The sequence below is a fragment of the Hibiscus syriacus genome, unplaced genomic scaffold (genome assembly GCF_006381635.1).
Source record: "Hibiscus syriacus cultivar Baekdansim isolate YM2019G1 unplaced genomic scaffold, ASM638163v2 tig00008843_pilon, whole genome shotgun sequence".
Lineage (NCBI taxonomy): Eukaryota > Viridiplantae > Streptophyta > Magnoliopsida > Malvales > Malvaceae > Hibiscus > Hibiscus syriacus.
In genome coordinates this window covers 131,500-413,695 of record NW_024062175.1, presented here as the reverse complement: position 1 = coordinate 413,695, position 282,196 = coordinate 131,500, and the positions used below count along the sequence as shown (strand labels likewise).

General features: G+C 34.6%; 24 protein-coding genes, 1 long non-coding RNA gene and 5 pseudogenes across 38 annotated transcripts; 15 read left to right on the top strand and 15 right to left on the bottom strand.

Annotated features, from left to right (window-relative positions):
* The first annotated feature begins 11,631 nt into the window (after positions 1–11,631).
* Positions 11,632–15,908, top strand: LOC120202514. The gene is made up of 2 exons (XM_039202934.1): positions 11,632–12,480; positions 15,898–15,908. Exon 1 carries the CDS (start codon positions 11,731–11,733, stop codon positions 12,454–12,456), a length of 726 nt encoding a protein of 241 aa, XP_039058865.1. The 5' UTR covers positions 11,632–11,730; the 3' UTR covers positions 12,457–12,480; positions 15,898–15,908.
* On the top strand, positions 15,265–18,443 carry LOC120202513 (F-box protein At5g39450-like). The gene is made up of 2 exons (XM_039202933.1): positions 15,265–17,649; positions 18,184–18,443. Exons 1-2 carry the CDS (start codon positions 15,794–15,796, stop codon positions 18,197–18,199), a joined length of 1,872 nt encoding a protein of 623 aa, XP_039058864.1. The 5' UTR covers positions 15,265–15,793; the 3' UTR covers positions 18,200–18,443.
* Positions 18,444–29,078: 10,635 nt separating this feature from the next.
* LOC120202475 lies at positions 29,079–32,768 on the top strand. Its single transcript, XM_039202886.1, has 4 exons — positions 29,079–29,347; positions 29,979–31,114; positions 31,963–32,037; positions 32,428–32,768. The coding sequence occupies exon 2, from the start codon at positions 30,206–30,208 to the stop codon at positions 31,109–31,111; it is 906 nt and encodes a 301-aa protein (XP_039058817.1). The 5' UTR covers positions 29,079–29,347; positions 29,979–30,205; the 3' UTR covers positions 31,112–31,114; positions 31,963–32,037; positions 32,428–32,768.
* Positions 32,769–50,634: 17,866 nt separating this feature from the next.
* Positions 50,635–51,677, bottom strand: LOC120202474. Its single transcript, XM_039202885.1, has one exon. It carries the CDS (start codon positions 51,623–51,625, stop codon positions 50,672–50,674), a length of 954 nt encoding a protein of 317 aa, XP_039058816.1. The 5' UTR covers positions 51,626–51,677; the 3' UTR covers positions 50,635–50,671.
* A 4,230-nt stretch (positions 51,678–55,907) lies between these two features.
* On the bottom strand, positions 55,908–58,121 carry LOC120202512 (poly [ADP-ribose] polymerase tankyrase-2-like). The gene is made up of 2 exons (XM_039202932.1): positions 57,950–58,121; positions 55,908–56,821 (listed from the first exon to the last, which is right to left on the bottom strand). Exons 1-2 carry the CDS (start codon positions 58,066–58,068, stop codon positions 56,212–56,214), a joined length of 729 nt encoding a protein of 242 aa, XP_039058863.1. The 5' UTR covers positions 58,069–58,121; the 3' UTR covers positions 55,908–56,211.
* A 5,069-nt stretch (positions 58,122–63,190) lies between these two features.
* On the top strand, positions 63,191–64,321 carry LOC120202465 (probable carboxylesterase 18). Its single transcript, XM_039202877.1, has one exon. It carries the CDS (start codon positions 63,191–63,193, stop codon positions 64,319–64,321), a length of 1,131 nt encoding a protein of 376 aa, XP_039058808.1.
* Positions 64,322–66,435: 2,114 nt separating this feature from the next.
* Positions 66,436–68,235, bottom strand: LOC120202473 (ubiquitin-NEDD8-like protein RUB2). Its single transcript, XM_039202884.1, has 4 exons — positions 68,173–68,235; positions 67,963–68,076; positions 67,150–67,409; positions 66,436–66,708 (listed from the first exon to the last, which is right to left on the bottom strand). The coding sequence occupies exons 2-4, from the start codon at positions 68,053–68,055 to the stop codon at positions 66,597–66,599; spliced, it is 465 nt and encodes a 154-aa protein (XP_039058815.1). The 5' UTR covers positions 68,056–68,076; positions 68,173–68,235; the 3' UTR covers positions 66,436–66,596.
* Positions 68,236–71,678: 3,443 nt separating this feature from the next.
* Positions 71,679–78,750, bottom strand: LOC120202464 (annotated as a pseudogene).
* A 762-nt stretch (positions 78,751–79,512) lies between these two features.
* LOC120202511 lies at positions 79,513–106,580 on the top strand. Of its 7 annotated transcripts, none has more exons than XM_039202925.1 (22): positions 79,513–79,880; positions 79,954–80,016; positions 80,113–80,288; positions 80,375–80,465; positions 80,547–80,624; positions 80,701–80,760; positions 80,880–80,984; positions 81,082–81,108; positions 81,262–81,372; positions 87,464–87,505; positions 87,664–87,777; positions 87,920–88,107; positions 88,514–88,800; positions 88,876–88,997; positions 89,153–89,195; positions 89,294–89,385; positions 98,223–98,271; positions 99,916–99,986; positions 100,117–100,236; positions 102,475–102,575; positions 103,393–103,438; positions 106,255–106,579. In XM_039202925.1, the coding sequence occupies exons 1-22, from the start codon at positions 79,734–79,736 to the stop codon at positions 106,303–106,305; spliced, it is 2,184 nt and encodes a 727-aa protein (XP_039058856.1). In that variant the 5' UTR covers positions 79,513–79,733; the 3' UTR covers positions 106,306–106,579. The 7 variants fall into 7 exon arrangements, with proteins under 7 accessions (XP_039058856.1, XP_039058858.1, XP_039058855.1 ...); XM_039202927.1 differs by having other exon boundaries at positions 81,262–81,357; positions 106,246–106,342; XM_039202924.1 differs by having other exon boundaries at positions 106,246–106,342.
* A 3,220-nt stretch (positions 106,581–109,800) lies between these two features.
* Positions 109,801–134,138, top strand: LOC120202500 (50S ribosomal subunit assembly factor BipA). Of its 2 annotated transcripts, XM_039202911.1 has the most exons (19): positions 109,869–110,180; positions 110,283–110,357; positions 110,546–110,696; positions 110,910–110,978; positions 111,083–111,255; positions 111,426–111,563; positions 113,015–113,140; positions 115,121–115,219; positions 116,556–116,676; positions 116,836–116,899; positions 117,982–118,036; positions 118,120–118,244; positions 119,245–119,318; positions 120,010–120,059; positions 120,428–120,514; positions 121,571–121,621; positions 121,706–121,789; positions 122,370–122,420; positions 122,892–123,150. In XM_039202911.1, exons 1-19 carry the CDS (start codon positions 109,869–109,871, stop codon positions 122,973–122,975), a joined length of 1,989 nt encoding a protein of 662 aa, XP_039058842.1. In that variant the 3' UTR covers positions 122,976–123,150. The 2 variants fall into 2 exon arrangements, with proteins under 2 accessions (XP_039058843.1, XP_039058842.1); XM_039202912.1 differs by lacking the exons at positions 121,571–121,621; positions 121,706–121,789; positions 122,370–122,420; positions 122,892–123,150 and adding an exon at positions 134,127–134,138 and having other exon boundaries at positions 109,801–110,180; positions 120,428–120,607.
* LOC120202463 lies at positions 123,928–126,849 on the top strand (annotated as a pseudogene).
* LOC120202499 (serine/threonine-protein kinase EDR1-like) lies at positions 126,336–156,708 on the bottom strand. Its single transcript, XM_039202910.1, has 17 exons — positions 156,551–156,708; positions 155,723–156,124; positions 151,506–151,709; positions 150,303–150,491; positions 149,844–150,103; positions 142,918–142,998; positions 142,127–142,222; positions 141,938–142,036; positions 140,711–140,831; positions 139,819–140,119; positions 139,546–139,669; positions 139,419–139,438; positions 138,956–139,112; positions 138,564–138,852; positions 138,422–138,494; positions 137,856–137,946; positions 126,336–126,346 (listed from the first exon to the last, which is right to left on the bottom strand). The coding sequence occupies exons 2-16, from the start codon at positions 155,972–155,974 to the stop codon at positions 137,864–137,866; spliced, it is 2,349 nt and encodes a 782-aa protein (XP_039058841.1). The 5' UTR covers positions 155,975–156,124; positions 156,551–156,708; the 3' UTR covers positions 126,336–126,346; positions 137,856–137,863.
* Positions 128,132–130,555, bottom strand: LOC120202505 (cell division control protein 2 homolog C). Its single transcript, XM_039202919.1, has 3 exons — positions 129,824–130,555; positions 129,593–129,731; positions 128,132–128,323 (listed from the first exon to the last, which is right to left on the bottom strand). Exons 1-3 carry the CDS (start codon positions 130,513–130,515, stop codon positions 128,231–128,233), a joined length of 924 nt encoding a protein of 307 aa, XP_039058850.1. The 5' UTR covers positions 130,516–130,555; the 3' UTR covers positions 128,132–128,230.
* Positions 131,906–135,604, top strand: LOC120202501 (transcription factor GTE4-like). 4 transcript variants are annotated; one of them, XM_039202914.1, is made up of 5 exons: positions 131,909–133,992; positions 134,070–134,121; positions 134,209–134,307; positions 134,390–134,461; positions 135,375–135,604. In XM_039202914.1, the coding sequence occupies exons 1-4, from the start codon at positions 132,274–132,276 to the stop codon at positions 134,449–134,451; spliced, it is 1,932 nt and encodes a 643-aa protein (XP_039058845.1). In that variant the 5' UTR covers positions 131,909–132,273; the 3' UTR covers positions 134,452–134,461; positions 135,375–135,604. The 4 variants fall into 4 exon arrangements, with proteins under 4 accessions (XP_039058847.1, XP_039058845.1, XP_039058844.1 ...); XM_039202915.1 differs by lacking the exon at positions 135,375–135,604 and having other exon boundaries at positions 132,075–132,086; positions 132,236–133,992; positions 134,390–134,896; XM_039202916.1 differs by lacking the exon at positions 135,375–135,604 and having other exon boundaries at positions 131,906–133,992; positions 134,076–134,121; positions 134,390–134,896.
* A 126-nt stretch (positions 156,709–156,834) lies between the features above and the next one.
* On the top strand, positions 156,835–171,521 carry LOC120202510. The gene is made up of 3 exons (XR_005523738.1): positions 156,835–156,949; positions 160,605–160,609; positions 171,489–171,521. It is a non-coding gene; the product is annotated as an uncharacterized LOC120202510 (long non-coding RNA).
* On the bottom strand, positions 163,846–165,470 carry LOC120202509 (RNA-binding protein 7-like). The gene is made up of 4 exons (XM_039202923.1): positions 165,064–165,470; positions 164,739–164,950; positions 164,351–164,513; positions 163,846–164,243 (listed from the first exon to the last, which is right to left on the bottom strand). The coding sequence occupies exons 1-4, from the start codon at positions 165,095–165,097 to the stop codon at positions 164,074–164,076; spliced, it is 579 nt and encodes a 192-aa protein (XP_039058854.1). The 5' UTR covers positions 165,098–165,470; the 3' UTR covers positions 163,846–164,073.
* Positions 168,318–169,162, top strand: LOC120202507 (zinc-finger homeodomain protein 4-like). Its single transcript, XM_039202922.1, has one exon. It carries the CDS (start codon positions 168,444–168,446, stop codon positions 169,113–169,115), a length of 672 nt encoding a protein of 223 aa, XP_039058853.1. The 5' UTR covers positions 168,318–168,443; the 3' UTR covers positions 169,116–169,162.
* Positions 171,522–180,391: 8,870 nt separating the features above from the next.
* LOC120202506 (extradiol ring-cleavage dioxygenase-like) lies at positions 180,392–182,613 on the bottom strand. Of its 2 annotated transcripts, XM_039202920.1 has the most exons (4): positions 182,606–182,613; positions 182,000–182,241; positions 181,343–181,722; positions 180,392–180,691 (listed from the first exon to the last, which is right to left on the bottom strand). In XM_039202920.1, exons 1-4 carry the CDS (start codon positions 182,607–182,609, stop codon positions 180,499–180,501), a joined length of 819 nt encoding a protein of 272 aa, XP_039058851.1. In that variant the 5' UTR covers positions 182,610–182,613; the 3' UTR covers positions 180,392–180,498. The 2 variants fall into 2 exon arrangements, with proteins under 2 accessions (XP_039058851.1, XP_039058852.1); XM_039202921.1 differs by lacking the exon at positions 182,606–182,613 and having other exon boundaries at positions 182,000–182,297.
* A 1,313-nt stretch (positions 182,614–183,926) lies between these two features.
* On the bottom strand, positions 183,927–191,293 carry LOC120202503 (CLPTM1-like membrane protein cnrB). Its single transcript, XM_039202917.1, has 12 exons — positions 190,946–191,293; positions 190,698–190,844; positions 190,479–190,593; positions 190,305–190,399; positions 189,968–190,071; positions 189,791–189,828; positions 188,550–188,785; positions 187,514–187,607; positions 187,223–187,413; positions 186,274–186,493; positions 184,971–185,138; positions 183,927–184,315 (listed from the first exon to the last, which is right to left on the bottom strand). The coding sequence occupies exons 1-12, from the start codon at positions 191,159–191,161 to the stop codon at positions 184,164–184,166; spliced, it is 1,776 nt and encodes a 591-aa protein (XP_039058848.1). The 5' UTR covers positions 191,162–191,293; the 3' UTR covers positions 183,927–184,163.
* A 2,133-nt stretch (positions 191,294–193,426) lies between these two features.
* LOC120202504 (calcium-dependent protein kinase SK5-like) lies at positions 193,427–197,549 on the bottom strand. The gene is given in 8 exon segments (XM_039202918.1): positions 193,427–193,688; positions 193,768–193,992; positions 194,069–194,236; positions 195,266–195,381; positions 195,802–195,954; positions 196,071–196,214; positions 196,868–197,033; positions 197,036–197,549. Coding segments are annotated over 8 exon segments (1,482 nt in total). The 5' UTR covers positions 197,408–197,549; the 3' UTR covers positions 193,427–193,550.
* A 29,106-nt stretch (positions 197,550–226,655) lies between these two features.
* On the top strand, positions 226,656–228,178 carry LOC120202472 (myb-related protein 330-like). The gene is made up of 3 exons (XM_039202883.1): positions 226,656–226,901; positions 226,995–227,124; positions 227,736–228,178. The coding sequence occupies exons 1-3, from the start codon at positions 226,769–226,771 to the stop codon at positions 228,160–228,162; spliced, it is 690 nt and encodes a 229-aa protein (XP_039058814.1). The 5' UTR covers positions 226,656–226,768; the 3' UTR covers positions 228,163–228,178.
* A 7,602-nt stretch (positions 228,179–235,780) lies between these two features.
* Positions 235,781–257,080, top strand: LOC120202496 (pentatricopeptide repeat-containing protein At1g77360, mitochondrial-like). Of its 3 annotated transcripts, none has more exons than XM_039202906.1 (3): positions 235,781–235,823; positions 235,961–237,700; positions 257,065–257,080. In XM_039202906.1, exon 2 carries the CDS (start codon positions 236,208–236,210, stop codon positions 237,681–237,683), a length of 1,476 nt encoding a protein of 491 aa, XP_039058837.1. In that variant the 5' UTR covers positions 235,781–235,823; positions 235,961–236,207; the 3' UTR covers positions 237,684–237,700; positions 257,065–257,080. The 3 variants fall into 3 exon arrangements, with proteins under 3 accessions (XP_039058837.1, XP_039058836.1, XP_039058835.1); XM_039202905.1 differs by lacking the exon at positions 257,065–257,080 and having other exon boundaries at positions 235,805–235,823; positions 235,961–236,088; positions 236,198–237,731; XM_039202904.1 differs by lacking the exon at positions 257,065–257,080 and having other exon boundaries at positions 235,805–235,823; positions 235,961–237,731.
* On the bottom strand, positions 242,357–243,485 carry LOC120202497 (senescence-specific cysteine protease SAG39-like). The gene is made up of 2 exons (XM_039202908.1): positions 243,044–243,485; positions 242,357–242,962 (listed from the first exon to the last, which is right to left on the bottom strand). The coding sequence occupies exons 1-2, from the start codon at positions 243,483–243,485 to the stop codon at positions 242,370–242,372; spliced, it is 1,035 nt and encodes a 344-aa protein (XP_039058839.1). The 3' UTR covers positions 242,357–242,369.
* Positions 245,583–250,025, top strand: LOC120202494 (zinc finger BED domain-containing protein RICESLEEPER 2-like). Its single transcript, XM_039202903.1, has 2 exons — positions 245,583–245,731; positions 247,805–250,025. The coding sequence occupies exon 2, from the start codon at positions 247,814–247,816 to the stop codon at positions 249,788–249,790; it is 1,977 nt and encodes a 658-aa protein (XP_039058834.1). The 5' UTR covers positions 245,583–245,731; positions 247,805–247,813; the 3' UTR covers positions 249,791–250,025.
* On the top strand, positions 252,537–253,298 carry LOC120202498 (floral homeotic protein AGAMOUS-like). The gene is made up of 2 exons (XM_039202909.1): positions 252,537–253,001; positions 253,137–253,298. Exons 1-2 carry the CDS (start codon positions 252,730–252,732, stop codon positions 253,162–253,164), a joined length of 300 nt encoding a protein of 99 aa, XP_039058840.1. The 5' UTR covers positions 252,537–252,729; the 3' UTR covers positions 253,165–253,298.
* On the bottom strand, positions 253,771–260,679 carry LOC120202495 (annotated as a pseudogene).
* A 939-nt stretch (positions 260,680–261,618) lies between these two features.
* LOC120202471 (bifunctional dTDP-4-dehydrorhamnose 3,5-epimerase/dTDP-4-dehydrorhamnose reductase-like) lies at positions 261,619–262,726 on the bottom strand. Its single transcript, XM_039202882.1, has 2 exons — positions 262,150–262,726; positions 261,619–262,073 (listed from the first exon to the last, which is right to left on the bottom strand). Exons 1-2 carry the CDS (start codon positions 262,705–262,707, stop codon positions 261,624–261,626), a joined length of 1,008 nt encoding a protein of 335 aa, XP_039058813.1. The 5' UTR covers positions 262,708–262,726; the 3' UTR covers positions 261,619–261,623.
* A 2,215-nt stretch (positions 262,727–264,941) lies between these two features.
* Positions 264,942–266,880, top strand: LOC120202462 (annotated as a pseudogene).
* Positions 266,881–268,954: 2,074 nt separating this feature from the next.
* Positions 268,955–269,798, bottom strand: LOC120202461 (peroxisomal and mitochondrial division factor 2-like). The gene has a single exon (XM_039202876.1). The coding sequence runs from the start codon at positions 269,768–269,770 to the stop codon at positions 268,955–268,957; it is 816 nt and encodes a 271-aa protein (XP_039058807.1). The 5' UTR covers positions 269,771–269,798.
* Positions 269,799–270,778: 980 nt separating this feature from the next.
* On the bottom strand, positions 270,779–276,355 carry LOC120202493 (annotated as a pseudogene).
* Positions 276,356–282,196: the final 5,841 nt, after the last annotated feature.

Below are 282,196 nucleotides of genomic sequence, written 5' to 3'. Positions count from 1 at the left end.
AATTCATCTTCCAAATTCAATGATTGGTTCTGTCCAACCAGATCAGATAACTCAAAGAACACTTCCAGAAGATGCTATTAGCAAATTCATCTTCCAAATTCAATGATTGGTTCTGCCAAACTAGATTAGATAACTCAAAGAACACTTCCAGAAGATGCTATTGGCAAATTCATCTTCCAGTTAATGTTTGGACTAAGATATCACAATGCTTATTCGATGTAGAGCCAGAATTTGTAGATTTGAAGCATTTCCATGCTACTATACTGAAAAGGGCTATATTCATAATTCTGTCAATTAAGAACAGATTTTCTCTTATTCTGCTTCTTCCATGTGCTGATGCTTTTTCATTGACAAAGAAATGATGGCTTTCATGGGATCCAAGAACAAAGTTGAACTGTTTATAAACATGTACAGGAAGTGCCAAATTGACAGAAAGGATCTGTAAGGCTCTTGAAGCTTATGACAATGAGCCACCTTCAAGTGTCCAGAAGTATGTTCTTGATGAGTGCTGAAAATGGAATCTAGTATGGGTTGGAAGGAATAAAGTTGCTCCACTTGAACCTGATGAGGTGGAAATACTTCTAGTTTTCCTTAAAAACCATACACAAGGATCTGTATAGAGACATATTTCCCAGTGATATCAATGTCTTGTTTCTTTTTGCTGGAATCAATGCTACAAAGGTCGCCTTCTACTGTCTTAGTATATCTTTGAAAACAGATGTGCAAGAACTGAATGGTGATCGGTTGGAGCAATTGATGAGTAGATTTGGCGGATTTGACCTTGTTGTCAGTAGGATCCCGTGTAACAACCTTACTGGAAGAAATAAACATCATCAAGATGAACTGAAGATTTTTGTTGGTGCATTTTCTTGCAATGATTGCTACAACGACTGTCTCTTCTGCTGCTCCAAAATATGCAATGCAATATCTCACTCTTCCCGAACCATGGAAAGGTCTATAAGTGTAGAATTTTCCAATGTCTTATTCTGTGCCATAAGTTCTCAATTTCAAGTTCAGCAATTTTCTGAAGGACCTAATGGATATAATCCTGGCAAATAATCAGCATGGAAAAAGCAGCAATGATGTATCAAGACTTGAGCCAGCATCACAGTATAACCAGAGTGCAGGTAATGACTTATTCATTCCCATAATACATCTTACTGGGACTTATATCTCTGTGATGTAATCTTCTAGAGAACATGGATTGATGGCTGAGGAAAATAATCTATCTGGTGATGCTTATTGCCCTCAGCATGAGATAAGTGATAATCTTTCTTGATAGATTGCTAATAATGTCACAGGAGAGCGTTACAAGTTCCATTCTCCAGATTTTCTGACTTCTTGTACCACTTGCCTTCAAAAATGTGAAGTGCTTCATTATTCTGGCTTCGTTCATTCTTTTTCTACAACAGAGGTAGAATAAGCAACAATTGCTTTAAGGACCTTCCTCATTTGAGACTGTACTGTTTGAAAATGTTTTTTCTCCTTTCTTTATTGAAGAATGAAAGAATTTTGCAAAGTATTACCCCTTTCAGGTTCACAATATAATCGAATCATAAACAAGGAGTTTAATGAATATCAAATAAATCAACTACACTTTTAAATCATTCAAAAATCATAGTCCTATGGCAAGTGTCAAAATTATTGACTGATTTGAGGTGTAGGTTGATTTTGGTAAAGTAGGTTCTTTCAAGTTGGTTCAGTATGTCGCTTCGGGCTTCCACTAACTTGAAGAAATGGTTGTTATGCTCATCTTGTAGAGATGCTTCTCGTTTCCAGAATCTCAGGAACGTTTTTGAGATGTCTGGTGCTTTATTAAGAGCTTAAGATCGTCTCTTATGTCGTTGTTGCACCATTCAATATTCGAGCCGCCTTTTCAGGTTTTCAACTCGAATCCTCCTTTGGTTTCAAGATGTTATTTAAAAATTTATATCTTGAACCCACCTTTATCATTTTTCATATCATGCATTAAAGATTTTAAAAACTAATTTTTGCAAATAAAAATCAATCTTGGAAGACGGAATGAATTCTAAAGATATCATCTTTTACTTAGAAATCCATGTATGATTAAAATGGACTTTTCAGGTACGTAACGTAGGCCATGGCTTATGGTTACGAAAGAAATGGATAAAAAGGCCCAAATAAGTGTTTAAGGGTAATCAAACCAAGGATCAATTCATTCTGATGCCATCAATCTTGCCTTGCTTAACTTGGATCTGCTTTGTTGGGGATTTTTCCATCAATTGGATCCCTCAAGACTGCCAAATTTTGAATTCATTTCCAATTTCTCATATCTTCAGCATTTCTTGCTCTTCTTGTTTGTACTTGATCAACTTTGTAACTTGAGGCTCAATAAATCACCCATCTTGATTCAATTTTCCTTTTTCTTTTTTTTTTCTTCTTTCTTTGCTGGATGAGTATAATACTTCAATTGCTTTGAGCACCTCCTTTTCCTTTTGTATTTTGAAGGTTTTCCATTATTCTTGATTGGATTGATCTTCAAGCACTCTGTATTTGACATACTTTGTAGTTCAAAACTTTCATAACTTCATGGAAACTTGTCTTCGTAATAAAACTGTATTGACAATCTTTATTCTTGTGAGCCAATATCCTTTACCTTGCCCCCTAATGTAGAGGGTGATCCTTGGTTAGGGTTGAATTAGAAGAAACATTATTCAGGCTCAAATGGGGACAACAAAGGATATGTATATATATATATATTAAAGGATAAATGAAACAGTGCCATTCATCATCTCATACACAGAAACCTTGTAAAAAGAGGTATCCACAGGGGGATGAATATTCAAGATTAACTTTATTTACATGAAAAAATGTAATTAATGCATGATATATTTATTTCAATCAATCACTTTCCCCTTCTTCTTTGAGTATGCCCTAATCACTCGAAATTATCATCAATGAGTTGGTCCATGATGCCTCATCTCGTCTCTTCTTGCAGTAAAATTCACGAATAGTTGAAAGTTTGGTTCTTTTGAGGTCTTTTGGTTTATGATGGTTTTGTATTTGGAAGGACAAATGTGTGACTTATAAAGTCATGTATATGGTGGAAGGTAGTATCATCAATCAATCGACTCTACCCGAGAAGGTAAACATCTAGAGTTTGTGTCTCAAAAACAGGTAGAGACATTTCTTCAGAGTCTCAGATAAATGTAGTGTCAGGATTTGGTTTTGGTAAAGGTCGAGTAATTGGTGTTGGATGGGATATGGAAGATATAATTTTATCACTTGCCAATAGATCTATAACTCTTGCAAATTTAAAAGAATATTTAATCTACTTGATACTCAATAATCTCAAGATTAAAACTTGATTCTTTGTTCATAACCATAAAAGCAACACAATTTATTTTTTTGCACAAAAGGCGGAGAAAGAAACAAAAAAAACAAGTTCAAACAAGATGCTGAAAATAGAAAAGTACTATAGTGGTAGATAACACTTCTACTTATTTATTTATCATGACTCATCACTCCTCTATTGTTGGGTATGTACTTGGCCCAGGATTTTTATCCTTATTTGCTCCCCATTTCTTGATCATTTCTTGTGTCAAGACTCCCTTATCGACGAACGTCTCTATTTCCTTTAACAGTGACCAATAATTCCCTGTTGAATGTCCAGATACTCCCAAGTGAAAATTACAGAAGCTATTTTGATCATAGCAATGAGCATAAGGCCTTGGTGACACCTTCACCAATCTTGGTGTAATGTATTGAGCTTTAACAAAATGAGGGTACAGGTATGAGATAGATTCTTGAAACACCTTTAGAGTTTTTCTCGCTCGCGAGGCTATCACTTTCTTTGATCGTTCTGAACGAATGAATGCTCTCACGTTATTGAGGGGGTTCTGAATGCTCATTTCAGCTATAACTGGGGTAGTATTAACCAGACTCCTTAAGTTTCCCCTTGCCTTACTGGTTTTCGGAAAATCTGATATAGGTATCTGAGGTGTCTTCTGGGTTATATCTGCCTCATTCTTTCTTAGACCTATAGACCAATCTCGAATTACATCCATGAGAGCCTTTTGATTTCTTTTCCCATTTTCTTGTGCCTGATATTCTTCGTAGGATTTGGTTATATTAGTTTCTGTTGCAACAATGGTTTCTGAACATTGAACCTTAACCCCTTCTTTTATCTTGCATTTTTGAATTGCTTGCTCTAAAGGGTCTTGGAAATTTCCCTTAAGGTTACCAGGAACCTTAGTTGAACAATTTGGAATTCTAGTCTGATTTATCCAAGGAACTTCCTTATAGGTCCAATTCTCATTTGGAGGCCATTGTGATTGATCAAGTTGTGGAGTAATTGATCTGGTTGAGAGCATTTTTGGATGCAATTTTTCACTCGAACAGTGGAAGGGAGGAAATTGAAATCCCTGCACATTCTTTTTCTTCTTGATCACTCTATAAGGTTTGGCACCATGTTTAACTGAATAAGATCTCATTGTATTAACCCCAGCTTCTTTCTTGACTTTAGTATTGTCAGAACCTCTTATCTTGCCATTCTTGATAGCCATTTCGATGATTTCTCCACTTATGATGATGTCAGAGAAATTATTAGGGACAACCCCTATCATGTGATTAACATAAGGAAATTTTAATGTACTGATGAACAAAGTAGTGAACTCTTTTTCAGTCAATGGTGGATGTACTTGAGAAGCAACGTCTTTCCATCGTTGTGAATATTGTCGAAAGCTTTCATTGCACTTCATATTCATGCTTTGCAACATTGTTCGATCAGGGGCCTTATCAATCATGTGCTTGTATTGACCCAAAAAAACTTGAGCTAAATCCCTCCAAGAACGTATTTGAGTACGTTTTAGTGGATTATACCATCTGGATGCAGACCCAGATAAACTGTCTTGGAAACAGTGGATCAACAACTTTTCATTTTCTACATAGCCAGCCATACGACGACAATACATAGTGATATGATATGAAGGGCATGTAGTCCCATTATACTTCTCAAAATCTGGAACCTTGAACTTTGGTGGAATAACCAGGCCAGGGACCAAACTTAGTTCTTTGGCGTCAAACCCATAAAATGTCTCAACTGTCTCTATAGATTTTATCACCTCTTCTATATTTTCCAGTAGTTGAGTGAATTTTTCCTTCTCAACTGATTTGTTTAGGTCAAGGACCTCATTACAAAATTCATCAGGCTTCAACTCAGAAGTAGTAGGACAATCAGTGGGGAACTATGCTCCAACTTGATATGGTGAGTTCTTAACAGCAAAATAAATTGGTGACTGAATTTCCTGGGGTACAGAGGTGAACTCAGGAATATGAACAGGTGTAACACCCAAAGAATTTGTGGGGTTTTCAACAAGACTCTTTCCAGCAGTCAAATGCTTATCAATCATTTCTTTCATATTGTTCAGTAGATCGATCTGAGAATTAGCTTCGATTTGTGCCAATTTGCTCCTCAATTCCTCTTGTATTTCTTTCTGCTTTATCTCAAATTTGGCTAGCCTATCTTCAGTTTCTTTAGACATTTTTCTTGTGTCGTGCTGAGCGTTCTTTGTTTCAAGGAAAAACCAAGATCACTTCATTTGAAATCCTTATTTTAATGAATGAATGTTTTAATGTATTATAACATAAAAAATGCAAAGATGCCAAATGCAAATGTAAATATGTGAATGTAATAATAAGAATACAAATTGTGCAATACAAATGCAAAAATGCCAAATGTAAATATGCAAATGTAAAAATGTAAATGTAAATTATTTAAAATACCAGAATAGGACATCCAGTTATATTAAGACTGCCCTTTTCTTTGATATTGAAAATAAATAAACATTATTATTTAATTAAATATGTTTTAATGCATGATGTAAATTTAAAAATGTAAATGTACATACAAACGTAAAAATGTACAAATGCAAAATACAAATGCATGTATGAAAAGGTGTTACTCAAGAGTGATCATCTTAGAACAGATTTCATTGAACGCAAAAATTTTGGTACATCAAACAAAACTTTACATATAGGGATATATTTCATTCCTAAATTCTCCAAAGCCAAATTAGTCTATCAACTTAAGGGACATATTGCTTGTCTGGACTGTAACCTCTTCCATGACATTCTCTTTCATTTTCTGTGTCACTTCTCGGAGTTGCTCATTTTCCTTTGTAAGAGATCTTTTCTGTCCAAGAAGTTCTTGAACAAGATCTTCATATATGTTGCAGCTATTTTTCAGCTTGGTGACCCCTGTTATCCATTCTTCTGGGGTACCTCCTAGGCTAGCATTTTGAAAGGCTTGACTGATCTTTTGAAAATCTTCATGCATGGTTTTCATTTCTGTGCTCAATTTCTTGTTTTGGTCGTTCAAGTCCTTCAAATAATATGCTTGAGCTTCATAAAAATCTCCACTACTCTGAATGTCCCGACTGATACTCTTACCATAGACTGATTTTGGTATCAATCTGGCAGAATCATTGTGGAGTACTTTTGGTATTAATATAACTGGTTCTCTGTGTGCAGAACTTCCCTCGATCCTCGTAGTTTCTTCAGGATGTCTTTCCTTGGCCGCATCATATTTTGTTTGATCATAAAACTTTTTGTCCATTTACGATTTCTTTCCAATATGATGAACAGTCTTTCAAGTCAACACCTTTTGGTTATGCCATGATCATGTAATGCAAACAAAAGAAATCAATATGAACAGATTAGAACAATGTAATATGCATGAAAAAAAATAGAATAGTTAGTACTAACTAATAGAAAAAAAAATCTATCTATCAAGGTATAAATCTTAACCTTATGCTTTCTAGTTCCATGATTTGTTTGGAAAATTTAACCTAACCGCATAATTTCTAGTTCGCATGCATTTATTCAGGAAAAAGAAAAGGAAATAAAATAAATTAAAAGCTAGAACTTATTTCTCCTTGTGTATACCTACTGACAAAATTTCGGCATGGTTTCAGATCAAGAGAGTTTCTAGGTTTATTATATGCAGGTTTTCAGTTCTAGGAGTAAAGGTACTCGAACTGTCCTTGTTGATGCCCCCTTGGGCTGTCAACCCTCAATCCTAGTCAATTACAGACTTAAGCGGATCGAGTTCAATTCGAGGGGACACATTTCTCTATGACTGACACGAAGAATAAATTCTCACGAAGACATAGAGCATATGAACCCCGAAAGTTACTTGCTAGGTCTGACACGGAGAATAAATTCTCACGAAGACGTCGCTTTCACTCCCACTTAAAAAGGACAAACTCAATTATAGAGCTTTATGTTATGCAATGCAAGTGTTGTGTGTGTGAGGAGAAATGTTAAAACCTCTAGCAAACAAATAAAATAATTAATTCTTGAATATAATAAATAAATAAAATAAAAAATAATAATATATAAAAATAATAAGTAATAAAAATTTAAAAGAAAAGAATTAAAAATTAAAAATATGAATTTTTAATTTCTAACTGATAGAGACAATTTATAATTGATTTTAAAAGTTTGACCGTTCCCCAGCGGAGTCGCCAAGCTGTCGTAACCGGTTTTCGTCCGGGCACGAATATATTTAAATTTGGCGGGAAAATTGATGTGAATAAATGGTTTTGAAAATAATTTGGGAGTCGCCATCGGCCTTTTGGGTCAGGTAGGTCGAATACCTAAAAAAAAATATTTTTTAAAAGAGTTTTTTTTAAAAAAAACATCAATTAAAAAATTAAACTGATCTGCGTTTATAACCAAAAATTCGTTCTTTTTAATAATAACAAGGGATTCGTGGTCGGTTACGTTTAGGGAAGGATTAGCACCCCTACGACGCCCAAAATTGGTACTTTTTAATTATAAATTGTCTATATCATTAAAATTTTAAAAATTCAAAAATATATTTAATTTATAATTCTATTATTTTCAAAATTATATTTATTTAAAAATATCCGAAAAGAACTTCTAGGTGCCTTAAGACAGCTCTTTTCTTTGATATTGATAAATATTAATTTAAATAATATTGTTTATTTTTTAATTTTTTAAAATATCAGAATAGGACATCCAGTTGTATTAAGACTGTCCTTTTCTTTGATAAAAAATAAATATTTAAAAATTATTATTTATTATATATTTATGAATATATAAAAATATTTAACCATATAAAATAAAAAATATTACTAAAACAATGTATTTTAAGCAGTAAAATTAAAACATATAAAATAAATAACTAAATTATAATAAAAATAAAATTAAATCTAATTCATAATTAATTAAATATTTTATTTTTTAATTTAATAATTTAGTGACCAAAACAAAATTATCTAAAATTCAAATTTTATAATAAAATTAATTAAAAATATGAACTAGGGATAAAAATTTTATTTATTAAAATTAAGGGATTAAATCTGTCATTTATCCTAAATATATTATTTTAATAAAAGGGACTAAAATGAATAAAATTAAAATTCGAAGACTAAATTAAAATTATTACAAATTCAGTTTAGTGACCAAAATGTAAAATTTACAAATACGAAGGACTGCGGCCGGGGTTTAACTATTTCGTAATTACGCGAATAGCCCTTCCCAAAACGGCGTCGTTCGGGAAGGGCTATTTAAGCCTAAAATCAGCTGGCCCGAAGGGCCAGCCTCATTTCTCCTCTCTTCCCTCTCTCTCTCTTTTCTGAGAGAAAGAAATTCTCTCGCTTCTCTCTAGAAAAGAGAGAAGCTCTCCGGCCGGCCGCCGTTAGCCACCGTCAATACCACCGCCGGCCGCCATATCCGGTGGCCAGAAATTACAAATCCCACCCCAAATTAAAGCCTGGTTTTCCCTAAAGCTAGATCCGTAGGTTTTTTAGCCTAAAATACTACTGAAATGCGTAGATCTAAAGTTTATACCTTCGACCTTTGACTTTCTGATGGCTCCAAAAAGGTTCTGATGACCAACGGTTCCCTCGGTAAGTTTTTTTCTTCCTTTTTCCTTTTGTTTTTGCTCTGTTGTTGTAGACTGGGATCGTTGGTAGTTGTTATTTTCTCTGTTTTTTTTTTCTCTGTTTCTGTCCCCCCCTTTTTTTTTGCAGATGGGTGGTGGCTTTTATAGCCACCACCGGTGTAGCCGTCGGACCGGTCCGAAGAAGGGCTCTCGGTGAGTCACCGGACTACCAGTGGTGACTCACCGAGTAGCCATGGCGTGGACGGCTGCCATTTTATCTTCTGGAGTCTTCGGTTGGGACGTGGCAGCGGCGTGGCGGCGAGAAGACTGTCGGCAGCCGCGTGGAAGCTGGGGCGGCGCCGCGTGGCCCTAGGGTATCAAACCCTAGGGTTTCTCTCTGGAACCATGTGGACCGTTGGATCGTGCCAGATCCAACGGTTGTGATGAGGCGGCTGAGGATGATTAGGGTTAGGAAACCCTAACTGGAAACCCAAATATTTAGGGTTTCTGGTTGGATTTGGACCGGCTCTGGTTGGTTTGTAACTGGGCCGGTCCAGTTGTAATTGGGCCTGTAATTATTATTATGTATTTAATATATTTAATATAAATTAATAATAATAATAATAATAATAATAATAATAATAATAATGATAATAATATTAATAATAATAAGGATAATAATAATATTAATAATAATAATATGGATAAAAAAAATTTTAGTATCTTCAGTTTCATTTAAGACACATAATTAAAATTAGTAATAATTCTAATGAAAAATCAAAAATAAATTCTTATGAATTAAAATTCTAAGATAAATAAGTATTTATTCTGTATATAGTCGAATATGAATATATTATACTCTACCAGAATATATATTCATATTTGACTACATTACTTTTTCCCTGCTGCAGTGAGATTTATCATTCTCAAGTAAAACGTGTGCCTTCAGTTTCCAAAGGGTTGAAAAACTCTCGTTTTCCACACGGCCAGAGAATAATGTTGCCCTCCGCTGCACCAAAATCCCATCCATTCAAATAAATTTCAACTTCAGACGCCTGCCATCGGAAAAATTCCATATTTATTCCAATTTTTAAGTGTTTGAAACTTAATATTAAAAATTAAATAAATTAAAATTAGATAAATTATTTTTATATATTTAATTTTAATCAATTAATTATAAATTAAATACTAAGCATGATTGGACCGTCTTGCTTGCCAACCAATCTTCGCTCTCGGAACCCGACCACCGATTTCTTTTTCCAAGATCAATGTCGATGGGGTTTTTTGTACCCCCAAAGTTTCAGCTACTATAGGAATCGTCGGGTGAAGCTGCGACCTTCGCACGGGGGCTCAAGTTCGCAATCGAGAACGGCTGGAGCAACGCGACCATCGAAGACGATGTAATTTCAATTATCAACAGGCTTACTAATGGTCAAGAGGATGTTTCCACAATCGGATTATTACTCAACGAAGCCCAAGAGATTCTTGACTCCAACCGTCAGCTAAAGGATGTTTCTATATAAGTAGAATGGCAGCTCATGCGGGGTGGTTTTATAAAATTGGGTGGCTAATGCTTTGTTGGTTTACCGATTATACATTGAATAATGCCAAAAACTTGACCGAAACCGCAAATGAAACCAATCCTCAATTGGTCAAATCATAGATTTCATCTAGAAGATGTGACCGCCAACCTGACATTTGGAACAACAATTTCACCTCTTCTTATGCTCATCTCGTCCGGGACGGCACCAATGACTTTAGGCACCCTTTACAAATTCTACTCAAGGTCCCTATATTATGTGCTTATGCCTAATACAATCCTTTTATTTTAACTTTTGTTCCTCTGCTTCTTTAAATGTGTCCCGACTAGAGCTCATTAAGTTATCTCAGTAGTTGAAACGAGTAGTATTCTTTTTATAAATCACAGGTTCGAGTAACTGTATTTGCAGGATATGTGTCAAGTCAATGATTAGGAAATATTATGAACATATACTACATTATAATCACCTCAGGTTATTAAAAAAATGTATCCTCATTAGAGGTAACCAAAACTCCACTCTATTAAAAAATCAAATTTTTTTTATCAGACTCGATGCTAAACACTTGACTCGAATGGATTTGACTCGTAATTGAAAAAACTCGACTCTGAAAAATTTTATATTCGAGTTGAGTTATAAAATAGAACTTGAATAAATCGAATAAATCAAAATTTTACTAATTAGTAGATTAATTTTCAAGTTTGAGTCGAGTCCTTCAATTCTTCATGATATATACACACACATATACATATATAATTAGAATCTACTTACATCATTAAAACTTTTTTAGTTTTACGCATTTTTAGGATCATTAGATTGAGAAAAATCATAGATTGAGCCTATATTGTGTAATTGTATCATATATATATATATATATATATATATATATATATATATGAAAAATTATGAATAAATATATATGATCATATATGATTATTGAAAATTATATAAACTAAATCAGATAGTACCATAATATTATTTATAATTAAATTTAAATAAATTTTCGAATAGTTTTGACTCTACTCAAATTTCATAAACTAAATTGGACTCAAAAAATTTTAAATAAAATTTAAGTTATAAAATAAGAATCATCAGCTCGAATAATTCAAAATTTTTTGACTTAACTCAATTCGACTAGATCGAATATTCACCTCTAATCCAGACTTGAATTTTTTTTATAATTCTCATGCTAAAGGGATTAAATATGTGGAATATATATAGTACAGGGACCTTCTATTCAAATTTGACCAATATTTTTCCGAATTCGTACCCATATATTTCTCTCGCATTCAACTATACCTTCACTCGGTCCTTGGTGGAATGATGCTTGATCGCCGGCATGGTGTTACAGGAGACCAGATTTCTTCATTCAATCCGGCCTACAGGATACACAACAACTGTGACGGAACAGGAGATATTGAATTTGATTTCTGGGCTGCACGTGAGACCTTGTATTTTAACGACGAAAACTTGGACGATGGCTGCCAAGTCGAGTTTCAAGTCGAAGAATCATGTGTCGAGGATTGTCCCTCGCCGTCGTGGGGAGCTACTAAGTCAACCGATGATTCTCCTCTTCTTCCTGACAACCATTTCTACAGCAACCTTTCCCCTTCAAGACGAAGACAGATCATCGAACAAGGTCGGAAAGAACTCATGGAGATGGTCCGTAATATGCCCGAGTCCAACTACGAGCTTTCGCTGAAAGATTTAGTCGATCGAAAAAATCCACCGGAGATGGTCAAAGAGAGAGTGGTTTATGAAGACAAGAGCTTAAGTTCGGGAACGGAGACGAAGAGAAGGAAGACGAAGACTGCTGCAGGTTCGTTATCCAGAACTAAGAGTATGGAAGCTGATCATTTCTTGTTAAAGATGTCTTTCCCGACTCGTCTAGTTAGTTTCAAGAAGAAATCAATGGCTGAAAATAGCTCCAGGGTTTCGCCGAGTCCACCGGAAGGATCCGAGAAGCCGGCGAGTAAGAAACGATGGATTAAATGGATTTTCATGCGGAGGAATCATAACAACAGAGAAGACAGCAGCAACAGGTAGTTTTGTTCTCTTTTTGCAGACTTTGTGTTTAATATTTAATTTTAAGGTTTTAGAAGGAAACACTATTTATCTCAGCGGCGGAGCCACATCTTGATGACCCTCAAATCAAATATTTTTTCGATTACTTATTTATTTTATTAATGATATTTACTTTAAAAAAATTATATTCATCTGAAAATTTAAGTTTTATTATATTAGTTATTTAGTTTAGAGATATTACCTACTCTAAAATTGTATTTGTATCTATTTCATTTAAAAATTTTATGTTATTAATATATGTATATTCATTTTGAAAAATATTTTTAGATCCGTTACTCATTTATCCTACGGTAACATGGTGCAGGGATGAAAAGAGAAGTTCTTGGCCTGGCTGCTGGCTGTTCTTCTTTTCCAGGAAAACATGAAGCAGCAAACAAGCAGACTGTTTTGACATGAAAAGCTGAGATTTCTGAAAATGGAAAACTATCCCTTTTGTTGTTTGTGTAGCCTGAAATCATATCTAATAAAATAGAACTCGTTAAATTAACTTTAAGTGTTTAATTATTTTTCACTAAAAATAAGTGTATAAGTTTTTTTTATTATATTTTTAGGTACGTATGCCGTATTAACTGTTAAAAGTTCCGTTAATTAATACCTGTTACGTTGTTCTAAGGAAACCATAATACTCAAATTCTCCCCTCGTTCATCGGCGATGTTAAGCCCCCGGTGTTTCAGAGGTACTGTTACTCCCCCTTTTCCCCGCATCAAATTTGTTCTGCGGCTTTGGTGGGTAAATTGCAGACGCCCCCACATCCACACATGATTTGTGCTTGTGGAGATGAAGCTCTTTGCTCGACATTATCATCAGTGGGATCTAGAAATTAAAAGATAATGTCTAAAATTTTAATATTCTAAGTTTTAAATTTGAGTTTGTAAAATTTATTATTTTTTTCTTTTCTCTTAATATATTAAATCAAATTAAATATTTTTTTTTTCAAAATAATAAGTATACAATTGCTGGTTATGGGAGCTGTATACATCCACCACCAATTGTCCTGTAAGAATTAATGGGCAAAACCGTTAAGTGATTTTGGCGGTGGTTCTGACAACGGAAGAGGTGGAAGGAGTGGGGGATGGTATACCGGTAGCCGTGGTGTCTTTTTTAAAAGATAATACTCTCCTTGTCTCATAATTTATATATATGATATCGGCTATACAAATAGTGATATGATATATATTTGACCACGATAAATGATAAAATTATCTCTAAAAGGTGATTGATAGATATGTTTTGATAAGTGTAAAAGAGTAGAACATACAAAATTAAAAAAAGAAAGATAATTGTTGTTTATTTGACTTTTTCTATCATTATATTTTAAATGAGATAATTTAAAAAAAAACTAAAAGAGACATACTTATGACAAAATCAGTGGAATAGTGCAACAGTAAAAAAATTTTGCTCAAATAATGCAGTCGAAGGATTATTTTTTTTATTTGGGGCGAATGTTATAATTTTTTATAGGTCGTCATGTCTTCAAAACGACCTACGTTGGTCTCCATATGCTCCGAACGACGATTACCTAAATTTCTCTAAGTAACACCTATTACCTATATCGGTAATTAGGCTTTTATCCGAAGACGCACTGTGCGACATATGGAGGTCGTTCGGAGCACATGGCGACCTATGATGGTCATTCGGAGCAGCCGGCAACCTCGTGGATCACTATAGCAATCACCCCCAAATTAAAAAATAATTCATGGATTGCATTACTCCATGAATTTTTTTCCCGTTGCACTATTTCACTGATTTTGCCCATACTTAGTGGGACGATGGGAGTAAGACTTTAATTTTTTTTTAAATAAAAAATTCAAAAAGTATAAAAATGACACATATCAAATAGTCATTTTTAACGACATACACTTAAAAGTATAATGGAAAGAACGTTAAATATCAATTTTAACAAAAAAAAAATTAAACACCTAAATTTAAAAATAAATAATTTGAGCACTTAATTTTAGATTAAGCCGTATAAGTTTACATGAAACCGTTTAACTTCCCAAGACATGGGAGGGCTCAAACTCTGGCATTGTACAATCTATGAACTAACCTTAGTATGAGAAAGTTGTTCGATTGGTACAATGACCTACTAAGCGCACTCGTAATATAAGCAAGTCCTCTTTGATAAAAGGCTTAAACGTTTAAAAAAATGTGTAACTCAGTTTGAGTCATACATGATGGACCGTTAATTTTGACCGTTAAATACCATATGATATATTTTTGAATATTTAAAAATAATTTCTGAAAATAAAAAATTAATTAAAATAAAAAAATTATTTCCCCCTCTCTCTTTTTCTTCCCTTTCTGTTTCCCCTCTTCACCAAAGGCAGCAAATCCAATCAATAAAGTCATCACCGTTTGCAATGTCCTTTGTTTTGGTTTATATTAATCACTGATTTAGAATAAAATTAAATTGAGGGAATATATTAATAATAAATATTAAATGTGTAATTATATTAAAATATTATATCACATAATCCGTTAACGGTTAACATGATAATTAATCTATGACGATTACGTTTTAATTAAATAAAAAATAAAATAATTATATTTTAATTAAATAAAAACGAGAGTATCGAGGTTTTTTTTAATCGGTGAAAAAAAATGGTCCTCCCATCTATCATCTCATCCATGGAAAAATCAAATTTTAAAATTCTATTTTCGTCAACGGAAAACCACCACAGCCTGCTACTAATAGCAAGAAACATGGTCCACTGAGTCAGTAGTCAATGAATATATTCCAATCCAACTCGAGAGTGGCAGAATACTTTCCCCCATTGTTTCCTCATCCTCCAATTTCAATATTAACCGAAAAAAACGAAGCAAATAAGTGTCAAAGCTGCTTTAATTAATCCAAACTTTCTTCTTTTTATTTTAATATTTGGTGCCGACGACTTCACAAATCTCCCAACTTCTTGCTTTGTTTCCTAAATCTACATACTGTGCCTAACCTACCTCTGTTTTTCTTTATGTTCCTTCAGTTGTAGATGCAAAGGGAAGGGGGACTATAAAAAAATGTGGAATTTTAATGGAATTTCACTTTGATTTTCTTCTCCAGCTTTAGAATAAGGGAGGAATGAAAGACCCATTTCTATTCAAGGCGCCTGATTTGAAGCTGGGAGAATTTGGTTGGTGTATTGGGTAAACATGCTCTCTCTGAATTCTTTTTTTTTATTGGGGTTATTTGTTCATAGATTCAGAATTATTGTTTTTCCATGAATGTTGATTTGTAGCTCAATTTGTGGGGGGGAAAGAAAGAAAGCTTGATAACCCCAAAGAACTAATAACTTAGACACTACTATGATGCCAGAAACCCGTGGTTCTAGTTTGTTTCTTGCTTTACCTGATGATGTGCTTGCTATTATGTCACGGTCCCTTTCACCAGAGGACATATGTAATCTCAGTATATGTTGTAAAAGTCTATGGGAACATGTTGCCTCCGAAAGGATTTGGCTCACCCAATGTGATGTAGTTGGAGTTGTTCCCACGAGGGACCTCGTGGAGTGGAGGGAAGGTGTAGTATCTTATAAGGCACTATGTCGCTTCCTCGTTAGAGTAAAGCCGTTGATCGGCCTTTGGGTTCACCAGAATCCCGAGCTTGGCAATGTAGTCTATGTAATTCATGGTTTTGTTTCTGTTGTTGGATGTCGAATAATTCCTCAAGAGCTCGGTCCGTTAGGAATTGAGGATGGCCCCGTTCTATGGGCACCGGTGTTTGAAATTATTGGTGATTTTGATGGTTCCACCACATTTATTCTTCATGGTAGGGAGAAAGGATGTGACTATTTTTATCCTGGTTCAGTGGGATCTGTGGAGCGGAATTGCAATGTGCTATTGCTTGAGGTTGAGTCTAGAGCAAAAAGGAATGGATGCAAGCTGTTCCCTAGTAAGAGCTTTGCTCATCATTCCAATGAGGAGATTCCAAGAAAGGTTTTTAGGTCAAATAGTGGTTTATCGAGATCCTCAGGACAGAGTGAGGCCGTGGTTCCATTTAGTCGGTTGAATTTTGGTGACAGGAGAAAGTTGCTTCAGACTGTTACTAGCCAAGTTCGTCTTAAGCTTACCGATTCTGTAAGTGGGCCACTCTTCCCTCCGTTGAGGGAGGATGGGGAGAGTTTCCAGAAAAAAATGGTGCTTATGTTGCAGCGAAGATCACTGCTTCTTCAGATGTATAAGTTTGGTAGTGAACAGGGTTGCACGGATTTGATGCCAAGTACTGCAATGCCTTCTGGTCCTATTCAGTTGGAACTTGGTGACATTAGAAAGAGCTTTGATCTTTCTAGTTCTTCTAATTCTGTGAATGGAGATGATGATCAGACACACAGAAACAATAGGAAAAGTCTAGGTGGGTACTTCAGAGCTAGTATTAAGCAAATTCTTCGGAAACCTAGTTCTGTCAATGGTGGCATCGCAATTTCAAAATGCAATTCTTCTAGCAGTGAGAATAGGCATGCTCAACTTCATGAGTTTCTGAATTCCGGGGATACTATAGGGCTGACAATACGTGCCTCTACAATGAAGTTATCATCTTATCGAGCTTGGCCTAATATGCATGATACACGCTTTGCTCTTTACAAGCTGCCCATGCAGGTTCCGAGGGAAGATCAAGAGTATGCCGGTTTATGGGGAGGAACATTTGGTTGGCCTCCTGGAAGGCTGACTGAAGACAAGCCCGGGAAAGCTCTGTTCTTTCTTTTGCTCTCTTACGAAGAGACAGAGGGAAAACAGCTTCTCATTGCTACTAAAATATTGGAAGGCACCCACTATGTTCTGCACCCAAATGGTTCTGCAATGTTCATAGTGAATATTGATGAGCCTTCACTGGACCCGTTTCCCTGGGACAGTGATGCAGATTCACATCCTGTGAATGTGAAGCATGCTTTTGTGGGAGAAGGTATTGCAAATGGATATGGTTTTAGGTATCCTGGCTCAAAGCCTGGCTCACTTTTTGTCATTCAAAATGGTCTGCTTGCCTTCGTATGGAAGGAATCAAGGTCTGTCTTGACCCTGCAAAGACTCAGCTTGCAAGACCTTTTGAAGAAAGGTGAACAGGTTCCTGCTCTACCTCCAATTGCCAACTTTTCGTATTTGACCAAGTCGTACTCGAATGTGTTTATCGGGTTCTCAAACACCTCAACATGTTCATCTTCTCTAAGGTATGTGTTATGTCCTGTGTTTGCTCTTTTTTTCACCTTAGCTAATGAATATTATTCTGTGTTTTCTTTTTTTATTTCACTCATGTAATATACTTAATTCATTAACAATGAATTCCAGTTATGGTTATTTGGCATAAGAGTGAAAATGATTTAGGGTTCAATTTTTTTTCCCGTTTTGGTAGTCTGGTGGTGGGGGATGTGACTTGTGAGAGCTAAACAAATATATAAAACCATCTTTTCTAGCATTTTTTTAAGATCATTTTAATTAAAAATGAATCTTGTGAATAATTAAACACGTAAAAGGATCCAACTCATCAGATCATAGTTCTACAGCTGCTACGAGTCTGCAAAATAGTTGTGATCTGATGAGTTAGAGCCTTTTACAGAATGTCTTGTTTATCGGAGAACTACAGATACCGGTTGCATCTACAATTAGCTCTAACAGATACCAGTTGTAATTTGATTACAGCTGCCTTCTTGTATAAAGCTTTGCAAATAATCATCTATGGTTGGTCCCATGTTTTTATTTGGCAGGAAAAGGCATGTTTAGGTCACCAATGTATCCGGGGTCTAGTTTGCTGGTACTGGTGATTGAAGAGTGTCGAGTTTCAGGATGTCTCCAAGACGATATAAATCCTTTTCTCCGAAACAACATCTAGTGTTATCTCGTCGTGTTTGTTGAAGAGGCATATCTGGTTATTCTTGTGCTCCGGTGAAGATATATGATTAAAAGCCGATAATATAGTCTACAGGGGAGAGATGCAGAATCTCAGATGTGGTACAGGTTTTCCTCATTAACTTTGAAACGATACCTTTTTTCTTTTCTTTGGACACTATCATAGGAAGAGTGGTAAAAAGCATATACATGTCATATTTCGAGTTCAAGTGAAGTTTGATAATTTTAAACTCGCAAACTTTCGAGTAGAGTCAAGCTTAGATTTAAAGTTTTATAGTAAAGTCAAATTCAACAGTAATCAAACTCGACTTATTTACGATCCTAATTGAATGACCCTGATTGTATGGTTAATTCCGTTTTGACAGGCACTGAATAACGTATAGGAATTATGATAAAAGGGGTAAAATATATTGTTGGTCCCCAAACTATGACGTGCTTTACCTTTACGTCTTCTGATAATAAAAAATATATAAAATGATCATCCGATTTTTTAAAAAAAAGATATTGTTCTTATGGTTTTTGTTGTAAAAGTGAACAAATTATCATCTACAAAGACTCAACTTTCATATGACTATTACTTCTTACACTAATATAAACCACCCAAGATTTTGTACAATGCAGAAAATTTGGGTGAGGTTTGGAGGGGTAATGTTCCTTCTAAAGCCTCCCCGAGGGAGGTTTGGAGAGGTTCCTTTTCTTTCTAGCCTTGCACCTGCGCAAAAAACAACAAAAACATCTATAACGTATTGTTGTATCCCGTATGAAGCCATCTTCTTCACTGACGTGTGCTACAAGTATCCCTACTCGGCCACCGGTGAGATCGATGCACGAAACGATTTCGCCTCGATGTGTGTAATCGTTGTGTTGGGCGTTCGTCTCCCGAGGTTAACAAGATAACTCTGAATAATCGTACACCCGAAGATCGGAGTGGACAATGGTGGAATTGTTCTTCTAACCCAAAAAAAGTTATGAGAGAACTTTGAGAGAATTTTAGTAAAAGCAAATGTTGGTGCTTGGGAGATGATTAGAAATGTGAAAAACCCTATCTATTATAGGCTTTATTCAAGGCTAAAAACGTCAAAAAAGAAATCAGTAATAAACACTGATTAATGTCTGAAAATTGACAGCTGATTAAATACTGTAATTATTCTGTTGTAGCTGGTTGAACTTGGCCTCAAAACTATTAAGGTTACTTCAAAAAATAGTTAAGACAACTTTTACATCAGCAAGTCAAACGACTAAAATTAAACCTCATTAATTTAGATGATATAATCGATAATTAAGCTTCTGTCTGATGCAATGAAGATTTGAACCTAAACCCAAAACATTCCCCTTGAATGTTTGAATTAGAAGGGTGAACGAATGGTAAAATGAAAGAAGTCTTGAATCTCTTCAATGCTGCCTATACATGAGTCAAAGATGTCTCTTGAATGTTCAAAAAGCTCTAAACACTCCCCTTGGGTAATATGTATTAGGATGATCCATGCTTCATGAATAGGGATGGCGACGGGTCATGTTAGGGTCGGGTTTCTGGTCAATCCAATCCGACCCGAAAATATGTATCTTCCACCCGAATCTGACCCGACCCGAAAATATATATCCTATACTCGACTCCGATATGACCCTAATTTTCGTAGTATAAATTCGACCCGACCCGATAAAAAATAAGGATTTAATTAAAAAATAACATTTTTTAAGAAGATTACATTATTATCCTCGGATCGGGTCGGATTGGAGTTTTTCACCCTCCACCAACACCCGACCCGACTTCGTCCCTTAAAAATCCGACCCGACCATAATTTTAAAAAAAATCTGACCCTATCGAATCAGGTCGAAACGGAATCCATCGGATTCGGATTAAATTGCAATCCCTATTCATGAATGAATATTCCAAGACTCCAAATCATCCTCCTTAACCGTCCATACATAGAAAAAGGTAAGGATGGTCATACATGGATGAATGTGTACCTTCCAAGTTTGCAAAAATGCTCCCAAACATATAGGAATGAATCTCCTAGCCAATGGGAATGTGTAGGACGTCCTACATAGTGGAAAGGTAGCTTGAATGCATGCTAATTGTTCCTTGAATCTTCATTGCCCCAATTTTCATGTAATGCAAACATACCAATGCAATCCATTCAAAACAAGTGAAGTCATACGTTAAAGTCATGCATGAGTGAAGAAAACATGGTGCACATCCAAGCTCCCAAGTGCTTGCTTCCGAGTTTCATAACCTAATGCAGCAACCATATGTGTACATATTTAAAATGTAACAAAATTAAAATATATGATACTATTAAAAATTCCTCTGAGCAATTGCAATCACATGTATAATGGTTGAGGTTCTTCCTCCGTACTAAAATAGACCTTCACTGATTCGACCTTACTTCGTACATCCTAGATAAGATTAAATTAAGACGAACTCCTTGAAGATTTTTGAAACCTATCAATTTACCTCGATCAAATGATCTTTAAAAGGTTTTTGGTTGTTAAATTTAGTATCATTATTTCTTTTTATCCATAGCGATTATGCTATGCTATGGTTAGCTTAGGTTAGATTGTCTACTGACAGATAATATACTACAAATGTAACTACTAAAATTCATGATCTTTAAAAAAAAACATTCCTTTCAATCACTGGTGATATAATATAACCTTTATTAATATACTAAACAATTATAAATATAAATATAGATGGTGGTGATGCAGTCTAAATGTTTTTATGTGTTGTCATCTCTGATTCAATGACTACATGATTAGATGAGAATATTGAAAGAGAAAAATTTATCGATTTTTCGTTAAAATTAATTGTCAATTCTAACCTTATAATTATAAGTATAAAATGATCCTCCACTGGAATAAATTTGAACCCATCTAAAAGAGACTGTTCAATACTTTCATTTAGGGTCTGTTTGTTTTTCTATAACTGATTTTCAGAAAATGTTTTTTTTCCTTCCATTTTTCAGTATTTGGTTGACGGAAAACAAGTGGTCAATATAATTTATTTTTCTGGTCAACTGAATTTCCTTTGCATTTTCTAAAAAATGACTTATCATCTGATTTTCTATAATTCATTTTACGAACTTTTCACTTCAAATCATAAACACTCAAAACATTATTATTTTATATATGTAATATTAATATATTATTTTAATAACATTTTAATTATTAAATTATATTTATTGATAATTTTAATAATATAAAAAGCTGGTTTTTGAAAATGGTGACGAAACTTCAATTTAATTCTAACATAAAGTAAATTAATTCTCAATCATAAACTGGTCTCAGAGCCTACGAGATGAAAATTTTATATTTTATGTTCTTTTTATCAAAATATCAAGCACTTGTCCTCAACAATATCAGGGTAGACACATATATGTTAACAACATAAAAATTTTAAATGAGATGAGTATAAATAAAATTTTAGGGCAGACACCGTCCGTAAAATAAGTAATTAATCAAAGAAAACTCATATTTCATGATGTACATCATCAATAAAATAAGTAACTAATCGAAGAAAAATCAAATTTTAAAGTGGACGCGCGTTCACCCTCAATAAGCTGACTCTGCCACTTGAGAATGATACTGGTAATTAATCTTGATCTTATACCACAACCAAAGACAGAGAACAAAGAGTGATTTTTCTAATAAAATTTCATGTTTGAAGACTAAGATGATGAGAGAAAAATAGTATAAACCTAATTTTCTATTCGTTGTCTCTATACTGAATCAATTAATACAATTAGATGACTAAAATGAAATTAAAATGATAATCGAGTGACTAAATACATACCCAGCCATGCACCCTGCTCTATTTTCTATTTCAACTTAGGTACCTTAAGCTGGTTCTTTTTACCCTTAAACCCTACCTTCACACGCCTCTTTTTGGGTAGTTTTACTCCACCTTGACGATGAAACATCTGCCACCAATGTAATTGCTTCGCCTTCCTGGCTTTCTTGGTTTGGTCATTCCCTAGTCGTCCCATTCCACCTTTGGGAGTCTTTGCTTTCTTTGACTGCTTAAGGTGCCTCATCAATCCTCCCACTAGTGAATGAAAGTGTCCTACCTGATGCTTGACCAGCACGTTTCTCGTCCCCGCTTTTCTTAACTTATCTTCACCGACTTTATTTCCGGTTCTGGGATGAAAAAGCTTGTGCAAAGATGTCCACAAAGGCTTGGTGTGCTCTCCTTGGGAGTGATCACCTCTGTCGTGGTTATCGTAACGGTGGTGGTGGTGGTGGTGGTGATGATGGTGAAAAATTAGTGCCAACTTGTTCTTAAGCCTCCTCATCCGTCCTGGCCTTTGACCCTCGCCTTTTTCGGGCTCAGAGTTTGTCGGATGGATTGATTTGTGTGTTCTGGTATCATACAGCCTGCCTGATTCACCACCATCCCTGCAGTCACTGCTAGTTGATGAACTACTCTCGTCACGTACTCCATGATCAAAACTACTGGATATTGAAGCTGAACTATCCTCACTTGCCAAAGAATAAGCCTCACTGTCACTGCTACCACTGCCGGCCGTAGAAGACTCGTCGGATTCTTGCTGTTTCAGTAGAATTTTGTTCCGCAAAATTCCCGTGCCGGCTTTCTTCTGTTCCGTTAGAATCTCATGTACTGGTCGCTTCTTATGACTAAGAGATTTTGATACCGTTAACTTGGATGGTACTGAACGTCTCCATTTTTCCATGTTTGGTGATGATTCCTTCCCCCTACTATCAATTGGGGTTGGATAGGGCAGTTTTACAGGCATGGGAGACCTCTTGGTGATATCACCCGGCTTAGTCGGAATCCTAAATCCGTGAACATAGCAACCGGTAGTTTCGTTCTGTTTTTGACTATCTGTTTCTAGCATGCCAAAAACATTCCAATTAGCTACCTTTTTATTCACCCTACTATCACTCCTTACAACATGCTTGCAAGTTTGATCCATCTCCTTGTGCTGACTCCTCCTACTTTTGCTCAATATATAATTGAAGAAGCCGTTCTTACTTCGACCTATCTGCAAATCATCCCTATCTGGAACAGGATCAACAGCATGGCTTAGTTCATTATTTTTAACCAAATGCTCTTTTGCTTGTACCATAGGACACTGTGACGTAGGCATCGTATGCAAATCGTGTGGCAGAGCTGCTTTGGTAGCATCCGCCAACTTCGAACACAAATGCAGAGCTGAAATGTGGTATTCAATGTGCTCAACTACTTCATCAATGTCTTTGGACAAATTATTTACTGTCTCCCCCTCCATTTCATCCAGGTTAGCAGCATTATCTCCAGAAGCTACAGAATTCGAGGAGCTAGCAACTGATCTGTCTACACCGGGAGCTTGTCTCAGTCCACATATACTACCCTGCCTCATTGTCTCATTCATTTTCAGTAGCTTCTTATTTGTTTCATTTTTATCGAACGACTTCTTGGCATCCCCACTGGCTTGATAAAAGTATCCCAGAGGATCACATCGCCGACCTTGTTGCTTGGCACCTTTGCTCATAATCATGTCTGTATCGTGCGGCTTGATACTATTTTTCTTGTTGAACTCACAATTTTTCTTTCTGTTTTCTGGTCCGTCAAAGGAAAAGGTAAGCCTAGATAGCTGTGAGATAACTTCCTGGGTTGTTAGCTGATTAGGAGAATCTTCATCTTTAGATGAACTAAATGCAGGGTCGAAATTTCGAATTACTTCCGGTGTTGGTGTTGCTTGTAAACGATTTAATGGAACAGAAGGCCGAAGCTCCAGTAAGCCCCTCCCTTTTCCAGATTCGGAATAGCAGGAACTGCCGCAGATACCATGTTCTGCTGCTGCTATCATCTACGACACAAATTGATCGACAAAAAAGGTTACAATCATCGCAACAAAACATATATGAACTCGGACAGGGCTATGATATCGTCGAAAAAGCAAGTCACAGTCGGAATAACAATAAAGGAAGCATCAATGTTGAACAATTATGTTACTAAACTTTGAAGAAAATGATTGGAAAGGGACAGCAGATGGTAAATAATCCGAGCAAAGGTCCACACATTGACATAGTCCGTTTACCCTTTTGTGTGTCTCCAAAACTCTCTTGGTAGCACCATCTAGGAGATTCTTCAGTAAAAACTTCGATCTTTCACTTAACTGCATACCATCAAAGGGAAAATAATTATGAACGAATTGAAAGGTAAATTATATGTCCCGAATTGCCAACTTGTAAGCAAGTAACTATTGCCTCAAAATAGAGCCAAAGCCTACATTGCTGGTAACTTCACCACCACAATGGTGCAAACAAAGGTTTCTACGAGAACCAGGGATTTAAATAGCAATCCACTATCAAAATAGCGGGAAAGGTGTCATCCGAGCAATGACCGCGTGATACCTGCAATGACCGCTATCGTCGCAGTCGCAACCTAAATTTGAATTTTGAAGATAACTCACCACCACATTGCAGGCAGCTTCACTCCAATGTAAAAGTCCATATAGTTCTCTTAAAGCTTCAAGATCAGAGTGCAAATCCTCCGGTTCCATCACATTTATCGAAATTCTGACAAGAAAGGAAAACCCAAAATCAAAAACAAGTTTAAATACCCATATTCAATAAATTTAGAACTCGAAAGCAAGGAATATACAATTTTAAAATTACTAACAACCAAGTCTACAGTATAAACTCTTTAAATTAATACTCGATAAATTAATAAACTCTCTAAAATAATAAATTTGTCCTGTCCCGACTTGGGCCAATATAAAAATTTGAAAAACTCAATAAAATAATAAGATAATAATTTTTCGTGAGATCCCTTTATAATTTTCGGTCCCAAGAAAATCATAAATTAATAATTCATAGAAACTGAAAAAAATATATTACACTCTATTGAAATATGATTCAATAGTTGTATGTTTTCCTTTAAAGTTCAAATTTATTTGGAGCTCATTATTAATTTAACTCATATCTTGTAACGTAATTCTAAGAGGCATGGACTAATTTACCTTTTTGTTTGGTATGTACATTATAATTATTTAAAAACTCTTTAAATTAATAATTATTAATTTATCGATAAATTAATAACTCTCTAAATTAATAAATTTCTCCGGTCCTGACATTATTAATTTATAGAGTTTTAACCGTATATAAAAAGTAGAAAACCAAAGAATAAAGTTAATCAAAATAAGGAAATCGGAACTCTTAACCTTCAACAATTCTAGTAAACATTTTTCTATTGAGGAATGAAACATTGAATACTGTTAAAACAATAAGAATGATATACATACAAAGCAAAATGAGGGGTTACGCATGTGGACGATGATCAACTGCAAGAGAGAGAGCCAACCATAGAAAACGGTTGCTAAAATTCTATGAACAGTTGCCAATAAATTTAAGAGAGAGAGAGATAGGAGAATTAAAATAATGAAAAAAATATTAGACAGAGAGAGTAAAGTAGTGAGAGAGAGCAAGAACCAAATATTGAATGGTTAAAAGGAATGTTGTTATCATCTAAGATTCGGACAGGACATTGTAAATAGTGACATATTCAGAAATATTTTTAAGATAGGTACAAGTACGTTAACAACATAAAATTTTTAAATGAGATTGGTACAAATAAAATTTTAGGTAGGCACCGTAAGTAAATAACTACTTGAAGAAAGTTCAAATTTTATAGTAGGTACGACAAATTTCAGAGTGGACACCATCAGTGAAATAAAAAGTAATTAATCGAATAAAATTTAGATTTCAGAGTGGACACGTGCTTACTCTCACCAAATTGTAGCCTCGCCGCTATTTGTTAAGATGTATGAATAATAAGTTAAATGATTGAAAGTCTTTCAAAGAAATATTATCATGTATTCACCTATAATTAATATAAAAAAAGGCAAAAGTCCTCTATAACCTAATTTATAAATCTTAAACCTTAAACTATAACCTAATTATCTCTAAACTTAAACACTAATTTAAGGTTTATAATTTAGGATTGTAAGTTGGGAGAAATAATATAGAATGATGCAATTAAACAACTTTGAAGGTTAAATTGATACGAAAATATGATAGGGATAAAAATGATAAATTGAGTCTATTAGAATGACAAAATTGACCCTTAAGCCATAAAAAATATGCTACAAGAGAGCTAGAGGTGTCAAACGGGTAATTCAGATCGGGTTTGGGTTGGGTCATTTCGGATCAGATAATTTCGGGTCTAGTTTAAATTCGATTTAATTTTGTTCGGATCGGTTCGGATCTAGTTCGGGTGTACGGTGAATCAGATCGTGTCGAGTATCGGGTCGGGTCAATTTTCGGGTCGGGTGATTATTGGATCGATTGTTTTACGATTCAGATCAATAATGGATTGGTTGATTTTTGGATCGGGTCAATACTAGATCTGCTGATTTTTGAGTCGGGTTAATACCATATCTGTTAGATTTCGGGTCAGGTCAATATCGGATCAATTAATTTTCAGTTTAGGTAAACCTTTAGATCAAGTCAATTCGGGTTGAATTGATTATGAGTCTAATCAAAATCAAATATATATAGAATAATTAATATATACTTGTAAAAATATGTATTCTTATTTGTTAATTTTATCATTTAGGTTTAATTTCAATTCTCAATCGTTCAATACTTTGAATTAAACCATCATTTAGGGATGATAAATCGATAATTTGACACAAATACGATCCTATAATATGTGTTAGAATTTGTTATCAAAATTTTATATTAATCTTGTATGAAAAATTTATAATGAGAACTATTTGATAAAGAAATAAATTTGTTATTTTTAATTATATATTTAATATTTTTATTAAAATTTTAAAAAATAATACATAACTTTATTTGTTAAGTTTTAGTCGTAACATAAGTAAACTTTATATTATTTTTATTACAAATCTAATATTATTTCCTTTGATTTAGTTTTTTTTCTATTATTTTTATTATAAAACTAATATTTTTATAACAAGTAAGATAAATAAACTTTATTTATTATTATTTTCAATCTTACAATTATATTCTTATTTTTATATTTATCTTAAACTTTCTATTATTTTATTATAAATCTAATATTTTTAATAAAATTATTAATTTTATTTAAATTAATTTAAATATTACTTTATAATCATCATAATTTAATAAAAACATGACTTTTTTAGAGTGTGCTTTTGAATTCAATTGCATGTATAATTATTTAGTTGAAACAATTTTTTTATCTGAACATATAATTAAATGATCATTTTATAATTTTTAATAATTAAATATAATATCTTATAATCAAATGATCATTTGTACATTTTATCCAAATATCTATAGTTCAGAAAAACTTCCGTAATTGAGTTATACTTCATAAAAAATATATTGATATCTAAACATAAAAATATCTATGTACTTCATAAAATCCTGCATAATTTTTGAAAGACATTTCTAGAAATCTTTTCTAGAAATCTTGATATCTAAAAAGAAAAAAGAATATGAAAGCACGGGTTGAGTTTCGGTCAATTTGATCTGATCTAAAAATTATACATTCTTCACCTGATTGATCCGGTTCAATCTATAAAAATATATATCTTCCACTCAACTTAAACTCGACCCGACTTTTTGAGATAAAATCCAAAACTGATTAACCTGAAATAATATATTTATTAAAAATATTTTTTTTCTTCAATAAAAATAAGGATTTAATTAAAAATATATATAGATATAGGATATTATTGTAATTATCCCTAAATATACAAGGTAAAATTATATTCTTTTTTGGATCTGGTCAAATTGGGTATTTTTAATCCTAAACTCGAACTCGATCTGACCCGAATATAATCTCTAAAAAAAACTCAATTTGACCCTATCAGAACTTGATTTTTTTATTAAAAAAATCTTAACCTAAGATCTAATCAAAAGTTGGTGGGTTCGAAACTCGTGTCCATCTCTAAACCAATTATTTTAATAATTAAAAGAATTATTGTTATTATAAAAAAAATTTAAATTTGAGTATGATAAACTGCACAAAATATTCAAAGCAATTATTATCAAATAGGCAGAAGTCATTAAGGGGGTGTTTGGTTCAAGGAATGTGGGATTCCCATGGGATGGGAATCCCACATTCCCATGTTTGGTTGACCGGGAATCTCATTCCCGGTAATGTTTTATTACCAATAGTAGATTTTTTGGGGTATATTACCGGGAATGTCATTACCTCCCTTCCCTTAGGTATTGTAACATTACCGGCGTTTTGGACTAAAATGCCCTTAAATTTTTATTTTTTTCAAAAATATCATTCTTCTGTCATTGAATAATAAAAATTCTACGAAAGTTAAATTACAAATTTATCCTTAAATTATTTTAGATTTACAAAAAAAGTCTATAATTAAAATTTTTATATGAAGTTTAGGAGTTAATTTTTTTTTTATCCTTTCATTAAACATTTTTTATATTTTTAATTTTGTAAAAAAAATTATATAAATATTATGAATTTAATTTTTTAAAGAAAATATATAAATATTTTACAATTTGTAATATTATACAAATATATAATAAGGACAATTTGGTCAAATATACATTCCAATAATCTTTTATTCATTTGACCAAACACGGTAATCTTACATTCCTGCTAAACCAACCAAACACAAAATACAACATTCCCAGTAATCCTATTCCCTGGTAATCTTTTATTCCCACTGGTAATCTTACATTCCGTGAACCAAACGCACCCTAAAACTATTATTGTTGTAAGCACCCTTGGTAGATAAAAAAAGAAAGATTTTTTAAAAGTGAAGTTATTCTAAACAAATGGACGTCACATACAAGTCTAAATAATTCCGAAGTACAGTAAACGGAGAGGAAGGCACTGGAAACCCTCCAAGGAGTCGACTCTCTGCAAGCAAAGTGACAGTCCAAAACGAAAAAAGTAGAGCAAATGTGGAGCCTACGACACATCGGATTAATACAACAAAAGAACCATCGGAGCCAAGCCGGCAGCACCACAATACCACCGTACATCTACTATCCCCTACCCCTTTTTAGGTTTTTGCGGACAATTTTCCCGTTCCATCCCAATTTCCGTAGGTTTGGGTTTTTTTAATACTGCTTTTGTTTTCTCTATTTTATTGATGTGGGATTTATGGGTTGTCTTTGGTTCCTCTGTTTGTTCTTTCATTTATTATTATTGCTAACCAGTTTTCTCTACAGACTTTTTGAGCTGCGTGTTAAGTTTATGATTCTATTGCTTTGCTTTTGATTCTTTTCATTTTTTTTCTGAATAACTGCATATTATTTAGTTGAATTGCAGTTTTGGGTTGGACTCTATTGACTTCCCACATTTTTAATTATTAGTGTTCCTTTCCTATGCCTTCAATTATTTTATTGGACTATTTGAGTGTTTATTCAAGTAGTGGAAATCATGTGTTTTTAATTGATTTTATTTGAAAAATTATTTTCTTTTATTGATTGTTTTAAACCCTTTCATCTGGTGAAGAAGATGATCTATCTACTGCCTCCCATTCTTAGTTACAATTGTTCTTATTTATTTCTCATAATTGTCCAGGTATATGTTTTTTTTTTTTACTTTTTTGGGATTCCTTTTTTATTGTGTGCCCTTTTATGTTTTTATATTTGCTAAATATTGCACAATGTTTTACTATTTTTGAAACAGAATCTTGTGTTCTTTAAGTGATTTTATCCACTTTTCTGCTTGCAGCAATTGTTCTTTTGTTTCTATCGTACCGAAGCAATAAAACACCTTTTTTCAATGGAGTGGAAGTAGATGTGATGTGAGCTGTCCATTTGTGTAAAGATAGTGTTGCTGCATTTCAGTTCGTTAGCAATTTGCAATGGGGTGATCGGCTTCTTGGAATATTAAGATTATGCATCTAGAAATAATATTTTCCTTTAGTTGAACTGATCTTATTTAATTATATTGGATTCATGATGGGTAAAGAAAACTTTCCACAAGCAGTTAATGGAGTTGTCAGCAATGATGGCTGCTCAAATGCTGACATTGGTGATTCAGGAACTTACTCGCGATATAGTCTAGGCAAAGAGGCCAGTTTGCCTTCTTGTCGTGTGTGCCAGTGTTCAGAATCTGACAAAAGAGGGGATGCTGCTTTAGCATTTTTGGGGATCTCTCCTCCCTTGGCAGTAGCAATTAAAACCAAGGGTGAAGATAAGCCTGTTATTGAAGGAGTTCAAAAGGATGTTGAAGGTGATGAGTCTCATGCTAAGTGTCTTAGGAGAGAATCTGGGTTTGTTGAGTTCATAAGCCCTGAAGGAGAGGTTTTCATATGTAGCACTGATTTAGAAATGGGCTCGTGTCATCATCAAGATGCATTAATTGAACTTGGCTGTTCTTGTAAAAATGATCTTGCTCTAGTGCATTATGCTTGTGCTCTCAAATGGTTTGTTAGTCATGGATCTACTGTTTGTGAGATCTGTGGAAATCCTGCAAAAAATATCAGGACTTCTGATTTTAAGAAGATTGTGGTTTCTTTGAAAGATTATGAAGCATTGAGAGAAAGGACTGCTAGTGGAGATCCTAATCCTGCCCAAATTCACACAAATTCAGGTGTAGACCCTGATGCTGTTGCTGCTATTCGGAGGCAACGACTAAGTGAGATATCGTTGTGGTTCAGTCCGCATAGTAATAACAACAACAACAATAGTTCTTCTGCACTTTCACAGGTTGTTTCTGAACAGCCCCCAGATACTGTCACTGAAGAAGTGGATCCCGCTGAAAATCCCACAACCAAGTGGGCTGTGGAAGGTACTGGAATTCTGCTTGCTACGGGTCTACTTACTGTTACGCTTGCATGGCTCATTGCTCCTCGTGTTTGAAAGGTATTTTCTGATAAATGCTCATCTAACAAGCTGAGTACTTCGTTTTGTTTTCCCTGCCAACAAAGAAATTCAATATATGAAAAACCAGCTTGCCTTAATTGAAAATGCATGAAGATATTACAGAAACTCAAATATTTTTCCAATTCTAAACCAATTGTGAGAAGAGATGATCATACTAATTAATTGATGGAAAATGCCTAATTAGAATAAAAAAGTTCTTTACTGTAATTGAGGAAAGATCTCTATCGAATAATTCATCAATCTCTTCCCATACTGAGTTCTTTATGAACATTTTCCATACATGTATGCCTACTGTATCTTTCTGTTACACTGCATATTGTCGTATGTTGTGATTTCTATATTGTCCCCCTGTTCTAGTGAGAAAAATATCTGTCACAATTAGTGTTGGGTCTGATACACATCATTAAGCTTCTTTATATCTTCAAAATTAGGAAGAAGTTGGCATTTCTGGGGAAATGGTGTTCTATAAAAACCTTTAGTTTCTAAAGTCTAATAATTAAGAGAATATAGTGAAGTTGGTTGTAAATCTATTTTCCAACTTATTTATATCAGGGTTACAAATAAAGCTTAAATTCTAGCCCTAGATTTGAACCCTAGAGATAACTTATAACACTAGCTCTATATCTGTGTCTAATAATTAATAAATAAGACTGAAACAATAAAATACATAATAGTAATAGCTTCTGCATCATGCATCCTTGTCCATAAAAACTTTATGAAGACATTAACTAGTTAAATATATTAGGTTTATTCAGTTATAATTATTACTTGTGATGCATTTATTCCTCAGGGATTATAACGGTTATGTGCCACTCTTTGTTTTGTAGAAAACGGCTAGGAGTGGTCTCCATATTCTCTTGGGAGGCATATGTGCTTTAACAGTTGTGGTCTTCTTTCGCTTTGTAAGTTAACTTGGATCCCATATCTCTAGCCATTGTTTTCTAAACTCGTGCATTTGATTCGAGTAAATGTTGAATATATTTGGATTTTGTCGATATATGATGTTTTGTTTATGTTTATGTTCCTCGACAAACTAACAACAATTATCTTGATAAACTTTACTATACTTTTGCTAATATCTTCAGAATGGGAATGCCATGTTTTTTATGCACCTATAGTTCCATGTGTTGTTCGGTAAAAAAAATTCATCCTTTGAGGTTATTGTAAACCAAAGTAATATATCATTTCGGGTTCGGTTGCATTCTGAATATAAGTCATATGGTTTGTTTGATTCAGTATGATATAATTTCAGTTGAGAATGGTCTTTTGTATGAAATGGCTGGTGATTGCAGATTGTGCTGACAAGGATTAAGTATGGGCCCACACGCTATTGGGCAATCCTGTTTGTGTTCTGGTTTCTTGTATTTGGTATATGGGCCTCAAGAACGCACAGTGCTCATACAACATGATACTAGATGCATATAAATTCACTGTATTCTTTTTTTTAACAGCCTATCCTACATAATAGTAGTCGAAGTGGACAAATATTGGGGCTCTGTTGAGTACTTCATAAATGGAAGCCAGTTGATAGTGTTGGCATTTGAGATATGAGATGTTGACGGGGGCAACATTTATGTATATAATTGCCATAATTGACCCTTGAATGGAATATGCAAATTTTTTTGTGGGGTCAGTTTTGACATTTTGGCTGTCATACTTTCTTCCAAGGCTTTATTGATACGCATCACCAAGAGTATGACCATCATGCTAGAGTCGATGGGGAAATTGAGATTTTTGTTTGTTTGTTGTACTCCTGGTTTCAAGGTTTTTTCCTGATTAATTCGGACCAACCTGCGTTGCATACTTGGTACGGGAAATGGGAAATTGAGAATTAAGTATTACAACTAAAGTGACAAAATTCAGATGAAACTTCCCTGTTAATAGGTGTCATAACCATTTTTTGTAAAACAATTAAATATTATTTTTAAAAACAATTATGACTTTAATTTGGAAAAATGGGTGATTTTGAATTGATTTGAATAAAATTAAAAAGAGTCGCCATCAACCTTTGGGTTAGGTAGGTCGAATACCTAAAAACGTCTTTTAAAACAATTTTAAGAAAAATCATTTTTTAAGACAAGATTCGGTCTGCATTACCAAAGATTCATTTAAATGGATTCGGGAGTCGGTTACGTGCGGGGAAGGGTAAACACCCCGCAACGCCCAAAATTGGTACTGTGTCGCTTACACATCGTTGTAAATGGTGGAATTTATGAGTCGAATATAAAGTTAATTTATGATCCATTTATCGAACATTAATTAATTTGCTTCGAATTATTTAATTAGAGAAAATTCTTTAACTCGAAAAGAAATCTCGAAATTAGCAATCCTCCATCGGGAAAGCTAACTCGACTATTTCTCATCCATAAAGAATATTTCCTTCTTGATAAAATGTGAATCGAATATAAATAAAATTGATGTTTGCATACAACAAAATAAATTGATTAACTAAAATGTGAATTGAATACAAATGCAAATTTTGAGATTGACATTTACATAAAATAAAATAAATTACTATTTAAAATAACACACATCGCATCATTTGCACAAATTAATTAATGAAATATACTCGACTTGTTGCAAGTTCCTATGTCGTTAAAATGCCGTATCGGATCGCACCACTTCGACCAAGTGATACTTTCCACGCTCATTCTACGCATACGTGTTCTTAAAAGTATTTGGACAATATTTAAATAAAGAAAAATGGAAATAAATAGAAATAGGAATATGTGAAATAAATATTTACAACAAATAAAATTAAGCATATTTAATTACACATGGTACAAATAAATACATAACATGAAAAATGTACATACATAGGGGATTAAAATAAAAGAAAATTAATATTACAAACCAAACTATAATGACAAAAAAGTACTTTGAATTACAAAAACCCAAAATAACAACCTATAAACTCAAAGGACCAAAATAGTACAAACATGAATTTCAAAGGACTAAAATGAAATAAATAGAAATATGAAGGGATTAATCGGTAAATAAAAAAACAGAGCCAAAATCAAAATATTAAACATTTACAAGCACTAGAAACGAAAATAAACCATAAACAACATCTAGGACTAAACTGCAATAACCAAAAACATGAAGGCCGAATCATAATAAACCAAAAGTAAGATAATGGCTAAAATAATAGATTTATAACTATCATAGCCAAATTTGAATATCAGAGAAAGTACACAACACCTAAGATCAGTGACTAAAATATAATATTTATAAATGTCAGAGATAAATTCGAAACTCAGCCAAATACATAACATATAAACTCAGGGGCTAAAATGAAACTATTACAAACATTGGGACCAAAGTCAAATATCCACAAAAATGACATAACATACATTAGTAGGACTAAAATATAAACAAGGAAACATAGATGCCCAAAACAAAAGAAAATAAAATAGATATTAAACCAAACATCAAACAATGACTAAAATAGAATATATACGAATATGATGACCAAATTCAAATAACAGTAAAGATAATAAAATGCATGGGACCAGTGATTAAATTAAAATATTTGAAAATATTAAATCCAGAATCAAATATAGACAAATATGATATAAAACATGAACAGGGACTAATATATAACATTTGCAAATTTCAGGACCAAATCCGAATATCAAAGGAAAATGCACAATAAACTGAAACAGTGACTAAAACGAAATAAATAAATATCACAACCAAATTATAATATCAACCAACATAATATACAAATTAATGACTGAAATGCAATCATTAAAAACTAAAAGGCTCGAAATAAAACAATAATAATTTCATTAAATGACTTAAATAAAGCATTACAAATGAGAAGGGACCTAAACTGTAGTTACCCCATGCTTGCAAAAACACGGGTGCCCAGACCCTTGAAACGGCGCCGTTTGGTCAAATTACATAAGCCCAAAAACGGGCATTCATTCATCCATCCTCTCATTTGCCTCTCATCCAAAGCAGACGGAAGTGAGAGAGTTTTAAAACTCTCTCAACTTCTTCCCATCGGGGAAGAAAGGGCCGCCTCATACCGGCGGCCATCCCGGAGGCCCATGACGGCCGGCACGGCAGTGCCCGGCGGTCGGAGGGAGTAAACATCTCAAAAGACCCCCCTCCTTTACCCTCAACCCGAAAATCATCCCTACCTAACCTAAAACCGACCCTAAACCCTTAAATCTAAGGTATACCTTTTGGGAAAACAAGAAACCGGTGACCCTTCCTCCTCTCGATGACTTCTCCGATCAAGGTATGGTCTCCTCCCTCTCTATTTCCCTCTTGTTTTTTTTATTTTTTTGTTTGGTTCGAGCATTTCTCTTTTTGTTTTTTTTTTCTGGTTTTTCTCCTTTCTTTTTTTCTTTCTCCCTGAACCCGAATGGTCTCTCGTTCTTCTCTCTGTTTTTTTTTAACCGAATGACCCCCCCCCTCTGTTCTCTTTGCTTCCTTCCTTTTATCTTGCTTTGCATGTTGATTTTTTTCGTTTGGTGAGATGATGATGTCTAGAATAGCCCATGTCCTTCTCTGATTTTGTAAGATATAAATCCCGAATATTTAGGGATTTATTGGTATTTTAATTTGGGGTTTGGTTTTTGGTTGATTTGGTCACTGATGGGGTTGCTGTTTGATTGATTTTTCACTGTAGATGACGATGGTGGCGCGGGAACGGCGGCTGGACCATCGGAGTGGGCCGGAACAGTGACGGCGACGCGGCTGGAAGTCCAACAGAAGCGGCGGCTGAGCTGATTATTTAGGGTTTTGAAACCCTAATTTTTGTTGGGTTATCATATGATGGGCTCGGGTTAAGCCTAGGTTGGGCCTTGTTGTATTGGGCTTTGGACTGCAAAAAAAATATGTAATAATAAATAATAATAAAATAATAAGATAACGATAATAATAATAATAATAATAATAATAATAAAATAACGATAAAAAAACCCCGGACAAAAACAGGTGTCTACAGCTGCCCCTCTTTGCACATTCTTGTGTTAACAAGAATAGGGCAAAGACGACAAGAAAACACGTTTTTGTCTGGTTCTCCTCCTTCTTAAACTTAGAAATTGGATAATGTTGGTTGTTGGGGACGATACTGCTCATACGTGATGAAGAGTTCGGGTCGTCTAAGGGTGACATGGTTCCTACGTGATGAGGAAATCTGGTCAAGGGTTGACACTGCTCATACGTGATGAAGAGTTCTTGGCCATCTTAAGGTGATAACACGGTTCCTACATAACGAGGACGGCTGGTTATCTACGGTTGACACAGCTCCTACATGATGAAGAGATCTGGTCTGGGGAATGACACGGCTCATACGTGATGAAGAGTTCTGGCCATCTAAAGGTGATAACACGGTTCCTACGTGATGAGGACGGCTGGTTATCTATGGTTGACACGGCTCATACGTGATGAAGAGATCTGGTCTGGGGATGACACGGTTCCTACATAATGAGGACGGCTGGCCATCTTTAGGAGTTATGGTTTCAAGAGAAACCAAATTAAAGATTTGTTTCAAAAGAAACAAACCCAAAGATTTGTTTCAAGAAAAATAAACTCAAAGATGATATTTTTAAAAGCAACTGTCTCAAAAAAGACCAAATTCGTTTTAAGGGAAACGACTCAAAGATGACGTTTAAAGGGAAACTGTCTCAAATGAGACAAAATTCGTTTAAAGGGAATTGATCTCAAAGATGTTTGTTTTGTTTCAAGGGGAACAAATTCAAAGATGGTAAATTTTGTTTTCCAAATAAACAAACTCGAAGATTTTTCTCAAAGAAACTGTATCGAGGGACACCAAATTTTGTTTCCAAAGAAAGAGATTCAATGATTTTTTTTCAAAAGAGATTCTTTTAAGGGATAAAACATTGTTTCCAGAGAAACAAACTCAAAGATGATCTTGTTTTAAGAGAAAATGTTTCAAGAGAAAATGTTTCAAGAGAAAATGTTTCAAGTGAAACGACTCAAAAATGGTTTTATTTCAATTGAAACAAACTCAAAGATTTTGTATTTCTAGAGAAACTGCCTCAAGGGAGTCAAAATTTGTTTTAATAAAAACAATCTCCAAGGTGGGTAGTTTTAAAAGAAATTGTCTAAATGATCTCAAATGTGGGTATTTTCAAAAGAAGTTGTCTCGAGAGACAAAATTTTATTTCAAAGGAAACAAACTCAAAGATTTTTTCAAAAGAAATTGTCTTTAAGAGATAAAATTTTGTTTCCAAAGAAAGAGACTCAAAGATGGATTACATCTTAAGTAAGACCAAATTTGTTTCAAATGAAACAATCTCAAAAGTTAGTTTTTAATTAGAAACTGTCTCAAGAGATACAACATTCATTTTTTAAAGAAATAGACTCACAGATGATTTTGTTAAGAGAAACAAACTCAAAGATTTTCAAAATGAACATATTTAAGGATTTACTTCAAAAGAGACTGTCTCAAGAGATACAAAATTCATTTTAAGAGAAACAGATTCAAAGATTTTTTTTCAAAAGAAATTATCTTAAGAGAGACAAAATTTTGTTTCCAAAGAAACAAACTCAAAGATTTTTGTTTCAAAAGAAACTATCTTAAGAGAGACAAAATTTTGTTTCCAAAGAAACAAACTCAAAGATTTTTTGAAAAGAAACAATCTCAAAGATTTTTTTTCACAAAATTGTCTCAAGAGAGACAAAACTTTGTTTCAGACTCAAGGATTTTTCACGAAATTGTCTCAAGAGAGACAAAACTTTGTTTCAAAATAAATAGACTCAAAGATTTTTCAAAAGAAACAACTCAAAGATTTTTATTCAAAAGGAACAGACTCAAAGATTTATCTCAAGAGAAACTGTCTCCAGAGAGACAAAATTCGTTTTAAGAGAAAAAGATTCAAAGATTGTCGATATTGTTTATATGGAAATAATCTCAAAGGTGTTTTCAAAAATGTTTATTTTGTTTCAAATGAAACAATTTCAGGATTTGTTAAAAGGGGAAACTGTCTCGTGCGAGACAAATCAGCTTTGAAAATCTCAAGTGATATTAATTTTGCTTTAAGTACAATAACCTTGAAATTTGTATTATGAGAGAAAATGATGTCTCAAGCGAGACGAAATTTGCTTTAAGATATAGTCTCAAATGAGACAAAGTTTGTTTTTAGAGAAATTGTCTCAAGCGAGACAAAGTTTGTTTTTGAGAAAACGATCTCAAGTGAGATCAACTTTGTTTAGTGTGAAACAAATTCGAAATTTGGATCTCAAAGGGAAAAGGTCTCAAGCGAGACGAAATTTGTTTTAAAAGAAACAACAATCTAAGGTGAGATTAATTTTGTTTTAAGTGAATCAAATTCAAAATTTGTATCTCAAAGGAAAAATGTCTCAAGCGAGACGAAGTTTGTTTTAAGAGAATTTGTCTTAAACGAGACAAAATTTGTTTTTAGAAAGCTGTCTCAAGCGAGACAAAATTTGCTTTGAAAGAAATTGTCTCAAGCGAGACAAAAATTTGTTTTAAAATTCTCAAAATTTGTGGAAAAATATCTTAAGAGAGACAAAATTTTGTTTCCAAGAAAAACACCCTCAAAGGCGATAAAAAGTCTGTTTGTTCATGCACGTTGAGGAAATGTCTTGATTGTTGACTTCAGGAAGCCCAAATCATTGTTTCTGTAAGTTAGACATCTGGTCATTTCCGAGCTTTGATTTCCTGAGAGATCAAAATGATGCATTTTTGACTGACTATATTGGATGTTATGATGGATGTCAAGATGAAATTTATTTGATTTTTTATTGAATTTGTCCTCAAGAGAAAAATGTCTTTAATGCACCTGATGATAAATGTTTAATGCAACTATGCAAAATCATGTAACATGCATGTATGTGTTGATGTATGTATATATGCATGTATGAGTTGATGTATGTATATATGTATGTATGAGTTGATGTATGTTTCTCAATCTGTAAGGAGGATGGTTGCGAGAGCAGTCTTCACTCTATCATTGATTCAGCTTGTATGCATTTCCACTAGGGTGTACTCTTGCAAACTTAGACCTGAGACAATTTGTTTTCCTTGCCCCATCAAATTTTGCCCCAAAAATTTGGCTTTCTCTTGCCCCAGCTTCGATATTGAGCTTCAGATAGATATTTTTGAATTCCAAGATACGCCTCCAGAGAGATTATCTTGTTTGAAAATGTTTTTCTTCTTCTTTTATTTTCAAAAGTCTGAAAATATCAATAGTTTTGAAAAATGTTTAATCAAAAGTTTTGAAAATATTGCTCTTTTCAAGGTTTCACAATTGACAAATCATAAAACAAGAGTTCATTGGATATCAAAGAATTAATTACTCTTTTAATCCTTCAATAAATTATAGCTATTTGACAAGTGTCAAGATCAATGCTATCTTTGAGAGATGGTTAAGTAAGGAAGGATAAAAAGTCTCAAGTGGTTATTTTTGGTCAAAAGTATAGTGTTCTCATTTATTTGATGTTCTCTGATCTGATGGAGTAGCTTCTGTACTCAGTTATTTGAAGTGTTCTCTGACTCCCAACTCTCATGTTCTCATTCATGTTGTGTGATGCCTCATCAAGGGATTTGAGCAATCGTCTCCTATATAATAATCTTCATATTCGAACCGCCCTTTCAGGTTTCCAACTCGAATCCTCCTTTGGTTTCAAGACGTTACTCAGAATTTTACGTCTTTAACCCCCCTTTGTTATTTTTCTCTATCATGCATTAAAGATTTTAGAAAATCTTTATAAGTAAAATATTAATCCTGATAGGCGAGATGAAATATGAGGATAGTCTCTTCCGCTTAGAAATCCATGTATGATTAGAAGGGACTTGTAAGGCACGTAATGTAGGTCATGGCTCAGGGTTACGAAAGAAAGGGATAAAAGGCCCAAACATGTGTTATAAGGGTATTTGAACCAAGGATCAATTAACTCTGATGCCCTCGATCTTGTTTTGCTCAATTTGATTCTACTCGCATGTCTTTCTCTTGATGTTTTATGATCTTCGAGTCAAGTGATTCTAGAGTTATTGTTTGATTAATCTCACGGTTTGAAGCTCAATGCGTCATTTGAGTCAGGAGACTCTTTGTCTGTGTTCTTTGTCCTCTTTTTGTTCTTTGCTTTTTCTTTGATTTTTGCTTTGATTTTCTCTTTGCTCTTTGTTTTTTTCTTTGCTCTTTTCTCTTTGATTTTTTTCTTTGTTTTTGATTGGATCTTCGCACTTGATGTTTGGTTCACCTTTCAGTATCTCATCTGGATCAATGTATTTACTCATGCGCAGATTTCCTCCAACTTGCCCCCCAGGGTGGAGGGTGATCCTTGGTTAGGGTTGAATCAGAAGAAAATATCATTCAGGCTTAAATGGGGACACAAGGGATATATTTTCTCCTTTTGTGAAGGGATAAAGAAAGAAAGCCGTTCATCATCTCATACACAGAAGTCCTTGCAGAAGAGGTATCCCCAGGGGATAGATTTTCAGGATTAATTTTTATTTAAATGAAAACAGTAATTAATGCATGATAGAATTATTTTGAATGAATTCTATTTTTTCTCTTCGCTTCTTGCTCTCAACATGTCTCAATTGCTCATGCTCGTCTTCAGAAAATTGATGCGAGATGCCCCACACTGTGTCTTCTTTGTAGGAAGGTTTATGTTCAATTGAACATCTTGTACTCAATGTCTGTAGGCTTTATTGGTAGGAAATGTTGGTTCTACGTCTAAGAAGACGATGATGACTTTATTGGCTCAAAGAAAGGTATGTGTATGACTTTTGTGTCTCAAAAAAATAAATACAGTGTTTCAAGGTGGAAAGAATATTTCAAGGTCTCAAAGAGATAGAATGTCAAAAATTGGTTATTTGGTAGTGACCAGGAATTATTTCGGGTAAAAAAATCGAGAGATTTTATTTTGGGTTTTAGACAGGATAAAAAAAGGTCTAATCTTACCATATGTCAAAAATCTATAATTCTTGAAGAATTAAAAGAATTCCTAACTCATTTGATATTCAAAGAACTCAAAATTAAAATTTGTTCAAGTATTCAACCTTAGAAGGTAGCATCATTTCAGTCATCAAAGATTAAAAATATTTAAGCAAATATTGAAGAAAGAACAAAAACGAGTTCAAACAAAACAATCTCTATGGATGCAAGTGGTTGATGCAATGACTTCTCTGGCCTAGTATTAGGATACCCCTGAATAAATCATATTATGGATTTTGTGCTTTAGTGTCTTGCAGTTCTCAGTGGAATGTCTGGAGCTTCTTAGATGGAAATTATGCACTGGATCAACATCGTAGACCTCAGGGAACGATGACTCTTTTCTCGAACCATCCTGGAAGACTCAATCGAACAAGCTGCTATCGTGTTGATTTCAGCTTCTTGCTTATATTCTCAATATGGTCACGTGATCAGGATCACTTCCACTGACTTCTCCATAAATTGATCCCATGTTTTTATGAATGATGCATATGAAAATGCTTAAAAATAAAATACATATGCATAAAATGCAAGGATGCAAATGAAGATGCAAAAATGTTGATCCCAACGATGAATATCGTAGAATAATTTTCACCAGAAATAAAAACCTTCACATTACAAAACAATCCACTTCACAGATATGCCTTCGCTTAGATGGTGAGCCTGGAATGGATCACTGCTTCATATCGAATCTTCATCCTCAATAATGATGCCCCTCAAGCGCTCTGTAATCTGACTCCGTTAATGCCTCGGTGGTAATGAGGTTGGTGTGTCGCTCTTTGATAACTAGCGATGAAATGATTGTAGATAAGACTCCACTGCTAGATTACTCCTTGAATCAGTGGATCATCATCTCAGTATTGAATGATGCACGATCTTCGAGCTCACTGCTTCGTCTCGGATCTTTGTACTTGGAACCGATGCCCCTCAATGCTCTGTAAACTAACTCCGTTAATACCTCGGCTATGCTGAAGTTTGTGCTTCACTCCCTGATGGTTAACGATGGAATAATTGTGGATAAGAATCTACTGCTGGATTACTCCTTAGATCAGTGGATTATCATATCAGTCTCGAATAATGCACGATCTTCGAGAAAATCTCATTCTTGTACTATGGACTTCTTTTTAGCCCTCGATGCATGTCTGTATATGCGATTGCTTGATTGAAAAGTTTTATCTCTTCTTGTGAAAATTTTCTCTCGAATATCCCCTTACGGATCAACACTTTTACATTATGATGATGCAATGCAATGCAATGCAAATGACAAAATGACACAAACAAAAGAGAAGAAATAAGTTAGTATACACAAACAAAAGAGAAAAATAAGTTAGTACATGTAAAATAATTGATACAAATAAAAAGGTAATTCAGAGATGGATATAACACCTACCCCGTCATGATATCTACCCAAACATGCTTTCAATTAAATAACAATCCTACCCGGACATGTTATCTACCCCAAAATGATCTATTTTCAAGAAATTGGTCCTAACCGCATGGTATCTAGTTCGCATGCTTTATTCGGAAAAAAATATATTCTACAAATTTAAAAGGTTAAGGTTTAGAATCGTTCCTCCTTCGTGTACACCTATTTTGGGTACCTACTGACGGACAAAGGTTCGGTATGACTATACCTAGGGTAATCGTTCGACGGTTCACTATATGCTTGGTTTCGGCTCTAACGAAAAAAAAGGGACTCGAATTGTCCTTGATGTCGGTGCCCCCTTGGGCTGCCAAACCCTCGATCCTCACCCATTACAGGTTTCAAACGGAACGAGTTCAATTCGAGGGGATTCACTGTCTTATACCCGTACGAGGAATAAATCCCTACGAAGGTATAAAGTATGTATCCCATGGGTTATTTGCTAAAACTCACACGAAGAATAAATTCTTACGAGAGTGAAGCATTCACCCCAACTAATTTGGATCGAAGCTCGTGTCTAGAGCTTATGTTATGCCAATGCGAGTGATGTGTGTGAGGAGGAACATACCTACCTTTGACTCAAAATGAAAAAAGAAAAAAACTCGACAAAAACTTGGACTGAGCTGAAAGCAAAAAGATAAAATGTTAATATGATAATTAAAAATGAAGCAATTAAAAACTTCAATAAATGGATCATAAGTTAACTAAAAACTAGAAATCATAATTTCCACCAAGACAATATGTAAACGACATACAGCCTGACTCTCAAAAAAAAAAAAGATGTCCCCAGCGGAGTCGCCAAGCTGTCATAACCATTTTTTGTAAAACAATTAAATATTATTTTTAAAAACAATTATGACTTTAATTTGGAAAAATGGGTGATTTTGAATTGATTTGAATAAAATTAAAAAGAGTCGCCATCAACCTTTGGGTTAGGTAGGTCGAATACCTAAAAACGTCTTTTAAAACAATTTTAAGAAAAATCATTTTTTAAGACAAGATTCGGTCTGCATTACCAAAGATTCATTTAAATGGATTCGGGAGTCGGTTACGTGCGGGGAAGGGTAAACACCCCGCAACGCCCAAAATTGGTACTGTGTCGCTTACACATCGTTGTAAATGGTGGAATTTATGAGTCGAATATAAAGTTAATTTATGATCCATTTATCGAACATTAATTAATTTGCTTCGAATTATTTAATTAGAGAAAATTCTTTAACTCGAAAAGAAATCTCGAAATTAGCAATCCTCCATCGGGAAAGCTAACTCGACTATTTCTCATCCATAAAGAATATTTCCTTCTTGATAAAATGTGAATCGAATATAAATAAAATTGATGTTTGCATACAACAAAATAAATTGATTAACTAAAATGTGAATTGAATACAAATGCAAATTTTGAGATTGACATTTACATAAAATAAAATAAATTACTATTTAAAATAACACACATCGCATCATTTGCACAAATTAATTAATGAAATATACTCGACTTGTTGCAAGTTCCTATGTCGTTAAAATGCCGTATCGGATCGCACCACTTCGACCAAGTGATACTTTCCACGCTCATTCTACGCATACGTGTTCTTAAAAGTATTTGGACAATATTTAAATAAAGAAAAATGGAAATAAATAGAAATAGGAATATGTGAAATAAATATTTACAACAAATAAAATTAAGCATATTTAATTACACATGGTACAAATAAATACATAACATGAAAAATGTACATACATAGGGGATTAAAATAAAAGAAAATTAATATTACAAACCAAACTATAATGACAAAAAAGTACTTTGAATTACAAAAACCCAAAATAACAACCTATAAACTCAAAGGACCAAAATAGTACAAACATGAATTTCAAAGGACTAAAATGAAATAAATAGAAATATGAAGGGATTAATCGGTAAATAAAAAAACAGAGCCAAAATCAAAATATTAAACATTTACAAGCACTAGAAACGAAAATAAACCATAAACAACATCTAGGACTAAACTGCAATAACCAAAAACATGAAGGCCGAATCATAATAAACCAAAAGTAAGATAATGGCTAAAATAATAGATTTATAACTATCATAGCCAAATTTGAATATCAGAGAAAGTACACAACACCTAAGATCAGTGACTAAATATAATATTTATAAATGTCAGAGATAAATTCGAAACTCAGCCAAAATACATAACATATAAACTCAGGGGCTAAAATGAAACTATTACAAACATTGGGACCAAAGTCAAATATCCACAAAAATGACATAACATACATTAGTAGGACTAAAATATAAACAAGGAAACATAGATGCCCAAAACAAAAGAAAATAAAATAGATATTAAACCAAACATCAAACAATGACTAAAATAGAATATATACGAATATGATGACCAAATTCAAATAACAGTAAAGATAATAAAATGCATGGGACCAGTGATTAAATTAAAATATTTGAAAATATTAAATCCAGAATCAAATATAGACAAATATGATATAAAACATGAACAGGGACTAATATATAACATTTGCAAATTTCAGGACCAAATCCGAATATCAAAGGAAAATGCACAATAAACTGAAACAGTGACTAAAACGAAATAAATATAAATATCACAACCAAATTATAATATCAACCAACATAATATACAAATTAATGACTGAAATGCAATCATTAAAAACTAAAAGGCTCGAAATAAAACAATAATAATTTCATTAAATGACTTAAATAAAGCATTACAAATGAGAAGGGACCTAAACTGTAGTTACCCCATGCTTGCAAAAACACGGGTGCCCAGACCCTTGAAACGGCGCCGTTTGGTCAAATTACATAAGCCCAAAAACGGGCATTCATTCATCCATCCTCTCATTTGCCTCTCATCCAAAGCAGACGGAAGTGAGAGAGTTTTAAAACTCTCTCAACTTCTTCCCATCGGGGAAGAAAGGGCCGCCTCATACCGGCGGCCATCCGGAGGCCCATGACGGCCGGCACGGCAGTGCCCGGCGGTCGGAGGGAGTAAACATCTCAAAAGACCCCCCTCCTTTACCCTCAACCCGAAAATCATCCCTACCTAACCTAAAACCGACCCTAAACCCTTAAATCTAAGGTATACCTTTTGGGAAAACAAGAAACCGGTGACCCTTCCTCCTCTCGATGACTTCTCCGATCAAGGTATGGTCTCCTCCCTCTCTATTTCCCTCTTGTTTTTTTTATTTTTTTGTTTGGTTCGAGCATTTCTCTTTTTGTTTTTTTTTTCTGGTTTTTCTCCTTTCTTTTTTTTCTTTCTCCCTGAACCCGAATGGTCTCGTTCTTCTCTCTGTTTTTTTTAACCGAATGACCCCCCCCCTCTGTTCTCTTTGCTTCCTTCCTTTTATCTTGCTTTGCATGTTGATTTTTTTCGTTTGGTGAGATGATGATGTCTAGAATAGCCCATGTCCTTCTCTGATTTTGTAAGATATAAATCCCGAATATTTAGGGATTTATTGGTATTTTAATTTGGGGTTTGGTTTTTGGTTGATTTGGTCACTGATGGGGTTGCTGTTTGATTGATTTTTCACTGTAGATGACGATGGTGGCGCGGGAACGGCGGCTGGACCATCGGAGTGGGCCGGAACAGTGACGGCGGCGCGGCTGGAAGTCCAACAGAAGCGGCGGCTGAGCTGATTATTTAGGGTTTTGAAACCCTAATTTTTGTTGGGTTATCATATGATGGGCTCGGGTTAAGCCTAGGTTGGGCCTTGTTGTATTGGGCTTTGGCCTGCAAAAAAAATATGTAATAATAAATAATAATAAAATAATAAGATAACGATAATAATAAAATAACGATAAAAAAAACCCGGACAAAAACGGGTGTTATTGTAGATCTAAATGTGTGCAAAATGTAATACGTACAACACGCAAACAAGTGCATAACATGTGTTGTGTCTGATGATTCTTATTTCAAGTGGTGGCGGATTGAGAGGTGAGAATTTATATATATGTTAATCACATAAAAATATTTGAAAGTGTATATGTTCTTTTGTTTATATATATTAATATTGTGTTTATGTTAGATTATTTATTTTTTAATGTGTGTTCGTTTATTTATTGTTTGTAAACATGTTCATTTATATGTTTACGAATGTGTTCATGAATAAGTTTGTTTAGCGTTCGTTTACTGGTTTAGTCTTATTTATAGTTTATATATTCAATTTTTAGTTTTATTTGCAAGCTAAAGAAAAATGATAAAATTATGCTTAAACTCCTTAACATTTATAGTTTAAAATTTAATTTTTATCATGTGTTTAATTTTATCACCTATCTTAACCAATATTTAAAATGTAAAGAAAAATAAAAGAAAAATGAAAATGGGATAAATGAGTTTGTTCATGAACAGAAATGAATAGTTCGATAAACGAACTTATTAGTGAACAGAAATGAACGGTTTGACAAACGAGTTTATTCGTGAACATAAACGAATTGAACAAACCTCCGTTCGTATTTGTTTGTTTATTAAATGAGCATCGTTTATTTAACTTAACAAACGAATATAAACGAACGTTATATAAACGATTCACGAATAGTTCATCGTACGTCTTGTTCTTTTACTCCCTACATATTCGTAGCGACAGTCTTGATTTCAAAAGGCGTGCCTCAGGCGCGAGGCGCAACCAAACACTGAAGATGGCGCCTGACTTGGTTGAGGCGAGACAAGATACAATAGGTGCGTGCTTCCGGGATTTAGGCGTCGGGCGCCAGGCACGGCGCCTTTGCGCTTTTCGTTTTTATATTACTATTTTAATAAGAGAAAATAACTTCAGTGACCAAAAATCCCAGATAATATACGATTTTGACCAACTTTTAGATTTGCGAAAATGACCAACTTTTTTGGATTCGAAGACACGTATTACCACGACCACGACCATGACCCCGACCCGACCCGAGACGGACGGACGGACGGCGGCGGCGCGCGAGAATCCCCCTTGTTCTCTATCACTCAACAAGGAAGTGGGAAAGCCAAGCCTTAAATATAATTCCCAATAGTGTTTCCAATACTACGTGGGATTTGAGCATTACCAACACTTGTTCCCAATACTATGTGGGATTGAGCCTTAAATAGTGATATTATTTTTGAATGTTTTGCTTAAAATTGCAATAATCGCGATTGATTGTAGATTGACTTTTAATTATGACATATTTAATCGTATAATACTAATGCAATTGGTTGCCGATTCAGTTGTTTTAAGGTGCATGATTGTTAATTGTTTCCTGAATAATCACATTGTATTGGAAACAAGTGTTGGTAATGCTCAATCCCACATAGTATTGAAAACACTATTGAGAATGGTATTTAAGGCTTGGCTTTCCCACTTCCTTATTGAGTGATAGAGAACAAGGGGGACTCTCGCGCGCCGCCGCCGCCGTCCGTCTCGGGTCGGGTCGTGGTCGTGGTCGTGGTCGTGGTCGTGGTCGTGGTCCTAGGTGTCTTCGACACGTCCGCGCGTATACTATCTTTTTAGAGAAAATTCTTAAGAAACAAAATCTTTTTTTTAGACTATCGCAACACGATTTTCAACTATCGCGCGATTTTCGCAACGAATTTAGAAAATCGCAACGACAACTGTAGACTATCGCAACGAATTTGGAAAATCGCAACGACAACTGTAGACTATCGCAACGCGAACTGGAAAATCGCAACGCAAAATGGAAAATCGCAACGCGATTTTCAACTATCGCAACGCGATTTTCAATTATCGCTACGCGAAATGCAACGCGAATTTGCGATAGTGGAGATCGCAATGCGAATTAGAGATCGCATTGCGATTTTGTTGGTCATTTTCGCAAATCCAAAAAAAGTTGATCAAAATCGTATATTATCTGAGATTTTTGGTCACTGAGGTTATTTTCTCTTTTAATAAATCATTATATTTTAATATTAAAAAACCCAACTTAAAAAAAAATACTAAAGATACAATACAATCACCAAACATAATTCCTAATATCCTTTCTCTATCGCACATCTCTCTTCTCCACCATCGTGATTTTCTTCTTCACCGACGGTCGCAGCAATCACCACCGATCAGGTAATTCTTTTGCTCTAATAATAATAAAAAAACTAATCTATAAAACAATAGATTGATAAAGTAAATATTATAGTGTCGCCGCCTGTCGTTCCCTTCACTTTTGTTGTTGTTATATTTTAATATAATAAAGATAGCCTATAAATAAACTAATATTAAAAATATAATTAAAATATAAATAGTAGTGGTGTTCAAATAACCGAACTAATTCGGTTAACCGACCGAACCGAATTAATTCGGTTCGGTGACCGAATTAGTTCGGTCGGTTAATGGTTAATAAAATTTTTAGAATTCGATTAACGGTTAATTTAGTTTGAATTCGGTTAATTAACCGAATTAACCGAATTAACCGAAATTAAATTTTAAATATTAAATATATTATATATAACACATGGGTTCAACCCAAATCATTTAAAACCTAATTAATAATTTAAGATCTAATAACTTTTAAACTTAAATCAATATTAATTAATTAAAAAATTATATAAATTTTTTATTTTATAATTATATATTATTTAAATTAATTATAAACTGTTTTTTAATTAAAAAATATTAAATATATTATATATAACATATGGGCTAAGCTCAAACCATTTAAAACCCAATTAATAATTTAAGATCCAATAACTTTTAAACTTAAATCAATATTAATTAATTAAAAAATTTATCTAAAATTTTTATTTTATAATTATATATTATTTAAATTAATTATAAACTTTTTTTGAATTAAAAAATATTTAATTTTTATATAAATTAGAATTTTTTTAAAAAAAATTCGGTTAATTCGATATTAACCGAATTAACCGAAATTTATTCGGTTCGATTAATATGTTCGAAAAAAAATTCGGTTCGGTTAACGGTTAAAGATTTTTTTTTTGATTAATTCGATTATGATTAATTCGATTCGGTCGGACACCGTTTTAACCGAATAAACACCCCTAATAAATAGGATAGTGTCATCGTCTGTCTCGAACTCCTTTCACCTTAAAATAAGTATCTTCCACTGTTTTTGTTTTTTATTATTTGTTAATTTGTGTGGACAACACACCATCAAAACTTTCTCAACTCTTTTCTTATTTCAAAACAAATTTGCTTACACTAATATTTTTTAACTTTTATTAATATACTCATACTTAGAAATTATATAAATTCTGATTTAGTTAATATTTTATATATTTTCTTATTATAAATAATAAATTATAATAATTTGTTTTTAAAGTTAATAAGAAATTTCATTAATTTACTTTGAAATTAAAATTATTCATTATATTTATATATAATATAAACAGTGCGACTCGCAAGCCTTGCGCTTAGGTTCTAGGGATCATTTGCGCTTAGAAAACCAAAGTGACAGTAAAAGACAACTTCACCTAGAAACTTCAAGAAACACCAGTCTCTAAATTATGCCTAACTAGGTCCCAAGCTATAAGCAAACAAGCTGATCCCAAAACAAAGCTGTTATTACTAATTTTTTAAAAATTTCAAACACATGCTTCATTTACAACTACAGATGGCATTCTTATAATGTGCATCTTACCAGTAGCATGCATGCCAACCATTCCAGTCAATATTTCTGTTCAAAAAGATCAAGTTTCCCATCAACATTTCAGCACAAGAATTTAGCTATTTTCTTCACTTTAGTACCACTTTTACCCTCCGAGGCTTTTCCTTTACTAATTTGGATCGACCAACATCGCACACTGACTTTGATAGGATGTATCCTCAATAAAACATTCATAGAAATATTTCTCAAGAATTAAATTTTACCTATACAAGTTATTCAATTTAAAGAGCACATTGCAAACATGTAACAATAAATTTATGAACTTGATCCCATTATTTCCAAACCGAAGCATCATTCGCATGAAGTTTAACTCAGAGAAAAGGGCTAACCACAAGAATTCCATGAACACAGACTTCAAAGCAGTGATAAGAGGCCGATGAGAACATTTTCACTACCTAAGAAGTAATGGGAAAAATTCTGGAAATCGTTTTAGCATTCGAGTAAGTTAATGATTTCTGGATGAGTATAAATACATTTACATAAAGTAGCAAAAATAAAACAGAAGATTTAAGAGAAGAAAGAAAGAAAGATGAAGGCCAATTCTATTTGTTTTACCCAAGATAAAAGACATCACCAGTCATGAGAACAACATACTGCAAAATCTTCAAAGGAGCATTCCTGAAATCCAACGAAGGCAATCTCAGCTCTCTTACCCGCCGTTCCCCGTTGCCTCTCCCTCCACGAACCCGACCCGAATCCACTTTCCTGAACAAGTAAACCGATTTGGAAGCGGTGTTGAGAGAATCCAGAGATGGGTTTTTCCTCGTGCTGAAAAGGGTCCATCCCATTCCAGCTAAGGCCCTTGAAAACGACTGCATGGAATCGATCCGATCGCCCGTCCGCTTCGAGAACAGAGAAACAGAGCAGCAATCCCAGTTGCGGGCATCATCGAGTTTCGCATCGCAACCCGAGTCATCGGCGGTGAGGAAGACCAGCTTGAAAAGGCCTTTAGAGAGGGAAACGAAGGATCGAAGATGGGAGAGGGAAGAGGAAGAAAGTGAAGGGAAGGAAATCAAGACTGCACCGGTGGGTAAAGGCATGGAGAAGGAAGAAGAGAGAGACAAGGCGGAGGAAGAAGCGGAGGAAGAGGAGGAGGAAGAAGGAGGAGAGGGAGAGGAAGAAGAGAAGGAGAAAATGATGTGAGAAAGGGAAGGCGCAGGGTGCAAATCCATGCCCATTTCTCTAGCTATGTTGGCTAAACTGTATGTGTCGCCGATGAGTTCTCTCGTAGGGAGAAAAAGAAGCAATGGGGTTTTGGTTTTGGCTTTGGATTTGGGTTTCGGCGGCTTTGAGGAACGGCAATGAAAATTGTAAAAGTTGGGTTTTAAATTGCAGACATCGTTTTCATGATCATCGTTGTCGTCGTCCTCCTCCTCTTCATCTTCGAGATCATGGCGGTTGTGATGGTGGTGATGGCGGCGGCGGCCGTGGTGGGTGTTTTGGGAGAGGAGGAATGGGTGATGGGTAAGGGCTAGTCGTACCAACTTTAGTGGGAGAAGGAGCATCTTTGTTTTGCTTTGCTTTTGTTTTCTTTTTTCTTTTTGGGGTTTGCATCCATCTGTGATAAACAGGGGATCAATTCATTCATTAAATTCTTTATTTTGAAATCTTTAACTTAAACAACAACATGATCCAGTTCGGATACTTACTCTGACTAACAATTATTAATTTAAGGTGATTATAAAGTAATATTTGTAATGAACGTTCAATCATCATGTTAAAATTATGGTACTTAAATCCGTGATCTCTAGAAGTAATAACGATTCCTTTAATCACTTAATTAAGTTGGTGCTCAATTATTCAAGTGTCTAACGATACAAATGTTCCTATTTTAGATGCCCAGAATATAACGATTGTTAAAATTTTCATTAAGTGACACGTGACATGATTTTGTAATTTTGATTTTTTTTTAAATTAAAAAAATTATTATATTTATAAAAAAATCTATTTTTTCTAAAATTACAAAAAAAATCTCAAATCTCTAACCTTAACCCTATCTCTAACTTCCTTTGTTGGCTACGATCGCTATCGTTGACGCCTCCCTGGCCATCGTGCATGTCATTGGATTGTATGGATGTCACGAATTTGGGAGGTTTGAGTTCATCGAAGACGTAATTTTGGGTCATGATTTTTCTGTTTACTTTTTCGGAGATATGGTGTTTATGGTCGTGTTTGGCTTGTAGTAGGGTAGAGATTCTGCCAGAGGTTTGATCGACGTCAAATGACGACGGTTAGCTTGGGTTTAGGGATTGACATTGGATTTTTTGAAGTTTTGAGTTTTTTTAGAAGTTTTTTTGAAAAATTTGGCTTCTTTTAAAAAGATATATAATTTTATTTTTTTAACTTAAATACAATTTTTAAAATTATCGGCACTTGACAGGTGTCACTTAGTGGCGAAATTTAACGGTTGTTACGGCCCGTGTACTTAAAATGGTAATGTTTGTAACTTTAGGCACCTGAATGATTCAAAAAAAGTTTGGGCACCTAGTTAAAAAAATGTATAGTTTGGACACTTATTTCAGAATTAAGCCTTTTAATTTTATAATTAAGCTGCTTACTGCATTGAGGTTGAGGCCTGATCTTACAGTTACAAATGCTGGGCTTTACACAACATTTTATTAACTCTTCAATGAATCACCCACCAAGCTACCCTATATTAGGCTCATCTACACAGCTACCGTCTGCTGTTTTTTTTTTTTGGTATTCAACACCACAGAGGTGAGGACGATGCCGAATAAGAGAATCGCAAAGGTAATCAAAGTGTTTGATGAAGTGAGTAGCTGGGAATAGTGGAAAGAAGAGATCCCCAACTTTTTAGATACCTCACTGCAATCCGATTCATTGTTGGAACAAATGAATACAACCAAGGACGTATCTGATTACCTTTGGTACACATTCAGGTACCCCAAATTTATTCTTCTTTCATCTTAATATTTTTCCCCATAATAATAATAATAAATGAACGCTAAGGAACATCATATTCAAAACAGGTTTCAACCCAATTCAACTTGCTCCCAACCTGTGCTTCACATTGAGTCCCTTGGACATGTTGCACATTCCTACATCAACACCAAATTTGTAGAAGCTGGACATGGAAGCCACGATACTAAAGGGTTTAGCATGGACCTTCCAATTAGCTTAAATGAGGGTATGAACAATGTATCAATAGTGCCGCTTAACGCTTAACGGTATGTTTTGGTTAAAATTGCAGGTATCATGTGCCCCGCTCATTCCTCAAACCATCTGGGAATGTATTAATAGTGCTTGAAGAGTTGAACGGGGATCCTCTTCAAATCTCTTTGAACACCATTTCAGTTGCTAACTTTAATTCTTACAGTCACCTCCCTCAGTTAATATAACCCTTCATCAAACTGTGCTCTTCCATATATAGCCTTCAATAAACCATTTACAATATCTGAATTTAGAGCAAAATTAATTACCTACGGCCTTTTTTTACTTGCATTTTTATTGGAAAGAAGTGGAGAGGAAGTATTAAGGATAGGGGCAGTAAGTTGATGGGAGTAAGCTGGTCATCTTAGTGCATATATATATATATAAAGAGAGAGAGAGAGAGAGAGAGAGAGAATTTTTAATCAATTCAGCATTTGATACCCCTTTGGATGAATCCTTCAAAAGAGCTCCCTGCCCTTGGCTTTCATCAAAACCACAAATATTCTTTCATGCGACATCTTCCCATACTGGAATTAATAAGTGGATAGATGGAACTTATGTGTATTTAATCACACCGGAAGGTTATTTAAGTTAGCGACTTATGGCCTCTAAATGAGAGTCGGTATGAACATGCACACTAACATGCAAGTGAACACCAAGTGCAAGAGCGTTACATTGCAAAATGATAGTGTTGATAACAGAACATGAACACAATAGACTACTTATTACCCTGTTAAAAACTAGAGGACAAAGTATTCAAAGTCAAAACTTCGATAATTTTTCTAGCAAAATGTAAAAAGTTACTTACATCATCAGCAATTTGCAGAAGTCCATTCTGATCCTGCAGAAACCAAAGCCAGCATCATCAGCATCCAAGTTCATGATAAACTTCATACTGATTCTTTCTCAATCTGTTTCTTGTATGCATTAATTTACATACAGGCTTTAAACGCAAGAGCATACAATACAATTCAATAAAAAAATTGAACCTCTGGCCACGTTCAACTCTGAAACAGTAATTCTTTCAAGTATACTTGTAGTTACCTTGACAGCAACGAATGGAAGTGGATCAGATGGTGTATAAATCATGTAATGAGAGCCATCCTGTAGAGAAAATCAGGATTGTTAAGAAATAATAAAATATTAAATTAAATAATAATGACGATGGTGATGGTGATGGTGATGGTGATGGTGATGACAACTGAACTTGGTAATTAAATAATAATGAGGTTAAATAGCTCTTTTCGCTACCATATCTTCGAGTAATTTAATGCATTCTACAAGGTAATTTACATTCTAGGTCACTGAACTTGGTATCGACTTTCATATATGCCCCGTTTCTGTAAATTCACCAAATTACATCACTAAACTTTTACCATTACAAATCAGATCATTTATGCTAATTTCGTTAAATACTTTGTTATGGCCCCTTGTTTACAATCGAGTCATTGGGTGATGCTTCACAGGGCTCTGTCCTTGATTATTATTTCTTCTACGATTATGACATATATGATTATCAAACAGAACTTGTCGAAGGGAATTCCAAACCTCAGACTCGTTTTGATCATAAGCTTCTTTAACTAGAGGTTACATACCTTGTGAAAATAAAAGACCTACTAAGCAAGCAACCCTACTTAAGTAAGGCTTCTAAAATACTAATAAATAGGATCTTAATACTAATAAACTTCCAATAATAAACTAACTCCCAAGAAGATATAATAAATTGATAAACCAATAATAATAAGATAATTACACAAATAATAATTATTCGACTTATTTGGCATGTAGCATACTTTTAACAGAAAAGCTAACTCAGCATGCATATATATGGACCACATTTTCTAAACAAAGTAAAGTTTGGGATTTCATGCTGAATCGTGTGTGCATGCTAAGGCAATTTTTCCATTAGAATTACGCAAGGGAAAGTGACTTGCATGATATCTGATGCTAAATTTAGTGACTCAGAAAGTAAATAACCCCATTCTATCAACAATTCTGAACACAGTTGACTAAAAATTCAAATGTCACCTAAGCGCACGAAAAAACTCTCTTTTTAGGAAAAAAAAATAAAGGAATATACTAAGGATCGTTGGCAATACATACATTCTGTAAGTGCAGCTACTCAAACCATAGATCTTTAGGAATAACAATTTAAACTTGTTTGATAACATAAGAGGTTAAAGATTGTATATCGGATCTTAGTTTAATAGATTGTTACAATACATTAAACTCGATATGAAGTTTTAGAGGATCTCACCCTACCCGAATAACCTGAATTTAGGTTGAAATCTATATCCAACCTGACTTAAATAATTTTTTTTAGGTAAAATAAGGGCTTAAATGAAAAAATAAAATAGATATAAGTATCATTGCAATTGCCAAATAATTATAATATTATGTCAGATTGACTCAGATTTTTTTTATCTTAAACTCAAACCCGACCCAATATAAATCAAACTTAAATTTTCAAAATTAAAAATCGACTCAACCAAGTCGAGTTTCGTTGAGTCCGGGTGAAATTTAAATATCGAACTTGTTTAAACGCCTGTTTAACTAATTTGAGGCTGATATATATATCTTAAAATTAAACAAATTATATAATTTGGCAAACCAAAGTTTAAACAAAAAACAAGCTTGGCATACTATACCAAATTCATATAACACTGTTATACACAGCGTTCAGTATCACTGCATAAATGCTTCTGCTATCATAGCTATCCACTTCAACAAAATGGCAATCTCCAGCACAACATTACTGATCATTGAAAGATGAAACTTGAATGGTTCAACACAAATGGCAAAAATTAATCTAAAACTAATCACAAGGCACTACTGCTTCTACTGTTAGCGTTGGTTGATTGATTCACCATCTTGTAATCAAGCAATGCTCGAGGATGGTCTTCATTCTGCTCTAGTGTCCTCAAGAGGTTTCGTCGTCTTCTTGAGTGTCATCTTCGTCGATTAGGTGATTAAGAACAACTCTTGGTTTCTTATATTCCGATAAGGCTTCCTGGTTATTTTCATCACCTTTCCTTTTTAAACCCTCATCCTCTTGCCCATCTTGATCGGCTGTGGTAGCTTCATCAGCAAATTTTTCTGGTTTTTCCGGCAATGGTGGCCTTGAAGAATCAGGTTGCTCAACCTTCCTTTTACCGCCCGGATTTACTTCCATGGGAGACTGTTCACGTTCTTTCAGAAACGAGCGAATTTCTTCACTTACTGCAAGATCAAGTGGGGTTTTCCCGGCTTTTGTTTTGGCACTGAGACTTGCACCTTTCTTTAACAGGACTTTGATTGCTTCTAGATGCGACCCTTGTGCAGCATAGTGAAGCGGAGTGAATCCCTTGCGATTAGTGGCTTTGGCCGAAACTCCTTCCGAGAGCAGAGTTCGGACAATCTCTAGATGCCCTTTCTGGGCTGCAAAATGAATCGCACCCATGTCATCCATGGCAGCAGCACCGACATCAGCTTTATGCTTGCAGAGATAACTCACAACCAGTGCTTGCCCAGCCCATGCTGCTAAATGCAGTCTATATTACAGGGTTACCAATGTCAAGGAGACAAATAGAAAACCAGTATGCCATCATGCAGAAAATTATAGTAGAATGCGAGGTGAACAGTAGGATCCCGTCACTGATGATATTTACCGGGAAACGATTTTAAGTAGATGCCGACAATAATATATACGTCACGACCAAGAAAAAGGGGGCACAATGCAGCGACGCACATAGTTTGAGCGTGTTACTATTCCAAACTAAGGATCTCTTTCTTAGTCGAAATGGGTAGCTAATTAGGCTATGCATCGTATAGAACACTTCCAACATCTAAATTTCAGGATAAGAAACAAGTATAATGTGTTCCAATCAGAATAGTTCATACAGTTGCACAGAATTAAGCCCCCATGGCCTTACCTTTTAGGAACTAAAAGAAAAAATAAGCAAAAGTAGAAGGCATTTCTTTTTTTATTAAGCTAAGTGATTACAAAGTAGTATTTGTTCTAAATACTCTCAACCATTCGGTAATGTATGCACAATCACCTTGCTGGAACTCATTATCTCTAGTAACAACAACAATTACTTTAACTACTGAGGTAAGTTGGTTCATGTTTGGAGGCATTTCTTAAATACAATCATGGTAGCAAAACTAGCCTAGTATAGGTAATCCTCTGATCACTAATCAGTACGAAAAATGATTAAAGAAAGAGAAATTTGAGCACAAGCACGGATTCGGGGTTGAATCCGGGTTAATCTGTGTTGCTAATTTGAGAATGCTAAAATTCATTCAGTAGCCAGAAATATCTGATTACTCACAAATAAAATACCCCAAGAACATTTCATCTGTTTATGGTGACTAGCCCCACTCCCAACACTTGAGAATTTATTCAATGTTTGTTTTACGATTGAGCATTCAAGCAAAGACACCACGAAATCTGAAAAAAATGGTCTAAAAGATCGATCAAACCTCGAGTGCATACAACTAACAGTATTTAAATAATGATGAATTCACTTCTCAATCTGCAATTCGTTGGGTAAAACAAAAAAGAGGCAGATGGAGAAAAAGAAGACAAAATTTTATACCGAATACTGCTAAAATCAACACGAACAATTCCAAATTATTCACGAAGAAGGAAGGATAGGAATAGAATAAGAATAGGATACGGAGTTCTGGAGTGCTTATCTCTGGAGTTTACGGCCAAAGGGTTGGACGCCAGAATTGATTGAAGTTTTGAAAGATCGCCTGACCTAGCTGCCGCGTGTATATCTCCGCCGCCGCTCATTCTTTTCTTTTCCGAACTACTCCGATACCCACCTCCTCTTTCCCTTTCGCAGCTCGATAGTTACGACAGCGCCTGTAACTCACAATACTGTACATAAAACCCTCACATTAAAAATAAGGATAAATTACGTGTTTAGTACCTAAACTATCATTTTTAATACGTTTTAGTATTTAAACTATCACTTTTATCGTTTTAGTACATTAAAGTTACTGTTGGTTCTAAGGTTCCTAAGGAGGTAGAAGTTATTTTGGGTGATGGGTTAACTGTGACAATTAGGATTGTTATCCCTTGGTTCCCTCCATGTTGCTCGAGGTGTAGCATTTTTGGGCACTCGGATAGGTACTGCCCAGCGAAACCTGAGCAAGCTCCCATTGTTGTGCGGAAGGTTAAGTCGACTATTAATGTTGGTTCCTCTGGTGGTGATGTCCATGAGAATGTGGAAACTGTTGGTGAAGTTCAGTCGATTATTGATAAGTTGATGTTAATGAGAAATGAGAGATTGTTGGTGTAGTGCAGCAGACTTTTGTTAATCAATTGGAACCTGTTGTCGATGTTGTTGACAAGCAGCCTGTTTTTTATGCTACTGTAACAGTGGAGAGGTCTTCGAAAGGCCTTGTGGGGGTCAAATGTTGGGTCGTCGGTTAAAAAACATGGATAAGGGCAAATATTCTTTTATTAGTTCAAGCAATAAGTTTGATATTTTGTCAAATATTGAATATGGCCGAGAAGGCTTCGAGCTGCTTCTATGGGAGTTGCTCAATTGTTGAAAGATTTGAAATCAAAAAAGAAAGATCATTTGGATAAAGCTAGAGGGAGTGGAGAAGTTGTTAGTGGTATGGCAAGAGGTTTTTTGTCTTCTAACGTGCAATGTTTTTTGGATTCTGGAATGTAAGGGGGTTTAATAATCCCCAGAAATAGGGTAGGACTCTGCGAAGGCTAAATTTGTTTCAGATTGAGGTGGCTTGTTTATTATAAACAAGGGTGAAAGAGGCTAAGTTGTCTATTATCTCCTCAGGGGTTTTAGATGAATGGAATGTTTGTGCAAATTGCAGTGTTATTCCTAATGGGCATATATAGTTCTGCTGGAAGAAGGGTGTTGATATGGTTCCTTTTTCTATTGATAGTCAGGTGATCACAATAAGGGGTAAATGGATGGATAATGAGGTGCTTGTATCTACTCTTTATGGTAGTAATTCTAATATTGAGAGAAGAATGCTTTGGCAACAATTGAAAACTGTAAGCAGACTTGTTGGGGATTTTCCCTTGGTGATTGAGGTGATTTTATAAACCCAATGGAGAGTTAGGATTATGATGGCTATATTCCTCATTTTGGGGTTGAAATTAGAGAATTCAAAGACTGCTTGGAGGATTTGGATCTTATGGATCATCCCTATAATGGTCCTCAATTTACTTGGTCGAATAGATAAGGCGATAATTTTTTGGCAAGGAAGTTGGGTAAGATCCTTGTTAATTCTGATTGGGCGGTTAGATTTCCAGAATCTTTGGTGGAATTTTTGGCTCCGGGTGACTCGGATCATTGCCTTGCTAAGGACCTTCCTACTAGCAAGCCTAAGCCCTTCAAATTCTTCATTTTTTGGGTGAAACATTTTTCCTACATGTGGTTAAGAGGTCTTGGGATGAGCCTAGAGAGGGAAGTCCTATGCATATTCTTTTTCAAAAACTTAAAATACTAAAGCCTTGTTTGAAATCTTTAAATGAGAAGAATTTGAGTGATATTTCGAAGAGAGTTGTTGTGAAAAGAGAGGAGTTAGAGAAGCAGCAGCTGTGTAACCTTTCTTTGAGGCTTGATGATAGTGGGGTGGATGCTCATAAGGAACATTTTCTTTTGTCTGAATTGATTGATTTAGAAGTTGCAGAGCTTCATTTTTATAAGCAAAAGGCAAAGATTCGTTAGTTAGAAGAGGAGGATAAGGGTTTTAAGTTTTTTTATTACATTATTGCTACTATGCATAAGAAGAATACTATTAGGGACATTCAAGATGGACAGGGAAATAGGTTCGATACTTTTGATGGTATGGTTAATGTAATTGTGAATTTCTTCTCGGGACTATTAGTGATTTGTTGGTACGTGAGGTCACGACTGAGGATGTTCGAATGGCGATTTTTGCGCAGAGAGATAATAAAGCCCCTGGACCGAGTGGATTTTCTCCTTTGTGTTTTAAGGCGGATTGGGATGTGGTTGGACCTAATTTTGTGAGGGAAATTAGTTCCTTTTTTTAGTCTTGCTCTGTTCTTCCGGCTTTTAATTCTACGGTGGTTGTTTTTGTCCCTAAGGTCCTGAACCCATGTTTGGTGAAAGATTTCAGACCTATTTCGTGTTGCTCGGTTGTGTACAAGACCATCACCAAGATAATGGTGGAGAGGTTGGCTTTGGTTTTTCAGATTTGATCTTCCTGAATCAGACTGCTCTTTTGAAGGGCCTAAGTATTATTGATAATACGCTGCTTGACCAGAAGTTGGTTAAAGGATATGCTAGGAAGACTTTGTCTCCTAGATGCGCTTTAAAGGTGGACTTACATAAGGCGTTTAATTCTTTGAGTTGGGAATTTGTTTTGAGTATTTTGGATGTTGTTGGCCTTCCTGATCTGTCTAAGAAGTGGATTAGAGCCTGTTTTACGACACCTAGATTTTCGATTCCTCTTAATGGCTCCTTGGTGGGATTATTGAAGGGTTCTAGGGGATTAAGACAATGGGATCTGTTTTCCCCTTACATTTTTGTTTTAGCTATGAATATTTTTTCCAAGCTTTTGGATAGAGCTGCTGAGAAATGTTTGTTTGGGTATCATCCTCAATGTAAGAATGTGAGATTGACTCACTTGTGTTTTACAGATGACCTTTTAATATTTTGTAAATGTTCTCTGGATTCGATTGTGGGAGTTCACTGCATCTTATAGCAATTTTATAAGTGGTATGGTCTTAGACTGAATGCGGGGAAGAGTGAGCTCTTTACTTCTGGAGTTAGTGTGGCTCAATTGGAGGCTATTCGGGAATTTTCAGGGTTCTCTGTTGGTAAACTCTCAGTCTTCTACCTTAGTGTCCCTTTAGTGACAAGGAAGTTGACTGAGAGTGATTGTGCAATTCTTATTGAGAAGATTAAGGTTTTACATGGTCAATGAGCTAGCAAAAAGCTTAGTTATGCTGGGAGGCTTCAACTAATAAAGGCTGACTTATACAACATTACAAATTATTGGTGTCACCAATTAGTTTTGCCTCGAGCTGTTATTGCTCATATTGAATAGCTTTGTGCTAGATTATTCTGGAAGGGGGTGATTCGACTGCTATTGGGGCTAGAGTAAGTTGGAAGCAAATTTGTACCTTAAAATCAAAATTGGGTCTTGGCGTGAAGAGCATGTTTTCTTGGAGTAAGGTTTGTTTGTTTATGCTTATAAGGAATATATTGATTGGGGAGAGTTCTTTATGGGTTGTTTGGATAAAAGTGTATGTGCTTAAGGGGGTGGATTTCTGGAAGGTGGGGTGCAAGGTCAATGCCAACCAGATCTTTCAGTCTTTGCTTGCTCTTCGATTGGAAGCTCGATCTTTGTTTGTTGCTATTGATGTGCGAGGGATCAAGTTATCTATGATTTGGTCCTCTGTTTCTAGGGGTGAAAATAAAGTTGTTTGGCATAGGATTATCTGGTTCCCCTTGAAAGTCCCAAAGTTTGCTATTATATGTTGGATGGCGATACTAGGAAGACTTCCAACGAGGGACAAATTGCTTCGAATGGGATTGGTGGTGGAAAGCCTTTGTGGTATTTGTGGTGGTGGAATGGAAATTAGAGATCATATTTTTTTCCGAGTGCCCTTTTTCAAAGAAGGTCTGGGCTACGATCTTGCGATATTGTGATGTTTCCATACAGGTTCTCCGCTGGGAAGAGGAGTTGGCTTGGGCTGTTTGTTTTTTCAAAGGTAAATCTTTGCTTACTTTCATTCTTAGAATAGCTTGGGGAGCACACATATATATTGTATATCAGAGTAAAGAAATTATAGGTTGTTTTGGAATGTATTTAAATATGAGGATGATGTTTTTGGTGTTATTAGAGATACGGTGCAGATTAAAATTAGTGGCAGGTTATTTAATAGAGATGATGATGTAAATAGGGTTCTTTGTGATAGGTGGGGAATTGTTTAGAGCCTGGATTTTTTGTTGGCTCTTGTTTTGTTGTAGCAATTTTCTGCTTTCTTTTGATAATAAAATTCAACATATCCCAAAAAAAAATATTATTAATATATATGTATCTATTTTATTTTTTTAATGATATTTTTAGATTCGTCACTAACTATTATTCCGTCTCTTCCCTAATATCAATCTCACACGCACTTGACAGTTTTGCTTTAATAACGTGGCCGCCTCAACCTAAAGTGGAATTAAATGGAGTATGGTTGAAGTGATGAAATGTTGCATGCATGCATGCATCAATGGCGACTAATCCTCACCAACAAGGCTTCAACTTGCAAGTGCTGTCATCCGGTCAACGGAGCCATGCATTCATTTCAATTATAATTCGGTTGTACAGTTGAAAGTTTTTAGATCATCCCACTTGGATATTCTTGATAAACTATACAAGATATTATTAAATTTTGTTTGTTGATTTGTATATATTATCAAATTTTTAATTATGTTTATTATAACATATTATTTTAATTTTACATTCAATTATGTCATTATGTTTAAATCAATAACTTAACATTGTTTTGATGGCTATTATTGATATGAATATTCATGTTCTAATCTCGTTAGTGTCTTAACGACTGAGTGATATAATTTAATATAAAATTATGGTATAATGTGATAATATAAATAAATTAGCGAAAAATATATATGGGAATAAGTCTCATTACACAATATAAAACTCTTTTAATTTTATATAAATTTAAAATTATTTGATGAGTGAAAATAGACTGTTAGATTAACAAATAAAAAAATATTTGTTGGGAGAATAAAGAATCAATCTTAAATATTTATTTTCATTTATCCAATGATATTAAATTTATATATAACTAAAATAATTTATATTATGTAAATAGAACATCTCTCTCTATATATATATATATATATAATACATTCCATTCCCCTTGACTATTTTGAACACTAGCAATAAACATGTTCCTTCAAAAGCCTCATCAACGTAAACTCACAAGGCCACCGCTGCCTTGGACTGTAAAACTCGCACTCTCAATCATCTCCGCCGTCACTGACATCGCCTTCCGACCCAATGGCACCGCCAATCGCCGTCTCATCCACTTCCTCGACTATCAGACTTCTCCCGCCTCCACCAGCTCCATCTCATCCTCCGACATCTCCATCGACGCCGCTCGCAGCCTTTGGGTTCGTCTCTACACCCCTTCCGACAACCGACAACTCCTCCCCGTTCTTGTCTTCTTCCACGGAGGCGGTTTCAGCTTCCTAACCGCCGCCTCCGTCTGCTTCGACTTGGTTTGCCGTAACTTCGCCTCCAAACTCTCGGCTATCGTCATCTCCGTCAACTACCGTCTAGCTCCCGAACACCGCTACCCTTCGCAACACCAAGACGGGTTCGACGCCGTCAACTTCATCGACCAAAACTGGACCACAGTCCTACCCAAAAACGCCGACCGAACCCGCTGCTTCCTCGCAGGCGACAGCGCTGGCGCCAATCTGGCTCACCACGTGGCAATCCGAGCATGCCGGACCAAAGCACTCGGAACAGTGAAGATCATCGGGCTGATCTCGATACAACCATTTTTCGGAGGAGAAGAGAGAACCGAGTCGGAGATTAAGCTGATGGATCCACTACTACTTGTATCTGTACCGAGAACGGATTGGTGCTGGAAGGCGTATTTGCCGGAGGGGTCGAACCGAGACCATGGGGCGGCAAATGTGAGCGGTCCCAACGCAGATGACATATCGGAGTTGGATTTTCCGGCGACGATGGTGGTGGTGGGGGGATTTGACCCGTTGAAAGATTGGCAGAGAAGGTATTATGAATGGCTATTGAGATCGGGAAAAGAGGCGAGCTTGACGGAGTATCCCAACATGATCCATGCGTTCTACGCTTTCCCACAATTGCTGGAGGCTTCACATTTACACATCCAAATAAACAAGTTCATCGCAAAGTGTTCTTCATCAACAGTTGCTGACCTCAAACCTGTTTCATCACCACCACGCACCAGCTTAATCCGGTTACCAATTCTGTGTGGGATCTTTTCTTTTATATATTTTCTTCTTGTTTTGTGTATTTCCTCTTTTAATTAGTTGTTTACTTGGTAAAATTCAAAATTGGTTGTTTTATTAAGTCCTTCGACTATTAGAAATTATATTATAGTCTTTCGACTATAGAGTATTACTCTGTTGAGTCCCCTAATAATTAAAAGTTACAAAATGATCACTTGACTATTCATTATGTTTCAAACTCGTCCTTTTCGTTCGAAAATTGACGGTATTCTGAGCTTAACGTTAACCCGTTGACTGTGATATGACAAAATCTGATCTTAAAACCTCAAACGACTATCATTTTTCACTTATCATACTAACGTCTAGCATAGACAACCGTCTATTTTTTAACGTAAAAGGATGACTCTTGAACATAATGAATAATCGGGTGATCATTTTGTAACTTTTAATAGTCGATGGACTTAATAAAACAACATTCTATAATAAAAGAACTATTTTATAACTTTTAATAGTCTAAGGACTTAATAAAGTAGTACTCTATAGTCAGGACCTACTTTAATCTATTTTTTCTATCAAATGTATTAAAGTGCGACTGTGTTATTTAGTTAAAGCTGAACTGGTTCCAGCTAGTGGGTTATAATTAATAAATACGTTTAATTTTTTTTTTAAGTTTTGATTATCCAATCATTTTAATTTGAAAATTGAAAATAGTCTAAATATGTATATATAGAAATTATTTCATTTGAAATATATATATATATATATATATAGTTTAAAATTTTATTAGACATTTTTAGCTTTTTATGGTTGAACTATTTTATTTATGTCGGCATTTTAACAATTGTTGGATGATCATGCTTATATGAATTATGAAATTTGTTGATAGTAGATGAAATTTTAAGTTGCCATTGAAATTATAATCAATATATTTACATAATCATAATTTATAAATAAAATTATAATTACAATCAATATATTCATATAACTACAACTAAAATTAATCATTATGATTAATATATGAAGAATTGGAATATATTCAAATCTAAATCAAAATAAATCTTCTAACATTATAAAATCTAAACTAAAATAACATTAAAATAATGAAAATATTTTAAATGGGTTAATATTAAATAATTCAATTTTAATTTTAAGGTAAATTACATATTTAGTACCTAAACTATCAATTTTAATTTTTTTAATACATAAACTTTCAATTTTTTCAAAATCATACCTAAAGTTTAATTTTTATTTCATTTGAGTATCTATGTTCAAAATTTAACGTTAAATTTTAAGAAAAAAAATTGAAACTCTAAATACAAAAACAACCCAAAATTGATAGTTTGGGTATTAAACGCTTTAAGACTTTAACATTAGAATAAAAAAATGAAATAAAAACTAAACAATAAGTATGATTTAAAAAAAAATAAAAAACTTAGATAATAAAACTAATAGTTTAAGTACTAAATATATATTTTACCCTTAATCTTAATCACCTCAACCGAATTTATGGTTGGGATATGGTTGGTGCAACACGGTGAACTGACGTACTAACAAAAAAAAAATGTTGTTTACACCTATTTCTAATGTTTGTTTATGTAGTGATGAATTTTAAAATATTTATGTTACTTAAATGATGTTTATAAAATTTGAATATTAAATATTTATAATTTTGACTTTTATGTTTTATATGTATGGTTGTAAACTAACCGAGTCGAACTCAAATATTGCTGAACTCAACTAGACTCAAAAACTCACAAACTTAAAATTTTCAAATTCGACTCAAACTCAAAATCTTGAATTAAAACTCGTAAAAACTAAAAAACTCAAAATAAAAAAAAATCTTAAACATAAATTAATTAAACCTCAAACTTAAACTTTAAATACATAAAAACATTATATTGTATTTAAAATAAAAGTTCACACATAAATGTTTATATTATTAATAATTTATATTTTTTAAAAATAAAATCTTAATATATTATATTTTCGAATTGTTCGCGAGCTTTTCGAGTCAAGTATCAAGTAACTCGTTTCGGCTCATTAAGAACTCAAGTCGAGCTCGAGTCGAGTATTTATCGAGTTTTGACCGAGTCGATCTCAAATAACTCACGATCTATCTCGTCTCATTTACAACCCTATTCATATGTATATTTTTTTCATATGTATATTTTTTATCCTCGTGAGATTGTTAGGCCATACAAACAAGGCAAATTTATACTAACACAACACATCTGTGCCTGAGGGATATATGTTCCATGCATTTGTCATCAGATCAAATGCAAACCCATAAGATTTTATCCGAAAGTAAAATTGGAGCAGGTTCTGTCGTGTCTAGTATTTTTTGGGATGGACCATCTCAGAGACAGCCACCCCTCAGTGCAAGCACCAGATGCAGCACAGAGCCACCCTCAATATTGTAGTCACGCGCCATCTTGTCATCCGCAAGTTGCTTCCCAGCATATATAAGCCTGTTACAAGTGGTCAAACCATCTTGGTTTAAACTAAAATGGCAAGATGGCTCAAAACATTCATTCATTTGACAAAGGCGAGAACCAGAGCACTATTGACTATCGTTATGAACTTAATCCAAGAACTTGGACAGTCAAACAACTCAATCGGACGGACCGAATAATGTTTTACCTCTTAATAACTATGGAATCTAAACTATGAGCTACCTTCCTGAATAATTTGGCTCAAAATACCTAAATAAAGATTAAAGAATATACATGCATACAGAGTAGTGAAATAAAGTCTTCCGTACATGTCTGGGGATACATGGTCTAGTGGTAGTGTAGTACCCCAAAATGCTATATCAGCCGATGGAAAATAACGCATTAAGGATTTCAAATCACAAATCAAATAAATCCTAGGGACGCATTCAGTAAAACAGAGATGATCAAAAAGGGTACCTTTGCTGAACTGGAGGAATTCCTTCTTTCTCTTCAACCCGTTCCTTGATACGATCAATGGTATCAGTCGGTTCAATGTCGATTTCGATTTCTTTCCCGGTAAGAGTCTTCACCTTGATCATGGTTCCTCCCCTAAGCCTCAAAACAAGGTGAAGAGTGGACTCCTTTTGGATGTTATAATCAGATAGTGTTCGGCCATCTTCCAGTTGCTTACCAGCAAATATCAACCTCTGCTGGTCAGGAGGGATGCCTTCTTTATCCTATAAAATGTAATCCATGATCGGGAATCATGAAGAAAGCATTATGTTGAAACAACTCCTACCGGGAGAGCACAAATAGATGAACTTAAAACAGCATCAATCCAATATTTCTTCTGCAATTGATATCAGATTGGGACATTCAAATAATTTATCCACACAAATATACTGGATTCGGATAACGAATTCGGATATCAGACACTTTTTGAACCGAAATCAAACTGCCTTCGACTGATGGATATCGAATGATCCGTATCTGAAATTGCTTCCAAACCACTCATTGTAAACATAATATCTGAATCCAAATAAAAAAATGGACCGGATAGAGTCGAATCCAATTTTTTACTATACACTGATATCCCCAAAGTAATCTCTATGCAAATATTCAGACAAGTGCTAAGTACATATAAAAAATAACAATAAATATAAAGGAATCATTCATAAAGATCAAATTTATCTCCTGTAAACCTAAGTTGGCAAAAACTCGAAATATAGTGCAAGGAAACAATCGAAATTGAAGATTGGATCATGCGTAACATGACGGATCAAGAAGAACCTGGATTTTGGCCTTGACATTGTCGATGGTGACGCTGCTCTCGACCTCGAGGATGATAGTCTTCCCGGTTAGGGTTTTGACGAATATTTGCATCTTCGTATAGGTTTTCAGTTACTGCAAAACATAAGAGGTATCATTTCTCCAGTGAGATTGAGTTTTTTGAAGACAGAAACGAGATCGAGAAGCAAAATTTTTGGGTGAAATTTGTACCTGCTGATCCCCAAGTCCGAACGAAGCGATGACGGAGAGCTTTGTGATTGGACAGTGGAGACATCCCAGCTAGTTATGCTTCGCAAATCGGGTTCTGGACTCTTATTTGGGCCTTGGTCCACTTCTTTTTTTCCTATTGTACTGTAGAAACGTATAGGTAAAATTGGTCCAATAAGTCATACGGGTAAAAAAATTGGCTTATTAGGTTATTTTTAAAATTATTTTGGGATCTACGATATTTGTTGTAGTGACTTGAAACTCGTCACGTCGACATAATAAATCTTAATAAAAAATTATATTTTATTAAAATTCGTCACATTAATGTGACGAGTTTCAATAAAAAATATTATTTAGGCAAACTCGTCATATAGGTGTGACGAGTTTACCTTGCATTATAACATTTATCGTAGATTACAAAATAAAATTTATATTGGTCTAATGGGCTAATTATTTTACCCGGATGGCTTATTGGGTCAATTTTGTCGAAACATATAAGTTGTTGAAGACGTTTTACAATCTATTCAATTTGTTGATTGATCAAAGTAATACACGTGATTTATGTTTGGGGACGAATTTGAACTTTTAAAATTTTTGGAGGACAACCTTGAATTTATAAAATTTTATTGGACAAAAATACATTTTCAATAGTAAACACATAGAAAAAAAAATAAAATATATATTAATTTTAAATTTTCAAGAAAACGATTGCCCTCAAATCATTACTTGACCCATATCTGAAAACACAGACATGTTCAGAAGTCGTTGGTGGAGAAGAGCACCTCAAAGGATCAGACATCAACCCGTCCGACTTGGATTACCTAGTTTGTCCCGTAAACAAATTACTTTGCTTTATCAAAGTATTTCATTGTAAAAAAAATTAGTTTGCATAAAAGAATATGTAAGTTTTAGGGATTAAAATTATTATTATACCATATAATTATTTTGGTTAAATCAACATTTAAATCTAACCGTTAGGGATGGTCAAAATACTTAAACCCAATGAGTCCAGACCTAATCCAATCTTATAGGCGGTATTTTTTTTTTAATTTCAAAGTGCAGGGAGGAGCAAGGCAGATTATATAATAGGTAGGTTCGGGACGGGGTGAGATCGGGTTTCAGGTGAAAAATCACCGATCCGGTATAAACCCTCTTATATATAATATATATTTAATATTTTGAATATTTTTATTTTTATATTGTTTAAATAAATAAATTAATTAATATAATATAATAAATGATTATAGGTATATTATTATAAATATATTATATTAATTATTTTAAAATATTAATATGTTTGAGTTATGTCAAGTTGGGATTTTAGTCTAAAAATCGGGACGATTTCAGGACATGAGGAAAATTAAAAATTACCTGGGCGAGGCAGAGTCGGGTATAAGCTATATATTTTCGAGTCGGGATCGGGCGGCAAAAAAAATGCCCCGCTCCGCCCTATGCCCATCCCTACTAACAGCGGATATCAAAATAGAAATAAAGTATAATATTAAATGTGATTTTGCAAAAGAATAATAATTAAGTGATTGAAATAAAGACTTAAGAATAAATGAGGTACCAAAATAAATAGTTTACCCTATTTCTTATTGCTCTTCATGATGCAAGATATGACTTCATATATCAATTTTCTCGCACAAGTACTAAAATTTTGACATATTCCATAAAATATTCATTTTCAAGGTATCTTATTATCGTCAATTATGACTGAATTAATTATTTGCAATCTTAGCAGAACATAATTAATTATTAAAGTAGTTAATTAGATTATTTGATATATTTACTTAGCATGGCAAAATACATTTTAGGCTATATTCGTAGTATTTTATCTTTTCAATCTGATTAGAATAGGTCTAAGGGGTTGTTTGTTTACTTCAGAATGATTAAGCGCTGAATGATTCAAATGTTAAATGATTCAGAGGCTCTGAATGGTTTGACTCTGAATGATTCAGAATGTACTTCTGTGCTGAATCGTTCATCATTGTTTTGCTGAATCAATCATCACTAAATCATTCAGAGGTGCGAAACAAACGCGCTGAATGCTGAACGGTTTAGCATTCAGCGCTGAATGGTTCCATTAAGAGGCAAACAAACAGCCCATAAGTCACTTTTTTTCTGCTCTTCCGATTCTAAGGTTTTGTCTTGACTAATTTGGATTGATCTACGTCGCATACCTAGCTTTGGTGGGTAAGTCTCCCAACAAGAATTTTCTACATATACAAAGACTCGAATTTGAGACATTGGTTAAGCTATATCAAAACTGCTTACCACTTAAATCAACCCCTATCGATAATTCAGTTATTCTTTTAATTAAGTTTAGAACTAGACTTTAAATCAGAATTATTTCAAGCACTTAATTATTTCAAAATCATGCTTTTCTATGGTAACTACCAACTAAATTCATTTGAATTAAGAGTTAGCAAAACTCGATTCGATTCAAAAAAATTTCAAGTTCAAATTGAGTTGTAAAATACAACTCGAATAACTCAAAAGTTTTAGTAATTAGTAAATTAATTTTTAAGTTAAAGTCGAGTCCCTTGAATTTGTATGATATATGTATATCACATGAAAGAAATATGAAAAAATATATATGTATTGTATATGATTATAAAAAACTTCATTTAAATTGAAATCAAATAATATCATAAAATTATATATATTTACAATTAAATTTAAACATAAACTCGAAAATTCGACTCGGCTCGAAAAAAATTTCAATCGTGCCAAAGAGCTAGAAATGAGTTGATTTCAATCGTGAGATTTGAATAAGCACTAAAGTCTCTTCGGGATACATTCTCGTTTTTCTGAGCGAAAGAGCTTTGTAATCGACCTCGTTCATAACTTTTAAACTCTTTTAAATTAAAAAGAGCTCGTTGGTCTGAACAATGTTTGAAAATAGCGTTGGGAGAAATGATCGGCCTGTGGCAATTCGAATTCCTGTAAACACGCTTAGCGGCATAGCGTTGGGAGAAATGATCGGCCTGTGGCAATTCGAATTCCTGTAAACACGCTTAGCGGCGGTTCGCTAAGGGAAAAAGAGATCGAACACTATTCTCAATGAGACAACTTCTGAGTGGGGTCTTTCATGTTTTCAATCTGAATATGTTAACGGCAATAGATGTGATTAATCCACTAAAGAATCGACTTTCAAAGATAGACTTGAGAAGATTAGTTACATGAGAGAAAGACAAGTTACAATAGGGTGAGCCTTGTATACTGTAACTGACTCGAATCCAGAAGGAAAAATACATTTCCATGATCGAGAGAGTCGAATCAAAACTAGCTCGAGGCTACTTTCCTATTGGTGAATTTCATTAATTTATTTCAATTTTTATTTATTGTTTTCTTTGATACATTGCTCTTCTCAATTTTATTTGCTTCATTTTATTTATTTTACTTCTTCTCATCAAATCATGCCAATTCCCCCATTTTCTTCATCAATGAATTATGCCAAAGGTCTTTTGTCATAATGGTAACATGGAGAAATCCTTGACGAAATCCACCGGCTACAATTTACGGTCTAATGCTTCTTTCAGTTTCCTTCCCAATGCATATGTCAAAGGAGGAGGAACAGCATTTCCGATCTGCCGGTGCTTGTGCTGAATGTTACCAGAAAACTTGTAGCTATCTGGGAACCCCTGTTAGGACAGGCAAAAAGGAACACATTACAACTATACCAATGTTTTCTACTTCATCCGGCCTTTCACTAAGTAAAATGGCGATGAAAGCGACTTACTTGAGACCGAGCACATTCGCGAACGGTCAGAATCCTGTCCTGTTAGGGATGAAAGCACATTCCAACCTTGCCCGTTGGTTGAGGGTCTGTGATGGAAGTTGGAAAGTTCCCTTTCCAATGCAACCTTCCAAATAGCCCTTTCCATTGATTGTGCCTTTTGGTTGTGTTTGGTAGGCACCAGGGTATTAAATCGACCAATTGTCCGGTTTTGAGTTTAACCTGCAATTTTAAGGGAACAAATAACCCAGCAGTTCAACAGTTTCATTCTGATCACATTTCAGATGAAGAGATGCAAAGAATAGTAGTTGTTGATGTACCTTCTCATCTAGAAGGTCGTGCCAATCTGCACCAGGTCGCTTTGGAATCTTTTGACACCGAATCAGATTAAGCTCATTCATTTCCTTTGACATATGATCGGTAAGGACAGCCATGTCTCCTCGAATTTTCTTTTGAAACCATGAAAGAGGTTCACTTTGATACTGCAGAAATAAAACATTGTAAATTGAATAAGCATATACAGCTTTATAGCGTGAAGCAATTTTGGAGAGAGAATTTCAATCTAGCACCTCCAAATTTGTCTTTGAGGCCCCATTTCCTACAGCTGGCAGATCACCAATTGTATCCCTCACAGTAATTGAACCAAAAGGGGCTCCACCTGCAGTACTTCTTACAGCTGCATACTGCAAATTATTTGATAATGTGACTTTCAACTCAGGAGAAGCAGAGACATGCATTGGCTCTGGCCATTCGGGAAGAGTCTCTTCAGGGGAGGCTGCCCATATGAATGCTCGTTTCCTTGATTGGGAGACTCCATAGGCTCCAGCTTCCAAAATACCAAACCTCACCTAAACAGGCAAAACAGAATATCATACATGATTGCACGCGAATTGATATTTGTTGTTAGCTGCGACGATTATCTACCTGGTAACCCATTTCAAGAAGTGAAGCCAGAGTTAACCCATAATTCATGAGGGCTTACATAGACATAACCATGGAGAGAGTACTCCGTTCCCTTGTATACAAAATCTGTATTTAAGGGATCCGCTTTGAACATTTCTCTGTCCCTCTCAGCATCCTTAACTTGGCAAGAATGACAGAAACCAGAACCCAAACCCAAAGTATCAAAGGGGAGCTTAAAGAATGCACCCCTCTCAGGGCAATACAAGCTTTTACAATAGTACTCCATTTTCACTTCCGTTCCTCAGCTTCAGCTCTATCAAGTTTGTCCATGTTGGCATTAGCCTTCCGGTGCTGATATCCCCAAGGCCTTACTCGAATATCTACTACTACAGTCTGTTTCACATCCTCCAATTCAAAATCCCCACAATCATTTGTTAGAAACACCTCTCTCTCATTAGCTGCATTGCCAAGTACAGTTTCAGATCCTCTATGCATCATTCGTCCATGAAACATTTTTATTCCCTATGAAGTTTCAAACATGTACTCCACAAAATAGATTGCAGGAAGTTCATATGAACCAACTTCAACAAATATAGCCTGCCCAACCACAACTACTTCTCCATGTACAAAGGCTTGTTTATAAATAGGCTCACCAGAGCCTGTTTTGCTTATAGGCTCCCCATCCCATCTTACTTCCTCCTTTGAACAGTGCCTATAGTGCCTTGATACAGAAGGAGACTTCTCAGACTCCTTTGAATTATCTTCTTCAGCATCAGCACCGGCATCACTATTAGCATCAGCAGCAGCACCGGCACCACCATTAGCATCAGCATCAGCATCATCTTCATTTTCCTCTTCTTCCTGATTTTCATCTTCATCTTTCACCTCACAAATAGCTTCCTCCTTCAAATCTTCCGGCAAGTGGTTTGAATAGAATTCCCCCAAATTCTGTTGATTAGCCTTGTTGTGGTTGCCTGCATGGCCTTTCTTTTAGAAGCTACAGGTATCATTGCTGCTCGTGGATTCAGATTTGGTTCACTCGTGTGTACAGCTTTCTTCTTCTTCACTAACCATTTTGTATGGTGTCTCTCCTCCATTTTATTGGCAAGGCCAACCACAAATGCACATTTTTTTATCTTCTCATCAGGAAACTCTGCAAAGAGTTGTAGTATTATCTGTCCATGCACAGCAATATATCTCTCAACAGCTGCTGGATCAGTAGATATAAAAGCACGATTATCCTTCTTGAACTCAGATACTCTCCTGACGACATCATTGAAAGAGAGTTGCGTGATACTCGACTTTGCTCCCTTCAAAAGTGTAATAATGCTTATTGCAACCGTTGCAGTTTTGAGTACTGGTTCATACCAAGGAAGATATTGCTTTGATGGTTTTCCAAGTCTATACCTGAAACAAGGAGAGAAAATAAAGTCATGAAGATTAAAATTAATGATTTAACGAAGAAAAATTTCTGGTTGTTGCATATTAGTAGGCAATTTCAAAGAACTATGTTTTGTTTTTCACTTTTATAGTGATTTCTCTGCAAGCATTGTAGATCAAAAATTGGTTAGGAGAACAAATAGCAGCTGCTGAACCCTAATGTAAAAAAACATAAGACAATACCAGGCCATGTCTGTTCTGATGGATATGAAAACCATTGATGATCCAAATTCAATCATCCATTCCTTGATAGCACTCAAGAAAATTGGAATCCCATCAGCATTCACAGCACTCGAAGAACCTGAAGTAGACTGACTAAGGTCATCATCAAGATAGAATCCACTCCCATCGTCAGCATTCATAACCCCGGAACCAAAGATGGTAACATCAATGTCAGCACATGGTTTCATTGGAAGAAGCTCCAAGGAAACCAACCTCGAGTCTGAATTGTAATTTGACCAATTGTGAAGCATGCTTCGAGGAAGATCTCAGGATCACATACATCAATATCACTTTCAAAAACTACAAGCTCATCAGTTTCTTCATTAGAATTCTTGTAGTATGCTGGGAGAGGATAATCATTAGCAATCTCATCTTCATTGATCTTGATGTAGAATTTGTTTGACATGGAAGCTGAACCTTGATTCTTCTTTTGTTTCATAGATTTCCAATATTCTTCCTCTTGCAAAAGTCTTGCCAACTTTGCATCCTCATCTTCCTCAGCTGTACAGGCAGATGAATATGTAGCATCTATTTTTCTCTCTCCCTCTCTTTTTACCAACAGTCAGAGTCCCACAAGAAAGTGCCGATATTTCTTGCCCTATATTTTCACAGCTCCTACTCTCATATCTAATAGCAGCAAGAACAGGCAACCCTGAAAATACCTGGTCATTCTTTGATGTCTCATCCAAACCAATCAGTTGATTGCAAATAAAATCTCCCTGGGAAACGACAAAATCCTTAATTGATGCACCACGAGAGAAGATCTTGCTTCCACTCATTGACAGAACAACACCAGCAAACAACAAATCAAGACTCAAGTCAGGATTTCCACCAGAAGACTTTGAAAGCTTTTTATAAACCTCTACACAAGCATGAGCTTTTCCAAAGAAATGCTCATTAATTTTTTTATAGCTTCCACTTGGCTTGCAGCAGAAGTAATCAGCCACATCAGTTGAAAGCCATATCACTGGATAACCATCTTCATAGCCAGAGATGTTCCAAGACTCGACACGTCCAAATCCTTCACATCTAACACTCTTTTCCTTTTCCTTTTCCTTGTTAGAAATTCTTCAAATGGCAATATCAAACCAGTTACGAACATGTCATTGACTTCCAACATTTCAAAAGGTTGAAGAAGACCTTCTGAATTATGCAATACAAAATCATTGAGCCTCCTATTAGGTCGACCCTCATCTTTTTCACAAGTCAGTCCATCTTTTTTCCTGAATGCAAAATGGAAAAAATAAATATTGTGAACTTGAGTTTAGTTGGTTGAGAACAGTACAGTAATATAAGCACGGGATTAATGTAAAATGAAGAATCAGATTTTCCAGATTACAATAATGAAATATTAAAAGCTCTTCATCTCATTTCTCTTTCCCTCTTTTGATTCTTGATTTCTCTTTGGTTCAAAAAGCCAGTCCATCTTGTTTTTGAGTTTACAAATCAAATCCTGGTTCTTTCAACGATATGTATCAACATGCTTCTTAAGAATACATACAACTTACAAAAGTAGACTAACAACCTTGTTTTGTTAAGAAATGAAGGATCAAAGTCAAAAATCGAAAAGTTTAGCACGATCACACAGAAAACTACAAATGCAAATGTAGTGAAACAAGCTAGTCAAACCAAAGTTTTCAAAGAACAAAAAAGTCCCAAAGACTAAAAGATCAAGTCCACCAAAAAAATCATGTTGAAATAGCCATTAAAATGCATGAAGATTAAACTACAAACTAGCAATTAAATCGGTCAACATGCAGACACAATAGAATCCTTTAAAATGATAAAAGAACCCATACTATAGAACAACAAAACTTAGAATTTCATATAAAACCTTCCAGTAGTCACCGACATAGAAAAAAAAAATTAAAACTACAGTTACGAAGTAAAATAAAACCTTCCAATGAGAATGATGACCAACGTCAAAATCCAATAATCTTCATAAAAAACTTACTTGACTAAGCGATAAAGGAGTTGAGAGCGAACCAAATAATTTAGCAGGCTGTTTGGCTACATAATTTGATTACATTGGCAGACAACCTTCTACCAAAAGAAGAGATCTGACTACACGTAACTACCGACTAAACCAATCAAAAAATAAATGTTGTAATGAATTTTGTACAAGAACTAAAATGATCATAAAAGTACGCAAAAAACATAAAAAAATCATAAGGATCGTGTTACAAGAACAAAGAAAATAATGTTACAAGAACATATAATCTCATTCAAAATTAAAAATACTCAAGCAAATTGACAATCAACATTAAAATTAATGTCGATGTCAAATACAAAAAAATATATACAAAAATATTAAAAGAAAACTAGATTGAAAGAAAGGAGAGGTAGGATTTCTTATCCTTAATCTTAATAACGAAGAAAAATAGGTGATTATTAATAATTTAACTAAAATGATACGTGACATCTCGAGGATAAGTTAATATTAATTTTAAAAAATGGTGGAAAAAAAAGTAGTTGAGGCTGGAAGCGACAAGAGGAAGAAAAGTCGGCCCCACGTGTATTTTATTTATTTATAATTATTGGATTAATATGAAACGTAGGCTTCTTTGTAATTATTATTACATATATTTTTAAGGATAATTATTATAACAACTAGGAGTATTACACGGCGGCACTTGGTATTTTTATTTATAAAAATAGATGGTACAATTTTCTATTAGGTCCCTCCATCATATACAGATTATAAATTTAATCCATGTATTTTAATTTTATCATGTTAATCTCTATAGTTTTTAAATTTTGAACTTTTGATCACAACTCAAACAATAGTCATCAAATCAACAAAGTTGCTCTAATGATGTGTTCAGAGACGGAGCCAGAATTTCAACTTAAGGGGACAAAATATAATCAATCATAGAAAATGAGGGCGACAAAATATAGCTAACCATGGAAAATAAAGGGGCAAAATCTAAATAAACGAAAATTTGAAGTTCTAACTTAAAATTTTCCCATTTAGTTTTTTAATAATAATAATAAAATTGGGGGAGGCAGTGACCCGATAGCACAAGGTGGCTCTGTCCCTGAATGTGTTATTTTTTTTATCATGTATGGTGAAAAAATATTTTTTTAACTAGCGTGCGTGTTATGGTAGTCGTTGGAAGTCGCATAGACCATACGACGACTTCTAGAAGATGCTTGAAGTACACGGTGACTCCTAAAAGATGCGACCTTCCAACGACTTATGAAGTATCACTCGTTATCCCTGCTATCATGCATGTATAAAGCTTGAAAAAATGCCTTACACTTCATACGTCTTATAGAAGTTGTCTTGTGTTTCAAACGACTTCAATGAATGTTGTAACAAACACCCTACTTGAAAGAAAAATTAATTCTCCATGCACTCTATATGACCGTAATTTTTTTCAACATATTATTATGGGTAAATTATGTGTTTAGTAAGTAAACTATTAGTTGTGGTTTGTCTTAATATCTAAACTTTTAATTTTTTCATACTCACACCTAAAATTTAGTTTTTGTTTTATTTTAACGTCTATGTTCAAAACTTAACGTGAAGTTTTGAAAAAACTTGAAAGTTTAGGTACTAAAACGGACTAAAATTGAAAGTTTAGGTACTAAATGCAATTTTTAACAATGCGATACTAAAACGAAACAAAAACTAAACATTAGGTGTGGTTTTGGAAAAAATTAAAAGTTCAAATACGAACACGGTCCAAAACTGATAGTTTAAATATTAAATACGTAGTTTAACCTTAATTGTTTTTGCCAAACATTAAATCCATCAATTTTTCTATTAGTATGTATACTATACATAAATTATAACTTTATTTTTTAATAGTTTAGGATAATTACAAAATAATATATGATTAAAAAATTTATAGTAGTCGACAACGCACGTACTTCTACAAATGTAACTGCTTAAATTTCGGATCTCTAGGAAGAATAATAATCTCTTTAACCATTAAAGTCACTTGACAAATTCATATAAATTATAAATTTAAATTTCGTTGTTCATTATGATTTTTTTTATCTTTTAATTTAATTATATTGTTTTTATATTATTTAAGTCTTGACTCAAATCTAAATCTAAATATATTTTCAAATTAAAATTAATCAAATAAAAATACAAAGACTAAATTTATAATATATCCTATAAAACTGATAATTGAATTTAGCCGAAATCGATGTTGTAATTTTATAATAATAATCATAAATTGTTCTATTATTTACCTGTCTAATAATGTCTTAATTAGCTTGCACTCTCTATCCTTCCCCTTTGTATTGTTCCTCATTCCCATTTATATGAAAAATTATTAGATGGATTAGATTCACTAGTGATGTGTAAAAAGATTCGATCCGATTCAAAAATTCGGATATCCGATCTATTTTTTATTTTTGGTTAATTTGGATCGGATATCTGAAATTTTTTTCGGATAATCAGATCAGATATAGATAAGATAAATTTCAATTTCGGATTATCCGAAAATCTGAAAATATATTGAGCTTTTAGATTTTAAATACCTTTTAACCCAATAAATGAGTAATCCACTAACCCAATAAAACTATAACTTAATAAAAATTAAGATATTTAATTATTTATTGTGTGTGAGTAATTAAATATATATAAAAAATATAATTGAAGTATTAGATAAGTTACATTAAATTATAAAATTTAAAATTTATTTTTTGTCAAAAATAAATTTTAAATTCGAATTTGGATATCCGATCACAAAATTCAGATATATGATTTTTTCGGATCGGATACAGATAACTATTTTAGGTATATGAAATTTTCGGATCAGATCGAATCCGATATACGAATTTCCACACTCCTACGTCTCACCACGTCATTCGTGGTCCAACCAATAACATTTTTTCATTTCATTTATTTTCTCATTTCAACTTTTTTCAATCTTTAATATTTCGGTCAAAATTGAAATATGTAAAATTGATTAATTTATACATAATAGGAGTAAAACATAATTTAACCTAAAATGATGAAATTTTAATTTTGTAATAATAATCGGAAATTATTGCCTATTTGTAATGTCTTAGTAAACACGCAAGCTTAGTCCTTCCTTTCTCCCCGTTCCCCACTTCCACTTCTACTCATTTCATTGCTTTTTCCCCCATTTCATATATTTGATTTTCAGATTATTAGGTCAGGGTTTTTTTGGGGTTAAAATATTTGCATCCATCACCACCGGCATGATCGAGATTGGCTTCTGCGATTTTGATTATTAGGAATCGTTAAATCAGGGGAGGGTTGAGAGGTAGGGGCATGGAGAACGGTCACGATGCGAAATTAGCTGAGAAGCTATCGGGGTTGGCCTTCAACGACAACAACAACAAAAACAAAAACGACGATGATAGCTTGTTCCAGGCCATGAAAGCTGTTGAGGCCGCCGAAACCACCATTAATCAACAGGTTTTCTTCTTCTTCTTCTTCTCTAGTTGTAATGGTAAAAGAAAAATATTTGTTTTTTTGCATCTATTCTCAGGCGGAAGAGAACAGTCGATTGAGGTCTGAACTCCAGAAGAAGCTAGAGCAGCTCGAAAAATTTGTAGGAAAATTAACTTGTTTTTTTTTCCATTTTAGTTATTAGTGAAGTTCGTTATGCTTTATTCATGCTCGATTTTACATATTTAATGGAAAGCAGAAAGGGGAAAGTGTTAGCAATCAAAATGCTTCTGCAGAGGAAGCTACTGATACCATCTTAAATGGTACTTTGAATGCATTTTCTGCTGCTGCTGCTGTTGATAATAATAATAACAGGGCTCCAGCTCTTTCTGGACTCTCCTCGCCCTTCACGGTTACCTCTTTTTCGCAAACCAGGTTTTTCTTCTTATATTGCGTTACTCGTTACGTTGTATGAACATCAACCATAGGATTTTTCCTATTCATTTGTTTTAAAATGATAGGCATCAGTTAGAAGGAGAAGACAATTCTCGATTGCCACAGGGTCTCATGCCAATGGCTCAACTAAATAATTCCAATTCCATTTGGAAACAGGTTCCTTCATGCTCTTTTGTACTATGCCGTTGGTTTTTTCTTTTAGATTTTTTATGGACTGCTAGCTTCTATTTTTCTCAGGATGCTTCTATCAAAGTTTGGGAACATGAAGAAGAGATTTTGCTGTTGCGTAAACAGCTTGCTGAATTTTCTGTCAAGGTTTTGTCTTGCTTCCCCCCCGGGTTTTTATTCATGTTAATTCTGGATTTATAATTATTCATGATTAATTTTGCAGGAAGCACAAATTCGCAATGAAAAATATGTTCTTGAAAAGCGCATTGCCTATATGCATCTGGTAGGCACTAGCCTAGTGTTTTCTTCCATTTGCACAATGCCTCAGTTTTTATTTTTCTTTTTTCTGCTCCTTGTTGAACGTAAATACGATTAATACAATTTTTGAGATATTGTCACCAGGCCTTTGATCAACAACAACAAGACCTTGTTGATGCTGCCTCGAAAGCTCTCTCTTATAGGCAAGACATAATTGAGGAAAATATTCATCTAACATATCAATTACAGGTACTTTTCATTTCTTAATGTTATTTAATTTTCATCGTCAGGATTGATGTTTTTCTTTTCCTTTTCATATTGATACTTGTCCCCTCAATTTCTGTAGGTTGGAATGTTCCTGGATTATGTTTGGGTATTAAAACTTAATGTTCAAACTATTTCAGCTGTGAACTCATTTTTTTTCGTCACTCCAATTCATGTAAAAAGGAACCTTTGTTCTGATGATGAACTTATGCTGCTTGCAAAATATTGTAACAATGTATATGGTCTCATCCTTTTCTTTCAGGCTGCGCAGCAAGAAAGAACAACTTTCGTGTCATCTTTGCTTCCTCTATTGACAGAGTATTCCCTTCAGCCACCAGTTCTTGATGCTCAATCCATTGTAAGCAACATCAAGGTCATTTTCTAAATTCTATATCTTGTTTTGATGCAAACCCTTTATCAAGTTTCAAGAAAATCAGGATGTTGTCAGTATCATGCACCTATATTGATATGATTTTTCCCCCCATAACTCAAATGAAACTATGAAAGTGAACGCTCAATCCTATCAACAACAATTTCACAGCGCTAGTTACATACTTCAATGCTATTTATAGGTGTAGATATTCCTTTCCAGATATTGAAAAATGATCATAATTGGTATGAGCATCTTATCTCTTCAAATAACTAATTCAATAGTCTTTGGTTTGGTATATGATGCATGTAATTTGGTTGGGTCATCTTGGCAGTGGTTAGGCTGATTTCTGATGAATATGATAAAATAGAAAGAAATTAGGTAGGATTCTTAAAATGTTACATTTAAAAAATCTGGAGGCAGAGGAATTAAATCTGGATTTTCTCAAGCTGTCCGAAGGTCAGTGTTTAGCTTTGGAGAAGCCTTTTTCTGAAGAGGAAGTTTGGGAAGCTATTGCTCATTCGGATATCAACAAAGCTCTGGGTCCGGATGGTCTGAACTTAGGGTTTTTAAAGAAGTTCTGGGCTAAATTGAAGGATGATATGATGAGGTTTTTTAGGGATTTCTATGTGGGGAAGGTATGGGAGCCGGAGGTGAACTTTTCCTTCATTTCTCTTATTCCAAAGAAGGCAAATCCGGAGGGGTTGGAAGAGTTTAGGCCAATTAGCCTAGTGGGAGGTCTTTATAAAGTCATCTCTAAGGTCTTAGCTAGAAGATTGAGTTTGTATCTCAATGATAATATAAGTCGGTCCCAATTTGCTTTTATTCCGGGGAGAAACATCTTGGATTGCTCTTTTATTGCAAATGAGAGTATTGATTTTTGGAGGAAGAGAGGGCTGAAGGGAGTAGTTTTCAAGGTGGATTTTATGAGAGCTTATGATTCGGTAGATTGGAAAATTTTGATTCAAATTATGAGCAAAATGGGGTTTGGTGAAAAGTGGAGGTCGTGGATGTTCCAGTGCATGTCAACTGCTGAGATTTCGGTTTTGTTAAATGGGTCTCCAACGGAGAAATTTCATATTTCCAGAGGTCTGAGACGGGGTTGTTCGCTTTCACCTATGCTTTTCAACTTGGCTACTGAGTTGCTGCATTTACTGTTAACTAAAGCAGTGGATATGAGATTGTTTTCGGGGTTTGATTTAGGACTGCAGGACCGAGCATTCAAGCTGTCACACCTTCAATTTGCGGATGATCTTATAATTTTCAGTAAAGGTTCCATTCGTGAGTTGAGGAATATTAGAAGAGTGTTACTGATTTATGAACTTCTGGTGGGGCTGAAGTTAAATCTAGGTAAAAGCAGGATTTTTGGAATCAATGTTGAAGAAGGGGAGCTATCTAATTGGGCTGAAGTTATTGGCTGCTCGATTGAATATCTTCCATCTGAATATTTAGGTCTGCCTCTGGAGTTCAAGAGGAATTCGGCTGCTATGTGGGATCCTATAGTGGCGAGATTTAATGCTAAATTGAGTGGTTGGATAGCTAATTCTCTGTCGATAGCGGGAAGAGTGGTTTTGGTCAAATCGGTGCTATGCTCTCTTCCGGTCTATTTTCTATCTATGTTCAGAATCCCAGCTGCTGTGATACTTAAACTTAACTCTATCATGGCTTCATTTCTGTGGGGGGATTCGATTGACAAGAAAAAAATCCATTGGGTTAACTGGAAGTCGGTCTCTTAACCAAGAAATCTGGGGGGTCTAGGGGTCCCTAATCTAGCACTTTTGAACCGAGCTTTACTAGGAAAATGGGTTTGGAAGTTTTCTTCTGATAAGAAATCTTGGTGGAAGAAAGTGATTTGTGCCGCCTACAATTTGGATCCGAAGTCCATTATTTTGGAGAATTCGGTGCCAGCTCATGCATCGTGGATTTGGAAAGGTGTGGTGAAAAACTTCTTCAACAGTGATGATTTTGGAGAGTGTCTTAAAAGGAATATGCGTTTGAAGGCGGGGAAAGGGGAAGATGTGCAGTTCTGGAATGATGTATGGTTGGGTGATGTTCCCCTGAAATTGTTGTTTCCTAGACTTTATGTTCTATCAATTAATAAATCGGGTAAAGTGAAGGAGTTTAGGGTAAATAATGCTTCGGGTTGGGTGTGGGACATCCAAATGAGAAGGAATTTGACTGATTGGGAAGTAGAACAGTGGATGCAGTTGATTTCTATGTTGAATAATACCTCTCCTTTTCCTACTGAAGATGATTGTTGGATTTGGTTAGGGAATGGTGAAGGAAATTTTACAGCTAAATCTTGTATAAACGCTTTTTATGAACAACGTGGTTCTGAGCAAAATCAAGTGAATTGGGATAAGAATATTTGGTCTGGTTTAGCTCCTCCAAGGGTGGAATTGTTTGTTTGGCAACTTGTGCAACATAGAGTACCGGTTAAAGAGGAGTTAGCAAAGAGAGGTGTTGCAGAGATTGTTGACCAACGTTGTGTTTTGTGTGGTAGGGAGGTGGAATCAGTTTCCCATCTGTTTCTGCATTGCAGGGTTGTGTGGGGTCTGTGGTCCTCCTTCTTGAAAATGTGGAATGTGTCATTGGTGACTCCAAAGTGTACCATGGAATTTCTAATTTTGTGGGATGATTTTATGACTAACTCTTTGATTTGGAAATTCATTCATAGGGCAGTGATGTGGTCAGTTTGGAAGTGTAGAAATGAGATTATCTTTCAGAAAGGAAAGCTGGATTTGGTCAGATTATCTTTCATTGTTAGATTTAGAGTGGCTTCCTGGTTTAGTGCTCGTTTCAAGGATGTGGGTATTCCTCTAGATTCTCTAGTAGGTGATTTGAAAATTGCTGATTTGATTGGTAGATCAGGAAAGGATTGCTCTCAACCTGCTTGCTGGGTTCCTCCACCGGAGGGGTTTCGAAAGTTAAATGTTGATGGAGCGATGGTTTCGGGTTGGGAAAAAGGAGGTATTGGTGGTCTGTTTCGAGATAGCAGAGGTCTATTACTTTAGTGGTTTTCTGAAGCAGTAGGGGGTGGTCCTCCTATCTTGGCAGAGCTGTTGGCTATCAAAAGAGGGATTTGTCTTATAGAGGAGTTGGATTTTGTCGCAAATCAGAGAGTTATCTTGGAATCAGACTCATCTAACGCTCTGAAGTGGATCCAGAATCCGGGTTTAAGCCCTCCTTTGCATCTATCCTTGGTGAAGGATATAGTTTCGCTTTTGATTGGAAAGGATATTATATTTAGGCATATTTCAAGGGCGGCAAACTGGGAAGCTGATAAACTTGCTAAAGATGGGATAGGGTGATTTTGGTTATTGTTGTGTTGTTTAACAGGAATTGTACCTCCCTGTTTGTTGGATGTTTTGTGTTAAGTTTTATGTTCTTCTGTTGGAAGTGTAGGAGTTTGTTCAATCTTGTAATCTGGTTCTTGTGAATAAAAGTTTTCTTGGCTCTCCTTTCCTCTTTCGTTGTTCCTTCATGTTACTCTCATAACATGGAGGGATTGAAGGAGGATTTTAATGAGGCCTCTTTCTATCAAAAAAAAAAAAACATGCATGTCTTATTTTTTTTGATAGGAATAAAAGGCCTCAATAAAACCCCCTTGGTGATTAACGGAACTTAAAAATAGTTCCTTAATCCACACAAGGAGGAAAGGAGTGCCCTAGGATTCATTAAACTCAAATATAACAAAGTAATACAAACCAATCTCCCTCAAGAGATACAAAACCAGAAAGAAACAGCCCTTAACAGAGCATAATTCAACCAATACCCGCCTTAGCTAGGACATCCACCTCTATATTGGTTGTCCTACTAACCCAACTAATAAAACCTTCAAAAACACTAAGCTTTTGAATAATGTCTTTAACTATTTGAACATAAACAACAGGACAAGAGACCACATCCTTAATCCAGCCAACTGCCACCTGACTATCACTCTCAATAATCAATCTATCTTTAAACCTATGACGAATAGATTCAAAAAAATCTAAACCCTTTAGGATAGCCTTCAATTCCATTAAAGTTGGGGGCCCCGGACCAGCAGGCTCTTTGAAGGAGCCAAGAATCGAACCAGACATGTCTTTCAAAATACCACCTAAGCCACTCTTCCAATCACTCGAGGTAGCCGCATCCACATTAAGTTTAATAAACCCTTTTGGAGGAGGGGACCAAGGAAACACGGTTGAAACCCGATTAGAATGGGACGAGTAGGAATCCACTATGGACGGGTCAGCAATAATATCATCCTTGGAAATAGTAATATGAGTTTCCTTAGCTAGAAACCATGAAGCAAGTCTGCACCTAGCTAGAAAGAAAATCTCTGCTCGATCAAGCTTCCCTCCTTCAAACACTATAAAATTCCTGGTCTTCCAAATTGTCCATAGAACAGCTCCAGGTATAAATGGCCAGATAAGAGAGTTGGTCTTCAAGTCATTCCAAGCCAATAGGAATCTTTTAGCATCTGAATGAAAAACCGACTGAAAATTCCAATAGCCCAAGAATTTCATCCAAATTGGCCAAACAACCGAACAGGAAAAAAATAAATGCGATGAAGACTCTTCTTCAAGATTACAGAAAGAACACAAAGTATCATTTATGCCCTGAACACCTCTCTTAACCAGAGCTGTCTTGACCGCCAACTTCTTTAAGATAACTTGCCAAAGAAAAGTCTCTACTCTTGGAGGCAACAGACCCCTCCAAACATTAGACTTCCAAAATTTAGCTTCCTCTGAATCGGGAGAACCCGAATAAGATAGATTGACACATGATTTCACAGTGAAAACCCCTTCCCCATTCCCCTTCCAAAACAGTCCATCAACAGAAATAGAAAAATCAGTGATAACAACCATCAAATTTGCCCATTGCTCAAATTCCCAGTCATTCAACTCTCTCCTCAACTGAACGTTCCAAATCCAACCCCCTGAACTGAACTCCCCAAACTGAGATAATCTTCCTGCTTTATTCACTGCAATAGAAAATATTCTAGGGAACAATACCATCAAAGGATGATCCATTGTCCAATTGTCTTGCCAAAACCGAATGTTCCTCCCATTGCCAATTTTAAAGCTATATTTACCTCTGATACTACAGCCCAACGAATCAGCTTTATAATGATTTCTCACCATATCTCTCCACATCCAAGAAAGTTTAGGAGAGACTTTACTGTCAAACTGCATCAAGGAAGGATCCAATTTATATTTGATGCAGAGCATTTCCCTCCAAACCGCCTCCCTCTCAATAGCAAACCTCCAAGCCCACTTTTCCAAAAGTGCCCTATTCACCACCTTTAAATTAGGAACCCCCAAGCCTCCTTCAATTTTTGGTTTACAAACATCGGACCAGCTTACCCAATGTATCTTCTTTTTCCCATCACCACCACCCCATAAAAAATTTGACATGATAGAATTTAGAGTCTTGTAAACTGAAGCTGGAACCTTGAACATTGACAAAAAGTATATAGGGAGTGAGCATAGAACTGATTTAATTAGAACTAGCCTGCCTGCCAGTGACAGAGAGGAGCCTTTCCAGCCCGCTAACCTCTTATTAAAGCTTTGAACCACTGGATCCCATAGAATGTTGGAGTTCCTATGTGGACCTAGAGGGAGTCCCAAATATTCTGAGGGAAAAGAGCCCACTGAACATCCAATCATAGCTGCCCAATCCTTAATTTCCTCTTCCTTTAAGTTCACCCCAAATAATTTACACTTCTTTAAATTCAGCTGGAGACCAGAAATAATCTCAAACACCCGAAGAACCCTCTTTACATTCAAGATCTGTTTTTCCGACGCCCCACAGAACATAATATGATATCTTTTTTGTTAGCCTAAGTTCTTTTTATTTTCTCCATTTTGGAACTGCCTTTTTTTTGTGTGTGTGTGTGTTCGTTACTTGTAGCACGGTATATAATGTACCTGTATATATCGACTTTTATCCTTGATATTTCTGAAGGGAGTTTTTGTAGAAGAACAGATATATTAGACAAGGATACAAAACCTTAGTGAAGAATTATTTTGAATGACAAAATGAGTCGAATCATATCTGTTTCTTCTTTGTAAATCAGAGTTATAAAATTACTACTGGACTCGTGCAGGTTCTATTTAAACATCTGCAGGAGAAGCTTCTTATCACTGAGGTATTTTACGTGGAATGAGTTGTTTATAATAACTGGAAGTATTTTTCTTTTCAAGTTCTGATGGACTTGGCCTGTGCTAATTATGGTTTGAGATTTTAAGCATCATTTTGATATTGTAAATACATAATTATGTTTATGTTTTCTTTTCTTGGCCCCAGTCAAAGCTAAAAGAATCACAGTATCAATTGGCACCTTGGCGGTCGGATGTCAATCATTCCAATTTTGCTCCCAAATCTCCATCTCATTCCCTTGGTGCAACACCGACAGCTTCTGTATGTTTATAATATTTTCTTTTGACCTATACCTTTATGTTTATAATATTTTCTTTTGACCTATACCTTTATGTTTATAATATTTTTTTGGACCTATACCTTTATACAACTATGGTATTCTTATTCTTATACATTCTCACAGAGCAATAATGGTCTTGAATTGGTGCCCCGGCCGGTTTATTCCCAAGGAAAGACACAGATAATCTCTGATGCTCAAACAGACTCAAATTGGGATCTACCTGGTCAGCACCAAGGTGGCTTGGGTGGTGGCATTGCTTCAAAAAATTTGGAACCTGATGATTTGGGGAGGTATTCACCCATAGCAAGCAGGTGAGCCTGATCAAATGGAGACTGCTATTGTGAACTGAATGCACAAATTACAACCATCTGCATTTGTTGGTGGGCTCTGTTTTCATTGAATTTCATTTGGTGCCTTTTATGCATAAATCTTTTCAAAAGCTAGATTTTCAGGATGAGCAATTTGAACCTTCTGTTGTGACATTATACTGCATCTGCATTTTGGATAAATAGCCCAATGAGGATATTGTAGTTGATAGTCCATATGCATAATTTTTTTGGAGTGGCAAAAATTTCACTTATAGTCTCTTGTCGATTTTGTTTGAAGAAATACACAAATTTCTAATAAGGACAGATGTCGTCTGTTTTTGTTTGGCAAGGCATGGCAGCTTTCATGTGTGATAAACTAAAAACAAGTTTTATTTTAAATGGTTGCCAGGACTCCTACTGCTATTGAGGTACGAACACAGCTGGAAGGAACTCAGGGTGACATGAATACCATGCGATATGGTGAAGAGACTATTAATAGACAAGTTAAATTTCGTGACCCTGTCAGCAATAGTGAGATGGATTATCCTGATATTGAGGGACCCCAAATTGAAAGGGAACCTCCCTCCAATTGGGGTTTAGGAAACTCGCCTTATACTGCACATGATGACCCCAGTTCCTCTTATCCTGCTTTTCTGCCATCAGTTCTTGAAGAGCCTTCATCTTCTTTTTCTGAGGGTAAGCCATTAAGTGTGCATTATTGACTGTAAGCATTAAGGTGGACTGTCTTATATTGTGTATTGCTTTGTCCAGCTGCAGAAGATGATCCACTTCCAGCTATAGAAGGTCTCCAAATTTCAGGGGAAGCTTATCCAGGAAGGGAACTTCAGGCATCTGGATATTCTATTAATGGAACAACTAGTTGTAATTTCGAGGTTCTTTTTCTGGATTTTTTCTCCCCTGTTTTTAACATTTAGGATTTTGGGTATTGTTATTTCTTGGATGTATTTAAAGATACCTTGTATTAGTTAGCATTTCTTTTGATTCGAAAATATGGATATATAATGCTGTAATGTAATTGCAATGACAGTGGGTGCGCCATATGGAAGATGGATCTGTTAATTACATTGAAGGTAGTTTCTTGTCTTTCATCTTGAGGTTCTCTAACTTCTCTTCAAAACGTAATCCCTTTATTTATTGAATATGTTTCTAAAAGGTTTCTGAATAACAGGGGCAAAGCAACCAAATTATCTTGTTAATGCTGATGATGTTGATACATACCTTGCTATTGAAGTTCAACCTTTAGATAACAGGAAACGCAAGGTATTGGCTTTACCATGCAATTTCCCAAATTTGGAAGCTTGTTCATTCACGTGTTGTTTGTTGTCCTTGGCTTTTTTTTACCTATGAATCTGGTATGAGGCAAGGCTGAGCTTCATAAGACATCAATATCAAAGAGGCTTTTTTTTATAGAAGTTGGAGGTCTCATTAAAAACTCCCTTCGTATTCGTCTACACTAAGAAGTATGTTAACGAACGAAGGAAGAAAAGAGTACCTCATAGTTTATTAATAATAATACCCAATACATAAGAAAACACGGAATATCCTCCTATGGTGTACACCATTACACCAAACACCTTAAACTCTCACAACCTCAACCAAAAACCACAATCGACAAGTACCCTATTTCTAAATTACACCTCCAGCATTTGGATAAAAAACAACTCAAAATAACATAACACAAAAAAAGCAACACCTGCAACCATTTAAACTAAATCAAAGCCACAATTGAGGAGACGAGATCTAATGAGAATCGACTTCGTCAGGGAACCAAGAGTTTGGTTTGAATGAAGGCTCAATCTCATGCACCATGATTTTGAAGGAGTTGTCACCTACCTTCAATTTCAACGTCTCATTAATTCTCACATGAACCTTTGTGAGGACTTGAATTTTTGCCCGATCAAAAGATGATGGCGACTGACAGCTTTCGTCGATTGCTAATAAATAACCCCACTTATCAACAATGTTTTTGAAAGTATCCCAATTCCAAGCGTGAAAAGGAACACCCTCGCAAACTAACCACTCTCGACTACGCTCCACTACCAAACTCTCTGACCAAACTTTGACTCTGGAGAACCACTTTGCGAGTGTCTCTGATTTATCGTTCTTCACACTTCTCAACGAAGCCGAGTATTCGAAAACCATTAAAACTACATTTCCAGCAGCTCTCATCATCCAGTGAGGCCCTTGGCTTGCATTTGATTAGCAAGATTACTGATTTTGATAAAGTTCTTACACCACCCCACTAAACATTTACTCAATAAGAGAAGTTTATCGTTGTCCACTACTCCTTCAACTTCATAGTGATTATTCCTCGAAACAACTTCCATCCCGGACTTGCGGTGAACAGCTGTCGAGGACTTTCTCCAATAGGAATGACGAGGTTTGAATTTAGCGAAAGAAACACCAATTTTGCTGTCATCAATAAGAGAACCATTCATTTTTGAGATTGCTTTCCTTCTTCGATTGTTGCGAAGCGAATGAAACCAAAGAGAACTCCTTTTGAATTTCTTTTATTTGGAATAAAAGAATCAATTACCCGACCGTGGGTGGAAAATAAAGATCCAAGCCTCTTCCAATGGATCTTCTCTGGTAAATTTTCAATAAATAACGTGTAGCATCCAGACTTGTCGTTACTACACCCCTTTGTGGTGGACTCCTTGGTTCCATCGTGGACAACATCTGCGGCAGACTTTTCATCGCAACACACAGTTTTAACAGGCACATAAATACTTGGAGATGCTACAGGAGCTGGATTTGGCATTGACAGTACTGGAGGAACATGATAACATCCATACTTGTCAAATGCATCAGAATCTGTAACTATTTCTCTTTTAACAACTAGATTCTTATTTGCCATCTCAATGTGCAAAAAGGACTTCAACTTGGCATCAAAAACCATTTCCTGAAGGGCATCCTTCGCAGCAACTGCAAATTTTGCATTTGAGAAGAGAGCGAAACCTTTAGGCTTTTTTCCCTTGTAACTCACTTGCGAAGCTTCAAAACCTGGAAGCCATCTCAGTAAAATCTGCAACTCTCTCTCTTTGACATCTTCAGGCAGACCCGTAATGAAGATAGTACGAACCTCGTCATGATGAGAAGGATGAGATGGCGGAGAAGGCGCGGCTGCAGAGGGCGGAGGAGCTTGGACCGGAGGTTTCTGCTGGTGAAAAAGGTGGATTCCAGCACCCGACATGTGATGAATGATTATTGAAGTTAAAATCTCAGTGACTTGACGATCTTTCCTGGTCGCGCGCCTGACGGTGGTGAATGCTGTGACTGCTGGCGAAGAAGAGAAGGGTGGAGGTGATGAAGAGATTCCGACAGGTAGATCTTGAGCCTGAGAAAAGGTGGAACTGCGGAGTCGTCCTTCAAAGAAACCCTCAGAGATGGATTAGATCGAGAGAACAACTTGACAGAACAAATAGTGGGTTCTGGTTTTGTCGAAGCAGTCAAAGGCAGATTCACAGAGAACAACAGCGAGTCTGGACACTAGGATAAATGGGTTTTGTTCGCGAGTGTACGACGAGCACGGTGGTATGACGGTGTCGAACACTGACGACGGTCGGCGGCGTTAATCGGTGAAAAACGACGTTTAGATCTGTGACGATTGAAAGACTTTCTCGAAAATCTAATCTCGAAAATGAAATCAGAGTGAGGTGACGATCTTCCCCGAGGAAAAACGGCGGCGAACGGATGACGGAGTGTGGCGGCAGACGGCGATGATTAACGTCGGCGAATGGAGATGAAGTTCATGTTAAACATGATGCAGTGGTAAAGATGTGCTGAAATGATAACAAAATCACCTTGAACCCTCACTAGGTTTGAAATTCAAAAAGTTTTTAATATCAAAGAGACTTCAGAAATGGGAAAGAAAAAAAGTTTCATGTTGATCTATTTAACAGTAGACAAACATGTTTGCATTTCGAACATGAACCTTCAAATCGAAAGAGTGAACATATTACATTGGCAATCGAAGGCCATGTATTTTGCAAATTGAGACTTGGTTGTATAATCACTTCATGCCTATCTTGCTATAAATCTTTGCACATTTGTATGTTGTTAAGGTCACAGATTGTGGATTGAGGTCACCTGGCGATTCAGAGGAAAAATCTTGCTTTCATTGATAAAGCTTTAATCTTGTTTCAATTTTTGACTTCGGGAAAAACCTATGAATAATATGGAACCAGCTGAAGGGAGCTCCTAACCTTAAAAGTCATTGGAAGGAGAGCCTAACCTTAGACTCATTAGTAGTCTCTAACAGACTCATTAGGTAGCCTCTACCTCTATAAGTTGGAAAAATTTGTATTATTTTTTATTAGAAAATGTCCCCTTATTAAAGGTCAAATGGGGTTTTATTCTTTTAGTACAAGAAACTAAAATTAACTAGTAGAATAAGAACTTAAAATTAAGGACTTTTAATTTAATACGATACTTTCTAAAATAATTTTTCTAATCAAGAATATTACGAAGATAAAACTTATTTGTTTTCTTTCTATTTTGGTGCTTCAACTTCTTGTCTTTCCCAAAGGCAACCTTCATATATGTGCTTGCTTTTATTCCTTGCTTCATAGGACTTCATACCCCACTATTTATTTTGGTCTAAATGCTTAAAGTTCCCCATGCACGTACAATATTAGGAGGTGCCAACTGTTGAAGAGTAATTGGTGTCTTAGAGATGAATATGATGATTATCTGTTGTAAATTTTGCAATTACTTTTTTTGGTATTATTTTTTTTTGATAGGGATGGTAGGCCTCGTTAAAACCCCCTTCATGATTAATGGATCACAATGTGCTCCTTAATTAGCGGAAGGAAGAAAAGAGTGCCTAAAACTTCATTAAAAACCTCAAGTTACATAAAACTTAAAAACAACCATACCGACTCCCTTTACAACAACCATCCCAAAGCGTAAAAAATAACCAAATACAACCAGAACAGTGAATCTATCCAATACCATCCTTTGCTAAAGTATCAAACTCAACATTGGCTGACCTAACAACCCATCTAATAATACCATTCAAACCTCTAAACTTATCACCAATATCAGTCACTAAATCACTGTAGACAAAGGGACAACGTTCTTTATTCTTGACCCAATCCACTGCTAATTTACTATCAGACTCAACGATTAAACGTTCCTTAAAACTTTGTTGAAACGAAGCAAAATAGGATAAGCCCTTCTTGATTGCCATAAGCTCTATCAAGATAAGAGGACCTGGACCAGCAGCCTCTTTGAAAGAACCAACCACTGAACCATCCTCACCTCTAAGAATGCCTCCAACACCACTTTTCCTCCAGTATGCAGTCACTGTCGCATCCACATTCAACTTTATAAAGCCCTTTGGAGGATGTGACCAGGCCACAATTTTGATAATAGGGGAGCTTAAATAAGAGCAACTATCCCCAAGTGATGGATCACTAATGAGAGAGTCCTTGGGAATAGATGCATCCTTGAAGTTAGCTACGTACCAAGCCGCCAACCTACTTCTTGCCATAAAAAATAGATCAATCTGATCTAACCTCCCCCTATCGAACACAATGGCATTCCTCAACTTCCAAATTGACCATAGAACCACACCCGGAATGAAGGACCAAATTTTCGAATTAGGTACAAATTCCTCCCAAGCAAACAAAAATTTTGAGCATTGGCTTAAAAAGCTGAACAAACTCCCCAGAAACTCAAAAATTTATTCCATAAAGACCACGCCACAACACAAGTAAAAAATAAATGTGTTGAGGATTCATCCGCCTTGTTACATAAAGGGCAAACAACGTCAACTATAGTTGAAACTCCTCTTCTCTGTAACTCTACTTTAACTGGCAACCTCTGAAGCACCACTTGCCACATAAATACCTCCATTTTCGGAGGCAATAATCCCCTCCAAACGTACTTCATCCAAAAAGAGTCTGCTGTACTAGCAGGACAACATGACTTCACACTCGAATTGACAGTATATACTCCTTCCCCATTCCCTCTACAGACCAACCCATCAGAACACTCATGTGAAAGAGTGATATTGTGAATTAAAGCCATTAAATCAGAGAATTGAACCAGTTCCCAATCACTTAAATTCCTTCTCAATTAAACATGCCAAGACCAACCTGAAGACTGAAACTCCCCAAACTCATTATGCTTCCCATACTTGTTTACCGAAAGAACAAACATTCTCGAAAAAACCAAATTTAGAGGGGAATCATGCGCCCAACAATCATACCAAAATCTGATGCTCCCTCCATCCCTCACTCGAACTTTAAACAAACTTCGGAACTTTGCTCCAAACTGATCCTGTTTGAAGTGATTATGGACCACTGATTTCCATAACCAAGAAGCATATGCAGGTGGTTGCTCGTTAAACATCAGTAAATTAGGGTCCAGATTATATTTACAGCAAATAACCTTCTTCCACACTGTCTCCCTATCGTTAGCAAATCTCCACGACCATTTCCCTAGGAGAGCTCTATTCATATAACTAATATCCAGAACACCAAGACCACCAGCAGTCTTTCCAGTGCACACAGTCGACCAATTAACCCAGTGAATTTTTTTGGCCTCCACCCCTCCTCCCCATAGAAATCTGGCCATGATGGAATTAAGCTTAGTAATCACCGAAGACGGTATCTTAAACAGGGACATGAAATAGGTAGGTAAGGAACACAAAACTGCCTTCAATAAAATCAACCTCCCTGCCATTGGCAGAGTCTTGGCCTTCCAACCTGCTAACTTCTTATAAAAATTTTGAACTACGGGATCCCACAACAGTAGCGAATTCCTCTTAGCACCAAGAGGCAACCCCAAATATTCCGCAAGGAAATGTCCTACTGAACAACCAATAGTATTAGCCCACTAAAGAACCTCTTCCTCATCAATATTAATACCAAATAATTTGCTCTTAGACAGATTCAATTTCAGACCTGACATAACTTCGAAAACACGTAGGATCCTCTTAACATTAATTACCTGTGTCTTCGAAGCATTGCAGAAAATGATCAGATCATCTGCAAATTGCAGATGAGATAGATTAACTGTAGCCTCATCGTTACCAACAACCAGTCCACCAAACAGACCCGAAGATACTGCTTTATGGAGCAGCAGATTAAGCAGTTATCCAACAAAATTAAACAGCATTGGGGATCGGGAACAACCCTGTCTAAGACCTTTAGCCATAGGAAATTCAGTAGTAGGAACACCGTTAACTAAAACTGACACCGAAGCAGTTGTAACACACTTTCGAATCCAATTGCACCACTTGGAACCAAACCCCATTTTAGACATAACTTTAAAGAGAATGTCCTAATCTACTGTATCATAAGCCTTCTTGAAGTCCACCTTAAAAACACAACCCTTCAAACCTTTCTTCCTCCACAAATCAATTCCTTCATTAGCAATAAAAGAGCAGTCTAGAATTTGTCTCCCAGGTATAAAAGCAAATTGTGACTCATTGATGATATCATTAATATAACATCTCAACCTTCTCGAAAGACACTTAAAAAGGATCTTGTACATCCCACCTACAAGTGAAATAGGTCTGAACTCATCTAAACCCCTAATATTGGAGCCCTTCGGGATGAGAGTTATGAAAGAATGATTTATGCCATGTTCCCAATCTTTCCCCAAAAAGAAATTGTGGAAAAACTTCATAATATCACCTTTCAAGTAAGACCAGAATTTTTTAAAAAATCCCATATTCAACCCATCGAGCCCAGGAGCTTTATATTACTATCACACGAGTTAATGGTTTCCCAAATCTCATCTTCCGTAAACTCCTTTTCTAACATTAAATTCTGCTCCAGAGAAATACGTGAGAAATTCAACTCAAAATCCTCCACTTCCAAAGTTGAAACACTGTTATAGGCTTTAAAGAAATGCTCTCTGACACTAGACTTGATCATGACGGGATCTTTGATAATTACACCATCAACATTAATAGCGTTCAGAGAATTCATTCTCCTACTAATTGAAGCGTATGTATGAAAAAATTTAGAATTTCGATCTCCATCTTTAACCCACTTCTCTAGAATTTTGGCACCAAATTTGCTCCTCGATTCTGTATAGTTTCCAAAGATCATTTCTTAACAGCCTCAACTCTGACGCAATGTCAACAGCATTGGAAGACTGATTTTGCTGCATCCTCTTTTCTAACTGGTGAATTTTGTCTTCAAGAACAGAAATATCCACACGTGGAAACTGTTTCCTATCCCCAGACCAGCTCTTAATGGTAGTCTTTGTATTCCTAAGTATACTCAAAATTCCAGCTCTTATCTTTTTTGAATTCCTTAAAAGACTCCACCTTCTCCTCAAACCCATCCTCAGACATTAAATAGTTAATCAATCTAAAAGGTCTCTTTCCTCAATTATCTACCCCACTTTCAATAAAAATTGCATTATGATCAGAGATAGATTTAGGCAGTAAAAACTGGTTGATCCCAGAGAATTCTGCTGAGAAACTAGCACTCACCAGGAACCTGTCTAGTTTTACAACAGTAGGCAAATCCCTATTACTACTCCAGGTAAAGTTCCCCCCAATAAGAGGTAAATCAATAAGCCCCGTTTGCTAAATAAAAAGATTAAAGATTTCCATAGAATTTCTGTTGTGAGCCCTGCCTTCCTTCTCATCTTCTGATAAATAGGCGTTAAAATCCCCTCCCACACAAAAAGTGATACTATACCTGTTTAAAAACAGTGCCAGTTCTTCAAAGAAACCAGTCTTCTCTTCCTCCACAGATGGACCATAAACGTTTATGAAGCCACACCTAAAATTGTTGGATTTGAACTTCCCGAAAACAGCAATGAACCACCTGTGAATATGATGATCTACTACCACAAAAGAACAAACATCTCAGCAACTTAACATACCACCAGAAGAACCTGTTGCTGGTGACTCAACGAACCCCTGCAACCTATTCAAACCACTTCTCCTTAAGAAAGATCTTGGTAAATTCTCGAGTTTTGTTTCTTGAAGAAAAAGAAAAGTAGGATTTTTCTCAGAAACTAATTTTTGCACAGCTCTTTGCTTCTCTCTTCTACCCAACCCCCTAACGTTCCAAGACAAAATAATAAGCTTTGGCATGATACTCTAAATTAATAATGCCTAAACTCCAAGGATAAACACCCGAACTCAAGAAGCCCCACTCAATCCTTTCTTCAACTCTATAATCTTTTGTAGAAAAGCTTCCTTACCTTCCTTGAAAGATATTCCCAATAACTTGCTAATTTCCCATGCAGCAATAGCTTCCTCCACCTGCAAAGGAAAAGCTGATGAAGATAATGTAGAGACACTAGCATGATCCATAGCATCCCTAATGAGGGATCTTTTAAATCTCCTGTTAATTCTTCTCGCCCTAGGACCATCATCGTCCCTTACAGAAACCCCATCTGCCTCAGCAACTTCAGAAAGACAACCTCTAGAAATTAAAGCCTTGCCCAACTCATCATTGACCACCCCTCGAGATACCTCCTTCTCGTCCCGCTCATACTTCCCATCCTACACATTATGATTCCAAATCTTTCTGCATTTCGACCTACTATAAAATATCTTGTGACTTCTGGTTAGTTTCCTAGCAACCGGGGCAGCCTTCATCGATAACGAGCTTACAGAACCTGCTTGTGAACCAGCTCTTGAATTTAACAACTTCAAACCAACAACAGGCCCTCCTCCATCTTCAATACCGACTGGATCCTTGATTTTATCAGGTGAATAGGTAGGACAACCCATTGATATTGGACCATTATCTTGATCCGGACCACTCAACCTAAGTGTTCCTAGGCCTTTTTGAAGCCCAAACTCCTTGTCAACTATATCAAGCTCATAGGAATCTCCCCCCAAACTCTTCCCACTATCCAACCCTACAGAAAAGGCTCCCGACTTTCCATGCTGAGTGGAGACAACTGTCTCGGTTTCTGTACTTTTACTATGATTCGAGCCTTGAACCCATTCCTGTACCCTTTTATGGGTTTCTGACAACCCTCGTGGCCTATTTGCTTCACCTGAACATCCTCAGCAATTTACGAATATGCTCAAGGCACCACTTGCTTTGCACTAGGGAGACTATCTACTTATTGTTGACAATTTGAATAACTTGTTTTATGTTTCAATTCAGGGAGAGCTGATGAAGGTCTTTGCCAATGATCACAAGAAGATCACATGTGGTAAGTGTATTAATACTTTATGTTTCTGTAGCATTCCTTTTTATTTGTAATGAGTGTGAATTAGGTTTTCTAAAATCAGAGAAAAAACTTAAGGTCTTTTTGTTTCCATGTAATTGGATTTTCGGAAAATGTTTTCCTCATTTTCCAGTGTTTGGCTGGTGGAAAAATAGATGGTCAATGTAATTCATTTTCCTGATCAATTGAATTTCCTTTGCATTTTCTGGAAATGACTTACGGTTTGATTTTTCGTAAGTTATTATATGAACTTTTCATTTCAAAGCCTAAATACTCAAAACATTTTTATTTTATATATTTAATATTAATATACTATTTTAGTATCATTTTAATAAAAATATTATATATTTAATTATATTTATTGATAATTTAATAATATGATATTATATTTTTTAATGTTATAATTATATTATTATAATATATAATAGGGTAAAGTACATAAATGGTCCTTCGACTATAGGTTATTGTTTTATTAAGTCCTTCGATTATTTTTTTTTTTGATAGAAAGTAGGCCTCATTAAAACATCCTTCAAGCCCTGCCATGTTATGAAGGCAACATGAAGGAACAAAGGAGGAAAAGAGTGCCAAGAAACTTTTATTCACAAGAGCCAAAGTACAAAGATTTAACAAACTCCTAAACTTTCAACTGAAGAACATAAGACTTAAAACAAACCACCTAACAAACAGGAAAATCCAATTCCTACTAATCATCACGATCATATAACCCAAAAATCACCCTATCCCATCTTTAGCTAGTTTGTCAGCTTCCCAGTTTGCCGCCCTCAAAATATGCCTAAATATAATATCTTTTCCGGTCAAACTCGAAACTATATCCTTCACCAAGGATAGATGCATAGGGGGGCTTAAACCCGGATTCTGGATCCACTTCAGAGCATTAGATGAGTCATTCGATTATTAAAAGTTACAAAATGATCCTTCGATTATAGAATGTTTCTCTGTTGAGTCACTCAACTATTAAAGTTACATAATGATCACTCAACTATTCATTATGTTCCAAACTCTCTTTTTCCATTAAAAAATAGACAATATTCTGAGCTGAATGTTAACCTGTTAACTGTGATATAATAAAATTTGATCTCAAAATCTTAAACGACTATCATATCCCAATCATCATATTAATGTCTAACTTAAACTATCAATCTTTTAACGGAAAAGGACGAGTTTGAAACATAATGAATAGTTGGCTGATCATTTTGTAACTTTTAATAGTCAATAGACTTAGCAAAGCAACATTCTATAGTTAGAGAACCATTTTATAATTTTTAATAGTTGAGGGACTTAATAAAGCAGTGTCCTATAGTCAGGGACCATTTATATATTTTATGTTTCATTGTCCCTCCATTACCCTTTTTGTCCAATCTATTTAGTACACCTGTCATGACTATACATTTGATAACAGTCTCACAGAAAAAAATGGTGATAATGGGTGAGTTGGAAATTAAGACAGAGGGCTCTCTACCCGTATCCCCATTATATTTACCAGATTAATTTTTTGTTGCTTTTTGCTTGGATGTTTTCTGTACCTTCTATATTTGAGATAGTTAGAATCTCTGTCTAATCCCTTGTTAATTGCTTTTCTCACCCTCTTTTCCCTTTTACTTTTAACAGATCTGGAGATGCAAGCCCACATAGAGAAGACTCTTCATAGGGGTCAAGCTTCATATAAAGTTTCGTTTACGGTATGACTTCTGCACTTTTATAGTTGTTTGTATTGCCCAATTGGGTGATAATGCTTCCATTTAATTCTCTAGTTTTTATTCATTTTATTTAATTACAATGTCAGAACGCTGAAGTCTTTTTATATTATAGACAGGATATCTTGATATATGGGAACCGGCTACGTTGACTATTAAAAGAGATGGTTATAGTATCAAGTGTAGTGGACCCAATGGCCCTGTGGTCACCGAGAAGTTTTACCCAAGCACTCAGGTATGGCTAATTACTTGATTATTCTTTTAAAATCTTGTAAGAGTGATATAAGACAGCTAGGATGTTACAATTTATAACAACTTCTAGGTCTAAATTGGTTGTGGCCCTTGAGAATAGTAGGGATATTGATTGGTGTGATTAATAGCTAGCCTTCGTAACATTAAGCTTCACATCTAGATGCTATGTTTCTGCACAAGACATGCTCTGGTCATTTTATTCGTGTGATCACTCCAATTGATTTGGACAAGCAAAGTTCATGCTCAGGGAACTTTCAGAGATTTCCTCCTTGGTGAGGAGTTGCTCTAGCAATTTTCAGATCTAACTTGATTGTGGTTCTTGAGAAAAGTAGAGATTGATTGATGAAAAGAGAAGACGAAAAATCCCTGTATTTTTTTTTGATAGGAACAGGATGTCTCGCTAAAAACCTCCCTCTAAGAAGTCCACTGCCCTAAGGCAAGAGCCCTCTAGTGGAAGGAGGAAAAGAGTACATCATTTTATTAATGATAGTACAATTACATAAAATTTAAAAACACTCCTACAAAAATACATAAGACTTGATACACTCCTACAAAACCTCCCTCAAAGACAAACAAACCAACTAAAAGCAGTACAATCAGCCAATTCCCTTCTTAGCTAGCTTGTCCGCCTCACAATTACAACACCTAGGAATCCACCTGATAATGAACTGATTTACAGAAACGGCAGACACAATCTCCTTCACAAAATTAGACAGGTAAGTAGGGACTGAACTCTGATCTTTAATCCAATCCACTGCTGTCTTTGAATCACTTTCAATAATAAGCCTACCCTTCGAAGCCCATACAGATGAAACAAAGATGTCAATGCCTACCTTGATAGCCTTCAATTCTGCTAGGATAGGAGTATTAGGACCTGCATTTACTGAAAATGAAGACAGCACAAGTGCACAACCCGATTCCAGTCCCTTAGAATTCCCCCAATACCTGCCACCATCCCCACACTACTCACCGCCCCGTCCACATTCATCTTAAAGAAGTCCTGTGGAGGAGGAATCCAGCGGAACACACTACTGTCCAAAACCTTAGTCTGAAAGGTTATCAGCCACAGAGGGGTCACCAATTAAGAAATCAACCTGAGTTGAAAAAAGGGGATACTTGGCTACAAACCACTTAGGTACTCTGAATCGCACCGTGAAAAACAAGGAAATACTGTCCAACTTTCCTTTGTCGAAGATGATCTCATTCCTTAACTTCCAAATGGACCAAAAAACTGCCCCTGGAATAAACTTCCATATAGCAGAATATGGCCTCAAATCAGCCCATGAACTAAGTAATTTAGGAGGGTCTTGCGGAAGAGCAAGCCGAATACCCCAATATCCAATAATTTTCATCCATAGTTCCCAAGATACAGGACAAGAAATAAATAAATGCTGAACATATTCAGCCCCTAGATTACAAAACGGGCAGAGAAAGTTCTCCCCTAAATCAACCCCCCTTCTCAACAACTCCACTCTCACAGCTACTTTTTGATGTGACAATTGCCAAAGCTTTTCATGCCAAAGTACTATGATCACTCCTATCAATTTGGACAAACAAAGTTCATGATCAGGTAACTTTCAGAGACTTTCCACTTTGGTGAGAAGTTGCTCTAAGCACTATGTGAAGTAACATTTCATTAAGGTTGTACTGCAGATTAGCATAGATGTAAATACCTCATTTTTCAAATTTCTTCTTTGTTCACTTTATGAACCAACGAAAAGTGTTGGCTTTCCCTGGTTTCTCTTCCTAATTACTTTTTGAGAGTAAAGCTAACCTGAGTTAAACATGTTTTTAAGATGTTTGCAATAAATGAATCTAGCACTTAAAGTTGGACCATTTCTGGAAATCAAATCTCACCACATATCATGTTTTTTTATAATTGTGGGGATCCAGGGTTATTCGAAGGTTGAACATATAGACATACAGAAATTTCTGATCCTAGAAATAATTAACATTCGATTTATGAAGTATAACATCGTATTCTGTATGTCTTGTCCTTTAATTACAGTAATCCTTTCATGCAGTATGGAAATGTCTTATTATATTTGCGCCCATGTATTGATTTCTGATGGAAATAATCTACTAGAGTTCCTGATTTTGGCTGCTTTTGATATATTATTTTTTCCTGAGGCATTAGATGGCAAGTGCTCTCATATTTTCATCCTTGTTTTTTTCTGTTGGTATCTTTTTGAGTATTTATTATTATTTATTGTTTCTCTAGATTAAAATTACTTTTGAAGAGCCTATGGAGTTTATGATTATTGGATCGAATGGTGTCCAGCGTATTTTACGAGCGGACAGCAGTTCACAAGATATTAGCTGGTAAGTTCAAAGTTTCTTGTGGATAAATAATCTGAACCCTATTTTTCAACAACTCATCTTCAGGGAGAGACAGTGAAGATGAGACTCTCAATACCCTTCTCATCATACCTCCTGATCCTACTACCACCGTCCCTATCACACAGAATCCAGTAAATCCTAATAACCATGGTATTATCCTGATCCCAGATGCCTCTGCCCTTCCCACAGAAACACAACAGAAAATACCTCTGTCCTTCCCTCCTAAACACTGATCTTATTTAGATGAACTGCCAATTGAACATTGATTTTAAGAGAATATATATATATATATTAATATATATATATATATATATATTACCTATAGATAGGACTCATTTGTGCACTACCAACTAGTGAATCTCTCAACTACTATTCATTTTAGAAATGTGCTTAATTAAATCCTTGGGCCAAGAACAAGCTTTGGCAAACCTTTGAAAGGCCCTTGGAAAGCTGCTTCTGCATACCTCTTCATATTTTATTTAATGATTAAGGAGGGGGGTTAGATGTCCAAAAGTACTGTATGTTTGTCTGTTGTAACTGTCAAGAATAAAAATCTACAGAAGTGTTTTATGAGATTTTGGACATTGTTTTGGCTCCGACTGAGCTTCAGTTTTAATATAATATATAATACCAAAATTTGAAATTGGTGCATGCCAACTTGGTGTCCATCTTATTTTAATTTTCAAGATTGTTTTCATCTATGTTTTAGATTTAAGACAAGTTATACTGTATTTATTTTTCAATCATGGTGGCTGTGTAGAGGTATAAGCTAATTTTTATTTGCATTTTATTTGTGCAGCTCAAGAGATACAATTGTGCTCACCTTGAGATTATTTATCATACGGGTATTAGTCTACACTTTATACTTGTATTTTTACACGCTGAGTTGTGTGATTTTGTTATTCCACATGCACACTCCTATATAGAGACTCAATCCTTATTAGGAGCTTCAAACTATGTCTTTTTTGGCATACTGGATCTATGATCTACTTTTAGACCTTTCCTTCTCATATCATCAGAAAGAATCATATTGATATTGACAGGTTCTTGGTGATACAAGGATGATTTTCCTTTTTTTTTTTGAAAAAATTAAGCTTTTGCTCCGTTTGCATACATATGTTCTTGAAAAGTGTCTTGTTTTTTTTTTGATAAAAGTTGGAGGTCTCATTAAAAACTCCCTTCATATTCGTCCACATACTAACAAGTATGTTAACGAACATTGGAAGGAAGAAAAAAGTACCTCATATTCATTAAATAAAACACCCAGTACATATTAAGACACGAAATATCCTCATACGGGGATAGACGCCATTACAAAAAAAACCAGAACTCACCTCCTCAACCGCAAAGCCCCAGAGATAATCACCCTATTCCTAAGTTACATCTCCAACAAAAGAAAAAACAACCCAACATCTAAGGACTTAATAGAACATAAAAAACAACACTTGCAACCACAAAAACGAAATCAACCGCCTCTGAAGAGAACTCCACTGAAAGCACCATTATGTCCAAAGCCACACAAAAAATTCAGCTCCTAAAGAAATCATAGATGGAACAAAACCACACATCCTTCCTATCAATCAAATTGTCCTTGCAACTTAATTTAAAACTCCTTTCTTTTGCTTGCATTTCTTCACCATACGATTTCTTAATTTCCCATAGAGAGGTGGCACTGCTGAGGAATCTTCCTGTAATTGTATTGCATCACCGGATACACCATTAGAAGGAAAGAGACCCATCATAAGAACATCTTCCGAGGCCCGGGGGCTGACTCCATCAGAAGGGTCAACTGATTATCAACAAGATGCTCCACGATATTTAAGTTTGAATGATCTAAAGCCTCTGTTGTATGAAACCCTGAATCTGAACAAGGGGATGGAGACAATCCAATCCCAATACCGACATACCCGTTTTTAATTAGATCATCCTCCCCAAATTTGTTACTCGAATTCTCAACACCTTTGGCACTCTTCCGGAGTGAAACCTTTTCTAGACTGGCAGCTTCAATTGCATCCTCGCCAAATTTGTTACTCGAATTCTTAACACCTTTGTCACTCTTCCGGAGTGAAACCTTTTCTAGACTGGCAGCTTCAATTGTCGTCGGAGCATTTTAAACTTGAGAACACCGGCGTCCCAGATTGAGAATTGTCCGGTGAAGCCCCAATAGAACAAACAAGATCTAATGAATCATCGTCTTCCTGAAGGACCCAAGAAATTGGTTTGAAGGAAGGCTCAATTTCATGCACAAGGATTTTAAAGAAATTATCACCGACCTTCAAATCCAACGACTTATCAATTCTCACTTGAGCCTTTGTGAGAATTTGAATTTTTGCCCGATCAAAAGACGAAGGAAATTGAGAGCTTTCATCTATTGCTAATAAATTGCCCCACCTAGCTGTAATGTTCTTAAAAGTACCCCAATTCCAAGCGTGAAAAGGAATCCCTTCGCAAACTAACCACACTCGACGGCACTCCACCACCATACTCTCTGACCAAGCAGCAACTTTGGAAAACCACTCTGCAAGAGTCTCTGATTTTTCATTCTTCACATTTCTCAACGTAGCAAAGTCTTCAAATATCATTAGAACTACATTCCCAGCAGCTCTCATTAACGAGAAACCAACGAGGCCTTTATCTTGCATTTGGCTAGCAAGATTGCCGATTTTGATAAAGTTCTTACACCTCCCCATTAGACAGTTTCCCAACACTTCAAGTTTAGCTTCGTCAACAACACCTTCTACTGCATAGAGTATTCCTCGTAACAACTTCCATCCCAGACTTTCGGTAGACAATTGGCGAGGACTTTCTCCAATAATACCGTCAAGGGTTGTATTTAGCCAAAGAGACTCCAATTTTGCTGCCGTCAATGAGAGAACCATTCATGTTTGAGATCGCTTTCCTTGCTTCTTCAATTGTTGTGAAGCGAATGAACCCAAAACGAACCCCTTTTGTTTGTTACATACTTTGCCATTCTGGACTGGTTGACCGTTATTCTTCTCTTAAATTGAAGATTGAAAGCATCTACAGTCCATGCCTGAAAAAATGCACAGGTTTCAATCATGTATTCTTGTTTTTCTGTTTCCCTGTCGAAGGATGATGCTTTCACTTTTTCTTTCTCCTCTATTTTTTGCTCTATTTTGACCGGTAATGGCTTCTATCATTCATTTTATCTCCGAAAGTAGTCATATGGAGCTCAGACCAAAAACATTTTATCTTATTTATCGGTTCATTGATGTATTTAACCTTTTTTTTAAATGATGGGAATCAATTTTCAATCTTAGTATGGTTGTCATACATCTAACCAAGTTTACTTTGTCAAAATCATTACATTAGCTGCATGATTACAATCTAAGATTTTGGCATGTATAATCATATGAAAGTTTCACTCCATGCTGGGCGTTGACTGAAATGAATAGCAATGGATTTTTTCCCTTATGTTTTCGTTCTTGGGTCGTAAGTTCGGTCGTGGTTGAAGGCAGAGAACCATTAATTGTGGGCTCCCTTGAATATTTGTTAGCTTTCAGAAGAATATAATGAGAAGCTGATTAGCTGTAGGACCAAAGATAGTGTTTCGGATGGTTTTGTTGGCCGACATTTTGTAATCCTTGCATTATTTTAAGCAATTGCGTTAACAGGAGATTTTTCTTATTAGCTTTTGCAGGCTGGTGAGAGAAGAAAAGGGAAGAAGATACGTTTATTCTTTAACAAATAAGGTATACATGGTTCGTTCACTGTGCAGCTGAGTTAGAGACCTTGCTATCGAGATCGTGTAGAATTTATGTATATATTTGAGAAATGCCCCTCTTGCTCAACTTGTTGGGTAGTTAGCTTTGGTGGTCTAATATTCTTTACGGGCAGCAACGTTTGAGTTGTAATTGCATTTTGTATCGAAAATTTCGGTCCCCGTTGCTGTCTTATCTTCAGACGGTGACGGGGATTCTGTTTGTAATACTTTCTGACCCCGTTAGGGGTCCATTGTATTTACAGGAATGGTTGCTGGTTTTTGTGACATAAACGCCGTATGGGTATCTTTTGCTCATTCATCATCAAAGAACAGGTGACTTGACACAATTCTGGAGTTTGTCATGAAACCAAAAGAAATTCACAATACGGTGGCGTTTTGATGCTTGCTCCATTTTATGTCAACCATTACCTGGTTCAATTATTCTGAATTAATGAAGTGGTGGAGGTTGGTTGTTTCAGTCCCTCTAGCAGGCAAACGCTGACGTGGCAATGCCACTTATGCAAAGGTGATGACGTGACATTTGCCACGTCAGCAAAAGTTATTTTTAAAAAATAATTATATTATTTATGAATAATTTTCAACCAATACAAATATGACATGTGTCACCTTTTCATTGGCTTAAATATAAAATTTTACTCAAAGCTCACTGTTTCTTCTTCTTCAATTTTCATTCTTTATCGACAACCCTGAAAAAAGAAGAAAATTACTAATCAAAATCAAATTAAACCCAACCTGATTTCACGTCTCCTTCTTGTCAAAACCCTCTCTCTTTTCAACTCCTAAAATCGATTCGTTTGGTGGTTACATTAGCTGGCTATTAAAGGCAATAGAAGATGGAAGGAAAGTATGAAAAAGTTTTAACAAATCTATTATCCTCTCTTCCTTACTAATTCTCTCATATTTCTCTTCTTATCTTTCCTTCTCTATTCTGCTGTATTTTCCTTGCTTATCAATGAAATTCAATTGAGTATTTGAGTCCAAGTTATTAATTACTTGATCCACAACATTAGTGCTTTCGTTGAGAGATTGAGCTATGATGAACGAAAAAGTTCATTGTTAAAGTATATTTTCTACTTATTAATGGGTTCTTTCTGAAAAATCCATTACTTCCACAATAACTTTACATATCAACTATCAAGCCAAATAAAACAGAGAAAGAGATGAAAACAAACCTGTAAAACTTCAGACTGCACTATAATATAACTTGTTTTGAAGCTTTCACCGATTGTCTCCACTCTCCAGTGAACACTAGGGTTTGGGAAAAAAGGGAAAAAATGAATATAGGTGCGATCTCGGGTTAACATATTGGATTTAATTTCCAAATAAATTTGGGTTAATTATGGAGTTGGTCATCAGAATATCAGATTAATTAATATTTTTAAGATACTTACAAATTGGTCACCAAAATTGATTTAAGAAGATTGGGTTAAACATAAATGAACGAACATAAACGAACATAACCGAACGAGCATAAACAAACATAACCGAACGTTCACGAACTGTAAATGAACGAACGAGACCTATGTTCGTGTTCGTTCATTTAATTAAACGAACACAAAATCTTGTTCATGTTCGTTCATTTAATAAATAAACACACATAAACGAACTTCCCGCCGCACGGTTCATAAACGGTTCGTTGAACGCTCAGTTAATTTACAAGCCTATCTAGCATTACTTGCATATAGGGCCAAAAACATTCTTATAATCAATGTTAGAGAAAATATTCTTTTTAATCCAAACAGAAACTAAAAGTTCAAGATATCAGAAAATTATAACTTTTGGTAAGACATGGTTATATGGTTAATAAATTATTTATGAGCTTGAAACTTTTATATCTTCTCATATTAATTTTTTTAAATAAAATATATAATTTATATTTTCATTTTAATGTATATTTATTATAAATTTGTGAGTAAACTACAGGATTGGTCATTTTCCTTCTATATTTGTATATTATTAATCGTTATATTTTGGTCATTGAATTGTTAATTATCGTTGTGTTAATGACGTCAGTCAAAATGGGTTAACTTTTAGTTTTACCCTAAACTTTAGGTAGAATATTGATTTAATCCTAAACTTTGAATGAGTTATTATTTTGATCCTAAATTTTAGATAAAATGTCAATTTGATTCTTAAATTTAATCAAGATCTCATGTTCTTGTCATCAGTCACAGTGTTGTAATTGGTCACCGTTGATTATTAGATCTCAAGATTACATTTCACTCTATTTTGACATTCTGAATGTGAATCTAGTGTTCATTTCATTGAATGTACCTGTAATTTAACAAATCTAGCTTAGAATCTTTCAACTTTCTTTAAAATTAAACCATGACAATAAACTTATTGGTAATATTATTATAAATTGTTTTAAAAAAATAATTATAAATGTTCCAGAGCAAACAAAATTAATCTAACAAGGCAAATTATGTTTCCACAAATAAATTCTCACCTAAATAACACTTGAACAATATGAAAAATAAAGCTCACATGTGTTCTACAAATAAATATACAACAATTTAACTCATAAAGATTGTTTGACGTTGATATTTGCATTTAATAATGTTTTTTTGTTGTTGTTCTTGAGTGTATGTATACATTTTCTATGATTTTCTAGCTGTTAGGGATGTAATAGAGCTGTTAGGTACAAAGAAAAATAACATTTATGGCACGACAAATCGATCCTTTTGAAAATTGGATCACTAGCTATTAGAATTCAAGAGATCAATATTCTGACCAAAATGATTGATATTTTTTTTCTAATGGATTGATCTTTTAAGCAAAGATTTTTAGGAAACTAATTTTTAAGTACAAAAATGATCGAGTAATTATTTGAAAATATTTAAAATGAGCTTTTGAACTTATTTTGAACTTTAATTTTTTAATAAATTTTAACAAATTCAGTTAAGTCAATTTTACAATTATTTGTTATATTAAAATACAACAAAAGATAAAGTCAGATTGTTAAATGTTGCTCGTAGTTGATGGAATCAAGCATAAAGATCTAGACTCAATCAAAGAATACGCTTGACTTCAATATAAGATTAACGCCCAAATTAGGATTCTTGATTATGATTGCCAGAAATTCAAACAAGAAGAGGATGGTTAGATTATGGTGAATAATGAACAACAGTTAAATGAAAAGAACAAAATAATGATGAATCAAACAAACGAAGAAACAATAATCCATAAAACTCCCTCAGGCGAAAGAATATGAGTTAACACAAACCCTAGGGTTATGAAATTGGTTGAAGATAGTAAGCATCAATTTGAATAAAAAATCCAAACTGAAGCAACTAATTGGATTAAAAACAAATTAGGTACCAAATTGAACCATGAAACAAAATTTAGGTACCTAATTGAGAGAAAAAACTACTATGTGATAAAGAGAAAATTGGGGCCTACAAGGCAAAGCCCTTAGCTTCCCTACCGTCGAAGTTAAAGACCCCAATAAGCTCCAAGCTGTGGGGCTTAAACCCCCAAAACCCAAGAAAAACCCTTGGTTTTTGGTCGGAGGAAGCTGAGATCAGAAAATGGCAGGTCCTATCCTTCTCCGTTCTCTCTTCTCCTCCACCTCTAGGAGATCCCTTTCCTCTCACTTGGCCCCACTGCCCCGCCTCTACCGCCGCTTCTCATCCGGCCCTGCCGCCGCCGCCGCAACAGAACCGAGTGCATATTTGGATCCTGGTAGACTTCGGAACGTGGCAGTGGTTGCGCACGTCGACCACGGGAAAACCACGCTCATGGACCGGCTCCTGAGGCAGTGTGGAGCAGACATCCCCCACGAGCGAGCCATGGACTCCATCAGCCTCGAGCGCGAGCGTGGTATTACCATTGCTTCCAAGGTCTACCTCTTCTTCTTCATACTCTTTACATAATTCCAATAGCAGTTAAGGTTAAGTAACATAATTTTTGGTTCATTCAATGATACAATTGAACAATTGCAGGTCACTAGTATTTCATGGAAAGAAAACGAGTTAAACATGGTTGATACACCTGGGCATGCGGATTTTGGTGGTGAGGTAAGATGCAAGATACATATTTTGGTACAAAAAAGTTTGTAATTTGATTCGTTGTTATACTAATCATCTAGAGAAACACTTTTTCTGTTCTTTATTTTGTCATTCAAAAGTGAAATGGTGAGCATAATTTGCACTCTTTTGAAACCTAAAGCATGCAACTTACTGGGTTTTGCTTGCTAAATCTTCAGGTTGAACGGGTTGTTGGCATGGTTGAAGGAGCAGTATTAGTTGTTGATGCTGGTGAGGGGCCACTTGCACAAACAAAATTTGTTCTTGCCAAAGCCTTGAAGTATGGGCTGCACCCCCTTCTTCTATTGAACAAAGTAGACCGACCTTCAGGTATAAAATTAATTGGTATTTTTGCTTCATCTTTCAATTTACTGAAACTGAAATGTCGAATGTTATTTCATGATTCTTTATTTTTGTAAGAACGTTTACCTGTTGTTGTGGAATTACTATCTATCTTGATATTTTTATCCCCTTTTCTTTTTTCTTTTTTGTTATGCAAATGGAAGAATCCTTAGACCTTATGTCATTTTGTTAATGATGCAGTATCAGAGGAGAGATGTAATGAAGTTGAGAGTCTAGTATTCGATCTTTTTGCAAATCTTGGTGCTACAGGTGAAGTTCTATGATTAACCTGTTTCAGATTTGTTGACCTTGACCCTATTCCTAACCTGGTTAATTGTATGATATTAATAATTTTTCTCATATTTTCATTTCAGAGGAACAGCTTGACTTTCCAGTCCTCTATGCTTCTGCTAAAGAAGGTTGGGCATCTTCAACCTATACTAAAGATCCTCCTGCTGGTGCAAAGAATATGTCACAGTTGCTTGATGCCATTGTAAGGCATGTTCCTCCACCAAAAGCAAACCTTGATGGACCTTTCCAAATGCTGGTTGGTATTTGTTACCGATTGACCACTTCACAATGTGTCTTTGGGTTTTCAATAGGAGAAAAGGAGGGGTTGTGCTCCCACCTGGGTGTTCTACATTTGTACCTGGTCCTTTTTTTCCTTCCTCATTTCTTTCATGCTGTAAATTTCTTATTACATGATAATCATTTCAGGTTTCCATGATGGAAAAAGACTTTTATCTTGGGCGAATTTTGACTGGGCGTGTCTCATCTGGAATAGTTCATGTTGGTGATAAAATACATGGTTTGCGAAGCATCGAGTCTGGAATTGAGAAAATTGAAGAAGGAAAGGTTTGAGGCTCTATATAGCCTGGTTTTGGTTGGAAGTAGAGGAATAGTTTTACTTAAAATCATCATCTAAATTGAACTTTTGAATTTATGTTTTTGTGGTTAATGATGCAGCCCAGTGCTTATTGTCTAAATGAATTCTGGTATGCACATTAGAGTTAGAATATGCCAATAATATTTATTTGTGCAATATGTTAAAATTTACTAGAAATAATTGCTTTGCTATATTAACACTTTTTTATTCTTTTCTATCACTTTGCTATATTAACACTGGTTTCATACTTTTCTATTGCTTTTTATGGTCTAATGGTCAATTTGGTGTTCTCTACTTTTTTTACAGTAATAGTGAATGGATCTAGTACCCAAATTTTCATTGAAGTCTGTAATCCATTTTGCAAAGGAGTCGCTGCTAACCTAATATCCAACAGCAATAGGGATATTGAAAAAAACATGCATGGAATGACTAAAACTGGATATTAGAAAATTTGTTTCCCAATTAATATTTCCAGTGCATATGAATGAGAGATTTTGAAAGGGCACTTCCTCGCAAATTGATTTGAGAGCTTGTACATTACCCGTATCAGAAGGCAAGTGTTAGATACAATTATGTGTCCAATTCAGGTGTTCTCAACTTTTTCCATATATTTGGAGGATCTTACCCTTACCTATATCTGACTATGTGTTGGACACATTTGGACATCGGTACTTTAGGGTGAATGAAGAGTCTGGGTAACCTAGGAAAATTTTAAAAAATTTGATCTTGTCCAGTTATTTGTGAAGGGTATTTTGAAGGCCAAACTACTCGACTGAATTAGGCTAGCATCGTCAACAATTTTATCTTATCTATGACCTCGGAATTCTATCTATTTTTGTCTTCTCTGTTTCTCCGTTTTTTATCAAGTAGACTAGCATTTAAACCTCCCCCAGTCTTCTCCTTTTCTTGCTCAGCCCAGCACTGATGGTTCGTAATTCATCCTTTCTTTCATCTCTCTCCAATCTTTATTTTCCTTAATGTGTTACTTTTTTTTCTCTAGCTTACAAAACCTCAAGATGTGACTTTAATGATCATAGAAATTACTGGATGGCTGTTTGGTATTTCATTTGAGATTAATGGATGTGGTGCGGATTCATGAAATTTTCAGATTCTCAAATGGTGCTACAATGTTGTGGCTGGAAGGGGGAGTAATTTTAAATTCAGAATATTTACCCTAATCACTCATTTCTCAATTCCCAAAACAACTTTCGATTGCATAGATTTTAATTGTGCAATTTTAAATTCCATGAAATTTTTAAATATCCACCGAAAGTCAGTAGAGGTGAATATATAAACAGGGTCAAGACATTTCTACTTTTAGGCCAAATTTCTCTTAAGTCTTTATAAGTTGATATTCTTGTCCTAATCTCATGAGTATACTTAAGTCATGCCAATATTGAATGCAAAGCTTGCCTTGTAGGTTGTGAAGCTAATGAAAAAGAAGGGTACAAGCATGGTTCTTATCGATAGTGCAGGAGCTGGTGATATTATATCAATGGCTGGGCTCGGCAATCCATCAATTGGCCATACAGTGGCAAATGCAGAGGTATGCTTTTATCTTACTATAAAGCTGAGTGCTCGTGACTTTACTAGTTTTACTGTAAACTAGGAATTTTTAATTTAATCTTGTTAGTTATGTTCTTCCGCAATGCAAAATCTGCTGGTGTGAGCTGTTTAGGTTGTTATGGTACCATGATCTACAGTTTTCAACTGCATGTGATGATATGCGACATGACTCACTTCCGTGTTCACCCATGTTGATAGGCAGTGGTATATATTCCTATGTAGTGTACTTACCTGCAATTTGGTGGCACCTGTCTGGGTCCTCTGGGATTTGGGGCCCTAACAATTGTACCCAGGAAAATCGTTTCCATCATCTTCTGATATTAGGTAAGACAAAGAAGTTAAGCCAATTAACTTTTTTTTTGTTTTAAAATTTCCCAGTTAACGAGAAATGTCCTGGGAATTGCCTTGATCTAAGACAGTTTCCTGTTACCCAGTCCCTTTATCTTCCTTCTTTTCATGACTACTTCATCTCCTTTGTCTTGTAGTTCTCTCCAAAACTTTCTGGCCCCACTTCTTTAGGATCTTAACTTCTTCCTCCTCTTTGTCTCTCTTCTCCAACTGTTGCTTTCTAGCTGCCACTTCCTTTTTTCTCCATACAGAAAATTCTCTAGCAAATTCCTTGTTTTTTCTTTAAATCTTCCTGTTTTGTCTACTACTGTGGCATATTATACATTTTCTGCAAGCTAGTAAGGATACCTATGGTGATTTTCTTGACTTTCAAGCTTATATCAGCGGCGTACTGATGGGTTTTCGTTTGATTTTATTCCAACTGTTATAGTGTTATACTGTTATTGGTTCTGGGCTATAGATAATGATGATCATCACCATCACCTTTGACTCAATTTGTTCCAGTTAGTCAATCCTGAAACTTAGACTTTTATTTTTCAGAGTTTGTAATCAAAAGTTTCTTGAAGCTTTATGTGGGTTTTGTCTTTTGCCTTAGGACATGAATCCTTCTGTTTTTTAATGAAACGCTGTCCAATCCCTTTTAAAATTCATTGTAAATTTTGAAATCCTCCGTTATTTTTTACTCAATAAGTAAATTCATTTTTGAAATTTTAAAAACCCTGATACAAATGGAACTCCTCAAAATCCCAACACATTCGTAGTTTTTCTATTCATTCAGAAGATAAAGACTAATAATAATTGCGTAAATATTTTAGAGCTTATTATACTATGGTCACAAAGTTTTAATCCTAGCTCTAGATTTAAACCCAAAAGATAATTTATAATCCTAAACTTAGCCTGAAACCCTAACGATAACTAATAATACTAGCCGTCTATCTATGTCTACTAAAATAAATAAGAATAAAATAATAAAATAACATAACTGTACAGCTCCTGCATCAGTACATGTATGCATGCATGTACAAGCACATAGGAAGAAAATATTTTATTTAGAGCATCCAAAGCTCACCTGGTACCAAAAGAACCACCCAACATGCTGGAACTGGAACCTGGAATAACCTGATTTGACCACAAAAGTCAAACAACAAAATCTAAATCCAACTGATCCTCAAGTAGTAACATTTGTGTAATTTAATTTGCTCTTATTGTCTTTTTATATGATCTATTGTTTATTTATTTTTATACTTGGCCTTTCAATATCTTTAACTAAATTGGAGAACTGTGGCATTATGGAGAACTTGGGAGTTCAGATTTAACCAGAAGTGTTTAGATTTGTTCTATTGTGAAACGCAACTTGCACTTATTGTGACTTATGTTTACTTTTAATTTCTGTTTTGCAATAGGATTTTCAATTCATCATGAATGGTTCATATAACCGTACATTTTCTGTCCTTCAAATTTGAATGGCTGCCAATTTGATATTTCACTCTAGTACATGTATTGTACAGAATGCTATTTACATGTTGCATATTCCATTTAGCATCTCAAGAGTCCTTTAAAGGTTGGCAGATTGGATCTGTACAGATAAATTGGATTTTTCTACATTTGTTAGGTGATGACTGCATTGCCAACCGTTGAGTTGGATCCCCCCACCATTTCCATGACTTTTGGTGTCAATGATTCTCCATTAGCTGGTCGTGGTGGTACCCATGTAAGTTGTATACTTGTCTGTTGTCCTTATCATCATATACTTTGCTATTTTTATTGGCTTTTTGGCTTCCTATTAATTTTCATCTGTTCAATTGCTCAAAGTGGTATCAAATTGAGGACTAATCTCCATTAAATGGCTTTTTAGTTCTAGTATATTTTGCAATATTTTCGTGAATACTCATTCTCCTTTCTTGCAGAAAAGAAATATCATTTTGTGTTCAATATAAGTATTCGATGTTAATTAATATTTTACTAATCAAATATTAGCATTCTAGTTTATCTCTAACTCTAATCTAATTTGTAGATAAGGATAAAGTTCACTTAGCTAGGACTCTTTACTTGGACTCTAGCACTTCTCTTGTATAAAACTTACTGTACTGTTTCTATGATGATTTGACATGGTGAATAAAAGTTTTCTTTTCACCAGTAAAACACACTTTGTACAAAAATATTACAAAATATTTAAAAGCTCCTGCGTCAAGTTAGATTAGAGAATGAGGGTTTTAGAATAGGGAAATCAGATGAGAGAGAGACAAGAGAGGAGAATTCCCTGAATATTTTTCTCATTAATGACATTTTCTCCATCCAACCATCTTTTGTTAATTCTGTTACCACCGTGTGAACTGAATACAATGACATCATCCTGTTAAGGCTTTAACAAGTGACTTATAAAACTCATCGTTTCGATAATACTAAACTCTCAATTTTTTGTAACAGACTTATCACAACTAAAACAATTCAAACAGATTCAAACAATACAATCTCAAAACAATTCTTATTAACACTACTTAATGTCTGGCATAGATTATATATATATATTTTACGAGAAATTTAATGTTTAGATATCTAATCATTGTTTGTTGGCAACAATCATATTAATCAAGAACTTGCAATCATTCTTATATTTGTAACTTGACTACTTTGAATGAAAAGAAAAAGTAGAATATTTTTTTATAAGAAAAAGGGCCTCGTTAAAACCCCCCTTCATAACCGTCGAGCTACATAAGTAGAATATAGAATAGATAGAGGTAAATTTGGTTCCATTAATGTTTCTAAATTATGTATGTTGTTATTTAGTAGTTATATAGCTATTGCCTCCAATTGTTTTGTCGAATCTTTTTTTTTTGATAAGAATGGGAGGTCTCGTTAAAACCCCCCCTTCTTATCTGTCGAAATACATTATAGTATTACAACGAACATTGGAAGGAGGAAAAGAGTACTTCAATTTCATTTTGCCACAGTACTATGTGCCTATATGCTGCTAAGACTTAATTTTAGAATTACTGCAACTCATCCAATCAACCTGAGGTAATATGTGCGCTGATAAATTTTTGTAGTTGACTGGAGGAAAAATTGGTGATCGGTTAATGGCTGAAGCTGAAACAAATCTGGCCATAAATGTGCTTCCAGGCATAGCAGATTCTTTCGAGGTTCAGGGGAGGGGAGAACTGCAGCTAGGTTTGTTGCCCCGCCTTTGCACTGTTCCCCCCCCCTATGGATGGTTAATGGTTTAATTACTTTAACATAGAGTGCTCTGCATCTTCTTCATCCTCAACTTCAACATGTAGTTGGCATCAAATTTTTGTGTGGAATGTAATTTGTTGACATGTGTAACAGGTATCTTGATTGAGAATATGAGACGTGAAGGATTTGAGCTATCTGTTTCACCACCGAAAGTGATGTGAGTTTTCTACAATGCTTCCACGTCTCTGTTTTGTCATACCAATTATATAATGTGTTTATGCATACATAATGTGCTTAAGATGTATAATTGTGATAAAATCTAGAAAGTGATCTAGTTTGTCATACAATATATAAAAAAAATTCTTTTTCTTTGTTGGCCAACATGCATGCTTTCCTAATGGTTTGGTGTTCTACTCAAAACATTAAGAAGTGGAGAGTTGACGTTGTCCCATAATTTTAGTATTAAAGGTAATGAAAAATATTAAAAGCTAAAGTAATTAAATTAGAACTTCAGTTATGTGAGCTCTTCTCAATGTTTGAGTATTCAAATACAAACTTAGAATTATAAGATAATCATGCATATTCAGCAAAAATGGAAAAAATAATTTTTTTTATGTCTTGTATGATTAATAAATACTACTTTTTATTGGTTTATCATTAGAATTACGTATGATGATTCTTAAGGTTGTTTTATTTGAATTTTACTTCTTCGTGTTTGCCTTAGGGAATGTAAGAATTCTAGTGCCTAGAGTGTGCCTTGATACAGCTTTGCATGATGCTAGTTATTGACTTATATGAATTGAAATTTGAAGGTTTTGATACAAATTTGAACACTTGCATTTTATGACAATTTTGAATCTAATCGTTTTTCTTATAAACATAGTGATTTCTTCAATCTTCAATTTCATGTCCACTTTACAGTAAAAACTATGATTCGTCTGTTCATAGAACTTATTGGGATTTTGGAAAGCTAAATTTAGGGTTAGCATGGTGCTGATCATTGACATTTATGAAATTGAAAATTGATGATTTTCATACGAATTTGAGCCAATGCTTTTGGAGCAATTTTGATTTTAAAGGGAACATTCTTTATGTGGTCATGGCCACTGTTTGGACCTTCATGGCTAGCTGACAACCAAAATCATAAGAAACTAACTTAAATGCATCTTTGTACCTTAAATCATATCCTGTAGATTACGTTCCAATTTTTTTAGTCTGGCTAGATCCGTTTAGATGCATGTAGTTGTTACTTGCAAATGATATTTTCTTTTCCTTGGAAATATTCTTGTTTAACACCAGGTATAAAATTGAGAAAGGTCAAAAGCTGGAGCCTATTGAGGAGGTGACTATTGAGGTAAGTAATACAGATTTAGGCATATTAATTTGTTTACTTCTATTATACACTTTTGAACTTGGCAAATAAATTTGTTCATACAGGTGAATGATGAGCATGTGGGGTTAGTTATGGAAGCTCTGTCTCATAGGCGAGCTGAGGTTGCAGACATGGGTCCTGTTGCTGGAAATGTTGGTAGAACTAGACTGTCATTGACCTGTCCATCAAGGTTAGTTTCTTTCTTTTCCCTTTCTTTCTTTCATTCGTTCTTTATTTCTTATGAGCATTCTATTTTGGTTGCAAAAGTGATCTTCCCCTCCTTCCCTCCCATGAAGGGGGGTGGGTCAATGGGGATAAAGGCGGATTTTCTTTTGGAAATTGCAATTCTTCTTCAACCCAGAATACCTTTTGGTTGATGATTTCTTCATAAACCAAAAATTTGTGCACGCGCTTTTCCTTTTTGAGAAGAAAAATGAAATAGCAGGGCCTTGATTGTTTCTTTTACCAACTTCTTGCAGTATGTGCCATAAGTTCATATACATTTATGTACTGATGAAGTAACACCATTTCTAGTACATCCAAAAGTTAACGAATGAAATTTCAAAACAATACAATCATGGCAGTTAGAGAATTATGTGATATTTCATAATGCATCATTGCATTCCTATCAAAAAAAAAAAAAAATAATGCATCATTGCATTATAGAAGTTTTTCAGCCCTTGGGCATTTCCCTTGATTGATTGCAGTCCACTCTGAGACGTTCAGTGTGAGATCTTGTGGCTAATCCTTTTAATGTGCAGCAAAAGATAACAAACTGACAAACAATTTAGTTAGTGTAATAGATGTATCTTGTTCCAGGATATCAGGTCGTAGAGAAGGGCATGTTGTTAAATTAATATTGACTAGGCGGGGATGGTGGTTTAGTTCAGGGTTTGTTTATGTAAGAGGTGGTTTACTTTTCAAAAAAAAAAAAAATCTAAGAGGTGCTTTTGTTTTGAGGAATTTTAATTATCATGATATCATCTCTCTGTATTTGCGAGTATTGCAAATGACGGTATTGGAGTAGTTGAGCTGATTGTAAGAACCGCTCAATGAAGCATTTGTACACACACATACAATGATGATAATGATCTTTTCTTTTGTGAAAATTCTATCTGGATGTTGTTTAGTTTGTTAGGCTGATTTTATTATGAGAATAGGGAAAATTATACTTTTATTTTCTATACCAGGGGCCTGGTTGGTTACAGAAGTGTGTTCAGCAGTGATACACGTGGAACTGGATTTATGCATCGTGCTTTTCAATGTATGTATATCTGCCTGTTGTTTCCCCTTTTTGGTGTTTTCCATTTCCATTGCATCTTGTTGTATCTGGAATCTGAATCTTTTGGTTGTATGGAAATAGAGATTATCCATTCCCTTGTTTTGGTCCATTAATGATAACATATTGAATGAGCATGTCCTTTCTTTATATAAGAATTTTGTATTGTGAAAAAGAACAAAGAAAGAAAGAAAGAAAAGGTTTAAATCTGCATGCCATGGTTCACATAATGTTGTTAAATTTTTTTGAGTCTGCTTAAGGTGTGGGCTTTTTATTCTATAATTTATTAATTTTCATAAATGTATTCTAATGGGACACATGCCAACCCTTTTAAGTTACTTGTCGAGTTTAACACTTATCGGCTATGTATATGGTAATTTTCTTTGTCGACTTATTATTGTATGTATTGACGGTGGAATTTTCAGACACCATGAGATGGGTTTTATACATCCATGTAGTGTTATTACTTTTAAATATACCTAATGAGACAAGTATCAGTTATCAACCCGTTTAGACTGCTAATGGAGCTTTTAACTCCAGTATTAGTTTAGAGATAAGTTCCTTGGAAAGTGTCGATCCTCAAACACCGATTGTGAAGTTTACAATCTCAGAGTCAGTTTACAAGATACTTTTCCTAGGATTGTTAACTCTTTCCGTTATCTGTTTCTCTTTGCAGCATATGAAAAATATCGGGGTCCTCTTGGAAATGTCAGGAAAGGAGTATTGGTATGTTTGCCTAATACTTTCGTGTGACTTAATTACCATTTTATTTTCTCTTATAATTATTATCCTTTGCTTTTTGTTTAGAGTTTAGACACATTAATCAAGAGCTTCTTTAAATGACGTTACTTTTACTGAGAATACTAGATAATGTGCGAGTAGTCATTGAAAATGTAATACGCATGTAACATATTATTTGGCTTTCACTATACCCCTATTATTAGTGTGAGAATACTAGTTTTTAAGATAATTAACAATTGTTTTTTTTATAGAAATAATTAACAATTGTTAATGATCTGAATATTTATACACCAAAGCGTATATATTTTGTGCTGAATCTTCACCAAGTTATGCTTATTGTTTGCTCTGAACAGGTATCAATGGGTTATGGTACAATCACAGCGTATGCATTGATGAGTTTGGAACCTCGTGGAACTCTTTTTGTGACCCCTGGGATGGAGGTTGTTTCCTTGTTGAGATTACTGATTTTTCATTTGCTTATGCACGCTCCTATTTCATAAGTTATTGGCATTCCAGTGGGTTATTTGATCGTTGTTAGTAAAAATTAATTTGGTAGGATTATGCAACCGGTGATGTTAATTTTCAGTCCCCTCACCTTCTGTAACCACTCTCAGACCCATTACTATGGACTTATTTTGAGAAGGTGATAAATGTAGGGTACATGCTCATTTATTCTGAATGAAATCTAGCGGATTTAAGAATCTTCAAGTCAGCAAGTCCATAACACACTTAAATTAGTCGTAGGAGACAATTATAACCAAACAATAGTTACCTTGGTGGTGATGCTTCTCGGTAAATATAGGACTCGCCTTCCTCTGTGTTTAAGGATGCTGTGACAGCTGTCTCTATTTCATAGCCAGCAATTCATGATAAATTTCTAGGTTCAGTACTTGAACACCCAGGAAGTTGAGTCTTATTTTTAACGAAAGATATCAGCAACGAAAGTATCTATATTCTTTGGTTGATTGAGGCACGCTTTATCAACCAAATGATTAGGTATGGCTGCATCCGTATGGAGGTAGCAATTAGGCGTATTGGGTGACTTCAGGTACGAGTCATTTTAGGTTTTCAAATTTTAAAATTAATTCAAATGAACATAGCTGCACAAACCAAACGACCTCGATGGTAAAGGAGTTGTTATTCCTTGAGGTATCGGATTCGAGCACCGTGAATGTCAAGGGTATGAGCATTCAATGTCAAGTGGTTGAGAGTGTTCTTTGAACATATACTACTTTGTCTTTACTCTAGATTACTCAACAAAAAAAAATGAACATAGCTCTTTTTTGAAATAATAGTTTATACAATTGTATTGTTTATTTATTATTTACATTAAGTGTAAAATAAGCAAGTGTTACTTCTGGATTTGGGTTGTTAACTTCTAGATCGAGAACAGGTTGCATCAAGTACCTGTTGTCCAAGATGTCTGGTTTCTTTAAGATTAAAGCTAGCTCTACTTTAAAAGCATAACCTTTTTTATTTATTTTGTTGGCTCACAGGCATATGATGGCATGATAGTTGGTGAGCATTCACGTGATACAGATCTTGATGTAAGAAAAGATCCAGTTCCCCTTCAGCAGGCCTCGTTTTCTTCATGGATGGCTGACCCTTTTGCAATGGCTCCCTTATTGCAGGTGAATCCAGTAAGGAGTAAAGAATTGTCAAATATGCGGGCTGCTGGCAAGGATGAAAATGTCAAACTCTCTCCTCCAAGACTTGTACGTCTTCGTATTTACCCTTTAAGTTTGTTATAACATGACCCCCATATTGTATTTGCGAGGTATATGCATATTTTCTTTCCATGTGAAATATGGATTGTTCTTCCTTATCCTCCTTTAGTTGAAATTAATGAGGGTGCTTCATCATGAAGATTTTTAGGACCAAATATTGAAAAGCATTTGGAACATGATAAAATCAAGGGTAAACTACATGTTTAGTATCCCAATTATCACTTTTGTTCCGTTTTGGTCACCAACTAATTTTTTTCTTCAAAATCATACCTAACATTTAGTTTTGGTTTCATTTTCGTCATCCGACGTTAAAAAATTAATGGTGATGTTGACATCTCATCATAAGATAATGCCACGTCATCACTGAAAAAAAAATGACACGCCAATGATTCTGCTAATATTTTAACATTGGGTAACTAAAATGAAACCAAAACGTAATGTTATGAATGAAGAATAGTTGGGTGACAAACAAAATAAAAGTGATAGTGGAGGTATTAAACGTGTAATTTACCCTAAAATCAAATGTGATTTTAGCTTTGCATTTGACATGATTGTGCTTTATGTCCAGATGACTCTTGAAGAAGCTATTGGTTATGTTGCTTCTGATGAGCTTATAGAGGTACGTCACTCTTTGATGTTGTGCTTTCCATTTTTGATTCATTAGTCTTTTTGGTAAGGTGTTTAAAGTTCGGTTTAAATCGGTTTAACCGATTGTACCGAAATTTTTTTTAGTTAATCGATCGGTTAACGGTTGATGATTTTTTCAAAACTTTGGGTATTGGTTAATTCGGTTTGAAATCGATCGGTTAACCGAATTAACTGAATCAAACAAAATTTATTAAAAATTTAGTATACTATATATATTATTTATATATTAAAGTGTTTAAACTTCGATTTTAACCGAATTAAGTGACCAAATTAGTCGAAAATATAAAAAAATTAATATATAATATATATTATTTATAAATTTCGGTTAATTAGGTTAACTGGTCGATTAAACGAACTGACCGATTGAACACCCTACTTTTTGGCGGAGGTTTTACAAATTCAGATGTTTTTGCTAATTGTGGAGTGGCTAAATGAATGTCAGGTTACACCAAAAACCATCAGATTAAGGAAGAGGTATCTGGATGTTAACAAGCGCAAAGCCATGAGTAAGAGGATGAAAGACTGACCGACTCTTTCCCGAACATATTATTTTGTGGAATATATTAAAAATTATTCTTGTTTTCACAAAAATAATAAGGGGCAGGGGGATGAAAAATAAATTTTATTTGGTTTGAAGATTGTATGTTTTATCGCAATAATTTTTTATCATTCCTCTGAATTATACTCTCTTATTTGACTCATCTTGCTTTCAATTTTTCTAATTTACTCACTAAACTTTTGAATTGCTGTTGTTTTGATCATTATGAATTATTTTATTATTTTTTTGTATGAGGTGACATTTTTTTTATTATTTAATGTAAAATAATTTAAAATATAAAATGAAAACAGAAGGTCTTCGAACACCACTGTCGGTCGTCGTTGTCGATTATCGTAGATGGTGGTCGTTCAATCTCAAATTTCATGGGTGGCTTCACTTCGACACTGTGAGTTTGAATTTGACTTCTATTTTATCAGAATTTGCTCCGAAGTCTATGAATTAGAGATTGAATGTGAAGAAGCCGAAACATTTTAGTTGAGACATTTTCTTGTGAAATAACCACTATATTCGGTCTCAGGGGTTGAGATGAATCGACCTATGAAATTTAGGACTGAATGATTATCATCTTTATTTTATATTAAATAATAATAAAAAATAGCATATCATACAAAAATAATAATAAAATAATTCAAAGAGAGCAAAACAAGAGCAATTCGAAAGTTCATCAAGTGAATTAGAAAAACTGAAAGTACGGTGAGTAAAATAGAAGAGAGAGTATAGTTCAGTGAGGAATGATGTAATTTACCATTTTTTTTTTAAATCGATTGGTGATGATTCTCTTAGCTGTGCTTTTAGCCTTCTATCTTCTCTGATGTTCAAGTAAAGCGATGTACACAGAAGACTTGCCCCGTTGAAATTCACAAGCGCAAATAACATGAATAAACAGCCATTAGTGAACCAAATGATAAGCACATAATAAATGAACCAAAATGCGTCTCCAAAAAATCACCGATTTCGTTTATTTATAAGCACAATACAAAAACCTGGCAGTGCAGTGCTATGGGGACTGCTACTTCCACTCTTTTACTTGTATGTTGTGCCTTGCGGATGTGCTCAGGAGTCAGGGGTATGGTGCCATTACAACTGCTCCGTGCGATACCGACGATGGTTGATCCGACACGGCCGGAAGTACGAGTGGGCATTACGGTTCGAGATTTATAAATCGAATGCTCGGTTCATTCAATTCTCGAAACCTATCATTCAAGTTGATCAACAACAAATTCTCGGACATGTTCAATGATGAGTTCAGATCTGTATATTTGGGTTACCAGAGTACTAAGATTTCCTAATGAGACCAAGAGCTCTTGACAAGACAAATATCATGACTTGCCCGAAAGCATAGACTGGCGAAAGAAAGGTGCCGTGACCGGAGTCAAGGATCAAGGCAACTGTGGTATTGCTGAGTTAATGAATTGCTATCATCACAAGTCTCAAGATGATCATGGGTCTTGGTGTATCGAATTTTCGGTCCACCTGATTTGACATGAAAATTATAAAATTTTCACCCGATCCGAAAAATATACACCTTTCGCCTAACCCGAATCCAACCCGATTTTTGAGATAAAATCCAAACCCGACCCAATCTGAAATAATATATTTATTAAAAATATTTTTTTTTCAATAATAATAGGGATTTAATTGAAAGAAAATAATATATAGAGATGTATTATTGCAATTATTCTTAAATATATAAGATAAAATTATATTTTTTATCGGGTAGGGTCGGATCGAGTATTTTTCACACTAAACACGAACCCGACCCGAACCTAATTTTTTTTTTTAAATTCTATCCGATTGAGTCGGGTCAGAACTCGTCAAGTTCGAGTCTCATGTCCATCCCTAATCACAACAAATTTAAAACACCAGGGTAAAGTACATAAATGGTTCCTTAACTATAGGATGTTGTTTTATTGAGTCATTGACTATTAGAAGTTATAAAATGACCTTTCGTCTATAGGATGTTGCTTTTTTGAGTCATTTAACTATTAAAAATTATGAAATAGTAATATGACCGTTCATATGTTTCTAACTCGTCTTTTTCCATTAGAAAGTTAACGATAGTTTGAATTGGACGTTAACATGTTGGTTGCAATATGATAACCATTTAAGATTCTGATATCATATTTTATCATATCTTAGTCGGAGGTTAACTTCTAGTCAACATGTTAATGTCCAGCTCAGACAGTCATTAATTTTTTTAACAGAAAAAAATGAGTTCGGAGCATATGAATAGTCGAATAATTAGGGGTGACAATGGGGCGGGGCTAGAACGATTTTGAGTTACCCATTCCGTCCCCAACATTTGCGGGTACAATTTTAGGGAATTCCAATTATATGTTTCGAGGATTTTTTATCCCCATACCCATCCTTTACGGATCCCCGCGGGTTTTGGTTAATCTTCATCCCAAAAAATAAACAAACATTTTTGAAATCAATGCAACACCTACAACTTGCAAGATATATCAGAATGTCTCAAATTAGTCTCTATCTATAATATGAAAGTTTCAAACGATAATATTAATCTAACACTTAATGTATATGTACAATCTTAACCATTTTCAATCTCAACAAATCAATGTATGTTAAAAGAGAAAATATATAAACTTCAATTTTGGTTCCTTTGAGATATAACACTGACAACACATAATTTCACAGATATTTTTCGAGGATCCCCAAGGTTATTTTTATAAAATATCTTGGGATCCCTACGATTATTTTTCGGGGAACTCTACGATTATTCACAAGAGTATAGTTTGGTTATCCCCACGGTTCGGATATAACAATCCCGTCCCCATCTTTATTTGAGCTTTAGGGATAAAGCTTCCCTCATCCCTATCCCGTGGGTAAAGATTTCAGTTATTCCTCATTCTGTTAGTTCTAATCCCTATAATTTTCAATTTTTCCCAACCCGATTATCACCCTACGAATAGTCATTTTTTAATTTTTAATAATAAAATAACTAAATAAAATAATATCTACCAAAGATTATTTTATAACTTTAAATATTCGAAATATACACAGTAAAATTTTCAATTAACCATTTGTACCATTATTGGTGGCCCTAATATCAAGAATGATTTAACGTCACCTACCTTGTGAATTTGTGACGATACAGGGAGCTGTTGGGCGTTCTCGGCGGTGGCAGCCGCGGAAGGGATCAACCAAATCAAGACCGGAAAACTGACGCCTCTTTCGGAACAAGAGCTCGTTGATTGTGACACCAACTCATTCAACGAAGGCTGCAACGGCGGGCACATGATCAAAGCATTCGAATTCATCATAAACAAGGGCGGGATCGCCGCCGATAAAAGCTATCCGTACACCGGAAAAGGCAACGTCTGCCAGAACAAAGAAGCCACAAATCATGAAGCCGCAATCAGTGGATACAAAGTAGTACCTGCAAACATGGAGAAGAGCCTGCAAGATGCAGTTGCCGAGCAACCTGTTTCGGTTGCCATTGATGCAGGAGGGTACGAATTCCAGTTCTACCGCAGCGGCATCTACACTGGAACCTGTGGGTATCAGCTCAACCATGGAGCAGCAATAGTTGGGTATGGAGAAGATGAAGATAACAAAGCAATAGTTGGGTATGGAGAAGATGAAGATAACAAGTACTGGGTAGTGAAGAATTCGTGGGGTACTTCCTGGGGCGAATCAAGCTATATAAGGATGCAACGTCAAGCCTCTGTTCAAAGAGGCCTCTGTGGTATTGCCATGGATATTAGTTTCCCTGTTAAGAAGTGAACAGCATTTTAGGGAAACTGGTATACTAATTCTTTCCGCTTATTTAATTTTTTTTACATATATTTTATAATTATAATTATACGTTAATAATATATGTGACCATGCACTAATGTAATATAGTTTAAATTATATACATTTCTTTATTTAAGCCTCCTAATATTTCAGTCAATTAAGGTGCAGAGTCGTCTTAGACATTTTTAAGGTCCTAAGTGAAAACTCAAAAATAAACCTTTATAAAATGAAAATACATTTCATCACTTTGAACAATTAATTCAATATTACATGCATAAATCATATAAAAATGATTAAATTATGTGAAAATGTAGATTATTTTTACTATTTTTTAAGAAAACATCTTAAATACAACTAAAAGAGAATAAATATTTTTTTTGAATGTGTACGATACATAGCTTGATTTTGAATAATAAATAAATAAAAAGAATTGTATAGTATTTTATTGTTAGATTGAGAATGAAAAAGATTAAAAATTAAAGAATATTTGATTAATTGAAGAGTAAAATTTTAAAAGGAGAAAAACATGATTAAATTTAATTCAAAATTGAATGAATAAATACAAAAATGGAAAAAGAAGGTAAAAAACTAAACATTTTATGGACTTATAAAAATTAGGGCCCTAATTATAAATATAAAAAAATAGTTAAATTTAATTCAAAAATGGATGAATTAATAAGAGAAATGAAAAAAGAAAGTCAAAAACTAAAATTTTATGAAATTATAAAAATTAGGGGCCCTAATTATAAATAAAAAAAGTGGAGGCTCCTAATTATAAATACAAAAAAATTGGGGTCCTTAGCGATTGCTCAGGGTGCTCCTCCTTAGAGCCGAACCTGTCTAGGTGTTTGATGTTACCAGCGTTATTATTTTAAGTACCTAGTCTGCCATTGTCATTAAACTTATTTGACAATAAACGCTCAATCACTTTGTTGTAGTCGCTATTGCTCGAACCTATAATCTTTAGGAACATCTCCTTTAACCACCGAGATAAATTGGTTCATGCTTAAGAAATATTTATAAACACACCACATGTCATATTTCAAGTGATTGACAGTATTTTAAGTTCACTTAAAATAATTATGTTTGTAAACATTAAATAAACACCTACATTAATCATTAACATACTATATTAAGTCTACTTTAATCGTTTATTCTCCTAAAATTACCATAGTATATCTATCGATAGATATACATTAAATCATTCCAACCAAAGATGTTCAATGAAAAGATTCAAACCACATCAAATCAGATACGAAGAAGAGTTTTACATTTAACTAGTCGATAAATCCAGCATTACAAACTTAATAAAAGGCAACACACCAGCCAATCCAAAATTCATTTGTAAAACACTGTTTGCATCACCTAGCTGATGACAACTAATTTCCCAACACATACTTTGAAGGTTGGTGCTTTGAACTCAAGGAAGCAAGCACCTTGTTAAGCAAGAAAAAAACCATGCAAATTCAAAATTGGGACTTGTCAAGGCTGTCAAAATAAGGATGATCCATGGCTGCTTTTGCTGATATTCTCTCTGCGGGATCATATTTAAGCATCTTCTGCAATAACCAAAATGCAGCAAGCTATTAGCCTCCAAAATGTGCAAGTAATGCCGACGTAAATCAACAAACCAAGAGCATGAAGATTTCATTTGTTATATTGTTACAATATTATTTGGTGATAATCATGGTGCATGACTCCGTATGACTATATTCGGTTCCATTTTATTTTTCTGTGCATATAGCTATGCTAAATGTTCCTTTCTATTCTTCAAATAGTTTTGTCTTGTGATTGTAAGTTATAAGATATGTATTACTTATTTTCTAGGGTAAACTATGCATTTAGTATCTGAACTATCAGTTTTGATCTGTTTTAGTACTTAAATTTTCAGTTTTTTTCAAAATCATACATAATGTTTAATTTTTGTTACATTTCAGTACCCGCCATTAAAAACTTAACCCGTTTAGTACCTAAACTATCAATTTAGATCCGTTTTAATACCTAAACTTTAAAAAAAAATATTCAAAACTTAACGTTAAATTTTGAACAGGGTACTAAAATGAAACAAAAACTAAACTTTAGGTATAGTTTTGAAAAAATTGGAAGTTTATATATTAAAACGGAAAAAAACTGATAGTTTAGGTACTAAATGTATAATTTACCCTATTTTCTAAGATAAAGTCAGGCTTATCGTGTACATACTAGTGGTATAGTTTAAAACTAACTCTATTTCCTATGCAGATAAAGGTAGAGGCTAGAGTAGTTTAGCTTAGTTAAAACTCTCTTTAACTAATCCTTGTATAAAGCATTGTAAATTGTACCTCTTCATGAATTAATAAAAACAGAGAATTCAATTGATTTTCTTCACAAAATACCTATAATCTACAAAAATACATAGATTAGCAAGCTTTTATTGACTTGAATCACTCAAACTATAGCTATACTCCCACTGTAACATGCAACGAAATTCCAAGTGGATTCCACTTTACTTCAATGCCTTTTCTATCCAATATCCTCTACCATTTTTGTCCTATTAACAGGGCCGAAATGTTGATATTATGCTAGACTTCATTAAAAATTTAGACCTATACATACATAAGTGTAGTATACAAGCATGGATGGATTAAGAGAGGCAAGTCGTCCCCTACAATTTTCAGATTTTATTAAATTTCATATTTTTTTGTATTTTTATTGATAATTTATTTTCGACTTCTCTAAAATTTTATAAGTTCACCGTCTTAACATAAAATCATACATCTACCCTAGTATACAAGTATAGTCCAATATGAGTATGAATTGTTCATTATAGTAAAAGAACGAGGACATACGGAGAGAAGATCAACCCCATCGGGAGAAAGGGAAGGAACCGAGCGGTCCAAGTTCTGAGGCTCCCAGCGCGGGTACACATGCCAATCCTTTAAAGAGGTAACCCCAGGCCACTGCTTCTCAGTTGGGGTGCCCAGCAACCTTTTCAGTTTTAGCCAATGCAAAACAAAATAAAATGAGTAAAAGGGCAGCAGCAGCAGCTTCTTAGGGAAATTGGGAAGAAACTAATGTACCTGAAAATGTGGAGCAATTGCTGGAACTCCGAATCCCCCGGGAACAGTGCTTGCCTCCTAACCATTTCAGCGAAGATGCATCCGACGGACCACATATCGACGGCAGTGGAGTAGTGAGTGGATCCCAGCAAAACCTCAGGCGCCCTATACCAGAGCGTTACGATCTCATGAGTGTAGCTCTTGAGAGGGACAGTGAAAGCACGGCCAAGACCCAGATCCGCAATCTTGAGGATCCCCTTTTCCTTATCGAGGAGGAGATTCTGGGGCTTGAGATCGCGGTGGAGGACGCCGTGGCTGTGGCAGTGGGAGACGCCTTTGCAAAGCTGGAAGAGGAAAGACTGGATGAGTGTGGGAGGGAGGGGCCTGGGGTTGGGACCCTTGCGATGGAAATCGATGAACTTCTTGAGATCGGTGTCGAGGTACTCGAAGACCAAGTAAAGATTGGCCTTGGACCCGCCGTTCTTGTTGGTGTCGACGTGCTCGACGCAAAGGAGACGGACGATGTAGAGGGACTGGGAGAGCATTTGGAGGAGGGAGACCTCCCGGAGAGCGGTAGGAGGGACGCCTTCCTCGTCCATCTCAAGACGGGTCTTCTTGAGGGCCACCAGTTGGCCGGTTGCCTTGTCTTTGGCCTTGTATACCTTGCCGTAGGTACCCTCCCCTACCTTCTCCAGCTTCTCATACTTCTCCATTTTTGAATTTCTCTGAAATCACTCCACACGAAGGAATGATAATTTTGTGTGTGTGTGTGTGTTTTTTTTTGCATTTTGAACTTTACATACAAAAGCAGGGAGGGAACCCGAATTTCGAATTCTACAACCCTATACGGCCTGCCCATCCCCATTTGTGGGCCCAATAAGCCTAGTGAGTAAAATAGTTAGCCCATTAAGTCAACCCAAATTTTAATTTAAGATCTACGGCAAATGTTACAGTATAGAGTTTGTTCAAATAATATTTTTATTTAATTTTATCACGTTGATGTGATGAGTTTCAAAAAATTATAATTTTTTATTAGATTTTATCAAATCAGGATGACAAGCTCGTATAAAAAATATATTTTATCATAACTCATTACATCGAAATGACGAGTTTCAAGTCAAATTAATTTTAGAAATGACCTAGTCAGCTATTTTTTATCCGCCTGGCATGCTGAGCAAAATTTACCCCTATTTGAGAGTACAAAAATAATAAAGTGTAAATTACACCTACAATATTTAATATTTAAATTTATTTTGTCAATCAATTTAATTAACTATTTAAATTATCATATTTAAGTCATTTACCATTAATATTTGATGACGGTTAACGAACTTAGTATAATTATATATTTTGTTCTCAATTCTTACACGTTATTTCAATTTGAGTTTAACTTTAGTTTGATTTAATAAATTTAATCATATGAACATATTTTATAACTAAAAACGCTTCATAACGGTTAGAAGATCATAAAGATAAAGTTATTAAAAAATAAAAAATAAAAATGCGATATAATAAAATAAACGAAAAATAATGATTAATTATCAATACAAGGATGAATACCGTCGTAAACGACAAAGATGAAAAAAGGACTAACAACGATTTAAAAGAAAGAGAGAAAATTAAGTCTGAAAATGTGAAAAAAAGTTATAAAGATTAATTTACATTATAGTATATTTATTAAAAAATTGAGAATAAAAAAACGGCTATAATTTAAATAATTATTTTACCTTTAAGCCTACAATAAAGTGATAAGAGTAAAACCATTACCAATCAAGCATTCATGAAACTTACTAAACGACACGCTCTCTACTGAACGTAGGAAAATCTAGCCAAGTTCCCCGCCATAATCCAAACCTACAAGCTCAGCTTGACGTTGTTCTCACTCTCCCAAAAATCCTATTATCGAGTGGTGCGTGCTTGACACGTTAGGCAGTATAGCGTTGGTAAAACACTCTACATCTCCTAATGATGCTTTAGGAGCACGGTTCTTTTGATACACTCACGCGCTTCTCACCAGCCGTTTACAACCACGCGGGAATTCCCCACCGTACACCTGTAAGTTAAGATACAGCGGGAAAAAAGTTGATTGAAAAAAAAACCCAGAAATTAGAGAGAGAGAGCGTCGTTGGAATGGAGTCGAACAATCCATGGTAAGGAGGTGAGGAATCGACCTTTATTATCTTCCTTTTTTCTTTGTTATCTTTAAATTAAGTGTACGGTTTATATAGGCGGTGGTTGTTCTAATTTTGTAGATCGAGGTGTGTTCTTGTTCTCTAGATTTGTTGTGTGTGTGTGTGTTTTTTTTCCTGGATCTGGTGGTTGAAAACTTGGGAGAACTCTCTTGTCTGGGAGATGAAATTACGGTTTTTGGTTCAGAGGTAGTTAAAGGCCTAGTTTGCACTGATTGCAGAAGCAAGATTGTTGTTGTTGGAGACTGGAAATAAGGAATTAGGGCTTTAAAACCCTAATATATGTGTATGGCTTCGGGGGCAGTAGTTTTGGAAGGAAAAGATGGTGAAAGAGAGAAACAGAGGTACAGCGAGACCAAGGTTTATACCAGGAAAGTGTTTAAGGGTTCCAAGAAAGACAATCTTCTCAATTCCACCGTCAACGATATTAACCCCGGCCACGACAACAGTAATAACAATAACATCTACATCGGTGCTGCGAAGGACACTGCTGTCACCACAACAGCTGCTGACCCTATCGGCAAGGGCAACAGCGATGACAATAATGGCAACCTATCTGTTCAGATACCTGCTGAACCTCTTCCTTTGGAGTTTGGAGATTCAGCTCAGCAACAGCTTGGTTCGTGCATGGATACTGCTGTGTCTGATGACTGTTCAAGTCTTAAAATGCAGTCGGCTGTGGCTGGAGCTGGAGCGGTGAAGACCGGTTCAGAGAACCAGGTGAAGATCAGTTTGGCTTCAAGGTCAAAGCAGGAGGTGGTGGGACTGAGGAGGAAGTTGATGAGTGAGCTTGATTTGGTGAGGAATTTGGTGAAGAGGATTGAAGCCAAGGAACAGGAAATAAGTGAGTTTGGTAATTCCCTTGTTCCTTTGAATAATGCCGTTGATTATGGTTTCAATAGGGGTGAACCAGAGGTGGCTTCAGTTGGCATTTTGAAGGAGCCTGTTAAGAAAACAAGGCCTTTGAATCAGTTGAATATTTCTTCCTTGAAGAATAGTCAGGGCGCAATTGAAAATACGGAGAAGGAGAAGAGAACACCCAAGGCAAATCAGTCTTATCGAAGTTCTGAGTTTTTGCTTGCTAATGATAAGTTTCCGCCAGCTGATAGTAACAAGAAGTTGAGATTATATGGGAAAAAGCAAGGTGGAGGTGAATTCACAAATGGATTTTTCATGGGTAACAAGTTCTTTAAGAGATGTAGTTCTTTGCTTGAAAGACTAATGAAGCACAAGCATGGTTGGGTCTTTAATAATCCTGTTGATGTCGAAGGTTTGGGTTTGCATGATTATTATAGTGTCATTAAACATCCCATGGATTTGGGCACTGTGAAATCGAGGCTTGGTAAGAACTGGTACAAGTCACCTAGAGAGTTTGCAGAGGATGTCAGACTGACATTTCAGAATGCTATGACATATAATCCTAAGGGACAAGATGTTAATGTAATGGCAGAACAGTTATCAAAAATATTTGAGGGTAAATGGGCATCTATAGAGGCAGATTATATTCGAGATATGAGGCTTGCAATAGAATATGAAGTGAGTCTTCGTATGCCAGCACCAAGAAAGGCACATTCAATGCTACCACCTCCAATTGATACGAGAAGGATATTGGATAGATCGATGACATTCCCTGTTAATCCATCACCAAAACTAATAGCTACTACTCCTTTGGGTTGGACTCCAGCCCCAAAAAAGCCTAAGGCAAAGGATCCTTATAAAAGGGATATGACTTATGAGGAGAAGCAGAAGCTTAGCACTAACCTTCAGAGTTTGCCTATAGAGAAGCTGGATAACATTGTACAGATTATCAAGAAAAGGAATGCAGCTGTCCTTCAACATGATGATGAAATTGAAGTAGACATTGATAGTGTGGATTCTGAGACTCTTTGGGAGCTAGATAGATTTATTACCAACTACAAGAAAAGTTTGAGCAAAAACAAGAGAAAGGCTGAACTTTTCATTCAAGCCAGAGCAGAAGCCGACCAGAGTGTACCCGAAAAAGTAGGCTTTTTGTCATAGTTTCTTATGGAAGAATTTTTTCCTGAGAATTTCTAATTTCATGCATTTATTGTATTTAGTTGCAGACCGTAGCTCCTGTTTCGGTGGAAGTGCCCAAGGAAACTACAAGAAGTAAGTTTTTATGTTAAGAAGACTGATCCATTGTTTGCTACTTGCATGGTTGGAATGATATCTAAATGATTATATATCTACCTGCAGATGAGCAGAATGTGTCCATATCACTTGCTGAAGGAAAACAGGGTGATACTGCTAGTAGGTCAAGTAGTTCTATCAGTGATTCTGGGTCTTCTTCAAGTGGTATGAGGATTTTTTCTTATTAGATTTTTAGAGGGAGTAAATTATGTTTTATTGTTTTAACATATATAAATGTTTGTTGTAGACTCTGATAGTGAAAGTTCCTCGGCATCTGGATCTGATGCTGGACATTCACCTGGATCTTGAGCCCATTGAGGTATGCTGAAATGTTCATGTGTGTTATAGGCACTCATCATTTGATTTCTTCAAAGTTGCTTATTTTAAAATTACCTGTATGGCTGTAAAACCATTTACAGTTTTATTTTTGTTGTGCTTCTTTCGAGTACTGTGATTGCTGTTTAGTGATGATGTAAATTGTGGTAAAAATTCTGTCTTGTAGTCTCAGTATTCACCAAGTGAGCGCATGATAACTTCTGTTAAAATTTGGCTTTGTAAACAATTCTGGATTTGCAACTTCAGGGAAAATTTGGATTGAAAGATCTATTTATGTTATAATTGAAATAAGTGCTAATTGTAACAAATCAAAAGATAGACTTATGTTACAATATAAGCTCATATTTGGATTGAAAGGTTGATTTATGTTGTGGTTTATTTAGTTGTAGCTTAAAGATGAGGGGTTTATACAAGTACAGGAGCTTTATTTATTATTTTAGCTTTGTTGGAGCAAGAATTCTTTAAGATCCTATCAGTTAATGTAAATAAAGCTAGATTTTACCTTTTTGACCCCATTTTTAGAAAACACATTTTTGTGTTCATTTTCTGACGCATCTGTATAATGGCGCTTAATTTTTTTCCTAGTTTGGTAAACTAGTGTTGGGGCAGTGCCTGTTATCAAATAGAAAGCTGATCGTTAAGAAACACCTGGAGCTTAAATCTATCATACTCTAGAATAATAATGTTTGTTATCAAATAGAAAACTGAGTAGGAAAGGTGTTTTAAGATAAAAAGATGCAATAAACAAGTCCATATAGCTAAACATGCATGATTATCGTGTGATTTAGTTGGGCTACAGCCATTCTTGATATTATGGTTGACAATATTTACTTTTTTAGTTGGTGGTGCAGTAGTTTGAAGTAATTGCTGATCAATTTTGATGCTAAGTTTCGCAGATCGGGTTTTATGAGCGTGATGTAGTAATCGGGTGTATAGCCCCCTCCACTGGGGATGCTTCAGCAGCTCTGCACAATTTGTGGGATAATCTGTGTAACTATAACTTAGATGTGGGTAGGATTAGGTTAAATTGAAAGCAGGTGTACATTGCTAATTTAACAAATGCCATTCAACTCGACTCATCCTAGTTTCAGAGGGGACTTGATTTTTGTGTGTTTATGCTTTTCTGCTGGGTGCAGATTCTTTGATTTGATGTTTATGTAAAGCAAAGAAACAAGCATTGTAATTCTAAGAAGCAAGTATGGTTCACGTGAAATGATTACCAATAATAATTAACTAGAGTGAAGCCCTTGCTCGCATAGGGCAACCTTACTTGAGGGTTCTTTTACCCCATTAACAAGGGTAATCTACATGAATGATCAGTATGAGTTTCTTTTTTGAACAGTAAAGTTTTAAAAGTAATGAAATAGATGTTAATGATATCGTTTTATAATAAATTGGTCATCTGATTGTTTATGGATGTTATCGTAATAATAGAAGTGTGGCGAGTTAAATTGATTTGTATGGCACTGTTTGGTTATGTAAGATGATAATTTTTAATGATCATTCAATACCTGATAAAGAGGAGTAGATGATTCCACCAACGTTGGATCTCTTATTGCGTCAGTCCATCCTTGACGCCTTTTAACTCTTCATCAGCTTTGCTTCGGCTTGACCCTTGACTTTTCTTCTAGCCTCCTCGGACTTTTTCCCAATTTCTCAAGTCTTGATTCACTTTCAGTCCTTACTTCATTTGCTAGCCCTAATTTATCTCAACGGTCGGAGGAGGTGACATTTAGCAGTGATGACATTGCAATGATTAGTGGTGGTCAATTTTTAACAGACATTTTTGGGCTTGTAAAAGTCGTTTGGATTACTCACCATCTCGATGAAATGACTACGTTTCCTCCGAAGATTTTTCAATCTGGAAACACTCTTGGATGTTTTCTTTCAATTTCAAAGACTTCTCTTTTTCAAGGTGAAGCCGAAGGCGTGATCATCACTTCTCCAAACATAAAAAAACTGACACTGGATTTCTTCGACAACATGCAATATCTATGGAAGCAAGGTTCACCTCTAAACCATAAGTGTGCAAGTCTTGAATGCCTTAAAGAGTCTGGAGATGTGAAGGCTTGACCAAGTTATTATCGTCTTCCACGTCTTTTTGAAACCTTACGACTTTGAGTGTTTTGAATCAGAGATAGATTAGGGGAGTAAGTGAAGACAATCATTCCTTGAAAATTTCAAATTCCTATATATTTTTTATATTCTCTTTGTATTTTTTTTATTAAAAATTTGTTTTCGCTCTCCTAAGATTTTATAAGTTTGTATCCCCTTAAAATTTTATAAGATTTTTTATTAAGGTTTATAAGATTTTATATAAAATCTTACGATCGTCCTTGTTTGGAAATGCAAAGAGAAAGCACTTATGATTTCATCTTCAAAAGCCCAAAGTTTGGAACGAACTTGTTACATTGGTGATAAGAGAATGTGAGAAAATGAGAGAAGTAATTGCAAGCGATGGAGATGAAGTAACACGTGATGAGAATATTTTGAAGGAGATGCAATGCTTAGAGCTTCATTGTCTACAAAACCAAATAAGCTTATGTTCATGGAATAACACTTTCAAGGATGTTGGACTGGTGACCTTAATGCCGCCATTGAGAAGTTAAATATACAAGGTACGAAGCTATCAAAATTCATAGAAAATGTATACAATTTAATGATCAAATTAATAGAATGTATAAACATTAAGGACTGAATATATAATTACACCAATATTTTTAAATCTCTTCCGTTAAATATTAACCGCCAATGATTTGATTGAGAACTTGAATAATTAAGTGATCCGGATGACAAAATTAAATAATCGACTGTTAAAATAAAAAGAAATATTAGTTAAATAATCATATGTATAGTTTACCCGATACTTATATGCATTGCTTCCATATTAACTATAAATAAAATGTGTAAAATTTATGTAGCCGGGAAATATTATTATTTGTTACTGATAAAAGCACTTTGCTTTTGTGTTTTCAAAAGAAATAAGAATGAAAGTTTTAGTAGAGAAAATTTGCAGAAAATGGATATGATGCGGAATGGAATCCATACTCTTCTCATTAGAGGTGTGCAAAAATATTCAATCTCAAACAATTCGATCCGTTAATCCGATGATCAGAAGAAAACATTTCATCAATTTTGGGGATTATAGTATATCGAACTTCGACCGAATCGATCACGAATACTCGCGATCTGTCTCGTCTCATTTACAATCCTAGTCATGACCCACATCCCAACCCTGATAAAGATTTATGGAAAAGAATTTTTTTCCTCCCTTATATAAAAATGAAAAAGGAAAACATATTTTTCCAAGACAAAATATATAAGGAATTATACAACCCGAAAAGCCGACAATACTTGTTAACACCTCTACCTGATACAAACAGAATCAGCAGAGAGAGTACTCGCAATCCAGCAACCGCGTTAGTATTTCGCCACAACTTGGCCGCTCTTCCGGTTCTGCCCAGCAATCTGCACCACACCAATATCAAATTAAATTATGCATTACGTCAAAATTAAACTCTGATGTTTATCAAAACCATTTTGACCCCATATTCTTTTTTCTTTTTAGCATCTTGACTTCCAACATTTCATTTTAGGATTAAAAACCTATGATGTTTGACCAAATAGTCATTTTGGCTCGTGTACCTCTTTCCGAAGTATTTTGGCCCTCAACGATTCATTTTAAAGTAAAAAGAGCCCTTATTTTGGAGCATTAACCGTTTGTTAACTAACTATTTCTGTCGACTTTTTTGTCTCAAAATCAAATGTTTTGGGCCAAAATGTTCCGAAAAATGAATCGAGGCTAAAGTGACTATTCAATCAAAGGTTAGTGGTCTTTTTTGACATTATACCATTAAATTACCCCCAAATGGGACCCATTAAGTATAAAAAAAATTCTTAAACGGACATCCCCAAACAATGTATGAAAACTCTAATTGTGTACCTGAAATTAGCCTGCCTAGGGGACCTTCAGGAATCTCCAACCGGGACCCTTCATTTGCGACAGCATAACCCACCTGAACCAATTTAGAAAAAAAGATAAACAAATGATCTGAGAATGACCAAGTAAACAGCATACTGCATACCCTTTCTGGTGGTACACCTTCCCAAGGCCTACATAAAGTACAAAGCTCCCACATTATGACCCCAAGGCCAAAAATATCACATTTTTCAGTGAAAGGTTCATTGCGTATTAGCTCAGGAGCCATCCATTCAGGTGTTCCTGCAGAGGCGGAATCTTTCATTGGACGGCTGATCATTATTCGGGACAGTCCAAAATCGCATATCTTCACGGTCCAGTGTTTATTCACAAGGCAATTTGCACTTTTCAGATCGCGATGAACTATGTTCATCCGGTGTATACACATCAACCCCCTACATAAACAAGGGAAATATAGAAGGTGTGCACTATATATGTTCCTTTTGAAGGCAGAGAAAGATATGTGCACTTTGTAATTGATGCACAGGCCTAACAAACCTGCAAATATCGCGCAACATTTTCAGTCTCCTCCGCCAGCTCAACCTCTTCTTCTGACCACTCAGATGGATTAAGAAGTACAATGATCCGATCTCCATGTACTCGGTAATCATGGACAACTGTGGTGGCTTTGTGCATGCACCCAGAAACAGGATAACTGCAAAAAAGCATAACTCAGTTCACTAATTGATGAAATAAATCAAACTTGCTGATGTTTCTTATGCAGTTATAGGAAACATGTATACATGAGATTATAAAGGCACAAGGCCAGTTTTATTTCATTTACTAAAGGCACAAGACCAGTGTTTATTTCACTTAGGTTACTTCATTTACTGAAGGCGCAAGGCCAGTGTTATTTCACTTAGGTCTTCATTTTCCATTTGTTTTATTTCCAGTTGGATTACAAGGTGAGCAATACCAGACAAACATAAATTGTAAAATTTTAGAGAAGGTAGAAATGTACCATTGGGATGACGAAGACGGCTGGAATTACGACCATGTAGAAACACAGAAGGTTGAAACGAGGATTATTAGAAAGATATCTAGATAGGAGAACATTAATAACCTTGAACACATGGACAAAAGGATACCTAAGAATGGATATTTCATTGCAGAAATCTTCCATGTTTTCTGCAGTAAGATCTTGCTCCAGAAACACCTTGATTGCAACATCTGTTCCGTTCCATAGACCCCGGAAAACTTCTCCAAAAGCCCCTGGACAAAAGCACAACCTGCTCACTGGGTGTTTTCTAGAGTGATGGCATTTATATGAATAATTAAGCACAGAATATCAATGCTAAATGAAGCAGGCCCAGATAAGTTTCACAACATATATACTGTAGAAAGTTTAGAACAGTGGTTACCAATCCCAACACGAGTTCCAACAGTTAATTCGGAGAAATCGATATTCCAGTCAGGATAAGGTAATAACGGGTTATTGTTGAACGTTGGAGATCCAAGAATTTTATTCCATGTTGCAACCATTTCATCATTTGCTACATAACCAGAAACTCCAATTCTCTCTGAATTCCGAGTCCTATAGCCATGTGGCGACAATGACAACGATATTGCTTTTTGAGAATCTATTTCTTCCCTGGAAAGGTTGTGCAATGAAGAGCTTCCGCCAGCTATTTTATTGTGGTCATCAAGATGGAAATTTGATACCTAAAAGGATAAGAAGGCTTAAATGAACTAATAATTGTATCAGGCAACCACGTCCACTCAAAAGGAAATCATGTTGCAGTTTTATAGAACTGTATAAAACTGTATTAGTTTTACACGCCTCCATAACTTTTGATATGACTAATATTTTCACATATCGACCACTAGATTTAGCCATAATTGTCATACATGTAAATATTTGATTCAATCAAATAACTCCATGATATCAGTTCAGAAAACTATGTTTTAAATACGTACTTAACCGTTGAAACCTTTTACATTAAACACATATACTTTATTAACTCAAAACTTGACATGTAAGATCAATCTTAATAAAACATGTATCATATAAAAAGATACGGAAATGAGTAAAAACTACTTTAGTTTTACACTGTTCTCTCAATATGTACTTGACGGGTTGAGATCTTTTACATTGAACACAGATATTTCATTAACTCAAAACTTGACATGTAAGATCAATCTTAATAAAACATGTATCATATAAAAAGATAGGGAAATGAGTAAAAACTACTTTAGTTTTACACTGTTCTCTCAATATGTACTTGATAATAAATTTTTGTAAAAGAAACATACATTCTTATGAAGATCTGGACACTCATTCGTATCAGCTGAAGAATGGGACAAAGGACTATCCTCCCTGCGCTCTTGCAACAGACGATTTTGTTTCAACGTTTCATTCATAGCTCTTACAGCCCTGAAACAATTCAGGCATCATCCAAGATAAATCACTACTCACTACGTAACAGAATGTGTGCCACACTCAATGGCGGATCCAGAAATTTAAAAATGGAAATTTTAATACTCTCTTTTCAACAAAATGGATAAGCAAATTTTCTTATTTTTTTCTCTTTACCTTAACACCTTGAACTAAATTAATAACTTATCCAATTGATAACACATTCAAGTGTAACAGAAGTCTATTAACAGTGTCATCAATTGGACTTCAAATTGTAAATTGATCAAGTAGATAGACTAAATTTTAGAAGTCCAAAGAGTATAGTGACTGAGGCCATAATTAGGCAGATTATTTGAACAAATGGATACTTTCTTCTTCTTTTTACTTCCACTTATTGGAGAAAAAAGAAAGAAGGGACAAGGGAGGATTCTTAAATTTTAAGATTTATCATTGAACCATCTCCCGCAATTGTAAATGTACAGCCCAGAGTTAAGGGAAATTGTGCTCCTTCCCCACTAACAGAAGACTTATATGTCGTACCCAGCCCACAAAATAATAGGACCTCGAAACTTTATGGTACATATTAGAAAAACATCCTAAGAGATGCACATCTAAATATTCAAAGAAAATATCTTGAGAACATCAATTTATGCACTTCAAATAAAGTTCATTTAGAATTTTCAATATACTGAACCCATCAAGTGGCTTCCGTGGTAAAAGGGAATGTTATTCTCCCTAGAAGTCCTACGTTCAAGCAGCTACTATCTTGTAATCACCCCTGACTATTCAAAAAAAAAAATTTAATATACTAGCCCATTTAAGGATGCTATTGATATTAATGGCTTCACCCGTAATCATCACCAAGAAGCAATTACGGTTCTCTAAAGAAACTTCTATATGGTGATTTCACTTTTAGTACATTGTAATTAAAAATATTTTTTCCCTAAAATTAAGGTCCTAACATGATTGAGATAAACTAAAATGAAAAACTGGGAAGGCGCCTTGAAAATATAAGGGGAAAAAACCAGAAATGCTAAAAAAAATACTAAAATAGTAGGAGAAAGAAAGCTACAATAGTCAAGCATCGGACGATGTCCTAAACAATAACAAGAAAAATAATCAACCTTACGATATCATCACTGATCTCTGGAGTCATGCTAATGCTTCTTCTTCTCATTCTACGAGCTTCTGATGTTGACGCACCATGTGATCTGTAACTAGATCTACAGTTCAAAGATAATAAAATTTGTTGACAATTTATGAATGCAAAATGTAGTTCATATTTACAGAAAAAGAATCCAATTAGAAGGGACCTTGATGCAGCAATATCATCCCCAAAATCTCTATGTGAATTCCTATCGCCACTTAGCATGGACCTTGCACGTGCTCTAAATGATGGATGCTCTGGACTACAAAGGCGATAAAAGTTTAAAGAGCAAGACTTACTTAACAAATAATCTCATACAACTTACGGCAGAAATGATGCAGGACAATATGTTTAAAGGAAAGACATTAGCCTCAAGTTGTGTTATGTACTTTCAGTTCAATTGTCCTTTTTAAATAGATTTAGGTTACCTTGTCTACGCACGAACCAAGCGACCTCGGTGGTAAAGGAATTGTTGTTATTCCTTGAGATCTCAGGTTCGAGCACCAGGAATGCTAGGGGTGTGAGCGTTCAATGTCACATGGTATCAGGGTAACCTAGTCTTACCTCAAATTAATCAAAAAAGAAGGTTACCTTGTCTACATATAGTTGTTAGTTTTGCTTACTTTTCAGGTATCAGGGTAAATCTGGTATTTTGCATTGTAATAGGGTCAGCTGGCTACCTAATGGATATCAAATTACTTTGGTTTCAATTAGGTTTACAATGATGAATGTTGAAATTTTCTACTATTGATTTTTTTCCTTTTCGTTAATTCTTCTATTCCTCTCCCTATTCCATCCATTTCTCCCAAAATACTGCTAGATACCTCCAATTTCCCCTCTACATTGCCAGTATATCGAGTCATGCAATAAGTCTAGGGAGCAACAAGAATATCAAGTCATAATAATAGGATTTCAGCATTCACTTTTAGGATATACAAATAAGGGCATGTGGAGAACCTGGAACTGGCAGTCCGCTGTTCAACAATAACCTTTCTTCGGCTACGACGCCAGAAAATATTTGGTTCACTATGTGACAGACTAAAGACACAAAATAAATAAAATAAGAACTTTATAATGCCAGATATGCTGTGGCATACATAATTTTCAATCAAGCAGGTCTTTATCTTGTGAGCTAGGAAGCACAGACACAAAATGGACATGGCACGTAAACAACAACACTTCAAGTTCTTAAAAAGAAGACATGGGCATGGCATGATAAAAGATTAAGTATATATTTATATCCAAAAACAGTAATTTGATATTTTCAATTAAACATCAACATGCAAATAGCTTTTCCAAAAAAAATGTTTTTAATTTTATTTTGAATTTAAAAACTTGAAACTTAAAAAACTCATTAGAACTAATTTGCACATTGTAGTTCCAAATATGGGGAAATGGAAAAAGAAAAAGATCACATATCCGGGAATGCCTAGCCCGTACGAAAGAGTTCAATTGTGTCCAGCTCATCTTTCCTCCATTTCCAACTTTATATTGAATTATTATTATATTGATGTGGCCTGACACGTCTCATAATATTCTATCCTGTTGGAGTCTAATCTCTGTTGGACACGTGTCTGACAATTGTAGACTCACTTGACAAAAATGTGTGTTTCATATAGCTCTAGAAATGTCAAATAACCATTAATTTAATTTCCCATCTGTAGACGTGGAAGTTTGTAGCATCAAATTCGCAATGAAGCACCAGTTGTGTCCAGCTATTGAAGATGATGTCTTATGTCCCATGGCTTCTCCGAAGCTTAAGCAGAACAATTCTGTTCCTAGAAGTATAAAGCAGTTTCCTACGAATAGTATTGGAGAGGGACAAGATAAGGACTTCAATGGTTCTGCCGATTTTCAGAATACATCTACGATCCCTACCATTTGTAATGATGTTGTTGAAAGGGTGGAAGCAATTTCTGTGAATGCTTCAGGGAAAGGAAATGAAAAGAGAAGGAAGAGAAGGAAGAGGAGAGCCTTAATTTCTGAAGCTATTGACTTGGTTAATATTTCGACTGCTTCTTCTTCCTCTTTTGTGGAATTACTGAAGGAAGCAGTGGATACTTGGGAAGTATGTGAGATGTTAGGTATTTCATTTAAGGAAGGGAAGGAGGCTTTTATTGATAAATTATTATGTCTTGGTCAAGAGACAGATGCAGTTAGGGGTGGATGAAGGCTGCTCAGTTTTAGCTGAGTGTAGGGGGAGTAATTCTTTTTTATGAATAATTTTAGTATTATTTCGTGGAACATTAGGGGTCTTGGGAGGAGGGAGAAGTGTGTAGCTGCAGCAAGGTTAGTCAAGAAGACGAAACCAGTTTTTCTTTTCATTCAAGAATCTAAGTTGGAAAGATGCCATGGGGCGATTTTTAGAAGGATTGGAGGTAACTTGTTAAAGGGGGTGTTGGTTTCTCCAGCACAGGGGTCATCGGGGGGCTTGATTACATTGTGGAATGAGAACGTGGTTCAAGTCATTGATCAGTTTGTGCATAGTAGGTTTCTGGCGTTAGTAGGAAAATCTAAGCATGGTTCTATGGAGTTTGTAGCTATTAATGTTTATGGGCCTACAGTCGAAGCTGAGAAGGAGGTTTTTTATGGGGAGTTGCTGAAGTATGTTAGAGCTCTAAATTTACCAGTGTGTTTAGGGGGAGACTTCAACGCGTATCTTGATTCAGAAGAAAAGATAGGCAAATCACAAAATTGGCATACTATTGATATTTTCAGGTCATTCGTGCAAAATGCCAATCTCATTAACTTGCCTATGTCAGGAGGTTCTTTCACTTGGTGCAGTAATAGAGAATCTTCAACATGGGTGAGATTGGACAGGTTCCTTATTTGCGCAAGATTCCTTAAGATTTTCCCTAACATTGTGCAGTCAATTTTACCGAAATCTATTTCAGACCATAATCCAGTCTTGCTGGAGGATAAATCTACAAATTGGGGTCCAAAACCTTTTAGGTTCTTTAATTTTCTTTTAGAAGAACAAGGTTTTGATGATTTAGTTGCAGACTCACTGGAAGTAGAAGAGAAGAAGAACAATAGTGGTGGAATTTTCAGAATCCTGCAGGGTGCAAAAAATGAAATCAGAAACTGGTCTGGAAGTGGACATTTAGGGCTGTCAGAGTCAATTTCGTTGCTGGAAATTAAAATTAACAGTCTGGATTTAAAGTGTCAAGGTGGAAAGCAGTCTGCAGGGGATTGGGCACAATTGATCGAGTCTAAAAAGGAATTATGGAGACTGTTAAGGATCGAGGAGAGAATTTGGTTTCAAAAATCTAGAAACAGATGGATTAAAGATGGCGACAGGAATACAAGGTTTTTTCATCTTAGTGCATTGAAAAGGAATAGATTCAACACTATTCATTCTATCAATTTTAAAGGCAAAGTTATTTCGGATCCAGAAAAGATAAAAAACAGTGTGTTTAAGTTTTTCAAGAATGCATATAATGAAAAAACTACACTGGAAGTTGAGGGCTTGAATTTTGATTTTAAACAGTTGTCTCAAGTTCAAAGTGATTCTCTAGAAGAGGTGTTTACAGAGCAAGAAGTGTGGCAAGCAATTTCATCTTCAGATAGTGCAAAAGCTCCAGGGCCGGATGGTTTCACAATGGGTTTTTACAAGAAGTATTGGAATTTGTTAAAGGTGAAGATTATGGAGTTTTTTTCAGATTTTTACAATGGAAAGCAGTGGGTTCATGGGGTGAATCATGCTTTTATTACCTTGATTCCAAAGAAAGGTAATCCTGAGAGTATTGAAGATTATAGACCTATTAGTCTAGTGGGCAGCTTGTATAAGATTCTCTCTAAGGTTCTTTCGAAAAGACTTTCTTCTTGTGTTAAAGATATTGTTAGCCCTACACAGTTCGCATTTATTCCGGGGAGGCAATTGTTGGATTGTGCCTGTTTAGCAAATGAAGGCATCGATTATTGGAGGAAACAAGGGCTGCAGGGGGTCGTTTTCAAAGTGGATTTTAGCAGAGCTTATGACACCGTGGATTGGCAGATTCTGTTAAGGCTTATGAAGGAGATGGGCTTCGGAGAAAGGTGGTGTTCTTGGATAAATCAGTGTATTTCTACAGCTTCTATATCTATTCTACTGAATGGGTCTCCTACAAAAGAGTTTCATATTGCTAAAGGTTTGCGACAAGGATGTAGTCTTTCTCCTCTTTTGTTTAATGTGGTTGGTGAACTCCTTCATATGATGTTAAATAAAGCTGTGGAATTAGGATTATTTCAAGGGTTTTCTTTTGGAAATGTGCAAAACAATTTCAATTTGACCCATCTTCAGTTTGCGGATGACTTAATTATTTTTTGTCGAGCCTCCATCACTCAAATTAAAAACGTTAGACGAGTGTTGATGATTTTTAGTTTTATGACGGGGCTTCATTTTAATTTAGTTAAGAGTAAATTGTATGGTATTAATGTGGAGGACACACTGAGAAATTGGGCTATGGACATTGGCTGCTCTATTGGTTCCTTTTCGACAGTTTATTTAGGCCTTCCGTTAGGGGCTAAAAGAAACTGTGAGAAACTGTGGGAGCCAGTCCTAGCTAACTTTGATAAGAAATTGGCGGGATGGAAAGCTTCTTCTTTGTCTATGGCCGGTAGATTGGTGCTTATTAAGTCGGTTTTATCCTCTTTACCTATCTTTTATCTCTCTATTTTCAAGATTCCAGCTAAAATCTGTCAAAAATTAAACTCTTTGATGGCGAATTTTTTATGGGGTGGAGGAGAAGAAAAGAAGAAAATGCATTGGGTGAGTTGGATTAAGATTTGTAAACCGAAGTGTGGAGGTGGTCTAGGAGTTGTTGATTTGAAGCTTATTAATAGAGCACTATTGGGAAAGTGGGTGTGGAAGTTTGCCAACGAAAAAGAATCTTTGTGGAAAAAGTTCTTATGTTCTAAACATAGTGTTAGTTGTCTTTCTATGAATGTCAATAAAGTCTCTAAGGACACTTGCTTGCCTGCACGTGGTTATGAGGGGAGTAAGGATTTTTTAATTAATTCTCCCATCCTGGATGGTCTCTTAGTGTCAAGAGAATTGGAAAATGTGAGCCTAAAGGATAAAGTGGATCTGTTGGTTCACGTGGAGAGGGAGAAAGAAGTTGCCTTTAGGAAAAGTAGTGAGCCTGCATGTGCTTTTGTTGGCTCAAAGGATTATTTTAATGATTTCCCCATGTTAGATGGTCGGGTTGAGTCAAGGGAGGTGAAGGATGGGATACACGAGGGCTTTTCTTACAACTGCGCATTCATAAATCCAAAGGGTAACGCAAGGCAGTACATGAGACCTAAGGTGGGTTCTGGCAACAAATATAGATCTAAACAATTTTTTCAAGGGAATTTTACAGCTCCCAAAAGAAAGTATAGGGGTTACCGAAGCAAGAACCATCAAAGTAAGGTGCATTGGGAGGAAGAGGTGGCTGTTATTGATGACAGATTCATATATGAATCTGATTTTCCAGCATTGGGGCAGTCTCTACAGAAGGATTCGATCAATTCCTTGCCTTTTGGAAAAAATTTGGGTTGTGAGTCTAATGGCTCAGTAGTGTATCTGTTGTCGGAAGACTTTGGCGGGGGAAGGAGTAGAAGTTTCAGGTGATCTGCACCATGCTTTTTGTTTGGAGCTGGAAGTTCGGATGGTCTTAGCCGACCAGACGAGTTGACGTGGTGGAAAGGCGGCTATGTGCGTGTTTTTTTTGTATTCTTATCATGTGATAGCTCCGTGGCTTTTGAGTTAGAAGTTGGCTTATATGGTTTTAGTTAGCTGTCACCCTTGGCTTTTAGTATGGTTGTTTTGTTTGATTGGGAGTCTATCGGCCCACGTTTAGGTGTTTTTTAGGCTGTTGTTGTTGGTTTGTTGGATTAGGCTGGTTCTGGTAGGATTGTTTGTGGCTGCTTTTGGTGTTTTGTTTATATTGGGGGTGGCTTCCTGGTTGTATCGTGTTCTTTCTATGGTTAATAAAATCCTAAGGCACTCTTTTCCTCCTTCTGCTGATTAAGGAGCTTCTCTATAAGCTCCTTCAATCATGAAGGAGGTTTTTAACGAGGCTTTCAATTCCTATCAAAAAAATAAATAAAGTCTCCTCCCACAAGGACTCTTGGATTTGGAGAGGTATTGTGAATAGCTACATGAAGGATGATTTCTTTGGAGGATGCATTAGATCTCATGCGAGGTTACAAGTTGGGAATGGCAATTCGATTTTCTTTTGGAATGATACATGGTTGGGGGATTTTCCATTGAAAGTTCTTTTCCCTAGGATTTTTGCTCTGTCAACAAATCAAGGGGGTAAGGTTGCTGAATTTGGTAGTTTTGATTTGAATGGTTGGGAGTGGAATATTAAGACGAGGAGGAATCTATGCGATTGGGAAGTGGCTCAGCTGGTTGATCTATTGGACAAGCTCAATGTTATCAAATTAAATGAATCTTTGGAGGATTGTATGCTTTGGGTTGGTGCGGGTGAGGGTTTGTATTCCGTTAAAGCTTGCACGAAATCTTTCTACTCAGTGGATGAGGATAACTTTAGGTGGAACAAATGTGTTTGGCAAGGTCTGGTTCCTCCTAGAGTAGAGGTTTTCCTTTGGCAAGTATCACTTAATAAAGTAGCGGTTAGAGGGGAATTGAAGAAAAGGGGGGTTCCCTTAGGGGAGGACTCTCAATGCCCCTTTTGCAATCAAGCAGAGGAATCAGTTCAACATCTGTTTATTTCCTGCCAGTTTTCCTGGGTACTATGGAACAGAATCATAGCCTACTGGGGTATCAAGTTAGACTTACCTACTGATCCTTCTTCAATTCTAATTTCATGGTCTGTTCTTAGGCCATTTTCTAATATGTGGAAGTTTATTCCGGGGGCTGTTTTATGGTCGATTTGGAAGATAAGAAACGAAATTGTTTTTGAAAGAGGCAAGCTGGACACATCCTCATTGTTTTTCACAGTCAGGTTAAGGCTTGCGAAATGGTTCCTAGCTAAGTATCCTTTATCCTCTATTCAAGTGGACTCTCTAATTGGTGATCGTTCATTGGCTGATAATATTTCAGCTTCTCTTGATTCGAACAGGCCTGTGGTTTACTGGAGTCCTCCTCTAGTCGATTTTTTTAAGTTTAACGTGGATGGAGCAGTTAGTAGGGTTGGGTTGTTAGCAGGAATTGGGGGCATTCTTAGAGATTGGAATCGGATTAAATTGATGTCGTTTTCAGAAAAAAATAGGGCCTACTCTTATCATTTTAGCAGAGTTAAAAGCTATCAAAAGAGGAATAGACATCTTTGTGTCATCAGAATGGGTATTGAAGGGAAGGCTTATTATTGAATCTGATTGCAAGTTAGCTGTGGAGTGGTTGAAATATCAGGAGTCAGTTCCACCTTTTCTTTTAAATTTTGTCAAGGATATTGCGGATGCGGTTTCTGAGTATGAGGTCATTGTGAGGTGGATTCCGAGAAGCTGTAATTGCGAGGTAGATTTGCTTGCAAAGGAGGGGATTGGGTAGTGGGTCACTTTTTTAGTACTGGGTTCGGAGGTTTTTCATCAAGGCGTTATAAGAGTGTGCTTAAGTTTTATGTATCTTAAAGGAGTGGTTTTAGTTTTATGTAATTTTTACATTATCAATATATTAAGGTTCTCTATTCCTCCTTCCTCTAGTAGGTTCTGACCTCATGGTAAGGACTACTAAGAAGGAGGTTTTTATGAGACCTACTTTTCCTATCAAAAAAAAAGTTTGAATGGAGCACAAAGTTCTCAATTTTCAGCACTGCAACAACCCAAACTAGAATAATAACATTCTACTTATCAAAAACTTTCATCTTTCTAAATATCTCACAAACACTTCTGACCAAGTACATTAAGTCAAAGAAGCTCGAAAGGATATTGGAATGTGTCAAATGCCATCTACTGACCTGTCATGCTCAACTTTCTCAGAAAGTCCATAGAGAGGGCTATTTGGCTCCAATGGTGAATCACACGATTCATTTTCAGTAGAATCACTCTCCCCTACAGCTGAAAAATGGGTCATAAAAATAGCCTTTGTTGATCGTGGTATCAACTGACCCGGAAACCGCATAAGATCAACCAATAGCTCCACAGAATTTAACATCACTATCACAGACATATGTTTATATGAATCTGGACACTCAAAAGTCCCAGCATTTGGCAAACCCTGAAAGAATGATAGGAAATTGGCACAACCTCAGTCAAAGATTTGTCAATTGACAAAAGAAAATGCCTTAGAAAATCTTCTATTTTATTCAAATTAATTTCACGTCTGAAACATGAAACTGATATATGATTTATATGAAGGAAGAAATAAATCTTTTAATCTAACCTAACAATTGAAGAGGGAGGGAAGAGGAGCTTACCATGATGAGCTTACTTTCAAGCTGTACAGTATCTGCTAAAATTTTAAACAAAATGGCTCGTGGACGACATAAACCATGCTTTATTTGCCCCAATAGCTGGACACTTTGATTTTCAAACATGTGGGAAGTTTCGTCAAGAGCAGCTTTTGCTGGACTTTCAGTAGTTGTACGTTTATAAAAATCAGAAACCTAGGCAAATAGCAGGAGGTACAAAAGAAAACAAACCATTATAAACAACCAAAGAACTAAAAAGATTAAATAATTACAAAGGAATTCCAATAGGAATACACTATGGTGCTCTAACTCTTCATTTTTCCCAGCATACACATGTTCAATATCCATATTCGGATATGGGCATGTGTATGATTCTCCAACTATATGGAAAAACTCAGCAAAAAAAGTAAGCATATCTGTAGTACCGTATACATGCAAATACCCAGTATTCACCTCCAAGTTTGAGTAGCATATGGATGCCTCCGAGTTTGAGTAACATATAGACTGAGTAAAAAAAGACGAATTGACAAAGAACAAGACATAATTGGTTTGTCCAATTGTTCAGGGGCTAAACTATCAGCATTTTCTAGAGGTTTTATCCTATTTATATCTCATGCTTTGTGCATAGAACTAAAATTAAACAATATGCAGACTTACAAAGTTACTTCATCAACCTATTGAATAACTTGATTTTAAATTTACAAATTTTACTCCAAATATGCAATGGCCCTTCCTCGGCCAAGCACAAACATAAACACCAGGCATTTTGTTAGTTAACGTCTTGTCTAAAACATTCCCTTATAATATATACAGCTTAACATTTAGCAAATATCGGTAGCAAACTGCCTGCATTGCATTGGAAGTAAGCACTTCATTTTGTTTACCAATATAACTAGAAGGAGCTGAAACATGTTAAAAGTGATACATTAGGAATTTTTTTCACATAATATGGAAAATAGCATGCATCTAAAAAGCCCTCAATATAAAGCCCATTCATGAAAGACTGACTAGTGTGTTTGCATAAATAAGATTCCGAAAAAAAAGAAAAGAAAGCACATCTAGTAACAACACTACATTAAATAAATGCATCTAGCCATACACTGCTATTGACAAGGTAACAAAACAATCAGAAATACAGTCAATGAGAACACTGGACAACAAGGACGGAGGAAGATGGACTAAAGAAAAAAAGTAGTAAGATCTTCTCACCAGTTCAGCAATCTTTTTAATCATTGCAGCTGGGTTCGAATTCAATCCTTTAACCAGTGCCAGAATTAACTGCTTCAGCATAGATAGCTTTTTATCTTTCTCAAAGTCCACAAGAATAATATCAGCTCTATAACCTTCTCCACCTAATGCCTGAAGCTCTTCCAGTGTAGGAATAGTGTCAAAATGCTCCTTAAGCCTTTTATCCTGTGAGTAGTTACACTTGAACTTTAAAGAAGAATCATATGAAACTACACTAAATGAACATCGACGAACAGAAATCATGCATGTGCTATTATCGGTTCACAAGCACATATATGAACTGTATATGATCCAAATAACAGGATTAAACATGCAAAAAATTACATTATGATTGTACATTTCAAGGTATCTAGAGACTGCTAGCCAGATCACTTTGCTAGGGATAAAAAGCACTTCCTGAACTGATGGTGTAAAGAAAATATTTGATAATGGAACAATAAAGGACAAGGAGATAGTTTCTCTTTTCCCTTCAATAACAAGACTTTACCAGTAAACCATTATTAAACTTTAATTACAGACGGTCATTACAAGTTAGCACCACCAACTCTTTCAACTGCAATTAATATATGTCATTACTTTTCTCTCAGCAGAGAAGTACAGTTGCAAGTTAATAAAAATCAAATCTCCAATTGCAAGGCTCATTACTTTAATTAGTCCCCACGTTCCTTTCATGGATCTCCAAAGGAAATAAGAAATAATTTTCTTCTTTGAAATCCCAACACATTTCTCAACATAGAAGCAGAGTCCAGAGATCAAATCCTAAAGCATACTTCCATGCACAAGTGACCAGATTTTTCTTTAAGTAGCAAACAATCACCAAACAGAACAATGCCACCAATCATAACAGAAATCACATAGATGGTAGACCAGATAGTAGTACTTAACAAACAATTTTGAGTTTGATCAAATATCATTAAGGTCTCTGATTGTCATACTGATATATGTAGTTAGAGAAAACATTCAGTGGGAAGCTACATAACCATATGAAGAGTTATAGATCTATACATTTGAATGTGCTTAAAATCATATTAACCATTACCTTAAAAAAATTATATTAACCATTCAATTGGTTGAAAGAAGAGTCATTGTATATGGTATAAATCTATTCTGATGATGTAAATGCACTCTTTCATTCCTTTAAAAAAACTGAAATCTATTATCATCACAATTCAGAAAAAAAAAAACAAGATTTTGATTCTTACATATGCTCTTCAAATGCTTACAGCCTCACTGTAACTCCATATTCAAGAATATTCAATGCTGGGCATACCAGAACCTAAGAAATATCTTTTTCTTCAATACATCTTAAAGTGTATGATGTCTCATGTTTGATTTTTTTTATTAGTATGATGGAGACTAGGGGTGTAAACGAGCCGAGTCGAGCTCAAGTATTGCTGAGCTCGACTCAAAAACTCTGAAATGGAGCTCGACTCGACTCGACTCAAAAACTCGCGAGCTTAAAACTTTTAAGCTCGACTCAAACTCGAAATACTGAACTAAAACTCGTGAGCAGCTCGAAAGGCTTGAAATGAAAAAAAAAAATCTTAAACTTAACAATATTGAATCCTCAAACTCGAACTCGAACCTTAAATACATGAAAGCCTTATTGTATTTTTAAAAAAAAAATCAACACATAAATATTAATATTATTAATAATTTATTTTTAAAAAATAAAATCTTAATATATTATATTTTCGAGCTGCTCACGAGCTAGCTTTTCGAGTCGAGTATCAAGTAGCTCGTTTCGGCTCGTTAAGAATTCGAGTCGAGCTCGAGTCCATTCGATCCGAGTATTTATCGAGCCTTGACCGAATCGATTTCGAGTAACTCGCGATCTGTTTCGTCTCATTTACAGCCCTATGGAGACTCAGTTGATAATGGAATCATAACAGACAAAACAATCTTATTTTGCTCTAGAAAATAAAATGGTAATCCAATCAGGTCCATCCTATGAACAACTTCCTATGATATCTCTTCCCCATAAATAAAATTTAATTCCTTATAGATGAAAAACACTAGAGATCAAAGCTATCATAATAATTTTGAAAGTGCTGTTACACTCTTTTTCCTTATCTGAAATTATTTAAGGATTAATTATCGAATATTGATGACTCTTCACTAACTTTGCAGCAAATTTCACATCATTCCCCCTTACCTAAAGTGCACCTCACAACATAAAAAACACCCACAAAAGGAAGTGGGGAAACTTGAAACAAAAGCCTTATACATTAATGAATGAATTTTAAGTACTTTCTTTGAAAGTCAAAACCTTACTCGATTCAACCTCTCTATTACATCTCCTTTCATTCAAAATATTTATATAATTGCTCTGTCATTTTAACACAGCATATTCCTACTCTCTTTTTTTATAGGAATGGGAGGTCTCGTTAAAAACCTCCCACTTAGTAGTCCTTTACCGTGAGGCAAGAACGTAGTAACAGTAGGAGGAAAAGAGTACCTCAATTCATTAATAAAAAACCGATTACATAAGACTTCAAAATAAACTCCTAGAAAATACAAAAACCATAACGCACTCCTCTATCACTTAAACAGGAAAACAGACCAACAAACTAGAACAAGATAATCATTAAACTCAGTTAATGTCTGACTATATCAATGTCTCATCATAATATGCTTGACGAAATTCGTTGAGTCCAACAATAGATATCCTAAATAAGCCCGTCAGTATCAAGTCGCTCAATTAAAAATCAATATAAATAGATGAATCCAACAGTTGTAGATCCGGAAGCAACTAGAGTAATCAAATTAAAAAATAGTATATTAATAGCTTATTTAGATCCCAATTTAATAGTAATAATATCTTTATATTATGAAAATAAAGCTTGAAAATAAACGTTACTGAGAATGTTGAAAAAAACTAGAAAATTGAAATGTGACAAAATCGCCAACTTATTTGTAGATAAAAACATTTTTTTACATGCTACCTGCATGTAAATGCACAGATAAAAATACACAAGTAAATCCCCTAATTTACCTTATTGCATTACCCAAACAAATAAAAGGTACTATAGGGTTACTTAAGAACCTATAAAAACTGAGAAGGGATATTAACAACTATGCATGATGTATGCTAATTCCTTGTTTTTTTCTCTCTTTACATATTAAATTGATAGTGAAATATGAACTGAAAACAAACATCCCCTGCCCTCCAAGAAAAAAGGCCATATAGACTAAAATAAATATATAAAAAGACAAGCAATCTAATCATTAGTGGACTAGCATCAAACAGATGAATGCTACCAAGACAATATCAACAATGTTCACGACATTTTGATATTACCTTAAAACATCAGAAAATCTTCAAATCAAGAAACAAAGACACCGTCAACTCGAATTTAAGAGCCGGTCTAACTTTCTCTAACTCAGCTTCCTTTAGGGATTCCATTGGGAAAACAAACTGTAGAGAAAGTATATTGGCACTCCAAAACTGTAAGCATTCATTGGATATTCCAACAACAGTTTTGTGCAGCAAAAGCACCAGATAACTTGGTAGTAATTCAGGTATATAGCATCGAATGTATGACAACAGAGTGAACAAGTTTATCAGATGTTCATAACCAGATATAGTCATTAGCCCATAATACCAACTTATCCCCATTTTATCTTCAACAATATGATATAAGAAACACCTAATGATAACTCACATTTATCATTTGATAAACCAAATAATCATCACCTTATCAATGAGATCTATAATTTGATCCCATATCAGAGTCTTGACATAGTGAGTATTCTAGATAGTTTTACACCACAAAACCATGCGATTATTAGTACAGATGTCAACTGCAGCTGGCTTGCAAAATGAAAATGTTTAACAGTTCTACTTTTCTTGGATAAAATAAAGACAACTCAGACGAATGGTTTAAAACGAATATCTTTAACAATGAAGAAAAAATGAAAAATGCAGATGAACTTTTATCTTTGAAAGGGAGGGTGGAAAGCAATAGAAAGCACTTCCAAACTAACAATTAGGTTAAAGTGAAAATAACTAGGAAAAAAACTAACTATTAAAAATAGTTATAGATCTGAAGAAAATAAAGATGGCGAAGAAAAGCAAGAAGTCATTATCATATGAAATTCAATTTCAACCAAAAAACACGAATAGTTAAGCAGCTATTACAGTACAATAATCACAAATAAGATTACTAAATTCTCACCGGAATGACAGAATAGAAGCCATTAGGAATTGGCTCAGAAAGCATTCCAGTGCTCCACAAAATCTGTGAGGCTGTCTGAGATGACAATCCATCTTGCTCAAAAGTTCTAGGTGATTCCCTGCTGCTAAAACCCTCTTCCTGAGAACCTAAAGAAACAGAACCAAATTTTTCAATGAAATCCGAAGACCACCATGTTGCATTAGAAGGCCCTTGTTCCGCTGGACCACCAGCATCGTATCGTGTCTCTTCCATGTCCTTAAGTATTTGAAATGAAAAACCATATTCGCCCTTACTTCTCAAGCCATAAAAGATATTTTCAATCTAGGAATAGTTTGCACGCAACAAGTCATTTGATGACAAGCTTCCTTTGCACTGACTCGCTTGAGCTGGAGGCCATCAGACCTAAAGAGAAAAGACCATTATACATAACGAGTAAATTCTTTACTTCTGAATTCAATATACGCATCTACTACCCATTATCAAAGGGGAAACACCTTCAAGCAAATGAAGAAATACGCACAATCAAATATAAAGCAGTGTGCATTCAGAAAGTCTTCAACTTCCTTTAAAAAGCCTTTGATCGAATTAAATTCCAAAAATCTTTCTACACCCTGAATTTCCACATACGATTATTTCAAAAGAACATATAAATCATTTTCTACCAATATCACAATCATCAACCATCAAATATTCAACAAAATTGGTCGATCCCCGCTTAAAAATGAGCAAAATTAACTAATTTCTAGTTAATTCTTATCCACTAAAAATACATTCATTCCAAGTTAGGAAATCAATTGGAGTTCTCAAGTGATAAATAATCGAATAAACACCAAATTAGAAGATCTACTAAGTTACTAACAGAAAACCTAAGCAAACAAATACTTGAAAGGAATCAAAATAAGCAACGCATTCTAAAAAAATTTACACTTCAATCTGACTCTCTTTTGTCACTGATAATCGATAATCTCAAACGGTCGGTCTTTTCCCGATCGACAACAAAATATAATCCAGCCCAAACACGAAAAGGAATAATTACTCAATGGAATATAGCTCGTTTCTTAAATCGTTAGAACTAGGGGGGACGGAAATGAAAAAGAGAAATAACGAAATTTACCACCGGCAGATCCTTGCATTTGAATCGAAAACCGATGGCATTTGAATCTCAACTCCACCGTTCGTGAATTATCCCCATCCTTAAACACAAACTCACCGGCCAAATAGATACTAGTAATTTATTTATTATGGTTATAGAAAACAGGAGAAATGAGAAACGCAAAGTGAAAATTCAAATGCAAACCTAAAGGAGAAGGGAACGAGGAAATGCAAGAGAGAAAGAGCTACTGGGATTTTTCTGATTTAATATTTTTTGATAAATTTGGATTTAATATTAAATAGGGTAAACTACACCTTTGGTAACTAAACTTTACTCTCTCTCCTATTTCACTCACTATACTTTCAATTTATTAAGTGAACTTTATACATTGAATTTTTTTGATAACTCAACCGTTTAACTTTCTAACGGTGTTATGACGTGGATTAAATAAATAGCTTTTAACCGTTAAAAGATAAATAATTAAAAAAATAAGATAAATAATATTTTACCCTACTACTAAACCCTATTAAAAAACTACCCAACTTGACAGCCAAAGGCCACCAACCACATCCCATCTCTTCCGACGAGGGCTAGCCACGCTAGTGACCACAACCACTCGATGGCACAAACTACTCCGACAACAGACAAACGACCACGATTACTCTTAATCTAATCTTATGATCTTTCAGCAGAGTTAAAGATAAAAGTGAATGGTTTCTTCTTCCTCCTCAAATTGTTTCATTGTCTTTTCAATTTTAATTCTCAATTCATTGCCAGTATCCAATGGAGGAAATAACAGTATTTATTAGAGTAACCTAGTTAAGTTATTAACCAATATTTCAACCGAAAAATACCAATTATTTATTCTTCGTGTTTAACCGAAATAAATTCATGCGCTTTGCTTTGGCAAGAATCAAATAATATCGATTAAAGCTGTAACGAGTATAAATAACGAGAGGTTACATTAACTTAAAATTTATTGAGGGATTTCATTTACAGTTTCACCAATTTTCTCTTTTAAACACATGTATTAACAATATTTTAATTTTTATATTTAAAATATTAACTATTTTACCTTTTATTAGTACTATTCATTATCATAAATTGATGACATCACTTCCAGGACTTTAATTGTGATATTTTTGGTTTTCTAGTAGTTTGAAAGAGGTTTTTATAATGCTTTATGATTCCATATTTTCTCAATAAAGTAGGTGGTTAGCTGTCGATTTTATTATTTAATTTTTTCTACACGAATTTTGTTATAAAACTTATAATTTTACATTATATTTATGATTGATAGCTGTCGATTTTATTATTTAATTTTTTAACACATGAATTTTATTATAACACTTTTTTATTAATTTGGGATAAATACAAGACAATATTTGTTCAAAAACAACTCTCAATCATTTGACATTAAACGTTCACTCCTAACATTTTCGTTGCCTCAAAAAATAACAACAATTCTTTTGTACTGAAGTCGCTCGGCGTGATATTATAAAACTTACATTTCAATAAAGTAAAATAAAATTTGACCTGAATGCTTGAGCAGAGGGAGTTTGAGAGGAATTATAATGATTTTGTATCTTCACCTGACAGAGATAAATAAGTAATAATACATATAATTAAATTTAAAAAAAATTGATTATATCAGTAATTAAAGAAAATAGATGATCTACGCATTTAATTACCTATTGATTATAACAATAGCAGCAAATTGAAGATTAGCATAACATTGTAGATGGACATTAAATGTACAATGAGAAGCTCAATTGTGCTTGTTTGGTAGAGTATATAAGTTAAAGAATAGAATGGGTAAATTGGAAAAAGGTAGGGAGTTTTTGTAGGGAACTTAATATCGAAAGATAAAAACAATAAGGGTAAACTACACATTCAGTACATAAGTTATCTTTTTTGGCCCGTTTTAGTACCTAACTTTCAATTTTTTTTTTCAAAATCATGCCTAACGTTTAGTTTTTATTTCATTTTAGTACCCATCGTTAAAAACTTAATGCTTTCAATACATAAACTATAAATTTTAGTCTATTTTATTACCTAAACTTTTAAATTTTTCAAAACTTAAATTTAAATTTTGAATGAGTGCTAAAATGAAAAAAAAAATTAAAGTTTGTAACGGCAAGGTACTAAAATTAAATAAAAACTAAACTTTAAGTATAATTTTAAAAAAAATTACGCGTAATTTACCCAAACAATAATTGCACTAATGAAAATGTAATAGCACTAAATTGAGATCTTATCTTTTAGGCTTCCCTTTCATTGAAGATAAGGTCAAGCTATGCAGTTTTGTCCGATCACTACAGATTCCTGAAGGGAAACACCATGAAATCGCTAGTGATATCAGGCCCATACATCTCTACAACTCAGTAAAATTAGCCCAGTAGACTAGACTGATAAAAAATTGATCTCAAATTAATATGAGCTACTATATTTGCTATAGTGACTTAAAAATAAATTATATTTTTTATTGAAACTCGTCACTTCGATGTAATAAATTCTAACAAAAAAATTATAATATTTAAGAATTAACCATGTCTACGTGACAAGTTTAAATAAAAAATATTATTTAAATAAATTCATCATGTAGATGTGCGAGGAACACTTGGGATGATACCCCCAAATTCTTTTGAAAAAAATTCTTTAATAATTTTATATAAAAAATTATTAAAAATAAATTTAACACTATCTCAAAAGAAATATTCATACCATTTTTCTAAAGTCTGACATTATAATTTAAATCTATTAACTCTTTCATCAATCCCAACCGAACTCCGTCTTAAACCCGTTTTATATCAAAACTAGGACATTATTAGTTCTTCAACATGCTTACTGTTTTAGAAACTTAGAACATAATACCTTAATTATAATTATGTTATAATAGGTACTATGTCAAAATCATAAAATTTATAAATTATATAAAACCATAAGCAGTTTAATAAACTAATAGAAATATTTAGAAATAAGAAATTAATTAAAAAAAGTATTCTTTAGTCTAGATCAAACAAATATAAAAATAACAATACTTTTTCAACTCTCTTATAATTTAAAAATAATGACATAATTATGCTTATATTAAAAGTCCCACTTTAAATCTTAAACTTTTACTTTTGAAAAACAATTGATCTAACGTTTCTCTAGCAAAACTCAACTGCTTAATTACATACTCACATAAAATAAAAGAAAACCAATGACTAACTACACAATGGAAAACTCAAATCGATATAGGGCCAATTTGATATATCTTTTAAAATGTGACTTTTAAAAATATTGTAGAAAATACAATTTAATATTTAACTATTTGAGATAACCGTTAAAAAATGAATTTAAAAAGATGAAATATCACTATAGATATCATGTTATAAATTAAAAATATAACATTTAAAATATATATATATATATATATATATATATATATATATGAATTGTGTCAATTTATAAAATTATAAAAAAAATACAAATACTATCTACTCCAAGCTCCTTTATACTTGAAAATTTACCGATGCATAAATCTGATGGTACCAAATTACAAACTCGTTTTTAAAAAATAATTTGTAAGAGAGAGAACCTCCAAAATTTTAAATTCAAGGTGGGATATAAGATACCTGATCAGAAATTTAGGTCGGTGAAGACACCAACCCATTTTAAAACAAATCTAACTCTCCATTTTTTAATTGATTAAATAAATTATTAATTAAAAAATAAATATCTAAATTATATATAGTTTAGGTTATCCGAAGTTTTTTTTATTAAAATAAATAAATATCTTCAAAGTTAAAGTTTTAAGATCAACTACATCATGACAATTAAAAAATTATCAACCACTCTAAACATGACACATCACATTTATAGATTTTTGAAAATTTTATTTAAAAATATGAAACTATTAATTTCTTTCAAAAATCAATTTTCTAAAAACTAAAACAAAATCTTAAAATCTCAACCCTAAACCCAATATCATTGTCAACCACCACCATCATTGTCGCCAAATGCTCACCCACCCATCAAACTCCAACAATCGATCATTGCCTTATCGTTATCACAATACCCTAAATCCTTAAACTTCTTTTTATTAATCTAGGGTGATTATATATGTTCTAAAGATTCAACTATTTGACAATGAAAACTCAAATACCCCACAAACATTGATACTAGAACTTGAGACATCTAGAGATAACTATCATCCTTTTAATCACCGAGGTTAATTGATTCGTGCTCCAAATCCCTAAACTTAAATTCATAAATCTCCCAAACCCTAGATCTCCAATACCATTGATGCCAAAAAAATTCCTAATCTTAAAATCCATTACCAATAACGCCCCCACCGTCATTAAGCCCCACACCCAACCATCAACAGATCGCATTGTCAATCATCCCCTTATCATTACCCTAAATCTCTAAACTTTTTTTTAAAAAATCCCTAAACTTCTACTGTTTAAAAAATCCCTAAATTCTAACTCAATCTGTAATGGTTGTTAGGAGAAGAGATAATTTCAGGTAACTGTTTCAAGTAAAAATCGTTCATAACTTCTTTATTCATTAATGCCCTTTTTATACAACAATTTGACTAAGCCTGCTTTGACTTATGCAGGTCAAGGAGATACATTTACATTATCACAAATTGGGCCTATCCACTCTAACTCAACAACAACAAAGCGACCCACTTCACTTACTAATCCGACGCCGTTTTCCCCTTATTTTGATTACAACCCCTAGTCAGCAATCCCAATTTCCCAATTTCCTACCCACCGCCTTAACCCTAATTGACTTCCTCAGTAGTGACACAATCCCTAAATCTCCCTAAACACGCTAAATCCCCAATACCTAAATTCCTAACTCCAAAGCCTATTACTATTGTTAGTTGCCACTGTCGTCGAAGAACTCCCACCCACTTTCACATAACTACATTATCGACCATTCCCCTTATTGTCGCCCTAATATCCTAAATCCTTAAACTTAAATAGGAAATTAGGACTCTAGAAATTTAAGAAGGTTTTATAAATTTGGGGGTGTTTTGTAAAAAATAGAAAATTTTGAATTTTATTTTAAAAAAAACTAAAAGAAAAAAATACGTGTTAACACGGATTGGATGACTAATTTCTAACAATTTTTTTAACAGCCACGACAAAATTTACCTTAAAATAGTAACATTGAAAACGTTAGATATCTACTTTGACAAAAAAAAAACTTTAGACACCCAAAATAAACAAGAAAAATATTTTGGGCACTTATTTTACAATTAAGCCAAAAAAATTCAAACTACATGTCGCATTTAATATGGGATCAAAATGCACAAATAATTTTAATATTTATCACCTGCCAAAAATCAATGCCTATGAGACAAACGAAGACAATTACCACCAAGTACAAAACAAAACGCATCTTATTCTCTTATGGGGTGGAAAATGCTTTCACAAACCTAGGCGTCTCTAGTTCTCAATTCACACCATAATACTACTAATATGGCAAAGTTTTTCCAATCCAAGGGGGTTTTTGGTGAAGTCACCAACACAAAACAAAACGCATCTTATTCTCATAGGATTGAGAGCATGCTTTCCAATCCAAGGGGTCTCTAGGTGTAATAATACTAAGTAGATCCTTTTCCAATACCAGGGATCTCTAATAATAATCAGATTGAGATACCTTTAGGTAAACTCTAATAGGGACAACATAACAACTAGCAACGAGAGATGAATTTCAAGTCATGAAGAGAGGGTAACCTCTTTCCAAGAGGCTGCTGGTCCAGGTCCTCCTCTGTTCATAGAGCTTATGGCAATTACGAAGGGCTTAACTTTCTTTGCTTCGTTTCATCAGCGGTTTAAGGAACATGAAATTGTTGAATCAGACAGTAAACTAGCAGTGGAGTGGGTCAAGAGTTATGATCGTTGTCCCTATGTCTACATAGACTAAGTGAAAGACATTGTTTCTATGTTAAGAGATTTCAATGGTATTATTAGATGGGCTGCTAGATCAGCCAATGTTGAGGCTGATACCTTAGCTAAGGCTGGTATTGGCTAGTTTCACTGTTTTGATTAGGTTTTTATAGGCTTTGAGTTGGTTATTGTAAAGGGAGTGTTTTATGTTTGTTGTTTAAACATTATGTATCTTTCGGTTATTAATGAATTCTAAGCACTCTTTTCCTCCTTCCGCTGATCAAGGAGCACTTTGTGCTCCATTAATCATGAAGGGGGTTTTTAACGAGGCCTACTTTCTTAAAAAGAGAGGGTAACCTTGATCATGATGGATTGCTAGATCTACTCGTCACCTAATTTTATTGTTCTCAATGTGAAAAAACTAAAATTATGATTTATCTCACTCTAAGCATGTTAACATGTTGGGAACATAACAGATTGCACGCAATAAGAACAACACTTTGGAAAATGGTCACTTGAACAAATAGAATGCTAAACCGAACTTGTTGAGTTTGATAAGGACTAAAAGAGGGTGGTCGAGAATCAAAATCTTCTCCCCTTCAGTAACCAGCAAATGGAAGCCGACATGATATTGGATAGGTTTGGTCATGGCCTTAACAGTTAAAAATTTTAGGTGAATTGGGTAACTTAAGGTGACAGAATTTATCCTCAACTAGAACTTCCTTCGTAAACCAAACTTCAACCATGCTTAACCATGGTAGCAAGATGTGATCTTATCAAGGGGAAGGTTTGACCAAGCTTTTAGAAACTAGAACTTAGGGCAAGCCTTGACACTTACTCAAAGTAATTAAAACTATTACTTTAAAGCATTTAGTGAAAAACATGAGGTCTACACTCTACATCCTTTTAGTCAACATGAAAAATAATAATGTCAAAAACATCTCACACAACCTAAACCTTATGTTGGTTACCAAGCATCCAAAAGAAAGCTTAATATCTAGATTCCAATGCATATAGTTCTGGTAGAGATTAGTTCCAGTTCACTAAAGATTATAAATTTATAACTAAGAGAGAGAAAAACAAATGGCAGAGAAATTATTCGATATTTCAGTTTCAGCCTACTGGCAAAGATACAATCATGACTATCCAAAAGGAAAGAAATACAACATTTTAAAGGGAGCGAAAATATGAAATTGAAGTATTCATAAACAAACAATGATGGGGGCCTACGAAATAAGTTACAACAGATGCTAACTTTACCCCTTCTTGATCATAACTCTACCACCTATCTTTTTTAATACCTACAACCGTCCACAATATTAAGTGCATCATGCAAGAATTTTACCCTCATATAGCTATCATAGTAAATATCAATAAGATGGATATGAAATTGGGTCACTTGTTCCGTAACGACGTGACCTACGGCGATTAATGCTATCCAATGTTGACCCAAAAACCCTTCGACTGTATTCATAATTGGTATCATTGAAAAGTGATCGATACCCATTAGACTGGTGAGAAACACCAGGGGGAGATAGCACTGGATCAAAACGAACTTTTTAGCACTCATGGAACTCAATAGGCAATGAAGTGACAGTCTACAAAAACAAAGATAATAGAAGAAACAAATAAGAGAAAATTAATCACCTTGGGTGTAACGCGCAGGATAATCTGGGATCCTAGAAGGGGTTGATGACCTCTTTAGCTGCTGAGAGATTTCCATGTGATTAACTACTCCATGGTATTGCCTCGATGTAGCAGGTGTGGCTGCACTGGGAGGGTTTTGTGAAGCCTTGTCTTGCCCAGAAATCTGTTAGGGATTTCAGTCAATATTTTGATACTTGCACAAACAAACTCGGAAGATCAAGATTATGGATCACAAAGGAAACGGAAATATTTCCATTTACACAGCTTAATTGCTTACTCAGTAATTTGTACTAAATCTGGCATTTACTTGTGTAGAATAGGCCAAACAAGTGAAACTTTACCCAAAAGCGCTAGCATAAATTCAACATAAAAAAGAAAAGAAACTCACAGCAAATTTCAAGGTTCGATTATAGAGAGTAACAAGGCCAGAAAAAAGCCTGACAGCATAATCAGCAACGTCCTCGTTCTCGTATTCAACGAAGGCAAATCCTTTGGGCTTATCAGTTTCCTTGTCTCGAGGGATATACAAATCTACTACCCTTCCTGCTTGGATAAGAATTTCATACAGAACTCTATCGCTTACCCTCTCGTCCAAATTTCCTTTTATTTTCCCATAAAAAAATCCAGGTAAGTGCACAACCTAAATAAATAATAATAATTTCATACATACATAAACAACAATAGAGATGTTGATTCTCATAGCAAAAACCGACCTATGTAGACGCTGCAACTAGAATTCCCTGGCATAGCTACTGGAAATACCTACAGAATCGACGAGAAGCAACTTCCGACACCACCACCAAAATAACAATAACAACAATAATAATAACCTTAGGGATGCTCTGATGTTGCGTGATCGGAGGCTTGAGGAGGTATCAATACCAAACTTTCAATCGAGATCCAGGGCGTATTAGGTTGTTTTATGCAGAATTTATCTGGGCAAGGTGAAAAGGGAGGAGAATGGGATCCGAACTTCGGTAACTAACCCAGTTAGTGGCGACCGGAGACGGAGCTGCGGTGGACGGCGTACAGGCGGTCGATCTATGGGATTTTGTGTTAGTTTTAATGATTCAAAGCTTAGGAGCCGGAGGGCTATAGAAGGGGAAATTCAAGGACACGGAAGGCGTAATAGGGCTTTAATGTATTATTTATGGTTTCCATTCAGTTAATAACAAAGATTATAAAAATATCAAATTTTGTTATTGTTTAAAAATAATAAATCAAAATTATAATAATAGAAAATAATTATGAATATTTAAGGTTTCTTATTATTAATAAATAACTATTTTTTTCTCTTCTTCGCACACCTGATTTTGATGAGTGACTCTCTCGAGGAAGAATTTTTGCATACACAATTACTCAAAATCGATACATTGATTAAGTGATATCAAATTACTTACCACTTGAACAAACCTTCTCTAGTATTAAATAACTATTTTAAATATATCAATTCATTCTAAGAACAAATTTTTTTTATTAATAAGGTGATTATAAAGTAATATCTGTTTTAAATACTTTCAGCATCGATTCTTTTAATTATTAAGATAAACTGATTTATGTTAGAAAAATTATTTTTTATTGTTTGTGGACGTGATAAAATGGATAATATATATATATTTTTATTTTGAGTTTTATATCCACTAAGACAATTCTATACCATACATGTTTTGTAAACATCTTATATTTTGATGAGAAAATAATATATACTTCTTTTGTTTTACTATTAGATATATACTTTTCTTGTTATTCGTTATCTTAATATTGTAATAACATTCCAAATTGTATTATGTTAAAAATAATGTATTAACCATTTAATAATTAAATAAAATTTAGAAAAGAATCTTTAAAAAATAAAACAAATAAAAATAGTCAAAAAATCTATTTTACAATAATTTTTAATGATTTTTATTGGGTAAACTACAGAAATGGTCACTTTCGTTTCGATTTTATAAATTTTCTTCACCGAATTAAAAAAATATAAGATTTGATCGCTTTCATTTCATTTCGTTTTGATTAAGATGTGTTCATTGAAGGTTAACGATTGTTAAACTTTTAAACGATTTCAAATTTGTCACTTTCTTTTCATATTTGTACACATCTAGTATCAAATATTGGGAGAGACAAGATACTTAATTTCAAAATAATAGGAATTTATTATGTATTTAAACTAAAAATTGAGGGAGGGAAAGAAAAAGTCCAATTTTACTTAAATTTAAATCTATAATTACTTATTAAGCCAAAAATTTTGAGAGAGAGAAGCCCTCCCACCCCCTACATATTTTAATAATTCTGTAGTTATTATAAAATTGAAGGACTATGTTTATAATTAAACCAATTACCTTAAAATGTAATCTCTTTCTCTTCCCACACTACCACTATTCTCCATCTTCCTTTCCTTTCCTTTCCTTTACGTCGATCCATTTTCCTTTACCAAAATGCCTATCAAAAGAATCTGCCGACTCCACCGCCGATGATTGGCAAGAACGACCCTTATACCATCTTCGTTAACGCCCCCCTGCCATCCATTCTCTTACTGAAATCTCATCCTTATCTTTGTTTCCTTTGTTTTTGCTGTGATTGGTTTTTAGTACGCTAATTCCATCGTTTCGGTACGCAAACGAACAGTGAATTGAAACGACCGAATGAACGAGACTTGTGGGGGTGGGGAGCGAATTAGGTAACACTGCTTTCTCTTTGTTACAGCTAATGACTCTTTAAGCAGGGCAGATGTAAAGAGCCTTTTTGCTAGAACATAAGGAAATGAGATATAGAATGCTCAATCATTCTTGCAGTTGTTGATGTTCGAATCCGTATAATCTCTAGAAATAACAACGATTCTTTTAACTATTGAAGTAAGTTAGTTTATGCAGTTGATGTGTTTTTTTAATTGTTTTGTTCATTGATAAAGTAAATAGACAGCAATATTTTTCAAAGTAAAAACAAATTACTCAAATGGTTGAAGAGTATTTGCACATTCACGTATCGTTTTAGCCGCTACCATACCACTTCAGAAAACTTGACGCCTCAAGATCAAATCCCCGTGATTGAGTACTATAATCTCCAAAGTGTAAACTTTATTTGTACCTTAGGAATTAGGGTAAATTATAAATTTTATCATTCATCCTTTCTACTTGCTTTTATTTTGCTCACTAATTTTTAAACCTATTACTTTAATAACTAAACTTTTGTATTATTTCTGTTCTGGTCACTCTACCAATAAATAACAAATGAGTGATGATATAGTAGACGATGTGATATTAAGTGATTAAGCCTATCGGAGTCCTAAATGTGTTAATATGATTAAAAATATCATGAAGTGTGAGAAATTATCAAAATATCATTGGGTGAGTAAAATTTTAATATTTATTTCATAATTTTTAGAAATTTAATGATAAAAGTAAAAAGAAGTTATAGCATAGTTTAATGGTTTGTGAACTTTACCCAAAGCTCAACAGATGTTTCTGTATATGCATATGGTGGACAGAGATGCAAAAGCTCATAGCACTACACACGAAATAGTAAGAAAAGAATTTTATTTGAAAAGGTGCATGCCCTATCTATCCTACATTGCTAGAACTGAGTGATTGATTGTGCAAGCAAAGCAAGTTGTACCTATATAACTATCCTTAAATTTGGTGTCCCCATGTTAGAATCTCTCCTGGGATGGATCGAAGAAGTGCTGTGGTCCATTTTTATATTTTAGTTTTTTTTCTTTACATTTTTTTATTGATTATCTAATTTCGTATCCCTAAAATTTTTAATATAATTTCTTAAATTCGCACCCCTAACATAAATTTATGCGTCCATCCCAGAATTTGTCTCTCTTAGGCTTTAATTTTTATAAGCTACTGGTAGTTGCTCTACTAAATACACCTTAGTCTATTATCTTCTTTATGTCTCGCCCACCACTTGTATATATTTGCTAATCCTCTTTATTTGTTGCTTCACTTCTAAAACTAACCTTTACTTAAAAAAGTTCCACTGCTTGTTCTAATGTATATGTGATCTTGTCTCTCTCTAATCTCTGATTAAAGTCATCGCCCATATATACTTTGCATCAGCATATCATGTGTTATATTCTAATCTCTAATGTATGATGGAGAGAGAGATGAGTAATGCGAGGCCTTTAAAAGATATGGCAATCTCGACAAGTGGTAATGGAGGAGAGGGCTTGGAAGAGAGGCAGGTTAGAAGTGATGATTACAAGGAAGTGGTGGTGAGGTACAAGGAATGCCTAAAGAACCACGCGGCGGCGATCGGAGGGAACGCCACGGACGGGTGCGGTGAGTTTATGCCGAACGGGGAAGAAGGCTCCCTCGAGGCGCTGATGTGCTCAGCTTGCAGCTGCCACATGAACTTCCATCGGAAAGAGATGGAATGCGGTTGCACCTCGGATTGTTGCCACCGAAAACTTATCTTGGGACCTCATGATTACTTTTCGAGGTCACCCCACGGGGACCCTTCCCCGCATCGGGCCGTGATAATGTCGTTCAAAGGCGGATCGATCCCTTCGGAGACGGACGAGAAGGACGAAGGGCGGATCGTGACGAAGGCGAGGAAAAGGTTTAGGACCAAGTTCAGCCAGGAGCAAAAGGAGAAGATGTTGAGCTTTGCGGAGAAAGCTGAGTGGAGAATTCAGAAGCTGGATGAGAGTGTAGTGCAGCAGTTTTGCCAAGAGATTGGGATCAAGAGGAGAGTCCTCAAGGTGTGGATGCACAATAACAAGCAAAGCTTTGCAAAGAAAAATAATGTATCTGCTGCTTAAATATTAATTAATTAAGCAATATGTATTCATAATCATCTCTTAGGGTTTCTCTTGTCAAGCAAACTCCTACATGTCTAGCAATGTCCTCGGCAATTATAATGTGTTTTTGTATTCCTCACTAGTTATTAATGTTTAACAGCATGAACTGGGGGACCTTTTCTGTGAAATTAACTTACCCCCATTAGTTAAAAAAATCGTTATTTTTCTTATACGTCACGTGTTCAAGGACTAACAACTGTAACAAGATGATTAAGCATTCATTGTCAAATAAATAAAAATATTTAAAAAAATATATTATTTTGTAATCAATATAGCATAATAAAAAAGTATTTGCACCATTTGCTTTTCCTCTTTTGGAAGTAATAGTAAAAAAGGTTTTAATATTTATTACTAATAGTGTCAAATATAAATTTTCTTAAATTAATCTTGGTAAATAAAATATTGTATCTATTCAAGGATAACTCTTAATCATTTAACATTGAACACCCACACCTAGGCATTCGCAGTACTCGAACTCAAGAACTCAAAAAATAAAAATAATTTCTTTACCATTGAGGTCGTTTGGTTCATACACCAAATTACTTTTAAATATAATGTTACTTTATGTGCAAAAATATGGTAAATTATAGGTTTAGTGCCTAAACTATTACTTTCATTTCATTTTGATACCTAAATTTTAATTTTTTTTCAAATTCATACTTAACGTTTACTTTATATTCCATTTTGGTATCATGTTGTTAAAATGAAATGTTGGACATGACATTTTCATAGGTAAATTACATCATTTATCACTCAATTAACTTCTCACTCCTATTTTGGTCATTGAAGTTTAATTTTTTAAATTTAATCACTTAACTTTCAAATTACTCATATTTTAATCACCACAACTTATTTGATTAATATTTCTATAAGGGGCATCTTTTAATTATTATTTTATTAATATAAGATTAAAATAAAAAAGGAATGGGTGAGTTGGAGAGGCTAGTAAGAAGGAAATCGTGAGGATGGGGGTGAGAGGTTGTGATTTAGGATTTTTGGTATAATTTTTGGTTTTGATTATAATTTTAAATTTATTTTTTATTTTAATTATATATTAATAAAAGAATAATAAAAATATCATGTCACAAAAAATATTAATAAAATAAATTAGAGTGATTAAATCATGAGTAATTTAAAAGTTAAGTAGTTAAATTAAAAACTTTTAAACTTTAGTGAGTAAAATAGGAGTGAGAAAATAGTTGAGTAATTAGTGATGTAATTTATTAATAAAAATGCTATGTACAAAAGTTCCGTTAAAAATATTATGTATAATTTTGAAAAAATAAATAAAGTTTAGGTGCCAAAACAGAATAGAAGCAATAGTTTAGGTATTAAATATATAGTTTAGCCAGAAATAATAATTTGTTAGAAATATTATTATTAAGGATAAATTATATCTATGATCATTTAATTATTGTCTCTTTTCACTTTAACCATCAATCTTCTAATTATATCAATCATACTACTTAACTATTTCAACGCGATCAATCAAGCCACCAATTGTTCAGATTTAACGGAGCAACTGAGGTAGCTGTTAAAAGAACTAGTACAATTACAAATATAATCCTTAATACTTATATATTCTATCAATTTAATTTTAATTTAATATTTTTTATCCAATCAAGTGATGATGCATGTCACTCATGAGTACATAGGAATGGGCATGGACTTGAACCCGATAAGTTTATACCCGACTCGACCCAAACTTGTCGGGTTTTTTTTAAAAAAAAATTTGAGTTCCAGTCGGGTCATGTTTTTAGAGGCTGTGTTCAGGTCGGGTTAGGTTCGACTTTGGAGTGAAAAATAATCGACTAAACCCGAAAAAATATAATTTTACCTTTATATTAAGATATAATTACAATATTACCCCTAAATATATATTCAATTAAATCCCAATTTTTATTGAATAAAAATATAATTTTTTAATAAATATATTATTTCGGGTCGGGTCGGATATAATTCGGATTTTATCTCAAAAATTTTGGTCGGATTCAAATTGGATGGAGGATTTCGGATCGAGTCGGATTGACCGAAACCCGACCCGATCCCTATGTGTATACGAATGTATATGTCCGCTCTTGTGGGTACTATAAAATGAGTGCGGATATATGTGCAAGTATACACAATCGAACAAGTAATACAATGATAAGTGAGTATCATCTCCACAGGGATTGGAGGAAGTCGAATAAGTTCTATCAAAGAGTTTTACTTTGTCACCTAAGTAAAGTTAGTGATGGTATGTACAAATGATAATGCTGTGGCAAAATGAGATGAATGTTGTGGAAATAGAATGGTGGTAGAATGGTAGTAGATGGATATGTCGTGGCAAAATAGATTGTGTTTAATGCAAACAAATGAAAATGTCAAGGCAAAATAAAATGTAAATATATGATTTGATTAATAGGACTTTGGCTTTCTCACACGACAAGCAACTATGGAAGTGAGTGATAGGAGTCACTAAGGAAAATCTAAGTCTACTTCTCCGAATGATCTTTCTTCTATACCTAGTCTGCCCGACAGAGTCTACTAAGGTGCCCTATGCTATCTCTAGTAAGGGACTCGACAGATTAAAGATGCCCTGGCAAAACCGATTAGCGTAAACCCCTGCAGTGATCCTATTGGTCCAGATAACAAGATATGTCTCGGCAATACCTTTTTGCGACAACATTAACATCTAACATATCATTCATGCACAACTCCTTTTAGTCGAATGAAATCCTAGCCTTATCTCTAAGGTGGATTAGGCCTAGTTACTACCTAGAACCCCTTGTTTATGTAGTTCCTCCCTAGTTTCTCTCGAACACTAAGGATATATTACCTAGGTATTCTCTCGAACCCTAAGAATCTCCTAAGGAATGGCTACTCTCGTAGCTCCTACAACCTTAAGGCATTAAACTCCATAAACAAAACAGATTATAGCATAGAAAAATCAACCATTCATTGAAATAAAACTTAAACATCCAAAATAAACTCCCACCAAATAGAATTAGTTCATGGTGGGGTTCGAAATAAGCAAGCACAAAGCAAGATTATACGTTCCTTATAACCCAAATAACAAAATATGAAAGTAAAGAACTAAGGGAATGAGAAAAATCCTTCGACGTGCAAAGCCGGAGCTTCCCTCAGCCACCACAAACTACCCCCAACGAACTAGCTCCTCTAGGATGCCTAAAACGCCACTCCCGCAGGCTTGTCATAGAGAAATACCACGGCAAGTAGGATTGACGGAGAAAGATGAGACATTCTCTCTCTAACTTTTTAAGCTCAAATCTGGGTGGAACCAAAGTCTCTAACAATGTGGCTTCATCCTCTATTTATAGGGGAAAATTAACCCTTGAACTAAGAGTTGACTTTCCCAAACCATGGTTAACTTTGCTTGAGAGTCGGGCAAGACAGGTGATGATACAGCCTGGGTAGCTGGCTGAGTGACCGGCATAATCCCGTGGCAGACGCCCAAGGACAGCCAGGATCTGCAGGGTCATGTGGCGTCATCAGCAGAACCGGCGGTTGCAGCGATAATCCCTCCAGGTGTATCTTCGAGGTGGATTTCTCGGGTAGAGCTCTCGGACAGTTGGATATAGCTGGTTTCAAAAAATATCTTCCCGCACTTTAAGCACTTTCAAAATGCCGGATGAACTTGGCAAATTCATTTTGCTCAGTAATCTCCTTATGTCACGGCATTTTCTTTCCTCTTTTCCTTGCTCTCTATACATGAACATCATCAGGCAAGTACCTTTCCCATAAAGTAGCACCGCTGTAAAAATAAAATTCCACGGTGAACTAAAATCCACCACATGCAACTAAATACTTCCAAATGCATATACATGGTCTTAAATGAGCCTTTAAACATCCAATAAATTAAGTCAAAATGCCCCAAAATATGACTTTTTACGAAGTTATCACACCCCCAAACTTAAGCTATTGTTTGTCCTCAAGCAATGGATAGTAATAAGAAAAACAAAGATACCATGACAAGTTCAGAAGCCAAATAGTTTCATGGAATAAAATTTCAGCCCTCAGCACATATGGCTTCAACATGCTAGACTAGGTCGAGAAATCTAGTATTGTCCCCTAGGGCAAGATTCTTTGTGTGGGTGTGTGCGTATTTATATCCAGTCCATGCTTAATAAATTTAAAAATTTTCTAAGCAAGCTTTCCTAATTTGCCATGAAATTTTCTAAATCAGCTCCACATTGCCTTTCTTTTCTTTTATTAGTTCTGCTACGAGGGGAGTCAGCCCATCACTCTACCATCCCACACTCTAGGTGAAAGGGAGCATACCTTCCACCCCGAGCTAGTCAGGTAGAGTCATCCCGTGACATCTTTCATTCACTCATATGTCATAGCCTAGTGGAGTGTCCCTCTACAAATATGTCTTGGCATTTATTCATAACTTTAAAAAAAAATTAACGCAAAGAGACGAGGCGTTCAACAGTCAAAGTTTTATGCCACAACATTTTAAGAATTCTTTTATATAAAAAATTTCTAAGTTTCTCAAGCATGGAAAACATACAATCGTGTAATTAAGGGTTTCAAAGAAACAAGTCCTAGAGTTGATTTTATCATCCTCAACCAGTCATGTACATTCTTTCCTAGCTATTAAACTTATCATCATCGGGCATCCTTAACTAATTCCATAAAACTATTCATGCAATTACTAATATCATGGCATATGTATTTTACTACTATTATCATGTAGTGATGCGAGAACCCTACTTCCCTCAAACTTGAGAGAAGCATTATCCCCAATGCTTACTAAAACTAAGAAAGACAAAACTACATGTTATTAATGCAATGCTAATGCAAGGTACCTTGTCTTTAAGCGGGTGGTGGTGTAGCGGTCGTACTCCGAGTGTGCTTTCTCAACTTGGCGGGGCTGGAATGTTCGGAGTCAGACGCAGGTACGGCTGGAGGTTTGTGGACCCTAACCTTGCAAATAAAAACAAAATAATCAATTAAAAGGAAGCTGAATAAAAAAAATAATAAAATAAACATTTATTTATGCACAGGAGTAAATCTCAAATGTAACGACATCCTCAAGATGCTTAGCCAGTTTTGACATCGTGCAAGAGAAGTGTAGATTTGTCGCGCTCGACCGGAGCACCAGAGTAGACCAAAATGCCCCACACATATAATAGTTTTGCCTTCAAAATAGTTTGCCCTGGCATTTCGTGTCTTTCACATATGATTTTTAGGACCTTTGCAGTAGTCCTCTCTTCTTCAAAGTGCACTTTTCCTGAAGCTGAATGGTAGTGGAATAAGATCTCTTTTTGCTCCTTTTTGTTGTGGCAACTTGAAATCATTTGGGCAGCAAATTTGTTGGAGAGGTCGAGGCCATCCCTATGCCAATAACCACAATCGTGTATGACCTTATTCTTTCCTAGGCTAGTCAAATAAGGAAGCAAAACAACACTAACGAGAAAATTGACAATGTTAGCATGCCACAAAATTATCGCATCAAATAATAATTTCTCATTAGGGAATTTTTTTCTTAATCTCCATTTCACTCCTTAGTTCTTTCACACTTTCTAGCCTAGAAAAATGAGCAGCTAGTTGGGGTTTAGGATTAGTAAATTCAATAGGATTCAAATGTTCAAATTTTATACCCGGTCTAGCTATGGGTGAGCTAGACTTACTCATCTCCTTTGGAATATCCTCGAGCTCCTCTTCTTCTTTTTCATCAAGATTGAAGTGATTATCACTGCATAAAAATTTGTTGCGGTAAAATTATGCAGCTTTCTTTTAGTCATCAACTCCTACTGATGGGAGCTTTTCTTCTGCCGTGACAAAATTTTTATTATCTTCATTGGTTGCACTCTTCGAACCCTCGTCGTTGTTGTCCAGCAAATATAAATCTTCTTACACATTCGAATCTTTGTGCACAAACTCATGACCGGGCTTTCCGAGTGTCTCTCCCCCAAACTTAACGTCTTTGTAGATTTTCATGACAGTCCTTAAGGTGAATGTACCACAATGCTCTCTGTCTTGAGCCTTAGTGACTTCAGTATCACTAGGTAAACTGTCATGTGGGCAAAAATGTAATGCCGTGGAAATTCGGCCAACCTGATCCTCTAAGGCCCTCAAAGACGAGTTGTGACTTTGAAGCAAAGCTTCTTGGCTTTTTATAGAGGTCGCATGGTCATGCAACATGGTCTTCATAATTATGATAAAATCTTGCATAGTGGCCTCCAAAGAGCTTGTGTCAGATGAAGATGATACTCCCTCGTTAGAATTATGCCATGACATATTCGTTTGAAAACCCTGGGAGTCACTGAAGTTCTGCTGCCTAGCGGGCTGACTAGAGTTGTCGGTTCCTTGATTTTCCCACAAAAAGTTTGGATGTTGACGCCATCCAGGATTATATATATTAGAATAGGGGTTGTTGTTGCCTCGATTGTAGTTGCCCACATAGTTGATGGATTCTTGATTGATCGGGCACTCACTCTTATTGTGATTGTCGTGGCATAATAAACATGCTGAATTGGCTGCCTTGACTTCTCTCACATCGCTTGGCCTTTGTAAGTTCTTCAACATATTGGTGATAGCAGCAAGTTGGGCGGACACCATATCCATAGAATCTAGCTCGAAAGCTCCATGTGATTTTCGGCCAAGTCCAAGCCTTGTAGATGGAAATTGATAATCGTTGTTGGCAATCTTATCCAGAATGTCAAATGCCTTTACTTGTGATTTATCAAGTAATGTCCTATTTCCGAGGCATCTAGCATCATCCTCGTGGGCGCATTAACTCCATTATAGAACATCACAACTTGAGTCCAGTTGTGGAGTCCATGATTGGGGCACTTGCGAAGAAAACTTTTGTATCGATCCCATCACTCATACATATACTCTTCATCGCCTTGGTGGAAAGATGCTATGGCATTTCTAAGATGGTTGTTCATATTGGGTTGATTATGCCGTAGAAATATTTTTTTGCACAAGTCATCCCAATACCTTATCGAGCCGGAAGGTAATCCATTGAGCCATGCCCTGGCGTGATCTTTCAAAGAATATGGAAATAACTTCAATTTTAGCACATATTCATGCACACCTTGTCGTCGAAAGGAGTCACATACCTCTAAAAATGCCCGAACATGTTGCCTTGCATCCTCTTGAGGAGTACCACCAAACTGTCCAATAAAGTCCAATATGTCGAACATAACCGGTTTGAGCTCAAAGTCACCTGCCTGAATCATGGGTGCCACAATTCCAGGATTTAGTTCATCCATGATAGGGTTTAAATGATCTTGAATACTACGAGGCCTAGCTGCATTCCCAGCATTCGGAATTGCCTCGACATTCTGATATTCCTCTTGACCAATTCCTTGATTTCAGATTTAATACATGTTTGCTTGAGCACGTTGAGTACGTAAAATAAAAACTTGAAAAAGAAAAAGAAAATAACAAGTAAAACTATACAAAAGAATTTGAACAAGTAAAATAAAAATGCTATGACAAAACTAATTAACTTCCAGTTGCCAATCCCCGGCAACGACGCCAAAAACTTGTCCACCCTTATGGGTACTATAAAATAAGTGCAGATATATGTGCAAGTATACACAATCGAACAAGTAATACAGTGATAAGTGAGTATCGTCTCCACAGGGATTAGAGGAAGTCGAATAAGTTTTATCAAAGAGCTTTACTTTGTCACCTAAGTAAAGTTAGTGATGGTATGTACAAATGATAATGTTGTGGCAAAATGAGATGGATGTTGTGGAAATGGAATGGTGGTAGTATGGTAGCAGATGGATATGTCGTGGAAAAATAGATTGTGTTTAATGCAAACAAATGAAAATGTCAAGGCAAAATAAAATGTAAATATATGATTTGATTAATAGGACTTTGGCTTTCTCACACGACAAGCAACTATGGAAGTGAGTGATAGGAGTCACTAAGGAAAATCTAAGTCTACCTCTCTGAATGGTCTTTCTTCTATACCTAGTCTGCCTGACAGATTCTACTAAGGTTCCCTATGCTATCTCTAGTAAGGGACTCGACAGATTAAAGATTCCCTGGTAAAACCGATTGGCGTAAACCCCTGCAGTAATCATATTGGTCCAGATAACATGACATGTCTCGGCAATACCTTTTTGCAGTAGCATTAACATCTAACCTATCGTTCATACACAACTCCTTTTAGTCGAATGAAATCCTAGCCTTATCTCTAAGGTGGATTAGGCCTAGTTACTACCTAGAACCCATTGTTTATGTAGTTCCTCCCTAGTTTCTCTCGAACACTAAAGATATATTACCTAGGTATTCTCTCGAACCCTAAGAATCTCCTAAAGAATGGCTACTCTCGTAGCTCCTACAACCTTAAGGCATTAAACTCCATAAACAAACAGATTATAGCATAGAAAAATCAACCATTCATTGAAATAAAACTTAAACATCCAAAATGAACTCCCACCAAAAAGGATTAGTTTATGGTGGGGTTCGAAATAAGCAAGCACAAAGCAAGATTATACGTTCCTTACAACCCAAATAACAAAATATGAAAGCAAAAAACTAAGAGAAGGAGAAAAAGCCTTCGACGTGCACTGCCGGAGCTTTCCTCGGCCACCACAAACTGCCCCCAGCGAACTAGCTCCTTTCAGATACCTAGAACGCCACTCTCACAAGCTTGTCACGGAGAAATGCCACGGCAAGTAGGATTGACGGAGAAAGATGAGACCTTCTCTCTCTAACTTTTTAAGCTCAAATCTGAGTGGAATCAAAGTCTTTAACAATGTGGCTTCATCCTCTATTTATAGGGGAAAATAACCCTTGAACTAAGAGTTGACTTTCCCAAACCATGGTTAACTTTGCTTGGGAGTCGGGCAAGACATATGATGATACAGCCTGGGTAGCTGGTTGAGTGACAGGCATAATCCCGTGGCAGACGTCCAAGGACAGCCAGGATCTGCAGGGTCAGGTGGCGTCATCAGTAGAACCGGCGGTTGCAGCGCTGATCCCTCCATGCGTATCTTCGAGGTGGATTTCTCGGGCAGAGCTCTCGGACAGCTGGATACAGCTGGCTTTAAAAATATCTTTACATGCAACTAAATGCTTCTAAATGCATCTACATGGTCCTAAATGAGCCTTTAAACATTCAATAACTTAAGTCAAAAGGCCCCAAAATATGACTTTTTACGGAGTTATCAGTATCCTTTACTTTTCTTTACATTTATCTCTTCAGTTTTCCATTCTCGTTTTTCTTTTCGTTTACTTTCTCAATATCCAAACATAGCATTAGTTCATAATTAATACGAATATGTCACAATAAATTTACAAGACCTATAAAGGAGCGGTCGATGGCATTAATTAATAGGGAAACTTAGATGAGATTGGTTGAAGTTCATAAAGATTTCCAGCAACTAAATTAGAAATTAAATTTATAAATAAAAACTCAATAAATTATTGGAAAATGTGTTGAATTCATTATGAATTTGATAATTGAATTTTACTTAAATATGACATATCTATTTCACTATTTCGAATTAAAAAGATATTGCATGAATTTTTTAGAATTTGAATATTAATAAGATAATATTGTATTATTTAAGGATTTATATTTAATTAAAATGTGAGTACAATATTATGAATTTATATTCAATTGGAATAAGAATATATTATTTATAAATTTATATTTGATTAAATATAAATATATTATTTTATGAATTTATATTCAATCAAAATACGAATATATTATATGATCAACAATAAGTTAGTCTAATGGGATAAAACACTAGATCTCTAAAACAAAGTTAGGATTTCGAAATTTAGCGATTGCAAATGAAGCAAACTGGGTTGGCAAGGTCGCCCTTGCCTCCGCAATACTCGATTTGGATTAGTCGATCAATAGATTGGATACCGGTGGTTGTACAAAAAATGTATGAATATATTATTTTGGATTTATATTCGATTGGAGTACAATATTGTATCGGAAGGATTGTTTTTCCTTTGAGAATACCCTATAAATATTGTGCTAACCTTACAAGTATGGATGAATAAAACTCGACTTGATTCGAAAAAAAATTTCAAGTTTAAATCGAGTTGTAAAATATAACTCGAATAACTCAAAATTTTAATAATTAGTATATTGATTTTTGAAGTTTGAATCGAAGTTTGAGTCAAGTCCCTCGACTTTTATGGTATATATAAATCACACATGAAAAAATACGAAAAAATATATATGTATTGTAAATGGTTATAAAATACCATTTAAATTAGAACCAAATAATATTATAATATTATAAATATTTACAATTAAATTTAAATAGAAACTCAAAAATTCAACTAGACTTGAAATTTATAAACTCGACTCGACTAAAAAAATTTTTAAGTTAACTCCGAGTTATAAAATAGGACTCGTCAACTCGAATAACTTAATATTTTTTGACTTGAATGGATCGAACGCTCACCCCTACTTCTAGGTTAAACATATGTTAACAAGTTTCAATAAATACACAAGTTTCACAATTCATAATTCAAGAAATTGAAAAAAAAAATTCTTCCACTAGTATTCCGGTGATAGATAAAGACAAAAGATAGTTCGTGATCTATACAGTTTTGCTAGACAGACGACCAACGATCATTTTGAAGGTTAATTAATTTATATTTAATCTTTAATATCTAGTATCTATTTTTAGATTAAGAACAATCTCTAGTATCTATTTTTAGATAGATATTTTTTTTTCAATTTTTTCGGGGAAGTACAAGATAGTATTCATTTTACATTGAACACTCAGACCCTTGAATCTGACATTCCTAATGCTCGAACCCGAGTCCTCACGGAATAATAACAAATCTTTTACCACCAAAATCACTTAATTCGTGCAAAATTAGTAGAAAAAGAATAAGTGAAAGGGTTAGAAAGCTGAGACTCGAACCTAGGTAAGAAACTTGTATAAAAAAAATCTGTTTAAACCTTATTTCCTACTTTGAAATATTATTTCGTATGAGTTCCACAAATCCTTCAACCCCACAAATCCCTTATTTTTTCTCTTTATTTATTTATTTATCTATCAAGCGAGATACATCACAAACCCTTTAGGTCCATCAAACAGAATTTAGGACCATCTAAGTATAAAAGAAGTTTAAATCAACCCAAAGATAGGACTCAGCAGTCAACACCCACTGAACAAAAGTAAGCGTTCTAAAACACGTACTTTTTAGGTATCATATTTAACTGGAACAAACTTCACATTTTTCATACATTTACATAATTTATGTGTAGATAAACATACTGCATATATGAACAAAGGGCTTGCACTTTAGTCTTTGTTGTATTGTGTCGAATTTATTTGAGATAAAATGGATGGGGATTAAGAGGTGGTATTGCATATAAACTGTTTAATTCACATCAGGTGGCTGATGTGAACTGGTAAGAAGAATAGGAAAGGGAACCAAGTTCCCAGCTTTGGTGGATAAGTTTCGCCTTTGCATTTTCACCAGCAGCACCCATAGCTACATGCAAAGGGTAGAAGTGGTCCGGCCAAGGGTGGGCCATCTTCGCATACGGTGCTTTCTCTTGAAAATGGTTCACATCTTCGTACCTTAAAGAATAATCAAATGATCATAAGTCGAACAACCGAAGAGATACAAAACCAAACAAAGCAAACAAAAAGAGAACTTTCATTTGAAACATTAATGCCAATTGCTATCACCGGTGCCCCAAAGAAGAGAGTAATCGTAAGTTGGACATAAAAATTGCCTATCTAAAGGAAATGTCAGTCTTCGAACCACATGTAATATAACAAATATCTAAAACAGAACAAATTGGAAAAATTAACCCTTTGTTCATTACAAGCAATTACTTGTTTTAAGTGCAAATCTTCTCAGATGTTAATAGTAAGGACAATTTGTAATCCCAAGTTTTAAATCTTCTCGAACCGTAGTTAAATATACACTTGAAGAGACACCGTTTAGCATACGTTTAGGGTCAGAACCATAATCCAATCAAATTCACAACATTATCACATAGCCTTTTGACAGTAAGATTATTGAAGTAGAAAACTCAGTAACAACTTCCAAAACATTTCAGTCTTCTAACTGGTATCATCCTCTCAATCGATTTGCTAATTTTATCATCACTCGTTAGAACATAGACGAGGAACACTAAAAACATCTATCACCATGGTTGAACACCGACCGCACATTGTCATCTATCCGACATGTATAAACACAGAAAAGGAAAAATGATTTACCTTCCTTGAAGGAGAGCATCTTTAACCCAATTATCAAACTCCAAAGCCCATGGAAAAACACCACCGGCACTGCCCATGTTTTTCGAAAGGGTCCTCAAGTTGTGAGTGGTGGCACCGGAACCCATGATAAGAACACCTTCATCCTTCAGAGGGGCCAAAGCCTTTCCCAAGTTGTAATGGTAATTACCATCCCTTTCCGACTGAACAGAGAGTTGACAGACCGGAATATCGGCCTCTGGATACATGAGCATGAGTGGAACCCAAGCACCATGGTCCAGCCCACGTTCCCTATCTTCATCAACACGCTTGAAACCAGATGCCATCAGCAATTCCTTCACTCTTAGTGCCAACTCCGGCGCGCCTGATGCTGGGTATTTCAGCTGTTAACAACAAAATAAGCTCTCCTTTTACTCAAAGGGTCAAAAACTCAATCTTCAAAAACAACAATTTGCTCCAATCAATGACAGTTCCTATTATTTAACCCCCCCAAAACAAATCTAATACACCGAATCACCTCGTTCAATGAATAAAACACAATCGCTGAAATTCGTGTTACACTACACAAATTTCGAATCGCAAGATATGATCCACCTAAATTCGAACAAAACAAAATAATAATAACAATGGAAAAAAAAGCTGAGGGTTACAAAGGCACACCTTGTACATAGGGTCGGGGAAACCATAGAAGTCATAGATTGTATCATTGCGTTGAACAATGTTAACGGCGGGAAAGGAAGTGTCCCAATGACCCGAAATGACTAGGATGGATTTGGGTTTTAGGGAAAACACTTTGTCCTTCCATGACTGCAAGAAATGCCTCGCCGGAAGCGACTCGTCTATCGACAGCATCGGTGATCCGTGTGATATATAGAATGTATCCTTCATCGTCAACGCCATTTCTTTATGCGATTAAATTGATTTGCAAATTCCCAACGCCATTCCTTTTTGTTTAAGTCACTGACATGATTGAGGGACTAAAATTAAATCGACCGATAATGTTAGGAATTGAAATCGGACGGATCATAATGTTAGAGACTTAAATCGGATGGGCGGATGGTGTTAGTGACCATTTCCCCTATATTTTTTCGGTGACCAGAGTCGATCATATCGAAAATATAGGGGATTATCTGCGTATTTTACCCAATTTAATTTGATGCGCATGGGTACTGAAAAACTTATCGACCAAATTATGGTTTCGGTCACTTTATTATGTTTAAAATGAATGATTTAATCCCTCTATTTAAGTTTATATAATTTTATCACTCATTTTTATAATATTATTTATTAATCCATATACTATTTTGGTTAAATCTCGAAAATTCTTAAAAACGTTTCTTACAAAATCTATCTATATTAATATGATGAATTTAACCTATTGAATGAGTTTAATAATAAAAAAAATATTATTTTTCTATAAAATTTGAGTTTAATATCTAATTATTTAAATAAATTAATAAAAAAATGTGGGGAACCAATCTAACTATTTGAACAACAGATTCAAGCATCGATTGCCACGATGCTTACATGATAGTTCACGAACGTACATGATAATATATAATATTGATGTGATAATTAATGTTTTCATAATATTGTTGTGATAGTACACGATGGACAATGAGGTGGTAAATGGGTTTAATTAACTTTTTTACCAAGTTTTTGATGGCGTAATTGATTTTTTTTAAAAATATTGAGACTTATTTAATTTTAAAAAAATTAAAAATAACCTGAATTGAAGATACAAAATATAAACAATTATTAATATATTCAATTTCTTAAATATAAAAATACTACAAAAATTAAATTATTAAACAAATTCGATTTAAGGACTACATTGAGTGTAAAAAAATCCAAAGACCACATTAATTTTTTTTTACAAGAGTTAGGTTTCAAATACCATTAAGTAAAAAAATAGTTAAAATAATTTGAATATATATAAGTTAAGTTAAAAATCTAGATCTAGTGTTTCTCAATTTTTAAAATTTCAAAAATAATTTTAATGAAAAGACTGAAAACATTTTTTTATGTTTTTATTTTTTCACTTATATTTTTATTTTCATTTTCCAGAAATCATTTTCTAAATACTCTCAATCATTTGATAATAAACACTCAATCACCCTGCTACAATCATTGGTGCTCGAACTCATGACCTCTAAGAATAACAATGATTTCTTTAACTACTAAAGTAAGTTTGTACACATCATTTTAAATAATTAAGTGATCTGATTGATAAAATTAAAAATCGATGGTCAAAGTTAAAAGAACCAATAATAATTGGTCATATAACTTAACCTAGATTATATATTAAAAATATGACAAACTTGACGAGAAACAAGTTTTTAACGAGTATGAGACGAACAAAATTCCAACAAACTTAACAAACAACTAATTGAGTCAAGCGTGGATCGAATAGTTTTCGAGTCTGATTCGAACATTGCTAAATTCATGATTGATTCCTTAGATAAACACCCCCAAGTATGATTAGCCATATCTAATTTCGCAGCAAATGCATCATGTAAGATAATTTCTTCAAATCTCAGGACGAATAACAACATTCTATAAAGTAAAAATACCAACAACAAAATTAGCAAATTTCACATTTGATCAAATATATAAATATAAAGAAAAAGAGAAGATCTTGATACAACCATGTTAGACAGTTACACATGGTACTAAAAATCTTAGACCAGGGTTGTCATATCACCAGCTCTTTCTATTGCAATCCTCAAGAGGATCCACTTGAAAAAGTACATGTCATGAAAATTTTTGCGTTACAGAGTTGCTAAAGCTGAACTAATGGCAATGAAAAGCACCCAAACCAAGCTCAGTTGGTTTTCTTTTCATCTTCATTGGCAGTGGTGATATCTGCACTGCCAGGCACCTGATCATCCTCGCCACCAAAACCGAATTCATTTATCCGTTTCTTATCGACAGGATATACCCACCTTTGGTACAGGTAGATTAAAAATATAAGATCTGCAAAACAAGCATGACAATGAGAATACACCTGGACATCACTGGCAGAACACATGTAATACCGAATGATCTTTGAAATCAGATTATGTATATTCAGGATCAGTATTTGTGATCATAAATACCCAATCTCTCTGTTACACGACTATATACATTCAAATCCAATTAAGGCTTCAAATTGTAAAAGGAAGATAAAATAACACTGTAATTGCTAGGCAAGCTCTTACCCTTTTGTGTATATAAAAATATAATGGCTGATTAGACAAAGGTTATGCCAGCACTTATCTCAAATATACATCCCAAGTTCATGAGTTGCAAGTTTCTGTTTTTACTTCTTTTGTTCATGGGTGTGTGTGTGTGTTCAAATTCTGGTTTACTTGAGGGTCTTTTATAATTAATTTGCCCTTACTAAATCAAACAAATTATCAGATAATGAGTCATTCTGCCCTTTGTTCCAAAACAAATGATATTTGCTTGGTATGGAGGACTGGGAAAAGGATGGAAACTCCTTTATTGTAATGGTTACATTCATAGCCACCTTCCTATTCGTAGCTTAAACGTTGGTTAAAACCTTTTCTTCTCTTTTGCATCCTCCAAACCAAGCAATGCATAAGGTTCTTTTTTTCAACAACGGAAAAAAATAGTAAGCATATCTTACCATCACGGAAGACAGAAAGTCGATGAAGTGTAGGCATTTTAATGACAAATGCAAAGAGATCATCAATGATGGTGTTGAGGAACTTGTAAGTCATCTGCCTCCAGGGTAAATGGGCCACAGACTTAAGCTTATAGTTTATGAAAAGTTGAGGGCACATCATGATAAAACCTGCCAAAAACATAGAAGTAAAAATTGTTGCAGTTTAAATATGCACAATCAAAAATTTTGCAGCATATAAAGAAGTAAACATAAAAGTTCCAATAGAAGTTATAGATGAAAAGGAAAGTGATGATTCACCTAACACTCAGAGGTTGCGGCTCATTGACCAAACCAATTTATGTACAAATAGACAGACTCAAATTCATCACTAATTAGGTGGCCCCTTTCTCTTCCTGATGTGTAACTAATGAGCTTGATCATAAAATATTTTGATATAATGATTAATCATGAAACAGGCAACCCAAGTTCAGATAGTAAAAACACCAATTCAATTAGTTATATTCAAGTGTCCTTGCTCACCAAGTTATGAGGTATAATTTTTTGTCCTCTACCTAAGAGCAGTACATGGTTGCCTATAGGGAGTTTTTGCTTTTTGTCATAGAAGCTTGGGTAGAGAACCGCATGGCTCTTGGCCTATAAGGAGCTTTTTCCTAAGTCGGACAAAACATGATTTATCATAGTTGTTTTGCTAAACAAAGCAACCTAGGCGTGTCAGAACTAGTAAAAATATTGATATTGTTTGTGTGAAATCATCCAGAGTTCATACATGAGTTAGACAAACTTACGGGAAATGACAGGGACCAAGGCTCAACAGCTTTACCTAATGCATAAAGGTTACAAAAAGGGGTAGATGACAACACTAGAAGACCCCAAGGGAGAATACATTTTACATGATATTGTTACTTTCTTCTGACTTTAATGAAATTAAACTTTCACCATATCAAACTTCAAAAAGGGGGGGGGGGGATGGAGAAAAAAAAGAACTTTCACTATATCAATAAGTTGTAGTCTTCACACTGGCGGATGTATGTTGAACCTAGGGTGGGCCTGGAACCCGAATTTCTTTATGTTTGTTGTTCATTTTGTTAAAGGTGCCTACCCTAAAATCCAAATTTCTTTATGTTAGTTGTTCATTTTACTAAAGGTGCTCACCCTGAAATTTTATTTGTGTCCACTCCATACGAAATTCTTTTGTTATTAATACATGTGTCCACCCTGAAAAATATTTTTGGATCCGCCACTAAGTGTTCAGTTGGCCACCAACAATGGTATCAAATAAGGAGTAAAGGAAAAAATGTCTTACCAAACATGTAGACACAACTTGTGAGTGAAGAGAGAATCCAAGAATACCAGCTCTTATGGCGCTCATACATAAGGGAGTAAATAGAAAAGCATACAACAAGGAGGAAGAGCACGTAAGACAAATACTTCATTGCTATATCATCATATTCCTTGGTCTTATTGCTTGCATATGAATCACGGTCTCGGAACCTCAACATAGGTATCTTCCCAGATCTATCAACCTGAAGATGAAAAACAATTATCGCAAAATCTGATACTCTTGCAATAAATTAACTGAAAAATGGCAGATGATATAACCAGATTGGGACTAGATGTTACTCCATCAAATACTAAAAAAATAAATTTCAAACGAAATGTGACGAAAATATGGGATCCATGCAAAATTTAATGGAAGTATACACACCAAACATCAAAATATGACCAGAATAGAGGCTTTCAGATGTAATTCAAATAAATAATCAGAATGGCAAGCCAAGAAGAGAAGTAAGACGAATTATGGTTCTTTTGTATCTTTCCAGAAACAACGAAAGAGAGAAGAATGAAGCATTTAAACAAGAATCATGCAAGGAAAATGGCATTCATGAGACACCATGCCCCTAAAATACTTAGAAGCACATTGAAAATGATGGTTTTCTGCATTCAGTTTCACATAATATAAAAATACTTAAAGTTCATTAGCAATCCTCAAAGCAACGGCCTTCGAATACAAAACACTTATTAGGAAAGAAAAGCAGTTAACCAAGAAGGAAGGATGCTCATATACAAGACAAAATTGCCTATATCTTTATGGAATCAGGAAACTTCAGCATACAGAAAGGGATCTTATTCAATATCAAACTTCCAGTACACATGTATCTAAAAGCTGGCCTTTTTTTCATTTTCTTTCGCACAAGAGTTCCCAATATTTAAATGAGATATCAAGCAAAACAAGTGTTTGTATGAACTCATACCTCTATGTGCATTGCTTTACCTATTTTCCAAAACTCAATGCAGCAACCAACTCCAGAACTTGCCAATATCATCCATGAGGTCTCATTATCAAGTAGATAGAGGAAAACAATGAGCTGACACAAAAAGTTAACCACAACAGACTTTGCAGACAGTCCTTCCATAGACTTATTTTTGTTCCAAAACTGGATATCTGCAGAGAAGAAAAAACAGGATACTAAACCTAAGTTTCCAAGGGGAAACAACCCAATCATTTGAGGAACAAAACATTTTCAAGATAATAGAACATTTACCATTCTTGAAAGCCAAGAAGTCGAACACAGAATGAAGGAGAGAAACAACCATTGTGATCACTAGCAAGTATGGATTTCCTTCCAGGAAGACCCTCTACAAAATTTATTATGTAAATAGTCAGCATTTGAAAGATAAAAGAGAGTAAAAGGATCCTTAACTTCATGGTAGCAGCATCCAACCAAACTAAAAATAAATAATTAGCTCTTTCACTATTCATAACTTTTTTCCCTCATCAGTGGAAAAGTATAAAGTGTTTTCAGTTCAGGAGAGTTACAAGCAGTCTGAACCTAATGACAAATAAAATCCAATTTAATATATATGCCGGAAAAGTGCTTGATAATACCCTCAATTCATCATGGTTCTGTTAAGAAAAGAATTGGTGGCTAATAGAAGAAGAAATCATTCTTGCTTCTAGGATATCAATTTAATTTGCTACTCCACTTGTTTTACCATCGTACCTCTTTCAACTTGAGGGATCTCTATGAAAGAAGCGACAAGAGCAGTTATGCCATTTTCTAATCCAGCATAAGCAACTGAAAGCCTCTCACTAGAATAGTGGGGCCTGCTCACATTAGAGACTTCAGTAAGTCGTCTACCTTTGCTAGTGGACTAGTTTAGTTATAGAATGGGACTCCAATATAAAACAGTTCATGACATGACGCAGAGTAAAACCTAAATCTCCATCTAGCACAAGTAATCAACCCTATAAAGTTACTGGAATGCAAACAAAGTACATTGAAAGTACAGAGAAATTACACAAGAGAACATTAAAAACTAATGATGTAAAATATCCATAAGCTCTTTAAAAAGCATCCTATAAACAGAATCCTAGCACTTACATTCCATATTGCATGTAAGTCATAGGATAGAACTTTAAATAACAGATATTTATCATAGGCCAGGTGCTCAACACAGAAAGCTAGCCTAATACCCGGGTGTCTGCCCTTCCATATGTGTACTCACCCCAGCATAGTCGTACTCTATAATGATTTGCAAAATGAATAAAGTTCAAAGGCAATGGAAGCTAGAAAATACCTTCAGTTCATCAGCCTCACCTTCAAGCATGCTTCCATAACTACGCTGAATTTGGAATGATTGGTCGATCTGCAGGAATAGTTGCCACTTCATCATGCTTATGGGTCCAACCTCCAAATTAAGAAGTAATTCTGTCACTGTCTCGTTAATTGCTATCAACTTATCTCTAAGCAACCAAAACTCGTTGTAGAAGATGGTAGGATAGTAATTCCCATTACTAGGATAAATATTTAAGTCTGCAAATCTGAAGTCAAGAAACTCAAAGCTGGTATATCTGAAGCTCTAACACATTTAAATAGTAGTTACCCCTAGGTAACTGTAGGATCATCAAATATGGGCTCAATTCAACAAACATACTACATCCAGCAAGATGATTTCCAATTAAGGAAGAAAATGAAAACTAAGAGCATCTGTTTGAAAGATACAGAGACCTTTATCAGTAAGCAAGATATGGTTATATCAACAGTGGTTCCAATAAATTATGGTGAAAATTTCATCCGATTAATAAGCTCACAATTCAGCATTTGGCACACCAATTCCTTTTAAACAAATTTACATTTTTTTAACATAGAACCTCAATCTGAATGGAGAAAAGAAAATCATATAGCTAACCCGAGTAAAAGGGGAATTAGCAAAAAGATTTGGTTGAGTTGGGAGAATTCCATTAATATTCAAGCATAGAGATGTTATTATAGGTGAGAATTTATAAGAGTTTATATTCTGATCAATAATTGTGAATTAAAAATTATAAATGAAAATAGCTTCAAAGTTTGATGCTTCTTAATCCTTTGATTTCCCTTTCTAGATTAACTCCAATACAATTCTTATTTATACGGATGGGTGATGAGAATGGCTAGGCTAGTCCTCGGTACTTCCTATCTAATTCATGATGAAAATGGAAAAGTTATTCTTCAACAAATTTCCTTCTAGCTCACCTATAAGGAAAGTGGCTAAGCTAAACTATAAACCTTCGCTATTCTTTTTCAGATTAATATATAACTGTACTTTCATGACTTAGGACTATGATGAGATCAAATTTCTGCTGCAAAAACTGGTGTCAGTTAAAATCAAAGTGTCCTAGAATCTAAATCATACCATACAAAACCTAAACATATTCTTTGAATGGGGAAAAGGCCTTAATAAGATTACAAGAGTAAAGCAAGAAGGTGACAACTTATATAGGTCTTAAAAACCCATAATTGAGATGCAAGATGACAAAAAGGTAAAGAACATAAGGATACAAGGTGCTATATTTGGTGGTACAGCATTATGACCATATCTGGGAAGGAAAAAAAACACAATTGTTAGTTTATTTCTCAATGAACAAAACAGGCAAAAATCTTGCTGCAAATAGAGATAAGCAGCAACCTAAATTTTTACAGCACATTACAGAAACATGACATTAAGCAGAAACTTACCGTGTAAAATCTTCAACCAAGCTAATTGTAATATTTGGTTTCCAATAAGCAATCCATTCGACGGGGCCATCATCTTTAGAATCAGCTTCAGCATCACCTGCCACCTGAATCAACATGATTCCACACTTGGATCATTATATTGTAACAAAATTCAGTGGAACCAGAAAAGCATAAAAGATCGGAAAAGTTATGTTATCATGAGGAATATTTAACGAAATTCAAACAAATAAAATAAACACCAAGAAAGAATAGATCTACCCTACTAGAACCCAAAACTGTTTTTCTTAAAAATAACAACATTCTTTAACATAATAAGCTAAAGTAGTGAAGAACAAACCATAGCCACAGGTTCAGGCCCTTCAGCATCCTTGGGGTTCCCAAGCAGACTTTTCCTCTTATCTGATCTTGACTTGGGCAAATATGCCACCACAGCTGAAATCAATTAGACGAGGGTTAATTGTTCACCAGTAATCTCCAAAGAAGAATTTAATAACATAGAGGGTAAACTCACAGTGAGTCCTTCCAAAGGCAGCTTGAGGCTGGTATTCAGGGTCATTTGGGTCTGGAGGGTAACCCGAGCGTGCGAAGAAAACATGGGCATATAGACTACCATTGTTTTTCAAGGCCTGAGAAATTAAAACATCAACTTCATCATGCGCTTTAACTCTTAACAGATAAATAACCGGATTATAAGCCAGTTGAAAGAAAGCCATATTCTCAAACATCTTACATCGGAAGGATGGTAGTTTAAAGAAAGAGTACGAGTGCTTTCAGGTCCCCAAGTGGCATAAGGAATATTAGTTTCATGCCAAACAAGAGAAGCTTCGTTCCCAAAGTCATTGAACCTTTGGTGCTCTGAAAGATATAACCACATATCCTGAAAAAAGAAAAGAAAAAAAGAACAACCAAAACATCATACAACAATGAAAGTTGAATTTACGCTGGGTTTGGGCTAATTTTTTGAATGAATTTTCATACCAAGGGTTCGCCCTTCTGGAAGAGATTGGAGATGAGGTGAGAAGGGTCGGCAGGCTTTTTGGGAGAGAAGAATTTGGAAGCGAAGTAAAAGAACACGGCGATCCTAATGATTCCAGTGATGGACTGTCCAAATCCACCTTGTTGATGTTGTCGCGGTTGCTGTTCTCCTCCTCCGCCACCTCCGCCCGCTGCTGCTACTGCTGCTGGCGGCGACATCTCTTTTTTCCTTTCTCTCAGATAGGGTTTCGAGTTTCGATTGCTTTCAAGATTAAAAAAAACAAAGATAAAAAAGAGAGAAAGATCCTTTCGGATTTGATGGTGAAGAAGAAAGATACAAACTTTCCTCTATTTTATGAAAACCAAAAAGGCTTAATACTTAATTGACATCTGTATTATAGTAAAATACTCATTTCGGACCTTTTATTAATTATTTCCCAATTTAACCCTTAACTTTTAGTTTTGTCATAATCCCGAATGTTTTATCAGTTAAAAAATGACTTATAAGTACTTATATTATGTTCCTTTTTTGCTTTAGGTACTTGAACTAATTTTTGGTCAAATTAGGTATTTAAACTACTACTCCATATATAATTAGTTTAAGTCATAATATTTTTTAATAAAAATATTTTTCGATCAATAAGATGTTGAAATGTCATACAAAATTAGGTATTTTTTACTAAAAATTATTTTAGGGGTTTATAACAAAAATTGTTTAATTTAGGGATTTTTTTGAAAAAAAATAGTTAAGGTACTTAAAATGGTTACATAATAATTTAAGTATTTTTTATAGAAAGCCGCTAGTTTTATTAAAATAGAAAATATCTAAAATTACAATGAAGATTTACAAATATAACGTAAACAAAATTATAATTATGATATTTTCCTATAATCATTGACACAAAAACTAACCACCTAGATCATAGAATGACCAAATTAGGAAAAGATTAAAAAACCTAACTAAAAAACTCGAACAAAATAAAGATTCGAACAAAATAAAGATAAGAACAAATCTGACTGCATCGACAAACGAACCACAAAAGGGATGAAACTACTTAAGGCCACCGACAAATCGTAAAACAGAGTCAAGCGACGTGAAAAAACTATCTACGAATGCAAAACATGTATCCAAATCAACCCGAGGCTCCAAAACAGCGAATATCATCATGATAAAAAATAAATACCATCTTGATCAGTCGTGGTGATGTTAAATCCAACCCTGAGAAAAAAGATAAACGAAAACAACGACAAAAAACCGTAAACTTTAAAAAACAGAGAAAAACGTGTCACAAAGACAGAGAAAAACGTGTCATAAAGGTAGATATAAACATAACATAAATATAGAAAATATATCACAAAGACATAATTATTCTTATTAAAAAACTAAAAAGAAAAAAGAAAAAATAATCAACGGGTGACAACCAGCATCAAAATTGGTTTCGTCGACTGTTAAACAAAATTAAATAAAAAAAATTAGATTGATTAATAAAATTAACATAAACTATAAAGAATAAAATTAGAGGGGGAAATAGAGAGAATGGGAAGAATACTACTAAGTTTTTTTTAAAATTTTAAATTATTGAGTGGATATGATTATTTTACTACTTGGACCAAAAAATGTTAGGAAAAATATTAATAATAACATAGTAATTATAAATATAAAATTTTATTGAATTTTAGGGAAAAATAATAACATAGTAATTAAATTAAAATAAATTATAAATGACATTATAGCTTGGAAAATATTTTAATTATAAATCTTGTTATGTTTTGCATAATGTTACTTGGGTTGTTTCATAAAGCAACATACACAGAAGAAATTGTGTGGGGGTGGGGGATAAGGCTGTTGTTCATCAGGAATGAAATATTAATTGAGTCTGCATACTCTTTCTTTTATTAGGCTAAGATGATTATATATATTTTAAATATTTTTAATTATTTGATAATAAATGTTTAATCATTTTTATTATCATTGGTATTCGAACTCGTGACCTCTAAAAATAACTAGGACTACAAATAAGATGAGACAGATCGCATATTACTTGAGATCAATTCGATCAAAACTCGATAAATACTCGACTCAAGTTCTTAACGAATCAAAACAAACTACTTGATACTCAACTCGAAAAACTAATGAGCAGCTCGAAAATATAATATATTAAGATTTTATTAAAAAATAAATTATTAAAAATATTAACACTTGTGTTGATTTTTTTAAAATACAATATAACGTTTTTATGTATTTAAAATTTATGTTTGAGTTTAAAACTTTAATTGAATTAAGTTTAAGATTTTTTTTAAGCTTCAATTCATGATTTCGAGTTTGAGTTAAACTTGATAATTTTAAGCTCGCGAGTTTTCGAGTCGAGTTCCATTTCAAAATTTTTAAGTGGAGTCTAGCTTGAGTATTAATGGAGAAAAATAAAACGTACGAACCAACAATTACTTTTCATTAAGGTAATTTGGTTCGTGCGAGGCAGCAGATTGGATCGGTAAAATTGTCCCATAACTCATTTTCATTTCAACTTGGAAAAAAGTCTGGTAATGTAGAATTAATATAACGAAAACAGTAAGTAGGCCTTTCCATTTTAAGACCAAAGCTTCATCTCTAACCATCGAGTTCCTTGGATCCATTGAGTCCCAATGCGTCTCCCAGATTGATTGTTCTTCTCATAGTTCTCCTCCCAATACCTCCATTGCCCTTCCTCATCATTGCAGCAAATTCCCCATAGTCTATTTGTCCATCCTGTTCCATGGCCAAAACCATATTCATCATGCACATGCAAAAGCTTAAGATGAAGTGAAATCGACGACGACAAACTCACATTGTCTTGATCGATTTCTTTGATCATCTCATCGAGATGGACGTCGCTCAGTCCAAACTCTTTGCAGGCTTGTTGAAGCTCGTCGATGGTTATGTATCCACTCCCGTCTTTGTCGAAAAAGGAGAAGGCTCCCACCAGGTTCTCCTCCCTCTCCAGTTTATTCAAGTGCACCGTAGCAGCCAGGAATTCGCCGTAATCGATCGACCCGTTGTTGTCGATATCCGCCTGCCAAAACAACACGAATGTAACATCAAAGTACCTGCAAGAGGTGTACACAAAAGACTGCAATAGGATTTCTTACCGCATCCATAAGATCTTTGATCTCAGATTCCATAAGCTCAGAACCAACCCGCTTCAGCCCATCTTTTAATTCTTCGAATGTGATTGTTCCGCTGTTATCGGTATCTATCATTTTAAATAACTCTTTCAGACCACCGATTTCTTCTTCTGAAAGCCTTTCTGCTATAACCTAACATTGAGTATGAATGTTAGTAGAAATTTTATAAGAGAGAAAACCCGAAATCGTTTTCCTACAATATTTACAAAAAGATGCTGACATGAAAGACCAGCTGATAACAGGATAACATGAATGTCTGTACGAAGTATCGCTTGATCAAGATCACAGAGAGGTTCTGCAATTGGTTCAGATTAGAGATGATAACACGAACACAATTAATAAACAGAACACGATACAGATTCACAGTATAAAATAATAATAGCATGTTCTCAACCATTCTACCACTTCCTCACTCAAAAGTACATGAACTGTACTTTATATATTCTACTACTAAAACTTGTTTAGGATCATTCTACTGAGCTTGATGCAATATACTTAGCAGGCCTTGGCCATGAGCATGTACACCAAGCTTAACATGTTGATCTTCAGGTCAACAAATACTATGGAATTTCAGAGAATTAATGAAGTAATGCTAACAAATCCATTGAATCGAGTCCAGATGAGTCTAATAAATGAGTAAAAAATAAATTTTCAATTATATTTAGGGATGATAAAACATTTCACACAGAATTTTACATGATTTGGTAGTCCATTTTAGATATCTATTTGATAATACCAGCTTAAATATATATATATACAGGAAGATAATATTCACTACATTTACTTGAGCCATTATAAAAACGACACAATATCTCCCGAGCAAAACTGAAAAGGTCACTCGTAAAAACCGTGAATGGGTAGCAAGTATCAGCACATCAGAACAACAGGAGAAAAAACGTTAGAGAACCAAATATCTACGCAGCACACAGTATTTCAAGGATGCAAGCAGAAAAGTGAAGCTAACAGGAGCCCAAAAAATAATTCGAAACAAAAGAAATCTTCGCGTATCATGTTGAACCTAAGTAATATTTTGCAATGAATATTTTCCAACAAAAACTTGAAAAAAGAAATGTTAAAGACAAAAATAAAGAAGCTTTAGCAGTCCAAGAACTTATAAGCTATCTGATTCTAAGGTAAAATGCATGTTATGCATTTACTTACTCGCAAAGCCATCTTCTTAAGTTTGTTCATTGCAGAGAACTGTTTCAGGCGTGACAATACTGCAGAATCAAGAGGTTTATCGGGCGCAATTGTGTCATCTACAATCCATGGGTGACCTGGTATAAACGGTTATGACCATAAGGTTGCGAGGAACATCAGCAGTATATTTCCAGACAATTCTTTTGCTATGTTTGGGGCTAAATTCGGGGAAGTGGATTCAGACTTAGTTTGTACATAAATGATGAGGATGCAGGCAAACATTGTGTAAATACCAGTTAAGATCCAATACACTTATGTATTCGAGAAGGCATCACACGAAGGATATAAATTGCATATTTCATTCAGGTAAACCGTAAACCCCAAGCACCATCAGGCAGAGAGCTAGGATATGTATGAATCTAGATTAATCATGAACGCCATGTTTTCACGAATCCTATTGTGCATTTTATATTAAACTGAAACCGAAATCCCTTCTTCCAAATTCAAGTTCCCAAACACAATAGTAGCCTTAGCTGAATGCAGCAAAAGAAACTTACATAAGACTTGATGAGCAGTTAGCCTTCTCTTTGGATTGCGGTCAAGCATTTTTCGTATGAGATCCTTTGCACTATCAGAAATAGCAGGCCAAGGTTGTGAATCAAAATCTATTTTCCCTTGTAAAATCTGCCGGAAAATCCCCATTTCAGTTTCTGGAAGGAATGCAAGAACATGAACAAAGATCAGATTCGAAAGCCTAAGAAAGAATTTCTCTTCAAAACTCCAAAACCTTTTCCAACCGGCAATATATGCACTAAAAAGATTCTACCTTCCCAAAATGGAGGCACTCCACTCAATAGTATATACAGAATAACACCTGCACTCCACACGTCTGCTTCAGGTCCATAATGCTTCCGTAAAACCTCTGGTGCAACATAGTATGGACTCCCAACAACATCAGAGAAAAATTCACCTAGAAAGATAGGGGGAAAACTGTAAATTTTTGTAAAAGAGTGATACAATAAGACATCCTTAAATCTTTACGACACTCGGCAACATTAAATAAGGCTAATAAATACAATGCAGATCTTGAAAATTCTTTCCTCCATAGCAAAACGCTACACAGCCATAGATTGAAAAAAAAAAAGAAGCTCGTTGTTAAATCAAACACGAACACAATATGATAAAAGGATTTTTCCCACAACATTTTCTTCTGCTTATCATTGCAGTTACAGGCACAAAAACGTTAGTAACAACATACAGATGTGCAAGCCTTTCCTCCTTCCTTTCACCATCTTCACCAAGTACAAACTGTTTAGGCTCAACTATATAAATTGCTTTCAGCGGCACCTAAGTTTGTTGCATATAAGCATGTAAGGTACCCCCACCACCTGCAAATCAGCCCATTTCCTCCTATTGACACACCCTAATGCTACTCAAATGATATTCCAATTTCCAGCTAATACAAGAGTGTGGAAAATCAAAGTGCTCATGTGTTTGACTACTTCAGAACAGGGATTTCATGCTAGAATCAAAGCAAACCCTAGTTTCTTAACAAAGAGGAAAACTCAACAAGACGTGTGAAAGAAAAAGCAGTCAGAGTGGAAAAGGTTGAAAAGAACAAACCTGGCTTGTAGAAAACAGACAAGCCAAAATCAGTGGCCTTGAGGGCAGCATCTTCCTGAACAGTATCAAACAAGAAGTTCTCAGGCTTAAGATCTCTGTGCATAACCCCAAGAGAATGACAATTCTCAACAACCCCAACAATGGTTTTGATCAACTTGGCAGCCTCCCCCTCTCACTGTAATGACCCTTCTTCACTATCCTATCGAAAAGTTCACCGCCCTCACAGAGCTCCATCACCAAGTGAACCGACACCTGGTCCTCGTACGTGCCCCTGATCCTCACCACGTGTGGGTGCTCCGACAGGTGGTGCATTATCTGGATTTCTCTCCAAACGTCGTCGTAATCCTCCTGGCAAATCAGCTTCCGCTTTGGGATCGACTTGCAGGCGAAGGGCTGCCCTGTGGGCTTGTGGGTGCAGAGGTATGTGGTTCCGAACTGCCCTTGCCCCAGTTTCTTCCCCAAGCTGTAATGCTCCCCCAAGCTTGGGGTCTGGTAGGGAAGAACCGTTGTGGGCTTCGTCCCTGAGCTTGGCTTACTCATTTTCTTCTTCCTTTTTTTTCCTGGTTTTCTACTGTAAATTTCAAGCTTTGAGAAAGAAAAAGAAGATTCTTTTTTCCCCCCAATTTGACAGCCAATATCACATCAGATTCAATCAAACTTCGCTATTGCTATGCCTTATAGTGAATAGAGAGGAAGAACAGATCAAGAGTAGACTCAAGACCTTGACGATGATAAAGAAGAAAAGCTTTTACCCAAACGAGGGGGCAATTATTATTAAATAATAGATTTTTTTATACGAAAAAAAAAGTCTTCACCAATTACCGTACATGGTATCAGCAGGGTAAGAATGAAATGCTTTACCCATTCTCTGTTTTTCATTCTTACCCATTCTTTGTGTCAGACATTGTTTCAATTAGTGTCAGCTGCTCATGTGTAATATTATCATTTTCATTTTATTAGTTAAACTATACGTTTAGTACCTTAATCTAACTATTTTTATTTTAAAATTATACCTAATATTTATATTTTAATCCCTCATTATTAAAAAATTAACGATAATGCTGAAATATTATCATAAGATAAAGAAATGTCATTATTAATTTTTTTAAAATATATGACATTAACATTTTTATTAAATTTCTAACAACGAGTTACCAAAATGAAACTAATATGATTTAAAAAAGGCACAATACAAAAACAAGTAACTAAACTATGCACAAAATTGACTTTTGATGCATAATTTTTTTTTGTTAAAAATAAGTGCATAATATTTTCTCTATTATATTTTTAGGTATCTACCGTAAAAAAACTTTAAATGATACGTATCACGTTTAGATTTCTTTAAAAATATTTTTTTTAAAATTTTTCATTTTAAAAAATAATATATATAAACGTGACATGTGTCACCTAACGACTTTTTTAACGGTAGATACCTAGAATTGTAACAAAGAAAACATCAAACACATATTTTTAACCAAAAAATTCTTTAGACACCGGAAGTCAATTATGAGTATAGTTTAGGCATATATTTTGTATTAAGCCTTTTAAAAAATAAGGCTTAATACAAAAATAAGTGTCTGAATTTTGTCTCGAAAAATATTTTAGTGTCTAAATAATTTTTCACTAAAATTAGGTGCTTAACGTTTTCATCGGAGCACTTTTAGGTGTATGGATCGTAACATCCGTTAAGTGACACGTGTCGAATCCTGATAGTTTTGAGAATTTATTTTAAAAAATAAAAAAGTATTTATTATTATTTTTTTTAAAAAAAAAAACAACCCCTCGTGTGCTCAACCCCCTTTTCTTTCCCCTTTCTCGCTTTCCATTTCCCTTTCCCTTTTCATGGTCGTCGGTCGGTTGTCCGTGACAGTCACCACCGTCTTCATTAACATTGGTGTCGACCCCCGATCAAACTCTCGTTGACCTTTCGTCGTAAGCTGCTATCGTTTTCCGTGGAGAAGCGTTCGAATGTTCGTCGTATTTTAAACCATCGTCACTATTTTTCATTTGATAAGTCGTGTCGTCACCACCGTTCAATTTCGCTCAAAACTCATCCTCGTCGTCACTCAATCGGTGCTCCTCTAACATTAATCGTGGAGATTAAAATTTTAAAGGTTTAAGGATTTTGATGTTGGGGATTTTAGAGATTTAGAGGATTTGGGTGACGGTAAGGGCGACGGTTGATCAATGAGTGAGTAATCATTCGACGATAATGTTGGTGGCCGGAGATTGCCGACGACAGTTGGTAATGATTTTGAAATGAGCAATTTTATTTTTTAGAGTTTTTTATAATTTTATTAATAGTTTGGGGTTCTTTTATAAATAAATTAAATTTTTTTATATTTTTCATTAAAAATATTTTTATTATTAAAAAATTAAAAAAAATATAATGGTGGACACCTAAAAATGTAACCGAAAAAATATTAGATAATAAATTTTAGCGAAAAATTTTTTAGACAGTAAAGTATTTTTTTAGGTAAAATTTAGATACCAATTTGTAGTTACATTTTTTTTTCAAGACAAGATCCGTGTGCTGTGTTAGATTCCCGGTTACTTTTGTCATCCCATTTTCATATTTCTCGACTTTTGTTTGATATTTAAATTCTTATGTCCTGAAGTATAATATATAGTTAAAGAAATGTGTTACTGAAAATATTATTATTTTTTTAAATATTTTGAGTAAAAAAATTATCAGAAATATTATTATTTCTATCGAAAATGTTATTAGTGGGTGTTTTACCAGATTTGTTAACATATCTGATAAAGTATAACCTAAAATATTATTTTTTTACCAGAAATGTTAATATTGGACACTTTACCGGAAATATTAAAAAATATTAATATCTTAGATAAAATAATAATGTTTTAGGTAATTTTTTACCAAAAATATTAAAAAATAAGAATATTTTCGATAACGTATTTTTTTAACCGTATATTAAGACTAGTATATGACAGAACTTCTAAGTTCTCTACCTTCCGGTTTCAAGCATGAATTATTGAGCACCTAACTTTCTTTTAGTTGTTTTAATTTCTATATACCGCAATAACAATAATTTTTTAATTTGGTTTTCTGTTGAAAGAGAGACATATTTTGTGCAATAGTAATTTTTATTCTAAAATTTATAAACCCTATCAATTAAGACTTAATTCAAAATAGCTCATTAAATATTTGGACCTAACTACAATTTTTCAGCCTTTCTTTTTTCAATGCAATAATGAGGGATGACCTGGAACCCATATCTGACAGTTTTTTAAAATTTTTAAGTTTGAATCGGTCGGTCATATTTTAAGAGAGAATTCATCATATTCAAGTTAAGTTCGAATTATATCATAAAAATATTCGACCTGATATGACCTGAAATATATATATATATATTATTTAATATATTTACAAAAATATCACCTTATATATGTGTGTATTTATTTTAGGGGTTCTTTCTATTTCCATTTCTTCATTGTTGCCGTTCTCTAAATTTTTCTCTCTATTCTTTGCTTTGCTATGTTTGTTCATTCTACTTATTCATCTTTGTTTAGTTTCCCTCTCCCTTTCATAGGTGACGAATACAAAAAAAAATTATATACCATACTAATATAAATATAATAAAAATTTATATAATATAATTCATATATATTTTTAATTCAAAACAAATGTTTCTGTAAAAAAATATAATAGGTCTTGATTGAGATCTAACTAGATCGAGTTATGAGGAGGTTTTTAACAACGCCCCATTTATCTTTCAAAAAAAATATATATTTGGATTAAATCTAGAAAAAAAAATATTAATTGGAGCCTCTGGGAGTCATTTGTAGCAGTTACCTACAACAACAAAAACAACATTAATGCAAAAGTGATAGTTCCCTTTGTGAAAGGAATAGATCATTTATCAAATAATTTGATCGTTGTAAGAAAGTGATTGATTTTTTTAGGGAAGTTATCGAACATTTTGGTGAAGGTATCTATCTTTTTCCTAGATGTACATCATCCTTTCTGGATGCTTCCACTTGGGCAGCCATCATACCTTTTTTCATTCAAGGTTGAGCTTGTAACTTTTGATTTCCATGCCAACTTACTTTGCACACCTTTTTTCTTTGGATCCTTCAAAATATACTTGGCAAACTTCATTGAGATGTGGCTGCCATATACCATAAGACCATTCAACCTTTCCTTAACTCTCTCAGCTTCTACCATATTACCAATTTTTACGAATCCAAACCTAATACCTGCTCGACTCCTTTTCTTTGGAATATACACACTTAGAATCTTACCATATCGACCCACTACCTGTCATAAACCTTTTCAATGAATAGTCTTTGGTAGATTATCCACAAAAAAAACAACAATTTCCGTCAGATGACCTGAGCCACTCTCCCTCATTGTGTATTTTGATTAACGATTTTTCCTGTTCCGTTAGTTTCTTATCATTAACCAAACAATCAAACAAACATGAAAATAAGCTTAAAAATAAGCTGTGGTTGTGATACTAAAAATTAGGTATAATACCAAAATTAGCTTCCAAACGTTTAAAATACGTTTAAAATGCATTTTAACTCATATTTTTTTATTATCTTAGTCCAAAGTTTTATTTTAAAAAATGTCTCTTTGTAAATGAAAAAAAAATCTTTTTATAAATAAAACTTTTAATTAACAAAAAATTAACATTTTAACAGACATTTAAGTAGGAATCTTTTTATCTTAAAAAAATACTCTAAAAAAATCAATAAAGATCAAATTGACTATTCAATCAAATATTAAAGGTTTTGTTACATTAAAATGAAACATTAAAGGTTTTGTTGCCCTAGAATGAAACGATGAGGACGGTGAGAGTGGAGGGTTAATTTTGACACTATACCTAAAAATCTAATACCTAAAAATCTAATTTAATTTTGACATTATGCCTAAAAATAATGCTCGGCAATACTTGTTCAACTTCTATGTTCTTATTGCAAATTTGCAATTATCTTACATTTGAAGATCACTAGCAACATAGTTGATCTTCCATGACTTTTCTACCACCTGATGCATCATAAAGGGAGGACTGCTGGTATGGATATGCTTGTCGACCACAACACCACAATGAAGAACATGCTAGCAAAAGGATGTTTGTCGTCCTACTAGGTGACGCTATTATGTAGCACCTTCTTCTAATGTTTCGGTTTTTTCGTCATGTTTTCTGGTCATGCTTTCGATTCTGTTGATTTTCGATTGCCACGTTTTCGATTCTGTTGATTTTCGATTGTGTTACGTTGTGCAATAGGGTTTCGAGCAACGCCTTTCCCATTACGTCTTTATATAAAGGCGGCTTATATCCCTGCTCGAAACTAGACATGATATTTACTGATCATGTTTCTTCATATTAATTATTTTGTTTGCAGAACTTCAAGGGTATTTTTTTTTTGGATCGGATGAGTTTTCAAATCATACATTTTGAAACTTCAAAGCATGCATGCATGTGCTTTTGTTTATTCATTTAACAGAAACAGAAGCAGGTAGCGGTGGGGATTCTAACACCCCCTAGTACACAAGGAGGTAGCGGTGGGGATTCTAACACCTCCTAGTACAGAAGCAGCGGTGGCGGAAGCCTCGGCACCAGCCGTCGGAGAAACCTTCGCTCCTACACACCATGCCGCAATTGTGGTCACTCAGACATGCTCCCTTGAACTTGTGGCTCTTCGACTCGCAAATCCTTGCCTCCACCATCTCATCTGCAAATGTAAGCACATAATGCAACACGCATGAGCAATTTTTGAACCCATTAAGGCAATAATAATCGGAAAAAAGAGAGAAGAGATTTACGAGAAGCGAGGACGGAGAAGAGCAGCAGTAAGAAGAACGACCCGAACAACTTCGTCTTCCCCATGTCAGTAGCTAGTTGAGATGCTTTCTGGTTAGGGTAACAGGGTGATATATATATATATCAAGGGAAGCGGCAGCATGATTGCTTGAGTTTGACAAGTGGGTCGATTCGGTGCAACCAACCTCGGTACGTGTCAGGAGAAACGGCACAGTTGTCAGCTGAACCTGCAACGCTGTTCTCTGTCATCACTTGTGTGTGTAGAAACATTTACTTTTGTAATCGCTTGTTAGTTTCGGTTAAATATTATCGACAAGTTTTGATTCGGTTAACAGTAAAAAAAAATCTTTGATTAATGATATTCGATTAATTCGGTTCGATTGATATCGATTGAACAACCTAACAAATCAAGGGCTATGGATTTGGAGCGAGTGGAGAACTGAAGTCAACAATGAGAAAAGTGGGAAATCAATGGGTAATCAGGATATGAGTCAAGTTTGGATCGGGTCATTAGCAGATAATATTGGCAGACTAACCCAAATACAAATGGAAAAGAGCAACAATGAGGATCATGAAACAAATGGTCTAACATTATATCAACCCAAAGGACCTGCACGAGTCATCAGATTACCGTTACCCGAGTATTTTGTTAGTAAACAATACATCTGTGATAGGGTACCCTGTACAAATATAATATCTGACACTGAATTTAGAAAATCATCTGAATATTGAATAAAGTTATCTTTTTTAAAACTCTCTGTGTTTATGTATTTTGGAAACTAAAGTTTCGAAAACAAACAATAGTGAAATAAATATAGTGTGGAAAGGAGATTAAATGCTTTAGGAGTGCATCAATAGGTAATGTGTATGAATATGTACCAAACTTGATTTATATTTTTTTTTATCATAAACGGTATGCTTCATATACGAAAGACGCGCGTCTACCCCTTGCGCCTAGGCTCTAAGGACCTTTTGTGTCCGGTGTGCCTTTCAAGGTTAAGGGAATTGACAATCACAGGCTAAATCAATACCAAAGGTTGAAGTTGAGATGACAAAATATTTGATTTTTATAGGTGTGTTGTTGTGAAAACGGACTAATTAATTCAGGAAATCAACAAGCAGTAAAGCAAATAAAGAATACAAGATTTAACGAGATTCAATAATGTGCCTACATCTTTGGGAGCATTGAGCAACTGTTCTCTTTATTATTCACAATAATCTAAAATTAGATTACAATTATAGTATATAAGAGTAATCTCGATACAATTACAAAATGTGCCTACGTTCGCTTCACTCACTCCGCTCCAACATCTGTCCTCCAACTGGTATATGAACCATACCTAACATGTGTCAAGCCTGTGACCTTGCATGAGGAGAGAGCAGGGATTCTTTAAAAGCTTTATGTTTTGCAAGGGTGATGGAAAATCACCAAACAAACATGAAGATTGATAACTGAATTCTTAAGAAAGAAACAAGCCCTGGAACTCACTATGAGACTCCCCAACTCGGGTTTGGCAGGAGAACCAGCTTCGCACCATGAAGAGGAAAAGAACAATTCCAGCCCACATTTTACAGCAATCAATTCGGCTATCATCAATGGATTTTGAAAAAGAGAGTAGCGTTCTACCTTCATGATTCCTTAATAAACCTCCCACCCCACCTCCACTCTCATCACTACGCATCGCACCATCAACGTTCATTTTGAGATACCTGTATGGAGGAGGGCTCCGAGCTAACGATAGCGGCTGCATACTACGACCAGGAGGCTGTGATTCGACAATCTACGGATCAGCTATAGTAAAGTCTAAACTGTATATGCTCGGCATTAGAAACGCAACCTTGAAGGTACGTATATAAAGGCTTGTGTTGAACAAAGAAGTTGGGAGTTAACAAATTTGTTTGGTGATTATTGAAGAAAGTGATTCAAATGAGCCAAGTTCCACAATCCTATAGCATGTTTTAGCACTCATACATAGCGATTGTGAGGTAATTGTGGCCCACTTTTTCACAATAAGTTAGGTGATTGAATGACTAAATTAACTTGGCAAAATCCTTTCGGATATTATCGTTTTCTCAATCCGCCTAACCATATATTGCATATCCTTCGTAGAGATAACAATGATCCTCAGATATCCCTAACACGGATTAGTTACATGTTTAAGTCCCTCTTGTAATAATAATAAGAAGAAGAACAAGTCTGAACAACGCACACATACGTACAGACGTGCGCGCACACACACATATCCAATCACACACGTGCACACGCACACGCACACAGTATATCATGAATTAACAATTTATACTAAAAGGAATCAATAGTCTAGCATAGTTTTCAATATAACACATTTCACAGTCATTTTATAAATTAGATCATATTATTTTACCCTTTAGATAATGATGAATAAACGATCACTAAATAATAACAAAGAAAAACAAGAACGACTAGATTTACATAAAAAAATCCTAAAAATAAAAACCATGAACAAGGAAAAAAAGTTCACATTAATCGACCACAAATTACAAGAGACTTACACGAGAGTATGTCAAACTCTAGATACCTAGATACATATATATAGTTAAGTTGTATGGAGACAATAATCCACCACAGATCCTCATTTATTTCTGCCAATTTATTTCTTCCCCAAGTGAGTCACAATGCGAACTCTTTGGATCAAACCAAATAAAATTTGGATCACAAACTTTAACAATATCATTTAAAACTAAACAAATCGAACAATAGCTCATGATATAATTTCTTATGCCTTCATAAGCAGAAAAATAATGAAAATGATATCAATATTACTGAATTATCTACCAGAGATAAGATTTAACGTGGTTCGACCTTGCCTACATCCTCATATGAGATAAACAATAATGTAAGATAAACACTTAGATCACCAAGAGTACACATACATTTAATTTGTATGGTAAAAAATAAAGGGTTAGCTACTTCAAATACCACTCACCTTTAGGCTCGGACTTGTTTATGCTACTAACGTTTTAATTTTGTTAATTTTAACACTGGCTTTTATGTTAACTGCAATTATGCCACTCCACCGTTAATCCATTAACGACACAATGACATGGCAACTCTGTGCCATGAAGGTGATGATGTGGCTCCCTCACCAAACAGACGTTGTTTTATTAGAGTCTTTTGATGAAAAAATGATTTCAATGAGACTTGAACCAAAGCTAACTTAAGAACTTTTTATATTTTTAACAAAACTAATATATATATATTTAAAACTCATTTTGGTGTTTGGGTGTTTTGCATTTATTCATGAAGGGCTTTGGTTCGAATCCCATGGAAATCAATTTTTCATCAAAAGACTCTAAGGCCTCGTTTGGTTCAAGAAATGTTGTATTACTGGGGAATGAAATCCTCATTCCCCCATTTGGTTGGCTGGTAATCCCATTCTCGGTAATCTTTTATTACCAACAATGGATTTTTTGGTATATTACTGGGAATGTGATTACCCCCTTCTTTTAGATATTATTGGATTACCGTCGTTTTGGACTTAAATGCCATTAATTTTTTTTTCCAAAAATATCATTCTTCTGTCGTTGAATAATAAAAATTCTACGAATGTTAAATTATAAATTTATCCTTAAACTATTTTAGATTTACAAAAAAAACTATAATTAAAATTTTATATGAAGTTCATGGGTTAAAATAAAAATTTTACCCTTTCATTAAACCTATTTATCTTTTCAATTTTGTAAAAAAAATTATATAAATTTTATGAATTTAAAATTTTTAAAGAAAATATATAAATTAATTATAGTAATATTATAGTAAAATTCAACTTGTTAAAAAAATTATATATAATAAGGACAATTTGGTCAAATATACATTCTAATAATCTTTTATTACTTTAACCAAACACTGGTAATCTTACATTCCGTGATCCAAACGCGCCCTAATAAAACGACGTCATTTTGGGGTTTTTTAGCATCAAAACAGTTGCGACAAAACGTCGTCGTTTTGGTAAGGGAGCCACATCATCATTGTCACGGCGCAGAGTGTTCATGTCATTGTGTCGTTGATGGATTAGTGGCGGAGTAACATAATTGCAATTAAACATAAACGTCAGTGTTAAAATTGGCAAAATTGAAACGTCAGTAGTATAAACAAACCCAAACCTAAAGGTGAGTGGTATTTAAAGTAGTTAACCCAAAAATAAAATATATCCCAAAAATTGATATATTTAAAACACTCTTTCAACATCCTACAAAGCTGATATATGTAATATAAATGCCAATAATTATAGAGATCAAAAAAATAATCTATCGAAAATAATTCTCTTCACTGTGATTTTAAAAACTAAAACTTACTCTATAATTATAAAATAAAAACTTGGTCAATAAAAATATTTATTCGATAAGAATTTCAAGCTAAATAAACCAAACCATTAAATAATTTTAAACAATTAAAATTATAATAAAATTTAATTTAATTATAGTTAAAATTTGAATGAATATATAATATATCATTAAATTTAAAATAATTTATCATTAAATTTAAAATAATTATATATATATATATATATATATATATATAATATTTGTTCAGAATTTTGTTAATCAATTGATAATATATACACATTCCACCGACGTAGTTACTCGAACCAACTAACTTTAGAGAAAGCAACATTCTCATCCACTACTTAAACAACTTGACCATTCAAAAAAATTAAATACTTAGTTGAGTGTTATAAATAAGTAATACCTAATTATATTTTCTTCAATATTGTTAAATAACCCAGTTTATTATTAAGCGAATGTGATTACAAAGTAATATTGTTCTAAATACTCTCAATTATTTGATAATAAACAGTCAATTATTTTTCAATATAACCAATTTTTTTATTAAGCTAAAGTGATTACAAAGTAATATATGTTCTAAATACTCAATCAATTGACAATGAACGCTCAATCACCTTGATATAGTCGTTGGTATTCAAACATGTAACCTCTAGAAATAACAACAATAATAATTTTTTTTAATTATTAAGATAAATTAGTTCGTACTTAAATAACCTGAAGATACTAATTTTTTACCCATATTATTATTATTATTATTATTATTATTATTATTATTATTATTATTATTATTATTATTATTAAATATATATTAAATACATATATAAATAATTAATTACAGACCCAATTACAACTGGACCGGCCCAGTTACAAACAAACCAGAACCGGTCCAGACCAACCAGAAACCCTAAACATTTGGGGGTTTCAGTTAGGGTTTCCTAAACCCTAATCCCAACCGCCTCAGCTTATTGCCGTTGGATCTGGCAAGATCCAACGGTCCAGATGGCTCCAGATGGAAACCCTAGGGTCTGATACCCTAGGGCCACGCGGCCGCCGTTGCTGTTCTCGCCGCCTCCGCCGCTGCCACGTCCCAACCGAAGGCTCCAGAAGCTCCAACGCCAGCCGTCCACGCCATGGCTACGGGGTGAGTCACCACTGGTAGTCCGGTGACTCACCGAGACCCCCTCTTCGGACCGGTCTGATGGCCACACCGGTGGTGGTTATAAAAGCCACCACCCGAACCTGAAAAAAAAAAAAACAGAGACCAAAAGAAGAACACAGAGCCGGAAAAAAAACAGAGAAATAATATAAAAGAAAATTACTACCAACGATCTCAGTCAACATCCCACAACCAGCAACCAAAAATAGAAGAAAAAAAGGAGAGAAGCTTACCGAGGAAGCCACGACCACCGGAACCCTCCAAACGACACCGACAACCTTCGAAAACCGAAGGTATTTTCTTAGATTTGCTCCGGTTGGGAGCTTTTTAGGAGAAAATAACACCGGAACCGTCATTAGGACGGTCCGATCTATTTAATGGTGGAAAAATAAGATTTTCCGGCCACCAGATGCGGTGGCCGGCGGTGATGGTCACGGCGGCAGACGGTTGCCGTCCGGTGACCGGCTTCCCTCCGGTGAGGGAAGCTAGAGAGCTGAGAGAGCTTTGTTCATTCTCTCTCAGTTAGAGAGAGAATGAAATTTGAAAAATGAAATAGATGGCCCGAAGGGCCGGCCGTTTTTGACCTTTTATAGGCCTTCCCGAACGACGTCGTTTCGGGAAGGACTATGCGCGTAATTAGATAATAGTTAAACCCCGTCCGCTGTCCTCCTAACTTGTAAACTTTACATTTTAGTCACTAAATCGAATTTATAAATACTTTTAATTCAGTCTTTGAATTTCAATTTAATTTATTTTAGTCATTTTTATTAAAATAATATATTTAGGATAAATAACAGATTTAATCCCTTAATTTTAATAAATAATATTTTAATCCCTAGTTTATATTTTTAATTTATTTTATTATAATATCCGAATTTTAGATAATTTTATTTTAGTCACTAAATAAATAAAATAAATAAATAGCATGTTTAATCCCTAATATTTTGATTAGTTATGAATTAGGTTTTTAATTTTATTTTTTCTATCATTTAGTTATTTATTTTAAATATATCGTTCTAGTTGTATTTTATTGTTTTAATTTTACTTGTTTATTTATTTAAATATTTTTATAGTCATAAATATATATATATAATAAATAAATATTTACTTCAAATAAATTATTTTAATATTTATTTTTCATTATCGAAGAAAAGGACAGTCTTAATACAACTGGATGTCCTATTCTGGTATTTTAAAATTAAATATTATAAAAAAATTATTATTTAATTTTATGTAAATTAATCAAATAGAAAGAAAAGATCTGTCTTAAGGCACCTAGAAGTTCTTTTCTAATATTTTTAAGTAAATAAATATTTTTTTATATAATTTTGAAATAATAGAATTATAAATTAAATATGTTTTTGAATTTTTAAATTTTAATAATAGAGACAATTTATAATTAAAAAGTACCAATTTTGGGCGTTGTAGGGGTGCTAATCCTTCCCTAAACGTAACCGACCACAAATCCCTTTTTATTATTAAAAAGAATGAATTTTTGGTTATAAACGCAGATCAGTTCATTTTTTTATTAGTGTTTTCTTTAAAACTCTTTTAAAAAAATAATTTTTAGGTATTCGACCTACCTGACCCAAAAGGCCGATGGCGACTCTCAAATTATTTTAAAAAACATTTATTTAAATCAATTTTCCAGCCAAATTTAAAATTTCGTGCCCGGACGAAAACCGGTTACGACAGCTTGGCGACTCCGCTGGGGACAGGTCAAACTTTTAAAAATCAATTATGAATTGTCTCTATTAATTAAGAATTAAAAATTCATATATTTAATTTAATTTTATCTTTTCAAAATTTTTATATTTATTTATTATTTTCATAATATTTATATGTTTCATTTTATTTTATTTGCAATTATTTTATTTCATTATTTTTCTGTCAGAGGTATGAACATTTCTCCTCACACACAACACGTGCATTGCATAACATAAAGCTCTATAATTGAGTTGTCCCTTTTAAGTGGGAGTGAAAGCGACGTCTTCGTGAGAATTTATTCTCCGTGTCAGACCTAGCAAGTAACTTTCGGGGTTCATATGCTCTATGTCTTCGTGAGAATTTATTCTCCGTGTCAGGCATAGAGAAATGTATCCCCTAGAATTGAACTTGATCCATTTTAGTCTGTGATGGACTAGGATTGAGGGTTAGCAACCCAAGGGGGCACTAACAAGGACAATTCGGGTACCTTTATTCTTAGATCTGAAACCCTGCATATAAAAAACCTTAGAAACTCTTCCGATCCGAAGTCATGCCGAAATTTTGTCTAAAATAGGAGTACATACAGGAGAAATGAATTCTAACTTTCTTGTTTATTTATTTTCTTTATTGATTAAATTACATGTTTATTTAAATTATTTAAATTTAGAAAAAGCATGTTTAAATAAAAAATATTTATGTAAATGTTATTATTGAATTTCTTTATTATGTAAACTAATTTATTTTCTTTTTGTGTGTTCTTTATTTTTCTGTTTGCATAGCATCATACAGGATAAAAGACATTGATCCTTGTGTTAATTGTCTCATTGGAAAGCCTTCATCTATGGATAAAAAGTGTTCAAATCAAGTAATTCTAAACTCAGAAGTAAGACAGTGGGCTGAGGACTTACAAAGACAAGAAGGAGACAGTCTGCAGGATGATTATGTATCTGACTTGGCCAGTTATGCTCCAGTTTCACTAAAAAGAAATGATATGCAAGATTTGCGAAGCATTTGGGAAAGGTGGGATTCAAACAAAAAATTGCAGTTTTATCAGACTTACGGAGACATCCCATATTTGCTCTATGTAGAAGTTGATGATGAATTACTCAGAGCCCTAATTCAATTCTGGAATCCAGGGTACAATTGCTTCACTCTCAATAAAGAGGATTTGGTCCCTACTATTGAAGAATACACAACTTTGCTACATATAGATGGGGCTTTGGAGAATCGAATCTATTCAAAGTCAATTAAAACTCAACCCTTTCGAGTTAAATTAGCAAAGATTGCCGGGGTACGAGAAGAATGGGTGGCATCCCGTACAAAACAAAAAGGCGAAAGTGAAGGCATTGCTTGGACCAACATTAGAGAACTTATTCAGAGCCATCCAGATATTAAAGTACGATTCGATTTATTTGCTCTGGGTATATATGGTATGGTCATATTCCCAAAAGTATTGGGATTTGTTGAAGCTGCAGTAGTAGATTTGTTTGAGCAGCTACCGAAAAAGATTAATCCTGCTTCTGCAATCCTAGCAGAGACCTTCAGATCGTTAAATGCTTGTAGAAAGTTAGGAAGTGGACGATTCTCAGGGTGTACTCAGTTGTTATATGTTTGGATCCGTAGTCATTTCTGGAGGACAGAAAAAGTGTCATACCGACGCTTTAATACGGATTACTCACCATTAAAAGAATTTCTGGAGCAGGAATGGCCGAAAGAAATTAAGAAAGATATGTGGATTAATGCCTTTCGAAATCTACAAAGCAATGACGTGATTTGGCGAGCCCCGTGGCAAATCCAAAGGGAATTCTTTTACAAATGTGGAGATTACAACTGGATAATGTTGCTCGGATTATGGGGAGGAATTGGATATGCACCACTTCTGGTTATAAGACAGTATGAAGGTCGTCAATTTGTACCTGTTACTGCTGGATTACAGTCATCTGAGTTCGCATTCCACAGCAAAAATTATAAAAGAAGTATCATGGAAGCCGTTACAACTTGGAAAACAACTTTTTGTATCCGAGCTAAAGCAGCAAAAGAAATGCTAACTCCTGATTATGAAGAATGGAGATCTGTCAGGAAAAATGAAAATATTCCTCTAATAGATCAAAATGAGGATATCTCTATGGAAGATCGCATTAAGGTGGTTCCGTCAGAGATTGAAATCTTGAGAGCTGAGTTTGAAGCAGAAAGAGAAGGCTGGTCGAAAGAATTAGAGCAAATGAGACAAGATAAAGCTATGTTGGGGTTTGACATTGACTTTCATTCATCACAATGTGCAATGTTGAGAAAAGATAAAGAAAAATGTGATGATGAGTTCAGAGCATTACAGAAAAATTACCAGGAGTTATATAAATCCCGGAAAACATCAAGATCAAGCCAAGCAACAATACAGATGACCAGAGAATTGAACATCGAGAAAAGACGAGTTGAAGATCTGAAAGGAAAGAATAGCCGTCTACTCAAAAGCCTTGAGAAAGGAAAGCAAAAAATGGAAGATTTTGAGGTCGACAGAAGAGAGCGAATTATAAAACACAAGGCTGAGCATCGCGAGATCATGAATGAAATGCAAAGAGAAAGAGATCGAGCCCAAGATTTAGAAGAAATGAAGAATGACATCTTTAATAAATTTGAAGGTGAGAAAAATATCATGTTCAAGGGATTTGAATCTGAAATGAATCAGTTGATTGCTGAACTTGAAGTCAGAGGTCAAAAGATGGAAGAATCCAATGTTGAAAAAGAAAAATGGGAGCTGGAAAGAAAAAATTTCAACACCAGACTTGAGGTAGAGCAGGAAGTGGCTAGAAATTGGATGCAAAGATGCAGAAACAAAGATGTTCAAATCCAGAAGCTTAATCAAAGAATGCAAGAAGCACGAACAAAACTTGAAGAAGATCTGGATCAGTCTAGAAATAAAAACTCAGAGTTTAATGCTTACATTTTGCAACTTGAGGAATCGTTGTTTCAAGAAAAGGTTCGTCTAGGGCCTAATGATCTCAAAGAAAGTAATGAGGAAAATGCTTCACTGCGAAGACGCATTAGAGATCTTGAAAAAATTCTGCACAATTGTCAAGTCAGAATCACTGAGTTAGAGCAAACTCTTGAAGGAACAAATGAACAATGGCAAAAGTCAACTGAGTTCTATGTTGAAAGAAGTGAAGAAAGAAGTAATATGGTGTTCGAGGCCATGGTTCAAATGAGCGAAGTTGCTAGATATGTTGGGGAACTAGCTGTTGAAGCCAAAATAATTGAGCATCACGTTGATCCAGTTTCTAAATGCGGAAAGAAGGTGTCATGGTTAATGAAAGAAATTATAGAGCTTAATAGGAAAACTACGCCTTATCTGTAGTTCTGAACTATTATAAAGAAACTTTTGTATGCCGATGAAAGTTGTTCTATGACAGTTAACTTTTTGGGATCAATACCTTTTTGCATACATACATTTTGCATACATTCATCATTCATTTCATAATTTTCTCTATGAATAATTTTATAATTTTTTATTATTAAGATAAAATTCATTAATTAAAATTTGAAAAAAATAATAAAAGATTTTTCAATCGCAGTTATTCTGGCCAAAAGAGAAATACAACATCACTATGGTACTAGACAAGCTACTAAGAGAATTATGGAGGATAAAATACAGCGTATTGAGGAACAACATCATAAAGAACAAGAAGAAATAAGAATGAAGCTGGAAAAAATTGAAGCCAGTATTGCAAATTCACAAAACAGTATGATGCAGAAAGTAGAGGACATGTTTAAAAGGCAGGCTATCATTGGAAAAATGCCTGAAAATCCTGTATCTTTAGACCAAGAACCCATATATCCTCTAGGTTTTCCACCAGAACCAATTTATCATTTTGGTACTACACCTATACAAATCAATGCTCGTACATCTGCATTACAAGAAGCCAAACTACATGAAGATCAACAAGTGAATCCTGCATCTTCAAGCAAAAATCCGCTTATATCCGATGTGAAAATAGGGGATCTTAATACTGAGCATTTGATCCCAGATTTGAATGAGCTGAATGAGAAACAAAAAGTAAATGAAGAGCTGACCAGACAGATCAAGAGCTTAGAAGAACGAATGAAATCTGTGGAAATAACTGAATCATTCTATGGGTTTGACGCTAGTGAGTTGAGTTTGGTTCCAGACCTAATCCTCCCCATCAAGTTCAAAGCTCCTGAATTTGATAAATATGATGGTACTACATGCCCTTCATCTCACATTACAATGTTTTGTCGCAGAATGGCAGGGTATGTGAAAGATGAGAAATTGTTAATTCACTGCTTTCAGGATAGTTTGACAGGGCCGGCTTTAAAATGGTATACTCAATTAACCAAAGCCAACATTAGATCCTGGAAAGATTTGGCTAAAGCATTTTTAGAGCAGTATCGCCACGTAACAGACATGGTCCCTGATAGATGGACTCTCCAAAATTTGGAGAAAAAGAATAATGAAACATTCAGACAGTATGCCCAGAGATGGCGTGGCACAGCGACCCAAGTTCAACCACCTTTGTCAGAAAAAGAGGCCACAGTAATATTTGTTCATACCTTGAAGGCTCCTTATTTAAATCATCTAATGGGGAATGCAACCAGAAATTTTGCAGATTTGGTCATTTCTGGAGAACTCATTGAAAATGTCTTAAAAAGTGGCAAGATTGAATCAAATGATGGGTCTAGTTCCAAAAGACCTACGTACCGGAAAAAGGAGAATGAAGTCAACAATGCAAATTCTTACAGCAAGGATTCATCGAAAAGTGTTACAATAACCCAGCCAAGGGTTAAGAAAGAGGAAACAAACACTAATCGAGCAGATTCCAGAGGATCTCGAAAGGAAAATGAAAGGTTGTTTTTTACACCTTTACCAGTACCATATGCTGAGATCTATGATTCGCTGTTAAAAGAAGATGTCATACGGCCCTATCCTTTGGTTCCCATGCAACCACCATTCCCTCCTTGGTATGATACGAAGGCACACTGTGTTTATCATGAAGGAATCACGGGTCATTCTATTGAAAACTGTTTGGCATTCAAAAGGGTGGTTCAAAATTTGATCAACACTGGGAAGTTGGAATTCAATACACCATCTGCATCAAATCATCCATTGCCAAATCATGGAGATAAAAACGTGAATGCAATTCAGGAAGAAAACATAAAGAAAGCAAAAACTGACATTTCTTAAATTAAATCTCCGTTTGTTTGGGTATTCCAACAACTCTCTTTAGCCGGTATAATTCCACAACAATTCAGGCCAAAGCAGAATGAAGGCAAGAATTATTGTGAATATCATCAGGAGAAAAGGCATAAAATTCAACTATGTCCTGAGTTTAGGGATTTGGTGCAAAAATTGATGAACAACAGAGAAATAGAATTCTTTGAAGAAGAACCAGGGAAAAAAGAAAATGATGTTTGCTCATCAGAGGATTCTAAGCCGAGTCAAAGAATAAATGATCCTGTGATCATTAATGTGAAATCATCTACGATGATTCCTGCACCAATAAAGCCGAAAGTAGTTATCACCACTCCTTTACCATTTCCATACAAAGATACCCGCAGGGTACCTTGGAATTATACTACCAATGTTTCAATGGTAGGAGGATCTGTTTCTCTAGAAAAAATAGAAGAGAAAAAACAGAGTTTGGGTACAACATCGACGTCTGAAGCAATAAGCGAAGTCGGTTTCTTTACGAGAAGTGGGAGATGTTACTATCCCGAAACATCCAATACTTCAGAACAAGTGAAAACAAAAGGAAAAGCCATGGCAATACCTCAGAAGGTATTTAAGGATGAATCCCTTCCAGCATTTAATGAGCCTGTGACAGAAAAACAAGCTCAAGAATTTTTGAAATTCCTGAAACATAGTGAGTATAGTGTGGTTGAACAGCTACACAAACAACAAGCGAGAATTTCTATTCTTGATCTTTTGATGAATTCAGAAGCACATAGAAATGCTTTGATGAAAATTCTCAATCAAACATTTATCCCCGAAGATATATCCCTCAATAAACTTGACAGAATTGTGGGACATATAGCCGCTGACAATTATATAACGTTCACGGATGATGAAATACCGGAAGGCGGAATGGGGTCAGTAAAAGCTTTGAACATCACGACACATTGTCATGGTCATGTGTTGCCAGGAGTATTGATTGACAATGGATCCGCTCTCAACTTGATGCCTCTAGTCACACTTCAAAGAATGCATGTGAATCAATCACACATGAAGAGTTATCAGAATGTGGTACGAGCCTTTGATGGTACTCAAAAAGAGGTTCTCGGGAAAATGGAAATATCGTTGTTAATTGGCCCAGTTGTGTACAATATCGACTTTCTGGTGATGGACATCCACCCTACATATAATTGTCTATTAGGGAGGCCATGGATTCATTCAGCTGGAGCCGTTCCTTCTTCATTACATCAGAAATTGAAATTTGTTGTTGATGGACAACTAATATGCGTAGGTGCTGAAGAAGAAATCATTGCATCTGTAACAAGCAATGTTCCATATATTGACGCCAATGAAGATGCTCTTGAATGCTCTTTCCGAGCTCTTGAATTTGTAAATGCAACCTTTATTGCAGAAGGAAGCAAAATTCCATATCCCAGATTGTCTGATTGCAAAAAAATGACGGTACAACAACCTTTAGGCATCGGAGCTAAAGCTGGGAAAGGTTTAGGAAAGAATCTTCAAGGGATTTCAGTTCCTGTCAGTATACAGATGAAGAAGGATCGTTTTGGGCTTGGATTTAAGCCCAATTTTCAACAAAAGAACAAAGAGATGAAAAGAAGATGTGAAGACAGAAGGGCAAAATTGAAAGGGGGAGAAATCCTTTGGGAACACATGTCATTCCCACAGTTGAAGACCATATTCAGATCAGGGGGAACAATTAATGTAGAACAGCAGCTTGTTGAAGCCTTTAAAGAAGAAAAGTTGACGAAAGATCAAGACAAAGTTGAAGAAGCTATGAATGGATTATTTATCAACATGATCATGAATGACAACAAGACTGGCAAATACTTGGATAAGATTCGCCCATGTCTTCCTGGAGAAACACTCACCAATTGGACCATTGAAGATCTTCCTATAGTTTTTAATATTAACGCAGAGTAATATTCAGAACTAATCTTTATGTTTAGCTCAAAAATATGAAAAACTTTTTGTTATCTTGTAAAAGAAATTATGTTAAATATAAGAAATTTTCTTTAAAATTTTCATATGGCAATCATTCTTTACATTTTCTTACATTTTTACATTTATTTATTTCATAAATTTACTATATTCTTTCAGAAATATGTCCGACTTAAATTTGCAGGTGTCACCGTGTTAATAGCATGTTTATTCCTAAATTTAATCCAATGATAAATTTAGAGCAGCCTATATGTCTGGAAGAAATCAATGGGTGTGAGGATGAACTGGAATGTGATGTTCCTACTGAACTATTAAGATTGGTAGAAAAAGAAGACAAACAAATTCTACCCCACAAAGAAGAGGTTGAGACTGTGAATTTGGAAACAGATGAAGAAATGAAAGAGGTGAAAATTGGTACTACTCTGACAATCCAGATAAAACAAGAATTGATAAATCTCCTTCAAGAGTTCAAGGATATCTTTGCCTGGTCTTATCAAGATATGCCTGGTTTGAGCACAGATATAGTGATACACAAGCTTCCAATCAATCCAGAATATAAACCGGTCCAACAAAAGCTCAGACGAATGAGGCCAGAAATGTTGTTGCAAATCAAAGAAGAAGTGATGAAACAGATCAATGCAGGTTTCCTACAGGCATCTAAATATCCAGAATGGGTAGCCAACATTGTGCCCGTACCAAAGAAGAATGGGAAGGTTCGAATGTGTGTGGATTACAGAGATCTCAACAAAGCTAGTCCAAAAGATAGTTTTCCATTACCCCACATAGACACATTGGTGGACAATACTGCAGGACATGCATGGTTTTCATTTATGGATGGATTTTCAGGATATAATCAGATAAAAATGAATCCTGAAGACATGGAAAAAACAACATTTATAACCATGTGGGGCACATTCTGTTATAAAGTGATGCCATTTGGATTGAAAAATGCAGGTGCAACGTATCAAAGAGCCATGGTAACTTTGTTTCATGACATGATGCACAGAGAGATTGAAGTATATGTGGATGACATGATTGCCAAATCCCGAACTGAAGAAGAACATATTAAAAATCTGAGAAAGCTTTTCCAAAGATTGAGGAAGTATCAATTAAAGCTCAACCCCGCAAAATGCACTTTTGGGGTAACTTCCGGGAAACTTTTGGGATTTGTGGTCAGCAAAAAAGGAATCGAGATTGATCCAGATAAAGTAAAAGCAATTCAAGATCTTTCACCGCCCAATACAAAAAAAGAAGTTCGAGGCTTTTTGGGGATATTAAATTATATATCTCGGTTCATTTCTCAATTAACTGACAAATGTGATCCAGTGTTCAAATTACTTCGAAAGAACAATCCTGAAGTCTGTAATGAAGAATGTCAAGAAGCTTTGGATATTATTAAGAAATACTTATCCAATGCCCCAATTTTAGTATCACCAATGCCTGATAGACCATTAATTCTCTACTTGACGGTTTTCGAAAATTCGATGGGATGTGTATTAGGACAACATGATGAATCTGGAAGAAAAGAAAAAGCTATTTATTATCTGAGCAAGAAATTTACTGATTGTGAAGTTCGATATCCCCCAATACAAAAATTATGTTGTGCTTTGGTGTGGACTACTCGAAGACTCAGACAATATATGTTATACCATACTACTTGGTTGATATCAAAACTTGATCCTTTGAAATTCTTAATGGAATCACCAGCTTTGACAGGCAGAATGGCTAGATGGCAGATGTTATTATCTGAGTTTGATATTATATATGTCAACCAAAAAGCGATAAAAGGAAATGTCATAGCTGATTTTCTGGCCAGTCGTGTATCAAATGATTATCAGCCTTTGAACTTCAATTTTCCCGATGAAGATTTATTGAGCATATCCATGAATGAAGAAGTCAGAACAAATGATGAATTTGCAACTTGGAAGCTTTATTTTGACGGAGCATCTAATGCTTTGGGACGAGGAATCGGGGCAGTGTTAATTTCTCCAGAAAATGTTTATTATCCCTTTACAAGTAGGCTGGAGTTCTTTTGCACCAATAATATGGCAGAATATGAAGCTTGTGTCATGGGATTGAAAGCAGCTATAGAAAGAAAAATCGAATGTCTCAAGATATATGGAGATTCATCGTTAGTGGTGTATCAATTGAGAGGAGAATGGGAAACAAAAGATCCCAAATTGTTGGAATACCGAAATTTTACCCTCGAATTAGTGAAAGAATTTGAGAGAGTTACATTCAATTATCTCCCTCGAGAAGAAAATCAAATGGCAGATGCTTTGGCTACATTAGCTGCTATGTTTCAGGCAAATAAGAAAGTTGATATGATGCCAATCAAAATGCAAGTATATGAAATTCCTGCACATTGTTATAGTGTGGAAGAAGAGGTAGATGGTAAACCATGGTATTATGATATCCTGCAATATATCAAAAATCAAAGTTATCCACCAAATGCATCAGAAATTGATAAAAGAACCTTGAGAAGAATGCTGCTGGATATTTTCTTGATGGAGAGATTATGTATAGAAGAAGCAATGATCAAATGCTATTGAGATGTTTAAATACCAGCGAAGCTCGAAACGTCATTGAAGAAGTACACAGTGGAATATGTGGAACACATGCAGATGGTCTTTCCATGGCCAGAAAAATAATGAGATATGGATATTATTGGGCTACCATGTACACATATTGCATTGATCATGCAAGGAAATGTCATAAATGCCAGATATATGCAGACAAGATTCATGTACCCCCATCTCCTTTACATGTAATGACAGCACCCTGGCCATTTTCTATGTGGGGAATAGATGTCATTGGTGCAATTACACCAAAAGCATCGAATGGACATTGCTTCATCCTTGTGGCAATTGATTATTTTACCAAATGGGTTGAAGCTGCTTCATATACTAATATTAAGAGGTCCACAGTCTGCAAGTTCATAAAGAAAGAGATAGTTTGCCGATATGGCCTACCAGAAAGGATCATTACAGACAATGCTCTGAACCTGAACAACAAAATGATGACCGAACTTTGTGCACAGTTTAAGATCAAACATGCAAACTCAGTGGCATATCGTCCAAAGATGAATGAGGCAGTTGAAGCAGCAAATAAGAACATCAAGAGAATCATTACAAAGACCACTGAAACTTACAAAGATTGGCACGAGAAGTTACCTTTTGCTCTATACGCATACCGAACTACTGTTCGAACATCTACTGGGGCAACACCGTTTTCTCTAGTCTACGGAATGGAAGCAGTCTTACCAATTGAAGTTGAGATTCCATCGCTTCGAATATTGAGAGAAACAAAATTGGATGAATCTGAATGGATCCAAGCTAGAGTTGATCAATTGAACCTTGTTGAGGAGAAAAGATTGAAAGCTATTTGCCATGGACAGATGTATCAGAAACGGATGATGAAGTCTCATGACAAAAAAGTACATCCAAGAGAATTCCAAGAGGGTGATCTAGTACTAAAAAAGATCTTGCCTATACATAAAGATTTCCGTGGGAAATGGATGCCTAATTGGGAAGGGCCATACGTTGTAAAAAAGGCCTTTTCCGGAGAAGCGTTAATCTTGGCAGAAATGGATGGAAAAATTCTGAGAAATCCAATAAACTCGGATTCTGTCAAGAAATATTATGCTTGAAGAAAAAGAAAAAAAAGAGAAAAGAAAAACAAAAACAAAAGAAAGAAAAAGAAAAAAAGAAAAAAGAAAAAAGAAAAATGGGGGGTCAAGGTGAAAACCCGCAAAGGGCATCTTGTAACCAAAGGAAGGATTTGAGTTGAAAACCTGAAAAGGCGGCTCAAATGCAGGTTGATATTAGGCATCTGGCAATTGAACTCTCTTAAGATTTTGACAGTTTGGAAGAAACTTCACATCTACAAGCATTTCGACAACGTTTGAGATCTTCCAGACAAAAGCTTACATCATTTCTCTAAATTGTATCAACTTGATTAATTTAGAAATACTTATGCTTATAATTTGTTGAGACATTTAAATTTTTATTATTCTTATGCTTGCCAGAACTTTGGATACAATTCTATCTATTTCAAGTTCAATTTATTTGAGATTCAATTTATTTTTGGAAATTCAATTTATTCTTCTATGAATTAATATAATTTTGAAATAAATTAAAGATTTCTGAATATCACTTTATGTTAATACTTTTAAATACATGGAATACGAAATAAGCAAATCATCATCATCTTAAAGCCATGAACATTAAGATTGTTACACGGGATGCTACCGACAACAAGGTCGAATCCGCCAAATCTATTCATCAATTGCTCCAACCGATCACCATTCAGTTCTTGCACATCTGTTTTCAAAGATATACTAAGACAGTAGAAGACGATCTTTGCAGCACTGATTCTAGCAAAAAGAAACAAGATATTGATATCACTGGGAAACATGTCTCTATACAGATCCTTATGTATGGTTTTTAAAGAAACCTAGAAGCATTTCCACCTCATCAGGTTCAAGTGAAGCAACTTTATTCCTTCCAACCCATACTAGATTCCATTTTCAGCACTCATCAAGAACATACTTATGGATACTCGAAGGTGGCTCATTGACATAAGCTTCAAGAACCTTACAGATCCTTTCTGTCAATTTGGCACTTCCTGTACATGTTTATAAACAATTCAACTTTGTTCTTGGATCCCATGAAAGCCATCATTTCTTTGTCAATGGAAAAGCATCAGCACATGGAGGAAGCATAAAGAGAAAATCTGTTATTAATTGGCAGAATTATGAATATAGCCCTTTTCAGTGTAGTAGCATGGAAATGCTTCGAATCTACAAATTTTGGCTCTACATCGAATAAGCACCGTGATATCCTAGTCCAAACATTAACTGAAAGAGACTCCATAGCATCTTCTGGAAGTGTTCTTTGAGTTATCTGATCTGGTTTGGCAGAACCAATCATTGAATTTGGAAGATGAATGTGTTCATAGCATCTTCTGGAAGTGTTCTTTGAGTTATCTGATCTGGTTTGGCAGAACCAATCATTGAATTTGGAAGATGAATGTGTTCATAGCATCTTCTGGAAGTGTTCTTTGAGTTATCTAATCTGGTTTGGTAGAACCAATCATTGAATTTGGAAGATGAATGTGTTCATAGCATCTTCTGGAAGTGTTCTTTGAGTTATCTGATCTGGTTTGGCAGAACCAATCATTGAATTTGGAAGATGAATGTGTTCATAGCATCTTCTGGAAGTGTTCTTTGAGTTATCTAATCTGGTTTGGCAGAACCAATCATTGAATTTGGAAGATGAATGTGTTCATAGCATCTTCTGGAAGTGTTCTTTGAGTTATCTAATCTGGTTTGGTAGGAACTACAGAACCAATCATTGGAATTAAAAGATGAACTGCATGATCGTCTTCATTAAGAAGTTTCTTTTCAAGCTTCTTTTGCTTATCCCTTTCCCAAAAATCATAGCACAAGTTTCGTCTTTGCTTGTAACTGGGATTATCACATAATGGCTTCCCATATTTTACCGGAAGAAGTGCGTCAGCATCTTTAGTCATTTGAGCAGCACATATAAAATTTGCCAATTCTACAATTGATGAATTTGGACCACACATCTCTACATGGCTATTGAAGCTTCAGCCTTTGAGAATCCCATTTTTGTCAAGTATAACAGTTTATTCTCCTCATCAGAATCAGAATTCAAGATTTTTCGGTATTAGAAGAACTATCGATATCTGTGAAATCATCTTGAAAGGTCACTTCATAATCAGATGAGTTGTTATCAGAATCAACATGTTGCCTGAATGCAAGCTTTTCAAGAGCCTATACTATTGAGTGTTATTCTCAAGAGATTTTATGACATTATATCTACATTTGTCAAAGATGATAGATTCTTTGTTTTGAAGAAGAAAGATCTATTGGTTTTTTTTACAATTGAAGAAATACTCAATTCACCAATCTGAAATCAAACAACTTAACATTCATGCATCATATTTAGGCATTTGCAAAAATAGATGCATTTCCATTCATTTTTTTATTCTTGTTGAAATTTTAACAGGAATTTCAAAGATTTTAGCAAAGATTCAAATCTATCATTTGATGGATTTACATTTCCAGAGAAGGTTCATAATGAGAAGAACTCATCTGAAGAAGGAAGAAGAAGTTCATAATGAGAAGAATTTGTTCAACCTTTTACCTGAATTCATCACTTGATGGATTATTTTTGCCAGAGAAAGTTCATAATGAGAAGAACTCATCTGAAGAAGGAAAAAGAAGTTCATAATGAGAAGAATTTGTTCAACCTTTTACCTGAATTCATCACTTGATGGATTATTTTTGCCAGAGAAGGTTCATAATGAGAAGAACTCATCTGAAGAAGGAAGAAGAAGTTCATAATGAGAAGAATTTGTTCAACCTTTTACCTGAATTCATCACTTGATGGATTATTTTTGCCAGAGAAAGTTCATAATGAGAAGAACTCATCTGAAGAAGGAAGAAGAAGTTCATAATGAGAAGAATTTGTTCAACCTTTTACCTGAATTCATCACTTGATGGATTATTTTTGCCAGAGAAAGTTCATAATGAGAAGAACTCATCTGAAGAAGGAAAAAGAAGTTCATAATGAGAAGAATTTGTTCAACCTTTTACCTGAATTCATCACTTGATGGATTATTTTTGCCAGAGAAGGTTCATAATGAGAAGAACTCATCTGAACAAGGAAGAAGAAGTTCATAATGAGAAGAATTTGTTCAACCTTTTACCTGAATTCATCACTTGATGGATTATTTTTGCCAGAGAAAGTTCATAATGAGAAGAACTCATCTGAAGAAGGAAGAAGAAGTTCATAATGAGAAGAATTTGTTCAACCTTTTACCTGAATTCATCACTTGATGGATTATTTTTGCCAGAGAAAGTTCATAATGAGAAGAACTCATCTGAAGAAGGAAGAAGAAGTTCATAATGAGAAGAATTTGTTCAACCTTTTGTCTGAATTCATCATCTAAAGAAAGAAGAGAAAGTTCATAATGAGAAGAACTCATCAAAAGCTTATTCAACCTTTTGAATGACTCTATCACAGAAAGAAAGAGGTCAGCATTATCCCCAGCAGAAAGTTCATAATGAGAAGAACTCATCTGGAGAGAGAGAAGAATTTATTCAATATCTCCATTATGATCAAGTGAAGCTAAATGGATAAAAAAATTTATTATCTTTTCATCTTTGCCCTATTCTTGTTAACACAAGAATGAGCAAAGAGGGGCAGCTGAAGATACTAATTTTTTACCCATATTATTATTATTATTATTATTATTATTATTATTATTATTATTATTATCATCATTATTATTATTAAATATATATTAAATACATATATAAATAATTAATTACAGACCCAATTACAACTGGACCGGCCCAGTTACAAACAAACCAGAACCGGTCCAGACCAACCAGAAATCCTAAACATTTAGGGGTTTCAGTTAGGGTTTCCTAAACCCTAATCCCAGTCGCCTCAGCTTATTGCCGTTGGATCTTGCCAGATCCAACGGTCCAGATGGCTCCAGATGGAAACCCTAGGGTCTGATACCCTAGGGCCACGCGGCCGCCGTTGCTGTTCTCGCCGCCTCCACCGCTGCCACGTCCCAACCGAAGGCTCCAGAAGCTCCAACGCCAGCCGTCCACGCCATGGCTACGGGGTGAGTCACCACTGGTAGTCCGGTGACTCACCGAGACCCCCTCTTCGGACCGGTCCGATGGCCACACCGGTGGTGGCTATAAAAGCCACCACCCGAACCTGAAAAAAAAAAAAAGAAAAAACAGAGACCAAAAGAAGAACACAGAGCCGAAAAAAAAAACAGAGAAATAATATAAAAGAAAATTACTACCAACGATCTCAGTCAACATCCCACAACCAGCAACCAAAAATAGAAGGAAAAAAGGAGAGAAGCTTACCGAGGAAGCCACGACCACCGGAACCCTCCAAACGACACCGACAACCTTCGAAAACCGAAGGTATTTTCCTAGATTTGCTCCGGTTGGGAGATTTTTAGGAGAAAATAACACCGGAACCGTCATTAGGACGGTCCGATCTATTTAATGGTGGAAAAATAAGATTTTCCGGCCACCAGATGCGGTGGCCGGCGGTGATGGTCACGGTGGCAGACGGTTGCCGTCCGGTGACCGGCTTCCCTCCGGTGAGGGAAGCTAGAGAGCTGAGAGAGCTTTGTTCATTCTCTCTCAATTAGAGAGAGAATGAAATTTGAAAAATGAAATAGATGGCCCGAAGGGCCGGCCGTTTTTGACCTTTTATAGGCCTTCCCGAACGATGTCGTTTCGGGAAGGACTATGCGCGTAATTAGACAATAGTTAAACCCCGTCCGCTGTCCTCCTAACTTGTAAACTTTACATTTTAGTCACTAAATCGAATTTATAAATACTTTTAATTCAGTCTTTGAATTTCAATTTAATTTATTTTAGTCCTTTTTATTAAAATAATATATTTAGGATAAATAATAGATTTAATCCCTTAATTTTAATAAATAATATTTTAATCCCTAGTTTATATTTTTAATTTATTTTATTATAATATCCGAATTTTAGATAATTTTATTTTAGTCACTAAATAAATAAAATAAATAAATAGCATGTTTAATCCCTAATATTTTGATTAGTTATGAATTAGGTTTTTAATTTTATTTTTTCTATCATTTAGTTATTTATTTTAAATATATCGTTCTAGTTGTATTTTATTGTTTTAATTTTACTTGTTTATTTATTTAAATATTTTTATAGTCATAAATATATATATATATATATATATATATAATAAATAAATATTTACTTCAAATAAATTATTTTAATATTTATTTTTCAATATCGAAGAAAAGGACAGTCTTAATACAACTGGATGTCCTATTCTGGTATTTTAAAATTAAATATTATAAAAAAATTATTATTTAATTTTATGTAAATTAATCAAATAGAAAGAAAAGAGCTGTCTTAAGGCACCTAGAAGTTCTTTTCTAATATTTTTAAGTAAATAAATATTTTTTTTATATAATTTTGAAATAATAGAATTATAAATTAAATATATTTTTGAATTTTTAAATTTTAATAATAGAGACAATTTATAATTAAAAAGTACCAAATTTGGGCGTTGTAGGGGTGCTAATCCTTCCCTAAACGTAACCGACCACGAATCCCTTTTTATTATTAAAAAGAATGAATTTTTTGTTATAAACGCAGATCAGTTCATTTTTTATTAGTGTTTTCTTTAAAACTCTTTTAAAAAAATAATTTTTAAGTATTCGACCTACCTGACCTAAAAGGCCGATGGCGACTTTCAAATTATTTTAAAAAACATTTATTTAAATCAATTTTCCAACCAAATTTAAAATTTCGTGCCCGGACGAAATCTGGTTACGACATAACCCATTTTCCTAAGTTCCCCTACGTAACCTACTACCTTCCACATGTTAAAGGGAAAAAAAAGCATGAATAAAGGGAGGGAAAAGTAAAGCTCCAATGGATCCAACTACTAAATTGAATAGCAACCACTCGTGTTTTCTCACCAACTCGGTTAACACGGAGCAATACAATTAAAAAAGACACCCTCATCTCCGAGTCAATTGCTCCCTCTCCTCTCCCCTCTCCCCTCCTCACAATTCCCTTCTTTATAATGTATTATTCTCCTCCCTCTTCCTTTTTTCTGGTATCATCATTTCAATTTACTCCAACCAAAAAAAAAACTCTTTGAAAAGAAGGCTTAGGCTTATTGGGGGAACAGTTATACGTAAAGTTGGTAAGCCGTATGGGTAGATCTCCTTGTTGTGAGAAAGAGCATACCAACAAAGGTGCATGGACCAAAGAAGAAGATGAACAACTCATTAACTACATCAAACTCCATGGTGAAGGCTGTTGGAGATCTCTCCCCAAGGCTGCTGGTCTCTCTCGCTCTCTCTCTTTCTTTCTTTCTTTATGAACATTATCAACTGGCCTGGATTTATTCATATATATATATATATATATATTTGCAGGTTTGCTTCGATGTGGGAAGAGTTGTAGGCTTAGATGGATAAACTACCTGAGGCCTGATCTCAAGAGAGGGAACTTCACAGACGAAGAAGATGAACTCATTATCAATCTTCACAGTTTGCTTGGAAACAAGTATATATCATATTCAAACTTTGATATGTGTATATATGTATGGGTAAATTACACAAATGGTCTTCCGTTGGGTTTACTTTGTTGAGTCTCTCTATCGTTAAAAGTTATAAAATGATCACCGACTATTTGTATATTTCGAATCCGTCATTTTATGTTAAAAAGTCGACGATGGTTTGAGCTAGATGTTAATTTATGGATTGAGATATGATAAATCCATATTTTAATGATGTATACTGACACCACTATTGGTTTCAAGTACTGGCTCGACGACATGATGGAAACGAAAAATCAATCCACAAAATCCAACTCAAACGGTTTCGAGATCAGATTTTATCATATATATCTCAATCAATAGGTTAAAGTCTAGCTCATATGCCTTTCAATTTATTAACGGAAAAAGATAAATTTAGAACATATGAATAATTGAGTGGTTATTTTGTAATTTTTAATAGTCGAAGAACAAAACAAAACACTGCCCTATAATCAAGAAATAATTTTATATCTTTTAGTAATCACAAAACTCGACAACCCTACGACCGTGAGATCATTTGTGTACTTTACCCTATTTGTATAAATATTAATGCTGATTATTTCCCTTTTTATTGTTTCAGGTGGTCTTTGATTGCATCAAGGTTGCCGGGGAGAACCGATAATGAGATCAAGAACTACTGGAATACTCACGTCAAAAGAAAGCTTTATAGCCGGGGGATCGATCCTCAAACGCACCGTCCACTCAATTCTTCACTTTCTTCCTCCACGGTCACTACCTGCAGCAAGAGCAAAACATTAAGCAACAACGTCGGCAGCAGTAATAGCAGCTTCAATAACAATAACAATAACAGTGAACTGCGATTAGAAACGAAACGGTCAGCGACGCCATTGATGAAGGTTAACGGAAAGCAAGATTCGAACAGCAGTGGCGGCGGAGTAAGTAGTGATGAGCAAGTTTCACCGCAACGTCGTCTCAACCTTGAACTCTCCATTGGGCTTCCATTTCCGTACCAGTCTCAAGTTTCTCCCATCAACTTAAAGGAGTAGGGTAGCAGATGATATTAATAGAGTTAATTACATCATATGTCTCCAAACTATGACTCTTATTCAAATTAGTCCTTAAACTTCTAAACTTTTTAATTCCATCCCATTCTAAATTAATCATTAAACTTTTGAGCATTCCGGTTTCATTCTCAAACTATAACTCTCGTCCTAAATTAGTTCCTAAAATTTTGAATCTTCCAATTTGACCCACATATTCATCCAAATATGTAATCAATTTCATCCATAGTTTAACCTAAATTTTATTCTTTTAACATATAATAATAATATTTGATCTAACGATTTTATTAACAATAGATGTGATTAATATATACATGTAATTTGGGATAAAATTGAAATATTCAAAAAAGTTTGGGGACTAATTTAGAATTAAGACCATAGTTTGAGGATGAAACTAAAATATTTAAAAGTTTGAGGACTAGTTTAGAACGATAATTAGAGTTTAGAGATGAAATTAAAATATTTAAAAGTTTAGGGACTAATTTAAAATAAAAATAACAATTGAAGGACGTGAGATGCAATTAAATCTAAATAACAGTACTAAGTTTTTCACCTTAGTAGATCAAATTTTCTTCTGAATTTCGAGTTTTTTTTTATTCAATGATCATTGTTTTGGACTTTGTGTTATATGTATGTTTTGTTTTGGATTTTAAACGTTTGAAAGTATTTTGCACGTCACTAAAAAATATTTAAATTTTCGACTAATTTAATACCCGTCGTTATTTACCGGTGAAAATAAAACATCTTGTCAAAAACTTGTAATCTGAGTGTAGCTTTCGACCAAATTATTTTTTTAGTCAGAAATTTTATTATTTAAAAAAATATATCAATTTAATTTATAAATGAATAATGAATTCGTCGAAAATTTTGTTCACTTTAATAAAAATTATACCAATATAATATATGATGGAACAATCATTCCGTTGAAAATAAAAATATATAAAAAATAAAAATTTCACAGCACATTTTATAACACTCCTTCCCGTATTCGTCACCAAACAGAAACCAGGAATGTCACCTGAATCTTATAAAACATATTTCTATCATAAACCAATAAAATTTTGTTCCTTTAAAAAAGCATTAATAAACCATTTGGTTTTACCGGGGACAGAGGAGGTAAAGCTGGGGATAATTATCCTTTTATCTTGCTTTAGGTCTACAATATTTGATTTAAATACCATTCACTAAATTTTTTACAATTTCATCTTATTATAAAATATTTTAGGATTCTTATTTTAAAAATTAATTCATGATCTGTACATCTTTTGAATTTGAACCTCCAGCAAAAATGATGTTTCCTGAGAACCTCCCACTCAAGAATGGATCGAGGGAGTACCGGAGATGCGGCCAGATCGCTTAGAAATTTAAAATTCTCTTGCAGTTTAGATATTTTCTGTGTATTTTATATGAATTATTTAATTTTATACCCTTGAGGTTTCATAATCTCGCACCCTCTAAAATTTTAATATAATCTTTTATATTCGCAGTCCTTACATAAATTCATGCGTCCGTCTATGCTCCTCTAAATTGTGTCATCGTTACAACATAATAAGACCTCTAACTTGTGTGCCTGGACCAAGCAAATACTAGTGATAGCCAATTGTTACTAAAATTGAAAAAGCAATTTTTGCCTGGTGGATCTCTCGTGGTCTGCGGTGCTGGTGAAGTCATGTTAACGCTTTGTTCTAACTAAGAGTTGTATTCTTCTAACTAAGAGTTTTATTCTAACTTATATGATATGATGCTATCATTTTACTTCTTTAAAATATTAAACTAAGAGTTGTATATGACGTTATCTCTTTCTTATTTGTTTATTTTTTTTTATTATATGTTTTTTAGATTCAAACAATTTTTTGAAAGCCTGAAGGTAATCGAATATTTGAACTATGCTTTTGAGTTTTTGATATTCTTTGCATTTTTTATTACTTTCTTTGAATTTTTATGTTTTATGCTTTATTTTTGTTCTTTAATTACTTATGAACTTGTTATGTTATTAGCTGTTTGTTTAGCAATTTTTCAATATTACCTACAAGATTATAATAAAAATTTAAGAAGTACTCCTCATAACATGTTTTATTCAATTAAAATTATTCAATATTTTCCGTGTCAATCATAGATGAGTTTGATTCTATGAAAATGAGAGTTCATCTTTTTTTTTTGAATTAATACTTGATATCTGATCTATTGATCGAGTAATTCAGATTGGGTACTGTAGAGGCGAAGGCGACCCTCCCAACCCAGTTTACTCCATTCGTAAACGCCATGATTCGAACCTCTGACCTTGGTTAAGGGATCTAATGCCTCATCTCACTAGATCAACTGTTTGTTGGTTGAGAATTCATCTAAATTGATGAAAATATTACATTTCAGACTATGTATTTTTTTACATAAAATTAAAAGTTTTTTTTTGGAACATTTAGTTATACTAGTTTTAGTTGTTATTAAAATTTTAATTTGAAAGATTATATATGTGAGTTATACTTATATTAAATTATTTCTTTTACTTTATTAATATTAACTCAATCAATAGTATTTTTCTGAATTCATCAGTGACTTGATCTCTGCTTTTATAAAATTCACTAGTAAATTAGCATTGTAATTAATTAAATATTGAATTTGTAAAGTAATACATTTCGCCTGATTATGCACTTTTAAGGGTTTTTTCATGAAAATATAATGAAATAATCGAGACAATGAGTGTTGGCACAAGCAGTTAGAATTCAGTAATTTGAGTTTGTAAGGTCAAATTCGAATTCTATCATCGCCATCTTTTTTGGACAATCTATAAATTCCTATGTAATTATAAATTCATCCTTCAAAGTCTTGTAAGTTCATTATATAATAACATAAGATTTTACATTCGTCCTTAATCTCAACACTTATTTAGATTTTTAATTATAGAAAAATGTTACCATTGAACCATATTTATTTGCCATAGAACAATACAACCAGGGGCGGATGCACTAAGTAACCATAGGGGCCAAGTGCATTCTATTATTTTGAAAAAAAGGGGGTTAAATTTAGTTTAATGGGTTAAGAATTTTTTTCATACACTATTTAAAAAAAATAAAATTTTGGATTTATTTTTAAATTTCTGGATCCGCCACCGAATACAATATAAAAATGAATTATATGTGTTCTACTTCCATTGATGATTTGTTCGAACTGTGAAAACGTGCCAAAAAAATTCGACAAGGTAGACATTAGAATCTACAAATCCATACTTTCCAAGGTGAGTTAGAGATTATTGAATAATCACGAGGCATTATGGGCGTTGCTTTTCTGCAGTAAATATCTTAAGAATGTCTCATTCATGGATCCTACCTTGAAACCGTATGCCTTGTCGACTTGACATGGTGTTATGAAGACACGAGACACATTACGAACTGATAAAATATGCATGGATATTGGGGGATGGTTATCAGGTTTGGTTTTGTATAACAAATGTATTTAGAAATGGATCTAAAGGATAAATTGGGACGGCTTATTGATCTTATTAGGGATGGATCTATCTATTTAAGAGGCAATGCCCCAAACCCCACCCTAAATGTTTTACAAAGAAGGAATGGAAAATGAGATGATAATAGATAATATATAAAACTTAAATGATTAAAATAGTTGCAGTACTGAAAAAGGGAAATGAATAGAAGAAAATCAATTTCGGTTCTAAAGGTTTTATCTTGATTAATTCGGACTGATTTGGGTCGTATCTCTGGTTTTGGTAGGTGTGAGTCACCTGATGAGGATTTTCTGCATACACAAAAACTCGAATTTAAAATTATTTAAGCGATATTAATCTGTTTAGTACTTAAATAAACTCCATCTATAGTAATATATATTATACCATTATTGCCATAAATAGTCCTACAATCGCAACAATGGCCGAAGTGACTGCCACAATGCAGGAAGAAACCAACAACTTTGCCCCACAATTTTTCTTCAATCGGATCAACCAGTCGAAGGGTGTCGAGTTTTGATTTTTATTCTAACTAATCCCTAAACTTTTAAATATTTTAATTTTATGCCTAAACTATAATTATCATTCTAAATTAATCCTCAAACTTTTGAACATTTCATTTTCATTCTCAACTATAACCTTCATTCTAAATTGGTCCCCAAACTTTTTGAACATTTTAATCTCATCACAAACAATATGTATATACTAATCACATCCATCGTTAATAAAATCATTATGTCAAGTTATATTAATATATGTTTGAAAAACAAATAGGTTGAACTATGCTTGAAATTAATTACATATTTGGATGACTTTAGGAATGAAATCGAAAGATTCAAAAATTCTGGGACTAAATTAAAATGAAATTCATAGTTTGGGGATTAAATTGAAATGTTAAAAAAATTTAAGAATTAAAAATCATAGATAAAAGTCATAATTTGAGAACATATGATATAGTTAACTCGTAGAGGATCCAATACATCGGACGAGTATTATGAAACAAATTCCGTTTGCATGCAGAGCTTACTTATTGTGAATCAGTCTTAAAAATCTGGAATCTCCACATCCAATTCCGATGTAATTTACATATGAAAACGTTCTCTAATGCATGTATGTAAGTTGCAGCTTATCAAAATTTACACTTATAGGCAGAAAGAGAGGGTCGGATTTAGCGGAACAAGGGCAATATCCCCCACTGATGCAGAAATCCCTCTCCGGTGGTGACCTCTAGTAGCAACAACATCAGCACTACTAGCATGGCTGCTCTCCCGTTCCAAGTTTCGGCACTTTTCATCCAACCCATTCCCAAACGGTCACGGGTGGATGGAGCTCCCGCCGTTGTGAATCGTAAGTTGCCAGTAACTCCTCCACACTTCCCAGGGGAACTAATGACTACACAAATAAGAAAACATCTCCACTTTACCAAGAAAACAAAAACAATGATTGTATTCTACCAAGTAAAAATGACCATTTCGAAACCATTTCAATGAAGAAATTCATCCATAAAATAAAAATAAAGTTTTTCATCAGGGAGCTCCCAAAATATTTTCATCAAAATATACAAACCAACTTTTCAAATAAGTTACGACTCGAATATACAAACAGGGTCTACATATATACATGCCCTCTAAAGGAATAACTCGAGACATACTCTGCTCTGCGTTCAGTCTGGATCTCGACTGCTTAAAAGGGTCCTCGAATGCCCCACCTACTAATTTGCGTAAGGAAACAAATTTCAAAGGCTGAGCTCACTAGTCCAGTGCCACACTAACAACTAAATCATACTAAAGGTGTTCAATAAATACTCAAGATATCGAGTCTAATGCATCATTGAGTATACTCGTATACCCACTTTCTACTCTATATTAGACATCATGGTGCGACTGAGGGTTCTGCATCTTTGAGCTCACGCACCCTTTAGTCTATCGAGGATGAGGCCCAGAACTCTACATTGGACACAATACCCTCGACTAATCCACCCCTCGCAAGTGTCGGGCCTCAACCTTAATTAGTCATCTTAAAGTGTCTCGTGCACTACCTAAGGATATCCGGACTAATTATATTCATCGATACTAGTATCACTTACTAAAGTAACTCGAATGTCCTTATCGTTTCTCGAGTATTTAAACAAGGCAAGTTTTATGTCGCTCTAATTTATCTTGTTTCTAATTATAATTATCATTATTCTTGTTCTCACTTGTATTCTTATTTGAGTGTAATTAGAGCTTTTGGGAACCCTCATTTTCCTCTTAAGATCTATTGGGTATTAAAACTCAACCCAAAACTCTGGTATCGATACTAACCTTAGAGTATCGATACTGCCTCTTAAGTATTAGTACTCCCCTCAAGGTATTGATACCATAGTGTTAAATCCTCTTGCAAGAAAAAGGGAAGTATAGATACTCCTATGGGGGTATCGATACTCAGTCCATGGTATCGATGCTCCTTAAGGTACCGATACAAAAAATTCTCACTAGAAAAATAGTTTCGATACCAAACCCCTCGATCTTGAAACTAGGACCCCAGTATTGATACTCCTTCAAGCGGTATCGATACAGTCCTCATAAAACTCGATTATTTTATGCTTATTATAAGAACAATACCACACAAATTGACCACACAAACTCCCCCAACTTGTTATCTTGAGGTTCCCAATTAGTGTTTAAGTCTTATGTGACAAAAAGGGGTCATAAATAAGATTTTAAAACATGTTAAAACATCAATACAAAAAATCTACCATGGGAATTTACTTAACATGCTTCAATCTCAACTCTTAAGCTAGAATGCATTTCTAATGATCCACAATTGATATGAAGGAGTTGTAAATGTGTTACCTTGATTCCCTTGCTGCTAAAGTCTCCCTCAAACAAGTATGATTCACCTTTTCTTTTCCTCTTGCTTTGGAACTCTCTCCTACCTCTTTCACTAAACAAGGTAGAAAAATGGATTACTAACTCAACTAGGCATTGGATATAAAATAAATACACTCCCTATAACTCAAATCCACCAAAATGGCTATAATCACTTAATTCCTTTAAAACTCCTTAAAACCCATTTTTGGAAACTAGGACCAAATCTTGAGATTAGGGGCTTAAAATGAAGCTTGAATGGTAGGTATTTGTATTCTTACCTTGGTTAACTCAAACTGAAATTGAAATTCTTAAAGTTTCCTCATTTGCAAAAAATATAAGTGCTTGGGAAGTATAAGGGGAGTGGTTCATGTGAGATTACTTAAAATAAGGGGGTTTTCATCATTTGATTTAAGCAATGGGTTAATTGCACTTTAAGCATATATTCTTTTATCTTTTATTAAAACACCATACATCTTTAACTCTTGGGCTCAACTTATGAGTCTTTGGTTGATCCGAACTACCGACCCGAGATTCGAGGTGTTACAATTAATCTTACATACTAGAAGCTAGTTTAGACAAACCTACATGCTAGAACTTTGTCTCTTCCTTATACTTGGAAAAACTTTTCAAATAAAGTTATGAGAAAACTTTCTTTTAGTGTATTATGTAACACCCAAACACTTCTACTACATACAAAAGACCATAGTTCTTCTTCCTCCGTTTAACTACTAAAACTTTGCAGACTCTTCTAAAACTTTGCAGATTCCTTTACTGTACTGTCATAAAGAAATGCCTACTATCTAACCGAATGCATTGAGCTACCTTCGCATTAACCTACCATTTGATTGAATATGCCTCCACCCCAAAAATCATCGAGATGCCTCCATCCCAAGTATACGGCTTATGAAAACTACCCAAGGGGTTGGAGAGGTTCTTCTTTAGAAATAGGAGTGATTCCATTGTTCTTTAACGAACGTTGAGAGTTTCTTTGTAACTTTGAATATTCGATGACTCAACAAAACAACACTTTATAATTGAGGGATCATTTTGTAAATTTTAATAGTAAGGAGACTCAACAAAATAACGTCTTATTGTTGAGGACCATTTGTTTGCCCTAAAAGATAATGTAAAAAGTTATCTTGATGCTTTCTAAAATTAAGTGACCAATCTGTAACTTATCATAATTAAAGAACTAAACAAAATAGCATTCTGCCATCATGTACTATATGCATAGTTTAGCTTTTGTTTTTTTATCTATCCAATCTGTCGTCTAGGTCGATCCTCATGAACGAGGTTTTTTTGGTAGGGTTCATCGAGGCTTTCTTTATTCGATCAAGGTCAGTTTTATTTTCTTAATTTTTTCTTTTGATCGCTCTAAATCTCTATATTTAAACATATTTTCTTCAAGGGATCTGTTTGATTTTTTTTTAATTTTGATTTCTTGTTGGATCAACAAATCGATTGTTCAAGATAGATTTGTTCCCGTCCCCGGCTGCTCAGGCCATCTCCACTTCGGGTCACATGCTGGAGGCGCCGTAGTAAAGGCTTAAGGCATTTTTCCAGTTTTTTTTTGGGGGGAAGAAGCACTTAGTCATCTCTCAGGTTCTTTTCTGCAACTCTTCCTTTGTTGTCTGCTTACTTCCTTCGAATCTAGTAATGTTAGGGTTTCATTTCATGTAGTTGAACTCTCTGTTTTCCTTTGATTTTTTAGCCTAAATCGAATGGAATTCATAGATGAAAACCGTAACACAAAACTCTCTAGAAAATCCCAAAACCAAACACTCTCAATCCCCAACAGTCTCCAACCCCAACGCTTCCCCACTCATCTTGATGAACCCGATATTTCCCCAACTGTTCGAACCCTCTGCGACCTCCTTACCAATGTTTCTCCTCACGATATCGAATCCGCGCTCTCCGCCTCCGGGATCATCCCCACTTCCGATATCATCCAACAAGTCCTCAGCTTTTCTTACAATCAACCTTCTTCTGCCGTCAAGTTCTTCCGGTGGGCTGGCCGCTTAGTCAAGCCCTCTGCTTGTGCTTGGAACCTCATTGTCGATTTGCTTGGGAAGAATCAAAGCTTTGAACCCATGTGGGACGCCATGCGCTCCATGAAGCAAGAGGGTCTTCTTTCAATGTCGACATTCGTCTCTGTCTTTGGCAGCTATTGTATTGCACATAGATTCAGCGAGGCTACCATGAGTTTTGATGTCATGGATAGGTACGGTGTAGAACAAGATGTTGTCGCAGTCAATTCGCTTCTTAGTGCAATTTGCAGTGAGGACAATCAGATGCCGGTTGCGATAGAGTTTTTTGATAAGATCAAGATGAAGATCCCACCTGATGAGGATACCTTCGCCATTTTGCTTGAAGGGTGGGAGAGAGAAGGCAATTTGGCCAAGGCCAGGAACACTTTTGGCGAGATGATAGTCAAAGTAGGATGGAGTCGAAAGAACATATCTTCTTATGATGCATTTTTGACCACACTTGTCCGTGGGTCTCATGTCGATGAAGCTCTCAGGTTCTTGCAAGTTATGAAGAAGAATGACTGCTTACCGGGTTTGAAATTTTTCTCTACCACTCTCGATATTCTTGTCAAGCAAAATGACTCAACCTATGTTATTCCCTTGTGGGATACAATGGTCGATGGTGGGCTGCTGCCCAATTTGATTATGTACAATGCATTGATTGGTTTGCTATGCAACAACAATGACGTGCATAATGCTTTCCGGTTCCTTGATGAGATGGTGGTCCATGGAGCTTTTCCTGATTCTTTGACTTACAACATGATCTTTCATTGCTTGGTGAGAAATAAGATGGTTAGCGAGGTGGGGAAGTTCTTTGTTGAGATGATCAAGAATGAGGCGCCTCCGATAAGTTCTAATCATGCTGCAGCTATAAAGATGTTGCTTGGGAATGATGACCCTGAAATGGCAATTGATATGTGGAATTACATGGTGGATAATTGCGTCTCTCTCTCGACTTTTAATGAAAGCGCTAACGAGTTACTCATCGGGCTTTGTAACTTGGGTAGGTTGGTAGAAGTGAAAAGGTTTGCCGAAACAATGCTTGATAGAAGAATCAAAATCTTCGATTCGACAATGGATAAATTAAAGGATGCTTTCTACAAAAAGGGTAGAAGTTTTAGAGATAAATATGATAGCCTTTCGAGGGAATGGAAAGATATGAAGTCATGATATGAACTTCTTGTCACATAATTTATATGGAAGCTCTCTTTTTTCTCATTTCGATGACATTATACAGTTGTGTTAATCATTGATGAGCTTTTTCTAGTAAAAGCAGCTTCTCTGTATTTTCCTGCTGATATATCTGTCTTCTTTGTTGTGGTTGTTGCTCTCTTTGCCCAGGTGCAGTGCCAGTGTGTCTTATTGGGTATCTTTTTTCTCCGTTTCTTTCGTGTTTTGTTTGCATTGCATTGCAATGCAAAAACATTGTTAATCTTTGGTTGTCTGCTGCTTTTTTTTGAAATTGCATTGCATGTTGTGACCCAAATTGACATGGTCCCGAGCTACTCGAGTTCGACATGGTCAACACTCGAGTTGAATGGATTGGATTCAAACTCTAATTGAATGGATTGGATTCGAGCTCGAATTTGACTCGAGTTCTTAATGAGCCGAAGCGAGCTACTTGATACCCGAATCGAAAGGCTCGCAAGCAACTCAAAAAAGATAATATATTAAAATTTTAAATTTTAAATTAAATTATTAATAATATTAACATTTATATGTTTTTTATAAATATAATATAAAGTTTTTATGTACTAAAGATTCATGTTCAAACACGAGTTCGAGCTTGAACCGAATTTAAGTATGAGCTTTGATTGAGTTAAGTCTGAAAATATTTCGAGTTCAATTTTTTTGAGTCCGAATTGAGTTTTAATTTTTAATTTCGAGTTGAGATTATAATTTTAAATTTTAGAATTGTTTGCATTAGACTTGGGATTTGCAGTTTGCTATTTCCTTTTGTTATCACAAAAGAATTTCATGTCAATTCTTTTTTGTTTCTTTAATTGTTACGCCCACATTATTTTCATGTAGATTTTTTCGGTGGTCACGGTGTTATCATCAGGATTTAAATTGTAGTTTAAGTCGCATTTTCGGTTTTGTTGTGTTTATCGCGATTGCGGATATAACTGATGCTATTGCAGTCATTGTAGGTATCACGGTTGTGAATTTTTTCTAAATGAGTTGATTTAAAAAAAAAAACTGATTTTTTTAAAAATTAAAATAACAGAAAAATAGTGGAATAACGATCCATTATTGCTGCGATTGCCCGCTATCAGTTAAGTTGTAGTTGCGATCTGACGTTATTAGTGTGATTCCGTTGTATACCGTTATTTTTCACAATAGCGGTCTTGGATGCCGCTGCGATATATCAGCTATGATACCGTTATGCGGCTGCTATTTGTATTATTGTTTATCACCATTAGTGTGTGTTTCTGAACGTGCTGTAATGGCCTCTCCTAAATATTGAACTTGCTGTAATGATCCATTAGAGCATGGCAGGTGGGAGTAATGGCCTATCCCAAATATTGGCTATTCAAGGGGCCCAGGGTGCGTGTGTGTGTGTATATATATATATATATGTACACACAACTTTTAAGTCACGCGTGTCTATTACAGTTGGGTTTGGGTTATTTAGGTGGCTTTTGTTTTGTTTTTCAATCGTTAAGTTATATTTTTGTTATTGAGTTAACGAGAATTAGTGATTGATTGATCTAAATCGAACAAATCAATAATGTAATAGAATAAAACTGATCTTTTTTTGAAGCGATGACTAAAATCGAATGAATAAAAAACGTAAGGGATTATCCATATAGTTTATCCGATCATTAATTCGGTTCAATTTTCCTCAAATAAGCTCAAACCTTGATTAATAAATTAGATATACCTTAAATTTCAAACTCTAAGCTCAGCTCAACTCCTAAATATCAACTCGAGATTTCTATGTCGTTATAATATTATATTTTGATGCTATAATATATATAGCGTTAGGGGTGTTAAATGAGTTGAGTCTCTTTGGCTCAGTTAAAACTCGGCCAATGATTGATTTAGATTGTTTCGATTGAAACTCAAACTTGACTCGAAATCTTAACAAGTTGAGTCGAATAGGCAAGGTCTAAGTTGACTATAAATTTTCGAGTGATTTGTTAATTTTTTTTTATAATTTGCCGAGATCTTAAACAATCATTCCATTAAAAAATCTATATGATAATCAAATAGATAATGAGAAAGATATTATATTACTAATTAATAATTATTACTAATTTACTAATCTATTAATCTAATAATAACTAATAAGAAAAAATTAAATTACTATAAAAAATTATTAAATTATTACATCAAAAAACCAACCCTAATTACCCTACCAAGAAATTGAAGTGAGCTTAATGAGAAACAAGTTGAGTCGAACAATAAGTCTTTTTAACGAGTACGAGTCAAGTAAATTTTTAACGATCTTAACGATCACGAGTTAAGCGCTATCCAACTTGCTCGATAAGCACCTTAGTAGCATGTATCTCCAGGGATGGACCGAGGGGGCTGGTGGGGGTAGTCGCCTCTTGAAAATTAAAATTACCATAAATTTTAATTTTTTTATGTATTTCCAATTGAAAATCTATTTTGCCCCTAGAAATTTAATTCACCCCCGTGAAATTTTAGGTCATCTCCCTTAAGTTTAAATTAAGCTCCAACATAAAATCCTACGTCCATCCCTGAGTATCTCTATAACTAGTTAAGTAATAAAGTAGTTTTCTAATTATCATTCATTTTATCGACGTTGAATAAGTTAATTTTTTTATTAATCAAATAATTCATAAAACAGATCTTATCTTATTAACTTTTGATATATTTATGTTTAAAATCTGTGTGAAACATATGAAGAAAGTAGATAACAACCATAAAGTAAAAAATTTAATTCAATACGCCAATAGCCAAGGATGGATCTAGGTATGGTCGGTGGGGACGGTCACCCCCTCTTGAAAATTTAGATTTACATATATTTTAAATTTTTTTAATGTATTTTCTATTAAAAATTTATTTTAGATTCTTAAACTTTTATTAATTTAAGTACACATTTTTTAAAATTTTATAAGTCCAAGTTCATTCCCTAACATAGGCTTCTATATACAGCCCACCAATAACATTTCAAGCTACTATGACTAGTTCTTATTATGAATCCATCATCTTAAAATTTATATTTTTAAACAAAATAAGGAAATTATATTATTTTTTCTACCCATTTAAATCGCGATTATTGTGCTTAATATTCTAAACTGTTTCTTTCATAGAACGCCGATATATTGTCCTATAAGAAAGATGAAATATTCAAATTACAATAATGTTTAGAACCATAAACGTAAACTAAACACATAACTATGACATTTTCCTATAACCAGAGGTATCAAAATTATCCATTTAAGATCACACAAAGACCGTACAAGAAAAGTTAAAAACCTAATAAAAAAATTTGAACAAAAGATAGATACTAACAAATTTGACCGTATCAACAAACGAGCCACAAAAAGAAATAAAACTATTGAAAGACTATCGATAAATCGTAAATCAGAATCGAGCGAAGTGAAAAAAAAACTATTGGCAAACACAAATCTCGTATCCAAATAAAATCGAGTGTCTAAAACAAAGAAGATCAATATCATAACAAATAAGCATCATCCTAAGAAAAAATATAAACTTAAACAACGACCATACGAATGAAAACATATTATAAAGATAAAATTATTGAAAACTAAAAAAGGAAAAAAAAAGTAAAGAAGTGATATAAAAATTAAAAGAAAAACTAGAAATATCGATGATAACAATCAGTATAAAGATTAGTGTGATCGTCTATTAACCAAAAATAAAAAAAGAAATGAATTATCCTAAGCTTTTTGAGAGAAGTAACCTATCTTAATAATTTAAAGGGTAAAGTATAGTAATAATCACTGAACTTTTTTAAAGCTTTCATTTAGGTCCCCAACTTTTAAAACTTGCAATACATTCCCCGACATTTAGTCCGTTTGCAACATGGCCCCCGACGTAACCGGCCGTTTGACGCCGTTACACTGTCGTTAGTACGTTTGCAATATGATCACTGAACTTTTCAGGCGCTTGCATTTAGGTCCCCCAACTTTTAAAACTTACAACACAATCCTCAATTTCATTCTAAACCTCAAATTCATTTTCGATCTTAAAATTCCTTTTTCGCTTCTCTCTTCTCATTTCCAACGTAACTTTTCAGTCGGGGATGCATGAGAAATTCTAATCTAACTTTGAATTATGTGGAGGTATTGACTTGAATAATGGTCTATTAAGAGAAGACCCGACCAATGGACTATTGGGACCATCAACGATTCAAGGTGTAATGTGTGATACATGTCATCTCAGGTGAAACATAGATGTTCGATGAAATGTTTGTGAGAAAAAAAATGAGGTTAGAAATACATAGTTGACAAATACTACTAAGATGAATTAAATATCATAGTAGAAAATCACCAACAAAGCTGAAATTATTTTGTATAAATGACATATAATAATTTTTTCGTTTAATCCTTGTAGTTAAAGATTTTCCAATAAATGATCAAATATAATGAAATCCCAAACAGCGCATTCACCTCTTGCGGTTAAAGATTTTTCAACACGGTTGCATGATCATATTTTAACTTTTTATGACGGGATGTCAAAAAGAAAAGCTTGCACATAATTTTTTACTAATTGCCAAATAAAAAAAACAATTTTTCTGTTGGACAATTAATTATTTATTTTAAAATTTTAGATAGAGAACATTCATATATTTATGATAAAATTTTAGATACATAGTAATACAGTACATTCATATATTAAAGATTATAGTGTAAGTTCTGTTTATGCAGTGGGGTAGGATGCTTGCATTGCTATGCCACACAGACCTTCCTTTGCATCGACATCCCTTTGCATCCTAATGTAGCCTTGTTCACCCCAGGTACTGCCCCAAGAGTTCTTCACCAACCAATACTTGGTCCCATCGTCATCCTGTCCATATCCGACGGCGGTCACTCCATGATCCAGTTGCGTGCCACAGGGTCCCGTAAATACACCACTGGAGTAGAACTGGAAATCGGAGCCCCCGGCATCAATGGCAACCGAAACGGGTTGGTTGACAACTGCCTTCTGCAGTGCATCTTCACTATTGGCGGGCACATCTTGGAAGCCATTAATGGTAGCTGCATGGTTGGCTTCTTCGTTGGTATTGCATGTGCCATCGACTCCCTTGTAGGGGTAGTTGGATTCGGTTGTTAGGCCTTTGTTCTTTAGGATGAATTGGAAGGCATCGTCCATTAGACCACCTTGGCAGCCTTGATCCTCACCTTTGGTGTCGCAGTCGACAAGTTCTTGCTCGGACAAGGAAATCAACGTACCTGTTGTTAGCTTAGTAACTCCTTCCATGGCTGCCACAGCTGAAAACGCCCAACAGCATCCTGTGAATTAGAATCAGATCAACCCAATTAGTTACAATATCAGCAAAACAAAGGTTAATGTTATTTAAGATTAGAGCAGACCGCATTGGCCTTGGTCCTTGATAGGTGTCACAGCTCCTTTCTTTCTCCAATCCACAGAAGAAGGCAATGCGGTGACGTTTTCGTATTTGAAAGTAGTAGCCTTGTTGGAACACATATGGCCCTTGAACCCATTTCGAGAAGCTGTGAACTCTTCATTGGTTAGATCTGCGAACTGATTGACAGAAAGCTTGTAAGGCTTGTTATTGGCGTTGTTGAAAGATTCAATGAGCGCCACGTTTTGTTTGAAAATGTTGAAACGCTTTTGCCTCTCACTGTTGTCGATGTAAACTCGTCCAAATTGGGACATCCATTGTCGATGCCTCTCGTACATTGATGCATCTTCAAGCGTAGTGCGGGAGGTGGCTTCACACACTAAGTTGGCCCCCACTAATACTACCAAGGCTATTAAGGCCAAATATGTGAATTGCTTTTTGGAACCCATTCTCCACAATAATGAGACTTAATTTGCTTGGTGAATCACAAAAATGATGATCGATTCTTCCTCTTATATACTCCATTTCCCTCCCTTTGGCCTCTATCTCCGTGCCCTGCAAGCAAACTCTTTGAAAATTTAACGCATTTGATACGGGTCATCATTTCTTATACACTCCAAAACTTGGCTCAAATTATGGCTTTAATGCTCATCTTAGCCTTCTACTTCATCTACATATTCCAAGACCTGTATTTTATCGTATTATTGCTGCTGGAAAATGGAAAATGGAAAATCGAAGGAGTCTGATTTTGTATTCAAATACCCTTCCATGCATCAATCAAACCAGACAAAAATGCTATCTGTCCGTGCCGTTTCCTTCATTCATGAAAACGTTTTAAATTGGCTTGATCATTGTCTCTCAAGCTAGAATTAGAGTAACTTGGTGTTCAGTCGGGGAAGGGTTATGATGGGTGAAAAATATGGAAATTTCCTTTAATTTGAATTTTTTTTAATTTCGTAACAACCCAAAACCTAGCTAGAAAGAGTCTAGTTGATCTGAAATGCCACATTGGTCATCAAAACGTCTAACTTATAAAATCAATATCATATCCACATTTTAAAATAATTTAAAACTCGAGTCTCAAAAAATAATATAAAAATATAACTGCATAGATAAACCGAAATAACTATCGTGGGTTATTTAACTGGAGGTATGACATTTACCTAAAATATAAAATAGTAAAAACTTTAATAGAATTTACAAATCAATTATAACTAAAGGTTCATACATTTACACATGTCCACTTGAGAAAGTATTATGTAAATGGTCGAAGTTGAAACTCATACGATCATGATGAGACTACCCGGATAGGAGTCCGGGTATCCAGTCCCATGGGGTTAAACGTTCTCGTGGACAAAGTTCACCGTCGATGCCCAAGAATATTCTGTCGTTTAAAGGATCATAAAAGGTCATTTGTTTATGCATGAACAACATCAAACATCACATTTCATGCTATAAGCCCAAAGGCACCTAAATGCTTCATACAATCATACAAACAACAACACTGCACATGCTGATCTACAAGCTATATAGAAGTGTTGAGAGTTTGTTACATTACAACTAACTGTGGGAGAATTAACCCCAAGCACTACTTCCTCTTTTTCGTTTGCTTTTGGAGCCTTTACCCACTTCTCTCACTAACAACAATCAAAGAAATGAATTACTAAGCTATATAGGAACTTAGGAGAGGTAAAACGTGATCCTTAGACCTTACAAACGGATTAAAATCATTTTTAGGCTTTGAAACTCAATAACCCCAACTTTTGTCACTATGGCCAAAACTCATGATTGGGTGTTTAAATGGAAGCTCTAAAGGTCCTGGTTGATTTCCTTACCTTAAAATTCTGATTTAGGAATGTAGGTCTATCAAAATTTCACCTTTTGTCTCAAACAACAACTGGAGAATAAGAGAGTTTTAAAGGGAAGAAGATGACAAAAAAGGTGAAGAAAGTGAGGGGGAGAACTCAACTTTTTCCTAAGCCTTTCCCGGTTACATCATCACTCATAAATGGTATTTAGCCTTTAAAATGCTTTAGGGTTAATTGCTCCTTTGGTCCTCCCTCATTTATACCCAATTCAAAAATATACTTTTTAACTTTAATTAGACTCAACTCAAGCCCAAATTTACCCATTCTTGGACCAAGTCTTCCCATAAGCTATTGGGTTAATTCAAAACTCTCTAAGATTAGCATGAAGCTACTAACCCGAAAATCAGGACGTTACATACACTTTAGGCTTCTAAACCATATTTTAAATTGAGTTTTGATATCTAAAATATTTTCGTTAAAAATAGATATATAATGTTTCTAAAATTATACTTTTAGGTGTCTAGATTGTAACGGCCGTTAAATTTATCTGTTATCTGGCATGTGTAACGCATATAAAATTTAAGAAAAAATATTTAAAATAACTTATTACATTTTTATCTAAGGGTTAAAGAGTTTGAGATTAATAAATTAATTCCTAACCGTTTTGCTTTATAAAAATCCTTAACCGTATGATACACAAAAGAGAATATTGGCCGTTTGATTGGAGGAGGTATAGAAGTAGTGTTAGATAAATAAAAACCAGGTCTCTTCGTGGCCGCTAATTCTCTCTCTCTCTCCCCCCGTTCCCTCTTCAGCTCAGAGAACCCGCTCCTCGACCCGATCCGATACCCGCTTTTATAACGCAATACGATCCACTGCCCGTAACGGTACTACGTTCTACGCTTTTTTTTCCTTTCTTTTAATTTCACATATGATTTTGCTTTGAACTTCTATTATGATTTTGTTATTGAAGAAATGTGCTTGCAGCGTGCTTTGAGATTTTATTAGTAAAGAAATGTGCTTGCTTTGTGGTTTTGTTTGTTTGTATTGTTATTTTTCATTTCTGGTGCTTGCTATCATGCTGAAAACGAATTGTAATTTTGCTGGATTTTTCACGTTATTTTTTATTTGGGAATAAATTGGCTCTGATTCTTGCATTCCTGCTCTGAATTGAAACACAATTAATTTTTTTTCTTTTAATTCTAAATCCTAGATATGTTTTCTTTTTAAAACTTTTTCGTTAATTTTAGAAGCAACAGAACTGTAAGTTAAACTGGGTGTTATTTGTATTTATTGTTGAAATTCTAGCACGTATGGTTTTTATAGACTGAGGTTTCTTTTAAAAACTTTTAAGGGAATGAAGAAAAAAATGGAAAGAAAAAGTTTTTGGATCTTTCATAGGTGCTATGTTTTCTGATTGTTCCATTAAACTGCTGTTTTATGATGAAATCCTTGTTGGTTATACTATTTTACTTGTTATCTTGTATATATAAGAGATGTCAACTTTGGTAATTTGCATTCTAATTCATTGAACTTAGTGTCGATTTTCATGCATCTCCTAAAACTTTAATTTTATCAAATTAAATCACTGAATTTCTATTTATTTATAAATTATGTCACCTATGCTACCTTCTTTTAAGTAAATTTAATGGAAATACTCCCAGCATGCATACAGAACTTAAGTTTTCACGTCCTTGGTAATTTTTTGTTCAACTTGTATACGTGACCTTTTTTTTATGACTGTCTGTTTTCCTTTCTAAAATGGATTCCATAATGCCGGCATGAGAAAATATTTTACCCAAAATGCTACCGAGGAATTATCTACGATGAAATGTTAAAAATAAACCATATTCGTATGCATGCAGCATGCTAAGTCAACTTTTACATTAAAATTACTTAACAGTGTTAGCATAAGTCACCTGTGTGAAGGCTAATGACATGTTTAATGACCCATAATGTGATTAATCTTGGAATTATGTTGTTAAATATTTTATGCCTATAGGCAAATCCCAAGGCCTTTTAGCTGCTTGTAATTGACAAATACGCAACCAAAACCAGCTTGTGTTTTATCTGATTTTTAAGGTTTGTTTGCAATGGATAATCCTGATTCATGTTAGCCTCAAGGAGATGTTAATTTGTTTTGTTCTTCACTGGTCTTTATAGAATATTTTTTGGGGGGTTTTGCTAATTTTTTCTTGGACTAAACCAGTACATTGAGTTGGGTTTACTATTTTTTTTCTTGGACTAAATCAGTACATTTAGTTGCTTATGTTTTATGCAAGTTCTGACCATTTTTATTTTTTATTTTTAACTTCTTTAAAGAATATATGCATTATCAAAACCTGGAAAAGAAAATGACAGTTATTACAACTTTATTATGTTTTGTGTTATAACCAAATATACTTGTCTTCTTCTCTAGCAAATATTGTGTAAGTTTGAACATTATTTTCCATATGGCAACCACTTATAAACTCCATTACTCAGTATTTGCATTCCAGGTCTCAAGTCAATTTTTCTACTTGGCATAGCATCTTATCTGTTACCTTAGAATTAGATTATCAGCATTTATTGATGATTGACTTTGTTCTAGTAGGATGTAAAAGTTAAAGAACCCTAGGAATTGCCATTACCTTCAGTGTGGAAACTTTGCTATTAATTTAATAGGGCCTATGAAAATGCGAACACAAAAATTATTATTATGTTCCTGTTATAGGAATATTGATGTTTTGTAGACATGTCCTCTGCAAAGGCTATGAACATTTCAGCAGTTTTAAATATTTTTGGATCTTGGACTTGGAATGTTATGACATCCTGTATGTATGTTCTATTGTTTGTTTCTATAAAAAAAATGTGGCTTTTTCTTGGGGCTTCATGATTGCAGTCTTCTCCTTTCTTTGTAGTTGCTTTAATTATATAAGGTACTAAGTTTGTTTCTAATATGCACATTTGCAAATTACTAGGTTCATGTGATGGATATGTCCGATGCGGTCATAGTAAATTCGAGCAGATTGAAATCTATTGTCTGGAACGACTTTGATAGGGTGAAAAAGGGTGACACATTTGTGGCCATTTGTAGACATTGTAAGAAGAAACTTAGCGGATCAAGTACTAGTGGAACCTCGCATCTGAGGAACCATTTAATTAGGTGTCAAAGAAGATCTAATCATGGCGTGGATCAATACTTTTCTGCTAAAGAGAAGAAAAGGGAAGGTTCTCTTGCCCTTGTAACTATTGATCAAGAGGAGAAGAAGGATGAAGTCCTTAGTATTGTAAATCTTAGATATGAACAAGAACAGATTAAAAATGAGCATGTTGGCATCGGTACTAATAGCTTGGATCAAAGGAGGAGCCAATTTGATCTTTCCCGCATGATCATATTGCATAACTATCCATTGGCTATGGTGGAGCATGCTGGGTTCAAGATATTTGTCAGGAATCTACAGCCCTTGTTTGAACTTGTGACATGTAATAAAGTCGAAGCTGATTGCATGGAAATCTATGCAAAGGAGAAGCAAAAGGTTTATGAAATTTTTGATAAGTTGCCTGGAAAAATTAGTGTATCTGCTGATATGTGGACTGCCTCAGCTGGTGCTGCTGCATACTTGTGTTTGACAGCACACTATATTGATTGGGATTGGCAGTTAAAAAGGAAGATTTTGAATTTTGTTGTCGTTGATCCCTCTTATACAGAAGACATGCACTCGGAATTTATAATGAATTGTCTGATGGATTGGGATATAGATCGGAAGTTGTTTTCTATGATATTTGATAGTTTTACCAGTGAAAACATTGTTGACAGAATCAGAGATCGGCTGTCGCAAAATAGGTTCCTTTATTGTAATGGTCAACTATTTGATTTTCGATGTGCCATAGATATTCTCAACCGCATGGCTCATGATGCCTTGGAAGCGCTCTGTGAAGTTGCCCCGAAAATAAGGGAAAGCATTCGTTATATTAAAAGTTCAGAAGCAACACAAGCCACATTCAATGGGCTGGCTGACGAAGTTCAGGTTGAAACTAAAAAATGCTTATGTATTGATAACCCACTGAAATGGAACACGACATATTTTATGTTTGAAACCGCCTTAGAATACAGGAAAGTTTTCTCTTGTCTACGTGATCGCGACCCTGTCAACATGAAGTTTCTCCTATCTGATTTAGAATGGGATAGACTGGGTACCATTACTATCTTCTTGAAGCTATTTGTTGAAGTTACTAATGTTTTTACGAGAAGCAAGTATCCAACTGCAAATATATTTTTCCCCGAGATCTGTGATATTCACTTGCAGTTGATCGAATGGTGCAAGAACACCGATAAATGTATCAGTTCCTTGGCTCTAAAGATGAGAAAGAAGTTTGAAGAGTTCTGGGATAAGTGCAATGTTGGTCTAGCAGTTGCAGCTATTTTAGATCCTCGATTCAAAATGAAGCTCTTGGAGTATTACTACCCACAATTATACGGCGACGGTGCTTCGGTGTTTATTGATGAAGTTTTTGAGTGTATTAAATCGCTTCACCATGAACATTCAATCGTCTCCCCTTTAGCTTCTTCCATTGATCAGGGACTGGATTGGCAAGCAAGTGGTATTCCCAGTTCCGCAAGAGATTCTAGGGATATGTTACTGGGTTTCGACAAGTTCCTTCATGAAACTTCTCAAGCCGAGGGTTCCAATTCTGATCTAGACAAGTATCTGGAGGAACCGCTGTTTCCTCGTAATATCGATTTCAACGTATTGAATTGGTGGATGGTTCACGCTCCACGGTATCCCATCCTATCGATGATGGCACGCAATATTCTAGCGATTCCCATATCCAAAGTTGCATCAGAATCAATATTCGACACCGGGGGAAGAGTGCTCGGTCATAACTGGAGCTCGTTGCCTCCGACTACAATTCAAGCCCTCATGTGTGCACAAGATTGGATACGGAGTGAGCTCGAAAGTTAGTTTTTGCTGCCCTTTGATAAGGTGGGAGGTTAGGCATCTCTTTTGTAGCTCTGCTATTTTGTCAATAATTTTCTGTGTTGCGTTTTTAGGAAAACTAATGGGTTATTGTGATCAAACTCCATATTGATTCCCATCTTTATGCTGATCTGAATCTGTTGCAAGTGAATTAGTTGTACAGTGTATGAAAAGCCTTACTTAATTCCCTGTCTTGATGCTCGTGTCATTAACACCGTAAAGTGAGAAAGATTGTTGGTAGTCACACCGTAGTACAACTATAGAGTACAACTATAGAGATTACGAACTATAGTTTTCTCTGTCTATCACAGGAAAAATGAAAGAAAGAGAGAGAGGAAAAGAAACTTCAAGTTATTTGAAATTCTTAAATTTTGAGATATCTTTAAATTTATAAGAGATTCTCAAAGGGGATTTACTAAAAAAGTGTTATTTATTAATATTCAAACTTTAAAAAGTAATATTTTTTATTTGAAATATTCAAAAAATATTGATATCTTTTAAATATTAAAATTTAAAAATATAATAAATATTTTTTTTTAATTTGAGATAATTAAAAGGATATAATTATTCTATTAATATTTAAACTTAAAGAGATAATAAATATTTTTTAATTCAAAATATTTAAAAATATATGAATTTAATTAACTTCAATTTTAAATAGATAATAAATATTTTTTAATTTAATTATTAAATTCATCAATTAACTTCATTTTTTAATAATCCTCCACGTGAATGAAATTGATGATTTTATCAAAATATTTTGACTCGACCTGGTGAGAGACTTTATGATCAATAGTTGTATAAGATAGTGTCATTTTTTGAATCTTCACTTGTGATAGTATATTTACTTTAATGACTAATCAGTAGGCGTGATGTCCTTGAACTGTTATGTCGATTGTGTAAATGATGATATACTTTACATAACTACCCTTTTCACAAGAATTTTCATATAGTTGTGAACATTGCATGGTTCTGCAAGAGTTTGAAAGAACTATATCCAATGGTCTTCCTGAAGCGACTCTACTTCACTCTTACATAGCTGACTTATGTTACTCGGCTCGCTAAAGCAAACAATGATCATTAAAAGTTTTGCTTAGCCTATACCACTTTGATCATTGTTTACATCATAGGAACAACTTCGGATAAGAGACTCGCACTGTGACTGCACATAATTTATGCTATTAGGTTGTCCCTTTGAAATTAAATCTTGGGATCTCTAGTAAACTAAGTAGGCTTTTCCTTCACATAATGCCTATAATTCCATGGGGTTTATTCTCATTCTTTTAGACATTTTCTCAACTTGATCTCGATCTAACCCGTTGGTTAGCAGATTCCTGGTGTTATACTTTGATCTTACAAAATCAATAGAGATTACTTCATTTAAGATCAATTGTCTAATGATATTATGTCGACAACGCATATGTCCCGATTTACTATTATACATGAAATTTTGTGCTAGTCACAATATATGCATACCGTGGACATATGTTTCAATCATTTAGGAATATCCTCCAATAAATTCTAAAGTCATTTAACTTATTCTCCAAACTTGTCTAGACCTGTAAACTCAGATTCCGTCGTGAATATGGCTATAATAGATTTCATGACACGACTGCATTTTTCGATGTGAAACATGTGCCTTTGATTATAAATATCTTTTAATTTGAAATATTCAAAAATATATTAATATCTTTTTAATATTTAAATTTAAAAAGATAATAAATATCCTTTAATTTAAGATAATTAAAAGATGTATAATCATCCTATTAATATTCAAGTTTAAAGAGATAATAAATATCTTTTTAATTTAAAATATTTAAAAATATATGAGTTTAATCTAATTATTAAATTCATATTCCCTTCATTTTTCCAACACATAATTGATTAGAGTCCATCCTGATTCAATTTGGGATTTTTGTTAAAAAAGTATCGGATGCTAATACAATTTGTTGAAATCCTTAATCGCGACCTTATGGAAAACAACAATCGTGAGATTATTACATGATAATCGAAACCAACATTCACGTCACTGCAAACACAATCGAAAAAAACATGGAAAACATCAATTCTAAAAAGAAATGGATCAAAGAATGCAGGGAAAATGCACCGGTACAAACATTTTTCACATGCACTACATCTACACAATCTAGATGTTGTGCTGGAACAAACGATTCATGACATTGTAAATGATTGAAAAAGAAACAAGTTGAGCTTTTTGCATGAAAAAAGAATAGTGTGTACACTAGCAAGTTGGGGGTGGAGGAACCCACGCTCTCGTACAAATTTTCTCTCGAACCAAACAGGTGAAAATGGAGTCAGGTCTTCATTTATTTACCATAAATGAATGGCCAAAGAATAGGAGAGCAGGAGTTCACATGGCAGTCACCTTCAGTTGTGTCATCCCCATCAGCCAGCAGCAGCAGATAATATTCTAATAATGTAAGGGAGAGAAATTTCCAAAGCCTTCTCCATCAATAGGGTTTTTTAGTGTCAGAGAAAACCAAAACTGGAAGACGTTCTCCCATGCGACATGAAAATGGACTGTTAATGGAATCTCAAAGTTAACATCAACCGGGATAGAATTTTATGTAATAGGGATGAACTTGAACTTATAAAATTTTAGATGATGAAAACAGATTTTTAATAGAAAATACATAGTAGAAAATCTGAAATATATAGTAATTTACCCTACATCAACCATCCTTCTTTTACTAATCCTGTGTTGGGTGATTGATAAAGGGTCAATTTTGTGTCCATCTTCTAAACCAAAAAACTTGCTCCTTTTTCTTCCAACTCAAAACTGTTGTTCAAGCACCAGAGAGCTCAAATTCTCATAGATCAATCCCTTGCCAGGTTTGAGACCATAAGTTGTTCAACTTGATTCATCAAAGGTTTGTTGATCCCTCAAAGTAGTTTAAACATTCATGCCTGTAAAAACTCGGGGGTTGGGCTGTTGTTTCAGATTTCGAGCCATGGAATTCCCTGACGTAGAATCAGAAAGCTCTTCCCAGAAAAAGATGGGAAGAGTCAAAATCGAGATCAACCGGATCGAGAACACCACTAATCGGCAAGTTACCTTCCGTAAGCGACGCAATGGACTGCTCAAAAAGGCCTATGAATTGTCTGTGCTTTGTGATGCTGAGGTTGCTCTCGTAGTCTTCTCCGGCCGCGGCCGCCTCTGTGAATATGCTAACAGGTTTCCCTTCAACCCCTTCCTTTCTTCTGCAAATTTGTTGATTTTTTTTTCATCCTAGTCCATTAAAGATGTTCTTTTTATGAACTGCTCTAAACCTTTTTGATCATGGGTTGTTCTTCCTTTGATTGTTGACAGATATGCAGATGATGATGATATGAAGTAATGGGTGGAAATATAGTAGTCTTTTAAAGAGCAATAAACTAGGGTTGTAATGATATAATGGGTGAAACTGAAAGCAGCCTCTCTTTCCTTGATTCTTACTCTTTTTTTCTTTTTCTTTCTCTCCACATGTCATCTATCACACTTGCAGAAAATTCTGCTAAAACACAACTTGTGTCGAGCTCTCATTACGCCATTTAAATAGCGGTCCACGACAGCAATAGTGTCCTCTATATAATAAGAGTAGTGTTCTTTGCAACCGTTATTATATGACCGCTATACTCAAATCATCGCAATAACACTCGATATATCAACAGTCACGATGAACGAATATCCGATCACAACTACAGTAGGGTGATTGAGCGTTCATTGTCAAATGATTGAAAATATCTAAAACATAATACTACTTTATAATCACATTAACTTAATCAAAATTATATTATGCGATGGAGACAACATGATAAAAGAGTTTCACCATTTATGTAAAGTAATTCCAATTAACTGATGAATAGCTTAAAATTTACAATGTTGTTTAACAGCTACATCGATTTAATATAATATAATATAATATAATATAATATAATATAATATAATGATTAATTAATTAAGTAATTATATTACCTAGATGGTTGAAGATCCTTACCATATCGAAGTTACGGATTTCCTACTATATGCAGAGACTGAAGGCAAAACCTTCTTCCCTCTGCCGTTTTCATGGTGCTCAATCTGAGATGCGTAAACGTCGAGATAACTTCCTGCTCTAACCTTAACGCAAAACCTCACATTTCCGAATAAAGCTGTTCGAGAAATTTACATGTCTGCTCCACAGGCTTCGTACTTCTGGGGGAGCCGATCTCGAGCCATGGCTTGGCAGGGCCAGTGAAATGCAACACAGCAGCAGCCTCCAATATCTGTCCTTGAGCCGAAGAGGAACGGTACCCTAAACCAGCCACTTGCCATAAAGGATCAATAGGATGCACGTATCCCTCGAAGGCAAGTAAGCTTGGTGGAAGCACTCCCGGTTGCCACAGTGCGAACCCCGAATTGAGACTCTGTACAAAACGGATGGTATCCGGTTCGAGAAATTAAATGGACCGAGAAAAACAACATTGATCACCAAATAGCTGAATCAGAAGCCGACGGTTTACTTACAAGTTTCAACCATTTATGATAAGATGATGTGATGTTGGTCCTCCTCCAAGCTCCGAGATCGAAGACGTTCATACCAGAAAGCCATGCACAACGATCTTGGTCAAGGTTGGACGAAATTGTCGGGTGAGAAAAATTCAAGTAGTCCTTGTATTTCCTTCCTGGACAGCAGTTGTCCCCACACCATGAGTCAACAACGGCGCCGACAACTTTCCCGTTGAGATCCAACGTCCACAAAGAAGAAATGTCATGTTGTACTACAACATCATCATCCAAGAATACTATCTTGTCAAGATCCGGAAACAGCTGTGGAACCCAAGAAAGAACATGTCAATGCCAACTGAATTTTAAGGTTCGGAACAAATCACTTATCAGAAAATTCAATGCAGAATTAGAATGATTACTTCAGGGATATAAATGCGAAGATGATTCATAAGGGACAGGCAGCTAGGGCTTAAAGCCTCAAAAAGATTTTGATGCTCTCCCTCATATTCAAAGTTTTCTTCTTCCAGATTCTTGTAGTGATGACTACAAATCAAGTGATGTATTTCCAACATCTGCTTAACTCCAACATTCACCTCCTGAGACCAGTCATATTGATGTAATCCCTTAACTTCCACTACGGCTAATTTCAACGAATTCATTGCGAACCAGGCATGCATTGAGCTGTAAGTTTTCTTGTCTGTTACTATGTGGAACACCAATTTTTCAGAATTTGCTGCTTTCTCAACTGTAGAGGATATCACAACTGAGGCTGCCAGGACATTGTCAGTCAGAAGCACAATATGGTGAAAGGATGTGTCAGAAAGGCGGGAAACATGTTCTGGTGGAGGTAAACGAGAGCGGGCCATTGCATTTACAGCATACTCTTCTGCCAATTTCAGACAGAGGCAATGTAGGCTCTTTGGGACACCCCTTGAAGCTAAATACCAGTACATTAACTCACGCTTCTTTGCTGACTGGACCTTCTGCTCCATATCTAAAAGCTGGGAATAAAAAAGTGGAAGTACTTTGATATATTAGAGGAACGTCGAAGCGTTTACATATATTGAAAGTTACATACTGAAAAATGGAAAATATATAATTTATACACAAAATTTCCTTATACAACCCATCGTAGTAATAAGCACTCATGGCATATCTGGTGGAAACCCAAAATGTTATTTAAGTCTTCAATACCAAAAGTAATCTTTATGTTTGGACAAACAACCAATAAAGACATCGATCAGATAAAATGGCCTAGAAAGTCCAAAACGAGTGCAATGCACCATCTTTGTCCACATGTAAACATGCATCATATGCAATTTACTTGAAAGACATCTAGGTTTAATCTGTCGGGGACTCTGGAGTTATAAATCTAAAGTTCCTCTAGGAATCCATTAGAAAGTACATGAACCCTCTTTTTTCCCCTTTTTGATGAAAACTAAAACTACAGCCATCTTGGTAATTAGAAAATGCTACTGACTTCTAAATGATAAAAGGTTTCTATGATCAAATAACAAATTGGCTCTTAGAAAATCTCTGAAGTGACTCACACTGAATTTCCAACATGCCAACCTCACAATTACATCAATAAAAGTTGTCAAGAATAAGATGTCCTAGTATCCTACACTGACCTGTGAGTAATGCATATGCGTTTATCTCTTGCATTTTCCCCTTATTTTCCTCATGTCTAAATGACCAGTCCAAATCTCAAGTTTCATTCATTTTAAGTTACAAGGCACCCGTTCAACATAAATGCTTCCTAAGAAATTACATATGGTCACATACTATATTCATAGTTTCTTTCATACTTTTCTAAATGAGTATAACTCATAACTATATCACAACCTAGCTTTTCCATTTTTTCCTTCAACCCTTTGTCTTGAGGAAGATAGAACTTTTGAATAATCTTTTCTTTTTCTCTCTTGTTTTCTACTTCAATTTAAGCTTGTGATATTTACTGGTAGTTGCAATAAACGGTGGCGCATTGGGTCTGCAAACTTTTCATTCTCTACCACCGGATACTCTCAAGTTAATCCAGGATGATTTAGATGGGGTGGCTGTACCACGCTCGATATTGATGTAATTTTCCAACATTGTTATGTTATAATTAAATATATTCCTTTTTTACCAAAAAAAAAAAGTCACATAAGACAGTCATGTAGGAAGTGATTAAAGTATTGATTCTGTAATTTAAGTACCTTAAAATTTCCTCATATATTTCTTATTACTAGGGTAGAGAGTGAATTATTAATTAAGCCTAGCTTTGATTCACATCAATTATAAATTAAAAAAAAATGTATAATAACAATATAAATTCAACTTACTACTTACAATGTTCGAGTTAATACACTATTACAGCCTTATACACGTTAGTACAATGTTCTCTAAAAACATTTCGCTGGCAGTATTGAGCACAGTTCCACAGAAAAGAGACAGTTATTCTAATAAATGAAAGAACAGATATGGACATGCCGGCATATAAAGACAAGAATAAACTGAGCAAGAGTAAATTACCATGGTCTTAGTCTTGAAAGCAAAGTCCTTTATATCTTGTTGCTTAGACGTCATCTCCTTCACAAGCTCATTGAATGTTACAAGTGAATCCTCTGTTCCCCCCTCATCAGTGTTGCCATCTTTCACTTCCATTAGTGCCCTTGTCAGTTCTTCTCTGAGTTTCTTTACGGTACATGCATAATATCACAATCACAAACTAAATCAAACAAGCTAGGAAGTATAAACAAGAACAAGTACTATACATGACACATACACAGTTTTATAAAGGTATCATGCAAATAGTATCATTAGGATTCAAATAGCTCAAACTTTTATGCCCAAAACCTCATCATACCCCAAATTATTCGAATAGAGGGTCTTATAAGTTTTACTTGCCTCATTTTAGGCCACCTATGTCTTTATTTCTCTCTTGTTTTCAATCCGTGTAACATATTTACACTGATACTTCACTTTATACTTCCACTTTTTTCAACATTTAACTTTATAGTTTTCTTTTATTTCTTCCTATTTCCTTCTTTAGAATTTTTAATTTTGTACATTATTGAGTTCAAATTTGGAAACAATGAAAAAGAAAAGCTTTAACTGCATTCAAACATATCTTGAGTCTTGAGTCTTGACCATGTTTTGACATTATCAGTTTTATTATTATTTTTAACATGTAATTGCATGAGCAATATGTACTTTGTTAAGTTAGAACTAGAAACATCTGACACTAGTCCACACCCTAGTATGAATGTCCTTGCTTCTAGATTACAAGCCTTAAAATATTCCATTTATTTATCTTTAGACAGTTATTACATGCTAGATACACTTTTTTCCATATCATAATTATGTGTCAAACATGCATTTATCATACGGAAATTGTTTGTTCTACTAGACTACAAGCCTTTCAAACCTTTGATTTCACCAAACCGTGTTGATATACACGATGACTAAAGATGATTAAAATGTTTTTACATAAACGTGTGAGCTGTTGCCTGGAGTTCGACTTCTTCCAAACCAAGCAAAATATCTACCAGTCAGCTAGTTTTCATTGAGAACATAGTGAAAGAAGAAAAAGAGTAATGGAAAAAGCAAATTCCCGTCCAAGTGGAGGAATATCATATGATGACGACGTTAGGAACTAGACAAGCATAATATCCGTTGAAATATTGCTGGAAAAAGCAAATATAATACCCTAATCCAATCACTTTTGAATTTTCATTTTCCTCCTATTTTTCTAGTAGAAGTTGAAACCTACAACATGAAGTCATTCAAGTCTTGACATAAGCAATTTGATTTTAATATATATAAATAAATTAAATTAAAGTAGTTAGAATATGTACTATTACTCCCTTTGTCCCATCAAATCTGTCCATTTTATTTTGTCAATTTTTTTAACTTTGACTCATTATTATTTAAAATTTATTATTCATAAAAGTATGAAAAAATATATTTTCAAAACCTTAAAACAAGTAATTTTTAAATATATATTTTATAAAATTTAATTATTTAAAATAATCATAGTCAAAGTTTAAAATTTTTACTTTTAAAAAGTCAATAATGAACATATTTAGCAGGACGGGAAGAGTATTAAATATATGACTGGGTTCCTTATTTTAAAGGATAATAAATATTATTTTAATGATGCTTTTTTTTTTCTTTACATACTTTCATATAAAATTGAAATAAAACAATTAAAGACCATCATATGAGATTTGAATATAAGACTACTAAATTTATACTTAAATTTTTTACCACTTCACCTGTGACCATTTTTAATTATATTTTTCTAAATATATCTTAGATAAAATATTTTCGTTCACTCAGGTCGAGGTTGTAACAAAATCTAGTGGACTTTAACTCTAAGACAAAAATTTAAATTTGAATTACCAAATTATAATAAAATAAAATATAGTAAACCGTGATATTCTCTATTTTAGAAAAAAATATAGGATTATTATTTGATAAATTAAATATTTTTTCTCACAAACATTTTTAATCTACTACTACATATCTTTAAATTAATATTTAGATAAATATTTAAGAATAAATTATGATAAAATAACGCTAATTTTGGAAAAAATAACTAATCAAATAATTATCTTAAATTATAGGGTTAAGTATATGATTGATCACTTATGTATGCGTTTTGTTGACTTTACATCATTGATTTCAAAAAAAAATAATATAGGATCACTTTCCTTTTTATTTAATTAAGATGTGGTCACCACAAGTGAGTTACCGCTAAATATTTTGGTATAATCCCACATTTGTTTCCTGTTATTTACATATTCTCTCAATTTAATCATTTTTAATAAATTAAAATAAATGCTACCACGTATCGTGCCACGTGTCACCATTCGGTTGGAGAACTAACTTAATTTTAATTTATTTTAATTTAATATATTTATTTAAATTAAAATAAAGTTAATCCTACAACCAGATGGTGACACGTGACACCGGTGGCACGTGGCATCATTCAATTGGAGGATTAGATTTATTTGAATTTATTAAAAGTAGTACTAAATTGAGAGAATATACAAATAACATAGGCTAAATGTGTGATTATACTAAAATATCACATAACATAATAAAAAACGAAAGTGACTACATCTTAATTAAATAAAAATAAAAGTAATCATATCTTAATTAAATAAAAAGTAAAGTGATCATATATTATTATTTTTTAAATCAATGAAGAAAAATGAACAAAACACAAATATAAGTGATTGATCATGTAATTAACCCTAAATTATAGTATCAATATTAAAAATCAAAGACTAGCATTATTATCCTATATCTTGTCCTAGACATTGACAACATAGGTGCTTCCAAATGCAAGAAAACACAAAGCCCACCCAATTCCAATGCTACCTTTACCATCATGGAACACGCGGCAATCTACTAGAGCAACTTGTTTAGTACAGCCTAGCATGATCGGAATTCCTTTTTCCTTGTTTGTTTCTATTATTATTTTATGAAAACCTCTAAAAATAAATTTAATCAAAAACAAAGAAAATAAAAATAGGAATCTACTTTAAAAAATCGCATATTCATTCATATAAATCATAAATTTTGCATATTGATTATACTAACCTTAGATATGTAACCCCTGCTAAAAAGCCTCCATCCTTTGCATTCTGCAAACCCCATTAAAATCAATAATTAATCAATTTTTTTAACAAAAAAAAGGAACACTCTAATCAAAATAGTTAAAATAAGTATAAACATTTTCAACTTTGAAACTAACATTTTTGTAATTAGGGGGAAAAACTTAAATGGCTTAGTGGGAATGTGTATGTGATTGAGCAGCTCAGATGATAATCCTCACACAAGTAACAATTATTGTATGTAAATCTATTTCAGTGGGGGGGGGGGAATACAGTAGAGCCTAGGGACACGAAGCAAAGGTATACCAACAATAAAGCAGGAATTTCTGTTTTAAAAAACAGCAGTAAGATTCAGTTAAAACGAACTGCTGAGCAATATGAAATTACCGATCGGCGAAGAGCAAGAAGATGAAGAAGCAGATTCAAGAACCAAGAAGGCAATCCTAACGAAAAGGAAAGGCAAAACGATCCCCAACACCAAGACGACCGGTAACAGCGTTCGTCTCGATAGCCGTCCACGCGCAGCCGCGGCACTTGTTGCTGCCACCGTGGCTCCTTTGCTCCCTCCTTTTTCAACGGAGTTCGATATTGTAACCCTCTTTATCCCCGTTGTTGATATGTAGAACTTCATGATTCTCCCTCGACTTTCTCCTCACTTCCATTCAATCCAAACAAGATCCACTCGATCATTGCTCAACAGCGGCATTGAAATCTTTGGGAACAAATGGCTTTTTTTAATTAATTTTTTACAAAGATTTTTTTTTTTTTTTTGAATCGAAATAGGAGTAGAGAGTTGCTAGTGTGAAAATGCGAATGTGATTAATTTGGTGGGAGCTTTTTTTCCCGGATAGGGGGCTTGGTTTTATGTCGAATTACGGATCTGTCCCTTCGATTTTAACTATTCTCACCGACAACACAGAGAATCTAGTACGTGGGTGAGGCCTGCTGTCTCCCTCTTGCAATTTAACTCGGCAAAATTAGCTCAATATGACACTAAATTTTTTTATGGTATTTACTACAGTAATTTAAAATTCGTTACGTGAGTATGATAAATTTTTATAAAAATATATTTTTTCATTGAAATTTATCATTCCAACATTATAAAATTTAATAAAGAAATTATGTTTTTCCCTTCATCTAAATAGGAATTGTTAAGAGAAAAAAAGCTTATATTGATATATATATTTAAAATTTTACAAGTCAACATGAACTAAACGACTTTAATGGTAAATGAATTGTTATTCCTTAAAATATCGAGTTCGAATATTAATAATTTCAATGATAAACATAAATGATCATTGGTTTTTCATGACACTAAAATAATAATCATGAACATGAGGAAGCACAATGATTTAAAAAATAAGTACGTGCATGAATCAACTTACTTAGTGGTTAAAAGGAATTGTTGTTGTTCTTGAAGGTTATGAGTTCCAGTACCAGTGGTTGCACCAATGTGATTGAACATTCATTGTCGAATGATTGAGAGTATTTAGAACAGATTCTACTTTGTAATCACCTTAACTTAATAAAATAAATACGTAGGAATAAAATTATATATGAAATTTATTGAATGGGGCACAATAACTCTATAATGATAACAAAGCACCATAGACAATGGCCAGGTTATTAACAATAACAAATATATAATTATAGTTCTATTAAGTACTCGATGATCAAAATTCATCAAGTGGTTTTAATAAAAAAAGAGGAATGTTGTTCTTACTTAGAGGTCGGTTTTTTTATTGGGTTCAAATACATATTTGATGAGTGAATCCTTGATAGACAGTATCTCAGGGAACTCAGCCTTGAGCTTTGATGCATCCAACTCATTATTGCTCCTTTCTGCAACTACAACCTTGGCTTGTTCTTCCAAGGTGAAATTAACCCAGTTGAAGGTAGGGTCAATGTAGGCCTTGTACAATTGCAGAATCTCATTGTGGCTCACAACACCAGGGTTTGTAAAGTTCCATATCCCCCTCAAGTTCCTTTTCGCCATCTCGATCGAAATCGGTAGAAGCTCGTCTACCACGGTCATGCTGTTGGGAATGTCGATTACCTTCTCGTGTTTCGTAATCTTCGCGATGAAGTTCCCTGGCCTGCTAAGATCTGATGATATAGGCATCCGGCCCCTGAGAGTGCACACATTGTCGAATTCCCTCAGAAGATCTTCAACCTGGCATAAAACAATAGGAAAGTTTGAAAAAGAAGATCAATGGATCGTCGAAGGGTGTTAGATTAAGGCGTTATACCATGGCTTTGGTTTTGGAATAGAAAGAACCACTGAAATTGGGCTTATCTTCCTCCTTGAAACCGATTCCAGATCCTAGAGGATGAGCAGCATCGTATTCGAAGATACAACCAGTAGCATAATTGATCATTAGGAGGCCATGTTCCCTGCAAACGTCTGCCAAGGTTAATGTACCAACAACATTGGTCCTTATTGTCTCGGCCTTATGTGTCTCACACCAGTCAACATTTGGTTTGCCAATCACATTAGCTGCATTGAAAACATGGGTTGGTTTAACAGTTTGGATATCAGCTAAAAGCGTTGAACGTTGCTCCAATCGCCCTTTCCCGTACTCGAAAGGTATGCCTTGTTTCTCACATAGCTTCCCCAGAAGTCCTCCTATCCAACCTGTTCTTCCGTAAATCAAAAACTTGAGGGGCGGCTTTCGAGACAGTAGATTGTGTTTTGTAGATGGAACCAGCATCTTTTTCTGACTGGGAGCCGAATCTAAGTTGCTCGTGTCGGGGGCATTAGTTGCATTTGTGATGAGGATGCTCTTTGGTGTGTGTGTCTTAGCCATCTAAAACAACACAAGCAGTACAATTTCTAAAGCTTCTGTGAGGAGGGAACATTAGTTGAAGTGAGCTATTTATAAATCAATTAAGAATTAATGCAATTCTGGATGGACATAATACTTTGCATTTGTTTCCTCGTTTCTCCTTGTTGAAATTGTTTGGTGCAAGTTGCAGCACCGAAAGGTGCAAAATTAATGCACCGAAAAGGTAGCCGGAAATTGTTGATTTTTTTTTACAATGGTAAAATCTCAATTTTAGTCATTGTAATTTAGGGTATTTATAAATTAGTCCTTAAGCTTTAACTATAAATACTCAAGCTCATTTAGCTTTAAAATCATCACAAATCATTCTAGTTTTCTCCCAATATTAGAGAATTTAGAGAGTTTCTTGAGAGTTGTTTTCTCTTTTTTATCAAGAGATAATTATCATTGTTTTCTCCTTGGTAGATCGAGAGAGGCTGTAATTCATATTTTCTCATAGTGAAATTCTTCTACCGTTGCCCGTGGTTTTTACTCTATATTATTTAGGGGTTTTTCACGTAAATTTGTGTCTTCTTTATCTTTATTTTTTATTTTCTCAAATTATCAGTTGCGATTTTATTCTATCAGATAGCCGTCTTCCGCAACACTCCTTTCATATTTAGTTACATAACGCCCATGTTTGGTCCATCCCAGTGCATGATCCCAAAGTTTCAAAATTAATATCATCAAATATTAAATGTTACAAAATAAATAATCAAACTATTTCTCGCTTTAATCAAATATAACAAAAATATAAATCTTGAAACCTAAAAATAATTAATTAAATCAAACATTGTAAACATATATTGATCTAAGAACAAAAATATAGATATGCCAAGTAAAATTAATTATGTATAAATGAACTTTTTAAGATTATACAAAATTGAAAATATCCTAAAATGTTATTTAATCTTCATTTAACCAATACATGATTTATCCGCCTGAATATTTAGCTCTGTTTTGAAAATCGGATCGGATCGATCGGTTCAACCAGAAATCGTTGTTTAGTCCGGTTCAATCTAAACCGGTTGAACCGCTATTTATTGAACCGGCTAAAACCGCTGAACCGTTTGAACCGGACCGGCTGAAAACCGAAAAAAACCGGGATTTTTGTTTTAAAAAAAAAATTAAACCAAACAACGTCGTTTGTTAAACGAGCCAAGTCGAACTCGAGTATTGCTGAGCTCGACTCGAAATTGAAAACTTTAAAAGTAAGTTCAACTCAACTCAAACTCACAAGCTAAAAATTATCAAGTTCAACTCAAACTCGAAATATAATATTGAAACTTGAACTTAAAAAGGCTTGAACTCAAAAAAAATTAAAAGCTCGATTGAAGCCTAAAATTCGAGCTTGATTGAAGTGAAAGAATATTTCACTCAATGTTCACCAAAAGGCTCAATGATTTTGAATGCCAAATTCTCTATTATTTATAGAAGTTAATTGTTATGCGCTTCTATGTTTCTTAGAAATGTGAGATTGTTTTTGTTCTTATATTTTTACTCTTTAGACTTTTGAGATGCTCTTCTATGTTTCTTATGTGGGATTGTTTTTAAAAAAAATTAAACCAAACAATATCATTTTGTTATGATTTTTTAACCCCAAATTTATTTTTTAATTATACTTATATAATTATATTTATTATTTAATATGTTTTACCTTAAATATTATGTTGTAGTTAATTTGAATCATTTTGTTTCACTTGATTTTATGGTTTTTAACTTATATATATTATGACTTGCTTTGAATATGACTTGTGATATAAAAAATTATTTTTTATTAAATATTTTTGGTATTTTTATTTAATTTTTTTAAATAATTATGACGTCGTCCGGTTCTTCCGACCGGTCGGACCGGTTCGACCGGTTGAACCAGTGAACCGGTAGCATGATCGGTTCGCTAACTGGTTCGATTCTGAAAACCATGATATTTAGGCAGTAAACCTAGCTTGAACAAGAGAGAAGGTTGGGGTTTTGATGAAAAGGTAAATATTACATTAAGAATACAAGTAAAAACCTTATTAAATTGTGTAATAACATAAGATTTTAATGAAATAAGATTCCATAAAATTTATGTCTTTGTTGATGTTCGGAAACGATGAGAGCATCCGAATTACTTGAATGACATTAATATGATAGAAAGAAGATTATCCTGAAATATCCAAACTAGTTTGAATACTTAAAATCCTGATCGGACGTTGTGAAGTGACTCGGACACTTAAAATGCTCCGCCGATCAACTTCCCCGGGTCTAGATTTTCGAGGGCAAAGAAAGCAAGGGTGAAGATCGTGAATATGTTGGAGAAAGTGGTGGCCGAGAAGAGGCAAGAAATGGAACAAGACACCACGGGATGATGTTGTAGCACTGTGCTGGCACGACTGGTGGCCGCGATGATCAATGGTGTTCGCGGCTCATGACACGAAATCGTTCGCCATCGCCATGCCCTTCAAAATGTTGGGTCAACATCCACACTGCTACTCTAGAATCCTTCAAGGTGTGGTAACCATCTTCCTCCTGTGAAACCCTAAACTAAACTCGAGGTGAATTTCAGCAAAACCCTATTGTTTTTTTGACAGAGCATGATGATGTGATGAAGACGAACAAGGAAGGTGAAAAACTGACATTAGAAGATGTTAAGAAAATGGAGTACAGCTGGGAAGCCGCTCGAGAGAGCACGAGGCTGTTCCCTCCGATATTCAGCTCGTTTAGGAAAGCAGTTGCGGATATTGAATATCAAGGATTCACCATTCCTAAAGGCTGGAAGGTACATAGCTCTACTCATTAATTCCTTCGGTGAAGATGCATGCATGGGGAATGGACCGAGGGGGAAGGGTGGGAGTAATCGCCCGTGAAAATTTAAAGATGTCATACATTTTAGATTTTTTTTATATATTTTAAATTTTTTTTATGTATTTTTTTTGTTGAAAATCTAATTTTTTTCTCTAAAATTTTAGTTCGCCTCTGGGTTTAAATTCACTCCCCTTAACATAAAAACTTACGTGTGCATACATGCCTAATGGTTTCGCATTACAAGCGCGTAATATGTAGGTGTTATGGACGGTACATTACGATGGAGTGTGTTTCAAAGATCCAAGGCGATATGATCCCGGCAGGTTCCGAAAATTCGTGCCGCCCTATGTTTATGTTCCCTTCGGAGGTGGACCGAGAAGCTGCGCCGGCTATCAGCTTGCTAAGCTCAACATCCTCATTTCCTGCATTACGTACTTACCGGTTACGACTGGTCATTGCTTCATCCTCATGAGTCCATTATCATGGATCCTCTCCCACTTCCATCTCAAGGAGTGTCCATCTACATTTTCCCAAAACCCCTAAATGATTCTTTTCCCCCTTCAAGTCTAAATAACATGTTTTCTTTTCTTTTTCAAATAATGATCTTCTATTGTGCCCAAACACGGAATATACCCACCATACATGTAATTAGAATAGTTAATGTCTATACATTTTTCTTATAATTTTTTCTACGAGTTTTAGGTCTAAGCAGCTACGTTTAGAGTGTGTATACGTTGTCAATAAATTAAAAAATCTGAACATATACTATTTTATAATACTAAGCTACTCAAAAAAATATCTACCATTAAAATGGATTTGTTATAAATAAAGTGGTACTATTTCAACAAGATTAATTAATGATGAGAATTATTTTGACTAGCTAATGGCTTATAAGATCAAGATCAAATTAAAATACAATCAATAGGGTTAACAAAATTAGATTAAAAAAATTATCATTTCAACTCGACTCGAAAAAAATTGAATAGAATTGACTTTGAACCATAATTTTATAATCTCAATTCAACTAGAAAAAATTTCAAATTCGAGTTGAATTATAAAATAAAACTTGAATAATAATTGTAATAACTCAACATTTATAGTAAATAGTGAATTGATTTTTAAGTTTGAGTTTAGTCTCGGAAAGATATATATATATATATATTTAGTCTTTTCCGGACGTTTTCCCTCTTCTTCTTCTTTTTATTGGTCTTGGTCTTGGGGATCTGGGTCTCGATTATTCACGTTATTCTGGCTGAATGAGGGGTAGAATTGTTGTAAAAAGGTGGATTTCTGATCTGGGTTCGTGTAGCTGTTGGTTCTGTTCTGATTCTCGTGCTGGGGTTGGGTGAAATCGTTGGTGGTTGTGGGTAGAGTTAAAGAACAGAGGGTTTTCAGGTAGGATTGCTTATTCCTGGGGAAGGAAACATTGATGATGATGGGTTTTTCTCTGGATTTGAAAAGAATTGGGCGTGTGGGAAGGGAATAGCAGCAGTTGGGGAATGCAGCAAGTACAGCCGGCTTCATCTCCATTGTATACTATTTGTTTCCATTTTACTCGATTAACAAATGCATTTTACTTTTCTTTTTACTTTCCTTTTTCTTCACTTCAAGTGAAGTTGCGATATTGATTTGGGTTGCAATTCGATCGGTGCGTTTGGGGGATGTGGATTGGATTGGATTCACTCTTCCATCAACCCCAAATTTGCCTCCTTTATTTTGCCAACAATAATATAAAGGGTAAACTACTCGTAAAATCATTAAACTATTGTATTTTATATTTTGATCAACGATGTTTCTATTTTATTAACCATACCATTTAATTTTTTTAAATATTTCAATCAAATCACTTATAGTTAATATTTAAAGGAGATGATAAGGTTTTTAAAAATATTGATATAATTATATATTTAATTATTAATATTTATACATTCTATTTTCATATGTCCAACGGTCGTAAATTTGTATAAAACTAAAATATATATTATGTAAGAGGATCATAAGTCATAACCATATATATATATATATGGGGCAATATCCATTTACATCCACAAGGTCGAGCCATAATTAAATATTGGCATGGGCCAAAATATTGAACTTTTTAAGAAAATTATAATATCTTATTAGATATTTAAACTTAAAATTCAGAAGACAATGTCTAATTTGTCTAATATTTAAATTTACAATGACCTAAATTGTTATTAAATCAAAATATCGTGAACATTGAATTATTTTTCTTTAATTTGACCCCTATTTGATTAAATATAATAAATTCTTGTATTTTTAAATTTGAATACTTATTTTTACATGAATTAAATATTATTATATAAAAGTTTATCGAACATAAATTTTTTTACAGGGGCCAGGGCCCCTTTAGGACTATTAGATGAGAGAACTTAAAGGTTGGGATTCACAGCGGGAAATGAGAATATATTCAATGGAAAAAAAAACAATGAATTAATCTAATCATTTAGTTTCTCTCACATCAGTGATCCTAAAATATATAAAACTCTCAATTTTACATTGGTGGTAAGTAGATCATAACCAATGTATATATAATTTAGATATAGCCTGCACCATTAAGGTCGAATATATTAGTCACTAAGGTTATATATAAATTCATGTGTTCGATAGTTAACCCTTGCCATTAAGATTGCTTGATCCAAAAAAGATGTTTCAATGGAGGCCTTATCATTATCTCCTATGTCCTCGTCCATCGTCCTAACCCAATACGACTAAAAAATCAATGTTTACAAAGTAATCTGGGTCTGGACAACAGCACCACCCTTGTTTGGTTGCTATTGTGGAGGCAGATTCTTGTGGAGTGGTGGTGTATAGATGTCATAGATTGACAAGATTTTATGTCATGGGATAAAAATAAATTTTTAAAATTTTACGAGAACTTGATAGAGGGCATAATTATAAAAATTAATTAGTAAATTGGTATATTATTAAAATATATAGTATTATTTTTAGAATTAGATCACATTCAAAATATAAAAATTAAAGATTAAATTTATTATTATATCCTTTTTATTATTATTATTTTTATTGAAATGAGGTGAATATAAGGTAAATATATGTTAAAAAATTCTTAATCATTTGACATTCAATGTTAATATACCTCTATAAACATAATTATTTGAATATGAAACTTTAAGATATAACGATATTTTTTTATTCACTGAAGTCACTCAATGGGTTAATTAATCTTATTAATTATCATGCAATCTTTGTTAATGTTTTATGGTAACTATTGAATTGGTATTTTTTCAAGTTGGATAATTATTTTATAAAAAATTTAAAAAAAAACGTTAATCATTAGATTATTTATGTATTTTACAAGTACAATTGAAAACCCAAAACAATTCCAAAAAAAAAATTAGCATAAAACAATAAAAACCTAACCTCGTTGATCTTCCAGAGCAGCAACCATCCACCGCCACTATCACTTCCTACGGAATAGATAGGCCACGGCAGCCGCGAACAGAACCGCCGCTGATCCCGCCGTTATCCTAAACAAACACGCTTTGAAGGCTTTAACCGTCGACGTTTCTTTATTGCCTTCACTCTTCTTCCTTTCCACCACTTTCTTCAACTCCGATATGTTGAACTCCAACATCAACGCCCTTTCCTCGAATTCTAACGTTTCCGCGTTGGTTTTCTCCAGTTCAAGCCCCGTCCTCGCCGCCTCGGCTTCCAGTGCCTCGACTTTCTTCTGCAATCCATCGATTTTCTCCTTCATTTCCTCTTCGGTCCGTACGTTTCTACTCCTTTCTCCTATCTCCCTCACTTGTAGAATCCCTAATCTCCTCTCCATATCCCTCTCTTTCCTCTCGATCTCCATTTTCTCTTTCTTCAGATCATCCATCTCCTTCTCCAACGATTCGATCACCGCCTCTTTCTCTTCCAGACCTCTCTTCAGATCAACCGCCTCTTTGTTGGCCTCGTCTATTTCGCGCATGGAAGTTATGAGATCGTGCTGCAGCCTGAAGACCTCGTTTTCGAGATCGGCGGACCTGGAGGCGAGCGATTCGAGGACGGCGTTATCATCTTCCCATTCGTCCGGTTCAGGTTCCGCCTCGTCTTCCTTGTTTCTTAATTGGTCAACTTGTAGGGTTAGGTTCTTGATCTTCTCCTTCACTTGTTTGTTCTGGTTGCCGAGTTCGAGCTTTTCTTTCTCGAGCGCTTCGACTTTCTGAGTGAGATTGATTAGCGTTGCCTCGTCCTCATTCTCGTCCGTGATTATCGGATCCTCCTCCATGTTGTTTGAATGCCTAGAAAATCACAGAAGAAAGTAATAAGCAACGAATAAAGCCTTGTTTAATACTGGATTTCCATGGAATGAAAAGCTTTGTTTTGTTTGGAAATGAAGAGAAAATGGTAGATTCGAAGAATGCGGCAAACCAACGGTCACGCGGGAATTGATGAAAACCATTTTTGTGTCTTTTATAAATAAATATTAAAATACTACCGAAAGCATTTAAGTAAATATAAGTTAAAATACACAAATGATTTTTTTTATTATAGGACGTTATTTAAAAAAATATTATTAAAATTTATAAAATGATCATTTAATATTTAACTGTTACAAACTAATTTATTTCCGTGCTAGCTTATCTTAGTAGTTAAATAAATTATGATTGTTCCCAGAGGTCATGGGTTTGAGCACCAGCGACTGCAACCAAGGTGATTTAGATTTCATTCTCAAATGGTAGAGAGTATTTAGAACAAATATTACTTTATAATCATTTTAACTTAATAAATAAATAAATTTTATCATATATCTATCAATACGTTAACATCCAATTTAAACCCAATTTATACAGTAATCAATTTTCAACAAAAATATTTGTAAGATCTTTTACTTTAAAAATTATATTAATTTAATCATTCAAATATTAAATAAATTAATTTAATCTCTATAGTAAAGATTCATTTAAATTAATCCATTTACTATTAAAAAATAATTTAATTCTTGTACTTAAAAAATTTCAGTAAGACATGTTCCAAAAAAAATTCAATTAAGCCATTTTTTATAAAAATTAAAACTTACTGTTTAAAAAATGACATTATCATTTAAAAGATTCAAAAAAAAAATCAATTACTGCTTAAACATTATTAATATTTTTATAACCTTTCTGATTCTACAAATAAAATCTTGTTTAAAATGAAACTACAATGAAATAATAATAATTTTAATACATTTTTTTAAAGTGTAAATGTTGAATATGTAAAATTTAACCTTATTTAATTCTTTTTACAAATACAGTGATTAATAGTAAAAGAACTAACTTGAATCCTTTTACAGATTCCACCAAGTCCCATCTATGCAAAGTATCCCCGGCTAATATATCCTTGTCATGCTGTACTGAACAGTCCCGACCTTCCGATGAGCGGTGGTTGTCGCAACAGCAGTTGCGGCGACACCTATTCCGCCATATTGAGCTTTTGCCTGTAACAAGTTAGTGTCGTTGGCAATTCTATTGTCTGGTCATGAAAAATGGATTAGAGTCGATATCGATAGCTATATCCGGTGCAAATCTGGCTGCCATGCAACATATAGGACCCTGTTTAGCTTGGGATGGAAACTCCCTTCCAGATCTTCCTTCATTTCCTAAACTAGACTTCTGATAAGAATATGCACGGTGGACAGCCAGCCAGCGGTGGAACGCCTACGCTTCTTATGAACATTCTTGGATCATAAGAATCTTTCATGATCGAACCGTTCTCAAACAACGCGACGGGACCTACCGTATTTCCCGGTTTAGCTGAATCGAGAAAATATATTGGTTCAAGCTCCAATGATAAATAAAAGAAAAATTAAAAGGGCAAAAGAGAGAGGGTGAGCTAGATGCTCAAAAACATACCCACTGGGATTGTTTGTTGTGCTTGCGGAACGGCTTTGGTTTGCCTGGAAATTTTGCTGTATGCCTCTTCTGCAATCTGCCTCTCTTTTAAGGACTTGAGGCTTGGTTGCTCTTTGGGGGCAATGGTATTGGAATGTACAATTGTTGACCTGTCACGATTCATACTTCCAACCATCAGATTAATGCCCCCAAAATTAAATGCTTATTTGCAATTACCAAGTTCTAAAACCTCAAAGGTTCGAACACCAGCCGTTGTCATCAGCGGCTATAACAGGGTGCTTGAGCATTAATTGTCAAATGGTTGAGAGTATTTAGAACATATACTACTTTGTAATCACCTTAGTTTAATAAAGAAAAATTCCAAAACCTCATTCCAACCTGATATTTAACTATTTATCATTGTTTTTTAAAAATGATGGAGAAAAACACAATAGAAAAAAACTTCTAAAATTGTTTTTAAAAAGTGCAATTTCAAACTTAACTGTTTGGGATTACTAGGAATGAAAATGAGCCTTTATGCAGCGTTTCCACATGCATGTTTGCTTTTACCAAGTGAAACACATCCATACTTGGAAGCTTTACTTCATCTTATTTATTTCTAATTCAAATTCTCAAAATTTCAATCATGAGGATTAGGGGATCCTGGAATGCAACAGAAACCTAAGCATTAAGAGTTAGATTCTTCATCTTCCCCTCGAAGAGCTTTTCCACTATAAAAGTACAAGCAAGGTATTTTTGGCTCTCAGAATTTTCTACTGCACTATATTAAGCATACCATATATTATAAGTGCATGAGAGTAGTATATTTATGGAAGGCCGCAAGCCCGAATTCGAGCATCGATAGTAACAAGATTGAAAGTAAAAGCTAAAAGGTACAGTATAGTATCTACCTTGGAAGAGAGGCATGCTTTCTTTCTAGGGGAATAACTGGTGCACTTCTACCACCGTTTTCCTCGAGATGCGCAAACTGCTCTCTGAATTGATCGACCGCACTGCATAAAAAACTATACGTTAGAAAATGAACTGCAAGTAAAAGCAGATTGATCACTAATGAACTAAATGAAACCTCGGATAGAGGAAGTTTGTCCTTTCGGTTCCACTCATATGGTCTTTCAGCAGCTGAGGATGGTATTCGAGTATTTCGTGGAAAATTAGCTCCTGTATATCATCTTTTGTGACCTTTCGTCTCTCGAATTCAAACTCCATCTTTGTAATTTGTTTGCAAGAAGGCTCCCTCTCAACTTTTTCCAGCCCTTTAAAGTAGGGATCAGCTAGAGCCTGAAACATATGAAACAAAAAGATGTGATTGCCATAACTTCAAAAGACAATTGATGCCAAATATGTTGAACTTAAAAGGAGATTTGCAAAAACAAATTGTCACAGAAAAAACAATACTTTATGACAACAACAGACCTCTGCAGCTGTAGGCCGGTCTTTTGGATCAAACGCAAGCAACCTTTGCAGTAGACGTAGAGCCAAAGGATCTGCATTTGGAATTTTTTGTTCAAATGGGATCGGTTGCTTTTTTCTCATGCTAGTTAAGTATCTTCTGGCCTTTTCATTTCGTACCTGTGAGCAAGAAAAAGAAAGAAGTTAACAGCTGTCACCGTCTTCATGATCAAAAAACTGCTCAGAAGTCTTGATGTGCATACTTGAGAGATGGTGACTAATGAAGGTGTACCAAGCAAATCAGTCATCAAATCCAGCTGGTGAACAACGTTTTTCCCAGGAAAAAGTGGCTTCCCAATTAATACTTCAGCAAAGATGCATCCGATACTCCAAATATCAATTGCAGGTGTATACTGTATTAATTAGAAGTAACAAGGATGGCAATCAGAAATCGGAAAATGAACAGAAAAAACATGAAGCATCCATTCCAAGTAGTATGAAAATTAAAAGAAACCCCATCATGCAGCAACCATTTGAAGTAAAAAGAGCATTAATACAGAAAACAAAAATGAACAGATATCCATTGTGAAAAACTTGATCATATATGATGCTAATACGGGATAGGATATATAAGATGATGCATACCATAATTTGCATGCTACATAAAATATTTTTCCAAAACCAAATTTGAGTTTGATAAAAATTCATACAAATAAAGTACAGAACACCACTATTTCAAAAAAAAACCTTGCATATGTTAAAATTTGTATGGAACTGGAAATCACGAGTAACGATTTAGAAATCTCATACTAGAATGAAGATAGATACTTTGAATCATTCATTGCAGATTGGCACATCTAGCCAGACAAAAAGCAACCATTTCATGAAACAAATTGCTACGATACTGCGTGCTATGAAAATCCTATGAACCTAATAACTCGTCTATATGCATTTTAAAGAGAACTTAAACATTAGACAGGTAGATCTGTTAAAATAGCCACACTTTTAAATTCAACTCTTGATCCAAATTAAAGAAACTAAATATACATAAGAAAATAAATATCTAGACAGATCATTGCATGCACCGTAGAATAGACTAAGCTTTATTACATAAACTGAAACATGGATATAGCTTCAACCAATATAATCCCATGAAAGGAATAAACACATGACATGATTTAACTTTGCAGAAACTTTAATGGTTTATAAGAGGACCCCTTTACCTTGGAGAAAAAGGATCCACAGAGCTCTGGAGCTCTATACCATCTGGTTGCAACGTAATCCTGAAAATATCAATTAGAACAGGGTCCAGAAAAAATCAGCTCTTCCTATTGTGATAGATGTAGAACAGTTAGATTATGAAAACATCAATTAATAGTTGTTTTGAAAGGCATACCATCCAGAATATCGTCATAGGTGTATTGCTAAATGCAACTCTAGCTAAACCAAAATCACATATCTTAAGTTTGCAGTTTGCATTTGCCAAAATATTCTTAGGCTTTAAGTCTCTATGGTAGACATTTGCTGCAGCCAAAAAGTCAGATATCAGATACATTCCGCAGTCTACGAATCTAATCAATCCTGTCCACAGCAAAAGACATCAAAGGTGATGTAAAAAAGGGAAACGGAGAGCACAATGAAATAGGAAAAGAACACCAAGAAACAGTAGCACATGCTACAAGAAGCAGTTGTTACCAAACACTAATATAACTTAAAGGGCAAAAGGTTTGCTGAAAATTGAAAACAGCCTTTGGAAACTATAAACGAACTAGACAAAAATATTGACCATAAAAATGTTTACCAATTGTCATGGCATAATTGGAGTTCTGTAAAAAAAAAAGAAAACTGTGGTTAACATTAAAAAGGTCAGACGTCTAAAAGCTTATTTCTGACAACATTACGTGTAATTATCACAATTGATCAACACGGCCAACACATACATAGCTCTAAACCAAGTTAATGTATGAGCAAAGTGGAGCCAATACAGAGTGACAATTGCCAGTGTGAATATACTTCAATGCACGGAGTGGCTGATAAAGAAAAAACTGGTAGTGTTCTCTAGTCAAGTCATCATTAGCTTTAATAACTTGGTGAAGATCTGACTCCATGAGCTCAAAAACAACATAAATATCTTTGAAGTCCCTACGGGAAGGAGGCAGCATGATGTGTTTAATCTCAACAATATCTGGATGGCGAAGAAGTCTGAGCAGCTTTATCTCGCGAAGTATTCGAGCAGCATCGGAAAGATGCTAAAAAATATCATGTATTTTCTTAATTGCCACTTTTTCACCAATATGGGTACCAATTGCAGAGCACACGACACCATAACTGCCTTTTTCCTATAACTTCTTGAACCTTAAATCTGATAGCATCTCCATATTCAGAGAAAAAGTCCATCTCGGTTGAGCTCTGCGGCACAAAAGTACACATAAGACAAGGTTGCCAATCATATAAATTTTCAACAAAAACAATGCACGTAGCTCAATATGGCACAAACCTCATACAAGATACATGTAATGACATGCATATCTTGAAAGTACTATAAAAAACACACCATCTAACTCAAAACAAAAATCAACATGCAAATGTAGAACAAAAAAACTAAAACAAGAATACCATCAATATCAATAAAGTGATATATCATCGACTCATTAGCACGTGACTGATTGTATCTACCTGAAACAAAACGAAATACTAAAACTCCCCATAGCCAACCAACAATTTCCTTCTTTTCAATCACTATATGTTCGATTATACAGACATTAAACTCATAAACTAAGAATTGAACAATTACTTTCAGCAGAGGCAACTAATATTATAAAACAAAAGGCATTAAAACTATTAACACAATTCTTTATATATATAATCAAGTTTCAGACTGGCAGCATAGCAAAAGGTTGTAAAAGAAGACAATTCTATTGGTAGTAAATTTACAGTAGTGGACTCCAATTCCCTACTTTACACATAGAATGCAATACATAGTAGAAAGCCATTAGTTTAATATATATATATAGCATTCCAGAAAAAAGAATGAAACTCGCTTATTCCAAATCACCTTCTTTTCAATCATACATTATTTACAATAAATGTATAAATAAACACCAAAAAACCCAAAAGAAAAGAGGAAAAACAATTCAAAAAAATCACCTTCTTTTGGTGATCTTGCTGCATTTCATGAAAAAAAAAAAGCAATCCAGATGCACCCCAAGTAAGATCACGAAGGAACAGATAGCAAAAATAAAAACAAGCTAAAGCTTTCGTATGCTGCTCCTGCTCCTCCTCTTGTTTTCTGCTTTTACACCGATTTGGATTCAACAACCATAAACGAAGCTCTCAAAACCAGTCATTGATAATTCAGTCTTAACAACTGTGCCACCATTTTCTATTCTCGTTCCTTTCTCTTCAAGTCTTCAGAAAACTTAACCAATAACCCAAATTTTAAAGAAATATACGGATAAAATAAACAGGAAACGAATGGTGTGAATGGAGAGTTAGAGGCTGCAAGATCTGAACACCGACAGAAAGGAAAGAGGATGAGAAAAAGAAAAGAAAACTAGACAAGCTTGTTTTTAGATATGAAAGGGGCCAAAGAGAGAAACTTGTGGATGAAAAGTAGATTCATTGTCACTTTAATCGTTTAGTTTCTTTATTTAAAAGAAGAGTAATCTCTAGGATTAGTCACTTTCGTTTAATATTTATACGTTTTTCTTTGTCAAATTTAAAAAAATTATTTTGTGGTCACTTACATTATCATTTGAACTGATTTAATTTTAACTTTAATCATTGAACTTCAGATAAAATACTAATTAAAAGCTTTTTTATAAACCCAAAGTAATTTAAGTACAAATCTCTAATTTAATATTTTTATATATTTTTTCTTCAAATTTATAAAAAAATATCTAATTAATATTTAATCAAAAGTTCAGATGTTAAAGTAAAAATTAAACTATTTTATTAACGTACAACATCATCATACTAACGAAAGTCAACAACTCAACGATCAAATCTTTAATAAACTGATAACGTAAATCATATGAAATTATTTTTTTAAATTCGATAAGATTTAAATCAGAATTAAATTTATAGTTTTAATAATTTTTTTATAATTAGATAAAGAGACAATATTGAATCTTAGATAAAAAATAATATCAAAGTAACTTACAATTTTAATATTAAATACAATAATTAATTAATAAATGCATTTGGATTAATAATATGGTGTCTAATATATAAATAAGTGGCTAAAAGCAACAATTATAACATTAAACAAGTAATTTCGTTTGAAGCTTGCTTATACACATTTGTTATTAATACGAACGTTCACAATTTTAGTATTTCTAATATTCGAACTTAAAATTTTATAAAATAATAACAATTTTATTATTATTTAAGTAACTTTTGCATATATATATATATATATATATATATATATATATATATATATTCTTTCGCCGTTAAAAAACCGGCTCTTTATTTGTTTAGGTTTTCACTTGCCAAAGAATTTGGAATTTTCCCATAACGACAAATAGAAGACACAAGTGTTATCTTTTGCCGACAAAATTAGGGATGATTAAACACGTGACGCCGCTCCTAATAAAGCACCTAACTTTATCATACCTGCGTATAAATTGATTGGCCCAGCAATGTCAATATAGGGTTTAAAATCTGGGATTTATTTTGGAATCGTGAAGGATGTAATTGAATTAAGAAACTAAATTGGAAGTTTACAGAGATTGAGAGTTGAAACTATGAAATCTGGAAAGTTGTAGGTCACTTTCATGAATCCTAATATAACACCCTAAATCTGATTAGGGCTAGTGTGTCACATTAAACCACCGAAATGATCATTACTTAAAGTTTCCTCTAAAACATTACAAAATCATAAATCAAACCCATCAAGTGTTAAAATATTTTAAAGAGTTTACGAATCAAAACTCTATTTACGAGTTTAACAAAATAATACCAAATCATAAATGAAGTTTAGCATGAACCAAGTGATCTTCGTGGTAAAAGAATTGTTGTTATTCCTGAGGACTCGGATTCGAGCACCATAGATGTGAGGGATGTGAGTGTTTAATGTTGACAGGTTGAGAGTTATCTTCGAACAAATACTACCTTGTACTTGCTCAAGATTATTAAAAAAATGAAGTTTATATACCAATACAAGTAATTGATTTATGGATACGTATGTCCACTAATGACCTCGAATAATATATCCTAAAAGCATATATTGGAATCTTGATGTAACATCCTAAAAGGGTTAGTAGTTTTGGATATTAGACGTTGGGCTTAGGGTGCTAAATAAGATCAATTTAAATTAATTAGGTTAAGGATGAAGGGTTTGGGGTTGTAAGAAGCACACTAAGTGTTAAAAATGGTATTTTTGTTGTGGGCATAAAAGAAGAATGACCAAGGGAATAGTTAACCCCTGTTTGAAAATAAGGTTTAATAGTAATTAAAGAGGATGATGTAAACGGGGGATCTGAACATATCCCTTCTTCTTTTCTCCACCTTTGTCTTCTTCTTCATCTCTTCTCTCATCTCTTTTCATCCACGAAGTTGAAAAAAAAAGGTGAAAGCTTTATTGTATAGAAAGGCTTATCAAAATTTCTAAAAGTAATAAATGAAATTTACACTCTTAGATCTCCATTTCTAGCTAAAAAATTTAAGGTTTGGCCATGGTGGCCAAAATATGAGTTTTAGAGAGGTTTTGATTTCTGAACGTGAGAGCGTTTCTAAGTGTTTAGAAACATGTTTCTAAACACTTAGAGCATTAAAATCATTTTGAAACCCCCTTGTTTGCTTTGGCTAGTGAAGGAGATTGGTGAGTGTTCTAAAGCCAAAAAAAAAATAAGTTAATGCTTAGGCGACTCTTGGAGCCTTCTTTCTTCAACTAGAGCTAAGGTAACACATAAGAAACTCCTCTCTACCATATGTAAGCCATGAACTATGTTTTGTTTGCTTGTGTTTTCATTTGGTGCTAAGTGGGTGTTAATGGTAACAAGCTTAATTGATACTTTTGTTGAGTTAAAAATGACTCTTTGTGTTGCTAATAAACCCATAAAACTTAAAGAGCCTTTGGGTAGACTTAAGGGGGCTTATAACAGGTTTAACAAGCCATTTTTGTGCCCAGACAAGATACTTTGGTATGTCGGTATCGATACTATAAGAATAGTATCAATATTGTTCTTTGTATAGAGCAAAACTGAGGCAAATTTGAGGGTGAGTACTGGTACCTCTTCAAGGAGTATCGATACTTGGGGTCTGGTATCGATACTCATAGGATAATATTGATACTGGTAATAAATTGAATATTTTAGTAGCCAAATTCGATACCGATACCCATGGGGTATCAATACTACAGAGAGAATATCGATACACTCCATCAGAGTATCAATAATGGGATTAAAATTCAAACATCGAAGCTAAAATTAGTATCGATACTGGCCTCAGTATCGATACCCTAAGGTCAGTATCGATACTGGCAGGCTCAATATTGGTACTAAAGAGTTGTTTTGGGTAGAAAGCTTTGTTAACTTCATAAGTTTAAAAAGGGGGTTATGGGAACATCGAGGGCTCTTAAATAAGACTAAAAGTGAGAATATTTTTTCGAAACCCTTATGAATGGCAACACGAATTTCATGGCATAAAACTAGCCTTTGTTTGTCACTCAAGAAACGACGAGGACACCCAAGTTACTTGAGCGATTGCACGTACTATTCGAATATGAATGTAGAGGTATTCATATTCTCTTCCCCGGTGTTATGGTACTTTTGAATAAGAGTGAATGCACTTTTGTATTAGTGCTGAGGCACTTTAGGATTAGTGCTAAGGTACTTCCGTTAGTTAATGGTAAACCATGTTGTAATCTTTTTTGATATTATGTTGTATATCCTCATGCTATAAATTATGCCTATTGCATACTGTTGTACCATGACTTAACTTGGTAAGCATTCGTAGGTAATGGATGCATGTATTATAGTGGAGTCATTTATGTGGCACTGAGCTCTTAGCTCAGCATTCGAAATTGTTTCCCTTCGCAGGTTAATAGGTAATAGTTCGTAACTTGCGCGTCAAATGTAGTACTTACTGTTAAGTTCCAATAAAAAATGAAAATGATTGAGAAATGAAATTAGGCACTGTGACATACCCATGCACATAAGTAATTGACGTTCATCATTTTTTTAAAATTTTCTATGATAGTTTGCGGCAATATGTCAAATACAATACCAATGTTGAACATAGGGCGATTGCCACATTGGACCCAAGGAGTCCATTGTTGCTTTGATCCTAGCTTCGCGATTTAAAATGATACATATTTTTTCCCTCGTGACAATATGTGAGCGTAAGTTTCTGAGGAAAAAAGCCTAAGAATTTATATTTTCACCTTCAACAAGGAAAAAAACAATTGGAAGAATGTTGCGATTATCATCTTGGACAATGGTAAATAACAAAACTTGCTTGTATTTTCCATACAAGAATGTCTCATCAATTTGGACCACAAGCTTACAGTATTTCACAACATTAATGCATTGTGGGTAAGTCAAAAAAAAGTCGATAGAATTGACATCAATCGCGAAGCACTCGATCATTTTGGTATGCATGGCCAGTTTCGAATTCGACTATTGTCCCAAGATTCAGTCTGCGCACTACGTTAAACCAACTTGGTAGTTCGTGTGCATATCCACAAATTTTGGCCCGTACATTGACTGGTGAGTTTAATCCGTAGTCACCAACATTAAGCATATCTACAAATTCTATCCCGTACATTGCATCATAATCAGCTTCCTATATGTGTGTTGGGGTTCGATGTGTAACGTATTTGTGGGAACTTTATCTACATCATCGAAGTCCATGTTGAACTGCGGTGATTTTGGCTCAACAAATAGTCCAGTCTCAGCACCGTCCACACCTGACTCACAAAAAGGTTATTCTGGTGAAGATAAGGGTTCCTCCTTGATGCTGGTATTTAGGTCGAATGTATTCCCCTTAAAATTGAAGGCATCGTGTCATACGGGTTTTGAACTGAGTGTTGTGTCGCATGCATTTTCACATTGAGGTCGAAGAAACTCGCAGTTGAATGCCTCCCTCTTGAACTAAAAGGTGTCGTGTCAAATGGTTATTAAATAGACTGCTACGTTGAGGGTATCTCCATATTCAGGTCAAAGAATTTGGAAGATGAATGTCTTCCCCTTGAACTGTAAGCGATGTTGCCATACATATTGTTCGTGGAGCCACCTCGGTACATATTGTAACAAGTTGCTAATGAATGTCTCCCCATTGAACTTGATAGAATTTTACCATGATGAAGATTTGTCATTAACAAGGTAAAATCATTACACATTACTTGAGTTGGGCCGTCAACTTGATCAGCTTGTTGAGCCAGCCCATAATGAGAGCATAATGACATATCACGAACCGCATACACTTCAAAAAAATGTGGCATACATTTGTGTAACAGCGTCTGAATTTTGATTCTAAGCATCAACCATCATATCAACATCGCCATCATTGGAGAGTACGAACGTTGTATCAGTTAACGGAAATATTGCATTTAGAAATATGTATTGAAGTGAGGACAATCTTCTAGTACTCCCAACATGAACCTTCTTTGAAAGTTTAATGATCAGCTTCTCAAGACTGAAGTTTCTCTTAAAGGATTAGTTGACAGGATGATTTGATACGAAAGTAACACCGATTTCATCTTTCCGAATTTCTCCATTATAGTAAACAATAGTTGCAATACGCCTCATTTTGAGAGTTTGAAAAATTGAGAGTCTTATATCTACAAAAACAAATAATTGTTTCTAATATACGATCATTCTCCTAATTAAATAAATAGTATACAAATTAAAATATAAACTAATACTAAAAAAATTAAAAATATTCACAATAATTTAAATAACACAATTTAATATTGTTATCGTATCGATAAAATGTCTCGAGATATGATCTCGCCTTTCATTTTAAAAATGCAAAAAGTAATAAAAATAATTAATATAATAAAATTTGATCAAATAATTAAATATGAAATAGATATAGTATAATAAAAATAGTTTTCCCCTTCTAAAAGCAATAACAAAATTTACATAGCTTGATAGAAGAAATTGATAGAATAAGAATGTGAAAGTAATTTTGGTGTGATTTGATATTTGGATTCGGGCAGGAATTTATAGGGGGATGGGTGATTGGTCGGGATAGCTGGGGGTAATAATGGAAGGCACGTCTCATAATTCGCGCCTCCCTAACTTGTCAGAAAACCCTGCTAAGTTCACATCATGAGCAGCGCCTCTCCACGATGGCGCCAGCTCGAACAGAACCCCAGGAAGGCGTGCTTCCTGATCCGCGTCTTCCATCCACCTGTCAGAAAGGATGCTAGATCATAAATATTTGGAGAAATGGTGCCTAACATGTAATTATTTATTTTTTAG

What these genes read in the sequence shown, in the direction of transcription:
- LOC120202472 (XM_039202883.1), top strand. Translation starts at nt 226,769, where the DNA reads ATGGGTAGATCTCCTTGTTGTGAGAAAGAGCATACCAACAAAGGTGCA. An exon ending in ATCTCTCCCCAAGGCTGCTG is followed by an intron (nt 226,902 to 226,994) that starts GTCTCTCTCGCT and finishes ATATATTTGCAG; the next exon opens with GTTTGCTTCGATGTGGGAAG. An exon ending in CACAGTTTGCTTGGAAACAA is followed by an intron (nt 227,125 to 227,735) that starts GTATATATCATA and finishes TTATTGTTTCAG; the next exon opens with GTGGTCTTTGATTGCATCAA.
- LOC120202496 (XM_039202906.1), top strand. Translation starts at nt 236,208, where the DNA reads ATGGAATTCATAGATGAAAACCGTAACACAAAACTCTCTAGAAAATCC.
- LOC120202506 (XM_039202920.1), bottom strand. An exon ending in TCCCCGACCCTATGTACAAG is followed by an intron (nt 181,723 to 181,999) that starts GTGTGCCTTTGT and finishes TGTTGTTAACAG; the next exon opens with CTGAAATACCCAGCATCAGG. An exon ending in GATGCTCTCCTTCAAGGAAG is followed by an intron (nt 180,692 to 181,342) that starts GTAAATCATTTT and finishes TTATTCTTTAAG; the next exon opens with GTACGAAGATGTGAACCATT.
- LOC120202500 (XM_039202911.1), top strand. Translation starts at nt 109,869, where the DNA reads ATGGCAGGTCCTATCCTTCTCCGTTCTCTCTTCTCCTCCACCTCTAGG. An exon ending in TGCAAATCTTGGTGCTACAG is followed by an intron (nt 110,979 to 111,082) that starts GTGAAGTTCTAT and finishes TTTTCATTTCAG; the next exon opens with AGGAACAGCTTGACTTTCCA. An exon ending in CTTCTGATGAGCTTATAGAG is followed by an intron (nt 122,421 to 122,891) that starts GTACGTCACTCT and finishes AATGAATGTCAG; the next exon opens with GTTACACCAAAAACCATCAG.
- LOC120202473 (XM_039202884.1), bottom strand. Translation starts at nt 68,055, where the DNA reads ATGCAAATATTCGTCAAAACCCTAACCGGGAAGACTATCATCCTCGAG. An exon ending in ATGTCAAGGCCAAAATCCAG is followed by an intron (nt 67,410 to 67,962) that starts GTTCTTCTTGAT and finishes TACATTTTATAG; the next exon opens with GATAAAGAAGGCATCCCTCC. An exon ending in ATTCCTCCAGTTCAGCAAAG is followed by an intron (nt 66,709 to 67,149) that starts GTACCCTTTTTG and finishes CACTTGTAACAG; the next exon opens with GCTTATATATGCTGGGAAGC.
- LOC120202465 (XM_039202877.1), top strand. Translation starts at nt 63,191, where the DNA reads ATGTTCCTTCAAAAGCCTCATCAACGTAAACTCACAAGGCCACCGCTG.
- LOC120202461 (XM_039202876.1), bottom strand. Translation starts at nt 269,770, where the DNA reads ATGGAGGAGGATCCGATAATCACGGACGAGAATGAGGACGAGGCAACG.
- LOC120202507 (XM_039202922.1), top strand. Translation starts at nt 168,444, where the DNA reads ATGATGGAGAGAGAGATGAGTAATGCGAGGCCTTTAAAAGATATGGCA.
- LOC120202505 (XM_039202919.1), bottom strand. Translation starts at nt 130,515, where the DNA reads ATGGAGAAGTATGAGAAGCTGGAGAAGGTAGGGGAGGGTACCTACGGC. An exon ending in CAATTGCTCCACATTTTCAG is followed by an intron (nt 129,732 to 129,823) that starts GTACATTAGTTT and finishes AAAACTGAAAAG; the next exon opens with GTTGCTGGGCACCCCAACTG. An exon ending in ATGGGGTTGATCTTCTCTCC is followed by an intron (nt 128,324 to 129,592) that starts GTATGTCCTCGT and finishes TGGTTATTGCAG; the next exon opens with AAGATGCTTAAATATGATCC.
- LOC120202498 (XM_039202909.1), top strand. Translation starts at nt 252,730, where the DNA reads ATGCCTGTAAAAACTCGGGGGTTGGGCTGTTGTTTCAGATTTCGAGCC. An exon ending in CTCTGTGAATATGCTAACAG is followed by an intron (nt 253,002 to 253,136) that starts GTTTCCCTTCAA and finishes GATTGTTGACAG; the next exon opens with ATATGCAGATGATGATGATA.
- LOC120202494 (XM_039202903.1), top strand. Translation starts at nt 247,814, where the DNA reads ATGGATATGTCCGATGCGGTCATAGTAAATTCGAGCAGATTGAAATCT.
- LOC120202497 (XM_039202908.1), bottom strand. Translation starts at nt 243,485, where the DNA reads ATGGGTTCCAAAAAGCAATTCACATATTTGGCCTTAATAGCCTTGGTA. An exon ending in CAAGGACCAAGGCCAATGCG is followed by an intron (nt 242,963 to 243,043) that starts GTCTGCTCTAAT and finishes TCTAATTCACAG; the next exon opens with GATGCTGTTGGGCGTTTTCA.
- LOC120202512 (XM_039202932.1), bottom strand. Translation starts at nt 58,068, where the DNA reads ATGAGCGGCGGCGGAGATATACACGCGGCAGCTAGGTCAGGCGATCTT. An exon ending in GATAAGCACTCCAGAACTCC is followed by an intron (nt 56,822 to 57,949) that starts GTATCCTATTCT and finishes CCTGTAATATAG; the next exon opens with ACTGCATTTAGCAGCATGGG.
- LOC120202501 (XM_039202914.1), top strand. Translation starts at nt 132,274, where the DNA reads ATGTGTATGGCTTCGGGGGCAGTAGTTTTGGAAGGAAAAGATGGTGAA. An exon ending in GCCCAAGGAAACTACAAGAA is followed by an intron (nt 134,122 to 134,208) that starts GTAAGTTTTTAT and finishes ATCTACCTGCAG; the next exon opens with ATGAGCAGAATGTGTCCATA. An exon ending in TTCTGGGTCTTCTTCAAGTG is followed by an intron (nt 134,308 to 134,389) that starts GTATGAGGATTT and finishes TGTTTGTTGTAG; the next exon opens with ACTCTGATAGTGAAAGTTCC.
- LOC120202509 (XM_039202923.1), bottom strand. Translation starts at nt 165,097, where the DNA reads ATGCCAGGGAATTCTAGTTGCAGCGTCTACATAG. An exon ending in TAGTTGCAGCGTCTACATAG is followed by an intron (nt 164,951 to 165,063) that starts GTCGGTTTTTGC and finishes GGAAAATAAAAG; the next exon opens with GAAATTTGGACGAGAGGGTA. An exon ending in TCCTGCGCGTTACACCCAAG is followed by an intron (nt 164,244 to 164,350) that starts GTGATTAATTTT and finishes GTTTTGATCCAG; the next exon opens with TGCTATCTCCCCCTGGTGTT.
- LOC120202475 (XM_039202886.1), top strand. Translation starts at nt 30,206, where the DNA reads ATGATGGGTAAAGAAAACTTTCCACAAGCAGTTAATGGAGTTGTCAGC.
- LOC120202503 (XM_039202917.1), bottom strand. Translation starts at nt 191,161, where the DNA reads ATGTCGCCGCCAGCAGCAGTAGCAGCAGCGGGCGGAGGTGGCGGAGGA. An exon ending in ACCACCAAATATAGCACCTT is followed by an intron (nt 188,786 to 189,790) that starts GTATCCTTATGT and finishes TCAGATTTGCAG; the next exon opens with ACTTAAATATTTATCCTAGT. An exon ending in GTGAGGCTGATGAACTGAAG is followed by an intron (nt 187,608 to 188,549) that starts GTATTTTCTAGC and finishes TAAATTTTGTAG; the next exon opens with AGGGTCTTCCTGGAAGGAAA.
- LOC120202474 (XM_039202885.1), bottom strand. Translation starts at nt 51,625, where the DNA reads ATGCTCCTTCTCCCACTAAAGTTGGTACGACTAGCCCTTACCCATCAC.
- LOC120202511 (XM_039202924.1), top strand. Translation starts at nt 79,734, where the DNA reads ATGGAGAACGGTCACGATGCGAAATTAGCTGAGAAGCTATCGGGGTTG. An exon ending in TGTTCCTGGATTATGTTTGG is followed by an intron (nt 81,109 to 81,261) that starts GTATTAAAACTT and finishes CTTTTCTTTCAG; the next exon opens with GCTGCGCAGCAAGAAAGAAC. An exon ending in AGAAGCTTCTTATCACTGAG is followed by an intron (nt 87,506 to 87,663) that starts GTATTTTACGTG and finishes TCTTGGCCCCAG; the next exon opens with TCAAAGCTAAAAGAATCACA.
- LOC120202513 (XM_039202933.1), top strand. Translation starts at nt 15,794, where the DNA reads ATGATGCCAGAAACCCGTGGTTCTAGTTTGTTTCTTGCTTTACCTGAT.
- LOC120202514 (XM_039202934.1), top strand. Translation starts at nt 11,731, where the DNA reads ATGATGCTTGATCGCCGGCATGGTGTTACAGGAGACCAGATTTCTTCA.
- LOC120202471 (XM_039202882.1), bottom strand. Translation starts at nt 262,707, where the DNA reads ATGGCTAAGACACACACACCAAAGAGCATCCTCATCACAAATGCAACT. An exon ending in ATTCCAAAACCAAAGCCATG is followed by an intron (nt 262,074 to 262,149) that starts GTATAACGCCTT and finishes GTTTTATGCCAG; the next exon opens with GTTGAAGATCTTCTGAGGGA.
- LOC120202499 (XM_039202910.1), bottom strand. Translation starts at nt 155,974, where the DNA reads ATGGAAGAGACACGATACGATGCTGGTGGTCCAGCGGAACAAGGGCCT. An exon ending in ATGTTGCGCGATATTTGCAG is followed by an intron (nt 138,853 to 138,955) that starts GTTTGTTAGGCC and finishes TTGTTTATGTAG; the next exon opens with GGGGTTGATGTGTATACACC. An exon ending in CCTAGGCAGGCTAATTTCAG is followed by an intron (nt 137,947 to 138,421) that starts GTACACAATTAG and finishes GGTGTGGTGCAG; the next exon opens with ATTGCTGGGCAGAACCGGAA.